Here is a 249,960-nt window from a genome sequence, read left to right as displayed (position 1 = left end):
CTCTTAAAACACTTCTTTTGTGTAGAGACCATTCCCAGTGTCCAACCCAATGGTCCAAAATGGACTGAAGGATGTCCCTCAAGTCCTTTGGATCATCTGATGTACCATTACATTCAGCTCATTGGATTTCATCAGACTTCGCAATTGTACCAAGTTTCTATGGCAGCTGGAAAGTGGAGACACTGTTAGTGACGTCTAAAACTATCATGAAGATAAAGACATTGCAAAAGGTGACATTTGTCTAAGCAACCAATTATACATATATATTTTAAATGGGGAAAATGCAGTTTTGACCAATGTCAAATGACCTTTTCCTATCAAATTGATATACCCTGTGACGCTGAGGGAAACACACTGAAATAACAAAGTGCCATTTTCTGCATTAACAGGCATTAACCAGTACATATATATTAATAGTTCTATCTTAAGAGGTTATTACATCAGAAATGCAATAAACTGAAAAAAAAAAGCAGATCAACTTTACTAAGACACTATAAAGGCTGAGGTTCTTAGGAACAGAGTTGTAATCTACAGGTTTTTAAAAATCTTTTTTCACTATTTCTGTATTGTAAATGTCTAAGCGTTTATTTTACATCAAACACTTTTGAAACATGTTTCACAAACTACGCCTCAGACTTATGTTCATAGAAGTGTTAGAGTGAATTAAAACATGGGCCAAATTATTCAACATTCTTTACATGAGCATTCTATAGCATTTTTTTTTTTAAAGCAAAAAGGGTCATTTTCCCCTAATGTTATTTGTGGGGCAACCATATTTATGTGGCTGATTTTTTCATAAGAGCATTTGAGTTGGGAGGATAAGTAGCTGCACCCAGATTGAAAAAAATCCCACGGAGAAAGGAAATGTTGATTTTGGGGCATTCCTCATCTTCCGATTAGTTTCTGACTGGATTGAAGTCAACTCCGAGCGAAGGGAAAAGGCTCTGAAACTGCAGGGTGGCAGGGAGGGGACTGTGTCAAGCGACATAACCAGAAAAAAAATCACCACCCTCCAGGACTCCTCCCTTTGTTTTCACGCCTTGTCAAGATGACAAATTTTCAAATCATTTTTCTGATCTCTGAGAAGGCAAGCAGCAATTGTTTAACTAACATGGGGATAAAGGCTGGAGTCAAATGGTGGCTGAATAATTCTCCGGAGTCATTTTTATTCCAAATCATTCTCTCCACAACTAGTCACATCTTCCCCAGAAGGAGCAGAAAAATCTTTAGATTCTTATTTGTCATTTTAGGCAAAAGAAAAGGTGAATGAGAAGGTACTTATTTAGAAGCAAGAAGGCAGAGAATGCTCATTTTTGTCATTGTAACTTCTCAGAGAATTGAACAGTTTAAAAGTTGAGTCATTTGATCCCCGTTCTGATGTTATACTTGTCACTGGGGATCTGAAATCGTCTTTTTTCCTGGACATTACCTCCAATCAATGAGAAAAGCCAAAAAGTAAAAATAAAAAGCAGCCACAGTCATATTTATTGAAAGCAGATCATGGTTACTGAGTATTGTATCAATACCCACATCTTTATCAAAAGATCTGATTTCCTAGGGAGCTCGGGGAGTCGTCAAATGTAATAATCATCAAATGTAGGGGGAAACCCAGCTTCCCTTGAGTCTCCTAGCACAATGGCCCAAATCACCAGAACTGTTGCCAGGTTCCTAGCCCACAAAGACAGGGAAGATAATTTCTTCTTGTGAGGAAAAAACCTAAGAGAACTGGATTAGGTTGCCAAGGAAACCACCTTCCCTAGAGATGTTAAGAATAGATAGGTCTCTAACCTCCTGGGCATGCCTGAGTGACAGTTCTCCCTGGAGGTCGATGGATGAGCCAGATGACCTCTGGAGATCTCTTCCAGTCTTAGGACTATAAAATTTGAAGAATATAGAAAAATCTCCAATTTTCCATTATTCACACATAGTTGGCCTTTGTGCGTATCTTTGAAAAGATTGAACTATTCCAAGATACCCTTTTGGCATGACTAGGCCCTAATGAACCAGGATTGAGACAATCATCTTTGGCAGTGGACCCACACCTAACTGTAGGGGTGACAAAGGAGAAGACTTTGTCATTGACAAAGTTTGGATATCATTTGGGTTCCATTAAATCACCCAAGGAGCAAGGCTAAATTAAAGAAACAAACAAACAAAAAAACCGAAATAGGCATTTGATCTCCTTGGTGTAAAGATTTAGGTTTTTCCTCTTTAGGAGAATTCAGATTTGGATTTTATTTTATTCATTTCTTCTTTTTCATATTTAAACATATTTTAAAGATGGGTGGATTTCTTAGTGGCTACTGGGAAATTTTAGTGACAGACATAAAAAAAGGAGCAAAATAAAATTTGATAAAATGTACTACAAAATTAGAAATGTCATACTCCTTTTTTATATGTCCCTTGTGTAGAGACAGAGGCAAAACAATATTAGGAGGCCTTGCCTTCGAGAAAGAGGCTGTAGTCTTACCCAATGATGCTGTCAGATTTGTTAAAGATTTCTGGGGATAGCGGGCCCTAGATAATTTTTAAAGAGACATTTTCTAAATCAATTTCCTTCCAAATGGTCATTAATAACTGACTTTCAAGACAATCATAAACCAGATAAAAAATATTGGGAGAAAATAAAAAAGGAAAGGAAAGGGATACCTAACAAAGAAGTTATTCCAAAAACTCAACTAAAGCCACTCAGTAAGTTCACATAAATTAACTTAGACAAAGGTGAGGCTAATTTCTACCATAAGTTGTCTTCCTTAGCTCCTTCTAATCACCATTTATTATCTTAAAATATTTAAATGCCCTCACAAATATCACTCGCATTTGAGTTACTGAACTGACTGTACTCTAATTATATTAAGGAGTAAGGCAAGAAAGGAATTATATCAATAGCATGTTGAATACAAACACTGTCCAAAATAAATTCCATTATATTCCTTTGAAACTTGACTGCTGTTGGAACTTTCATTGTAGATGAAATAAAATGAGTTGACTTCTACTGAATTATAAGCAAGCATTCAACTTCAAAGAAAAAAAATTATTATATAATGATAAATGCATCACAAGTAGAAAAAAAAGTCACCAAAGTGACTTAAGTCTTTAAAATTATTTAATTTCCCAAGGAACTTACTAAAAGCCCAGGCTTTATATTTATATGATTATAAAAACCTGCATATAAGAAAGAAAATGAAAAGACATATTGGTTTAAGCTCTGAATCTGCTTGCGTGCACCGTCCTGCTTTCCAGCATTCTGTCTGAATCACCACTCTCAGAAAATGAAACCAGTGACGTGTCATTTATTATCTAGGCTGCACCAAGTTAGTCAGACCCAAGTCACATCAAGCGTTTGAGTTTGAATTCCTGATAAGAAACAACAAAACAAAAACAATGCGCCTGAAATGACTAGAAAGGGCGTCTCATGGGCTAATGAGCATTCTGCAAAACTAACTTGAAAAGCCATGAGAATAGTCAAAGGAAAACTCAGAAGCAACTGCTGTGAAGAGTCCTTGGCAGGTAATATATTAAAGAAGAGCTCCTTTATTTCCATATGTGTTACTTTGAACAGTAATGTTAGTCACCTATCAGTCATTTTAATATAAAATGTGTTTTAAGGTTCTTTAAGATAGTTTTCTTAGCAAGTTGTAGAGCTGTGTTTTTATTTTTTAGAGCATCAAATGATTTCTAGACAGTAAAAATGTAATTGATGTGGAGACTGGGCAGCAGCTGTGGGCACCGACTGTGCCGTGAGGGTGTCCACACGGTAACTGCCCTTTCTAGGTTTTGTTTGTGGTGCTAGTTGTTCTAGTATATTGAGACCCAGGCCAGCTCTCCTGAATCCTTTTATGGTTCCTAGGAGACACTACTCATTAAGCCTATATTCCATTGTTACCCTTACACTACACTTCCATTATTTCACTGAATTTTCAAATTGCTGGTATTTAGTTAAACTAAACCAATTAAATGCCTTAATGCTACAGCAAACATCTGACGAGCTGGGCTGTTCGGACAAATCTGTGGCATTTTATCTTAACATTTAAGTTGCTCCAACACGAGCAGCAGATCTCAGAAAAAGCGATGCACTCAGAAGTTGCAAATTTGTATCATAGTTGATAGTGATCCATGCTTTAAACTTTTGGTATTGGTTGTAGTAAGAATTCAACAACCCCGGTTTCAATATACAGCCCAATATTACATTCAAAGTTAGGATTTTATAGACTGCCTAAAATGATACTGAAAACTAGGACTGTACTTTCTGTGAGAGAGAATAAGGAGCAGGCTCCATTTAAAAGATAAGCATTAAGTTATATTTAGAGAAATGGAGAGCTTTTGGAATTTGAAACAAGCGCATCACTATTTTGATAGGCTGTTTGTTCATGAACAGAAATAAGAGCGTTTGTGTTCCACACTGTTGTTTCAAAAGTTTTCTGAAATATATCCTGGGTTGTGCATGAGTCAAACCTTTCTTAAAAACTGTCTGGCAGGAGTTTGCTGGAATAAATTCAGCATCACTTATATAGATCTCCTATTGAAGAAGCAATTAGATGAAAATCTCTTTTTCATTTGACTCAGTCTTTCCAGCTGAGTCCAGATTTAACATAAATTTCAGGTAGGAAAATAGGAAGGAGAATCCAGTGAGTTCCATTAATTTGGAAAAAAGCATCTTTTTAGTTGCAGTTTGCATTTAATTAGACAAAAATTGATGCCAATTTCTCTATCATTTTGATAAAATCACATACTAAAATGATTTTAATGAGACGATTTATTACTTCATCATCATCCCTTAGAATTCGTAGGGCATTTTGTTCCTTTCTTTTTATCACCTAGGGCAGTTCTAACATAGCAGATGTTCAATAAATATTTGTTGAAGGAAGGAATTGATACTTAATAGTCTGAATACCAAAGGTTATAAGCTTATACAGTAGTATCAGAAATCGAAATAAAAAGAAACAATGACATATAATTATATAGGAAATAAATCATACTATATTTTCCTGTTTAATGATAATCAAACAAGAATTCTGCCTAGAAGTCGTCTGTTACTGAGTGTAAAAATTTAAAGAATAGGGTGTGCAGTGGTTAGAATGCCTGCCTGCCATGCGGGAAACCCGGGTTCAATTCCAGGACCATGCACCACCCCCCCAAAAAAATTTAAGAACATAATCATTTAACATAATCTCTTTACCTCTTGATTAATTTATGGCCAGTGCTTCCATAATACTCATAGTTTTTTTTTTTTGGAGGGGGAGGGAGTGATATATGATTATAAAGACTCTGTCACTCTTAGAAATACTGATCTTCGATTTCATGCATGGTTGGAACACTTGGAAAAATATAGTTGGATCACAAAGAAAAGTCTGGCTTTCAAAAAGTAACCATATCATTGAAATAACTAAAGGACGTGAGTCAAATGGATTTTACTTATGTCTTAATAACCAGTGATCAAGAGATGAGAGTGGAGGAAAACTTAAGTAAATCTCTTTCATTGACTTCTTTCTCCCAAAGGAAACCAAGGATGACAAAGGAGCTGCAAGCTGCTCCAGCCACTTGACTTGCAAATCAGTTTGGCCTGGATTATAACAGAATTAAGCTCCATTAAAAGGTATAGGGCTGGTACTGAAACAACAGGGATTGAAGCACAGAGCTTTGCAGTTGGCAATGAATGACTGAAAAGCTGTATGTCTATAAAGACTATAATTTGGTTAGATATATAGTAAGGGGGCAATACAACAGCTGCAGGTCAGGTTATTGTGTCTTGACATAAAGATTTTAAATGTCCTGCCTGGCTGCATCTAGCTTGATCCCCATTTTAAAAAGCTTAGAATAACTGTAGCGCTTTCCTGGCATGTGGGCAGTTTTTGTTGAATAGAAGGGCTATTAATGGAATAAAAAAAAAGTCAGATGGAACACCGTGCTCTCTCAGTTTTTCTGGGAAAGGAAATAAAAATGAAATAATTCCACTGTTAATGTTATTCGCAACTTAGAACTAATATTTAAAAACTATAGCTTTAAAAATTACCATCTATTTTAGACTGCATTTTTAGGTCATAAAACCCAACTGGATTCTAGGGTAGGAAAAATTCAATACCTATTACTGCCATTGCCTAAATCTGTCATTCTCTAGTTTGTGGTATGCATTATTGTGTGTGTGTGTGTGTAAAGTATTTGGGGTATTTTAATAAGTAGCCTGTGTATGTAATTTGCGCGAGATGTTTCGGGATAAGGTTATATATATGAAAATTTGGAATGGTAACTTTTGTGGTTGGAAGCTTAGCTCTTCTAAATACGGTAACTTTCTACACCAATTGGACAGATAGGGAAAGAAGTTCTGCTTTATTGTTTGCCTATTTCTAGGTTAAGGATCCTTTTTGGAAACAAAGCTACAAAACAGAGGCACAGCCAAATAGAAATAAATTGGTTTCCAGTTTTCTTGTGAAAATAAAGTTGAACTAAATCAAATATCCATCCTTTCAAAAACCAGACTCTCATTCTACCATTCAACTCTGCCTCTTCCAGAGTGTTTTCCAAGAATAACTTCAGAGTGCTTCACATGTTAACACTTCAAGGACTTGTAATGGTCCAGCAAATATGGTATATATGATTGTTTCATGTGTTTGAATGAAGGAGCAATAGCCTCATGTTATTTTCTCTTTGGGCCTGTGCTCTTTAGATTGTGTCCCTAGGGGGAAGAAATTGGAAATCAAGCACTGAAAACTGTAACTTTGTAGATAAAACAGCATAAACTACAGAGATTTGAGCAAAACTCCAATTTGGTTAGCCCAAAAGGCTAATCATTCAAAAGGAACAGTCTCTGCCCTCATGGCTGCTCCCCACAAAAGGACAAACCCAAAGCTCCTTTAATGTAATGTTAACGGTTATAAATCTGGCCCAGTGGTGGGCTAGAGAAGGGCAGGGACCAACTTCACAGTGGAAGAGCTGCCCAGTAAACATGTTTTCCCCAAATCAAGTCATAGTAGAACTTTTTCCATTGGAGGACTTTCTTCAGATCAAGCATTTTTAAGTTCAGTGAAATAAAAGGGAGATCTTTTCACAAAGCAATTGAGAGCCACAGTATGTTTACAGCCATATTTCTAAACACTCAAGTCTAAAAGACATGAAAAATTAGCGATGTAGTCACCAAATAGCGAGGCATGTCCACATTACAAATAGTCATAAAACATGTGATATGATATAACAATGGAAGGTCAAAATGTGAAACAGATTAAGCGTGGTCATATCGCATTAACAACAACAAAAAAGAGTAGAGCACACTATTTAGTTACTTAAATTAATTTATAGAAAAACGGGATCCGAGAAGTCCTCCGACGAACCAAGTGCAGGTAATCTAAAGGTGGGGACTGCATGTTTTATTTCTATCTGTCCCCTTTAATAAGAGAACGTGAGGTAATTAGAAAGTATTCAATGCATTTTGGACTGTTCTGCTAATTGTCCCAGGCAAGAGAAATCAAAATGCTTCAGAAAAGTAAGGCCTAGTTGAGTATTTGGGTAGAGGCCCCCCTTCAATCAGCTAGTCACTAAATGGAAATCTCATTATATACTCATTTCATAGAGATGGATTGATCACGCTGTAGAAAAGGCTGGTTGCTGAGGTTGGGTTTCTTCCATATTTCCTCAGCCTCCTTTGCTTTTACCAAGTTAGGTCCTCAGGGTGACAAAGGAAAATATGTCATTTTTCTCCAAAACAGTATCAGTGGATGATTCCTCTACATTGATTATATGACCCTTACAGTAGTTATAGATTTGTTTTTTTTCTTTCAATTTTTGATTTTCATCTCAAAGAGTTCTCAGTCCCCACCCCTCACCAGGTACTGTGAAGGGGCACTAAAGTGCATTTTGATGTAGGGGTAGAGTTTAAAGGTGCTGTCCAAGCAAAGAACCAAGATGATGCTGCGTAACAAAGAAAGGCAATTCCTTCTACCTCCATCTCTGGAGTCAACTGAGGGAGGGCTGTGAACCCTCACGGGAGGATTGTCCTAACACTTAACTCTAGAGAAAACTGTGTAAGGACCTGCACATATAGACTCATTTATTTGTCCAAAATAGCAAAAATAGGCCTATTTCACCCTTAAGAAAGTATTTGCAAATTGGATCAGTCATGATCATAAAAATGTGAATGGATTCCAGATGCAATCCACATGGGCATGCTCTGTGATACTAACTATGCAACTTCAGCTTCAATGAACATGCTGCTGTTCATTTTCATCAAAACATGGCTTCTAAACTACCATAAATAAAATACACATGGAACAATTAAATCTTTTTCTTACAATAATTACTTTTACATTAAAAAGTCACCATGATCTTCAGATATATCGAAAATTAGGACTCTACATCTTATTTCCCAGTCTTGGTTAACAATCTTGCACAGGCCCGATAATCCAAAACTTAGAGCTCTGATCTACATAGCTTGGCAGGTTTCACACAGTTTGACAGGTAGGCAACTGTGAGATATGCATTTTTAAAATTAGCATTTTCTATCAAAACAGTCTGAAATCTTTTAAAATCCTCATATCGACTGTATTTGTGCAATGCCACAGGCATGTAGCTAGAAAGGAGAAAACAAAATACAGTCTGGAACAGTAATCACAGTCCAAATTTTCTCGGTCCACGGTTTAAACAAAGATGAGCCCAGGAAATACGATTAAATACAGTGCCTTAAATAGGGGGGAGTTGGTCCTGGAATAACTTAAGCTACTAAACAGGAACGGTTTCAACCACGGGTGATTTGATGCACTCTTCGTGCAATCTGTTCTTTTCGGCAAGGCTCAAAGCATTTTCAGCAGGGTGCTCTGACATGTGGCTGTCTCCGTTCAGCGTGGAGACAAACCCTTCCTGGGAGGGGCCTTTCAAGTATGAGTGAAATTCCATTGGAGGATGACTGGACCTGTGCTCGGGATAGAGGCTATTGCAGGGCACACCACTGTCGCTCTCTGAAGAGGAGCAGCAAACGATGACGGAGGGGTTGGCAGCTGGGTAGTGGGAAGTGCCGTAGGCCTCTTCTGCTTGTCGGGCATAGTCAACAAATTGCTCCGGGGTCATGGTGTAAGGCACCAGCGACAGGGTACCGTTTTTGACAGGATCTCTTTCAGAATAGGTCTCAGAGATCTGGTTGGGAGTTCCCGGAATGTGGCTATCTATTTGGTAATACAGAGTTGAAGAGTTGGCGTAAAAAGCGGCATTTTTCGCGTGGCTCTCGTGGATGGCAGTGCCATCAGAATAACACAGGACGGAAGGGAGCGGGACAACTTCGGCGTGGCTGCCCAAACCTTCCACAAAGCTGTCTCCTTTCTCGTCATCATCGTCGTCGTCCTCCTCCTCCTCCTCTTCCTCGTCCTCCTCCTCGTCCGATTCACTCGGTGCCAAGCTTTGCGTGCTGGAGTCGGTGACGCCGCTGCAGAAGCTGCTCCCATCCTCTTCCTCCTCCTCTTCCTCTCCTTGGCAACCCAGTTCCTCAGCTGACTGCAGGTGTAGCACTGCAGCCTGGGGCTCAGTTTCAATCTCAAAATTGTCCGCGATCGAATATTCTACGGAGTGAGAGACCGGGCCCATGGAGCTACCATGGGCGCTCAGGTCGCCGTGGCAGCCGTTCAGCGCCGGGATTTGCTGCTCCCGGTTCTTCTCCAGTTCGAGTTTCATTATTGTGTGCAAAAAGTGAGTCCGGACTCGGATAGGATTAAATTCAATTCTACCTGCTGTGTTACTACATCCTTCTTTAGTGCAGCCACATGGGAAAGACATCCGATCCACCTTGGAAGGAAGAACACAGGTTAGCCCCCATGGAACTACTACAATCCAAATACAAATCCACAACCTTTCAGCCACTCCTTTGAATCTGGGATTGTTGGATTCCACTTAAGTCAGAGCAACTAAAACTGCGAATGGAAAAGAAAAGGGGAAGTGAAGGCTTAAAACATGAGTTAACCTAATTTTTAAACCTATATATAATATTTTAAAAAGTGTTCTAGTGTACTGGCGTGTTTTTTTTTTTTTTTCTTTTCGTTCATTGACTCCTCTAGCTCTTCTTTACTTCTCTCTCCATTCCCCTTTGTTCCCTTCTCTCCATCCTACTCATTTTGCTCCCATTTTTTTCAATGCTTCTATCTTTTCCCTAATTTGGTTTTCCTTTTGCTGCATTCCAGTTCATAAAGTGCCCAATTTTAAACAAGCAAACCTACTCTACTCATCCCCACCGGTTAGCTTTAATCTAAATTATATGACATTGCCCATGCCAGCTACACCCTTTTCATTTTCTTTGCTGTGCTATTGTAAAATTAACTTCTTTGTTCAAGGTTTCCAGGCCGACAGCACTTATATCAGGCACCCTGACAATTCTCTCTCGTTGGTTTTCCTCCTCATTCGTTTGGATCCTTGGTACCTGAGTGTCTGTGTGTGGGCCACACAATGGCACTGGGGACACACAGTCATGACTCTGGCTGGTGGACTCATGTGTTTAGGTCCTGACTCTCCCTTTCCCTTCCTCCCCTCTTCATTGGACTACAAGCTTCTTGAGGGAAAGGAATGTTAATCTGATCAATATCTCAGAAAAATTCAAGTGACTGGGCTATGTAGATAGAGTGATTGGGTGCTGCAAGTGCTGGTGGAATGATCTCTCCCCTGCGGTAATAAGCAGAATCGTGGGCAATTTTAGGTAATCCAATTGTCTCAGACTCCACGCACTAACCTGAATGCAGACCTAAGTAAGAAATTGCCCTGCTTGCAACCTTAGCCAAGCTTGGGGAATTTTCTATGCCACAAAGGAAAAGGAGACTCTAGTACAGTCATCTCAATCACCCTAAAATGCAGCAGCAGATGGCAGAAACAGAACTCCCAGTTCTTTTGTTACTCATGAATCATTTTCCATGAATCGACTGAAGCAACTCTTCAGCAGATGAGAACTGACCTCTCTCCTTTGCTTGCCTGAAATGGATCTCCTTGTTGAAAAAGTCAAGTATTGCCATAAAATGATAACATTTAATCATGAGGACTGCTGATATTATAGATTGATGGGGACCTTAGGATCGGTTAGTTCAGGGGTTTGCAAAGTTTTTCTGTAAAGGGCTAGATTCAAGATATTTCAGGTTTTGTGGGCTGTACAATCTCTGTGGCAACTACTCAACTTTGCTGTTGAAGTATGAAAGCAGCCATAATGGAACTTAAAAAGTGAGGTGGCTGTTCTCCAATAAAACTTTATTTACAAAAACAGGTGGTGGGCCAGATTCGGCCTGTGGGTTATAGTGTGTCAACCCCTAATCTAGTCTGACCCGTCATTTTAGAGATGAGGAAACTGACCTGAGTGCTTACCTAACAACTCAGTTTCACATACCTGGCAAATAATAGAGCCTGGAGGAAAACTCAGTTTACTTAAATCCTAGTCAGTTATGTTTCCAAGAGCCCATGCCACCTCTAATCAATCATTATCTTATATCTCATGGATAGAAGAGAAAATGCAAACTCAAGTATTAGGGATGCCGTGATCTCCCAGCATATTTGTAAAATGCCAAAATAAGCTTGCAATAATTTAAATGAACTCAGATGCAACTTGGATTGTCTTCACATGATCTCTCATATGTATAAACATGGCATGTATAGCTCTCTTCCTGACTTAAGTGCCTTACCCCAAAGTTTTCTTCCACATTTGGAAGCTTCATTCTATATAACACGACTGCCTCTTTAGGGGGTGGTGTATAAAGTCTTAGCTTTGCATTCCCTGCAGTCCGCACCCTTACCTGACACTTAATGCCTGCAAGGCTGCAGGTACATGTTTCTGGATCACAGAACACTCGGCAGTCACAGCCACAGTCCTCCCGCGACAGGCGGATGGCTCGCAGCTCATGCTTTTCTTCCACATCAATCTTTTTCACTCCAGAGGCTCGCAGCAGTGCTCTTCGTTTTTTCGTTGGCAGGGGTTGTAGGAAGAAGTACTCGTCTACCTCTGTGTTATCTAAATCAATATCATCATCTGAAATGTCATCCACTGTAAGAGTGCTAGCTTCTTCAGACTCCACCGTGCCATTCTTGGTCATCTAGAGACACAAGGCAGGAAACGAGGCTTAGTAGCGACTGCATCTCAACTCCCTACTTTAATACTTGCAAAGGATGAAATTGTTACATGACATCAAGTCCCTGTAACCAATAAGTATTTGTGAGTCAAATCATCTCCCTTCATTTTTCTCTATTTAGAGAAGTCACAGGAGGAAAAATGAGGGCCTCAAAAATGACAAGCTTCTGACGGGTAACAGTGAGTAGAATGTTAATTAGACCCCTTAACCTCCATATGTTAGGAGCTGCAGCTGTTAAAGCCAGTGTAATGTGAATAAGAGCGAAGGTTACAGATGCCCATCAGTTAAAATCATCTTTAGACTTAGTTCATGACAGGCAGCTCTGATGTTGGGATAAATGTGTCCTTGTTCAGAGGTGATAGCATTCTACTGGAAGCCACTGCCTCCCAACTCAGCAAACATCTTGTCCTTGAAATAATGACCCTGATTTTTGGGCTGCAGCAAAACCACGTAGCAGGAAATAAAGTGACACGGCATTGTGCTATTGAGATTACAAACATGATTGTGCTGCAGAACATTCCATGAATGAGGGCTTGATATGAAGTAATCAGTCAGGTCACCGTGCTCTCACTAAGAGAAAGTAAGCAGAGTACAGAGCGGCAAGCTCTCACCAATAAAACAATAAACTTGGTCTCAAAGGAGTTCGTACAGACCTTTGTTCAAAGCGGTACCTCCCACAGAATAGCTCAGGTGGACAAATGGGTCTCATACACCCATAACTATTCTGCTTCTATTTATATTTCTTTTCTAAATTAATCTCATGCATCTGTGAATTCTGAATCAATATTCTACTTCTTACTATTATACTGTCACATATTATGTTTTTTCTATTAAGACACATTTAGACAAAGTTTTTTCTGAATATGAACTGAGAAATATATTCTGAGCAGTATAGTGCAGGCACAAATGTAGAGACTCATAGCAGATTAATCAAGGAAGGTCTAAATGCACGAGCTATTTTGACTCCATCATTTTTAAATTATTACTTCATAAACTTCATTAATTGTAACTATTACCATGCTTTTTTATCTTAACAGTTCAGTTGTAATACAGTTAAAATACTCCGGTGGCATCAGACATCATTCTCTCATTTTCATAAGAAAAAGTCTAGTGCAAGAAAATTTATTATTACTGAAAAAAAGCCCAACCAGACAACTCTGAATGTATTAAAAAACAAACAGAAGACTGGTCTGGGTCTTCAAGTAGAGAAACTTTCATGGGGAAAACAACACAGTAAGTGAGCGTATATTAAAACATATTACAAAGGGTCCTTGAAAGGCATTTTTGAATGGTATTTAATTAAATATTTTTGAATATTGCAGTTTCATTGCACTTAAATCCGTGTTCTTGCAGAGTCCTTGCATTTCCCTTTATTGGGTTTGTTGCTTGGTATAATCTGAAGTTTGTTTCCTTCTTTGGCATTTGTTTGTATATATATTTGTTGAATTGTTCTCATTTACCTGTGATAGCCATTAATAGGATCTTAATTTGATAGGCTGCTATTATCATTTTTGGTCATTCTTATTTGCTAGCAGTAGCGAATTTCTATCCATAAAGATCTGATTTTCTAAGGAATTCAAGTATGTGATTGCTTAATGTATACTCAATCTTCCGTGGTAGGTAAAGCGGTATTAACAACAGAAAGTTGTCAGCTTTCCCATCTTTGTTACCTTTGTAGCGTTTAGATTTGTTTTCATTCATTGCTGGCTTGCCTATATGAGGCCCCTGACATGGAGTGTGTGTGGAGAACACACCCAGCACAGGCACTTCAACACTTGCTACTTCATCTCCATGTTCTGTAATAGTTACGCTTCCTTATGCAATTCAAACATCACAACAAAAAAATCTCCATTTTACATCAGCAGGGTTTGATTTTTTGAAGAACAATGGCTACTGTCATACAACACGTGAAAGCTAACAGTGGACACAAAGTAAGATTTTAGCACATATTTAAAAGCATTGAAAATTTTATAGGAACGTGAGTAACTAATTGACACCTAAGGATTAAAAAAACAGCAACCAGTATCTCCAATGCACTTCAGATTCAGCTTTCTTCACATATAAGTGCTCTTAGATATAAAATTTAGGGTGGGCCATGGTAGCTCAGCAGGCAAGGACACTTGCCTGCCATACCTAGGGGACCCGGGTTCAATTCCTGGTGCCTGCCCATGTTTAAAAAAATAAAAATTAAAAAAAAAAATTCATATTTCTTATTTTCTCCTGCTTAAATACAATAAACATTTTCATTTCAAAATAAAACGTCATTTAAGAATCTAAAAGCCTTTTAAAAAAGAGCTAGATAATGTTTTCACTGTTGTTCAAGAAACTACAGAAGCTCTGATCTCAATTTTTAATAATCTCATATTAATACTGAAGAGGCCTGGCAATATTTTCTCCTCATCTCTCTATTATCATTTTTGTCATTTCTAAGGAAGACTGGAAAGATTCTAATCCAGCCTGGTCAATTGGCTTATCTTTTCTGTCATATAGTTTCTAGTTTGGTATGTAGCTATTGAGACATTATTCTCTCTACAATCCTCTTGTAAAGTCTTTGTCCAGTCCCCATTTCCAATCTATTCCCATTTTCTCCATTAAAACCCAGGCCCAAAACTATTGAATTTAATGTTCTTTAAATTTGGAGTATTACATAGATTATTTTAAAATGCATTTTCCTATACTACAGCAATAAGGGGAAAACTCAGTGAGTTCCCTATATATGCCCATCAACTCATGTCAGCATCAATCTCAAGATCTAGAGTAATGAAATCCAAGGAGTCTGCCAGGATTGCCTCATTTATTTTTGCAGATTCCTTTCCTCCATGACCCATTTTTATGAGAATATTCATTTTACACTGTGTTTTGTCCTCTTCATGTGAATATTATCTTTAAATGTTTTTTCCCCATTTCAAAATATAATTTTGAATTTTCAAACTTTAATTCAACAGATACACCCTTCTTATTTTATTCCCGGTGGCCTGGATTACTTGTCACTTCTCTAGGAGCACAACCGCAGAACCCAATTCCCAATTACCTGACTCGACAGCAGATGTAGTAACACCCCAGGACTTTTTAGCACAATGACCTCAATTCTTCTTATTTACTCCCTATGCTTTGTAATAGTCATGCTTCCTTTGCAATTTGTAGTATCACAACAGAAAAGATCTCCATTTATGGGAGACTTTACATCTCCTATTCCAGTATGTTCTTCCCTGTATCTTACAGATAGAGTCCATACTTCCTACTGTACCTAATGGAATGGCAAGACTTTAACATATACTTAAACATAATGTGTCTAATAAGCGATTCAGTTGATCAAATGAATACATACACAGTAGCCAGTACACTTGCCAGTACACAGTGGCCATTAGCTCTCTTTTGAGGTAGATACCTTAGGAGGCAATCTTAAGGATGAATCTCTTCTAGCACAGAGCTCTTTTCCCTAAATAATGTTATGTCCCTGAGTGATCACAGAAAGCTTGTCAAAAATGTAGTTGAAGGAGGCCACCAAATAATCTTGGCCCTCAAATCTGCTTTTATTTCTGTGTATATGTATGTGAGTGTGAAAGAGAGAGATCAGATGAGAGAGATGGGAAAAAATGGATAGCAACATGATAATAACAATAAAGTCAAAAATAGTTCTTGAATCTATGCGCAAGGCAGTGATTGAAACTCTTAAGCTGTATTAACTCATTTAGCATCACAGAAATCCCATAAAGTAAGTGCTATTATTATACCCATTTAACTAATAGGAAAACTGAGTCACAGGAATGCTAAACAACTTACCCAAGATTGCACATGTTAGGAGTGTGAGCCAAGTCACAATTCCTAGATATTTTGACCCTAGATTGTGCTCTTAACACCATGATAATTATATGTGTGTGTGTATGTAGATAGATAGATAGGTAGATAGATAGGAAGAGAAAGAGAGATTGTTTTTATATATTTAATAGTAACTGACTGAATAATCTTTTATGCTTATTTTTTATTAGGCACATTAGACACTACAAGCAACAGTGCACAAGACACTGGTCTTGTTTTCAGTGGATTGGCGGGGAGAGACAAATAAATAAATAATTTTATCCAGCTTGTAAGGATTGCCTGATTTAGGTTAAACAGGGAAGACTTTGGATCTAAGTTGAAAATTAAGTGAGGGACACAGTTAGTTAATAGTAGAGGCAGAAGGCATTCCATGTTGAGCAGCAATCATTTCAAAGGCCTGATATGGGATAGAGCCTGATGCATCCATGGAGCTACAAACTATCCAGGTGACTGGACTTTTATGGGCTTATTCTTTGTATTTGTCCATAAGCAAAGAACAAACAGTAAATAAATAGCAGGATTTCAGAGATTTGCGCTTCCATTCCCCTGCCTTTAGCCACCTCAGAGGAGATTAACTCATGACTTGATTTAATGATCTTTTTTGGATTTAATGTTTATCCTTTATGTATGTGCATTTATGTATATTGTATTGAGAGCATCTCAGAATCAAGGACCCGCGTATATGTGTGTGTGTTCAATTCCACATATACTGAATATTGCCTATTATAATGAAGATAGTGATGTTGAGAAATACACAAACTACCACACATTGAGTACCATGCACTGAACTCCGTACTTTATATAATTTATCTCATTGAATTTGCACAATAATCTTATGAAGTTAGTATTATTTTATAGTCGACAAAACTGGTGCTAGGAGAAGGTAATTAGCCAAAGTCTAGAGACAAAGCTAAATAGTCATGGTACAGAGATTCAAAACTCAAATCTATTTAATTACAAAGCTTAAGCTAGATTAGCAAAACCAGTTTGGAGTAAAAAACTCTGAGAATAATGGTAGCAAGACTGCATAGAAGAAAATAGAAAGGATAAGCTTGTGATCAGCTCTAAGAGCTGATGTCAGTGCTCTGGGGCAGGAAACAAAATGATGATTCAATCTTCCTTAGAATTAGCTCATTATGAAAGGAAGATGATGATTCAGACACAGAGAATAAGAGCACAGAACAGAAGAAAACAGGAAGCCAGCTGAACTCAAGACATTCTCACCAGTGAGCATTTCCTTTTGATTCCTATTTGCTGGGTATATGGAGGCAGCCCTACTAGGGGAGATGTCAGCAATTGAAGCTGATCAAAGGAATAGTTAAAACTGTCCAAGTGGGTGGGCCATGGTGGCTCACCAGGCAAGAATACTTGCCTGGAATACCAGAGGACTGGGGTTCGATTCCCAGTGCCTACCCATGTATAAATAAAAAACAAAAAAAACTGTCAAAGTAATGAATTGTTCATTTAATTTTCTCAATCAATTTTTAACTCATTTACCATGCCTTGCATATAATCAGTATAGCCTCCCAACTAGCTGTGGAACAATGCTTCCGTGCTAGTGACTGGTTTCATGTATAAGTTCCCCATCATCCCGTGAGCAGAGTGACAGAAGCGAACAGGTCTGTCCTGATCATCACTGTATCCCCAGCACCTGATTCAATACCAGTCCCACAGTAATTGATTAGTAAATATTTGTTGAAAGAGTAAAACGAAAGAATAAATGAATATTCTTAACCAATAGGCTACAATGTCAGGCCCTGTGCAAGATTTTGGTGTTATGCAGATGCATCAGAGTTCTGTCTTCTAGGGAGATGTCAATTTGCTGGGGAGATGACAGTGTAACAAATGTGATGGAGGTTGTTAGGTGCAACAAAATATATGAGTTATAGAACCAGCAGGGAGGAGGAAATGATGGACCAAAAGGAAGGCTAGATACAAAGATACAATGCAGAATTATTTTCTTCTTACCTTGGGTCCATAGTTTCTATTCAAAAGAAAAACTTCCAAACCAGAAATGGGAGAACAGACATGTTAAGAGAATTTAAAGTTAAAAAGAGTTGGGAAGATAATAAAAGAGTACTCAGCTATTTCATGTTAGAATTCCCAGATTTAGGCAATTTATGTTTCAGAGCAATGGAAAACCTTAAAGTTATGATTACTCTGCCAAATAATTGTGAAGGTAATCAAAAGAAGATTAAAAAAAAAGTGGGAGCACGTTGTTAAGGAAAAAAAATCTAGATAACAAAATTCTACAAAGGGATTTTTGAACAGATGATCTCTGAACATGTGAAAAAAGAAAACAGTAATTACTAAACTATTGCATTGTGCATTTTTCAAACATAACACCATGCAGAACTTTTAATACAAAAAACAGATAAATAAGGAAGTACCTCACCTTATTCCTGTAATTCCAAGCCAGGCCTCTTGGAACATAATTGGAAACCCAGTGTTAGAGCCTTGAGAATTAACTGATATTTCTTGCGCTATTTCCATGGAAAAAAGGAATGTGAACTGATTCATAAGAGTATGGTTGGATAATTGGATTTTTAGTTAGGTGAATAGGCAAAATGTCTGTAAGAGCAGTGACAGTGTTTATTTTGCACCTCCAACATCCGTGAGGGACTTATTGCCCATCCTGGCAGTGGCGCACTCTACTTCCAGTCTCAGTGGAGGTCATGGTAGGCTGAGGGAGGAGAAGCTTCCCCTTTCCCACTTGAGGAAAACTACTCTGAGAGGATGTTCTGAACTTGGGCCTGGCCTGTTAGATATACTATTTATTGCTTAACTTGGACGAGGACCTAAAAGTCAGGCTTATCATAACTCAGACGACAACATGACGTTTATTCAAATTGAATACAACAAACTTTATTGAGCATCCTTTCTGGGCCATGCCCAGCACTAAAGATCATTAAAATTTTGATTTGTGTGATGATGCAGATCTAGTTTAAAAGTCTGAGATTTTATTTGATTTTTGGTTGGTTGGTTGATTTTGTCTGTTTGCTTGCTTAGTTGTTTTTCTTTTCTTTCTTTCTTTTTTTTTTTTTTTAACTTACTATTAATTTGTACAAATTGATTAAGGTCCAAAAAATCTATTGTAACCTTTGTGTATACCAATGCAAAGAGCATTCAGAAATTGGGGAGCAATAATATAATACCTATCTGTACACTGGACAGATCCTTTCTGGAGGCAGACATTAATAAGCAGCATTGTGTCCAGAGGAGAATATCCAGGATGGCAAATGTCTGAAGAGAATGACCAAAAAGGAATAGTGGAAAGAACTAGAGATGTTTAATCTTTTAGAACAGAGGCTCACAGAGCCCATATAAGCTATCTTCAAATGTTTGCACACCCCTTAACACTGCTTTTAAACACTTGGAGTTTGGAGAATAAAGACAAGATTTATTCTGTGCCTTGAGGCCAGAATTAGGGTCTAAAAATATAATCAGATGGCAGCAGTTGCTCAATGTAAGGAAGCACTTTCTAACAATTAAAACCACATAAATGGAATGGGTCACCTCAAAAAAGCAGTGTGCTCAGGGTCAGTGAAGCTGTGCAAAAGCTGGAAATCTATAGGAAATGTATTCTATAGAAGGAGTTCTGATTTTGTGGTATGAGTTGGATAGATGATCTGGTCTCCAAGGTCTCTGGCACACCAAAGAAAAACATTCACCTCATTTTGATATTCTATCAAATCTTACAGAATGTTCTTCAGCTCATTAGTCGTTAATTGTATATGGCAAAATGGAATCAATCTATTTCGTGGAAGAACCAGGAATGTGTGCTTGTTTCATCAGCCTGCAAGAATTGTGACAACCTGAACTCACTGAAAGCCCTTGAAGTGCATAGCATCACACAAGTTTCCAGAAAGGATGACACCCCCACTCAATCTCCGTCAATTAGGATTGGTATATTTTATCTGTATTTGTTGAAATAGGTTATCTGCTTGACAGGCCAGTATTTGGTACAATGCAAATGTCCATTTGGTGTTGAATATGTCCCACCCTTCCATTAGGGACATATTCTGGAGGCACTGGTACTAAGTATGCTCTTGAGTAATCTCTACAGACTCTACCCGAGATGGTTTTGTAGGGAAAATAAGAGTTCAAAAAACATAATGATCTGCAGGATCTGACCCAACTGAAAAAGAGCTATAGTATGAGAAATAATTAAGAAACTATCAAAAAATTCTAAAACTAAAGGTTTGAGATAATGGCCACTCTCAACCATCTTTGACAAACCATGGCTCCCTTACAACTCCTGGGGGAAAAACTGTAAGGCTGTTGAAGGAAGACAAGCATCAGGGCCAAAGGTGAAGGTGGAGAATTATAATGTCGCTTGGGTAAGTTGTTAAATGAAAAAGTACAAACAACCATCTGAGATTTGAGGTGAAGAAGATTTAGATAAAGATTTTTTAAAAGTTGATCATTAAATGAAGAGTTATCATCTGGTACCTTTTTAATTTTTTTTAATGAAGAAGAGAGCAAAGCCCCAAGCTTTACTCAAAGAACACATGAGTAAGAAATCGAGAAAAGCACATAACCCTGGAAAACAACTGGAGATGGTACCAACAGTGGGGAGAGACTCGATCTCAGAAAAGAGAAGAAAAACAAGGGTGAAAAAACATAGAGAAAGAGAGGACAGTTGAAGCTGTGAAAGCCAAGTTAAATTCTAGAACAATGCAGTAGAATGCAGTAAGATAGAACCCAATAAGGAATTAGAACGCCAAGGCTCTTTTAAATGTACAAATGGCTGCGTAAAGTACTTTACAGATACAAGTGAAACAGGAATAAAGGCTAATGTAATTGTTCAACAATGTGGTGCAGATGATGAAATCTAAGCACTTAATTTAAGAAACAGTATAGTATTAAGATGACTGCATTGATTACTGTGAAGTATATGACATGTTTGAATGGGCTTGACAGAGAAATAGGACTGTGCTCTATAATTTAGAAATCTAAAGCTAGTTATTTCTTCTAGGAACATGCATCTTATTCAATCAGCTTTCTCTAAATTGTTTATAGACAATGTTTGTAACCCACCACCAACAAAAAGACACATTCGAACCCTCAAAATGGAATTGGAATTGTTCTAGAAATCTACATATTATTTCTCAATAAATCGAATTGATTGAGAGGAATTACAAATTAGGGAGCAATTTTATAATGGAAAACTAACTTCTATTCTTATTTCACTACCAAAATACTTATTATAAGCAAACACCTAGAGGTGAATGTATGTGTAATTGCATGTATGTGATGAAGGAGAAGCATAAAGATGTTAAATAACTGGCTCATTCAATAGAATGCTGGTCTAATAATTTACCTATCCCATTGTGAGGTCTCTGTGAACATGAGATTAAATAATGCTTATAAAATGCCTGGAAAATAAAAATCATTTCATAAATGGCATTCATTACATTACTGTTGTATCAATATTTGACTTAAGAGAATAATTTAACTCTGAGTACAAGGTAGAGCTATTTTGTTGTAGCTTAAAAAGGCTGGATGGGGGTAGATATCAGAAATGAATCGGAGAAATATTACTGAATTAAGCTACATGTAAAGGAATCCTGAAAACAAAACAAAACAACATTAGTGGATTGCTACCTTAAAATCTTATGGAAATTTCCTTGAGACCTGTCAAAAATACTGCTAAAGGAAATATGGGATGCACTCCATAGTTAGTTTGTATCCAGCCTCATTTCAGTAAATTTCTTATGGTGCAACTGGGAACATGTTATATATATAAATTACAAAATATATAAAACCTAGAAAATATCAAACATATGTCACATCTCTGCCAAGTGACTTCATATATGAAACTACAGGTAAAATAATACAGGTGTGCTTGTGCGGCTTCAGCTTTTTAATGTATGACCTTGTATATTAAATACTTCAGATTATATACACAAGATTCCCTTTGCATTAAATAATGATGGGAAAATACTTCCTATGTATTGAGAGAGTGTTGGACCAATACAAGTGTCAAGAGCATCTCCAGTTGAGGAAAGAAGTCATCTCTCTGTTTCCTCCCCCCCCCCATTTAATCTCTAATGAGGCATGACAATAGGTATCTCCATCTGGACACCTCCCTGACATCTCTTTGATAAGTCAAAAAACCCTCAAACTCAGCATGTCCAAAAATTATTATCTCAATGTTCCCCTACCTCCACCAAACTTGCCCGTCTTTCTGGGTTCCTTGTCATGGCAAATGGTACTATCACCCACAGCCTGTTCAATTTCACAAGCCAGAATATTGGGAGACGTTCTTGATACTCCCTCTCTCTTCCATCAAGGACTTTTGATTGACTTCCCAAACTTCTCCCTCTGCCTACCTCTCTTCAACTCCCCTATCATCAGTATAACCTAGGCCACCATCCTATTTCTCCTGGACTACTGTAACAGTCTAACTGGTCTACCTCTGTGTGTTTGTGCTCCTCCCCAGCATGGCTACCCCTACCTCAAAGCTATTTTTCCACAATCATGAACCCATCATATTACTTGACACCTGAACCCCATGCTTAAAGCTCTTGGATGACTTCTAATGGGCTTAGGCTGAAGAGGCAAAAAAACAAGAACGAAAAAAAAACACTTAACATGGCCTACATGTTACCTGCCTCCCTCATGCTATTCCAGGCTTCTCTTTTCCTCTGCTCCAGCCACACTAACCTTTTTTGGGTGCTCACCAAGCCTCCTGCTATAGGCAGCTCAGTCTCTTCCCACTCCCCGAAACATGCTTACCAATCCTCTTTGCCTAGTTACCCCTTCAGATTTCAGTTCAGCTATCACTTCTTTGAGGAAGCATTTCTTGATCTCCAAGACCATTTCAATTCCCTGTTAATCACTTTTACAACACCTTGCAACTCTTCTTCATAGCACTTAATAAACTCTTTTATTTGTCCAACTACTTGGTAATATCCTCCTTTCCAATTAATCTATATTTTCCAGGAGAGAAGGGATCACAACTATTTTTGCTCACCAGTTAGCCTCAGCCCAAACATGGGGTCTACTGTCTGGTAATGCTCAACAAATATTTGTGGAGTGAATGAATAAATGATGTTAGGTAAGTTTCCCACATTGTTTTCAGTAAAGAGACCATAATTGTTTCTTGCTTAAAAAAAAAAAAACAGTCTCAGCAGGCAGCCTTGTTGTATAAACTGACCATTTGCTTTGTGATATGAATATGAAAATGGTTAACTGTGACCAAACTGAAGTAAGGTTTTGGGGTTTTTTCGAAAAGTGAGTTTCTAATGCTTTTTACCTTTAGTTTTAAAGAGTTCAGTTTTTCCTCCCTGAGGTGTTCTCTCAACATCTCCCGGTGGAGCCTCTCCTGCTCCCTCGCAAATTCACCAAGGGTGTACTGGCGCACGCTGTTATGGCGGCTGGACATGCCCAGGGTGCTGCCCCCTTGACTGGGCACGCTCGTGAAGCCTTGCCTCCTGGTGAAGTAGTACACGGTGACACAACTAAAATGCACATTTTTAGTCCTCAGCCGTTTCTCCCTTTTGAGGATGGAGGAAGCTGAAAGAGAAAGAAATAATTCAGTGAACACCCAGGGGAGCAGTTTTCAGAGGAGGCAAAGAATTAAAAAAATGCAACTTTATGATCTTGAATCCGTGGGCAACCCTTTTTGGGCCACAGACAATAGAAATGTTATATCCCAGCATTGGTACATATCAGAAAAGCCTCTTTATTATCTTAAACTTTCTTCTAAAGTAACAGAGTAGACTTTTCAGTACTTCTATAATGGAAGTGCAAGCAGAGTTTCAGGAAAGTTGCCTATTGTCTGTAAATCAGTGTCAGAATTTAATTTCTCACTTTCCCCTATGCCCTTGAGTTTTGGTTTTATGATTTTCACGAGTTGTAGAATCAGAAAACATATATAATCAGAAAAGCTATGTAATATAAATCTTTGTACTTTGGGTATTATTTTGATATAAAAGTCTATGAATTTTGGAAAATCTAAAAAAGCAATAAAAACGCACAAAAGAGGATCACTGGCACTGCTTAGATTATTTTAGCAATCTAAATCTGACAAAGCTTTCATTTGATAGAAAACAGAATCCCCATTATACAGCACTACAGATAGAATTTTCTTCCAAGTAAACACTGAGACAAATGAAAGTGTCACGAGACATAGGAGAATCTTTATTGTTAGCTATGGGATCAGCAAGACGCAGAGCATTAAGGCAGGTTGAGATATATAGAGAGATGAGCCACATGTCATAACCCATGATTTTGGAGGACATGGTAGACATAAGCTAGTTGAGTGGCTTCATTTTATTATGAAATAACCCAAAACTTACAGAATTTGAGCGACTTCTTTGGATATAGCTAGTTAATGGCAGAGCCTAAAACTTAAACGTAAAAACTCCCAATATGGTGCGATATTATACGATACTTCCCCCACCAGGACAGAAAAGGCATATGGAATTGAGAAGAAGGGTATAGAAGCATGAAAAGTAGAGGGACAGGCAGAAAGAGATGATGAAATGAAAAGCAATGCTTGGAAGGCAAAAATAATACAAGTTAACGTGTGGAACTATGTGAAGAACTTTTTATGAATTCTCGTTTTAGCCTCACAACAACTTCTTGCCATTGAATTCAAGGGTGACTTGGATTTTGAAAGGCTGCATATGCAAAGACAGAAAAGTGACTACAAATATCACTTCGGATTTATACAGGAACTTCCTCCAAGGCAGTTCAAGCCCCTTTGTCTCGCTGCCGCACAAACACAGAGCCAAACACAGAGAAGTTGCTATGACTAATCTCATTTTATGGATTTATTTATTCAATAAATAGAAATTAAGGGTCTCCTAGATGCCAGGCACTTTCTAGATGGTTGGCAAAAACAGATGGTGAACCCTGCCCTCATGGAACTTCTATTCCGGTGATGTGAAACTCAGAACACACTCAGATGACAGAGTAAAAGAGAACTATGACATTTGAATTCAGCTTTCCCAACTTTCCCTTCTCTCTACTGTTTTAATTCTCCAGAAAAGATTGCCAGAAAGCAAATGTTTTCAATGTGTATATAATTTTACATTTTCCTGGCAGAAGATACAATTTGCAACTCTGATTTAAAAGCTCTGATCTGCTTCATAATCATATGTTGAAATTATCTCAAAACAGAGAAGACCACATCCAAATGTAAAAGATTACCGTAGAAAGAAAAATTCAACATTCTGCCCAATAGTCTGGTATTGGATCTGAGAACCTGAACCATCACCACCTTACAGCAGGCTAAAGCTGTATTCTGGTTTTGGGGTGATAACTTGCAATCTTTTTCACTCTCGATCTCATAAGAATGGTGTCCTTAAGACATTATCTTTCAAAGCCATAAATTTATAGATAAGGAGAAAGTTTTTCATATACTCATTTAAAACAATTATTATTGTATTTTATTATTTATTTTCTAGACAATTAATGTCATTTTAGAGAAATTTCTTTTTTAAACACTTATTTAGGTCTTATAACCTGTATTTTTAGATGATCAGGATTCATAAATCTTATGGATGAATCTCTTGTACCACCATTTCCCCAAAAGCCAAATTACCCTTCCCAGAAAGCCAGAGCTTAGAGTAAATTTTCCAAGGCTTAGAGGATGACGACAGGCATGAGGTTGAAAGCAGAGGCATTTCACCTGAGCCTTTGGCAGCTCTAAAATTGTCAAAGCATGTTAGAATTTGTGCTTCTTCCTGTCTACTAGTTTTACAATTCAAGTAACTGAATTTTCAACATTTGCGTATTACAAGTAGCATGGTAAAAAACAACAATCCAAAGGTCTCCAGAATATATTTTACAGGAAGACTTTGAAATACTATAAAATCACCCTTATGGGGATATTTTAAAAGTGTGGCTTTCCTGAATTAAGGAGGCACCCACATCTCTCTTCTGATGACTGAATCAGAGCATGAGAATGGACTTTTATGGGTTATCTCTTGCCTCCAGGCCCCAATTTGACTAACATCAGAAAATGAAGTCATAAAAAAGAGTCTATTCTTCAAGCCTAGGAGAAAAACAGACTAAACTCACTCAGCACTTCTGCCTTAGGGAATCTGAACCCTCCCTGATATACCTACCTAATAATCTGTGCCCTTTGCAGATTTATTGAACTCTTTTTTGCGTCTCTGTAGAATTCAGTGTTCGCTTTACTCTGCGAGGTCAAGAGTAAGAAAAAGAGGGAGGACAATGTGGCTTTCATTATTGCTTAGAAAAATAATTAGTTACATTTTCAAAAATGATGCCAATTTTTTAGCTTTTTTTCCCCTACTTGTCTTTTACCCCATTTATAGTCACCATCCTGAAGCAGAAGTGTCTAAATCTAACAGTCCTACTATACTGCCAACACCATTATGGTTAACACATCAGGGCATACTGGTATTACCGTAAAACGAGCCCAAATTATGGAGGTAATATTAATCTCTGTATCCAGCACAGCTATCTGCAGAAGCTATCATCCTCAAAGACGCTTTAAAATGAACATGTCTGAAAAGGTTATTCACTGGACAATTTTAGTGACTAGGCATGTGGTTGATTTGATGGGAGTAGGCATACACTTAGTGGAATGGTATGTTGTATGTACGGAAGGGAAGTCATTGGAGGCGGGATTGAAATATATTGTTAGGTGGGATTTGAATAGCACGCACCCTCTGGCTTGCCCAAATAACTGCAATTTAAATACACTTACTTATATATTTTGTTTCCATTACCTAGAGCACTTAAGAAGGCCATGGCTGACAGATTTATAAAATAGTGGTTTTATCTCTGTCCCAAATCATCAGGTTCCACAGAGTTTAAGAAAAGCTGGCCAATGTATAGGAATAGAAGCTATCATTGAGGTGATTTGGGCTATACTGAGTTCCATATGCAAATGAATGTGAGATCCTCATGTAAACCAAACTTAGTGCTAATTGCACAGTACCCTTTTAACACCACTTCTAACCCCCAAATATGTGGCCCTATTGGGTCACATGGTGACTTTAAAATTCCTTAAAAGAAAGTTAGATATACTTTAAATTCAAGGTAGTAGCCCAAGTGAATTGGGGGGAAAGAAGGTCAAGGAGGAAGGGCTGTTAAAGAGAAATATATGCCCTAGAGCTGCTCCAATACCCTTGGTTTCTGATTTTTTTAAAAAAATTAAATGTGGACCTAAAGAATACATTGACTGAGAAATGTTTGTAAGCATATAGCTTAGCCTTCTTACATTTTGGTATAAAGCTGTGAACTTCATAACTTTGTAAAGCAAGAAATAAACCAAATAAAAGAGGAAAATAAAGTACTTTTACTAATTGACTGTTAAAAAAAAATGAAGGTGATACAGGGGTGCTCCAGTGGTAGAATTCTCGCCTGCCATGTGGACGACCCGGGTTCAATTCCTGGCCAGTGCATTTCCCCAAACAAGCAAACAAGCCAACCAACAAACAAAACAAACAAAAATTCAACAAATGGTGCTGCAATAACAGGATACTCATATGGAAAAAAGGACTGGAATATGACCCTGCCATAGAGCATACAAAATAAATAATAATAAAAAAAAAAAAGAATGGGGAAGAGAATTTAGAAATTAACATACAATGTCAGGAAATAAGTGTAGGTAATATAATGAAACAATCTGTACCATAAAATAGATAAAGACAGAATGAACAGAGCAGATTAAAACTGGAAAGCAAAGACTACAAATTACGCCGTATGTTTCCAGCACCATCCAGAAAGCAAGTGTTTTGATGAGAAGTGTTCTGAGATTCTGATCCCATAGAGGAGATAAATATATCAAGGTATCAAAATTGAACCACACTGGGCTCTAAAATAATTCAGCTGGCTTTGCTCCATTTCCATACTCACAAACCAACCTGCTCACGATTTGGCACCCCATTCATATATGCGGGGGAATGCAAAGTGGAGAGAAGGGAATGATCAAATTCGTATTTAGATTTATGCTTCAGTCATTTGTGGATGGGTTTGTGGGTGTCATTTCACCAGGACATGAACAGAGACAGCCTCTTATCTGGGCAGTGAAAAGTTGAAGAGCAGACTCTGGGACATTAATTCCACCATAGTACAATCTTTCTGGAGCGTCCTCTTTTTTTCACATGGGCAGGCATCGGGAATTGAACGGGTCTCTGGCATGGCAGGCGAGAACTCTGCCACTGAGCACCGTCCATGATCCTGGAGCTTCCTTTTGAGTGATAAAGTGGTCACCCTCTCCAGCAACACTCACTCTTTTCAGTGTCAACAACCATTGGCAAAGCCTTACTATTGCTGTAGAGGCAGAAAGAGTAAAAAAGCTGTGTATTTCAACACCAAATTTGTCAAAGAGCTTGAATGTTCATGGTCCAGTTTGAAGTTAAGTAAGTGGGAAACTGTGGAAAATATTGATTCTGCCATTTGTATCTGAAATCAATAGTAAACTTCTCTCATGCTGTTGTATGCAAAAGGAAAAAAAATCAGCAGATTTGTAAGTCTGCATTTTGAGTTTATTTTTCTTTTATTTGGGGGAAATTTAGTAGAAGGGAAGTGATATTGCTGAAATTAATGAGTTTTTCTTGATAAATCCTGGCCAATAAAAATTGTATTTTTAAGTCATATATTTTAAATTAATTGGGAATTCAGATTGTGCACACTTTTTCCTGCCTTTTGAAGACTGGGTCATGACTGAATCAGTTAGCAAGGCAGTAAGTTTAGCTGACAAACAAAAAGTCCAGTCTCATCAGAAACTATTTTGTACCGAAATCAGGGTAACAAATTGGATATTAAGTCAACTTTCAGTGGTGAAAATTATTAAGATTATTTAAAAAAGCATTCTTAACCTTTACAAATGACTTCAGCAAAAATTTCGTGATTGTATTCGTTTATTGTCTCCAACTTGATGTGATTGTCAAGCTTGGCTTCTCTTGATCAAGGTGACAATTTTATGGTCTCCAGTCTTAACACAACAGAGCCAAAACTGATCTAGCACCCAAGTGATATAGAGGTTCCTTTGAAAATGAAGTCCAGTTTAGTATCAAAAGCAATCTTGCCTTGCCCACTATTCCTTTAAGTGACATTCTCACACTTCCCAAAATACTTGCCTCAGTTGTGCCTTACAAGTTATTTTCCTCCAGAAAAGTATTTAGGGCTTTGGTACATCATTCCAGGTGGGAGAAACTCCCAATTTTGATTCCAAGGAAGTATCTTGGGACATGTTTAAATGGGTGTTACAAGGTAGGTAAAGGCTAACTGGCAATATTTTCTTCCCAGTCATGAACAAAATCCAAATTACTTTCAATATGTGATGTAGATCAATCTATTATCAATCACCGAATCAAATAAAATTCCAAAGGATCCTTAATTATGAAGAGTGTAAAACACAAACATTCATGAATGAAAGAAAAAGACTAATCCCCCAACTGGGCATGCTATAGGCAAGTGTTTGCTATGCCACCACTACACTAGAATTGAAGCGCTTTGCCTTTCCCCAAAGTTTATCAGGACAGAGACAGAGACAGTAAATGAAAGAAAAAAGTCAGAATCCAACAAGTGAGATGCCTTTTTTGTTGTTGTTTGGACTACTGCCCTTATTACTATGAAAGTAACATTCAAAAACAAAACATCTCCCACTTACACCGATGCTCATGATGATAAGACAGGTCTATCTCTTACTGATATTTTTGGTTCTTTATTGTAAATGAGAGCTTTAAATGCTTGTAAAATTGTAGCACATCTTTCTCCCCAGACCCTATGTGCCATTCTTCCCCATTCCAAATCAACCAACCAAACCACCAAGTACTATAACAAACACCAAAGTAGCAAATAGACTGAGTCGTATAAAATATAATAAACATATATGAGAACTAGTCATCACTCGAATTTTAATCCTTCTGCAGTGGAGGAATAGGTTTCTGATTTATGGACAGGATGAGGTAGTTAGCCACAAATCTTTCCCATTCTCATACTAAGCTGAAAATATTCACAATAGATTGTCTTCGAGACTATTCATGTCTTTTGTGCCTTGCAGCTTCTGAGTGAAATAATTCAAGATGTAAACCTTTTGATTAAATCACTAGTTTATAAAATTTAAAAAAACCTCATATAAGGCTATATAAAATAGTTTAAAAAAATAAAACACATATGATACTGCATATGCATTTAGACAAAAAAAAGAAAGGAAACGACTGAAGAATGTTGAAAGATGACCCTTGAGGCTGGATGACTACAGAGCTTTGTTTTGGATCATGAACATGCATATCACGTCGTCGTCCACCCAAGCAAGTCAGCGACCTGCCTGGAAAGAACAGCTCCCTGCCCGCTCTCCTGACAGGCCGAGCCTGGCTGCTGTGCTTACTGTGATACTGAATTTGACTGTTTAAGGGTGATCCACTAGAGTAATCATCTATTTGAAATTCTCATTTTGGAAAAAAAAAAAAAAAAGGCATGAGGGGAGTTTGATATAAATTCAGAAAGTCACATATAAAAAATAAATGTGAAATTTGACTTAATGCCATAAATACTTAAAAAATTAGCTTATAAAAGGCGATCGCTTTTCAGAACTTCAGCTACTTTTCATCTATGTATTTCTATTTATTAAAAATATCACTTCCCTTTCCCCTGGATTTTTGTAAATTACCTAAAAATAACGGACCATTTTGTTCTCATGCTTGTTAGGGCAAAAAACAAATCAATACTATACTTTGATGCTATACACCTTAAATAGAGCAAATATAAAAAAAGAAATCACGTTCTCCTTTATATATAATCGCTATATGCAATTGCCTTGCAATTGACTTAGCAGTGACCCTCCTCCTTCCTACATAAAATTGACGTTCTACTGAAAATGTGATGGGACTGTAGAATGCCCGAGCTGTCAACATACAATGCATTGAATATTGGGGATGGTGAATTGTTAAACTGAAACAAGGTTAGATTAAACTATAAATTAAAATTGTACCACCAAAATGAGTGATCTACTGATTTTTGCATTTTTTCATAATTTAGATATATGATTTTCTTTTTGCATCACTTCATCCATCAAATTTATAGTACCAGGCATCATGAATTTTGGCATTCCAAGTCTATGTTTGCCAGGCATTCTTCCTTCAGTTTCTGTTTTATGTTTATATGGCATGCCCCCAATAAGTCTTACACACTAAAATCCATGAGCAAAATATTTGAAACAAAATGTAATACTAAACTGTTTTGCTAAGTCTATATCCTGCATTCTGCCCAGCTCTGCCCAAAGCAGATGAGGCTGGAAATTTTTTTTTTGCTGTTCCATATACGCAGCTGGCCCCTGACTTTATTTCTGGTGAGAATAATTTTACAGAATTTTGATCAATGTTTCAGTTATTTTCTCTTTCCAAACTACCTATATACCTTTAGATAACATTAAAATTTTCCAGGAATTCTTGAAGATTATCCACACAGCCAATGTTAAGATATGTATATGGAACATATATTATTGAAATATTTATTTTTCTTCTCATTATAAAAGATTTTTACTTATTGTAAATGTCATATTTCCAATGAGAGAAAATATTTTCCTGCCCCGATACCTAGAAAATAATAAACCATTAAATAATGTAACAATTAAAAATCTGAATGGTGATGTTTGCTAAGATCCATTATACAGATTACATTAATAAGCATCTGCATTTCTCAGTTTCTCCATTAATATTTACATAATTACGTTTATATACCTCACAGGAATATTATCAGAAATAATCAGCTTTGTAAAAAACCTTAGGAATCACAGACGGTAGGCTTTACATAGGCAGAGTGCTATTTTGGTGATGCCGTGAAACCAGATACAAAGCATGTTTCTTTATTTTCAGTGAGAAAAATAAGTACCACCTACTTTCCAGCTTGCTTCCTTAATCTCTCATATGTGCAATTTAAACCCTAAAACTTGACACTGAAGAAACAAATTTTACTGTCATTAAAGTAACAGCTATTTCTAAAATATAAGACCTGGTTTTATTAAAATCCCAACATGGTTAGCATCTTAAGACTGTCGTGTTTCTTATTGGGGAAAAAAACGGTAGTCATTACAAAACATAAATAATCACAGCTCTGGCTGCAGTCCAAGGTGTAAGCACTTTCCTCTGCTGGCTCAGCAGTTCTCCTGATGTCAAAGACACATTAAAATAAATGTGAGCCATATGGCTTCTCAGCAGAACATCCTCACTCTCACAGCCGAGAGGGCAATGCAATTCATTACCACCGCCGGAGAAATATTTGGGGGACACAGACTATCTGAATGCAAAATAAAGCTGCATGAGGCAGGCCATTCGATCAAAATTCTCACACAATGACAGAAGGGGACACTTGCTATTCTTCAGCTCTACTAACCTATTTTGCTGCTTTACACATTTTCTCAACACCGTCATGAGCCTCTCCTTTTAGATGGATTAAACAGCATTTTCCACCTGCTCAATGACTTTCCCACACAGTGTTTCATCAGGTTCAACAATATAACCCTATCAAGTTTAATATATCATGATAATCCAGGTCAGAACGTCACTTAACAGCAATGACAAAACAAAACGAAACGCAACAATAAAAATCCTCCCCAACAACCAGAACAATGAAACTCTTTTTAAGATCGCTTGGACATTCTTCTGGATAACAATACTGGGTAAAAGATCACGCACCTGAACCTTGAACTTGGCGGAAGTATGAGATCTGGAGACATGATTGATTTTCTTCCCCTTAAGCCTAAAAGCCTTCACTATATTTATCCCAAATAAAAATCCAAATCATTAAAAAATACCTAAAAGAACAAAATGGATCACTGTTATATTATCGGCTCCATATGTCAGAAATTCTAAATTTGAAAAGGAGATTTAGGACTGCAGAGTTGGAAGGAAAGCAGAGGTTGGGCAAGCAGCTGGGGGGGAGGAAGGGATGGTTCGGGTAACGGGGCTGACTTTGGTTTCTGGCTGTCAATGAGTGATGTGGGAGGGTTCCAAACATCAAAGAAAAAAAAAGAGGAAAACTCTTTACTCTGCTTTTCTAAAAACATTGCATTTTTAGGTTGATCATATGCTCCAAGTTTTCATCTTCCCCTCACGGGTGGTTTTAACACCTTTAAAAACTATGAATGAAGGAACTGCTTAAGCCTAATGTCAGGCACAAGATTACCACTCAATATCTACTAGAAAAATAAAATTTAGACTCAGCTCAAATGCCACCTTCCCCCAGGAAGCCTTCCTCAGAACCCCTAGGATGAGCTAAGTGCTCTTTCTACACTTTAAAGTCCCCCTATCTTGGTATTAATGATAAAATTTTGAGCAGGTGTGTGTTTCTTTCTTCCACTAATCAGTTAGGGACTAGATAAGAACCATGTACTTTATCACTGGAGAGCTTCATCATTCAGCACATTGCCAGGCACCTAGGACTCACTTGATAAAGGTTTAACTAAACTCCATGAATGAATAACTGGACTACGGACTGAATCAATAATCATTTACATTTCTTAAATCCTTTTCCTTGATTTTAAATGGTACCAAAATAAGATCTGACTTGTTTACTGCTGAAGCCATATGGTGACATGTCATTCCTCCTCATTAATTTACTGTCACTTTATTTTTCCTGATGTACTCTTCAAACAAAAGAAATTATGTATTGCAGAGAAGACACACTGCCCTCATGGCCTGAGGGTATGTATAACTTCTGCATTAGAAACCATTTGAAATATCTTATTTTTTGCACATCAGAAGCTCTAACCCAACAAACTAACTCTGGCACCATAAAAACCTCTAAGCAGTCCATCAATTCATCAATAACAAGCTTGTCAAAAGGAAGTAGCTGGTAGGGGAAGAGTTACCTGAATGTTATAAAATGATTTGGAAAGAGAAATCCTGCTGACAATGTATCACTAATTGGTACTGGCCTCCAGCAAAAAAAATGACTGAAGTTCCTGTCTTTAGCAGTCCATTAGTGATGGATCTACAAAATGATTTTGCCTCTTAGTATTTAAATTGTCATCTTTGCCTTAGAGCAGTTACTGTCCTGTAAAAAAAAAATTATATTTCTTTAGATTTATTAATTTCCCATGGAATTTTCTAACATATAGGCATACTCCAAGGTAATTTTAAAAATCTGTGGTGTAGTGGTGATGAGACATAAATGAAAGCCTAATTAATTAGATCCTGAGATAAGGGGCAGAAATAAGGAAGGATGAGTTTAAATTTGTATTGAGATACATGAAAGCAAGCTAGAACAGAAAAAATATGAGCTAGAATATAAGTTGAATGAGAGCAGGAGTTTGTCGTGTCTGGGACTGATCTTACACTAAAACTAAGAAGTTACCCAGTTAATGTCTCATGGATGTTCGGCAAAGATATTAAGGCCCCTGTATCATAAACAAAGGACTGTGCTACTCACAGCACAAAAAGGATCATGGGCCTCATGTTTCTTTTGGTTCCCCTTGCCCCCAGGTCACACATGGGCAATTCTGAAGGGCCAAATAGATGCCACAACTATAGTGGGTGTGTGGTAAACCTAAGGCATAATGAGCTTGGGGAACTCAGTGTATTATAGCAAGCGGTAAGCAAGCCTGCCCCCATTCCAGAGGAGACATTACTTCATCCCTCAAGACTGCTTGTTGCAAACACAACCCTGAGAAATGACCCCAATAGAGAGGGGTCAGGGTAACACATTCTTGTCTTTTTCTGGAAGCATGTAGGAGTACAAGACATGTATGGAGGAGTATCTCTCAAGACAATTTTTATTTGTTCATTCATGTATTTCAAATACCTAGGCACATAGCAGATATTCAATATATGTTTTTGAATGAATGAATGAACTTTATAGGCAGATTAAAATTCATATTGCATCACCTAGCAGTTTTATGCTTTTAAAGCATAATCTGAAGTCCCTACAGAAGGAGGGAATCACTCTCTATAACCCTCTCTAATTCTATTTTTCTGCACATAACTACAACTAACAGCATTTAGCAGGGTTTCTAGATAATTCAATATAGCACAAAGCACCTTTGTAGAATAAAGTCCCTTAATATAATATCAATATTGTAAAGAATATGCATACCCATTTTTATAAAACTAAGAAGGAATGTAATTTTCCTGAAGTGTGTTTTCGTTTCCAAATCAAGGTCTGATTGAATTTCCAAAGTCAGTATCTCCTTTAAAAATAAATATATGAACCTCCTAAAATTCTAGCTGCAATTTTTATCAATGCCATTTCTACTCTTCTTAAACTTTGTAATTAATGCAAAATGATAATTTCACAAGCCCATGTAGTTATTTATCACTTAACCTGTGGAAGTAATTTCCAAAACACAAGAAGAAATAATATTTCTCTGTAGAACCCACAAACTAAAGCATTTCCTGAAGAACGTGTAATGAAGTGTTTCTATTCCTGTGAAGTACAGCACATTTCATACAGGTCTTCTCTTAGCTCACAGGTATGTTTCTTTGTAAACAACTTGCCACAAGAAAGAATCAGTCTAAACATCTCCAGAATGATTTTGGTAGCTCCACAGGGGATAAGTATCACTTCCATCACATCTTTGAGGTACGTGGAGGAATATAAATATTTCAGGTACCTCTTCGATACATAGAAACAGACCTAAAGGATCTATGATTGTCTTTTTCTTTGCTATGCTCATGACATATGGTTTATTTGTTACAAGAAATATTTTTAACAAAGCCAGATATAATCTCAGATTTGGACTGTATGAGGGAGAACCTGTATAACAAGATCCTTCTGCATTTGAGAAGTTTATGTTCTTTGGAGTAGGAGAGAAAACAAATGAGCAAGACAAGCAGGATTCGACCTCATTGATCTTTAAAGACCATCACTTCTTAATGATTTCCACGTTTTAAACTCTGAACCAACACTTGGTTTGCAGCATTTTCCATTAAGTGCTTGCCCTGACTGTCCTCTCATGTACACACAATCTTTGATGGCTCTGGACACAATTTTAGGTGATTGATACAAGCAAAATATTAATCTCTGACCTTTGCCAGAGATCAATTCATTCACCAAAGTTGCTTTTTGAGCAACTGCAGGTTTAGAGTTGGAAAAAGGAAAAAAGTGAGAAATGGGAATAATTTAAGGTAGCCCCTACCTTGACCCCCAGACTCTGACCTGTGATTAAGGATCGAGTAGAGACGACACAGGATGCTGTGACTATAATTACATTCCTTTAATAGAAGAAGACACTACACACTGAAGGAAAGGGCCCCTTTTTATTTAGTGATATGTTGGATTGGGAAAGACTGGGAGGAGGCAGATTGTCTTGAACAAAGAATATTTGGGGGAGGGGAGTTCTGGATGGGAAGGTCCAGAGGTGCCCCAGGGCAGCACAGAGGGGGATTGGGGAAAAGCAAATCAAGAGTTTGTGACTTCTTGTGTTCTAGTTTTAAATTATACACAGTCTATTACTGCAGCAATACATTCCCATAACTTATATATGAAATGCAGATATTCATATGAACTTGCAAACATTTTAACGAGATGTGTGATCACAAAAGCTTGGAGAACTACTCATACACAAAAGAAGTAGAACAGTGTGAAAGATAAACTTGGATAATTTTAAAATGCTGCTTGCATTAGCAGTGTTCTATCTGTATGTTAACCATGGGCTGAGAATCTTTCTTAGTGCTTTACGAGGATTGATTCATGGAATCTTCCCATCAACACAATCATGAGTTAAATAGGTAGAAAGAAAAATAGGTACCAATCTTATAGATGAAACTGAGGTCCAGAGGGGGGAAGTAATTTACCCATATTTCACATCTGGTAGCAGAGCAGCCTGATTTGAATGCAGACAGGGTCAATCCTTAGCCTGAGCTGTTAATCTGGGCTCTAGGTATTGTTTCCTAGTCCTGGAATGGGTTAATACTCTCCTTCCTTCTTCTATCCCATGAAACTCTGCTCTTAGGACACACAACAAAGGATAATCTACTTTTATTTATTTATTTTAACCACAAACAGAATTCACTTTAATCAAGGATAACCTACTTTTATTATCAAGAAAACAGGTGGAGAGAGCAAGCTGCCTGTGCCCTCTTAGAAGCAGTTAGAAGCTGCAGGAGTAGAGTAAGCCATTGCAAGTCCTTGCCGTTTTATTACCAGACTGACAGTGGCTTGGAGCTATAAATCCTAACAACACAAGTTAGGAATCAGGCACGCCCGCCCGTAAGTTCATTGCCACCTTGGATCAGTTACTTAGCTCCTGTGTGCCTCAGATTCCTTATCCAGAGTCTCGTAGGGCTGTTTTGTATAAGAAGCAGTGATTATACACAAATATTCTGGAGCCAAAGTGCTTGGTTCAAATCCTGCATCTGCCATTCACTTGCTGGGTGACCTTGACAACGTACTTAATCTCTATACCTCAGTCTCTCTTCATCTATAAATAGCTTTAACAAATATACCTACCTCAAACTGTTGTTTTGAGACTTAAAAGAAAATACTGTAAAGCATTAAACAATACTTGACACATAATAAGCCTCCATAAGTGTCTGTTAATAAAATTAAAGAAATCAACAAATCGTCCACATAATTTAAATCATATACATAAAGCAGTGGAGAGCCTGGCATAAAATGAGCAATATGTGTTAACTATTTATTGGCAGTGATTGATCTCATGCGCCAAGGGTTTTACAATAAAAATGGTTTATTCTGTACTCCAAATGTATGGCATTCTGGATTTTAAATGCTTTTTGCTCTTGCATCTGTTTTTGGTACCCAAGACAACTATCGGTTTTCTGTCAGATATCTGACATTGAGTATCTGACAGATAATGGATAAATATCAGGAACTATGCTAACAGTTATAACTGTAAGGGATAAAATGTACCTATAAGAGACATTTAGTCTAAGAAGTACATTTTCATCTTGATTTTGTAAAATGGAGGCTCAAAATAGTTCTCTCTCATCCAAGGTCACAGGGTTACTCGCACTCTGCCCTGCCTGGCTTCATGTCTGCGCCCCTTCCAGATCCCTGCTGGCTGTTCCTCCGCAGGGGCCAGAGTACTGGCTTCACCATTATCAGTGACGCCCTCTCCTTGCTGTTGGGTATGGCATATCCTGTCTACTATTGTTGGCTTTAAAATGAACCGATTTATATTCATCTCCATATTCGTTCATTTCTCCACTTGCCCATGCTTATCACCATTCGCCTAATTTCCAGATCACTAAGATTCACGTGAGGGTATTTTTCTTCCTCTGTTCATGGGAAATTTTTAGAAAATAATTGATGAGCAAAGTTCATGAACAGAAAGTTCACAAAAAAAAGATATACAAATGCTTAAAATGTTGAGTGTTCAACCTTAGTATTAATCAAATAAGCAAAAATTAAAATAATAATATAGTCCAATATCTCCTATCAAATTAGCAAAGGACACAAAATTATAATACTCTTCAGTTGCAGGCAAGAATATGAAGACATGAGCACTTTTCTAAACTACTGATTGGAATACATTATTACAACCATTTTAGAAGGAATTTTCAGTGTATATCAGGAGCCTTAGAAAATCTTATTTTTTGAACAAATAGTTCCAGAACTTAAAGCTATAATCAGAAATTTAGAAAAACATTTATATCCAAACATGCTCATCGGGGAGTTATGTATTATAATGACAAAATGGAAATCACTTAAACGCTCAACTCTAGAAACGGTTTAGTAAAGCAAGGCTCTATCCATTCAAAGAGATGTTTTTGTAGCCTATAAACTGGATAATGATTTTGCAGATTTTTAAGCAAAATGTGGAAAAAGAGCAGACTGGAACATGTTTTTAACAATATGTAGCAACTGTACAAAGATGCATAGAAAAAATATTGTGGTCAATATACCACAGCGCTAATATTGGTTGTCTTGGGGTGATGGCATTACTGTTTTAAAAAATCTGTTTATGGTATTTTGAACTTTTAAACTTTTATTCAATGAACCTCAGAAAAAAGCAGAAAATGTGCAAAAAAAACCCATAAGTTCTCCCTTTTTGGATGTTAAGAAACACTTCTATCATTTTTCTGAAAATAAGACAATGAAATTGCTTAATGCATTCACGAAATGGCATTACTATAAATGAGTCATCTTATAGCCTAGCACTTACGACCATATGTTTCACATTTTCAAAATTCCATTAAGCATAAGCACAACTACTAATTCAAAGAATTTCATAAAGTATGCTCAAGAGCAGAAACCACTCAATAATGGTTATGAATGTGTCAGTCCCTGCCTGTCCCAACTCTGACCAGCTGTAACTACTAATCCTACCTGATTCTGAGCCAAGGAGAATGAGCACGGAAATCCATCAGACCTATCTCCATTAGCATGCCAGGTTTACAATTAGCCTGTTCTCCCGGCTCAGGGCCCCCTCACACCCGCTGGGAAGTAAGTAGCCTTTCTGCCAAATTTCTATATAGGACCCCATCAGTTTGAAGCAGCACCAATCCTGTTTCCACATTCATATTGCATTTCCTTGTTAGAATTCAAGCTTTCCTAGTGAGAGTCCTGGTTTTGTTTAGTTCTTTCCTACATTAATTTCAAGTTATTTTATGTGTTCCTGCTGTAGCCTGGATGAATCAACCTAGAATCTTAGCTCTGTTTCATGCCTGTTGCATTGACTCAGCAATACCTTCGACCCCTGCTTCTTTCCACCAGATCGGACACTTGAACTAAAATAAAAAACTGGCCTAGATCAGACCTGAATATGCTATGATAACCTCCAGTTTATTGAACAGGCCTGCTGGTTGCTTTCCATAGAGGTCAGCCCTGCTTTCCAATGATTGTCCTTAATTCCAGCCCCACCAGTCACTAACCAGGATACTACGTGCTTTGCCCTAGGTTTTGTGCTCCAGCATCGGTAAAAACTAAAAGAATTTGTAGCTAATCAACCAACTAATGATTAAGGCTATTAAAGAGCATCATGTGTTTACACAAGCTCAGGAAAATGGGTTGAAACAATGAGCAGATTTCTTTACCCTTGGGTCTGGTATCCTTTGGCATGTTTGGGTGTGTGAATTTGGGAGCAGAAGCTGGAGGGAGCAGAAGGGCTCTACATAATGAAGCGAGGCAATGCTACAGTTCTCAGGAGAGCAATTAAGAAGGGAGAGAGTGGGTATGGAGAGACAGGGGAATAGGGAGATAGAGGAAGTTTCTATGTTTTATCATGCAATGACCACCCATGACTTTGAAATAAATGATCAATGTAATTCTAATAATCAGTGTAATTCTGGCCTGCACCTCTGGTGAGCTGGACTGGAGTATGACTAAAGCACTAAGATGTCTACTGTCCTCTTAGCACACAGAAGGAGGACTCCTCTCCCCTGCCCGCCTTTTCCAAGGGTGGAGGGTCAGTTCTTGTTCACAGGTGTCTCATGATTGGGAGGTGCAGCCAATCTAGTGCTACCCTCCCCACTGAGTGAAAAGCTGTCCTAAGAAACCAGAGACATACACAGGCCCAAGAAAGTGAAATACGAGGGCCTGCTTTCCTCAGCCTAGTTCAATTCACTGTCAGTTCGCTCATTCTTTTTTAAGGATTCCATTTTGTTCTTGACATATATAAGGACACTTCAACATTTATAATGGCTCTTCCTTCTTGCCTCCAGTGTTGGTGGGGGTAATTTTAAGCTTAGGTAGGTTAAGTGTGTCGTTAACAAATGACACAGCCCCTCACGCGCCTAACCCCATTTTTGCATGCAGGGTGATATTTAGCAATGATCAGAATAACATTTCAGGTCCTATGTGGACTGTACTATATTAAATATAAAGGAATAATTTGTGAAATTCTATAGGAAAACTTCTGTTCAGTTTATTTGTCAGGACCTTCAGCTGCAATATATGATTAAGAGAGAAATGGATGGGAAGTTGAAGAATTTGGTTCTGGCTTTGTTGGCTGCCAGATAAGACAATATTGCCTCATCTGTAGATAACATAACCAATAAAATTAGAGATTCAAAATAGGTATTATCCTGTGCAAAGTAACATTCTGTGATGCCATGTTCCTACTTAAGCACAAATTATCCTGTTTCTTTCTTGCTTATTCTCTTCCATTCTGCCTCGCCAAATGTCTCCTTATTATAGCAGTGGATTCTCGGAGGGAATATAGTATCAAGACATGGCTCTGAGAAGGAAGGCAGTTCTGAAAACTCTGGAATTTAAAGTTTCCATTTAGAATTGCTTCTTTTCCTAGGAAGGAAAAGGAAGCAGGCTTTCACCAAGATAAATCAAACTGTCTAATGTGTTGTTAAGGTAATTTTCGATAGAAATGGAGAGAGAAGAGCAAGTTTCTCCAGGCTCTGCTCAGTCATCTCTACTATGACCACAGGAGGCTTTTCAAAGGGAAATAAGGCGCTCACCTCATAGCGCCCCCAGGCACCCTTCCAGGATGCAAAGTCTTGGCAGCTCTCCCACTCATCAGATATGTGACGGTGGGGCTTCTCGGTGTGTACAGCAGTGCACAGGGGGAGAACAATCAGTTGCCTCTGCCGAGCACACCAACACTGGAGCTCCAGGTTAGCTCCTCCCCAAGCTCCAGCTCAGCGTGGGGAGGGCTCTCCTTAGGACGGCACTGGCTGAATCCAATAGCCTGCTAGACCTAGAATGCATCAGGGGCCTTTTAACAAGCTGGGGGATATCAAGGTGAACAATGCATGGTTCCTTCCTCAATGACATTACAAGATAATAAGGAAGGCGGAAACATAAAATAGCAACCAGACTACGTGCTAGAATGACTCTCCTCCACAAGTTGTATTAGAGAACTGCCCAGACACTAGAGTGTGATTATTATCACCTGTGAAGGTAGATTTATTCACTAGGTTGTGAGCAAGGAGTTGCCTCACTGTTCTTTGTATTATTCTCAGCACTTTGCACAGGGCTTGGCATAGTTCTTTGCCTAATCCGTGTCCTTCCTTATAGAGAGGCCTTCTCTGATCTCTCTGTCTAGAATAACCATCCATCCATCATTCTCTATTTCCTTTACTCCTTTTATTGTTCTTCAGAGCCCACACCCTATATGATGTTATGCATCTGCTTTATCTGTTTATTATCCACCTTGATCACTATAATATAAGCTTTGTGAGGGTAGCACCTTTGTCTTGTTCATTGCTGTGTCCTCAGTGCCTAGAATAGTGCCTGGCAGGCAGCATGGGTGTGCAATACATGCTTTACAAATAATATGACAACAGTCTGCTAATAAATATTTATAGAATGAATGAATTGGTTAGGTACTGTCCAGATGCAGGGAGCGATAGGCAAACCCAAGACGGAAATTAGTCGTGGCTGCTGATGAATTAGGAAAGGCTTCCTAGAGCAGGAGCTTGGAAATGTGGGTAGGATTTCAGTGGTTTGGGGAAGTACCCAGGTTGTAAGGGGCAGGACACATCCAGGGAGCACAAATAGTGGGTGACTGCAGGGGAGGCTCTGTTTATATTTCGGTTACTAGTTGGATTTAACAGATATTTACCCAGCACCTATGAGCTCAGCATTGCTGTGAGCACTGAGGAAATGGACAAAGGAATAAGACCCAAGCCCTAACACTCAACATAAAGCAGATGAACAGGCTAGCTCAATTTTTAGCTTAAATCTTGTGATCAGGAGACTGGCTGATTTTATTCTATAGTCAGTGACTTGGAAAGATCACGAGCTGGGGGTTGAGATTATGTGGAAACCAAAGAAAGGCCTTAGATCTTTAGGTCTAAAGCTGCAATTCTCAGAAAAGATTGATTTCTTTTTTGTAATTAAAAAGTACCTAAATATTTTACACACAGGTTCATAAGAAATCCTAGAAAAATCACTAAGTGAAAATATTGCTGCCAGAATTTAAGGCTGCAATATAGGCTACTGCATTCTTTCTTAAAGACAGAGACAAAACTTCTCGGATTCCAGGACATTAATTATCCATAGCCCAACACAGTTACAGGTGATTTAATTGTAGAAAGAAACACTAAAAGGCAGCCCTAGCTGCCTTCCTTTTAATAATATTATTACATTTTCAAGTCCTTGTGAGTCAAGACCCTAGGTTTAAATCACTTGAATAGGTGTCATCAGGTAACAACTGGGACGAAAGCCTTAAGAGATATTAAACAAGCTTAACTGCATAGCAGTGTCTGGTTCATGCTAGTAGTTATTTTGCCAAATTAGGTAACAGGAACATTACATTAAGTGTGACATGAGGAAATGTTCAAGTGCCACAGAAAATATCTAACAAAGGGAAGGAAACTAATCTGTTTACATATCTACCACAGCGCTAAGTGTTTTCAGGTTTTATCTCATTTCATTTTTGGCCCAGGCCTATAAATGAGATAAATGGTTCCTATTTTGCAGATAGGAAACAGATATGGACAGCTGATAAGTCACTTAGCCAATGCTGTTTCAATTAAACTTGATAGTGCAAAGTTCTGATAAATACTGTAGCAAAAGAAAGATATGAGTGAATCAGACACCTTGTCATATAACTGTTGGAAATACCCAATGAAGAAATATTCATTTAATCAAAATTTTTTAGTGAATCAAAATGAAGTATTCTGATGGAGAATCTACCAAAATACAAATGATCTAGATTTGTGATTTCCAGGTTAGGCTTTTTAAATGTAAATGAAAGACTCTGAAGTCCATTGCAGGACTAGACTGTTAATAGAGAAAGACAACATTTAGTTTCTCTTATTTCACTTTTTTTTTTTCTTGGCATAATAGGATGAAAGACAAGCCTTGTGACATTGATAAGAAAATATTTCTCATTAAATTCAAAATTGATACCTAGGCTGTTTTCTATGCATTCATAAAATGCTTTAATGATTTTTCTATTATCTTTAGTGTGACACTGGACATATTTGATTTTCATTCTGGGCCTGGCCATGCAGCCAAAAATGTGAAAATACTACACAAAAGTCTTGATTCTAGGCTTTAAATACCAATAGTACACATTTTATAGTTGGGGTCAGCAAATCTTTTCTGGAAAGGGCCAGATAGTAAACATTGTTTGGCTGCAAGGTCCCTATCACAACCACTCAACTCTGCCGTTATAGCTCAAAAGCAGCCACAGGCAATGTGTAAAGTAATGAGAGCAGCTGTTTTTCATTAAAAAACTTTATTTACAAAAACAGGTGGTGGGGTGGATTTGGCCTGTAGTAGCCATGATTTACTGAACTTGCTTTATAAAATAGATTACTACTATACATTTATACATCATTTTAAACAGAATGACATATTCTGATTGTCAAATTAATTAGCAAAGTTGAGTAACATTCGTTGCACTTCTGCTGCTTCTGCTAGACTGACTGAAGTTTTTCTGGCCATGTGATAAATCTTGTTTTTCCTTAACAGCCTTGATATATTTGGAACAGGACAGCTGGGTGGTCACCAGGGCCTTCTATAAAAGCATCCATTGGAGTTACAGAATATCATTAGGATAAATAAAACACATGAGCAGTTTTTTTTTAGTTTGCTAAAGCTGCCAAAATGCAATATACCAGAAATGGGCTGACTTTTAATAATGGGAATTTATTAGTTTACAAGCTTACAGTTCTGAGGCCATGATAATGTCCAAATCAAGACATCATCAAAATGCCTTCTTCTTGAAGATAGGCTGCCGGCGATTGCAGACTCACTAGTCAGATGGCAAGGCATATGACAGTGTCGCTGCCCTCTCCCTTGTCTTCTGGTTTTTGCTGTTTCCAGCTTCTGGCTTCTGTGGTTTCCTCTCTGTTTCTGCGGTGCTTTCTCTCAGCTTCTGTGTCCCTCTCGCTGGGTTGCATTCTTTATAAAGGACTCCAGTAAGAGGATTAAGACCTAGCCTGAATGAGGTGGGTCACATCTTCAGACCCTACTCACCAAAAGATACCACTTACAATACGCCCACACCCACAGGAATGGATTAAATTTAAGACCATGGTTTTCTGGAGGTACGCATAGCTTCAAACCATCATAGCCAATAAACTTGAATTTCACTACAGACTTGCAATGCATATATTGGTTTTATTTCCACCAAAATAAACAGCATCCTTGAGTGGGAATATAAAGTCTTCACTGGCATTACTCTTCTGTTGAGGATACTCATGGCAAGCATGGCAAGCTGCCCTTTGCAATACCGGGCAGAGGCGCCTTCCTGAATACACAGGGCTGGCTAATCCCAAACCAGGTGGCCTGAAGTTGCAGTTACGGGGAGCTGAAATCCCGCAAGTGCAAAATGCATGGCCTGGCTGCTGTTTACCAGATGCAAGTGATTTATTTTACCATGCAAATAAAGAACCCTTTAATACGCCTCCTCAGAAGTTATCTGGTTCAGAAAATTGCTATAGCAAGGTAATTATGATTAAGTTATAATGTTACATATGTTTAATGCATATAATAAATCTTTTATTATAGTATAATGAGAAAAGTTGAAATTGAAACCCCTGCCCCCAATAAAAAAAATGTTGAACAAATTATTAGCTTCCCTGGGGTATTCACACATCTCTATATGTCCCTGGGTAGGCTTTTAATAAATGTTTGTTGAATGAAAGAAGGCAGTAGTAAGCCTTTGCTCCACCTGCCCTGAAGAATCGAAGAGTTGACTTTGAACATGTTGAACATTATCAATTGTATGATATGAGAAATACAATGCTCTCTGGAGGTCAGCTGTTCAAGGTCAGTGTTTCCTAAAATGGTGTCACAGTTCACTGTGAGTGAGAGATGCATACTTGTGTAGAGAAAATGCAGAAATGTTTATTTCATCTTTCATTTGAAATCTGGGAGAGAAAGAGATATAAAACGTGTGAGAACAGCTCTGGCTAGGATCCTGGAGACCCAAGCTGGAGAAGCTGTTGCCATCCAACTAGAAAGACAAAGACTCATTCCAGGCTCTCTCAATGGAACCCACGAGTGCTCTCCTCACTGTGGTTAACTGCATGGAAAGGCCAGCGGTTAACAAAACAGGAAAAAAAATATGGTGGGTTTCAAAGTGATCGAAGAAAAGCCAAACAAATGGGTAAAATCCCACAGGAAAGAGGGACAGGAATAAAGCATGGGAGAAAAAATAAAAACTTGGAGGAAAGGGAGTCAGATGTAGGTGTGTAAAGGGAACAAAAATTGCTATTCTAAATTCTGTGTTAGTAGACAAATGAAAGACCAATTCAAGATACAGATATGTGCTTTACGATTAATGCATTGCTCACTAAGAACACTAGGATTTAAGTTTTCAGGCAGAAAAAGAGACAAAAAAGGATTTTTTCTTATTTCTCCAAAAATCAAAGAATAGACACCCTTGGATGATGTATCCTAAATCTTATTTTCATCTACATACTGACACGGTGATTAAGCTTTTGTATAGTCTGTTGAGATTCTTTGAAAGAAAGCTTGTTTTAAGCAATCAAACCCACCTAACTACAAAGGAAAACGCTGGCAACCTTTCTTTTAAGTGGTTGAGAACTGAGCCACAGGAAATCAGCCTGGGGTCTCCTAGATCTGAGGGAAGGAACCATTTGCCAATGCAGCAGGCAGGTAGGCGGAAATAAAGGAGGAAATCGATGAAAGGTAGAGGGCAAAATAAAGATAAATAAAGATGAAAAGTTGTAAAGAGAAGAAAGAGAGGCTGATCGAATAGGATTCGGGCTAGGCTTCTGCTTCCTGTCTGCACAATCACAGTAGTTGGTAGTTGTGGAGCTTATTATTTACTAATTTGATTTCTGAATCAAAAGGGTCTAGAGATATCATTTCTGCCTTGGTAGAGGATTTTATGAATGATCCTGGAGGAAGATGATTTTACTCTGCATCTGATTTTGACCTAGCAAATCACCAAATGACCTTGGAGAAGTCGTGTTCCTGCTATTCAGCCATTTCTCCTAGACGGGGGAATCCTAAATGCACACCTGAATTCATAGCATTTTGGAGGAAAGGCGTGGGAGCTTGCTCTTCGTGAATGAAAGGCATGGATGAGGGAATGAGGATGCATAGGGAGTACAGTGAAACAGAGGTGGGAGACTTCACAGGCTGCAGAAACTGCTGTTGTTGCAAATTATGAACCATGGCAGGAGGAGGCAAACAATGAATGTACACGGTAATCTTCTATCTGGCCATAGAACATGAAATTTGAAGGAGGGAGGAAATGTCAGGAGGCACAAGCTGGTGAGAGCCTGAAGAGCACAGGCTATATTCCCTGAACAGAACGGGCTGTCAGTTTTCATCTAAGAAAATGTTCTCAAACTTTGGTGCCCATCAGCATCACCCGGAGGCAGTGGTGGTTCTTAAGATAGAAAGTCCTAATTCGTACTGTTTGTGGATTTCTGTGGCGTAAAAATTCCCTCCGTTGTCAATTTCAAGCTACCAGCATAACATCACTGAAAGTGGAGCTGGGGAAGGAATGCTAAGGATCTGCTGCCTGTATCAGCCGGCACCAGCACAACGCTGCCTGGAGGGCTCGTTAAAACAGACATTGCTCAGTGAGGGACTCTAGTTCCCAGGTAATGCCGATGCTGTTGGCTCAGGGACCACACTCTGAGAACCACTCGTCTATGAAGAGGAATTTCGGAGATAGTAAGTGCAGAAAGAAAGAGAGGCGTTATGGTACATTAGTAAGTAAAAAAGGATGGAAAAAGTAGAAGGGTGGGGATGAGGGGGCATGAAATGGTGTAACAAGGATAGAGGAGATCTGAAAGAAGAGTTGTGTGTGTGGTTAGGGGTGGAGAAATCTCTGGAACAGTTCTCCTAGGATTGATTGCTAATGCAAATCTGCTAAACAAGAGGAAGAGTTTAACCTCCAAGAAATTAAGTAGACAACTTATTTATAAATTAACACCAGAGAGGCTTGCTAGAAGCATTTTTAGGCAATTCTACCAAGCAGGCTGGGGCTAACATTTGTCCATTCTTGTCAGGTATTCAACAATGGCTCCAAGAGGATTTTTAAAGAACATTTTGAGGCATTAACTCTCCCTGTACAATTTGCTGGGACAGTCACATACATATCAGAAGCAGAGTAGGGCCATGGTGAGAGAATGGGTCTGTAGAAGGATGAGTCCAAGTGTCAACTCTCCATTTATTGGCTGTGTTGTGTGTGGCAAAGATGCACAACCTCTCTGAGCATACTTCTCCATCCAGGAAATAGAAAAAGGCAAGCTCTGACCAGTTCTCTGAGTGGTGAAGATCAAATGAGATCATCTGATAAACTGTACTTATTAATGGATGAGGGAGTCAGTTGTGAAAAAAGGTCCAATAGTTTATGTAGCAGGAAGAATGTTACTCACTGGATGGAGGGCTTTCTTTTAGGTGAGAAGGGGTTACCCCTAACAGAAGAGGGCACCAAGAGCATGGTTTGCATGGAGCTCAAGCAATCAATGCAATGTGAAGGAAGAGGAGGGGTTTCAAAGGAGAGGGAGTTTCAGTATATTCTTTATGAAGTAGCAGAAAAGGCTATTTCTAGCAGACTGCCTCAAATTGTTTCTCAGTAAAGGGAGGCTATGCCTACTCTAAAGTTGTAGAATCAAAGAGAAAAGGACTCGGGAAAGGTACTGTGGCTGTAATGAAAAGAGTAGCCCATGCAAAAGGGTTTCCAGGGGAAATGGAAAAGGATTTCATGTCATGGAAGGAAAAATGAGTAAAAGAAAAGCAAACCTGCCCAGCATGGACAATAAAGAAATCAAGGCAACAGGAAAAGTATTGCACCTAACTGAGGAGAGGCGCCATGGAGGGCTTGCTTCAGTGATAAAGACCTTCTCAGGCTGGGAGAAGGTCTTCCTCTCTAGGAGATGACAGGTCCAGGTTTATGGCTCTCCACAAAGTGTTTGTAGTAAAATATTGGGTGGGAAGAAGAGATCTCACTGAGATTACTGGCAGGGATTAAAAGAGAATCGATAAATCTGGGGTGAGGGAGTTCAAAGGCAACCATGAAGAGTTAACCTTCTCTAAAGTATATAAAAGCATAAAGAGAGGATAAGCTACATGTACCACATAAGAAAAGAGGAGACCAGCAGCACAGACTACAGAGTTCCTTTACAGAGAAAGGAAAAAAGAAACTGTTCGTTGGAAATGAAATAGTATGGAGTGTATGGAAAACTTCAGGCAGGGAAAGAATATTAGTAATGTATCCTTATATTAATAAGCATGAAACAATCAAGAGCTCTCACCAATGGGAGAAGCTGATCCACATTGGGGTGAAAACTCAGCCGGAGGGTGAGCCAGAGGGCAGGGGCGGCAGTGCAAGACTGCAGCCTGTCAAGGGGTGGAAACAGGTGGCCCGGGTGGATCCATTTCCAGGATGGTGGCTAGAACTCCTCGTAAAAGCAGTGGGCATAAGAGTGTGTTTTCAGACGGGTTCAGCTCTCCAATAAAATAAAAAGAGTTTATCCCATGCGTTGGACGCGAAAATATTAATTGTTATATGTGAAAACTTTGAACGGAAGGAAGATATTTACATGCTTACAATATACCAATCTGTATATAGTGTAAAGATGCACTTAATCATGATAACCGTCTGGGTTAAAAACTATCCAATCCAGCCCGTGAGCCTTTGCACTTACTTTTCCTGTTGTACAGAATATTCTTACCTCAGATATCGGCTCCTTCTCTTAATTCATTCAGGTTTTTGTTTGTTTTATCTTCTTAGAAAAACCTTTTCTTGCCTTCCTTCCTTTCACTTTCTCCTCTTAATTATTTTTATTTTGCTTTAGAGTCTTTACAACTACATGATTTGTGCATTTCTAATCTGTCTTCCCCACTAAAATAGGAGTTTCTTGTGAGCAGGACAGTACCTGTCTTATTTACTACTGAATCCAAATCCTCAGTGCCTAGAATAGTGCTGGCACAGAGAGGTGCTCAGAAAATATTTACTGAATGAAAGAATGGGCCACAAGCCCATTTTATAGACAAGGAAATAGAAGTTTAGTGATGCCATACATTCAATAAAAAAGAATTTATCTAGGATTTGAAGTAGGATCTTTTTGGAATGTTACAATGTCTCAATCACTGTCTAAGTTCTTTAAAACATAATGTGACAAATGTGTCTGTGCTGGTTTGAAACTATTATGTACCCCCAGAAAAGCCATGTTTTAATCTTGACCCAATCTTGTGGGGCCAGGCCTTTTGTTTAGGATGAGAACCTTTGAATGGACTGTTTCCATGGAGATGTGACACACCCAGTTGTGGGTGTGGCCTTTTAATTAGATAGAGATGTGTCTCCACCCATTTAAAGTTTACTAGTCTTTTAAGAGGGGAAACATTTTTGAGAAACCTCAGATGCAGACACTTAGAGAACAGTTGCGTCAGAGCTAACAGAGACATGGATGTTTGGTGATGCTGAGTGCTGACAAAGAGAGCACATGCCTAGAAATGGGCAGAGCCCAGCAGATGTTGCCATATGCCTTTCCATAAGATGCTAAGCAAGCCAGAACCTAGAGAGAGACAAGGGAAGCCAAGAGATGAAAGCCAGCCCTGGAGAAGCCAAATGAGGAACCCACACAGGAACAGAAGCTGAAAGCAATGGAGCCTAGGAGCAAGGGACCAGCAGATGCCAGCCAGGTGCCCTCTTAGCTGACAGAAGTGTTCTGAATGGCATCAGCCTTTCTTGAGAGAATGTAACCTCTTGTTGGGGCCTTAAATGGGACATTTTCTCCATGTTAGAACTGTAACTTGCAACTTAATCAATTCCCTTTTTAACAGCCATTCTCTTTCTGGTATATTGCATTCCAGCAGCTTTAGCAAAGAAACAGAGTCTGAAAGGCAGTGTGGCAGAATGTTGGCTTCGGAAGTTTAGACTGAGATTTCAATCCCAGTTCAGACTCTGTTTAGCCCGCCTTCTTCAGGCCTTGTAACCTTTCTATGCTTGTTCTTCTCTTCATAAAATGAGAACACCTACCTCAATTGTGGGATTAACACATAAAACATCTGGTCGTTAAGAGAATCTCAGCACGTGGTTGCTAAGAACACTAGAATGGACAGAATAAATAAAGGAATGAGGTGATAGGACGGAGAGAGAACTAGAAAGAAGCAAGGGAAAGAAAGCTGAAATCCTCAGTATACATGCTTTCCTCTAGGACTGGATGAAAGAAGGCTTATTAGGTAAGAGAAGAAAACCCACGCAGCTTTCATGTGAGGGAGTACCTACAAAGGGAAATTTATGTGGTGACAATTTCATAAAGGATGAGAGCAGCTAGCCAGAAAAGGACTCTCAAAGTACCATGCTACCTCAAAACGGATGAACTCACTGACCATTTTGTAGTAATCTAAATCCCCGAAAGTGAGAAACTGAGAGCTTACATCAAAGAAAGAGAAAAAAAAAAGACTGACTTTATTGAGATTTTTTCTGGAAGTAAACAGGACTGGCCCCTGGAAGCCCTCTCCAGTGATTCTGCTGAGCAGGCACTGCAGGCTTTGTGCATCCCCTTCAGGGGCTCACATGGGAGCCAGAGTGGGGCACTTACATTCAGAATCCAAAATCTGCACCTGTGGTGGTTTTTTTGCACGGGTAGGCACCAGGAAGTGAACCTGGGTCTCCAGCATGGCAGGCGAGAACTCGGCCACTGAGCCACCGTGACCTGCCCTGCATCTGTGTTTTTGACAAAGATTATTTTACCCTTTAACTTCTGAATGTACATGAGAAAATTTAAAATAACAGCAAAAAGTTAGGCCCAGGATGAAAACAGAAACAAGGTAATTGAGCTAGAGTAACTGTTCAAGGTTGTTAGACTCTTTTGTTATCATTTGCAGGAGTTGAGGGATGGTAAGAGAAACCTCCAGAGAAGGATGGAAACAATAAAGTTGATAGATTTCATATGCTTCTGTGACAAGACAGGCCAAGGAAAAGCCAGACAAGGAGAAAATAGATATTGTGGAGAGAATGAGACAGGCAAGGGTCATCTTACTTGAGGTGGGTCTAAAAGAGAAGGGAAGAAATTTAGAAAAAGTAATGTCAGGATTCAAAATGTCTAGAGGACAGCCACCTATAAGTGAAATTCAAGTCTTAGTGTAGAAATTCAGGAGGGGAGGAAAGACAATTAGTCATTGTATACCACCAACATTTCTTATATCTGAAGATCCTGCTGCCTAGGGATATGAAAAAGTCAATGCATAAATGTAGTGCAAAATCCTGATTATATCAAAAGTCCTAGGCATGGAGACCTTCATAAAGTACAGTACCAATGGATTTATAAAGGTATGAGATGTGATATGGAGAAGATGAAACTAGGATGTAAGGGTATAGATTGTGAGAGAATGTTATCTCTTTCTCTGAGGCCTGTTCTTCCCTTCTTTTCTGGTAATAGATTCATAAGCCAGCCACCCAGCTAACATCTGTACTTACCAGCCTCCCTTGCAGCTAAGGGGGTCTTGTACCTAGGTTCTGACTAATGGGTGGAGTAAAATCAATATGGGTCACTTCCAGTTATTGCTCTTAAAAGGAAAGACTTGTCTCCCCACCCACTCATTTCTTTCTTACTCCCTGGAAGGATGTGAATGTAGTGGCTGAAATCCAAGTAGTCAACTTTGAACACAAGTTGGAAGCTGTATGGCAAGTCTGGTAGAATAACAGCACAGAGGTACCCAAGTTCCCTAAACTCACAAACTGCTTATGGATAGACTCTTATTTTGAGAAAGAAACTTTTATTTGTTTAAGTCTAGTTATTTTGTTATAGCAGCTCCATTATTTTGTTTCCGCAGCCAAACTAATATGAGAGTACCAAAGAAAAAGCCATTTCAATGTATGATTCTCTTTAACATATTATTACTATTGCTGCTGGTATTTTTAACCTGGGCAGGCTCCAGGAGTCAAACCTGGGTCTCTGGCATGGTAGGTGAGAATTCTGCCACTGAGACACCATTGCACTGCCCAACATATTATTTTTTTAATGTACATATTTTGACTCTTACAAAAATATATAGAGGGCGGACAACGGTAGCTCAGTGGCAGAGTTCTCACCTGCCATGCTATAGACACGGGTTTGATTCCCTGTGGCTGCCCGTGCAGAAAAAAAAAAAACAAAAAACAACAACCCAAAAACTCACCCACCAAAAGATCCATAAAGCCGTATGAGAATTATGGAGACTTAGCTGTGCAATAACATGACAGGTACATATATGAAAAAAAGGAAATAGGCATGTGGAGTTGAAACTATTTAAGTGCAAAGAAAAAGAACTTTCTGAATTCAAATGGAAAGATACTATCTGCCAACTGCCATGGTAACTTTATTTTTTAATGTGGAAAATACGGTGGAAAAATAATAAGATGCCTATTAGAAAAGAGATATTTTAAAATAGAATAAAGGAGAGACCAGCACAAAGAGGGAAGCTCTGCCTGCCTTTTGAGATTTGTGAGATTTGTGAGGAAGTGTACATATTAAATGATCTAAAGAAAATTATCTAAGTGGAAAAGCTGAAGCTCTAAAGAGCAAAATAAGTGTTCGCATCTGTGTAAGCACTTAACAGCATACATAGGTAGACATACAAAGTGGGAGATTAAAATAACAAAGGGAAAGGAGTAAATGGCACCAAGACAACAGGGGAAGGGACGATAAACCATACACGTGAATGATACATCTATCCATTTATGCACACGTGTGTACATGTGTGTGAAAACTAAAATGTGGTGAGACTGGTTGAAATAGATTAATTTTTTCATTGGTACAAACTTTATCAAGAATAAATAAAGGGGGCCAATGATGAGAATTTGCAGTAAATTCTTTTTAATAAAGTTTTATTTGCAATTAAACAAAGAAAAAAAGACATCTTAAACATTCTGTCCTCTGAAATACTTTCCCAGTCCATTTCCTTTTCAGATTGTTATATGCTTCTTCTGTGCTGTTTCACACATTTTTAAAAATTGCATTATCCATTGAATATTGTTTGTATTTTTGTTTCCCATCAGTAAAACTAGGAGTTTCTTGAGGGTCAGGACATGTTTTATTTCATGTTTTGGTTACTTCCATTCCCAACAAATCAGATAAAAGAACATGAGTAAAATTGTGTCTGCTGGGAGGAAAGTAAGACGAAAAGTCAGAAAGGAAGGCCAGAGTTGGCATCAATCATTTTCAAAAAAGGATTGAAGAAGGTAAGCAGAACACAAATGATATTTTGGTAGGATGCCTGCTGTAAGAAATGCCAAGAACAGCTGCAGTAGGAAGAGACTTAGCTCAACATGTGGGACAATGACTCAGGATTGCTTACCAAGAACTGGAATTTGTGTAGTTTACATTCTGATTTCCAGCTTAACATATATAATGTGACCACACCCCTGGGTTCTTTTCCAATGGGGAAAGAATTTAGCATAAGGTAAGAGAAGCAAGGTTACCATTAAACGATGGTAATTTCTCTCCTAAAGAGCAAATTTGAAGAAAAGCAGATTAGAAGGAGGTAAGCTAAAGAATTGGTCATATATATATAATGTATATATGAAAGAGAGGCTAAAATTGGGGAATGGAAAATGAGCTTGAGGTCATTTAATCTATAGGCGACATTGATATTTTAGTGGTAGAAAAGGAATTGGAAGTGCAATGTCCTTCAGATAAATTCCTTATATGAAAATATGTGAGGGTCCACCAAATAAGAAGGCATATCTAAGGCTCTCAACAAACGTAAGATATCAGCCATTGAATGTACAGGCTACCACACACTATGGGCTTACACTATAGAAAATAAGGGAAAGCCAATCACAATCTAACAGAAGTGTTTGTAACATTTCATGAATTCTATGACAATATTTAAATGAAATATTTTCTGCTTCATTAACCTTCTAAACAATACTCAAATGAAATAAACACGTAGTGTTGATTTAAATAAAGTAATCTGTTTGGCTGTGACAGACATCTACAGGTTGCTAATAGTGCTGAATAATCTACTTCACCAATTGTGGCAGACTGAGCTATGCAAAACTCAGAAAAAAAAGTCCTTATTCATTATCCATTCCTGTGAGTGGGAACCCATTGTTTTTAGCTAAGGCATGGCCAACTGAAACAGGATGGGTCTTAATCCTATTGCTAGAAGCCTCATGAAGAGAAAGCCAGAGGGAGAAGTAGAAGCTGGAAGTCAATGGAACCTGGAAGAGAAAGAGGGCATGGCATGTGACAGGAAAGCCAAGGAATACGAGGATGGCAGCCAGCCAGAATGCTGCAGAACTGGGAGGACGCCAACCTTCCAGCCTCTAAAACTGTGAGCCAATAAATTCCTGCTGTTAAGCCAATCCATTGTATGATGCTTGCCATAGCAGCCGGGAAACTGAGACAGCAACCTTGCTGAATTTATCCTTATTTCTAAATAAATATTTTAGTATCTGGGGCAATCGTTTTTCAGTGTTGTCAAGACAGGCTCATCTTTAATATAAAAAATTATTATTCTTGTATTATCTTTGAATTGAGAAAATATGTGATAATACAAGCCACTTTGAACTCAGTAATCATTTTAAGTAAATATGAGTTACTTAATGATAACAATACCTACACAGATTTAAAAAAAAACCCAGCAAATTAAAAATAATATTCATTTACTTTCCAGGCAATTTTTGGTGCTTTCCTCTCTGTTTTTGGAGAATAGATCATCAGATAACTTAGATCATTTTTGGAAGGTTTATACAAGGCACAGCTTTGGCTAGGTAAAATTGATCAAAAAATAAAAAAAACCTGTAAAAATGTGTAGTTTTTTTTATGTTTTACCTTATAACATTATAGAAAATCATGTTATAAGTCATTATTAACTGCAAAGTTGCCTACTTTTTCCTTTTAAAAATGTTTGCAGTTAAGAAATTGCTTGCATGATGCATAAAATTTCTCAAAAGAAGAAGAAGAAAAAAAAAGACTGGGCACCTCAGATATACTCTTCATCTGAGGATTTATCTTCAATTTCCAAACTTTACTTTTATTAAGAGTCTGTTCCTCCACCTAGAGTAGTAGGTTTGGCCTTCCTTAATAATTAAATGAATGGCTTCCCTAGTAAGTGTGAAAGAACTCTTTACACTTTTTGTCTTCGGAATTTCTAATTTTAAAAGCTTTAAAAAGTCCTTCAGATTTAGGTGATTGTATAAACAATTCAGTGCTTTTATCCAATTGAGCTGGTAAGAAATGCCCTCATGTCCAAAATTACCTATACTAGGACGTAGCCTTGTGAGACAACTCTAGGATTTAAAGCAAGGATTTCTGAGCTGCCAACTCTTCTTTTTTAATGTTTTTCAATTGTGTGTATGTGTTTCTTTATTTGTGTCCAAAACATTATAATTGACGAAATAGACATTTTGTCAATTATAAATCCTATAGAGGTCTGCCACTTTCTTGATTTTGCCATCTTCTATCTATGGGGTACGCCATGGTAGACAGAACAGACACACATGGATCCCAGCAACTGAACTCACAGAAGCACTGTTTGCTCCCTGGCCTAATTACTATTGAAATATTTTATGGTAGCAAAAGAAGTCAATGTGATTCCATGGTTGTCATTGATAGATTGTGTGAATTTGACTCAAAAAGGAGGTTAAATAGGGAGAAAAATATATCTTGTAATTTTTAATATCACAATGCAATAAATGGAAAATTAGGATATTGAAGAGGGACTCAGGCCTCCCTATGGTAAATCTCTCATTTACTCTGCCTTCTAGGAACAATTTTAGGTAAAATTATAAATTAGGAGAGATATGGCTCTACTTCTCTTTTTTGTTGTTCCTTTATTTATTTATTTATTTTTTTACTTTACTATAGTTCTCCCATAATTCAGACACCTAGAACACTCATGGGCCCTGTATCATCTATTAGAGATAAAGTCTTTCACTCTACCTTGAGTGTGACTGATGGCCTTATGAGGCTCTTTAACACCATGATACTTAACCATCCCTAAAGGAAAAAAAATGAATGGGAAGTGTGAGTCTAAGTGAAAAGGAATGTGTTCCTAATATGGTGCAGCATCTTTGAATAAGAAGGCCTCACAAACTCACCTGACATAAATAACAATATCATTAGGATAATCCAGCATGAGCCTAGCATATGCTTTTTCTCCAGCCTTTCATATATTATCAAACCACTCTTCAAGCCAGACTCAATATTTGGTTTCCAAAGGAACCCTTGATAATTAACCCCACAGCATTCCACATCCCATGAAAGCCATTATTTCTAATATTTCAAAATCATTCAATCTATATGGTTTGCTCTGTGTGGGTTCTGGGGGAAGATTTCCCAATGTCTGATTCAAGATTATATGAAATTATTGTCACTCTGCTGAATGTGGCAGAGTGTAGCAGAGTGTAGCTCCTCAATAGCAAATATGCCTAACTTTGTGAATTTCATAGAGCTCAATTAAATGACAGTAGCATTTGGGTGGTTAGTAAATATCAGCTAATCTGGATGACAATAACAGGCAAGGTAATGAGAAAATGCACTCAATTTCCAAAAGGGGGAAAAAGACATATAGTTTTTCAACCAACTACTTAAAGACAGCACAGCAAAAAGACCTGCTATCACCATGTTGACAAGGCACACGTGGAAGATTTATTTTTTGATACTACAGTATTTCTGAACATTGTCTGCATATTAAGGTCAGCCAGCTCCATACATTTTGAATTATACTTTTCAGTTAGTGTGACATATTTTCACTCATTTATCTATCCTCCTGTCATATTCTGTAGTGTCCAAGAACAGACATTGCAGCTATCTGACCAGAATTAGAGATACCCAGTATCAGTGTAACAGAATGAAGCTGATTTACTGGTCAGTCTGTGACCGAACCTGACTTTGGTGCTTATGACTTTAAATTCTAACTGACCAAGCTAATTGACTGCACAGATCAGGCAGAAACTTACTGCAGAAGACTAGAGATATTGAGAAATATTAAAGAAAAGATGAATTATTAAAAAAAACAACAAAAAAATCTATAAATTAACAAACTTCTAGCAGTTTTAAGAATTTGTAATGAGTTAATATTTTTGAAAATTAACATGTACCATTTTATCAGTTAAGAGACAATGAAATGGAGTAAGGCATAAGATTTTGTAGGTTTGTCCAGAGTGATGTCCCAATAAATCCCAGAGTGATTTGAACAGTGAATAAAAAAGTATTTGCAAAGTCCCCTTGGGGAATGGTGAGAAAGGGGGAAAATTCACTTCCCCAAGTGGAGAATTCTTGATATTCTCACAAGCAGTGGGGACAACCAAAGCAATAGACTAAGTTCCCAATCTTGGGGTTTGATCCTATGAAACTTAATTCCACAAAGGATAGGTCAAGCCTACTTAAAATTAGGCCTAAGAGTCACCCCCTAGAGAATCGCTTTTGTTGCTCAGCTGTGGCCTCTCTCTCTCTCTCCAGTCAACACAACAAGCAAACTCACCGCCCTCTCCCTGTCTATGTGGGATATGACTCCCAGGGGTGTGGACCTTCCTGGCAATGTGGGACAGAAATCCTAGAATGAGCTGGGACTCAGCATCAAGGGATTGAGAAAACCTTCTAGAACAAAAGGGGGAAGAGTGGAATGAGACAATAAGTGTCAATGGCTGAGAGATTCTAAACAGAGTCGAAAGGTTATCCTGGAGGTTATTCTTATGCATTAAATAGGTATCACCTTTGTTAATGAAGATGTAATGGAGAAGCTGGAGGGAACTCTGAAAATGTAGAGCTGTGTTCCAGTAGCCATGTTTCTTGAAGATGATTGTATAATGACATAGCTTTCACAGTGTGACTGTGTGATTGTGAAAACCTTGTGTCTGATGCTCCTTTTATCTACCTTGTCAACAGACGAGTAAAACATATGACATAAAAATAAATAATAGGGGGAACAAGTGTTAAAATAAATTTAGTAGATTGAAATGCTAGTGATCACTTAAAGAGAGATGTAAAGGGTATGGTATGTATGAATTTTTTTCTGTTGTCTTTTTATTTCTTTTTCTGAATTGATGCAAATGTTCTAGGAAATGATCATGATGATGAATATGCAACTATGTGATGATATTGTGAATTACTGATTATATATGTAGAACGGAATGATCATATGTTAAGGATGTTTGTGTTTATTGTTATATTTTTAAAAAATTAAAAAATTAATAAAAAAGGAGACAATGAAATGTTTGTGTCTAGAACATTCAAAAGAATAAAAGTGCAGAAAATCTTTAAAAGAATACCCCAAATTGGTGAGTTTTAAATAATTGCAGGGCTAACCCAGCAAGGTTCTAGTAAATGATTAACAATTGACTGTCAAAGAAATGCATACAGTTATGATAAATTTCATTGGCATAAAGAATGCATAGCACAAAATTTATAAATAATAATATACTCTTTATTATAATTTGTTGGAATCAATTGATTTGCACAGAACCAATTGCTAATTGATTTTTGTCTAATTTTTATATCTGTAGCCAGCCTATCACCAGCCTATGGCTCAGTTATGAATATTGGTTGACATTTTCATTTAAGTAAATGAGTAAGAGGAAAGTGAAACAACAAAGACATGTTGCTACTTCACTTGCTCATCAATTATATAATATACTTCTTTGCAGAAGTGGATAATTATTTTGAATACTGGAAGAATATTCCATTTTTTTCATGTGTGTGCTATTTACAATGTAAAGCTAAAGAAATGGCAAACTTTTAAGTTTAATTTGCATTATTCACATTTTCGCCACCATTTTCTTAAATTTACACAATCAACAAAACAATAAATCAAGTCTTGATTTGCAGTGTTTGACAATTTCCACGGTGGAAATACTCCTATCCACTAAAGGTGGATAACTATGTTTCTAATTTATTTGGTTGTAAGTCTATTAATTTAATTTTTAATAATGGACATGTTCCACAACTAGCTCACAAAATTTCCTGAATGTTTTCATTTCCTAGGCCGCTCAAAGTAAATACCACGAAATGGGTTGGCTTAAACAATGAGAATTTATTAGCTTATAGTTTCGATGGTACAAAAATTTCATATTAAGGCATCATCAAGGCGATGCTTTCTTTCTCCCTGAAGACCCTTGGTTTTTCTGCCGCGTGGCAAGGCACATGGTGGGGTCCGCTGGTTCCTCCCTTCTCTTCCAGGTTTCATTCCTCTCAACTTTTTGCTACTGCAGCTTTCTCTCTTTGTCTGAATTCATTCTGTTTATAAAGGACTCCAGTAATAGGATTAAGACCCATCTCAATTGAAGCGTTTTACACCCTAACTGAAGAAACTTTATGAGGTCCTACTTATAATGGGTTTACACACACAGGAATGAATTAGATTTAAGAACATGCTTTTCTGGGGTACATGCAGCTTCAAACCACCACACCAAACAGTTAATAAATGGCTCTTGCTAGTCAGTACATGCCCACTCTATGACACTCCTAGCCCAACAGACATATTATATTGGTATAGTCTTTATGGGAACTAACTCAAAGTACAAAATAAACATACAGGCAAAAGAAAAAGAGGCAATTTGGAAATTAATATTTTTCGAATTTTACTTTTTTGATGTCAGAAACTGATATTTTCTCCTATATGCCCTTAAATCTTTGGTAAAATGAATACAGGTCATATGGAATTCTCCTACACACTTCTTCACACATGCATAACTTCTATTATTCAGGAATTCTAAGGTATATGATTTCTCTATCGTAAATGTAATCCAATTTTGGAAAATGGATAACTAATTGATTACTGAGAATAACCACAAAAATAATTTTAAAAAATATTTGTAGAGGGCAAATGGCATTTAATACCTTGGCAAGCATATTGTTGTGGTTTTTAAAAATACTACCTAGATAATACAAACTCTCTTTGTAGAAAAGAGAGTTAAAGGAAACAGCAAATGTGTCAAAATGTATTTACTTTCTTGCAACATAAATAAAAAAAAAAAGCTATAGGTACAATGAAGACTGTCCTACTTTTAATTAAATAATTTTAAAATTATTATTTTTTTTTACTGCAGAACATTAGGTAAAATAGACAGATAAGATTCTCAGGTAGAATTCTGCAAGTGTTAGAATAAAGCCTGGATTAAAAATCACATATCAGGGAAGAAAAAGAAGGCTTTATTGAGCAGGTACTTTGAAACTTCTATAGAAAGGCATATGGCTAAGATTTCAGATGCTGTGTGACACTGGCCTGGATTTGAACCTGGCTTCACCACTTAGTAACTGTTTCAGTTTCCTTGGCTTTTCAAGCAAACGCCATACAAAGGGTTGGCTTAAATAATGGGAGTTTAATGGCTCATGGTTTTGAGACTAAGAGAAAGTCCATATCAGGGCATCATAAAGGCAATGCTTTCTCATCCAAGACTGTGGCATTCTGGGGCTGCCTGTGATCCTGGATCCTTCACCTCTCTGTCACATAGCAATGCATATGGCGGCTTCTCCCGAACTTCTCAGTTCCCTTGAATTTCAGCCTTATATTTCCTGTGGCTTCCTCTCTGAATTCTACTGCATTTATGAAGGGCTCCAGTAATGAGATTAAACCCACCCTGACTGAGGTGGGCCATACCTTAACTGAAGAACCTTCATCAAAAGGTCCTACTTGCAATGAGTTCATAGACACCGGAATGGATTAAGTTTAAGAACATGTTTTTCAGTTTCAAACCACCACAGTAAGAGTAGGAGCCTGAGCAAAATACTAAACTTTATGAAACTCCAGTTTTCTCATTTATTAACTAGGATTAAAAATACCACCCATTTCATAGAATTGCTATGAGAATTAAATGTGTTAATGCATGTGAAGTGTAACAGTACATGTTTTTAAGACTACACATTTCTTTTGCCATTTGAAAAGAAACCCATTCTTGTTGTGAGGTTGGAATAGATTGTCACTTAACTGAGAAGAACATTACGAGACTCTAATTGGAACAGTAGCCATTGGTTTCATAATGCATATTATTATTTATCACTCACTCGCTAACTGTGTGTGCTGTGTGCTGGAGCCAATGATCCATTGCTTGCTACCCTTTTCTCTTTTCCTAGTCCCCCATTCTGAGTATGTAATTAGGCATTTTCAGTCCAATCAACTGCATTATCTTGTCTTTCCCTCCTCTCTTTCTCTTTAACTTTTAAGCCTCAAGTTACTATCCATTTTTCTCACTAAGTTTTCATTGATAAATGTTATAGAACATTTTACAGAAATGCCAACATTTATTCCCCTGTCCTGGTATTTACAGAAAAGTCACGCTTTATTGATACTCTGATAGTGCTTGGAGTTTAGGGGAATGCATCCAAAAGACATCAAGCAAACGCTTGTTGTGATTATTTCCCATAAGTCATATCTTGGAGAGTATTCATAAAAGCTCTCACAGGTTTCCATTAAGACAGTCTACAAGAGAGCTCTGCAAATGGCTGATGGTAATGACCCATAGATATTTTTAAAGCCTGATGTGGTCAGTCAAGGGGGAGGCAGTTGCCAGAATACCCCTTTCTCTGCAGCTCTGAAGCACTGTCTGCAGGGAAGTAGGCCCGGCTGGTTAGATGCCACAATGCACCTCCTCAGCTGTTACACTGTCAACATGTCTTCCTTCCCTGCTCTTTTCTCGCATGGGCAGGCGCCGGGAATTGAACCCGGGCCTCTGGCATGGCAGGCGAGAATTCTGCCATTAAGCCACCATCCCACTGCCCCCTTCCCTGCTGTTTTTACTCAGAGGAAATGAAAAAAAAAATTCCTACAGAAAAAGACGGGGGTGGCTCAGCTTTAGAAAAATCTGACACCAAAATTCTGGTTACTAGACATGGCATTTGAGTATAAAGATTTATGATACCACTGCAAAAAGCTGTATGCATGAAACAATTAGTAAGCAAATACAGAGTATTTAATTTGAACCCAACCCATATACTATTTCATGAGAGTCTCTTATTTAAAATGGAAACCTATATGCTTTTTTTTTATTAATTAACAGCAGACTTTATTATATTTTCTGAATTGGATGCAAAGTGTTATGAGATATTTTCAGAAGAAGTTTGAAAAAATGACGCTAGAATGAGAAAGATTGGTAATACTGTTTCTAACAACAAAAGAGGCTCTCTTGGGGTGACTCTCAGGCCTAAATTTTAAGTAGACTTGACCTATCCTTTGTGGGGTTAAGTTTCATATGAACAAACCCCAAGACTGGGGCCTCAGCCTATAGCTTTGGTTGTCCACACTGCTTGTGAGAATATCAAGAATTCAACTTGGGGAAGTTGCATTTCTCCCCGCTCTCACCATTCCCTGAAGGGGGCTTGCAAATACTTTTCCAGTCACTGATCAAATCATTCTGGGATTCATCGGGGCATCACTCTGGACAAGCCAACAAAATCTCATGTCCTACCTGAGATGTGAACTGGACTTTGAGTGCATTAACTGCTTAATCAAGACAACCCAAAACGTAGTCAATGTAAATAACTGACATGATTTTCATCTTGCATGGTATCTATGAGCAAAACACACCAATGAAATGCTCTTTTGGACTCATACCGGGTACACCAATAGCACACAGCACAAACAATGGAAACACCAAGATGTCCCCAGATATGATACTACAAATAACAAGAAAAAAAGACTATCAAGTCTTTGTAGAGGGCAAATGGCATTTAATACCTTGGCAAGCATATTGTCGTGGTTTTTTAAAAATACTACCTAGATAATACAAACTCTCTTTGTAGAAAAGAGAGTTACAGGAAAGAGCAAATGTGTCAAAATATATTTACTTTCTTGCAACATAAATAAAAAAAAAGCTATAGGTACAATGAAGACTGTCCTACTTTTAATTAAAAAGTCAGATTACCTGAGTCTTATGCAAATTATAATATCTTGAAAACCATTCCTATTCTTATATTTTACAAATGAAGCAATTGAGAGAGGTCAAATATCTTAAGCATGGTCAGAGTTATTTATAACAGAACTAAAACTAGGATAATGATCTTTTGGCTCCTAGGTTGTTGCTTTTTTCAATCAGAACAAGCTGAATGGACTGCAGGGGAATCCAAGCTAACAAACTCAGCTGAAGTACTGGGGAAAAAAATCATAACAAACCCAGGTATTTTTCTTCCAAAGTGGTTCCTAAACATAAGCCAACTGCTTCACTGATGTTCGACTAAAGAAATAAGATTCTGTTTTAACACCAGAAGAAGAATAAAAAGACCATGAGGAACTTACTGTTCATGCAGTGTAACAGTGCACACTAAATTTCATAAGCACAAGAAGCAATGTCCAAGGGTGCACTTTTTTCTATGTCATTCTGGGACCTGCAGCATGACAAGTAGTAGACACGAGTCTCTATATTTTAGGTCTTAAGCAATGAAGTGAATGCGTATGAAAGGGTTTCAACAAAACATTTTACAATGTCACTTTACCACTGCGGACAAGATGAAAGTTCAGAATGAATATATTAAATTTAGTTCCAATTAAACACCAAGTTTGGCCAGTGCTATGGGACTTTCTTTTCTTTCATATTAGGAATACAAGAGTAAACAAGGAAGATCCATACAAGAAAACAAAATGTTATAAAATAGTTGCAAACGAAATGGAAATAGTTATGCTGATAGAGAAAATAATGGGAATGGGGGTGATATGTGAACTTTTATCCCAAGTGAAAGGTATATAAAACTTATTAAAAGTTAAAAAATATTTCGAACTTGCAGAAGATAACATATACCTATGACCCATATTTAATGGATGTTAATATTTTGCATATTTACTTCAGATCAGATCACTCCTTTTAAAATATAAATGAAAGCTAGATAGTCCAGCCGAAGCACACACCCACCCCATTCTTGTTTTCTCTTTTTTGGCATATGCAGGCTCCGGGAATCGAACCTGGGTCTCTGGCATGACAGGCGAAAATTCTAACACTGAGCTATCCTTCACCACCCCGTTTGCTTATCTTTATTCTTAGAAGTAATGTTTCTTACACTGTTCTATATCATCCCTTTTTGTGGATATTTTTACTTCCATAAAATAAAGTGTTGCTTGTCGGTGGGTGTTAATTACATAAAGTACAATCACAGTATATAGTTTTGCAATTTGCTATTTCACTCAATAGTGTATGCATGTAAATCTGGCTATTCCACTCACTCTCTTATCCAGTTTGGCATCATAAGAACCATAGCTTACCAATCTTATACTGATGGATAATTAATCTTTCTTTTAATTTTCCTGCGTGGTTGAAACATCATGCCAGCATAGTATGAGAGTTAATGCTCCAGCACATGCTTGTCAATACTTGGTATTGTCAAACTTTAAAATTTTGCCAATCTGATACAATGATAGATGTGAAATGGTGTCTTTTTAAAATTTAGATTTCCTGATTCCTAAGAGGTGAATATCTGTTCATAATTTTATTACTTCCTTTTTTCATATATTACCTGCTCATATTTTATGCCTATTTTTTTTTTAATTGCCTCATCTCTCCCTTATTTTTGTAGGGGTTCTTCATCTGTTCAAAGCCAAATTGTTTGTCAGTTTAATGAATTTTACAATATTTTCTTTCAGTCTGCAGCCTGACTTTTCACTTTTTTGATGATGTATTTGGTTATATACACAGTTTTAATTTAATGTACACACACATCACTTTTTCTTTATGCTTACCCTGGCTTAAAAGATATGCTCCCATATTTTTCTGCAAGTTTTACAGTCATGCTTTTTTTACATTTAGATGTTCAGTTCATCAGGAATTTATTCTTGTGTATGGTATAGGGTGGGGATCTGATTTTATCCTTTTTTCTATGGCTGGACAGTTGTTAAAGAGCCACAGTCCTTCTTTTCAGTACTCATTTTCAGTGCTTCCTCTGACACACACCAGCCTGATGTTAAATCTGGGTCTGTGTCTAAGCTCCTTATTTGGTGCACTGCATCTATCTCATCCTAATTCCGTAGTAGTTTTAACTCTTACAGCATTATAAGTATTGGAATTTTTCAGTGTAAGCAAACTTTCCCTTTTCTTATTCCATTTAAGAATTGTACTTGGCCATTCTTTTGTTTATTTGTTTGTTTTAGCTCTTGACCCTTCAATGGGAATTTTAGGAACAGTTGGATCTACATACCTTTTTTTTTAATTTATGGAAAAATGCAATTATACAAAGATATAGAGAGTGGTATAGTAAATTTCTAGATTTATGTTTTTCAATCTCATTTTCCCTGGTTCTCTTTTCTTGTTGAATTATTTAAAGCAACTTTTAAGTATCTATCATTTTTCATTTTAAAACTTCCACACATATCTCTAACAGATAAGGATTTAAACCTGCTTACTTTAGATGGGCTAATCAAGGGAAGCTATAGGAAAGTGCTGATATTTAAGCTAAAACCTGAAACAGAAGACAGTACCAGGTAGCATCTTTTTTTTTTAATTGTGAAATATATTATGTAACCAAAAAATCAATAAAGTACATTTTAACAACAAGTAGTTATAGAACAGATTTTAAAGTTTGGTATGGGTTATGTAGTTTCATGATTTTTCGTTTTTTTTCTAGCCAGGTAGCATTTTAAGTGAGAATTTGTTACATTTTAAGAATTGAATAAAGATCACTATAGCCAGGGTTTAGAGATGGTGGGAAGGCAGGAGAGAGGTTGAGGAAGAGAATGAAGGCTCAGTCTTATGGGCTATACATGGTTAGGGAGGCTATGGTAATGAGTGAATTGAAATCTATTGAAGAGATTAAGTAGGAAAGTGATCTGATCTAATATACTACTGCACAGAAAAGAGGTGAAGGCTCAGAAAAGAAAGGGACAGAGAGAGTAGCTTGAAGCCCCCTGCAGCAGTCCAGGAGACAGGTGACAAATAAAGGACTCAGGTGGTACAACAGAAATAGACACAAGTGGGTTTGAGGTATATTTATATAAGACATGATTGTGGGAGAAAAAAAAACAAATAAATATGAAGACAAAATAGATGAAGAAAAAATCTCAGCAAACTGGAAAGAGCTAAATCTAGTAGGTTACCATTTATTAAGATGTGAGGTCCTCATTCTGGATTTAAAATGAAACAGAACAAAATAAACCTTACTTATATAATGTTGGTGAATCTGACTTGGAAATGCCTCTTTTCCCTAGCTGATTCAAAGGATGGTGAAGGTGAAAGCAACTTGGATTCTCTCAAGTGTGTCATAAAGCTTACTGCATAAATAGCTGTGCAGCATTCAATTAGATAGTGATGTTTCTGCCTAGGAAAGCTATATATAAGCAAATGAAACCAGAAAGGTACATGTTTGGAGTACATAATTACAATGAGACCTTATTTAAAACGTTGTTCACCATTACATGATTCAGATGTAATAATCAATAAGTCAGATCCTCATGTATCATGACAACACTCATCAAAATCATAACTTACAGTTACCTCATAAATTGGTAATTATTTCCACAATACCTGTGCCATTATGGAGTTCTACAATAAATGCATATTTTTAAACTTCGTAAGGTTCAGTTGTACTAAGGAAAGACAATTCTTTCAAAGCTAAATGTTATCAGGTATTTAACAGGAATTTTTGAACCAGGCACCAATCTAAGCACTGAGAAGAATACACACTCAAGCTCTAAAAATCTCCAGAAAAGTTACGGTGTGTACACAAATAACTACAATGTAAAGTGGCAACACAGAAGTGTTGGAGAAGTACTTAAATGCTTTTAGACCGTGAGTTACTTCAGAAACTGGGTCATGTCTCATTTACTTTGATATTCTAGCTCATAGTATTAGTGCAGCACCTGGCCAATAATAAAAACCTGATTAGTGACCATTCATTCACTCATTTATACAAATATTAATTAAGTGCTTACTGAGTGCTAGGGATAGTTCCTGCCTTTAATGAATGTACACTTATTCCTTCAAATCTCAATTTGTGTGCCCTGTTTATTGAGGTAAAGACATGAAGATACATATAAATTTGAAGGCAGGGTGCAACATGAGGAGAAGGCAAGGAAATCTGCTATATACGAGGTAGGAGGTGGTGGAGAAAGTTATTGTGGAGCCCTATGAACATGGTGCTTGTGGTGGGAGAGAAAATCAACTGCAGGCCCCTAGCAGGATGGCTGTGTGGCAATATTGAAGAGATGAGTTTGAAAACACACAGTTTTGTAATTTCTCTAAAGCTTCCCCCAAATTTTCAAATGTTTTGAATGAAAAAGTGTTATGGTTTGAAGGATGTAGGGGGAAATGGCGAAATGATTAAATGTCCTGGCCTGAAAAAAAAAAAAAAAGACTTAAATAATGGAGCAAAAAGGTGAAAAGTAGAAAGATTTGTAAAGACCAGCTGGTCTGCCATATTGGAGAAGACAAACGTTATGAGATGAATGAGGTAAAAGTACACATTTTGGGGGAAAGAAGAAGTTGAAAGGAAAGGGGACTGTAGTCTGAGTTTAGAATACTGGAGTTTGATATTTGGGAGGTAGAGCTGTTCTACTTGCAGATATAAATCATTCTGGGTGAGGACATTGACATGAGCAGCTAAACAGATAGCGGTAACGGACGTGATTGGAAGGAAGTAAAGGCTCCAGGATAGAAGTATTTAAGAAATAGGAAACTTTGGGTCCAATGGGTCATCACATGGATAATTACATCACTAGGTTCAGTGGAAAATATTGGTATGGAAGGAAGAGGCCAAAATTTTTAATGTTGGAGAAATAGGAAATTCTGAGGAGATGGCAAAGAGGAGAACTAGAATAAAAGGCTTAGGGAAGTTTTCATGGTGGAAAAAATATTTGATATTGTAGTAGGTATAAAAGTTCAACTGTCAGACTCTGGGCAGGGGGCAGGGGTGGGGATGGCGGGGGGGCGCAGGCAGAGGGGAGGGCATTTCAGCTTGGAAGATGGTTTAAGTAAAGGTGAGAAGAGGCAGCAATGGTTAACAATTTTTGATTCATTGTTATTGCAGTCTTTGACCTCTTAGTTAAAATGGTCTGAAAATAATTCTATTTTATCAGTCCATACCTTATAGTATGTTCAAGTGAACATTTTAAAAAATGATGACTGGCTTAAATCCATTTCCTTCATTCAACAATTATCCCAAATACTTAGCTCCCTCCCTTACCTCCAACAAATTGAACTTAACTCCTTACAATTCAACGGGTCTGTTTGTATTCAGGTGAGGACAATGACCCAGTCTACGCAGCTCTTCAGGACTGTTCCCGTCCACCCAGGCTAACAGGTTATGTTCCGGCACAAGGCGGTTCAGAGAATCTGGGTATGTGTTGATTTAACAGTAGCTTTCCCCAGATGTCTTGAACTATGCTGTCTATCTTTTCCCAGTGGGTCCTGGCTCTAACTTACAATGCTGTTTTGGACCCTTGTACTTAGAATCATATCACAGAGTAGGAAGCAGCTTTTGGAAGTCATGTGGTCTGACCTCCTCAATGAAATTCTTCCCCTAAAATCCCTGTGTTTAGCCTCTGCTTGAATACTCCCCAATTGTTTGGGAGATCACTGATTTTGGGGAGAGGCCAGAATTGTCTTTGTTACAATAAGCTCTCACACTACCACCACAACGCTGGCTAGACATGATCTGTCACTATCTCTCCAAATTGTATTTACTACTTGGAGTCTATGACTTTGACATATCTGAAAGCACTTAGCACAGAGTCATAGAATACACTATATTTGTCAAAACTGAATCTAAATCTTCAATGCATTGTAACTGTTAGCTAAATAGAACAACAGGTTTCAGTCACACCACCAGTAAAGGTTCATGTCAAAATCTGTTTTCCATGGATTCTTTACCTCCAATCCCATTGTGAAATGTGGAGTCAATTAGAGGGAAATGACATTGGAGAAGCTTGGGTGCACATGGTAGCACATTTATGCCCTGTGTATTCACAGAGAAAAGGCAGTATTAAAGGAAGGCAGGAAGGGAGAAAGGAAGGAGGAAGGTAGGAGGGAGGGAAGAAGAAAAGAAAAGAGATAGACATAGATTCTTATCTCAGCCCTCAAATAATTAAGACTATATTTATGAACATATAAATAGTTATATTTATAAAATTAGTATAATAATGGCTCCTTCTCACATTTAGGAGGGGGATATCAACTGGACTCCAGAATGTGCAAGCGTTTTGTAAATTAGAAAATCTTATCCCTATGATAGACATCCACTACGTGCTTGCATGTGCAATTGAGAATGGCTATCCTTTTGGTTTTTTCATATTTTTCACTTCCTAAATTGAAATACTGTGCATTTAGTTGTAGAAACTCTGTTTCAGGAGAAGTAATGTGTTCCTTTGGGGAGGATATTTCATCACACAGCATCTCATTACTCTTGTGAAGCACCAAGAACCTTGAGAGGGCAGAAAAATATTCATTCCTCTCTAGCTCCTCGGCAGCTCCCCTTTGACAGTACTCAAGAGCAGGCTGATTGGGTAAAGAGCCACAGGGATTTGATGAAACAATGCGATCCACAGCAATACAGAATCCAGCTGCTTCCATCTCAAGGGAAGTACAAGATATGACCTTGTTTGACAGCTGGTAGGAATGCTAGTTGCCTAGCAAAACTCGAAAGTCAAAGTAAAAAGGTATTATGCCTTTATTGATTTATATTCTGAAGCTTTTCTCATCATAATGAGATGTTCTGCAAATTGAATTTTTTAACGGAAAGCTTAAGATAGCCTGGCATTTTCTACCATAGCTGTTGACATGTATCAATTTTATCAATTTCTATATTTGTAATGATAGCAAAATGTTATGTTACACATTATATTAGTGCTTATCTAGCACTAAGAATATGGAATGGTTTAAATTGGAAAGATAAATCAATGATGAGTAAGAATTAAACAAGGGCAACCATATTTTAAAGAATCTCAAGGTGAAAATAAATTTGGTTTCCTAATGCTGCCCAAATTCAGTAGTTTAAAAAAATGGTTCTTTATTTTAAGACAGATAATCACTTTATTCTTGAAAGTAGAAGAATGGATTAGAGAAATAGAATTTATCAATCATAACATTTATAAAAGTTTATGACCATTGATTCACATGAAATAACATAAACCCACTATAGATAAATAAGTACCTTTAGCTACATGAAGTAACAAATAAACATTTTTTAAAAATTTGCATATCAAAATTTGGACTAGGAAATAATTTGAAATACAGTTCTAGAATCAAGAAACCCTCTTAGCTATTCACCTCACACTGGCTAATATCTTTTATACAGAAAATATTCTAGGTAAAATTTTTGTCTTTTGATTCTTTTTTATTTCCCCCACTTTATCTCCTGCTCTACTATGTAAATACAGAGAACAAAGAAAACTATTAAGTAAAAAGGGTACTTTTTAAAATTAAATCACTTATTTAATTATCTTTTTAGAAAAATCATAAAAACTTCTGCTAGATTTCATTTAATACAAAGTTCAATCTTTTTAGTAAATTAACCATTGCCAGTTGCCAATGATATTAAGCGATGAACTGAAACACTTCAATAACTTCTTGGATAGCATAAAATATGTCTATTTTATTTATAATGGGAAAATAATCTGTGTTACATGTAACTCATAAAAAAGTCATTGCTAAATTGGTTGAAATATTGTATAATTTAGTTGATCATGCTATTTCAATCTGCTATCTTACATACATATCACAATCTGACTTACAGTTATCACTTTTTAGGTGTTCAAAGTTAAAACTTATTGGTTGTAGCAACACATATGATATTAACACAAATAAAAATCAAATATAAAAATTCAGCCATCATTCTCATAACTCATCAAGCCAAACTGATTTTAGATTTTCAGGTCACTCTGTTATTCATTGCCCTTATGCATGAAAAGAGTTTTCCTGAAAGCTTAGATAAAATTCTGCATTTGGTTTGTCAGTCTTAACACTATCTCATAAGTATCTTGCATATTTCCATTGTCTTCATAACAGCCATGGAAATAAATTAATCGTTTGAGTTACCATAACTTAATGGATATTTCCCACCTTTGGACATAAGTCTCCGCTCCCATACCCATATTTTTGTAACTACCACGTATCACCAATATTTCCTTTAGGTAGTTTTCCCTTTTTTTTTTTTTTTTTTTTTTTTTATTTTTCTCACCTTAAGGTAAATTCTCTCGACTACAGACATTTAGATATGAATATTTTTATGGTTCTTAGACATAATGCCAAAAATACTTTCTAAATTTCACTATTATTAATAGCAACATATGTACCTACAATTTGTATGATGACCTTCACCAATACTTATGCACTAGTAATTTTTATGGAGAGAAGAAGACCAATTTCACAGGGGTGAAATGGGATCTTATTAATATTGTTTTAACTTGCAAATGTATTGCTATTGATGTTAAGTACTTAAAAATATTGGCTAGTCACATCTATTATGCAAATTATCATGGGGGAAAGGTCTCAGTGTTTATTTAAAAAATTTATATGTGTTTTTTAACATTCTTTCTAGAAAAAAACTCTATCCCATATTAACAGCAAATACTTTTTCCCAATATATATCATTTTCCTTTTACTTCAGGCTTTGTTTTTAGAGCAGATAAGTTTAAATTTTTTACATCAGTAAATCTAAGTTGTATGTGATGTTTTTTGTTTTGCTTCAAAGTTCAGATAGTGATTCCTAATGCTATGACAAATATGTGGCACACATGAAACTTTTCCCATGACTTGACTTAAAAAATATTTATCTAGTCAATCATATGGAATGCATTTTGGCATATGGCATGATGTGTGGATCTAAATTCTTTCTTTCTCAGATTAGTAATAACATATACTAAAACCATTTATTAAATAATCCTTCCCTTCCCCATTACTCAACAATGACAGTTTTCTCACATGTATTAAATTCTTGTACACAGCTTTTTTTTTTTTTTCATGGACAGGCACCAGGAATCGAACCCGGGTCTCTGGCACGGCAGGTGAGAACTCTGCTTGCTGAGATACCATGGTCTGCCCATACATAGCATTTTAATTCATAATATTTCTATAAATTCCTAAACCTAGAACAGTAACAAAAAGTTCAAATTATATTGTTTTGCACTTTGATTTGTTATTTGGGATGTTTCAACATTTATGGCTCCTTTTAAAAAAATTCCTTGATTTTTGTTTATTTTTCCATTTTGTCATTCTATCACCTATCTAAGAAGATCCAGTTGAGGATTTTATTGCTATTATACTCTCCTATTTAAAAATGTGGATAGAATTGGTAGCATCCTTTATCCTTACATGCAGGAACAATCTCTCTCTTCACTAATTCAAATTTTATTTTAATGCTTGCAGTAAATAACATTTTAAAGATACACCCAATATTATACAATTAAGAGCAAAAATGAGATAATGGAAAAGGTGGAGCCTATGAAGTGGGATCTGCACACATATCTTATTTCAAACTCTGTGTGATCTTCGAAAAGATTTTTAGTCTCCATGGAATTCAGTTATTTCCTCTGTAAATCGAGGCAGTATTACTTTCAGGACTGCTATAAAGAGTAGGGGAAAATACATGTAAAACTCTTGGAGCATAGCATTTATCCAATAAATGTAAGCTATGATAATCATTTTTAATATAACAGGTGCTTAGCGCTTGACATTTTGCAAAGCTCTTTCTCACTTGCTCTGTTAGATCTTCACAAAAGCTAGTTAGATGATATTTATCACTATTAGTTTTAAGATCGAATCAGTAAACATTTATCTTCATTTGAATAGAAAGAACACATACATTTCATATTACCATGTTATAAGTAAGGGCATAAATAAATTGTACATGTGTTAATCACATATTAATTTTGTTACTGAATATTTTGCTAATTTTTCTGATATAATAATTGTGATTCCCTTTCCCTATATGTCTACTAAGTTTTGCTTGTTTAAACAAATGCTGTTGATTTTGAATATTGATTCCATGTTCAACAATTTTATTGAGTACCTAATTGAGTTTAAAGATGTGGTCAATTCCTCTTGCTATCTATGCTGCCTCTAAATAAATTCTACTTCATGTGATCATATACTAATAAAATCAACTACTTATTTGGAAAATAGAAAAACAAGACTAGCTATCTACACTGATATATTAAAATCTTTCTGCTTAGGAAATATAAATTCAAGAACATTTTTAGCTGTTGCTAGTTAGTTTCCTTTAGCTTGTAGATTATACTACCTTAAATTTTCTCATTGTTTCTTTTAAACCTCATAAGACTTTATCTGACAGGAAGGGCTAATATTATAGTGTGGCATAAGAAGAGATTAAAGAGAAAACACACATCTTTCAAACTTCTTTGTTGGTTTTAAATCTTATTCTTGCCAACGTGACAAATAAAGGCATGAAGAAGAAAGAAGTTGTACTTGCACATTTGGGGGAGTTTTGCTGCTTTCTTGTCTCTCCATAATGCATGGCTAATAAGCTCTTGTTTATCATAACCTTGATTTTCCACTTCTAAACACATCCCATTTTTTTCCCCACAAATGACATTTCAGTTATTGAGGATGAATTTTTTTTTAGCCTAAATTTATTCCCCACCCATATTTCTCCATCTACCCTCATATTTCATTGAATCTTTAAACAATCAAATAATCTACCCCCAAAAGTCATCCTAATAAATGAATCCACTGATTTGCCTCAAAAATATTTCAGTTTTAGGAAATAGTTTTTGTTTTTAGATCAATTGGGGAAAAAATTAAATAAAAAGCCCCACATAAGTAGCAATAAAGGCAAAAACAAAAATTCCCAGGGTGGCAATTATTTTCACAGTAGACTCAGGCAATCAGCTTCAGGTATGATTCAGTACTCACGTGTAAAGTGATTAGAAGTGGATGGATTGACACTGTCCCCACTGTCAGCACTGTCACTGCTGGAAACTTCATCGTCTGATTCCCGCACAGAGGAGCAGGGTGAGGAGCCGTCAACTTCTTCAAACTTCCTCTTTAAAATCCCACTCATAGCTGCGGCGCTGCCACATGCACCTGTTAACAGAAACAGGAGCGACGAAGCATTGAGCGGAATGTGTAGTCAAGGTCTCCAGATTTGTTTTTATGAAACCTTTTATACACGTGCTGAGCTATAGTTTTCCTTTGAAAGGATCGCTAAGACATTTTTTGATTTTTGATTAAAAAAATCAAATTAGGTTCAATATGATTATTTAACCACTCGGTTGCCAAACATAATACAACTTTTAGAGATAGCTCATTTAAATTTCTTCTTTTTCTTTTCTTTTCTTCTTCTTCTTCTTCTTTTTTTGTATGGGCAGGCACCGGGAAACAAACCCTGGTCTCCCAGAATGGCAGGTGAGAACTCTGCCTGCTGAGCCACCGTGGCCCGCCCTTATTTAAATTTATTGTCTCTATTCCTTTTGTTGGCAAATTGAGAAAACCCACTAGGGTCCCTAAAATCCTGCAAAGAAAAATAAATGTCAATATCTTCCAAAGTCCTAAATGATTGTTTCCTAATAAAAACTTTATCTGGAATAAACACACATGGCTATGCGACAACTTCAAGTTTTAAAATGCAAGAAACCTAGTTAGTTGAGTATAATGAAGCATAATTCTAAATTTTAAGTTGTTTCTTTCCCAATATTAGGTAGTTTCCATTTCAACATTGCAATAGGTGAAATGTGTGGCCATGCTTCCTGGTTGCAGAATTGTTGCCACTTTTCCGAAAACTTTCTAAAGCCGTTTACCTGGGATGTAGCACTAATTGAGTGGGAAGGCGGTGTGCTTTCTCCTAAATCATTTCTCTGGGTTGGACAGGCTTTCCCCTTTCCTTGGGTTGCCCTTTCTCCACCTTCTCCATTTTAAATTGACACATGCACAGTCAGCCAAAGGGCTTAAGCTTTCCGTGTAGTGTTAAGGACATTTTGGAGAATAAGCTATATAAAAATTAGCTTAGATATATGTACATGTTCTTACACTACTACATTAGATTAATTTAGCTTAAAATATTACTGTCAATATGCATTCCATCTTTTGCTTCATTTTTGTCAGCTGGTTTTAACTCTCACTTGAGTTCTTAAAGCCACTCTGTCCCTTTCTGCCAGGTCTTTGCCATTAGTTAGTTAGTCTGGTGCCCACTCTACAGCAGCATCTAAGTGCTGTTCTCAGCTGTCTCGGAAATCACACCTTCTCTGTGCAGGTCACATAACCACCCGCTGAGACGGGCTAGCTCTTCACGGTCTCATTTAGTGGTTTTCAAAGTGATTGATACCTCCTGGATCAGCAGCATCAGCATAACCTGGGAGGAAAATTTTTTTAGAAATGCAAATTCTCAGATTCCACTCTAGAGCTACTGAATCAGAAATTCTGGGCACAGGGCCCAGCACGGTGCTTTATGAAATGCCTGAGGGGATTTTGATGCATTTCAAATGTGCGAACTACTTCTCGAATTTCTAGTCTTCTAGCTGTGGTTCCTTCCGCGATTTCCGGAGTGTGTCCACACTCTGGCATTAGTCACATAACCCGGCAGAATCTCTTGCCTGGTTATGCCTGCTGTGATTGTTTAGTAAAATAAGTACAGTATTAGATGTTTCTAGGGGTTTATTATTAATTACAGTTTACTCCATTCTTCTAAGCCCCTGTTGAGTAACACTATGTACCTGCTGTATCTGCTGACTCCTTGTGTGAACTAGGGGATTCACAAGCAAAGTGAGGAGTTTACCTGCCTTTGGGGGGCGAACATCCGCTATGCTATTCCCCATCAAACTGGAAATCGACACACACTCAAGTCCTATTGTTTTGTTGTATTAATCCATGCCTTTTGCATGACTGCTAAATTAGCAATGAAGGTAACTGAGAGTAATAGGAAGATAATGCATTGTCTGCTCTTTTGAGAATGAAATCTCTATTCTCCCCCTGATTTTATACCACTTTTCAGATTAGCATATTATTTTCTCCATCTTAAAGAGTGTGAAATGCATAAAATGTTCATGCATATATGAGCAGAGTGGAGAGGGGGAAAAAGATATTTTAAGTAAAGTTCTTGAAATAAAAGTAGGGCAGCATATAAATTTTAAAATGGTTCACTTCAAACAAAATGCAAAATAATTCATGACGGAAATACTCTAAGACATAAAGTACTACAAGACGGAAACGCATGTTTAAAAAGTGCATTTTTAGAATAAGATATTGCAATAGGAACTTTTGAAAAACATGTCCTTAATGCCCCACTTCCCAACCACTATCCTCAACAGCTTTCTTAGGAAAGGCAGGTTTCTCAAGAATCAAGGACACTCACTTGGGTACAGGGAACCATGCTTCAACATAGCAAAGGTGGTTCATGATATTCCTCTCTTCCTTTTCTACTTCCTTAAGAATGAGAGGGAAAAGTTTTGGAGGAATAGGGAAATTGAAAAAGCCTCTCTCTATATGTTACAGAGTAGAAAAGGGAGCTTGTGGTTTTCTCCTATGAAATCTGTACCAATGTACTGGAAAAAAAAAAAAAGAATACAAGGATTAGGGACAAGTTGGGTATTCTTGGTTTGATTGTACCCTGTGCTGATTCTCTCGGAATTTGAAGATGATGGTACGTGGTTGCCAGGTACAATTCTTGCTGAGAAGGAATGCCTGCCATAGTTCCTAAAAGACCCATATATTGCATTATTGTTCCTAAAGATGATGTATAACTGAACTTGGTGGATATGAAGACAATGCAAAGGTGATTAACATTTCAAAATGTTTTTGTGTAGCATCAAAGCACAAAGAACAGAAGCAAAAGCAGGGCAGGTATTCATTTATTCTAGAAAGGAGAAACTGAGAGCTAAATCTCGGGCAGAGTTATCTTCCCCACAGCTAACATTTTCTAGTTCAAGAAACACTTGTCAGTCAAGGCCACCACCACTTTTGTCACCTGGACTAAGAGTCTCTTAATTATTCTCTCCCAATCACTGTTCTCATTCAAAAATGCAAATCTGATCATGTCAAGTCTCTGGTTTAAAATTCTTAAGTGGCTTCTAATTGCCTTAGGATGAAGTTGAAAATCCTCAAAATGGCTTATAAAATCCTTAACCATCTAGCTTGACTGACCTCTTCACCCTCATTTTGAGCCACTGGCTTTGCCTACATTTCAGCTCTAATAATCTTTCAGTTTCCCCAACTTGCCATTTTTCGCTGTCCTCTAATTCTTTTGATATACTATTCTTTTATTATTTCATGGCATTTACCACTGTCTAAATCCTTATTATTTATTTATGTATTTCTGTGTTTATTATTTATTGTTTGTATACCTTGATAGAAAATACAAGTGTAGGGATCTTTGTTTGTTTACTGATGTTCCAAGGGTCTAGTACAGTTCTGGTGCATGGGTGCTCAATAAATATTTGTTCAATGAATGAATGAAACCCTTTCACTTCCATATTTTACTTCATGAATGTCTGTTTTTTCCTCCTAGACTGAAAGGTCCATGAAGGCAGAAATCATGTTCATTTCATTCACCTCTCTACCCCACTGACTAACAAAATTTCTGGCATAAGGTAGACGACTGAATGAGAATCAAAATGAGAGATGAAACTGACCTCAAAATATCTTACAATATTTATACTTGCAAGCAGCACAAAAACCAATTCTAGCTAAATTAAGCAAAAGGCATCTGTTGGAAAAATACTGGACTAGTTCATGTAATCTATGGTAAAGCTAAAACTCAAATTTAGGAAACTCAGGAACCAGGGCAGCCGCTGGGATTACAGCTGCAGAAGTGCATGGATCTTTTCACAAGAGCTCTGTTATTACCAGGTGTAAACTCCAGCAACCTCTCTCTCTGTCACTCAGTTCAAGTTTAATGTTAAGCCCCACGGTGATGACAAATAAAATATTGGGAATATATGCAACTCATGGAGACAGAAATTAGAACATTGGTTGGTTGCCAGGGGGAGGGGGAGGGGCAGGGGTGATGGGGGGTTAATGCATAATGGATGTAAGGATTCTGTTTGGTGACATGGGAAAGTTTTAGTAATGGAAGTTCATGAGGGTACAGCAATACTGTGAATATATTAACCCCATTGGTGGGTGTTGTTGAAAAGGGAAAGTTATGTTGTATATATGGTCCCACTATACAAAAAAGAAGAGCAACTAAAGAGACAATGACAATTAAATGCAATGCATGATCTGGGATGGGATCTAGCAAGGGAGGAGGAAAACTCAAAAAGACATTATTGGGACATATGAAAAAATTGGAACATGGACTTTAAGCTTTATATCAATGTTATATTTCTTGAACTTGATTATGGCCCTTAAGATGGTCACTTAAGTGAGATGCTTTTCTTAGGAAATGCACGTGGCAGTGTTCACAGAGCATGATGTATACAACCTATACTAAGTGTTCAGAAAATGAATTCAGATAGAATGATATGGCAAATGTGGCAAAATATAAAATTGGTAGATCTTGGTGTCTGGGGCATAAAGAAATGTTGGAGTTCTCTGTGTGGGTGCTGTATTATTTTTGGGACTTTCCTATTAGTTTGAAAGTATTTGAAAAGAAAAAGTTAAAAAATAAAACAAAACTAAGAAACTCAGATAAAATTCTATTCCAATGACCTTGATAAGAGAAAGCTATTCCCTTCAATTAACCCTGGCCCCAGGGCCCAGGGAACAAGAGTCTGAATTGAATTGTCTAGAGAAAAAAAAGTTTTTCCTCTTTGCTTTCACTCAGAATGGAAGGTGATTTTGATGTTTCTTCAGGTTGCTTACCCAAATTCAAAGGATGGGATGAGACATACAGCAAACAGTCTGATGAATACACTGGCTCACAGCTGGTCTGTGATAGCAAATGGGAAAAGCTTAGCTGGCAAAAGCAAGATTGTCCACCGCGCCATACTTCATCAACCAGACCATCTACTGGGTCAGATAGAGATGGAGGGGACAGCTGTTCAGTGGATGTGTGCGGGTTTTATGCCAATATTTTAAAAAAGTAGAGGTCAGTTAAGAAACCGTTAATTCTGTGTTACATTTATTCTTTTGGGTGACATTTGTAGATATTTAGATAAATTCCTAAATATGTGGATACAATTTTAACTAAGCTTATATTAAATCATTTTCATCCCCTATTTATTTTAAGCATGATTTTGAGTCTTCTGGGATGCTCTCCCCTTACACTGGATGTTAACTAAATGCTACTTATAGTCTAAAGTCTCTATAACAGAAATAATTATTTAAAGCAATTGCCCTTCTAAAAAAAAAAATTACTTCTTTGGCAGGCTTCATAATAGCTGACCAGTTCTTAAATTTTTCCAAAGTCTTTAACTCAGTTCTTTAAGCCTTTGTATGTTCGATCTTTAAACAGATTCTTCTTCTCCTCCTTTACTCCTCACTAGCCTTCTTCTCCTCCTCCTTCTTTATTGAACTCGGATGTTCTTTGTATACCAGCAGGCAGAATTGGGATCAAAGTGCAGATCACCTCCTCAATGCTGAGTATCACGTGGCATCATATTTTTCTTACATTAATTGTGGCCACAATGAAATTCAAGTATCATTTCAAAGCTCCTCTTCTTGCTGTTATATGTCTCTTCATCACCCCTGGTGACCCTGGCCTCCACTGCTTTCTCTAAGGGTGCTTCTTAACAGTGGACTAAGCAGTCATTCAAACGCAGCTGACAAACTGTATGCATACATTTTTATTCTATTTGTTCCATTACTTGTTGCTAATGTTTAATTGAAATTAAATTATTTAATGATAAAATAGAATAGCATTACTATTAGGCTATTTCTTTTTGTGTGTTTCCCACATTGGTATAAAACCTGTAGGTCAGGAGAAGTACAAGGCAAGAGTCTATTATGTAGAGGGATAGGGAGAGATAAAGAGGACTTTGATTTCTTGAGATTTAATAGGTGCTGGGTACTGTACAGTCTTGTACAGTATGAATGAATATTTATAACAACCTTAGCATTGTTATCCTCGACTTACATTTAAGGAAATAAAATTTCAAAAAAGTAAACCATGTTGCCCAAAGTTATCCAGCAAGGCAGGACTGAAATTTGGTATTGCTATTATGCTCCCTCCCACTGGGGTCACTGGGGCCTTTTCCAGCAAATCACATGTAGTAACTGCAAGATGACAGTGCATATTATTTCTATTAAAAAGAAAACATGAAGGTGTATGTGGGGAGAATGCTGTTTCCGACAGCAATATTTAATGCACTTGTTAGAAGGTAGGCAATCACATAAGCAATTAAGTAACAAAAGGATGCCCTCAACATTTGTCATTCCACATGTTCAAAGAATACTTATATACTTCACACACACATACACAAATCTTCTACAGTACTGAGACCACTTCCGCCTTAATTCAGCTGGCAAGAAATGATCTTATCTGCAGCTAAGGGGATAGGGATTTGGCAATGATTTACAAGGTAAAAGCTTCAAGGTGTTTCCATGGGGCACCAGCAATGTGAAAAATGCTGTTGGTGGCTTGCCAATGTGAGAAGCACAAGTCAGCCAAATGCACCTCTCTTGTCCAGGTGCCTGTTTCAGCCAAGAACCCTGGGAGCACTCCTGCCTAATAAATATTTTTGTTTGAGAAATAATTATTGTGGGACCTTCCAATTATGTGTGAATTTCTTACACCAGAGTTTCCTGTGACCTTGAGTTAAAGCTCTGAGTTATTTTATGTGCAGTGGATTGCAACATTTTTATAGTTTAATTTGCAATCTGAGAATTTGATGAAAGAAATGAATCCTTTCCCCAGAATAAAGTGCATGTAAACACAAATACATGCCATCTTTCCATGGACTTCCAGGTTAAGAACCTCTGCTTATATATATACCATTTCCCCAGCTTTGGTGGATCTCCAGGACTTGGAGAAATGATTCATTGTGAGCACATTAGTTCAAATTATCAAAGAAGTCCTTGTTTCCTTTCCCACCAGGATCACTCATTTCCTAGGGCAGGATTCTTGGTAGACTCTCAGTTTCTTCTGGCATGTGGGTCACAGGGTGTACTGCATCTCCTGGAGACATTCCCTACCCATCCTGAAGGTGCCCTCTTTACTACTCCCTTGGCTGCTACTCTAGGAAAGCTACCAAAACCCAAATCATCTGTAACTTTGTAGCTTGATGACTTCTTGACTGAGATACATTTTCTTAAATAATATTTTTCCTAACGCACTTTTAGATAGACTCATTCCATATATAACACTACCAGTCAGCTTTTAGTTTAGCACTTACTAAGGCCCAGACATTTTGCTCCCTTACCCTGTAGTCTTCCCAAGAAGACAGCTGCTAGTGGCTTGTCGATGTGAGAAACACAAGTCAGCCAAATGCACCTCTCTTGTAGTTTTAACAGAGGAAACTGGCATTTCAGGAGACTAGATATTTGCCCAGGGTTTTAGGCCTGACTCTGTCCTCTCCTGAAAAAGATTCCCTGACCAAACTCACATTGGCTTAAATGACCTCTGGTGGGACCATGCATTAATCAGCACTTATCTCATTGTACTGTAAGTGTTGGTTTACCTGAGTTTTTCTCACATTTGACTGTAAAGGTTTTCATGGATTGAATATGCATTCCAGTGCCTGCTCAGTAAACTAATGTCATTAGTTTGGAGTCTAATTCTGGATCTGCTACTAACAAGTGGTATAATTTTGAGTAAGAGAATTATCTCTTTGGGGCTCAGTTTCCACATCTATCAAAAGAAGGGGCAGGGCTCTGATGCAAAGCAATCCCTACAGCCTGGGAATAAAGAATAAAAGCTGTGTGACCAGTTGGTCCTAAAGCCCGTGGCCTCTATGCAAAGGCTGTTGACTCTATCTACACCCTCTTCCCTCATCCTATGCAAATTGTGATGGCTAAATTTATAACCGGCTGATACAGGATGGATGGCTACTCCATTCACTAGTGCTAAAGTGGATTTCTAAGATTCTGTCTGGCTGGAGGTTCTCCGAGAAGCTTGTTGTGTCATTAATGTAAGAAAGCCAGACCTTTGGTTTTTTTTTTTTTTTCCAGACCTTTGGTTTTTTTGCCTCCTGGTCCTACACACTGATCAGTATTTGGTATTTTGCAACATGGTAAACCTGAATGCATATTGAACTGCAAGTTGAAAGTCCTATTTTAAAGCTAGCTTTTAGGGTGCTCTTTTAGTTAGCAGAGAAAGCCAATCAAGGCTTTTAAAACTTTTAAAAATTGATCAAGTGTCTGTTGTTGGTCTATTTTTCCCATGCTAAAAACCGAAGCACCAAGTGAAGTCAATGCAAAATTTATTTTGTGTGCTTGCTATTAAGACTAAAGAACAGTACTTAGCCTAATTCCTTGAATAACTTGGCAAGACTTACCACATTAAGGAAAAAGAGACCACACAGACATGCAAGAATTTAGAATTATTATTATTGCAGTCCTGGAAGACAATATTTTTTCTCCTCCTTAGTACTTAAGAGGTTTCTCTCAGTCTTTCAGAAAGTGTCTGGCTAAATAATAAAATAAACTGGCCAGTGTAGATCAAAGGGCATTAAGTGATATGGCGTAGTTTCCTTTGGAGGATCATCAAAATAGTCTGAAGGAAAGAGAACTTTAAAAACTTGAAACACATTTTCCACATAAAGTACTCTAAATGGACATGAGAATATAATATAGATAAGCTTTAGGACCATTCCTACCCAAGCACTGGGATCCTGCTAAAGATACTGCACAGAAAATAAAGGATATTTAAAAAAATTAGAACAAGTAGAAAAAACTACTTGGGATGTTCCTTATAATGAATCATCACCTTTAGCAAGATAAAGATTTTTACTATCTAAGGCAGAGAACAATAGTTATTCAGCCTGCAGCTGACATTGCATTAAACAGCAATTAGTAAAAATAATATATGATGTATGATTAAATACCTGGATGTTCAAGTCTCAGTGAATGTCCTACTAGTGCAAATTAAAACCTGCTTATAATAGAAGCCACACAATCATTTAAATTCACACAATCATTTAAATGTTGGAAATCCACTGTTTAGAGAAACTTCACCATTCAAACAATTTTCACAAAAGTGTAGAGTTATGATGCACTCCCCACCAGTTTATTCAAGGCTTATTACTAATGCACATTTATCAAAAATCACTTCTAGGAATTCTACTGTTAAAACACTTCTTAAATTGTGATTAAATCAATTGCAATATTTCTAAACATCATTATAACATATGTATAGTTTAAAATAACAATAAATCTGAGAGATTCTTTCATAATTCAGACAAATTAGCACTTTTAAGTCATTTGATAGATTTAGGCTCTTTATGCTCCAGAACATCATTTGCTCAGCAAACATTTCTTGGAGACCTACTATGTGGCCGGTTCTCCCTGGAATCGAACATTTCATAGTCTACGAATGGGACAGAAACTGTGGATGGAGCAGAGAGGAATAACCGCTGCCTCCATTTTACACAGTCAAAATGAAAAAGTAGCATAGAGCAAAAGCACAAAGATGGGGAATTTTTAAACAATAGAGTCTATAAAAATAAGTGAGCTCAGAATAGTCCACTTTGCCATATCGTATCTGAGGATTGTGTGGAGTTTATACTTTAAGTGAAAAGACTCCAGGTTTCTAGAAAGCAACCAAGTTGGAACCTTGGTTACCGTGGTGGTTGTCCTTTCTACTTACTCCATTCAGAGTCCCAGGAATCAGCTGCTTTGCCCAATATAGATATGTCTGCCCACAAACTCCTAGTAGGTTTCTATTTTTGGAAAATATTTCTCTTGTCCCTTCAAGATTCTCTACAACTATAGGCTTAAGGAGAACTTGCCTCATCAGCACTGAGGAATCAACTTCTATGGGTTGAAAAATGTTAATATTAGCTCTCATTTATAATGCTCTTATTGTGCTCCATGCATGCATCATGGCATTTCGTTTTCATAAAAACCCTTGGATGTAGGCACTATTATCCCAACTGCACACATAAAGGAGATGAGGTGCAGAGAGTTCAAGTACCATGTCCTAGGCCATGTGGCTTGTGAGTGGCAGAGCACAGCTGAGAAATGACATTAGGGTTGGGACATAACGTGCTTAACCTGAAATATCCTATTGAGGCCATTAAGTTCATGTAATCCATGCTGGAAAAACACTCATTCAGAAGTTCTTCAGGCGTATGAGAACAACTAACTGAGATAGTATTAAGTTACCTTATATATCTTAACACTTACATTCTATTAGTAAGCTTTTAAAGAAATGGAAATTGATAGCTCAGTTGTCCCACTTCCCTTGCATGGGATGGATGAGCATGAAAGTTCATGTACAAACACAAGTACACACACACCACCCCACTCCCCACTAAATGAATAAATGAATATGTGGATTCATAACCTTTCATGGAGGTGAAGGATTACCCAAGCAACAGCTCTTCCTAGATTACACAGTAGGGGTAAGTGGTGACTCTAATCCCAGGCCATGAGAATGAAGTGAACCACAACTCCTGAAATTGGTGAGAGGAGGCCTATGGCTACATAAAATTTGGCCTGTGTATTTTCTTTGGTATAGATGTTAGAGGCGTCTCATTTCCCAATTAGACATAAGTAATTTAAATTTTTGGTAACTGCTTAATATGACAGATCCTCATTGTATCAGCAAAGATATTTGCTCATTTATTTGGAGTTCAAAAGAATTGCAATGTGCTGAACCCTTCAGAACATAAATACTAAAAATAAATTTTGCTTATTTCCTACATTCCTATGCTCTACTATATATATATAATATATACATACATACATATATATATATATATATATATACACACTATATATATGGTGTGTGTGTGAGAAATTCAGTACATAGCAGAAGTATGGAACATGTTTATCTCTCTCCCTTTGCCCACTAAAGTCTAAATAATTTAGAGTTTAATGAAAAACAAAGTGCATAAACTTGATTTCTGAATTGCCCTCAGACTAAGAGCAATTATTAAATGTATTCAAAAATAAATATTAATGTGAAAGGAGACAGCAAAATTATAAAAACTACACAGAAGAATTATAATAGCAGGAGGCCATTTGGTATTGGGAAACAGCTTTGTCTTTCACAACAAGTGAAAATAATGATGGGGATAATGATTCTTATACCATGAAGAAAAGCCTAAACTGTATTCTACTTTGCTCAACAAGGCAGACTGATGTATACTATGCTTTGCTTCCATGAAAGCCATTAACATTTTTTAAAAACTGGCCTTTTATGTTATAAACTTTAGCTACTTGGAAAACTATGTTACATAGTTCAGAGAATGTTCCAGTTGTACTAATACAAGTGTTAATATAGCATTACTATGGCTTGAATAATATGGAATAAAAATAAGATCCTTAAAATCATCTTACAATTTTATTGTACTGACACTTAGCAATAGAATATTGAATATATATATTTTATATTATATTAATAGATACAATTTTATTTAAATGCTAGAATAAGTGATGAAACAATGCCATCTTTTTTTTTTTTTATTATTAATTTATTTTTTACATGGGCAGGCACTGGGAACTGAACCCGGGTCTCCGGCATGGCAGATGAGAACTCTGTCACTGAGCCACTGTGGCCCGCCCTGTCATTTTGTTTTGAGATGCCTTTAACAATGAAACCTTCCAGTTCTCTACTCATCATCATTTATTTGTAAGTATACATACTGCCCATATGGTAATGAATGTAAGCAGTTTTCAATATCTGATCTTAGATTACATAAAGATTAGATTTGTTATATTTTTCTTTAAAAACTTATGCTTTTATTTAGCACAATGACTTTAGTGAAAATGATGCAATTGGGAAATACTGAAAAGCAAGGGAATACAAATTTAGAGAGAGAGTATGGGAAGAATCATCTCCAAAATGAAGTAGACATATGGATTTAGAATATTCATCATTTGCCTAACACTAGTACTTTCTTAAGAGATGCCAGGATAAAATAAAGAAACATGATTGTTTTGAATAAATTATTTTGAGCATTTTCTTTCAGTATGTTAGAAGTAATTTTGTTCTTTCTATTTCATAGGCACCACCAATTCAGGAGAAGAACACGTACAGCTTAAATCCTACATGTGATAGTTTTAAGATGACAACAGTTATCGGTAGATTTTAGATTATGTTCCATGCTGCTAGACTGAATCTAACATGTTTGCCCTAAAATCTTTCTCAAGGCCATGATATGGTCTCGAGTTTCAAGTGATGACAAAGACAGACTGGCAGTCAGAAAACAGGAAATTCATTTTTGAAAAATCTTTAAGGATTCCTTAAAAGTCCAAAATAACATTATTTATCCAAGTATATTAGCTGCGTATCATTCAAGGACTTGTTTTTTCATGACTCTATTTACTCCTTTACTTCTCAAAATTGATTCAAATTGTATTTACACAAATACCTTCTTCTGCATTCTGACCATGAGTTTACTGTGTACATGCAGCTGAGATTTACATAAAAGTAGTATGACTTGAGCCAATGCAAAAAAAAAATAATAATAATAAATAAATAAATAAGGATTCAAAGTTTTGAAGTCTTGAATGAATTTGCATTGAGACATAAATTATCTAGGATGTTCAAAGCCATAAATTTTCTGCAGGATGTATATAGCTCTCTCGTGGCTTACGAAATCATAACACTTGTCTTTATTTCACATTTGTCTATTATCATATTTTCCCCAAGAATCCTTCATGAGCTCTTTTTCTTTGCCTGCAGTATGTATTTCTAGATTTTGATTGTGCTTACTGGTAGCAGTTATATTTACAAAGTTAATAGTTTTGGGCCACCTAAATGAATTTTAAATGTGATTGATTATTTCCTCTGCTCTGTGCTCTGCCTAAAATACACACATATCAGTTAGTAGATAAAAAGTATGGGCACTACTTGAGTTAAAGGTAAAATAAATTTTTTTTTGTTTTGTTTTTCAAAGTAGTTGGATTAAATATGGTTGCCCAGAAGAAAGATTTTATTTGGCTGCTTGAAATATACAAATAAAAGTCTACAAATATTTTGTTTGGACCAGAGAACTGCATATTCTATTCAACATAAGGAAGAAGCAATTTATTTAAAACACATCAGTTTCAGATATAGTCATTCTTGAAAGTTTCTAAATAGAAAGGATTTAAAAGAAATGGCAGTTTTTGCATGAATTCCTTTTCCTAAATTAATCTGAGGATCCTGCACAAATGTCATAAAGCCCCAATAGAGTGATAAAGGATGAGAATTTGACCCTGAATGACCACTATAAAGTGAATTTCATAAATATTTGAAATAATTGTCCTTCATTGTTTTAAATAGCCATCCTTCTGTTTTCATTCCCAACCCCCTCCTCCCCCCATTTCAAAATAAAAAAGACACTGTTGCTAAGCTATCGTCTTAATTATTATAATAAAATTAACTCCCTCTTTTTCAGTGTAAAGAAAGTAATTAAATTTATCTGAATATGTACTAGCTTTTTGTATGAAGCCTCATAAAGTTCATTTTAAGATATGCAGTTATAAAAGTATAAGAAATAATTCACAACTTAATGCTTATTTTGTGCCTCTTCATTTTTCCAACATATTTTCATATACACACAATCTGTAAGGTAGACAGATGCACACTTGATGCAAATGAAAATAACATTTTTTCCTATCAACACTGTTACTGTTGAATTGGTAAACTTACAATTTTAATGAAATAGATAAACATAGTTTGACCAACTACTTCAATTAAGTTTATTAAAATATATTTTGGAAATTGAAAAAAAGATACAATACAGGCTTATGAACAATAAAACTGAGTACACATTTGTTTGGTGTAGGTCTGACTTGACTATGATGTAATCACACACTTTACAAAAGTGATATTTTAGTGCATGGAAATAAAGAAGACTTCGGTCCTGTGACATTTATCAGGCTCACTTTACAATCCAGACTTAGCTGAAAGGAAAAGTCATAGGAAGTTGAACACGTTGAGTTCAAAATAGCATTGTCTAAAACGTCCTAAAGAAAATTAATAACAGGTAGGGAACTCAAAGATGCATTTAAAGCCCCCAAATAAGAAACAATGTCTCTGTTAAGATATTTAGCAAAAAATTGTTAAACTCTCAAAAGAGAAGCCCTCTTTTAAAATGGAGTCAAAATATAACTTTATTAAAACTGTCCTTATGATTTTTTGCAGGACATGAACAAAAGGACTCAATTATTAAATTTCAGATACTTCACAAGAATCCTAGACCAGGAACCCAGTTCTTATTTCAATGCATTTCTTACAAATGTGAAAATCCTCTAAAAGTTGTAAGCCTTGAAATTTATCGAGATGTTTCAATGCAGAGCTCTCTGCATTCAAACTTTCAAAGAAATGGGCTTATTTAGAGGCCCACGCCCGATTTTTTTCTCACACACAAAATTATTCCATTGGAACAAAACACCCATGTTTCGAATCAGAAAAGCCTTAAGATTTAGAGAATAAGCCAGCTAAGGGAAACCTGAAAAACAGCAACACCCTACTGATTTCCACAAATAATTAAAATAGCCAATCCTCATCGGTGTCGTTTTAGAAATAAAATCAGGCCCATCATGAAATCTGTCACCATACCTGCGTGCACTTAAAATGACTACCGCACATACGCTGTAAAATCTTCACTCTGAGAAATAAAGCACACTTCATTTAACTGCTGCAAAACACTGCTGCAGAGGAACCCTGCACATTTTTTTTTTCAGGCAACAGATCCAGCTTTCCACCAGCCCTGTGACCTTTGAACTCCCTTCTGCCCCCCCTCTTCTCCCTCCTGCAGTCAAAGCCTGGGAGCGGGGCTCATTTGCATAAGGCTCAGCTCCCACAGCCGAAATGGAACGCTGGGTAAGGAGCCGGGGCGCCGCAGTTCTGCCAGAAATACCTGAATCACCCGAGAGCAGGAGTACGCGCTGGGGAGTGGGCGCCGCTTCCCCTGGGCTGTCAGCATCGCATCCCCCCACGTTCACGAAAGGATCAGCGTTTTTAACTCTTTGTTTTAGAGTCCTATGCTCGCCACTCCTCCTCCTCCCCACCAAAAGGAGCTGTCTGCAGCGACTATGGTAACCAGGGAAACCCAAATAGTCAAATACTTCATTTAGATACATGTGGAAGGCCGGTTTAACATTGTCATGAACTTCTCTGCTTTTGAAACATATGTGCTTTTCTTTTCTCATTGAAATACATATTGTACATATAAGCAGAGACATAAGATATTTCTTTTTGTTGTTGCGGTTTAAACGACGTCTGACAGGCATAAATTTCTGTTAGTCACTATACAAATTCACGAGATCACCATAGTCGTTCTGTAAAATGTTAAATGTGCCCTAGTGCCTTAGAGACTTTCATCTAAATGGGGTCCGAGAAATTAATTGTAAAGTATTTAGGTCCCAGGATGCCTTTATAACAATACAGCAGTAAAAATGAAGAGCAAAGTTAAACTAGGTATTTAAATCTAAAGACTCATAGAGCATTAGAATTCGTCTTTGGCATCAATGCTCACTTTTGTGTTATTATTTGCTAGAGTTTTTTCTTCCCTTACCTTTGGATATACAGCACTCTCTCTATTAGAAATATAAACTTCTTTATTGTTCATAAACCTAAGAAGTGGTTGTTTCCCAGATGAAAAAGGTCATATGCGCATATATTTTTATAAATGCACCTGAAAGCACATATTCTTCTTTTCTAAATGGTGAATCAGAGGAAATATGCATCATCACATAATTACCCCATTCTTTTAAAAATTAAGCTAATTTGTTGCTCAATATGTGCTGGAATAATACCTATGAAATAAAAGATTTTATGAAAAATATGTTCATATCAAAAGAAACAGTGAAATATAAAAAGCACACTAAATATTGCTATATAGTGTTTTACTACAGTTAAATATAAATGCATTGTTCTAATAGATGCATTGCTAAACATTTCAAAATTTTGTTTTACATATTTTTTAAAAATAATTATTCCAAGCCTTCCTCTTGAAGTATACTGAAAGACCAATAAATTCTGTATAATATATCATCCCATTTCTAAGACACTAAACTGTTGGAATAGAGAAATTTTTGATATTGGAAAATTTAATTTTGAAGCTTTTTATTTCAGCTACACATTAGTAGCATTCTGCTTTATATTATTTGTGCTTATATATGGGAGATTTAAAATAATTGGATGGATTTTTTTTCTTATCCATAAATTTTTAAATAGAATAACTTTTCAGTTTAACGTAATGATATAAACATTTCTCTATCACATCTGACTACATCAACAATTCAATCACATTGGGTCAATTGAAGTGAATCCTTCATATCACACAGTGCAAATATCTTGCAAAGTTTTTGTTTAAGACAAAACACACATCAACCCATCCTTATTCAAAACCAATCAAACATAAGAAGTGTTGGAGTAATTTGTAAAATCACCAACCTGGTTCAAATAGCTGTAGTCTCAGTCCTTGCTCTCTTTATTCATTAGATTCCAAAATAAATTGATTATCATTTTATAATAAGTGTCAGCATCACCGAAGGCAGTGTGTCTTCCTGATTCAGCGGAATCTTCTTAAATTTCCCAGCCCTGTGTTTTATTGCTGGTACCATATGCTTTATTGTTCAGCGACAAGAGCTTCACTCTGCACAAAGACTCATTACCTACTGCTTGCTGCACGGCATCAGCCTCACTGAGGCTGCCTCTATGTGATCACATGGGAGTTTTGTCTGAGAGAGCCAGGCATGCCACTGACTTCACTGTGTCTATGGATATTTTTATCAGCTGAGGTCTACTAGGAGGAAAGAATAACAGATTATGAAGCTGCTCTAAGTCATTACTGCAGCACAACTTATGGAAATCCCTTCACAGGATTTTTTTCTTTATTATTATAGAAAATGCTTGAGCAGGTCTTCAGGAGAAGTTAACTGGATTTTATTTTAATAAGAGGCTGAATGATAATTTAAGGAAGGGGAACTAGCCAAAAACCTATTTCCTACCTTCTGCTTTCTAAAAAGTGCTTCTGCACAAATGCTATTAAAAAGCCTTGCTTTAAGAATGATTTGACAATAGGTTTTAACCTTTACATTACTGGTGTTTCTTTTTCCTTGATGTTATTTTCGAAAGGATAAATGGTTGTTTCCACCAGATCTCAATTAAAATTCCAATCAATTTTATATGAATAAAATTAAAGATCATCTATTTTGATAAAGTGACTGAGAGGGTAAGTCTCTTTAATTGATGTATATAAATGAAATCAATGATTAATTTATCCCCTGGAAAAATAACACATTCCTAGAAGTACAGCTGACTTAAAAGAACAATAAATATTTCAAATTAAAGATCTAAAGGGCATGTGGTTCACATAAATTCTTTAAATTGTACTTATTTTAGGCAGCTTACCTCAATAAAACATATGGTTACCTTATCTGATTTCAGTGTTAACAACAAGTAGTTTCAGAGATGATTACTCATCATTTACAGGAATTTTTCTGCTCTGTGTATATGTGTATAAATATACACATAAACACACATACACATACAGATATATAAAGATATTTAGATTATCTTTCTAAAAATATTAAAAAATCAACCACCTAAAATAATCCTAAAATTTTGAAAATGGATTGCCCAAATAAAAAAGCTATCTTAGTCATGAAGTCATTAGAATTTGATGGAAAAAAATGCAAATTCTCGTTTCTTTAAAAATCTGTCTAAATTGAATTGGTAATTGGAGGTTCGTTGGTTGTGAACCTCAGTGAAAAATCTTATGACAAGTATATTCAAAGTGCAAACAAGAGCACTGAATATTTACTTCCTAATAATGTTAAGAAAAACTGAGAAGCACAATAATTGAAGATCAGAAAATAATTTTTCTGCTATAGCCAGATATACAGCACTACACATTTTAACAGTATTTGTAAATACTTAAATAATTTAAAAAATTTTTGTTTGTAAATAATTATTCTGAAAAACTATGTATATACCTGCTTTTGCCTTACGCTACTAATAAATTATTTTCTGGAAAAAATGTAACAAATATATTTTAAATATTTATTGAAATTTTAAAAAATAATTTTAAATCAGAATAAGCAAGTGTGGTTAAATAGTTCAGTCTTTAAATACAATCATTTTACGTCTTTCTTTGTAATGCCATTAGTAGGGTTAGCATTGATTTATAATGCTTCATGATTTAAATAAATACCTTTTGGTGGGTTTTTCTTAACATGAAAAGAAATATTCAGAAATGTTTTAAATGCCACTGTTTTAGTGCATTTGTGCCAAAATGCTCATGTTCCCTTTTCCCTCTGCACACAAGAGCTATGCTACAGGTACAGAATCTTGGAGCATAAAAAGAAAAAGGAAAACAAAGTGTTCCTGGCTAATAATGTACCTTTGGGTTCTTAAAGATATGTACAGTCTAGCTAATATCTTTGATGATGTCATCATGCAAATGTACAAGGAAATAAACAAAAGGCAGCCATTTTTCTCTGACTGCATCACTTCAAAAACAGTGAAATAAAATGGTTGCCAAATGGAAGGAAAGAATCAGCAGCAAACTAACTTACTTCAAAGTTCTTGTTGGGGAGGGGGGTGTGAAATTGGAAACAATAATACACATATATATGAATTTTGTGGTTACATATCCAAAGAAAGAATTTAGCATTAAGAACAAATTATAAATACATGCAAGGAATATAAAAATAGCTAGCGATGAAAACATCACTAGTAAAATAGTGAGTCTCCGATGGGAAGACTAAAGTCTATAAACTTAATGAATTAAGTCACATTCATTAAAGTTAAAAAGGCATTTAAAGGTGAATAACAGAGTTAGAAAGATCTAGAAAGAGACAGAATGGATCATGAAATAATAATCATCTTTCCAGGTCTACTAATATCGTACATGATTTTAGTTCTTTAGGCATCTTATGCCTTAGTTTTCAAATCTGCAAAACAGGAACAAAAGTCTTTTTGAAAAACATGCCATGGAATATACAACAATATATTTATACTTCAGTTCCCTAAATTGCTTTTCATCAAGAATTGTCAACATCAATAAAATGAAAAAGCGTAAAAGTCTAATGATTAAAAACTTTTAAAATGAATTACCCTATTCACTTATAGATAGGTAGATAGGGATTTTTTTCCCCTGATAATGCATTTAAAAAATAAAAATAAATTTAGGAGGTAATTCAAACAAATCTCATAAATTTGCCTCCAGGTTAAAACAAATGACAATCAAAATTCTGGAACTGTCTGTCAGCAACATGGCAAGAGAATCGAAGCGGTGTTTCTGAGTTCCGTATTATACAATGAACAGTGATGCCTCTGCCTGTATAATAATTTCATCAGTCAGAGTTCTTCAAATTTGAAATTAACAAAGAAACACAAGATCAGGGCTTAAAGAAGCAAATTCTGCCCATGATTAAAAGGACATTTGATTTCCTTTGCTATATTAAGAGCTGTGAATTGAAAATATACTTCAACTCTTACTTGTGCTTCTTATCTTGTTTTTACCCTAATGACAAAAGGGCACCATTGAATCATCTTGTTTTCTCCCCTTTTCTATAAAATAACCAAAGCTTGTCAGAAGTAACCCAGAAAGTTTGCTCTCAGCTCATCAAGTAATTTAGGCATAGATTTAGGCTAAGTGGATGATCCCTTGAACGTTTTACAGGGTGAAGTAGAATGGAAAAGATTTGCTGACACCATCAGCTGTGTTTCCTGGAACCATATTAATTGGCATATATATACCAATATCTCCTGCTGGATTTACTCTTGATCAGGGCAGATTTTCTTGCAACATTTCATCCTCCTGCACTCACACATTCAGGGAAGTCAGTAAGTTGGCCATGTCATCTTCAAAATTCAGGACTAATTCAATTCAATTCAACAAATGTATATTGAGAGGTTATCATGTACCAAGCTCTGAGGTGGGTGCTAGGGATATAAAAATGAAATATGCACTGTCTCCAAAAAGATCATTGTTTCTTTAGTTTAAAAAAAAAGTGCTAAGCATGTACAGTAGAGATGTGTTTTTCAGTTTGAATATTATATTGACTGACCATACATTTTATGTATAATTATAGCAATCTTTATTTTCAATATCATTTCCTAAAATCAGAAAATCATTGTTTTAATTAAAAATCATTTATCAAATGTCAAATTATAAATAGCATTATATTAAAGTCCTTTTGGATCTTGTATCTAGGAGAAACAACACTTCTCTCATGATAAAGTTACTGATTTATCTGTGTGCCTGTTTGAAGCTATGAAGCACCCCAGAAAAGCCTTGTTTTAATCCTGAGCCAATCTTGTGGGGGCAGCCATTTGTTTTAATCCTGATTCAACATTGTAGGGTGGAAGATTTTGATTAAATTATCACCATGGAGATGTGACATACCCACTTGTGGGTGTGACCTTTTGATTAGATGGAGGGGGAGGAGTCTTGATTAGTTTATTGGAGTCCTTTAAAAGAGGAAACATTTTGGAGAAAACTCAGAGCAGATGCAGACTCTTGGAGATCAGTTACTTCAGAGACATGGATGTTTGAAGACGCTTGGAGTGCCCACAGAGAATGAAGATGTCTGGACACAGACAGATCCCAGCAGACATTGCCATGTGCCTCTCCATGATGTGCTAAGCAAGCCTGAACCCAGAGTTATGTCCCAGAGTTGTGAGTGAAGGCTCACAGATGCTTAGCGAGGAAACTACTGGCATCAGAAGCTGGAAGCAACAAACCAAGAACAAGGACCAGCAGGTGCCAGCCACGTGCCTTCCCAGCTGACAGAGGTGTTCTACACGGCATCGGCTTTTGTTGAGTGAAGCTAACCTCTTGTGGGTGCCTTAATTTGGACACTTTCACTTCCTTAGAACTATAAACTCTAACAAATTCCCTTTGAAAAATATGGGCCTCCTGGAACACTTTCTTTGGGACCCTTGAGCTGCCATTTTAAGAGGTTTGGCTAACAGGAGACTGCCATGCCAGAGAAGCCACAAACAGGCACTCGGGTGACAATGTCAACAGAGCCCAGAATTCTAGCCATTCCAGATGCCATACATGTAAGTGAAACCATCTTGGATCCTCCAAACCTATCCACCTACCAGGTAGATACCACTGAGTGACTAGCGGTCACCACATGGAGAAGAATTGCCTAGTGAGCAGGGCTCAAATTCTTGTTCCAAAGATTTCACAAGATGTAAAAAAATTGGCTGCCTTTAAAAGCCAGTCAATGTTGGGATAATTACTCACCAACTGGTAAGCGGAACATATTCACATGTTTATGACAAAGACACCATAATAAACCTAAAAAGACATGAAAGGACAGTCTGATACACTTATTTAATGAAATGGTGGGTGTATTAAAAGAAAATACAAATTTGGGAGGGTAGAAAAAGATAAAAAGTTCAGGAATCTCCAAAGTGAATGAGAATTGAGTTAACTGAGAAGATTTTCCTGGAGGGATGGGATCTTCTGGAATAAAAGGACAGAGATTGCATAACTAGGTGGGAGAAAAAAGAAATCCTAGTTGTAAAATGACAGTTTGGGAAAAGCTCAGAAAAAAAGCTTTACTAACTATAGTGAGATGTGACTTTTAAGGAGATTGGTGATGGGAGATTTGAGCAATATATCATGGAGGCTTCTAAAGCCTGAGGTGAGGACATTTTTGTGGCCTGTAAGATGTTGGAATGTCATCAAGGGATAGGAGAAGAGGTATGGTCACAGTCACATGTAAAACCCTGACAGTTAAGGAGGGGATGGATGGGTGTAGTATTGGAGCAACAGCAGGAGAATGATGAAGGGAAGAGAAGAAAGGATGGAGACCTACGATGAAGGTAGTGACTGAGGAGAGAAAAGAAAGAAATCCAACACAAAGAAAGAAGGACTATTTAAAAATTGTTTGGCTAAATTGGTCTCTAATCTCATTTATAGACTTACCAGTCAATGGAACTATGACTCATTTACCAATTAGATATGAGAAGTTGAGATCATGAAATTGACTACATTAGACACAATAATTTCATGAGGTTTTTTTTTTTTTTTTTTTTTTTTTGCATGGGCAGGCACTGGGAATTGAACCGGGGTCTCTGGCACCACAGGCAAGAATTCTGCCACTGAGCCAACATCACACCACCCTTTCATGAGTATTTTTGATTTGTATAGGTCTTGGTTTCTCAATTTACAGATATTTTGAAAGATTTTTAATATGTTTCAGAATTATTAATGTGGCATCTGGGAGGCTGAGAATAATGGTAAAACAACAGAACCTTCTTTAAATAAAGTACATAGAGGAGAACATTTATATTCTTTCTTGTGCCCAATTCCTAAGGTGTATAGGAAAAAAATGTAGGGAAAAGACAATCATGTCCCAGTTCTTTAAAGCTATAAACAGATAATTTTGGAAACTGCAAACTAAGATTTAAACATACACACATATCACTGACCTATCAAATTATATATTTGATATAATTTAATCAAATATATATAATATATTACATATAAAAGTATATAAATATATATATATATTTGATTGGTTATTTAAGCCTGCTGAAGAATTCTCCTTTTGATTCTTCATTCTGTCAGGATATGAGACAACCACAGCAGCAGATGTAACCATAATAGACAACTGGATGGCTGCTTGGAATCATGCAGGTTAAATGGCAGGAATAGCTTGCTGCAACATCATAAACAATACGCACATAAATCATTTGAACATGGCTGTAAAGAAGGTTTTACGCAAAGTGACCTGGGTAAGAAAGTATCCAGATTTTTCCCCAACCTTTCAGTCACTCTTTCACTACAAAAGCATTAGAAAACTGCATATATCAAGATAAAAGAGAAAATGAAGCACCCACTGGGGTGGCTTCAATTGAAAAGGGGGAAAATAACAAGCGTTGGAGAGGATGTGGAGAAGAAGGAACACACATACATTGTTGGTGGGAATGTAAAATGGTGTTGCTGCTGTGGAAAACACTTTGACGATTCCTCAGAAAGTTAAGTACAGAATTACCATATGACCTGGCAACCCCCCTTTTAGGTATATACCCCAAAGAATTGAAAGCAGGGACTTGAACAGATATTTACACATTGATTTCACAGCAGCATTATTCACAATTGCCAAAAGGTGGAAGCAATCCAAGTGTTCATCAAGAGATGAACAGATTAACAAAATGTGGTATATGCAAACAATGGAATATTATTCAGCCATAAAAAGGAATGATGCTCTAATGCATATGACAATATGACAACATGGATGAACCTTGAAGACATCATGTTGAGTGAATAAGCAGACATCAAAGCACAAATACTGGATTACCTCATTTATATGAAATAAGCAGAATATGCAAATTCATTAAGTCAGAAACTAGAATACAGGCAACCAGGGCTCAGATGTGGGAGCGGGATGGGGAGCGGAATTCTAAAGGAGGTTATTGAGATAAATTCATATAGTATGCATCCAACTAGATTGTGAAGTCAATGACTTTTAGTGTAATCACAGAGCTGTGCATTCATTGCCACAATCAATTGTAGAGCATTTCTATTACTCCAAAAAGAAAACCGCCATAACCCTCTAACAAAATATGATATATACACACAATGGACTATTATTCAGTTGTAAGAAGGAATGAAATTTATGTGAAAACATGGATGAGATCTGAGTCTGAATTCCTCTAACCTTCCCTAGCCTTACATACCTACTAATCAAGTTTTGCCTTTACAGATTTAATTATATTTACAATTTATACAAATGGAATCATACAATATGCAGTACTTTGTGACTAATTTCTTTCACTTAGCATATGTTTTTCTTAATATTGTTATTTTTTTAATTAATGAAGTTGTAGGTTTACATAAAAGTCATGTAAAAAATTCACCATTCCCTTACACTTCCCTCTTTTGACACCTTGCATTGCTGGGGTACATTTTTTACAAATGATGAAAGAATATTAAAATATTGTTAACTATAATACATACTTTACATTAGGTGTATTTTTTGCATATATCACCCTATTATTAACACTTTGTAATATCGATGTGCATGAAAAAACATTCTTATATTTTTACCATTAATCATAGTCCTGCTCCACAACAGGGTTTACTGAGTTATACCATCCCATGTTTTATCCTCTTAACTTTCCTTCTATTAACATATACCACGACTCAAAACTTCCCCTTTCAACCACATTCACAAACAGAGTTCAGACTTGTTGATTACACTCACAATAACATGCTACCCTTCGCCACTGTCCATTCCCAAATATTTGCAATTGACCCAAATAGAAATTCAGCACAAATTCAGCACCAACTCCCATTCTCTACACCCATTGTATCCCCTGGTAACATATATTCTAGATTTTTAATGCTATGAGTTCACTTACTGCAATTAGTTCATGTCAGTGAGACCATGCAATATTTGTCTCTTTGCTTCCAGCTTCTTTTACTCAATACAATGTTCTCAAATCTCATCCATGTTTTCACATAAATTTCATTCCTTCTTACAACGGAATAATAGTCCATTGTGTGTATATACAATATTTTGTTTATCTCTTCATCAGGTGATAGCCACTTGGGTTGCTTCTGTCGTTTGGAAACTGTGATTACTGCTGCTATGAACATTGGTAGGCTAATGTGTGTTTCAATCCCTGCTTTCAATTATTTGGGGGTATATACCTAGAAGTGGGGATTGCTGGATCATATAACATTTCTATACTTGATTTCCTAAGGAAAAGCCAAAATTCCACAGTGGCTGTCCCATTTTACATCTCCACCAGTAGTGAATGAGTGTTTCTATTTCTCCATACCTTCTCCAACACTTGCAGTTTCGTGTTTTTAAAATATGGTCACTGTAGTAGGTGTGAAATGATATCTCGTTGTTTTGATTTGCATTTCCCTAATAGCTAATTACATTGAGCATCTTCTCATGTGCTTTTTTATCCATTTGTATTTCCTCTTGGAAGGATGTCTATTCAAGTATTTCATACATTTTTAAATTCAGTTGTTTGTCTTTTTCTTGTTGAGTTGTAGGATGTCTTTGTATATCTGGATATTAAATCCTAATTGGATATGTGGCTTCCAAATACTTTCTCCCATTGAGTAGGTTCCCTTTCACTTTCTTGACAAAATCCTTTGAAGTGAAAAAGGTTTTAATTTTAAGGTGGTCCCATTTATCTATTTTGTCTTTCATAGCTTGTGCTTTGGGTGGTAAAAGTCTAAGAAACTATTGCCATACCACAAGAATTTGAAAATACTTCATCATATTTTCTTCTAGGATTTTTATGGTCCAGTCTTTCATGTTTAGGTCTTTGATACATTTTGAGTTAATTTTTGTATAAAGTGTGAGATAGTGGTCTTCTTTCATTTTTTTTTTTGCATATGGATATCCAGTTCTCCTAGAAACATTTGTTGAAGAGACTATTCTTTCCCAACTGAGTGGACTTGGCAGACTTGTCAAATATTAGTTGGCCATAGGTGAGAAGGTCAATTTCTGAACTCTTAACTTGACTCCATTGATCAGTATATATATCTTTATGCCAGTACCATGCTTTTTTTGACCACTGCATCTTTATAATATTCTTTAAAGTCTGGAAGTGGGGGTCTTCAAACTTTGTACTTCTTTTCAATAAGTTTTTGGCTATTCAGGGTCTTTTAACCTTCCAAATACATGTGATAATTGGATTTTCCATTTCTGCAAAACAAGCTGTTGAAATTTTGATGGGGGCTGTGTTGAATCTGAAAATCAATTTGGGTAGAAGTGACATCTTAACAATATTTAGCATTCCAATCCATTAACATGGATGTCTTTCCATTTACCAAAGTCTTCTTTGATTTCTTTTAGCAATGTTTTGTAATTTTCTGTGTACAAGTCCTTTAGTTCCTTGGTCAAGTTTATTCCCAGATATTTGTTTCTTTTAGCTTGTTATTGTACATGAATTTTTTTTCTTGATTTACTCCTCAGATTGCTCATTACAAGTATATAGAATCTTACCGTTTATTGCCTGTTCTTATATCCTGACACTTTGCTGAACTTGTTTATTTGCTCTAGCAGCTTTGGTGTAGATTTTTCAGCACTTTCTAGATATAGGAACATGACTTCTGCAAATACTGAAAGTTTTATTTCTTACTTTTTAATTTGCATGCCTTTTATTTCACTTTCTTTCCCAACTGTTCTAGCTAGAACTTCTAGCACAATGTTGAATAACAGTGGTGACTGTGGGTATTCTTGTCTTGTTCCAGATCTTAGAGGGAAAGCTTTCAGTCTTTCATGATTAAGTATGATGTTAGCTGTGGGTTTTCCATGTATGCCCTTTATCATGTTAAGGAAGTGTCCTTCTAGTCTCATGTTTCAAATTGTCTTTATCAAGAAAAGATGTTAGATTTTGTCAATTGCCTTTTCTGTGTCAATTAAGATGATCATTTGTGTTTTCCTCTTTGATTTGTTAATGTGATGTATTACATTAATTGATTTTCTTATGGTGAACCACCCTTGCAAAACTGGAATAAAATCCACTTGACCCATGGTGTGTAATTCTTTTAATGTGCTGCTGGATTCTATTTGCAAGTATTTTGTTGAGCAGTTTTGCATTCATATTCATTAGAGAAATTGGTCTGTAATTTTCTTTTCCTGTAGTTTTTTATCTGTGTTTGGTACTGGGTTATGGTGTCTTCATAGGATGTTAGGTAGTGTTCCCTCCTTTTCAGGTTTTTGGAAGACTTTGAGCAGGATTGGTATTCATTCTTCCTGGAATTATTGGTAGAATGCACCTGTTAAGCCATTTGGTCCTGGGCTTTTCCTTTTTTGGGAGTATTTTTGATGACTGATTAAAATCTCTTTATTTGTAGTTGGTCTATTGAGGTCTTCTATTCTTTGCAAGTCAATGTAAGTTGTTCATGTGTTTCTAGGAGTTTGTCCAGTTCATCGAAGTTGTCTATTTTGTTAGCATACAGTTGTTAATAGTATCCTTTTGTGATCCATTTTATTTCTATGGGTTTGTTAGTAATGCCTCTCCCATTTATTTATTTGCATCTTCCTTTTTTTCCCATCAGTCTAGCTAAGGGTTTGTCAATTTTATTGGTCTCAAAGAACCAACATTTGGCTTTGTTAATTTTCTTTATTGTTTTTTACTCTCAATTTATTTCTACTCTAATCTTTGTTATTTCTTTACTTGTGCTCACTTTTAGTTTTCTGGTTTTTTTTTCCTAGAACCTCCAAGTATGCAGTTAGGTTTTTGATTTGAGCTTTTTCTTATTTGTTAATATAAGCATATAGGGCTATAAATATACCCCTCAGCACTGTCTTTCCTGCTTCCCATAAATTTTCATATGTTGTGTTCTTATTTTCATTTGTCTGGAGATATTTACTGATTTCTATTGCAATTTCTTCTTTGACCCACTGATTGTTTTGGAGTGTTTAATTTCCATTATAGTGAATTCTCCAATTCTCCACCTGTTAATGATTTCCAGTTTCATTCTATTGTGGTCAGAGAAAATGCATTGTCTACTTTCAATCTTTTAGAATTTATTGAGACTTGTTTTGTGAGGCAACATGTGGTTCATTATGACCAGGATCCACGAGCACTTGAGAAGAATTTATAACCTGCTGTTTCAGGGTACAATACTCTGTATATGTTTATTAAGTCTAATTCATTTATAATATTATTCAAGTTGTCTGTTTCCTTATTAATCCTCTGTCTAGATGTTCTACATATTGTGAGAATGGTATGTCAAAAGTCTCCAACTATTGTTGTAGAGATGTCTATTTCTCCTTTCAGTTTTGCCAGTGTGTACCACAGGTATTTTGGGGCACAATGGTTAGGTGCACAAATATTTATATTTGGTCTTCTTTTTGGTGTAGAGCCCCTTTATTATTATATAGTATTCTTCTTTGTCACTTTTTTGCATTTAAAGTCTGTTTTGACTGATATTAACATAGCTAACACAGCTCTTCTTTTTTTATTAGTTTCATGACATATCTTTTTACAACCTTTCACTTTCAACTGATTTCTCTCTTTGGGTTCAAAGTGAGTCTCCTTTAGACTGAATGAAGATGCATCATCTGTCATAATCTTTTCTGCCAATCTGTGTCTTTTGATTGGGGATTTTTATCCATTCCATTCAATTTTATTAATGTAAAGGCAGTACTTGCTTCAAGCATTTTATCCTTTGGTTTTTATACGTCACATCTATTTTTAACCCGTTCAGTTATCCTTATTGATAATCTTCATTTCCACACTCTACCTCAAGTCTCTCTCTCCTGTCTTCTCCTTCAGTCTGCAGAATTCTCTTTAGTATTTCTTGTTGGGCAGTTCTCTTTGCCATACTCTGTTTCTGATGTCTGTTGACTATTTTAAACTCTCCCTCATTTTTGAAGAACAGTTTTTCAGGATAAAGTGTTCTTGTTTGGAAGTTTTTCTCTTTCAGTACCTTAACTATATCATACCACTGCCTTCATGCCTCCCTGGTTTCTGATGAGAAATTGGTATTTAGTCTTATTGAATATCCCTTGTATATGATGAATCACTTTTCTCTTGCTGCTTTCAAGATTCTCTGTTTATCTTTGGCATTTGACATTATGATTAGTACGTGTCTCAGACTAGGTCTATTAGGATTTATTTTGCTTGGAGTACACTTCTTATCCACATATATTTATGACTTTTATAAGAATTGGGAAATTTCTGGCCATTATTTCCTCAAATAGTCTTTCTATCCCTTTCCCCTTCTCTTTTCCTTCTGGGATACCCATGACAAATATATTTGTGCACTTTATACTGCCATTCAAATCCGTAAGGCCCTGGCTCAATTGTTTTCCATTCTTTTCTCTATCTTTTGGTCTGTAACATTTCAATTGTCCTATCTTCAAGTTCACTTATTCTTTCTTCTACTGGTTCAAGTCTACTGTTGTATGCCCCTGGTGGGTTTTTAATCTCTTCTATTTTGTCTTTCATTCCTATAATTTGCTATGTTTCTTTTCATACTTTCAAATTCTTCTTTATGCTCACATAGTGCCTTCTTAATATCCTTGCCTCTTTAGCCATGTTTTCATTCTTCTCCTTGGATTGACTTAGGAGATTTGTTTGTATATCTTTGATTAACTGTTCAAAATTCTGTGTCTCCTCCAAAGTCTTATTTGTTCATTTGTCTGAGCTATAGCTTCCTGTTTCTTAGTAGGGCTTGTAATTTTGTTTTGCTGATGTCTAGGCCTCTGACTATCTTGATGAGTTCACTCTATGGGTCAGTTTTTTCTCTCTTGCCTAGGTTTTGTTATTGATTAGTTTTGTGTTAAGGCTTCTCTTTGTCATTAGGTTCAACTTATTCTAGACCTTTAGAATTACTGAGTCAGTGTTTAACTGATCAGATTTTTTCAGCTCTTCATCTAATTCCTGCCCTGGATGTATGGTACAATTTTTAAAATTGCACAATTTAAGCAATTGTTTCACCTCCTGGACAAAGCTTCCTTTCCTCTGTTCCCTCTCTGGGAATCTTGATCTCTTCTGTTTGTATTTGTTTTGCATTATCTTTTTTTTTTTTTTTTTAAATGCTTCTTTCATTGTCTCTACTACTTTTGCCTGGAGGGCAAATTTGAGAAAGAGGCTCACTCCAGGAAGAATTTTCTTAAGTCAGTATTTCCCAGTCAAAACAGGAGGCAAAGACCAGCTCCAAAGAGTTTCGGAGAGAGGGTCAGGAAGGATGCCAAAAGTCTTTTTTATGGCCTCCTGACCCTGTACTTTTTTGGCCTTCTCAGTTGTTTCCACAGCCTTAAGGAGGTGCTGTATCTTTAAACCTCCACCATTTCTGGCCTCGTCGTGGTGGGGCTGAAACAATGGCTGTGGAGGTCCCTGTCCAGGGTCAGCTAAAACAGTGTCTCAGAGCCAGGACCCAGTCACTCAACTTGCCAACTAAAAGCTGTGATTAGTGTTTGGCCATGATCCTCTTCCCACCCCCCATTCCGGAGGAAGAGAGCTTCCACATCCCTCTCTGCCCACAGCAGTCAGCCAGGGATCAGACTCCAAGGCAGCCCACCTCAAGAGTGGAGGATGGGCTCCGGCAGCTGCTGCAGAAGGAGTTACCCACACTTCTTTACCTCAATTTCTCAATCTCTTCATCCTGTTTTATAAAAACCTAGATGTTGTACAATGCTTCACTAGCCTCCCAAGACCTAGAATAGCTGTTTTAGACACTTTCTGCTTGTCCACTAACTGAGTATGGAGGAGTGAGTCCTGGAGCTCCCTACTCTGCCATCTTTCCTGGAACTTCCCCCTGGAATTAATGCTTAATTAGTATGGAGTTTCTGTTTGAGGAGATGGAAAAGTTTGGGAAATAAATGACGGTGATGGAGACACAATTTGGGGAATGTAATTAATATTACTGAACTGCAAATTTAAAAAGGGAAATTTTAGGTTGCACATAAATTACCACAAAAAAACCCCAGAGAACTGTACAATACAAAGAGTGAACCCTAATGTAAATAGTGGGCTAAAGTTCATAGCATAATTATAATATTGTTTCATCAATTGTAACAAAAGTACCACACTAATGCAAAATGTTAATAATAGGGAAAGCTGTTTGTGTGAGAGGAGGGTATAAGGGAACTCTGTATTTTCTACATGATTTGTTCTGTAAGCCTACAGCTGCTGCAATAAAAAAATAAAATGTTAAGTATAGGATTAGCATATGACCTTGAAATCCCACTTCTACATTTATAATCAAAGAATTGAAAGCAGGGACTTGAACAGATATTTGCACACCAATGTTCATAGCAGCATTGTTCACAATAGCCAAAAGGTGGAAGCAACCTCAATGTCCAGCAATAGATGAATGGATAAACAAAATTTGGTATATACATCTATTGAAATATAATTTGGTCATAAAGGAATGAAGTTCTAATGCATGGATGAATTATGAAGGCATCATTTTGAGAGAAATAAACTAGACACAAAAGGGCAAATGTTGTATGATACCCCTTATATGAAATAATTAGAATATGCAAATATATAGAGATAGAAAGTAAGTTATAGGTTACCAAGGACAGGGTGCAAAGGGGATTTGAGGGTCAGTGCTTAATAGGTACAGAGCTGCTGTTTGGGTGATAGAAAAGTTTTGGTAATGGATGGTAGCGATGGTAGCACAACATCATGAATATAATTAATGCCACTGTATTGTATTCTTTTTTTTTGTATGCTGTATGGTGGGGTCACATTTCATTCTTTTTCCATATGAGTATCCTGTTATTGCAGCACCCTTTGTTGAATTTTGTTGAATTTTTTGTTTGTTTGCTTGTTTTTGTTAGTTTCTTTTGTTTGTTTAGGAAGTGCATGAGCTGGGAATTGAATCCATTTCTCCCACATGGCAAGTGAGAATTGTTCCACTGAACTACCCTTGTACTCCCTGAATTGCATTCTTTAAGGTAATTAAAGTGGAAATTTTATATGCTACCATGATAATAAAAATATATATATAAATGAATAAAAATGAAAAAAGAGAGAGAAAATCCTCCTTTTGATGTAAACAGATATAATAAGGGACAGAACACACCAAAAGTATAGTAAAAAGACAAACAAAAAATTAAAATAATTATCTCCCTGAATTGGACTCGAAAATATGAGAGCTGGTTGCTGAAGCTACCGGCCTGCTGGACCATGGGATAAGAAAGAGCGGCTGCTGGGAATCCAGCTTCTTTGGAGAACTCACAAGATAGTCTGTGGCATGACAGGTAGCTGTGCGACAGAGTAAGTACAAGCAGGGCTCTGTCCATTAAAATCTGCTTGCTTGGGGTGATGGCAGAAAGCAGCAAGAATGAAGCTCGCAACATAACCGCTGGCTAAGAGCCTAATGTGTCACATGCAAATCCTGGTTCTGGCATGAAGGACCACACACCTCCCATCCCCCAAAAAAAGAAGTGTCAATGAAGCAAACCCTCCTCTCTGAGAACACAAAGGATTCACATATTTCTTAGTGACCACCAGAGATCATTATAATGATTTTTTTCTTATTTTGAATTTCATGTCTAACCTGAGACAAGATAAAATAATAAAAAAAAGGCATATGTTAAAATAAAATATAAACTGAGTAGGAAAATAAAATAATACTTTAATAGGACCTGTGTCTTTTCTGTTTCAATGGGAAGGCTGCACCATAACTAAAACAGCTATGATACTGCTTGTGGGTTAAGGCAGCCCACAAAGAGTTTTCTATATTTTATTTCACTAACACAAGTCTACAAATACCTGGATAATAGAATAAATCAGGTTAAAAAATAGTTATAATATAGTAGGACCTTTTCTATAACTGAAGAATATATAAGAAGCTACAGGAACATAAAGATATAAGTGAACATTACTATCTGATAATGAGGAACAGTTATCAGGCACTTAATCTGAAGTATTTACATGCATTAACTCATATAACCACCACAACAAGCCATTGAGGTGGCCATTTTTACCATTTCTATTTAACAGGTGAGGCTACTGAGGCAAAGAGTGGTTAAATGATTTGCCAAGATGACAAACTCAGGATTCAGACGTAGGTAACAGAGCCTCAGCCCCCACGTGGCTCTACTGGAAGTCACGGTGACACAGGAAACAAATTTTGAGGGATGAGTAGGAGTTCTTTTGTGGAAAAGAAGGGGATGAGAATTCTAGGCAGAAAGGCTAGAATATACAAAATCTCTGAGCATGACTAATGTATGTTTGAAGGAAACTTGAACAAATTCACCTTAACAATTGAAAGGTAGTTTGAACTTAACGGGATCTGTAATGCTGGGATGCTTGGAATCCATCTTAGAGTCCATTCGAAGTTTTATGGGGTATTTTAAGTGGCTTGATTACATCCATGCTTTTTTTTTTTTTTAAGTAAATCTAGAGGTTCAATGAAAAATGATTTGGACGGAGGATCTCCAATGAGAAGGGAGATAAAATGAGAGAGTGTTGAAAGAACCCAGAAAGAAAAAAACACCAAACATCTAAAGCTTTGAATGAAGATAATGGAAGCCCAGGGGTTGTAGAAGATATTAAGGAAGTAACTCAGCAGATATTTTGGCTGGGGGTGAGGCAGAATCCTGAATATAGAATGATGCCATTATTTATAATTTGAGAGATAGGATAGATGATGATTCAACCAACCAAGATGAAAACTGTACGAGGAAGCTTAGATAATGGATCCATTCAAAGGCAAGCACTAAATGCATACCCAGCCACCAGGCAAGAGTCCACGCTTTTAAAGTATACAGTGATGCCACTTTGGCCTGTGAGTCCCCTCTCAGGACACTGAATCTGCTATAGGCGCTCCTAAGCCAAATCTATAACCCAGGCACACAATTCTATTCATCACAGGCTAACTGCTAAGAGTATAGAATTTCTCTCAGTGGACTAATTAAAGGTTAAGAAGGAACAAAGAGTGGCTGCCTTTTTTACTAAAAATCTTCAAATCTGAAATACCATCAACTGAATTAATTATGGCATTCATTTAAAAAAATGACATAAAAGTATCCTATGCAGATTAAAAATCATGCTCCTGATCACGAAATCCACCTCCATGCATTGCATTAATCATTCGACTTGAATAAATGCAAGAAATAAATTACATTTCTCTTTTAGGGGAGTGTTTTAATGATTTTAATTCAATGGTTTGCTGCTGATGCTCATATCTGGCTTCTTTGATAGGAGGCAGACATTTTCTTTCCTGTTCCTATACTCAGCTTGCTATCTGCATGCATTACTTATGACTATTTTTACCACAGTACTATTTCATGAAACCATGATCCAAACATGCTTGGTCCTATTTTTTATTTATGGAGAGAAGGACACTATGTATCCTTATTGTATGAGTGTATAATTGGTAGGTACACATAGTGCGTATGTGCTACTTCACATTAGAAGATGGTGGTATTTATTTTGGGTGGTCTGGCTAAAGGACTGATATTCTTTTCACACCCATTTTAGTTTAAAACAATATGTTTAGAACATTAATATACCATTGAAAAAAAACAAGCAGCCTTGTGAACAAACTAGTAAAAAATGTTATTTTGATCATAGTTTCAATAAACTCTCTCTAGATATTCCAAGGATTTCATATCTGAATAGCAGACCATGCAGTATTAAGAATAGAGAGAAGCATAAACATATTTTACTTGAATACTACAAACCCTGTTAACTTTAGCTGACAACTGTGGAGACTACAGCAGTTGCCACTCATAAGCTAAAGCATGATTTGGATCTTTGCCTGTTTAATTACTGATGATTATCTACAGAACGTGCAATTATGATGCTTGAGAAAATATTGACCATTATAGTGCTACTCTTTCCTAGCTATTTATGGTGAGATGCTTTTAAAGTTGTCAACGTATATTTCTTACATTGTATTTATACAGTATTTGTCTGACCTACCTAGCCTAGCTAAGTTTCTCCAATTTGCCATATTTTATGGCCCTTGTTGAGCCAGGTAGCAGCAATAAATTTACTATATTAATAGACTACAAGAATGCAGCTTTTAAGTACAAAAATACTTCAAAAATACATTTATAATAATTAAAACTAGAAAGCACCTAAATATACTTAATTGATATGTATCAATAAAATAGGAATATCATGCAGCCATTTAAAATCAGAACCATCATAACTACATTAAAAACAGGAAAATGTTTACTAAATGCTACTTAATGAAAATATTTACCAGATATATAAACAAATATGATCGCAGCTAACAAGCATAGAAGACTGGGGAAGAATATGAAGGAATTAAGGGATTATGTGTGTTTTTCAACAATATTAAATATCAATTTTTTAGCATGTTTCCAGGATGTCCTTTTTTACTTTATTTTTTTAATGAAATTTGAGATACATTCACATACCATATAATCATCTGAATATAAAATCAATAGGTCATTGTATCATCATATAGTTACGCATTCATCACAGCTATACATTTTAGAACATTTTCATTACTCCCCAAAAAAGAATAAAATAAAATTAAAATAGAACACCCCAAATGTCCCATGCCCTTATCCTCTCCTATTATTTATTTATTTATTTTTGTCTTTATTTTCTGACTCATCTGCCCATACACTGGATAAAAGGAGTGTCAGACACAGGTTTTCACAATCACACAGCCACACCATAAAAGGTACATTGTTATACAATCATCTTCTAGAATCAAGAATACAGTTCAACAGATTCAGATATTCCTTTTAGCTATTCTCATACACTAGAAATTAAAAAGTAATATCTGTATAATGCATAAGAATGACCTCCACAATAATCTCTCAACTTTATTTGAAACATCTTAGCCACTGAAACTTTATTTTGTTTCATTTCTTTATTAATTAAAAAAAATTAACAAACAAAACAATAAGATATCATTCCATTCTACATATATAATCAGTAATTCTTAATATATCACATAGTTGCATATTCATCATTTCTTAGAACATTTGCATAAATTTAGAAAAAGAAATAAAAAGACAACAGAAAAAGAAATAAAATGATAACAGAGAAAAAAAGTTATACATACCATACCCCTTACCCCTCGCTTTCATTTACCACTAGCATTTCAAACTAAATTTATTTTAACGTTTGTTCCCCCTATTATTTATTTTTATTCCATATGTTCTACTCTTTTGTTGATATGATAGATAAAAGGAGTATCAGACACAAGGTTTTCACATTCACAGAGTCACATTGTGAAAGCTATATCATTGTTCAATCATCATCAAGAAACATGGCTACTGGAACACAGCTCTACATTTTCAGGCAGTTCCCTCCAGCCTCTCCACTACGTCTTAAACAACAAGGTGATATCTACTTAATGCATAAGAATAACCTCCAGGATAACCTCTCGACTCTGTTTGGAATCTCTCAGCCATTGACACTTTGTCTCATTTCCCTCTTCCCCCTTTTGGTCGAGAAGGTTTTCTCAATCCCTTGATGCTAAATCTCAGCTCATTCTAGGGTTTTTCTCAATCCCTTGATGCTGAGTCTCAGCTCATTCCAGGATCTCTGTCCCAAGTTGCCAGGAAGGTCCACACCCCTGGGAGTCATGTCCCATGCAGAGAGGGGGAGGGCGGTGAGACTGATCATCATGTTGGCTGGAGGGAGAGTCCACATCTGAGCAACAAAAGACGCTCTTGTGGGGTGACTCTTAGGCCTAAATTTTAAGTAGACTTGACCTATCCTTTGTGGGGTTAAGTTTCATATGAACAAACCCCAAGACTGGGGGCTCAGCCTATAGCTTTGGTTGTTCACACTGCTTGTGAGAATATCAAGAATTCGACTTGGGGAGGTTGAATTTCTCCCCACTCTCACCATTCCCCAAAGGGGGCTTGCAAATACTTTTCCACTCACTGATCAAATCACTCTGGGATTCATCAGGGCATCACTCAGGACAAACCAACAAAATCTCATGCCCTACCTGAGATTCCAAGTACTTATGACGTTCAATCAAACTATCTACATAAGTTATATTAGGAAATGCTCTAGTCAAAATGTAAATTTTGTAACAAATAAACATTTTTTGCTTTGGTCTCACACATAAGGTGACATCTTAAAATATTAATTACCATCTATTTTCAGCACCCTGCAATAATGACATTCCTTTATTCTTCCTCATGCAAAAACATTTTTAAAATTTGTACACTGTACATTTCACTATTGTTATACACTCTAGCATTCCTAGATTATACCATCAGGCAATCTTTAACATCTATCTTTCTTTCTGATTTCATTTATGTCCCCAGCCCTCCTCCCTCTATCATTCTCACATGCAGCTTCATTCAGTGTTTTAACATAATTATATTACAGTTAGGTAGTATTGTGCTGTCCATTTCTGAGTTCTTGTATCCAGTCCTGTTGCATAGTCTGTATCCCTTCAGCTCCAATTACCCAATATCTTACCCTATTTCTATCTCCTGATGATCTCTGTTACCAACCACATATTCCAAGTTTATTCACTAATGTCAGTTCATATCAGTGAGACCATACAGTATTTGTCCTTTAGTTTTTGGTTAGTCTCACTCAGCATAATGCTCTCAAGGTCCATCCATGTTGTTATATACTTCATAAGTTTATTCTGTCTTAGAGCTGCATAATATTCCATTGTATGTATATACCACAGTTTGTTTAGCCACTAGTCTATTTATGGACATTTTGGCTGTTTCCATCTCTTTGCAATTGTAAATAATGCTGCTATAAACATTGGTGTGCAAGTGTCCATTTGTGTCTTTGCCCTTAAGTTCTCTGAGTAGATACCTAGCAGTGGTATTGCTGGGTCATATGGCAATTCTATATTCAGCTTTTTGAGGAACCGCCAAACTGCCTTCCACAGCGGTTGCACCATTTGACATTCCCACCAACAGTGGATAAGTCTGCCTCTTTCTCCACATCCTCTCCAGCACTTGTCATTTTCTGTTTTGTTGATAATGGCCATTCTGGTGGGTGTGAGATGATATCTCATTGTGGTTTTGATTTGCATTTCTCTGATGGCCAGGGACATTGAGCATCTCTTCATGTGCCTTTTGGTCATTTGTATTTCCTCTTCTGAGAGTTGTCTGTTCAAGTCTTTTTCCCATTTTGTAATTGGATTGACTGTCTTTTTGTTGTTGAGTTGAACAATCTCTTTATAAATTCTGGATACTAGACCTTTATCTGATATGTCATTTCCAAATATTGTCTCCCATTGTGTAGTCTGTCTTTTTACTTTCTTGATGAAGTTTTTTGATGTTGTTTCATTTCTTGTCTCCCTTTTGGTCAAGAAAGCATTCTCAATCCCATGATGCGTGGGCCAGTCTCATCCCTGGGAGTCCTATCCCACATTGCCAGGGAGATTTACACCCCTGGGAATCATGTGCCATGTAAGGGGAAGAGTAGTAAGTTTATTTGCAAAAGTTGGTTTTGAGAGAGAGGTCACACCTGAGCAACAAAAGAGGTTCTCTGGGAGTGTGACTCTTAGCATAATTATAAGTAGGCTTAGCTTCTCCTTTGCAAGGAGTAAGTTTCATAAGGGCAAGCCCCAAGATCGAGGGCTTGGTTTATTAAATTGGTAGTCCCTAATGTTTGTAAGAATATAAGAAATTCCCCAGGTAGGGAAGTTTAATATTTCCACATTTTTTCCCCAGCCCCTCAAGAAGATTTTGCAAATACTTTTTTATTTTCTGCCCAAATTTACTCTGGATGTTTTGGTATTACATTAACTTGTACAAAATAATAAGATCTCATTCCTTATTCAAGTTTCCAAGTAATTATATTGTTTGAATAAACTGACCATAGAGGTTAAATTAGATAATGTACTACAGAATATACATAAATTTTGTACCCAATAAACATCTCTTCCTTTGGTCTCACACAAAAGTTGAAGCTTTAAAATACAGTCAATCTCATCCTTTACTCTATATTCTGATTTACCTCAGTCCTAATCAGATCAACCTCATTCATACCTCTTATTAGAGTCTGACCTCTTTTTCAGCTTCTTTAAGAGTTGGTATATAGGGGTAATGCTGACTTTCAGAGCTGCAGAACTCTAGCTCTGAGTCTCAGGTGTCATATAGATACCCAATGTCCCAGGGAACTACCAGGCTATACACAAAGAGCTCAGCATCTCAGAATTTAAAAATAACAGTTAAAACTCATGAATAGATGTGAATGTTTTAAGAGATTACAATCTAGCAACCTTTCCAATAAGCCTTATTTAACATTTTATACTCCTTGATCATTGATTGTCCAATCTATACTCAAGTTCTATTCCGTGATAAAGTATGCTCTCAAATTCAATTCTCAGAGTTTGCACATTGTATTTAGTCCATATTAGTGAGGGCTTACAATATTTGTCTTTTCATTTCTGGCTTATTTTACTCAATATAAAGTCTTCACGTTTCATTCATCTATTTGCATGCCACACAAGGTCATTCCTTTTTGGAGCCACTCGATATTCTATCATATTTATACACCACAGTTCACCTTTCCATTCATCAATCTATGTACCTTTAGGCCATCTCCATCCATTGGAAATCATGAAAACTGTCACCACAAACACTAGTGTGCAAATGTCCATTGGTGTTCCTGCTTTCAGTCTTTCCAAGTATATACCTAATTGCAGTGTGGCAGGATCATATGGCAGCCTTATATTTAGCCTCCAGTGGTATCACCTGCAGAGGGGCTGCAGCACCAACAAAGAATAGGTATATTTCTCTCCATAGCACTTATAGCTTTCTGCTTCTATTTTATTTTTTTTTTTGCATGGGCAGGCACCAGGAATCAAACCTGGGTCTCCGGCATGACAGGAAGAAACTCTGCCACTGAGCCATCATCACACCACCTTCTGTTTTTTTTTTTAAACAAATTTTTTTTCATACACCATATAATTCATCCTGAGTAAATTATCAATGGATCCCGGTATAAACAAATAGTTATACATTCACCACCAAAATCTATATGAGGACATTCCCATTTCTTCCACAAAGAAAGAAGAGGAAAAAAAAATAAAAATGAGAAACAATAACACCAAGAATCCCATACCTCTCCCTTATATCCCCCTGCTATTGACATTTATCTTTGATATATCGCCTTTGTTACAATTAATGGAAGCATATTACAATGCTATTGTTAACTATAGACTCTAGTTTGCATTGATTGCATTTTTTCCATATACCATCCCATTTTCAACACCTTGCAATATTGACATTCATTTGTCCTTTCTCATTTAAAAACTTTCATATATTTGTACATTTACTCACTGTCATTGTCCACTCTAGGTTTCATTAAGTTAATAGTCCCAGTTTTTATCATCTGATCTCAATATTTTAAATAAACATGAGCCTAAAATAATTGAAAGAGTATAACAGAAATCATAAACATAGTTATCTTTTGACCATTAGGCAATAGGTGATTTTAATTTTTCACTTTGATTCTTTCTAGGTTTTTCCAAGTTGGCTATTTTCTGTTACTAATACGATTAGTATAAAATTCAACAACCTTAGAATTGTTAATATATTGGCATTACTTATATTGAAATTAGCTTAACAAGAAGAAAAGCATTTTAAAATAAGGTTTGAACCACTGCAGGTTCAAGCTTTTACATATCAAGGACATTGAACTCTGCCTTAGGATGGATTCGAAGCTTGATGCTATGCTGTCAGCTAGGCTCCCTAAAGATATGATTGCTTTTGATTGATGAAGAGATTCTTCCTTAATATTTTCTTTGTGCAACTACACACCATGCTGCTTTTCTAAATTTGTTTTCGTGTTTCTGCAGGGAGGTTCACGTGTCCCCTCCCATTCTTTCCCTAGGTGGGAATGGACCAAAAAGGGCGGGTGAGATGCTACAATAAGATGCCCCAGCTACTGAGCCTTACATTACAGTAAATGATTTCACTTGCCTGGGTGAGAGATCATATTTTCAAAAAAAAAAAAAATGACAAGGCACTAGAGAGATGTGGTACATGTAGAAATGAAAGATCTTTAGAATTCAGACAAAAATCTGTAGCTGGGCAGTGGTATGTAGTTCTAGCTGAACAGCAGAGAAAGCCTGAGGTGAAAACATCTAATTGGGAAAAATTAGTGTCTTCATGCTAAGTCTCCCCTGTGCTCAAAGGATGACTAGGATAGAAAAGTTCAGCAGTTGAACTCTTCCGTGCTTGCTATTCCAGAGACAGGATGCTGAAGATTTTTGAACCTGAACACACTGTCAGTGAGTTTTGTTATGGTACTTAATTGCATACTGAAAAGGAACCAATCATCACACAGTTGGAGAGTGTTTCCCAGGCAACAATCTGAGAGTAACTTTTACTCTTTATTGCCCAATAAATCTTTTGCTATAAAAAGGACAGTCAGATGTAGAAGTCTGTTTTCAGTCTAGAGCACAGTACTAACTGCAAAATGGTCCTCTGATCGCTCACATTCTCTTCTCTCCTTTATCAGGTGAACTCTTCCGCACTTTGCAAGACTCAGCTCAAAAATGCCTCTCTGTACAGATCTATCCCCATCTCCTTTGTACCTGAGAAGAAAATGGTTATTCTTTTTGCTTTCTTCCGTGTCTCTCTGCTTATTATTCTCCTATCCATTTTATAATATTATGCCATACCGATGGGTTTGCATTTCTGGAAAGATCCTAATAAACTGGGAGCTCAAAAATAAAGGCCCTGCCTTTGCTCCTATTGAGATCTTTAGGCTTTACCGTGAGCCTTTTGCTTTCGAGATGCTCAGTGCTGTTGAACAAGTTCTTGTCAAAATGTTTTTAGAATATAGACATAAAGTAAACACAAACATTTAGCTAGCTGTTCCTAGGATGCTTGGTAATGCTGGTTAAATGCAGGTTGCTCAACATTATTGTGTAATGAAGGCTTCTGGTTAGTGTTTCTTGTTTTTATTTGTCTAAATAAAATAGATGAAAAGCTAGAGAAATATTGCATGCTTTTTTCTCCTATAACAGGGTTATGAGAATTGGATCAGACAAGCTGTCTTGTAATTTTTCCTCTCTTGCAATCATTCCACAGCTGGTAACACATTTTCAGCCTTATTAAAAATTTCTCCTACAGATAAAACTTCTTGGGCCTCTTTTTTTAAGTCCTAATCATCATTACTACCCCCACTGCCAACGATTTTTCTCTCTTGCCTCCTTTTCTTCCATATGCAGATAAGATGTACTTCAACCTGATCTAATTTTCAAGAGCGGTTCCTCTGATTTTGCACACATGCAGTTGTCTAATGTAGTCTCTCTGGGGTCACAGGTAGATTTCTTTTAGGGTACAGACACTTACATGTCAAGGAGTGCTCAGACTTTGCTAAGGGACCTTTGCAAACATTTTTACATTTTGAATCAACACATCTGCCATTACCTAAGCCATTTTAAGAAATACCGTATTTGTCACCAGAAGCTTTCTGTCAATTCATGGCACGTGTTAAATAAAAGTAAGATTGATTAAAGTGCCCATGTGTTAATATCACATAAAGAAAAGTTTTAAATTTATATTCCTTCAGTATTAATTTCACTTGTCTTTAGCCTGTAACACCAGAAATACGTTGTGAGAACTTGATTTATAATGATCCTCCCCCTCTAAAAAACCTACCACAGAAATAAGAACAAAAAGTTTTTGCAAAATAGAAATTATTTACTAATCTTGTTTCTATGACAATGGTTTATTTTTTACTCTTGGGGCAGGAAATAATATTTTTACTGTAGCGGATAGTGATATTTAAGTTTAATTACAGATAATTCCCTAGGATGAAGTACATTATAATGTCGCCCGAATTTCAACAATTTATAAACATTGGCATTACGTTCATAGAAAAGAGGGCAACTGCCATTTTGTAATATTAGAAAAAAATGCCAGTGAACAGTCCAGTTTTGGATTCAAAGGAAAAATTGCCAAAATTGAAAATTGTAAAATAGCAAGAATACAGAACAAACAGAAAAATCATTACCAAATTGGAAAGTAATAAGTTACTCTGGGAGAAGAGAAAAAAGACTTCAACCACCATCCTCTCTTTATGATTACAATTTCATATGGCCAGTTATGGGGTTGTGGTAGCCTTACTTGAATTTATTCAACCTTTTGGTGGACTCAAATTGACTCCAGGGAAGTTTGGCTTTCATCCTTAATATCCACATAAGCAGAAGAACATTTGTAAACTCATCCCATTGTACTGATAGGAAACGTAAGGCTTGAAGAATTTAAGTGTCCACTCTCTTAGCTCAGAGTAAGGCTCTTTTCATTCAAGAACTCAGGCTTTATAGTATTTAATTGCAGAAATGGATCTGACTATCCATTAATCCATTACTAATGGAATCCTTAGTAACTAATAGAAGGAATTGAAGTATTCCTTTCCATGTGAGACAAATGACAGTATTTAAAGTGATGTTTTCTGGTCCTAAATGCACTATGTGGAAGTGGTATAACTGAATATGAAAATAATAGTACTTTTTGTTTCTAAAAGAATGTTTAAGCTTCAATGAGCCAAATCATATCATAAACACTAGTGAAACAGTTTAAACAGACTAAAAACACATCACTCCTCTGAGTAGAGCACAATCTAAGAGCACAAATGGGAAAATTCTGGTTCACCATAAGGACCTACTTTTCATATCTGATCGAGCAGCGAATAGACTAAACATAGAGATTTTGAGCTTTGCTTTTTGGTAGCACTTTATCACCTGATTGCTAAGTATTGTTTTCCTTCCCTTCAAAACCAGAACGATCTGGATTGCTCAAGCTCAAGTTGATAGCAAGTGCTGCAAAACTGCAGTCAGGCTTCCTGTGGTTTGGGAGGACAGTGTCAGAGATGGGGAGTCTGTGCGGGGATAAATGGAATCACTGAATGGGAACTAGATGACCCAATTGGTAGAGAAAAAATATAATATAAAGCTAGAGTTGCCTATAGGGTAATATGATAGAAGAGGCTGCAGAAAAAGCAATAGGTAGATGAACATTACTCTTAAGTCAGAATGTTAGGAAGAGTCATGATTGAGGTGAGTGTTAATAATGAACTGTAACGACTTCATTCTCTCTCTCTCTCTTTTTTTTAATTACATGGGCAGGCACCAGGAATCGAACCCGGGTCCTCGGGCATGGCAGGCAAGCACTCTTACCTGCTGAGCCACCGTGGCCCACCCATGACTTAATTCTCTTAATACACAAACCGATGGCATGGGTCATTTCCCAAAAGGGCTTATAGAAGTCAATGAGTGATTCCTTCTGCCTCTAGGAATGATTATATCTATATCATTGATATTTCTACTTAAAACCATTTTTTGGGGCAAGAAGACCATTCATTCCACCATTTCACAAAGTGAAAATTTCCAGTTAAAATAATAAAAGAGTTTGTGAGCTCCCTAAGAAAATATATGGATATATTTTCCTAAAGGAAAATAATAAGGACATACTTGCAACCTTATGCCCTTGGATTATGGATGAATAAAAAATGGTCTGAAAAAAAGGTCTTTTAGTTAAAAAAAGTTATTACACACAAATTCCATAATATGGGACAAATAGAAGAATAGGAACATGACTTAAAATGCACTTATGTCTCTTAACTTAGTTATACTCCTGAAAATTCTAATGTATCAAAGCTAAATTATGACAATAGAATCCACTTTTCTCCTAAATACAAGTATTAGTTCTATCACATACCCTGTTTCTTTGCTCAGAGATGATTCTGGGATTCCTTCCAAAGAATAGTCTGCAAATTACGTTTTGTTCATTTTTTTTGAAATGTTAGTTTCCGAACATTTATCTAGGTCTAATGCATTTACATGCTATTAAATCAGAAATTAAAAAAATAAGATACTAGTAAAAAAGTATGTCTAATGGGCTACCATATCCTATTATTCCTAGCTTTTATCTATGAGGAGGTTAATACCATTTGAACAAGTGATCTTAAAGATACATTTCTGTCAATAGAGATCAACAGTTGACAGATTGTATTTGTATTGCTGTTTCTCACCTTTACTGAACAAGCTCTGTTTTTCCAATACCACAGTGATGTACTGAAGAAAGTATGAAAGAATAAAAATTTTGGATATATTGAAGAAATAATGAAGACAACTAAATCTCCTATATCAGAATTCCTGATTAATAGACAACAATATTTTGCATTTTTCCCTTTTTGCACATTCCCTTCTTTTCCCTTTCTTCCCCCTCCCCCTACCTTCTATCTCTCTCTTTCAACAGCTTCCTATATATATCACTTTGCTGTGTGTCTGTCTGTACAACAGATGAGTTAGACGAGTTTGTAAATCAGAGGCTAAGGCATGGGAGAGTAAAAATGTGCCTAGTTACTATTATGTCATGAGTTGCATGTATAAGATAAATTTTCTGTCATTGGGAACTATTCCACTCTCATCAGTCACTTTAGCGTATTCCTAGCAGCAACCTGTGCCTTACTGGAAGATTAATGATGAAGATGATCATGCCAAGATTAATATCATTATAGGTCGTCACGTATAGCTCCCTTTGAAGATGCAAAGATTTATTGGGGGTACTAAAGAACATTAGATAACTGAGTGCTTGAGAAATTGTTTCGTGTAATAGGTAAAATCATTGACACATTCACATATGTCCTGTTTACTTTTTAAATAGACAAGAGACAGCTGGTGATTTGGGTGATTGGGGTGAATATATACACATATACATACATATATATATACATTTATATATATATAAATATACATTTAAACTATGAGAAAAGTGAACCTCAAGTCAATCATCTGGACTCTTCTTGTGCTTTCAGATAGCTTTTCAACAGGGATTACATATTTAAATGTGCTTCTGATTCAGGCTGGCAATATATTTGTAGAATGAGCAGGTGCAAGATACTCAGAATCTGAGATGGTGGGCACTGAACAGGGAATGTGCAACTCAGTGCATTAAAATTCAAACTCTTAAGAACCACCATGCCGGCTAAATAAAACAACGGAGGATCGCCATATCCTCTATTGTGGTTTTTCCAAATCAATTTTTTACTCTTTGAGGTTCTTTTGTGGTTTTTACAATATTAGTAGCTTTAAAAAAATCCATGTATTAATATTATATTTGTATAGTATTTCTTCTCAAATCCCTTTACTGATTTATATAACTCTTCAATGCTGAACAAAGGGAAAAACAGGCCAATTTTAATAAGAACATTAATGCACTCTGACCAAATTGACTCTATTTAGTGAACTGAAAATGAATTAAATAAGAAGTCAGCTTGCGTTTTCTTCACACCTCTAAACATAACATCAAACTTTAATAAATGTGGGCCCAGATAGTAAGCGAATTAAATGCAAGGCCCTAAGGGCAGAGGTTTCTAGGAATGCGCTTATTATAAATTTCACCTGGGATTCAATTAAATATTTAGTGAGAATGGCTGAAAGAAAGGCATTGTGCTGAAAGCTGTGGGGAGACAGAGATGAATATGACACAGTTTTTATCCTCTAGAATGTCAAGATCAATGGCAGCCAACATATTCAACTTGGAGCATGGGGTGTGTGTCTGTGGTGGTGGTAGCTCCAAATCCCTCCTTGTTCTCTTCCAAGACTTGATTCCATTTGCACAATCTAGTCACTCTTTCCCCTAGTTTCAGAGAATGAAGCATCCTTTTTCCTGTTCAAGACAAATCCCTCTAAATGTGTCCTTGATCCCATTTTGTCCCTTCTCTCTTCTCAGAAATGTTACGGTAAATCAGGGGTTGACACACTCTTTCTGTAAATGGCAAATTGTAAATATTTTAGGCTTTTGCAAGGCCATATGGTTTCTATCACAACTATTCAACTCTGCTGTTGTAATGCGAAAACAGTTGTAGACAATACGTAAACAAATGCATGTGCCTATGTTGCAATGAAATTTTATATAAGGATCAATGGAATTTATATATGGATGCTGAACTTTGAATTATATGTAATTTTCATATGCCATGAAATACTCTTCTTTTATTGCTTTTTTTTTCAGTCAGTTAAAAATGTAAAACCATTCCTAGTTTGAAAGCCATGCAAAAACAGATAGTGGGTCAAATTTGGTCAGTTTGCTGACCCTTGCTATAAATGAAAGCCATTCTTCCATATCTTCAACTCTTCCTTTCTGTTCTCTTTCCCTTAGTTTATATTCGCTTATAGAATCACATTGAGACAAATATTTAAAAACATTTCACAATGCCTCTGGTGTCTGACAATCAGAATAGGTAAACCAGTCAGTCAGAACTGGTGCCAGCTATAAACAATTAGTGGATAAACTCTGTGTGTATGGGCTAAACAGCCGAGAGGACAGTCTTTCAGCTCACTCAAAAAAACAGAACTAAACTCCTCTTGCATTGCCATCTTGACATTATTCCATTTCTCTCCTCTTCATATCCAATATTTTTGACAATCATTCTGTCTTATGTCTCACCTCTCAATCATTTTTCTATAAGTCTTCTGTCACTGCCATTCCTTTAAAACTGACGTCTCCAGGAGAGATTTGGACATTCCTATTACTTTTTTTTTTTTTTTTTTTAGCTCATTTGGAATGTTCTATTTCTATCACCCTCGTTAAATTCTCTGCGTAATCTCCCACCTCTCTGAATTTTGCTTCTTGGTTGCCTTGACAGGTTCCTCTTCATCCCACCCTTTCTCTGCAGTGATTCCACTTGGGGTTCCCCAAGGTTCCTGACTCACTGCTTTCTGTTCCCTACTCTTCTTATTTTGGCAGTCTGATCCACTCTCGGGGTTCGTCTTCCATTTTCATCCAGATTACCTCCATGTCTGTATTTCCATCTTGATATCTCTTTAGAGCTTGGGACTTGGTTCACTACTTAGATTTCCCTCAGACATCTCAATGTCATTGAGCCAAAAAATGAACCTGTAGACATCCCCAACAGCTACTCTCTCCTCTCAAATCCCATTTCTCAGTTTGTGGCAATACTAACCTTGTTGCAGAAGCAAAGAAACTTTGCTTTCTTTCATTGCTTTCCTCCCCAAATAACTTTAGTCCTCTTTAAGTAGTAAATAAGAATCACAGATTTTTCTCCAAAATATTTCCAGATCTGCCTCTTCAGCAGCATCCCTGACTGCTGCTACCTTCGCCCGGGCCTTTCTTACTTACTTGGACTCTTGCATAAGTTTAGTCGTTGGTCTCCCTCTTCTCACTGCAAGCAAGTAGATAATCTAAAACACAAGTCTAACCAAGGAACTTCCCTGCTAAACTCTTAAGTGACTCACCATCAGAAAATGTAGTATGTTACTAAGACCCTCCACTGTACCCCACTTTCTTCCTCAATCTTATCTTCTGTCTATCTCATCTTCTATGCTGTTTTTTATTCCTCAATAAGGAAACTTACATAAAATGCAATATTATATCTCCACAATTTTGCACATGCTATTCTTTTTTTAGCAAGCGAATTTAATAAGTTACAAGTTTAAGACCTAAGGGAGTGAAAGTGTCCAAATTAAGGCACCAACAAGAGGTCACTTTCACTCAATAAAGGCTGATGGGTCTAGAACACCTCTATAAGCTGGGAAGTCACATGGTTGGCTCTTCTGGTCCTTTGCTCCTGGACTCTATTGCTTTCAGCCTATGTTCCCATGGGGGGTCCTCACTTTGTTTCTCTGGGGTTGGCTTTCATCTCTTGGCTTCCCTTGACTCTCTCCAGGCTCTGGCTTGCTTAACGTCTCATGGGAATGGCTGCTGGGCTCCAAGCATTTGCAGACATCCATGTCTCTGTTCTCCAAGTGTTAGCATCTGTGTCAGCTCTGCTCTGAAGTTTCTGTCAGCTCTGTCTGTGTAGGCTCTGACTGTCTCCAAAATGTTTTTTTCTTTTAAAGGATCCCAGTAAACTAATCAAGATCCACCTGGAATGGGTGGAGCCACATCTCCATCTAATCAGAAGTTCATCCCCACATATGGGCATGCCACATCTCTATGGAAATAATCTAATTAAAAGTTTCCACTTATAATATTAAATCAGGATTAAAAGAAATGGCTGCCCCAACAAGATTGAATCAGGATTGAAACATGGCTTTTCTGGGACACATAAAACTTTCAAACCAGCACACTCCTCAAACACTGTTCCTCAAAGACACACAATAACTCTTGCCCACCACCATCAAATGCCTGAATAAATGATTCCCCATGATCCTACATTGAATACATTTTCCATCATGAATTCTAGCCTCCTACAAGGGGTTTCATTCTTCTAGTTAAGAGTTCTCCCTCTTATTTCATGCTTTGTGACTTTTATATCTTATTTCATGTTTCACGGTCATTCCTAAATATTCTTTAGTACACCAAGGCTTTGTATTTCCCTAGATGATAGTGCACAGTAATTACAGACTTAGTGATTCATTTCCTATGGAATCCACTAATTTTATTTAAAGGATAAATTACACACAAAGGCACTCCAATATTGAGTACAGACATAGAATTCCTCACATGTAAGTTCTCTGGTTTGCTAATGAGTTAGAGTGGTAGATGAGGACTTTCCACTTCCCACAGATTCATATTGTGAGTTCCCTCTTATGGTATATCATCACACCAACTCCTAAGGGCTTTGCTACATAGATGACATTCATATGGATTCTTTTCGATATGTTTCCTTAACTGCAGTGGTACTGATGACTAAGCATGAGCATAGTAAGTACAAACATGGTGTTTCTTCCATATGCACATTCTATTCTCATCATCTATAGTGTCTGCTCTCTTCTTTATCTAGTTTATTTCTATTCGTCTATTAAAACTTGGGCTTCTGTGAATTCATAAAGCTGCACACTTGCCTTTTCTCTTTGTTTCCATTTTATTTACCAACTTGAATGGAAATTGCCCCTTCTTTCTTCCATGACCATTCCAGTTTCACCATTAGTGGGTAAGCAAGGAACAGTTGGTCATTGCCTCTCCAGCTCTGAATTCAGTGACCAGACGCTGAATTTGTCTAGGTTAAGATATTAGGCAAGCCATGTGGAGGGCTGTGGGAGAGAAGGGCCTGAGAGAAGATGCTATAGGAGGTGGACAATCTGGGTTCTATTCTCATCAGCATAGTTTACCTGCTATATGGCATTAGGATTATATTTTTCTAAGCCTCGGTTTCCTCATCTGTGAAATGGAGGCTCAATTCATCCATGGGAAAATATTTATTGAGCACGTGCTACGTGTTCATTCTTCTAGGCACAGAAGAAAGTTCCACCTTCAAGGAGCTTTCATTCTAGTAGGAATGGGGCAGAGAAGACAAAGAAAATAAATAAGTAAAATGAGAATAACTCATTAAATAAATATATCATAGAGTGGTAAGTGAATGGGGAGTACAGATTTTGGGGGTATAGGAGGTGGTTGGAAAATTTTAAATAGAGCGATAGGGAAGGCCTCACTGATATTTGAGCAAAGACCTGAAGGAGGTGGAGAAGTGAGCCATGAAACTATCTGGGCTGAAGGGAATTCTGAAAGAAGAAACAGCAAATGCAAACGGTCTGGCATGTTCAAGGCATATCAAGGAAGCCAGAATGTTGGAGAAGAGTGAGCCAGAAAGGGAGTGAGGAGATGAGGTCAGGAGTGTGGGCAAGGTGGTGGGAGGTCACAAGAAGAGCAGCAATTAGCACCATCACCTGTCCCCCGTGGAAAGGACATCAACGTTGACTGAGGAAAACGAAGGAGAACAAATGGAGGGTTTTGAGCAGAGGAGTAAATGATCAGAATAAGGTTAAAGACAATTGTTTTCCCAAGAATTCGCATCTGTGTAATCACTAGGTTGGAGTTAAGTACTTACTCTGTACTGGGGAAGCCTGAGAGAGGAACAAGGTTTTTTGAGGGAGGGTAAGTAGAGAATTCAGGTTAGGTCAATTTAAGTTTGAGATATCTGTTATATATTCAACCAGAGGTGCCAAGTAGTTATACACATGAGTTAGGATTTGGGGAAATGAGGACGGACTGACACAGGAGACCCAGAAGTGGGGGCCGATATGCAAGAAGAAAACCAGAAGCGTGTGGTTTCCTGGCAGCAAATTAAAAAAAGTGTATCACAGAAGAGGAGGGAGTGATTAACTCCCTCAAATGCTACTGATAGGTCAAGTAAGTGGAGACTGAGAATTTCCAATTAGATTTAGAAACAGTTTTGATCAAATGGCAGGGGCAAATGCCTAGCTACTGAGTATAAATATCTTTTCAAGGAGCTTTACCACAAAGGTAGGTAGAAATGGGCAGTAGTTAGACAGTGATATGGGGGAAATGATAGTTTTCAGTTTTAAAAGAAAAAAATAACAGTGTATTTATATATAGATGGAAGTGATCTTGTAGAGGATGATGACGACATAGGAGAGAGGGGTATCTGTTGGAGCAGTATCTTTGGGCAGGCAACAAATAAGCTCCAGTGCACAAGTTGGGCAGCTGGCCTTGCATAGGAACAGAAACAGTTTATACATAATGACAAATGGAAGGTAGAGATTTGTGATGAGAGCCTATGAAGGTCTCTTATGCTTCCATTTTCTCAGTGAAATAGGAGGCAACATCATGGATGATCATGAGAATGGCGGTGGTATGTGTGTGTGTGTGGGGGGGGGGAATGACTTGGTGTTTTGTGGTAAAAGGAGGAAGAGTCTCCTGGAGGTGGATTGACTAAGTGGACCAGGAAAATAAGATAGGATTCGTGGCTGCCACCTGGGCTCAGTGAAAGTTAGTGATTATGAACTTAAACAAAAGTGAATCAGTATGATTGTGCATATTTCTCCAACCATGGTTCAGTTGCATTGATACAGATGTGGAGTAGGTAGACTGTTTGATTTAATATGGGCTGGGGTTATGCTAGGCAAGTAGTATAAAGCAAGAAAGATGGGCAAGGGGAGTTAAGGGCGAATTTAAGGAAGTGATTATAATGATGAACCATGGGACTCTATCTAGGTTAATTTCATGGAGGAAGGAAGGACATGAGTGGAAAGGTGGTGAGATCAATGCATGGTAGGTACCAATGGCATTGAAAATTTATTGGAATCTGATTATACTAGGGGGAAGAAGCTGAAAAGATAGGAAGCTGTACTTAAAGAATGATCTACTTGAGATTATGATCATGGGAAAATTTGCAATGATTGATTATGACAAGTTGTAAGGAATATTCTTGGGCGGAAAATGAAAGACAACACCATGGGAGAAGATAGCTACAAAACTACTACTACAGTGTCTGCGTGGACACTGATATTCCCAAGAAGAATGAAGGCATGGTGTTGTAGAGAGGAACAGCAAACCAAGGGTTAAAATCTTCATGACAGCAGGGAGTGACAGGTATCTGTAAATGACTGTGCAAGGAAATAATGATAGTTTGTACCTTTCAGGATGATGGGGATTAAAGGAGATATGAATAAAAATTGATGAGCGGAGTGTCTGGTCCATGATGGACTCAATAAATATTAACTATCATAAGTCCTACTGTGTCTAAAGCTAAGTGATAACCATCCAGATTCTGTTGCCAGCACCAAAGCATATCTTACCTCAATATTGACTGACTAAAGGTGAGTTTTTTAGACTGCTGAACAGGATTTGTGGGAGGACTGCAGGGGTGTGAAGGGGAGTGCTGGGTTTAAGAGCACCAAAGGGAGAATTTTTATGTAAGGCTATTTTAATATACAATACATTTATATCGATCAACAATTCCCTAAACTTATGATTTATCTATTTGCAGAAAAACTAATAGCTTTTTTCTCTTTTAATTAAATTTCTTCTTGAGTCATCCTAACAGTATGCTTACAATGAAGGATGTGGAGAGAGGGAACTGACCAGAGATTTTGTTTAGAATACTGGCTTGCTCAGCAAAGTAAGCTCTCTGTATATTGGAGGATAGTAATGCTCCATAAAGTCTTCATAAACTAAGAATTTAGACCCTTGTTCATCTGTCATTATCATGTCATGAGAATTAATAGGATAGATTCTTCACCGAAAATAAATATGAATATTTTCCACATTTTTTATATTTATGTGATTTCTGTATTTCTTCAGCAACTTACAATGCTCGCTGAAGATTTCGTTCTATGTATGTGGCTCATTTGAGAACAGGTTGACATTACAGCTTAAACTCTTGTGGCATCTGAGCTGTGCTTTCTGGAATACATGTAAGCCCTTTTGCTACCACATCTAGAGTGGTAACCCAGTATTTCACAGTACAGCCATACTGTGATTTACAAAATTAGCACTTCAAAGCATATGATTTTTACTTTGTTATGAATACTACAGTTTACATTCCTCTGAGAATACAAGACAAAATCTGTTTGGGTTCCAGCTTTTGATATTAGCAATGAACAGCTAGAATTAGAAAGGAATAGTTATTATCATGATCCGCAGATGCTTTTGAAACTGACTTTTGCCATTGTTGGATACAAAAGGACACGTGAGAGTAATGCGCAATTTTTCCATCTTCGCTTGTGATTCAGCACTTAGAGACAATAGAGAAAAGAGAAAGATATGTGGTGGACAGATAGCAGGATTTCATACGCCTATTGGGGGAGACTAAAAGATTTTTGGGGAAACAGAACTGCGTTATAGAAATAAGGAGTGCAGGATATTTAATTTCCTTTTAGTGGGAACTTTCAAACTGTCTGTCTCAACGTTTGTTTATCTAGTCCTTATTGGGGCTGGGAATACATAACAACGTGCCTATCCTAGGTTCCTGAGTGGACCTGAAATGACTGGGGTGGGCATTCACTTGATCTGCAGGTGTGAAACAGGCTCTTCAGCACTCCACGTGTGAGTGATGTGGGGATTACTTCTAAAATTCAGGCAGAGGTGAAATCAAAGAATGTTAGCCTAAGAGGGAATCACAGAAGTTATCTAATTCTGGAAAGAAATGATAGAAAAACCTAAGAGAAGGTGGATCCAATGGTCAGAGAAGTGACAGAAAATGTCTTCTCCAGGAAGTGAGGTGGAGATTATGTGGGAAAGCTAAAAATGCAGGTTCCTGGGTGTGAGGAAAACCCAGCCACCCTCGTCATCAACAAATGGCTGTCACTGTCAGAGTCCTGGAGCCAGGGCAGAACAGCTTGGAGGAAAACATTATCCACCTAAGCAGGGATGGTGGCATTTTAAAGAAGAGCCAGTGATCTCTAATATAAATATATTTGGTCTAAATATAGAAACTTAAAAGAATTTGTGCCTTAATAGTGTTCTAGAAAACAAGAGTGAATGAATCTTCATTTTTACTAGCAGATGGAGACTTTTTTTTTTATTTGTTCTGTTATCAACAGGAATAATGTAAGCATTTTAGTTCACATTTATGTGAAACATAAAGCAATTTATTTGTCCCAGGAAGACAATGACTCTTAGCTAATTCTAAACTGCTGGCACACAATCGAGCTGGTAATACTATCCTACCCCAGTCAAAGTGAATTGTCCACTCTGCTCCCTTAATTTTCTTTTTCTGATAGGACCACATCACAACTCATTCATCCATAGGCTTACTACGATATTAAACTGTTCTTGAAAATAAGGTCTTATTTACCATAAATTTCTACAATAAAAGTAACATTTTGCCTCCTTTTATTTGGCTCCCGTTGACTTCTTTCTTTCATTGTTTTTCCTCTTTGTTCCTACATTAACACTGTCAATAGAAATTTTAATGGATTTTTATTAATGTCTCTGCTTTTTACCTTAAATCATTAACAATGTCAGTATGGCTCTGGAAAGAATGTTTATCATTTTACTACATCTTAAATTCCTCGAGAGGGCTAAATTATTTAGCCAGATCATAGATATCCAAAGTCCTATGTATAATGGCAACTTAATTGTTGAAGATTTTTTAAATAATGCTTCCTGCCCTAAAATGGTTCTTCAGTGACTAGCAGTAGACTTTAGGAAAACCATGGGCTGGGCTGACCATGATTTTTCCTCTCCACATTTCCAAGATAATGTTGATGAATATCTCTAGATGGCAATACAAATGCGGAAGGTCACATGATCTGTAGAACATGGGTACAGCAAGAGGGAAAGCCCCTTCAGGCTGCCATAGCAATGAATATTCAGCATGCAGTAGAGCCTGGGTGGTCTGTAGGGGGGTTTTAACTGGGAGAAATAAGGTCTCTATCTCCCTGGCATACTAGATTGTGTTATGTTTCTCACCTCTTCAATTCTTCTCAATTTGACTGTAGTGAAGAGATGTGTATTTTAGCAGTTTTGTGAAGACTTAAATGAGATAGCATAGAAGAAAAATGTAATGTCATTGTGAACAATGTTGTATAATTGAGAGCTGCCACATTTAGGTTATGTTAGGGTTAGAGAGGTAACAAAAAATTGACTGAAGCCTCAGTACTTATTATTTGACAATAAGGAGTCAAATTTTATAGCAGCCTAGTTTTCTACGAAGATAGTTGCTATTCCCTTGGATCAATTGACTGCAAAGATAGTTGCTATTCCCTTGGATCAACTGACTGCAGGTGCACACTTTCAAATTGGTCTCCTAAATTTAAATTTATATTTATAACCCTGACTTTCAATTTTTGAAATGAAATGATTAGATTTTAGTAGTGAACCTTGGAAAAGCTGTCATATATTTGCACTGAGAAGAGTGAGGATGATTTCTGGTACCTACCAGATTTAACAAGATTCTGGGGTTGTAGGTTGCCTAACAATGAAGTCTCTATTAGGACAGATTATATAAAATCATTTACATAATTATCCTTTCAGGGCTGTTCAGGGCCATCTCAATATAGCTGAGAGTAGATTAAATAGCCAGGTTCTAGAGAACTAAAAAAAAAATCATAGACATTACCTCAGAAAAGCAAATTTAAAAAAGAAATTAAAGGGAAAGGAAAGCAAGCAGTAGGAAAATATTTTTAAATGCTAATTCCCTCCTTATCCAGACTCAAATAGATATCCCTAAAGGGGTAGTTCTAGAAAATCCCATGAGTATAAAATTGTATTACTTTTTTTCACATAATTCTGGCTAAACCTTCCATTTAAAGACTTTCCCGTGCACAATAGATACTTCATAGCAATACTGTGATACCCACAAATATGTCATTGTAATGTCACTAAAGAACAGAAAGGCTACTGGTAGATTTCAGGTGCTTGTTTATAGTTATGCTGCCCTTATTTTTATTACATAATGGTTTCTGACAATTTAAACTGGCTTTGCTTGAAAATAATAAATGCTGTGATCTATTGAATTCTTACGTTTTATGCCTGTGTTGGTTTGAAGGCATTATGTACCCAAGAAAAGCCATGTTTTAATTCTAATCTAATCTTCTGGGAACAGTCATTTCTTTTAATTATGATTCAATAATATTGGTTGGAAACTTTTGATTAGATTATCTCCATGGAGATGTGGCACGTCCAATTGTAGGTGTGAACTTTTGATTATATGAGATGAGACTCCACTCATTCTAGGTGGGTCTTGACTAGTTTACTGGAATCCTTTTTAAGAAGAAATATTTTAGAGAGAGCCAGAAACGACAGAAGCCTCAGAGCTGACAGAGAGCGAGCTGACAGAAACTCCAGAGCAGAGCTGAACACAGATGGGACATTTGGAGAGCAGAGACACAGATGTTTGGAGATGCTTGGAGCCCAGCAGACGTTGCCATGAGATGTTAAGCAAGCCAGGACTTGAAGAGAGCCAAGGGAAGCCAGGAGACGAAAGCCAGCCCCAGAAAAGCAAAGTGAGGAAGCCCTGCAGGAACAGAGGCTGAAAGCACAGAGCCCAGGAACAAAGGACCAGCAAGGGGCCAGCGTGCCTTCCCAGCTGACAGAGCTGCTTCACGTGCATCAGCCTTTCTTGAATTAAGGTATCTGGATGCCTTAGTTTGGACATTTCCTTTGGCTTAGGATTGTAAACTTGTAGCTTATTAAACTCCCTTTGCAAAAGCCGTTCCAGTTCTGTTATATTGCATTCCAGCAGCTTGCAAACTAACACAATGTTATAACACTTAAAACAATCTTCTTTGCCATTTTTTAATAAGAAAAGAATTTGGATATAATAATTAAGGTGAAAATTACATCATTTCCTGTGTAAAATCTTGCTGTCAAAATATAGTTATATGGAGTAGTTTGGACAATTCAAATTCAAATCAAATTCAGTAAGGGCCACTTTACCCTATGTCAGGCAGTTTGCCATTTAATCCTCATTAACAACCTATTTTACAATGGAGGAAACTATGCTCAGAAGAGTGAAATATTTGTTAAGGTTACTGTCTTAGTTTTGCCTGAACTGCTATCACAAATAACACATGGTGGAGTGACTTACACAGATCATTTATTGGCTCATGGGTTCGGAGGCCCAAAGTACAAATGAAGGCCTTAGTCAGAAGGCTTGCTTGCTCCTGTGGTTGGTAGTGTTATGACTGGCCAGCAATCCTTGGATTCCTTGTATTTTCTGTCACATGGCAATGCCATCTCCTTTCTCTTCTGGGTTTGGTTGACTTCCAGCCTCTGATTCCTTTCCATGGCTTTTTCTCACTGTCTGAATTTCTGCTTATAGAGGACTCCAGTGAAACAAGTGAGACTCTATCTCGTTCAGTTGGGTCACGCAACTAAAAATAACATTTTTGGAAGGTCATATTTATAACAGAGTCACACAAGAGTTCTGATTACAAATATGTTTTTTGGGGTACATAATTCAACATACCACAGTTGCATTATTAGTATGTAGCAAAAATGGCAATCCAACCAAGTCTTCAAATACTAAGGCCATGTTTTGGCCATGATATTTCAGAAAAAAGGAAAATCCAGTGATTATTTTGAGAGAATCTTTACTTCACTATTCCTTAAGTAAGCTTTCTAAATGGTTCTGATTCCCGAAATAACTGTTTTTATGGAAGTGCTGAAAAATTAGCTTGTGAAGGGGATAAGATGGAGCAGAAACTCCTGCATTTCACATCACATTTTTCTCTGTATGATTTACCATGAGCATAAGTTCTTTTCACCATAAAATTTAAATAAATTAAAATTCAATATAATGCTTCTGATTTTAAAGCAGCATATATAATCTTTTGTCACATTTGTAAAATTATAAATTTCAAAACTGTGTAAGGCATGGGTGCATATATACCAGTAGATACATCTGAATCACTACTGCAAGCAGTTTTAACATTTAAAAATATTAATAGTGTTCTCAATTAATTATTAAATATTTTATTATTAATTAATTAATAATATTAATAATATATTAATAATATTATATGTCACATGGCAATGTCATCTCCCTTCTCTTCTGGGTTTGGCTGACTTATATATATTATATTATTATTCTTAATTTTCTGCACTACTGAATTTTTTTTCTTACAACTAGTGTACTTTAATTTTAGAGTCAAGAAAAATTATCACATGCAAAAAAAAAACCTTTTGATTTTGAAAATAACAAACTCCAAATAGACTTTGCTATTCTCTGGATGGAATTTGAGTACCCTTTGGAAGATTTCAGTAAAACCTAAAGGGAGAAATAACAATTAAGAAACTCGGCATATTTTGAATTCTATGCAGGGATTTAATAGAAAAAAAGATAGATATAATAACTGCCAATATACAGATGAAAAGATGCTCAACCAATTTAATCAATCAGGGAAATGCAAATTAAAACACAGAGATATCATTAAAACTCACATACACCAGACTGGCATATTTTAAGATGGATAATATTCAGTGTGGCCAAGGGGCTGTAATAGTATGTTCTTGCTTACATTGTTGGTGGAATTATAAACCGGCACAGCTTTTTTTGGTCAATAATTTTGCATTATTTGTCAAAATCTTTGAATGCACACTCCTTATGACCAATAATTCCACATTTAGGAACACGTGCTCTGAAAATACCTAGGTGCTTATTGTAGCACTATTTATAACAGCGAAATTTGAAAAGAATTGTAAGTGCCTGTGCTAGTTTGAGACTTACATACCCCAGAAAAGCCATGGTCTTTTCCTAATCCAATCTTATGGGAGCAGACTTAGTGTTTAAGGTGAAAACTTTTAATTAGATTGTTTCCATGGAGCCTGATCCACTCAAGGGGTGTGTGTGAACTTTGATTAGATTACTTCCATGGAAAAGTGGCATGCCCAATTGTGGTCGTGGCCTTTTGATTAGAAAGATTTGTGACTCCACCCATTCAGTGTGGGTCTTGATTAGTTTACAGGAGTCTGTTAAAAGGGAAACATTTTGGAGTTGCTTCAGAGCTGACAGAGACACAGACCTTTGGAAATGCAGAAGCCCCAGGAGATGCCAGGAGCTGAGAGAGCTGACAGAAGCTAGACAGGAACCAGAGAAGACACAGATGCAGACATTTGGAGATAATTTGGAGTGCCAACAAAGAGAGAGTAGATACTTAAACATGGACATTTGAAGATGCAGAGCCCAGCAGATGTCACCATGTGCCTTTCCATGAGATGCTAAGCAAGCCAGAAACCAGAGTTTTGCCCTGGAGAAGTTACATGAAGGCCCACGGATGCTTAGAGAGAAAGCCACTGAAATCAGGAGCCGGAAGCAATGGAACCAGGAACAAGAACCAGCAGATGCCAGCCATGTGCCTTTCCATGTGACAGGCATCGGTCTTTCTCCAGAGTCAAGGTAGCTTTCTCTGGAGTTTGGACATCTCTATGGACTTAGAACTATAAACTTGTAACTTAATAAATTCCTTTATAAAAGTCAAACCATTTCTGATATATTCCATTCTGGTAGCATTAGCAAACTAAAACAGTGTCCTTCCACAAAGTTAAATGAGCAACAACATATCTGTAATATAGGATGCTCTGCATATGTAAAGATGAATGAAGTTCATCAGTATGTCCCAAAGGAGACATCAAGATAACATCCCTTTCTGTGCACAGGAAAAGGCCTTGAAAGAAATGCAGCAAACATTAACAATGTTTACTAATTAGGAGGGCAGAAATGGAAGGGGAATATAGAGGAAATTTTCACTTTTTAAAAATGTACTTTAATATTATTTTAAAATATTTTATAATGATCACTAATTTACTAAGATATATCAGATTAAAAATTCCAGTCTTAGCTAAAATTGAACAGAACTCTGCACTTCTCTTTAAAATTTCGTTGGAATTCAATCTTTGAGAAAGGTATAAGTAATTCACTTTCTGCTCTGTAATTTTTTCCTGAGTCCCAAAGTATGGATGGGTTTTAATATTATAAAACTTCCCATAAACCTCTCTCCCTCCCCACCCCACCTCAGGTAATAAAGATAGGCACTTATTATAAAAAACAATCTGGGTAAACATCATGTCATTTGAGCAAAATTCTCCGAAAGTCTTTCAATTTGCTTCTACATTTTTAAAGGCTACTGATTGAAAACACTCTTTAAGCCAAGATAGAATCACTACGAAAGTGTTCTGAGTTTACATGAAGAAATGGTTTAAAATGAATCTGATTCAAAGAAAACACTGCATTAGGTTTTTAGGTAGCATCTGTATGTAGGAATACCAACATTGCAAAAAGACAGATTTGTGAAGTAGGGCATAGAGTGAAAAGAGCTGGAATCAGACGGACCCCAGTTGAGTCCAGGTCTGGCACTTTACAGTGTGATTTTGGGCAGGATACTTAACTTCCCTGAACCTAAGTTTCTTTATCTAGAAAACAGGATTAATAATATATACCTTACCATATAAATGCAAAAGTTACTGGCACCTGACATATATCATTATTATTTTATTTTGGTTCAGAATTATACAGGATTTTGCAAATCACCCAAGGTAAATTATTTTTTCAACTATTTGATCTTATTTGAGATCATCAATTATAGATTTCTGGATCCATTTATCTCTTTAAAATGAACAATGTTCATTCTTTAACTTAACAGGTAATATATGCCTATTATGCTCAATTTAAGAAATACGTATAAAAGGAATAAGTAAAAATCCCTTTCACCTAAACACTTAGAAACTATTTATTAATATTTAGTTAATGTGCCAGGACTTATTCCAGGCACCAGGCACCCAGAGTCATATGGTTACCATCTTCATATCCTTCAGGGTTAAGAATTCATAACCCAGAAAGAAATGACATAACCCCAAATCCAATCCACGTGTCCTCTACTTCCATCTTGAGCTATTAAAAATGACATTGTCATTATATGGTGTCAAAGTATAAAAACATTTCCCAATATGCTCTTTTCACTTATGCACTAGATCTCATCCTGTCTTGCCTGCTCTAGAACACTGGGCCAGCAATTCTTCTTTCCCTCTTCCATGTTATTTATTTTTCACTCAACTGGATCATTTCCACACAAGTATACTTGTTTTAGTTTTCTGGCTGCTAAAACAAATACCATGCAATGGGTTGCTTAAAGTATGAATTTATTGGGTCATAGTTTTGAAGCTGGGTGAAGTCCAAAATGGAAGCATCAGCAAGGTGATGCCTCTGCCTGAAGACTACGGCATTCTGGACCTGGCTGCCAGCAATCCTGGGGTTCCTTAGCATTTTTTTTTGGCATGGGCAGGCTCCGGGAAGTGAACCTACTCCTTTGCTTATTCACCATGTAGTGATGTCCTCTCCTTTTTTTTTTCTGGGTTCCATTGACTTCAGATTTCTGACTGCTCCCTGTGGCTTCTTTTCCAGTGTTCAATTTCTCTTGCTTATAAGGACTACAGCCATATTGTATTAAGGCCCCCTTACTCTCACCTTAACTAATAACATCTTCAAAATTCTTATCTACAAATGGGTTCATACTCACAGGACCAGGTGTTGGGATCGGAACATGCCTTTTGTGGAGGACATGATTCAATCTCCAACAATGCAATTATTTCTCCCATCTAAAAAACAAACAATCTTCCCTAGACACCAATTCCCCAATTACTGTACCATATCATTGCTTCCTGTGGAGACTTGGAGCTATGTACCCCAGAAAAACATGTTTTTAATCTCAACCCATTCTTGTGGGTGTGAACCCATTGTAAATAGGGCCCAAATGGGTCAGTCTTACTACTAACACTGGAGAAGGCCATAGAGAAGAAACCACAGGGAGCAGCTAGAAGCTGGAATTCAATAGAAACTAGAGTCACTGTGTGCACTGCCATGTGACAGAAAAGCCAAGGAATCCCAAAGACTGTCAGCCAGTTAGAAGATCCTGGCCAGCCCAAGGACTGACCAAGGAGGAAGTAAGCCTTCTAGCCTTTGACATAATGAACTAATAAATTCCAGTTTTAAGTTAACCAATTTTATGGCATTTGTTTTAGCAGCCAGGGAACTAAAACACTTCCCCTTGCAGCAAACCTTCTTGAAATAATTATCTATTACATACTCTAAATCCTCTTCATCCATTTTTTCTGAAACTCATTTAAATTAGGACTTAGCCTCCATCAGTAAACAGAAATCGCTCTCATCAAGGTCACCAGTGGTCTCTATGGTGTCAAATGCAATGGTCGATTCTTAGTCCTAGCTTTACTTGATGCATCACAGGCCATTTACACAACCAATGACTTTCTTCTCATATATACACATTCTTTACTTGTGGTCCATGGCACCTCAATCATTCGGGCGTCCCCCTGCTTTACTGGTTGGTCTTTTGTTGTCTTCTTTGCTGAGTCTCCTCTTCTCTTTGACCTTTTAAGTTTGGAGCATCAGGTCTCAATTACTGACCCTTCATCTGCATTTACTCCAGTAGTGATTTCATGCTGTCTCATGGTTTTATATATTATCTACATGCTGACATTCAGATGGTTCCCCTAAAATCCATACTCCAATACCTAATCGTTTACTTGATATCTTCATTTGAATGCATAAACTTGGTATATCCTCACCTGGATTTCTGATCTTCTATTCAATACATCTATTCATAACCTTTCCATTTCCATTTATGGCAAATTGATCCAAGCTGTTCAGTTACCTGGGTCTCTTCTTTTTTCCTTGCCCCTCACAACCTAACTGACAGTAACTCCTGTTGGAATGGCCTTCAAAACATATTTGCAAATAGTTGACTTTCCTCACCTTCACTGCTATCACTGTGGTAAAAATCTCAAGAGGTTCCCCTTCTTCTTATTTTTCCTCTCTTACAGTCAATTTTTATCTTAGTAGTCAGATAGATCTTTTTAAAATCTAGGTTGGATCATGTCACTTTCTTCTTAAAACCCTCCAATGGCTCTCCCCTTAACTCAGAGTAATAATGAAAGTCTACCATCGGACAACATAACCTACATAACCAGGACACCTTTACCTTTCTGACTTATTGCCTACAACTCTCCTTTTAATCATCCATTTCAGCCACTGTGGTATTATTTTTTAACACTGTGGCTCTCTCCCACCTGAGGGCATTACTCTGGTTGTCCCCTCTGCCTGGAACACATTTCTCCAGCTAGCCCACTGGCAATCTCTTCCACTTCTTTCAGTTATTCCCCCCTCTCAGTGAGCCTAATCTTTCCACATTGTTTAGTACCGCAATCTACCGCCTACTCTGCACTTCAGATCCCACTCACCCTGTTCTATTTTTTCTTTATTCCATATCACTTTCTAACCTACTATATAATACACTAGGTACTTTTGTATACACTATATATATTGTACATAATATAAATATATGATATATGTAATATATAACATAACATTAATTACTAATTGTTTATATTCCATCATTAGAAAGTAAGCTCCAAAAGGTCAAATATACTTATATTTTTTCTTTATTGATGTGTTCAAGGCCTTAGAAGAAGGCATAGTACATAGTAGAAGCTCAATCAGTATTTACTGACTGAATGATTTAAAGCCACTGATATTACTGCAACTTCAAAAATGAATGCTGCTATTATAACCAATCAACTTTCATCAGGAGACCATCAACACTATGTTGAATAGGATGAAAATAATTGAATTCAATGATAGCTCCTGTTTATTTAAGTAGGATATATTTATATATAAATATACGTACACACCTACATAAAGATACTTATATATAAAACTCTAATGCTGTCAGGATAAGGACCAAATGGTAATAGTGAGTTTCAAGAGATTTCCAAGTCCTAAGAAACTAATCAGAACTTTGTATGGGCATTTTTCTGCTGAAAGCTTCATCAAATTCTCAAAGGTCTGGTTATCAACCCTATTCCTTTCTCCATGTCATTTTCATGCACAGAACAATCTTGTTTTAGTTTCCTGGCTATTGAAACAAATGCCTTTCAATGTGGTGGCTTAACAACAGGAATTTGTTGGCTCATGTTTTCAGAGGCTAGAAGACTTGTTTCCTACCAGGGTCAATATTTTCTGGCTGGCCGGCAAACTCTGAATTTCCTTGACTTTTCTGTCACATGGCAACACACATAGTGATGTCTTCTCCTTTTCCTCCTTATTCTGCTGACTTCCAACTTCCAGCTGCTCCTTGTGGCTTCTCTCTCTGTCTGACCTTCATTCTGCTTATAAATGCAGATTAAAGCCCAACCTGATATTCAGTGGGGCCATACCTTAATTGAAGTAACACCTTGAAGAGATCTTATTTAAAATGGGCACACACACATGAGAATGTGGACCAAGATAAAAAAGATGTGCAATTTGGGGGACACAATTCAATTAATCACAGCAAGTATGAATGCTCACTCTGAATCTGGGGTGATCATGGAACTTGTGCCTTCATTGAATGCATTATGGAAAGGATGGAGCTGACTGCTGAGATGGAGATACCATGAACTCAGAGGGGACTGAGCTTCAGAGGGGTGTGAGGTCTGTAGTCAGATCTTGAGAGTTTGGCAGACATTACATTTAGATTTGTGGTCTCTAGGGGCCAAGATCCAATTCTTTGTATCCCAGAATGTGTGTCACTTAGGATTGAAGTCCTATAATGTGTGAGGAGAAGAATATCAGTTATAAGTGGGAAGAAAAGCTTGAGGGCAGATACCACCCATTCTGTGGTAGACATACCTCCAGTTTCAGGTCATCCTTAAGTAGCTGAAGACAAGGGAGAAAGGCCTTAGGAATAATCAGTGTCTTCTTGGACTCCTCTACAGTGCTCAGGAGACACCAAGAGCCAGAATTCTAGAAGCTATGTGAAAAGCCATAAGTAGAGAATAAGACAAATGGATCTTTCCTTTGTAAACTTCTATAAGCTCCAATATGAGTTACACAATAAGTAAAAGAATATCTTCCTCTGAAGCTCTTTCTCACTGTCCAAAAGCCTCCATTTGGTACGGAGGATGTGATTACTTATCAGGTAACCAGGTTGGGACAGAAGCCCAGAAACTCCAGATGGAAATTGAGTTAGATTAGAACTTTGAACAGTAACTGACCTTTCAGTGGGAATTCATACAAAATAGATTGATTTTCTGATGGAATATAAAATACTGACTCCACATTCAAGCAGTTAGAGCAATACAAGATATTATAATGTAACATTTTCTTTGGAAAGGCATATTTTTGAGAGAAGTCCCTGCCATGGAAAATGTTTGATTTTTAAAAAATATATGCAAAGTGCTCCTGCGACGGTATTTCTGGATGAATAAATTACATAAATCACCCCAAAATGAAATTAAAGACAAATACAGAAGAGCTAAGATACTACCAACCACAGAAAATGAATTGTCCCTTCCAGGCAGTACCAAGCAGCTAAATTTTCCCTCCAGTTCACTAGAATCCAGAGTTCAGGCTTTAAAGATTTAAAATAAGTAGATCATTCAGGATGCAGCCAGAATGCTGTGGAGAAAAGCCAGCAGGGATTCCTAGGGAAAACAAAGAACTGGTGCAATAAAACTGGAAAGATCAATGAAGTGTGTTGTGGACTATAGCAGAAAATTCTGCATGAATCTCTAAGTCTTAGCATGCAGAGAATGGTGAGAAGGAGCTGACTTCACAGTAAACCATTCAAATAAAAAAAGTAAGAATGCTTTGCCAGTTGTGCAGCAAAGGGCACTATCACAGGTATTAATTACATTTCATGTAGAATTAAGATAATTTCAAATGTAAAAGTAAAAAGTTTGATGTTCATAATAGTGAACAAGATACTTTATAGCCTTCTATCTCAGAGAGAATATCAACTTATCCAATATTGTTCACCCTAATGCAAATGTTAAACACTGGGCTACAAATTAAAACTCTACCAGTACACTGAAATTAACAAAAAGACAGAGTTATTTGCCAAGACAAGCCACTGAAGCAAATAATATAAACAAGTTCAACTGCCAATTTGACGTATTTTAGAGCAAAAAGAGAGAGAAAACTGGTTGCCTGCCAACACCTTGTCTTAGTGAGACAATGCATTCTGCTATCCAGGAATAGTAATAGATTAGAGATTTGGGCTGGAGAGTATTGTAATTTTATGTTGTTTCATTAGTGATGGGCTACAGGTAAATTATTTCTGGGATTTCATCCTTTGGGTTTATTAGTACATTAACCAGAAACCCTGGAGATCTAAGTTCATGGATGAGACTTCACCTCTCAATTTATTTTGATTTCAAGCACTTTAAGTTTTAAGTCAAAAAAATTTCTTAAAATTTGCTCTAGCATAGTCACTAATAGACATACTCAACCAAGAATCAGTTTCACATAAAAACAAAAAGAGCCCAGGTACAGAATTAAATTAATTAAAAAAATCTATACATTTTTAACAAACCATTGCATTCCTCTGTCTTACAGTTAGCCATACCTCTAGCAGGCAACTCTTGAGTACATATATAAATTCACATTAATTCAAACACAAAGGCTATATAAAGAAAGCAATGGAAAAGAAATCAGAAAGCATCATCAAAATGCCTTTATTAAACATCTTGTTATATTAGCTGTGCAAGTCATACCCAAAATTAAAGAATAAACCAAAACCTTTGTCCTCTTGGAGTTCTTAATCGAAGATATCTAGAAAGAGCTACATAAAAATGTTTAAAGATACACAGACATTAGGGAGAAATAATCAAATATTGGACAAAAGAGGTGAGGCTTTTATATAAAGTCAGGTGAAGTGTGATTTCATTTGGGAGTGAGGGAAAAGTGAGTGTGTGCATGATTAGAAGGAAAATCAAGGAATTAGTCATGAAAATTCAGTGACCTGGTTGGGCAGGGTGAAGGAAAAAGTAAATTTTCGTCTTTTCCTATTTCTCTATCAGGAAGGCAAGATGGACTTACATGAAACCACAGAGTAAAGACAGTGCATATTGATCTGTTGGTTTTAATTGTAGAAAATTCTTTAAGTAATCAAACATCATATATTATTAGTAGAAACAAAAATATACAATGGAGTTGACTGTAAAAAATTGTATGATTTAAGTAAAAGGAAAAATTTTAGCCTCTCTTGGTTGCTTAAATAATGTCCCACCCCAGAACCATTATCCCATTATAGTTCATGTTTCCTAGAGGAAATTAGAAATATTTCTTCATCAAATTCAGAATATCTCTTCACCAAGTATGAAAAACCCTAAAATTTATTTGGGATGATTTTGTAGGAGGAAATGACAGAAATGCTATACAGAGTAGTTTTTGCTCTTTGAAATTCGGCTAAGACAGGTACCTAGCAATGGCAATAGATAAAAGATTCTTCACAAACCAGGCATATGTCACTAAGACAATATCACAGATGGAATGACACATTCCAGGAAACATGTAAAGGCTCGATGCAAAGAAAAACCATTTCATTATGCTTTAGTTAAGAGGAAGGCTACTCTTTGACTGAAATCAAGGAAATAGAATATTTCTGCTTCTGGAGGTGACAATGAAAAAAAAAAGGGAGAAATGTCAAGGCAAGTTTCTAAGGAGGACTCCATTGAAAATGTCAATGAGCTATTTCAAGAGCAATTCCACAAAAATTTATATGCGATTATATATGCCCCCGGTTCCCCAACAGTTATGAGGAAGAGGGAGCAGTGAGTAAAATATATAGAACATATAGATAACTACTTCCTGAAGAATATGGGATGTAGAGGCTGGTCATATAATCTTTAAAGAAAGTGATGAAGGTTTCACTGGAAATTGGAATCCTGGAGCCTCAAAATGGCCTGTCCTTCTTTTCTCCTACTGGTTGAGGAAGTAGTACAACTGGAAGTAAGACAATATGTAATGTTAATAACAATAAAAGAAATTAATCAAAGGACATGGGAGTCCCAAATAGGAAGAGCTTTATTAACTGGATTTCTCTCAAGGGTATTTGCATTTATAGACATTCCTGTAGTATAGAATGGGATTTTGTCCTGTTAAGGAATTGTAGCTACCAGTGAACTGCTGGAGGTTAATGCTAGAGTAGCAGGCCCCTTTTTTTTTTTTTTTTTATTAATTAAAAAAAAATTAACTAACAAAACATTTAGAAATCATTCCATTCTACATATACAATCAGTAATTCTTAATATCATCACATAGTTCTCATATTCATCATTTCTTAGTACATTTGCATCGATTTAGAAAAAGAAATAAAAAGACAACAGAAAAAGAAATAAAACGATAATAGAGAGAAAAAAAAACTATACATACCATACCCCTTACCCCTCGCCTTCACCTACCACTATTTCAAACTGAATTTATTTTAACATCTGTTCCCCCTGTTATTTATTTTTATTCCATATGTTCTACTCTTCTGTTGATATAGTAGCTAAAAGGAGCATCAGACATAGGTTTTCACATTCACAGAGTCTCATTGTGAAAGCTATATCATTGTTCAATCATCATCAAGAAACATGGCTACTGGAACACAGCACTACATTTTCAGGCAATTCCCTCCAGCCTCTCCACTACATCTTGAACAACAAGGTGATATCTACTTAATGCGTAAGAATAACCTCCAGGATAACCTCTTGACTCTGTTTGGAATCTCTCAGCCATTGACACTTTGTCTCATTTTACTCTTCCCCCTTTTGGTCGAGAAGGTTCTCTCAATCCCTTGATGTTAATCTCAGCTCATTCTAGGGCTTTTCTCAGTCCTTTGATGCTGAGTCTCAGCTCATTCCAGGATCTTTGTCCCACGGTGCCAGGAAGGTCCACACTCCTGGGAGTCATGTCCCATGCAGAGAGGGGGAGGGTGGTGAGACTGCTCATCATACTGGCTGGAGAGAGAGGTCACATCTGAGCTACAAAAGAGGCTCTCTTGGGGGTGACTCTTAGGCCTAGTAGGCCCTTCTTAATGATGTTAAAGATAAAGGTTGATTAAGTCCTCCTCCTTTATCCACAGACATTCTAGTTTTACTTTTTGCACTCCTCCTCAGGAGCCAAAGGGGGAAAAAGCATAGTAGTTTTCTCTAACAAGAAACTATCTATACTTAGGATGTTCAGTGCACGCATACATGGAAGTTAAATGTTTTCAGAATTGAACAAATGAGAAAGAAAAATGGATGGCAAGCAGCAGTTCTAGGTCATAAATTCACTCTAAGATCAATGAGAAGAGAAGAAAATAGAAATGTGAAGGTAGAGAAATGAAAAGCCAGTGGGAGGAGGTGAAGAAGCATTAAGAGGACCCAGAAAAGAAAGTTCTGAGTGAGCAAAATAAGGATTTCTTTTCCTTTTGAGGCACCATAAATGCATCAAAAAACTGTTAACTCCCTAAGAGGAGAGAGGTGTTGTATTTTGAATAATTGAGAATAATTCATGAGAAATGAATATAAGGTAGCAAAATAAATTGTTTCCCATTTACATTTATAAAAAACTGATAAGGTATTTATGATAATAAAACTCTTTCTTAAGCTACTTTTTAATACAACATTGATGTGATAGAACAGATAAATACAATCCACAATATATCTAGGAAGTAGGAATACTCTCATTTGCAAACTTCGAGATGAGGTTCCTGGTATAAGGGCCTTTGGGCCCCCTGTGGTTCACTCTCTGAATATCTTTACGATGTGGCCAACAGATCCCTAAAACTGACTCAGCATGTTCAGATTTGTACACCCACTTGTACTCAGTAAGTAGCTCTTTTCCCGTTAAACTTTGTCTCTTTGACACAAATAGGACAAATCAACATGGAGTTAAGTGGGTCAGTAACAGCTGACTTTGTTACACATCTCTCTCTCGACATTAGAAGAAGTTGATTTACCTCTGTCCTGGGCAACGGAGGCAATAAGCAAAAAATAGAGGATTACTGGTGTGGATAGTTCTTTGAGATAGAAAAAAGGGAAAATAGAGGTTTCCTGTTTGATTGTGCTATATACCCCTGTATTCAACTTCCCTTTAGGGAACACTACCCATATGATACAACATGGAAACAATGGGTGTACCCAGTGCAATATATAGGTCTTACAGCAGATCTTAATTAATATATATTAATTAATATTAATGCATATGATTTATTCATCTATTTAATTGAAAATGCAAATAAAAACTTGTTCCCCTCAGATATTACATTTAATGTGCCCTGTAACTGACACACATGAAGAACTACATATAACTAAAAAGTTCATAATCAAATACTGTTTTGGGAAGGATGAACAGATTCTGCCAGAAGTGTGTCTCTGGGCAGATCCAGAGCTCCAACAATCTTACGCACATTTCTGCCCACTGGACTGAGATGAAGGACTTTTCCCATGTTCAATAGTATACGCTCTAGAAACCCTAACAGTAATTTCATAAAGACGAGGTCAGTCAACACCCAGAAATAATATTAACATCTTAAATACAGTTGTTATCTACTAGTCTTCTGGTAGAACCAGCATTTTAAATGATAAGGAATGGTTTTCATGGTGTCGTTAGATTCTGGCATGTCCATTGGCTGGCAGAATCATGTGAAAATATTTTCGGCTGAAATCTGTGGAAACATTGTGAAAATTTTAGTCAACCAACTCTTAGAGAAAGAGTAGGCAACACACCCATATGTACCTTGAAGAATTCTGTCTAAGCATGATTAATAATAAGTAGATAAGTAAGAGTAATCTGAGATCAAATAAATCTGCATTTTCAATCTCTGAGGCTGCCTGTGCAGAAAATTACAACAACAGTAAGTACTACCACTGTTTGGCAACCAACTAGAATATATAAGACAATATTGTATTTAAAATGACAAAGGTGGTGGGGCCACGGTGGCACAACAGGCACAACAGGCAGAGTTCTTGCCTGTCATGCTGGAGATCCAGGTTTGATTCCCGGTGCCTGCCCAAGCCAAAAAAAAAAAAAGAAAAACAACAGAGGCTCAGAAAAGCTGTGTTAACATATTTGAGTGAAATTAATGGGATGGATTTTGGAAACATTTTGTTGGAACAACCTGGGATTCAAAACAAGATTGTCTTTTATATCTCTAGTGTTAACCTGAGAAATACTTCTAAGTATTCTCTTTTAAGTAGAACCAGGGTCCAGGGAAAAGTGAAATTCTGATTTTATATGCAAACATTTGTATGCATTTTTCTGGCGAGGACTCATAGTTTAATGGAAAACAGAAACTTTCAAACCCTATCAATTCTGATGATGTCCAGAATAACTAAATATACCATTAATCAACTAGGTAAATATATATCATTCTGTCAGCTTCTTACGTGGTTTACCTAGCATCAGACTCACAACACTTAATCCAGTGTCTTTTACCTAGTAGGTTCTCCATATATATATATTTGCTATTGATAATGTTGACAATGATCCAACCTATGATCTCATTTTCCAGACTGTGAACTGTTCTTCATTTTCAAGTTCTTCTCTGCAACAGCAAGGATTTTATTCTCTGTCATCATAGCAATAAACCTGTCCCTGAGATCAGGTAAGTCATAAAATTCCCCAAGGTTAGCACACAAACTCCTTCCCCTGCATTCAACCTTGCCTCGTTCTTAACCCTATACTTGAAGGCAGGAAGGTTGTCTTGTATATCATCTGTCCGTTTGTAGACCAAATGGTCTACAAGAACAGGGCATCTAAATTTTGCTAAGCTCCCTTAGCAACTCTCTGCCTAGTGGTGATTAAGGCAGAGGTGACAAGGTTTTCTTCTCAACAGTGGGAGGGATATGTTTTTTCTTTCTTTCCAAGGATTTCCTTCCATTCTATTAAGATTTTTAAAAATGTGGGCCATAAGAAGAGATCAAGAACACATTTAGAAAAGACCAAATCCCCAGCATTCAATGTTTCATGAAATTCCAAACATCTTTCTCTTCTTGATCTATAAAAATAGATCGAGTTTTTTTATTGAAAGATTTTTTCCTTATGAATCACAATTTTACCCCTAAAAATACATGTCATTCACTTAAGGAAAAAGAAGCAATAAGGATCTGGTAAACATAATCCAATGAGTATTTAAAATGTGGCCCATTATTCTCTGTATCACTAGCTAAGCTAACTCTCTGAGGTGTAAATACAGGAAAATGATCCTTTATCTGACATAATTTTTATAAATAGTTTCAGTATTTTTGATGTCTAAATTTTAACCCTTTGCTATGTGCTATATATAGTTGCTTTACTAATTTAAATATTATAGGATGCAAGAGATCCCCCATAATCCTACCTCATCAAGGACAGCTACAATTACCAGTGCGATATACATTACATATGTGCTATTATATTATTTTAATAATATGAAATCATTATTCACAGAAAAATAGGAATGTTTTACCACTTTCTTTTTTCACTTAAAATTATTTGCTTGACTACTTTTCATGTCAGTGTATATTAGGACTAATTCATTCTTTTATTAACATGTATAATATTCCATTATATGGATTTACCATAATTTATTAAATCAACAATTTGTTGATGAGTATTGGGGGAGGTTCTAATTCTTCACTCTTATAATCAGTGTATCTGTCAATACTCTTTATTCACTCATATGAATGTTTTTGTAGAGTAACTTCACAGGAACAGAAGATTCAAAGGATTTAATGTTTTAACAAATTTTGCCAAATTACCCTCCAATTACCATACCCACTTTTCGATGTTTTTAAAATCATGGAATAACAACTTGCTAGAGCAAGGGTCACAACTCAGGTGACTTTAGGGCAAGATAGATAACAAAATATATAAAGTAACACAGAGTAAGAAACTGAAAATTAGTGGAAATTCAGCAAATTTAATTAAAAAATAAAAACACTATCATACTAATTAAAACACATCTTCAGTCCTTAGGATGGCAGTTTTCAGCACTTGCTTTAATGTAGCATACCTACTTCTGATTTTTAAATTCTAGAACACTTAACTCCTTTTACTAGAGAAAGCAACATATCCTCTGATGAGATAATTACGTCTCACACATCTTATTTTCACCCTTTACATTCTTTTTGAAGTATACAGTTATGAGAAAAATCATTTACTAGATGTAGGATTGGCCTATATGTTACATGTTGTATTGATTTTATCGATACAAATCTAGAACAGATATGTTGAAAGCCATAAAAAATATTGCCTTATCTTTTGCCTATGTATACACACATTTTTCCAATTCTTCTCAGCATGGTATAAAGCCTTCAAATTTAAATATAAGATTATTCTCGTATTTTTATTATACACATGCCAGTAATAGAGGAAAAGCAACGGAAATACACTACTTATTCTTAATACAAGTAACATTTTTCTAAGATTTTTTTTTAACCTAGTAGAACATCCTCGAGTAGAAAAAAAACCCACATTATCTCAGCTTGACAAAATGCAAAGAGGAGGAAAATTCATTTGCTTTTGATAACAGATTATTTTGTGTTTTGCGAGAAAGGGTGAGAGTCATGGAGAAAACTGGTTCTGCTCTAATATTTCTACACAGTTCTCCTCCATCAATACACCTCTGGACATTTGGACATGAGGCACACAGTGTGAGCATGAGGCAACTTGGCCACTCAGTACTTTGCTTTTGTCTGAATATCTGATTGTTTCTTAGAGGTAAGAAAACATGAGCATAAGAAAGTTTCTTGCCATATTTTGCTACAAATCTATACATCCATCAGTAGTATATAGCAGTCAGTGCAACAGATATATAATAAAAATCTTTGCTAATTTGATAGATGATGAAATAATATAATTTTATTTCTATTTCTTTGATTACAGTTAATGTTGAATGGTTTTTAATAGGTGTATTATTTTTATTTCCTTTTAGTGAATTGTCCTTTCACATTTTTAATCCATTCTGCTCTGCTCTTGGTGATGTTCTTATTAATCTGAATGTATTTAAATAATAAGGATAGTCACTGTTCACCATCATCTTTGAAATAAACAGGTTTTCTTGAAAAGTTTGGTGTTTATCTTTTAACAGTTTGATTTTTCTATCCTTTCATCTTCTATATTTTAAATGAACATTTTTAAAAATTACAATAAGATGTGCTTTCATAAAATTTGGAGTTTACAGAAAAACTTCAAAGAGACAATAAATTTAATCCATATCCAATCACACCAATATAATGGCTTTTCTTATATATAAATACATATTTATATATATTTACATATATATGTTTATATTTATATATATAAAATCATCCTTTCTTCCAAGCATCTACATCATTTAAAAGCATAAATATCATCATATTGTGAAAGTTGTTATTTAAACTGCTTTCTCACTCATTGGTTTATTTCAGTTAGGTCCCCAATCATAAAATATGCTGCAGAAACATCTTTTGAAATCACTGCAGAATATAACTTTTGCAGTAGATAGTAAATAGTTTATTTAATTTCTTCCTCTTTTTGGACATGCTGATGTTTCTTATTTTTATCATATTAAATACTGTTTCAATAAACATTTTTCTATATCTAACTTTGTTTAGATATAGAAAACTAATTTTTGATTAATTCTTTAAGATACAGTTTTTATAATCCAGAATCTCTATGTCAAAGAGCATATGCACTTTTAGGGTTATTTTTTTCAGAACAAGATATTGCCTCATAGAAAATTCGAACAAATTTATTTGCCCAATGCTCTAGTACATTACATAATAATAGTACATACAGTCCATTTCTCCACACTGTTGCCAACACTGAATATAATAATAATAAACTCCATTTGGGTGTTTACAATGTACCAGACTCCATATCTACTTTACAGATGAAATGCCCTAAGCTTAAGGTGAGTAAACAATTTGCCTGAATCCTCACAGATAAGTGGAGCATGGGACGTTTTCAGTTTTGACTGCCTTTAAACAATTCTCTTCATCAATATGCTATATTGCTTTCCAAAGTGTCTGTTTGTACTGACCATCACAAATCAAACGTCTTTGATTAGTAATGTTGAACCTTTTTTTTTTTTAAGTTTGGTGGTCACAAGGACTTTGTTTTTAAAAAGCTTTCAAATGGCTTTGCCCATCATTCTAATGGGATGCTGTGCCAGTTTGAAAGGATTTATGTACCCTAGAAAAGCCATGGTTTAATCCTGATCCAATCTTGTGGCAGCAGCCATTTCTTTTAACCCTCATTCAATAACATAGGTTGGAAATTTGACTGGATTATATTCATGGAGATGATCTAATCATCCAATTGTGGGTATTGACCTTTAAAAAGAGGGAGATGTGATGCCACCTATTCCAGGTGGGTCTTAATTGGTTTACTGGAATCCTTTAAAAAAAGAAAGCATTTTGTAGAGAGCAACAGAGCCACGAGAGAAGAGAATGACAAGAGCCACGAGGAGAGCCCACGCAGCCAGAGACCTTTGGAATGAAGTAGGAAAACATGCCTGGGGAGCTTCATGAAACAAGAGGGCCTGGAGAGAAAGCTAGCAGACGTCACCATGTTCACCATGTGCCTTTCCAGTTGAGAGAGAAACCCTGAACTTTATTGGCCTTTCCTGAGTGAAGGTAACCTTTGGTTGATGCCTTAACTTGGACATTATAGATTTGCTTTAACTGGGACATTTTCATGACCTTAGAATTGTAAACTAGCAACTTAATAAATTCCCCCTTTTAAAAGCCATTCCATACCTGGTATATCACATTCTGTCAGCTAGCAAACCAGAACAGATCCACATATTTTTCTTAATGCTTTCTAATGACACCCAATATTTTAATCATATTGGCCATTTGTATACTATATGTGCAATGAACATATTTTTAAGATTTTTATTTAATTACCTGTATTCATAGCATTTAAAAATAAAGATAAATGAGTCTTCCAATCAAAATCCCAGTAGGAGTTTTTGTAAATATAGAGAAGCTGATTCTAAAATTTATATAGGAAGGCAAAAGAATTAGAATACCAAAGCAATTTTTGAAAGAAAAATAAAATAGAACAAAGTTGGAAGCTTCTTGCTACTGATTTCAAGACTTGCTGTAAAGCTACAGTAATCAAGACAATATGGTAATGTGGAAAGTATAGATATATACATCAAAGAGACAGAATAGAGGCCAGAAATAGACCTCTATAAATATGGATAATTGATTTTTTGGGGGGAGGAGGGGGTGCATGGTCCAGGAATTGACCTGGGTCCGTGCATGGAAGGCGAGTATTCTACCTCTGGGATAGTTGAATTTTTAACAAAGTTGCAAAGGCAATTTAATGGAATATGGATAGTTGTTTTTCCAAAAAATGATGCTAAAACAATAGAATATCTGTATGCAAAATACTGAACCTTAATCTCTCATTATATATAAAAATGAATTCAAGATGGATCATACATCTAAATGTAAAATGCAAAACTATAAACTGCTTAGGAGAAAAACTTAGTGGCCTTGGGTTAGGCAAAATATTCTTTGACACAAAAACATTATCTATAAAAGAAAAAAATGATAAGTTTATCTTCATCAAAGTTAAAAACTTTTCCTCTCTGAAAAACAATGTCAAAGAAATGAAGATAAGCCACAGACAGGGAGAAAACATTTGCAAAGTGCCTATCTCCCAAGGCATTTTTATCTAGAATATATATAAAGAGCTTTCAAAATTCAACAAAAGGAAACAACCCAATTTAAAGAAGGGCAAAATATTTCAGCAAACACTTCATGAAATAAAATATAACATGGCGAATATGTGCATGAAAAGATATTCAAGGTTAATATTCAGTAAGTATGTGCAAATTAAAACCACAGCTTCAATTTGAATGGTTATGGTAATAAATAAAATAAAAATTGTTAATGCCAAAATGTTTGTGATAGTGTAGAACAATGCTTGTACATTATTGATGGAAATGCAAAATGGTATAACCATTTTGAAAAAGTTTGTCAGAGTCTTAAAAAGTTAAACATTTACTTATTATATGACCTAAAACCCCAAAATAAGAGAATTTTGACCCATGAGACAAATAAAAATGTAGGTTATACCGAAAATATCTATGTAGAAGTTATACCAGATTTATTCAAAACGCCAAAACTATAAACAATCTAAATTGTTTCTGTGAGTGAATGAATAAATAACCTGTAATACACTTATGCAATGAATACTATTCAGCAGTAATAAGGAACAAAATATTGATACACACAACAGCATGAATGAATCTAAAATGTTAAGTGAAAGAAACCAAATGATAAAAAGTACTTTCTGTACATTTCCATTTGTCTGACATTCTGGAAAAGGCAAAAACTCTAGGGATTAGAGAAGATCAGTTGCCAGAGATTGGAGTGGAGAGCGGTTCACCACAAAGGGGCAGCTTGAAGTAATTTTGGTCGGTGATGGAACTGTTCCATATCCTGAGTGCAGTAAAGGTCACATGACTCTATGCCATTGTCAAAATTCAAGGGATTAGATACCTAAAAGAGTAAATTTTACTGTGTACAAATTTAAAAAATGAATAAATGATTTTCCTTCCTCTTGACTATCCTACATTGCTTAAATGCTAAGCTTATAAATACTTATAAGCTATATTTAAAACAATTTAAAAGAACATTTATAATTTCTATCTATCTAAAATTTATTTTCCTTGGTAATGAGGTACACATTAGACCCTATTTTTCCAAATTAGTTAAAGAATTTTTCTTGTACCATCTTCTCAATAAACCATAGTCCCCTTCCTCATTTGAAATGCCTTCCCTAGCAGATATTAATTAATTCTGCGTATTTGGGTTTGTTAATAAACTTTCCTTAGGGGCTTCCCCGATGATTTATGACATATGTAAATATAATGTCTGTTTCAGAACTTTATATTTGATTCCATTGGTTTGAGGATTTGGGTGTGTGTGTGTCCTTGATTAGGCCTTTCCGGAATTGTATCCCATAAACATGTGAGTCTGTAGCTTAAGCAGAGAAGAGGGTGGAGTCATTAACATATATGTCCTACATAAAGACATAGGAGCGGTTTTACTTTATTAGAAGAGCGTGGAAATAGAAAAGCAGCAGGCTGAGGCCGGCCCTCCAGGGTGCACCGTCATTTGAGAAGGGGGAGAATATGAGGGACCTTTATGGGCTTGTTCATCTCCACAGTTTACTGCTTTAAATTAGCCCAACTTCACTCAATTATATCACCGTCAGCTCCCTGATGAAGCTTGCACTTGTGATTTTCTGGAAGGACAATGAAAGAAGAGCCTTTGAAAGACACCTTTATAAAACAGTCCACAAGGTTTGACGCAAACCTAGAGGAAGGGGTGTCACAGCAGCCCAGGAAGTGAAAAACAAAAAGAACGTAGTCAGCAGTGTGAAATACCCCTGAGAGAACCAGGGAAGATAAGGGCTGCAGGTCACCTGGGCCTTTAGAGAGAGTGTGCTCTATTAAATGGGGTTAGAAATCAGATTGCACTGTGCTGGGAACTGACTGAAATCTTAGAACTCAGAGATAATGACTATAGACTGCTGCTATGGAGAGTGTGAGCGAGGAGGGAAAGAGAGAAATCGGATAGCAGCCTGTAGGTGAAACCCAGCGAAGGGAGAGGCCTATTTGCCTTTGCTGTTGGTTTACCTTTTAGGATAGGGTGTAGAGGACATGTACAGGCTAAAGGAAAAGGGCTGGCAAAAAAGGGAAAGTTGAAGATAAAGGACAAGAAGTAGATAATTGATGGCAAAAGCCTTCAGCATCAATGATAGGGTATAAAATTAAACACAGGCTTTGCCCTGAATTACAGAAAAGACTCCTGATCCTATGAGATTGGAGGAAGAAACATATATATGCTTTATAGATATAGCTCAGTTTGGTGCTGGAAGAAATTGCAAAGATGCACATGCATTACCCCAAATAACCTCAAACTTCTTGTTAAAATAGCAGGTACACTGAGGCAAGAGTGATAAACTATTGAAACAGGGGCTGACCAAGAGTCAGCATGAAAGGATTGGTGAACGCTATTGATGGACTAACTCAGATTAGAAAACTGTAAATCTGCAGAGTGGTATAATTTGCTCCAGTAGCACTCCTGGGCTCAGGTATAAGAAAAAACAAGATCCACTATAGCTCGGATGCAAGGCTGCATTTACTGCGTAAAGTAAGGACAGCTGTAGGGATGCGGGGGTTAAGCTGCTGGTATCCAAGCTGAATTTCAGGCCGGACTTAGAAAATGTGGAATGATCAAAGGTACTAGAATTCTAATTCAAAGTTCTCATTGAATTCTAAGAAAAAAAGTGAAAGTAGAAAGGTTTATTATATTTGTAACTTAATATCATCCAGACTTAATCTTATGCATTTATCTTATTTTTATTTTTCGCAATTTTCTCACTTAGATCAGTCTTTATTTTGGAAGACAAATTTTAGATAGAAAGCAGGACATAAGCAAATAATAGGAAACTAAAAACATGCAGAGGATCAAAGGGAAATGATTCTCATTTTAACAAGGGAGGCGGGAATTTAAAGTGTCCTAGTTGAGCCATTTTAGATGAGGATGAGATGCTAAAGGTGCTCAGGAGGTTTAATGGTTGATGTGGAGTGGAAATTTGTTACCGTTGGGGAGGTTAGGGCCTGATCAGTGGTTCGCAACCTGGGGTGAGTTTGCCAGAAAGTGCATTTAGCAATGTCGAAAGATATTTTTGGTTGTCATAACTTGGGGCATGGGTCACTACTAGCATCTAGTGCCAGGGATGCTGCTATAATATCTTATAATGCACAGCACAGTCCCACAAGACTTACTGGATCAAAATGTATAATGTTGAGGTTGAGAGACCCTGGATTAGATGAATCATTTTTAACAATTATGAAAGATGAGAATGGTGGGAAATCACCTGTAAACTGTAGAAAACAGAGGTGGAGAAGGAGGAATCACTCAGACTGTGGACATGGCAGATGAGGTGAAATTCAAAGCAGTCTCTGTGTGTGTGTGGATAGTGGTTTGTGACAGGAGGGAGGATTCATTATTTGCACATGTTCATGGGGAACTGGCTTTGTGGTACAAATTTGCAAATGATTCCTGGGTTAAGCAAATTTGTAAAGCAAATGTAGGGAGTCTGAAAAGCAAGAGAACTTAAGGGAAAGCATATGGCATTTTCAACTTGCTTTTTAAAATTATGTTTCAATCAACCTTAAATACAAGAGTTTCAACTTCTTTCCAGTGAAGTGTCCAGCTGAGTGCAGCAAAGGTCATTACTGGCTTGCAAGGAATCTATCTCTGATGTGGTGATATTGCTTGAGAGGTCCTTGCTTTCCTTGTAACCTTCCAATAGCCCTGTGCATATTTTTGTATTTTTCCTTTTTTTTTCCCCGAAACACACAACACAGGTTGCCTCTTTTCAGTCAATCTCATAGAGGTGGCTGTCTCTTCTTTCCACATTACAATACAAAATAAATACTCTCTGCATTGGTTTAATTAGGGCAAAGTCTCTAAGCAATCATGACCTTTATATTGAGCTTCTATTAAATATCCGAATGCTGGATAGTAACTTCCTTTAGATGATTTACTGCTTACAATATCTGCCTTTTGGAAGGATGAAGGAGTTGCACCTCAAAACCTATGTTTCATTTTGTATATTTGGATAGCTAAATATCCCCTTCATCTATCAATGAAGAGCTTTTTCTGTGTAAAAAATTGACTAAATCTCTCAACTCTTTCCAATAAAGTCATGATTAAATGACTTTGTTTAAAATCACTGTTAAGTTAATATCAATTTAGGTGGAAGAGTCATCCATCTATAGTTCAGATGGTTTGCAGAAAATTGGCATGAATGTGGGTTGTAAACATCGCTAGACTTGTGCTGGGCACCTAACATTACACAGGAAAATTCCAGCCAGATAACTATCAAAAGGAACCGCAGGGGGTGCGAGAAAGTTCAGTGGTAGAATTCTCACCTGCCATACGGGAGAAAAACAAACAAAAAAAAAACCCAAACAAAACAAATTCAACAAACGGTGCTGCAATAAGGGGATATTCACATGGAAAAAATGAAATGTGGCCCCGCCATACAACATACAAAGGAAAAAAAAGGAACCTCAGATGTAATCTGTTGATTATCACAAATAGATTGATTTATTTTCACTTCCAACTCTCCATATGTCTTCTAATACAGGAAAGGCACATACATCCTTCTTTAAAATTTTACTATGTGAATACAGTGGTATTTAAATAATTTCCTTCTATTTTCAACACTAATATTCAGTGCTTTCCTAAAATGATAATAAATTGATGATAAAATGACAAAAAGAAAACTATATAAATCCTTTTAGCATCTTATACCATTTACATGTATTGGTATAGAGATCTTTAACTACTTTAGGTCTGATAATATTTTACCCAATTTAAAAAAAGGTTGAGGGGCAGGCCACGGTGGCTCAGCAGGAAAGAATGCCTGCCTGCCAGGCCAGAGGACACCCAGGTTCGATTCCTGGTGCCTGCCTATGTTAAAAAAAAAAAAAAAAGGTTGAGGCAGTGCGAGAGCAAACAAACAAAAAACAAACCAAAAAATTCAACAAATGGTGCTGCAATAACAGGATACTCACACGGAAAAGGAATGAAATGTGATTCCGCCATACAGCATACAAAAAAAAAAGTTGATTGTCCACCAAACAGAGATGAACAGTTACAGTTGGTACTCTTCTAGTGGGTGAATGCTCTAATTAGGTTCAATTGTTTATGTCTTTATTGCAAATATTATGTCAACATTTTTTCATGTAAGGCAGCAAACAGAATAACATTTTTCAATAATACTATCATTTTTAAAATAATTTTTTTCTTTCTGGTGAACTTGAGGTACAAAATTTTAGTTGTTTTACATACATTAAGAACATTTAGCTTATCCAATGATGATTAGGGACCTTAGCAGCAGTTGCTATATTTCAATACACATGTTTTTCAGTTGATTCTACCCATACAAAAATGACTGGACATCCATCTCTTTTGTGGAAATTATGCAGCACGAAGTCATGCAGCACTTAGGACCTATTTAAAAATTTCACCCCTCCTGACATTTTATATCTCCCTTTTGTTTTCTTTTTCTCCAAAGCATCCATATGCATGTTATGTAACAGAATATATGATTTACTTTACTTATTTTTAGATTTTCTATCTATTTCCACCCACTAGAATGTAAGTTTCACTAAGGCAAAGAACATACTATATTTTATTTCTTGCCATTTCCCCTATGGACATACTATGTACTTAAATACATGAATGGGTATGATTACATAAAAATAATGTAATCACTTGCTTAATTGCCACAATTAGGCAAGGGAGGTCTTCACTGACTTTAATAAAAAAAGTTTAACATTTTTAATCACTTGATTTGCTTTCATTTAAGATATTACCTCTAATTCTTTTTTTTTCTTTCCAGGGGAAGCAGAATGCCAGGCGATTCCATTTCAATCATAGTTTAGACTCCCACCCCACTGCAAATCTCTTTACTCATCCAGCTACTATTTGCATAGGGATCCCGTAGGGGGTTATACCTTTCAATCCTTTTCAAACCTACGTGCCTTTCTAGGTCTTTGGGGAAATGATTTAATTCTCCAGTGAGCTTAATAAAGTAGTTCAATTTACTGTAATAAAAAAACCTAGTAGGTAGTGTTCATCTTTGGTACTTTTCATAGGTGTTTGCATGATAAATTTCTATGAAATTAAATTTGCATTTGTGACCAAGGAGAGACATTTTTTCTTAGACTGTCATATTTGTCCTTACTTATGTTGTACTTGAAGCGCTACTTTAATCAAAGTTCAGTTGGTAGTGAGTTTATTGGAACAACTTTACTATTGGCGTGAACCCTCAGTATTCTATGCTACTATTAAAACAATATTTTTTTTAACCATCTCTAATTGAACTAAATATTACATTTCTGGTATGAATGAATTTTTAAACTCATGAGGAGAGTTTGTAAAAGTAAGTATTTTAGAGAAGAACATTTTCTTCCTTATCAAAGTACACATTAGCAATGACAGCTTGGAAGAATTACATAGGTAGATGCCAGATCTGTAAAAGTATGAAAATAATGATTTATGAACTGCTGACCTTAAAATCACAGGAACACTAGTATCTTCCTGAAGACTTTATGCCTCAGAAAACATGTTTTCAGTCTGTTGATATCGCCTTAGTTTTTCCTAAAAAAGAAATACGTTTCAATATGTTGCATAAGGTTACATTTTCAAAAAGTAAAGCTGACTACATATTCCAAATATAATGATTACAGGGGGAAAATCATTGGGAATCTTGGAATATAAAAAGGTACTACATATATAATTTAATAATTATATAGCATATATAGAGAGAGAAGTATATATTGAGAAGAATATATTTAAATTTCTAATAATTCATGTACATTTTCATTCATTTATTACTCATCATTCAATTAACAAATATTACTATGGACAAGATGTCAAATACATTCATTTTATTCGCATTACACTGATATAACAGCTTTCTAATCTTTACATGGTTCATATTTTCAAGACATACATATATCCAAAAAAATTAACCAAAATGAGAGAGTTGATGAAAAGCATGATAAGTAATTGTTACTTTCTTGAATTACTTAATGGAAACTTAGTCTAAAATGAATTCAAATATTTATATATTCAGGTTTTAAGATAGACTGGCTTAGACTTTAAGAGAATGATTTCTATAAAGCATTCTTTAAAACAAACATTTTAAACATGCTTTAATAAACATCTTGTTTTTTTTAAATTACAAGTGCCACAATTCAAATAATTTGTGAATAATTTAAAGAGATGATGAAATCCTGCTGTAAGCACACATTTTCCTTACCTGGACTAAAGTGGATGTAATCTTTTTTTTTCTAAAGTATAAGCAATCTTTTCATTCTAATATGTTAAGGTAAATGATTAATTATGTCCATAAAACAATGTAAAACTTCTCCTGACTAATGAGATAGAGAAACTTGTGAAATGTGGCTCATTTACTGTGTTTCCACAGCAACCAGAAATTACCTATTACTGATCATAGCCAATGACAGAAGTTAGTGTCGAAATATTACAAATAGGTTGTATGAATGAAGAAATAGCCTAAACAAGTAATTTATGCCGATGTCATTTGAGCAACTTAAAACAGCTTTAAAATCTTTAAGAAAAAAATTATCTTTAACCACTTTAAGACTGGGAATTATTTTCTCCTTTTAAACTTCGTATATATTTACATGTACACAATGAGATATAGATTTAAAACAAAAGAATATTTGTGGTGCTAAAAATGATGGCACAGTAACATCAACACAGTAGAGCTAATAGAGTTGAAAGAGCCCAGTTTTGTGGAGAGGATCCCTGATTTGACAGTAGAACTTCATGGAGCTTGGAAAGATTGATTCAAAATTCAAATTTAAGTCTAATTTTTAATATTTTAAAACTCCATTGAGGACACTGCATACTCAAATGCTGACATACTGGAGGCCACTGAAGCAATAATTTCATCACCCATTGCACTCATTTTGAGAAGAACATTTAAGAATATAACTTTTCCTGTCTTCTATTTTAATCTATCCTGAGATTGCAAGCCAGCAATTAAAAACAAGCAAGCATGCTACCAGGTCTCCTATTGTTTGTAATTTATCCATATAATATAGCCTTTGAAAAGTAATTTGGGACTAAAACAAAAGACTTAAATAAATTAGATGCTGAATTGAACATCTATAAATGTAATTCATATTCTCCATTCAAATTTTCAAGTTGATGTAAAGGAATTCTATATTATTTAAACGTCACCTCACTTACTGAGATTTTATCTTAAAATTTATCACTTAAGACTTTATCTTAAAAATAAAATAAAAAGTTTTTGCTGCTATAAAAAAGTGGGGAAACTGAAATCTAGTTCAGTTTCCCTATTTTACAAATAAGAAAACTGACTAGCTTTGACTTAGTTTTTTTTTTGCATGGGCAGGCACTGGAAATCGAACCTGGGTTCTCACTCTGCCACTGAGCCATCGTTGCACCACCCAAAACTGATTAGCTTTTATTTGTGCCTTGTATCTAAACCTAAAGGACGAGATCAAGTATTATTAACTACCAACTATTAAAATTGAAAAAAATATATACTTTCATTTTATAACCAAATAAATAAAATACTTTCTTTAGGTATTCAAGGAATTCTGGCAAAAGTGTTGAGAATCTAGTGATCAAAATTTATACATCTATAATTAACAGAGAGGCTGAGAAACCGTTGGAGATGGGAAAAGAGACTCAACTATGACTTGTTTCAAGGTCACGAAATAAAAGTGTATCTGAGGGACAAGATCAACATTGACTGGGGTCCGTGGAGCCTTTGGGAAGGCATCTGCCATGAGGGAGAGGGAATCGAGAGCAACAAGTCAGATTCAGTGGCAAGGTCAACTATTGGGCATCAGTGCCATTAATTCTGATGCTAGAAACCATTCTCTCAATTCAGCCTCTTGGTTCTGTGGGTATGACTTAGGGGCACTGGCATTGTGAGACTAAGAAAGTGTGTGTGCACGCATGTGTAAAGAGTTGTGCTGCTAAGATCTATAATATTCACTTTGAGACCCAGGCAAACCTGTAAAGGAATGATCCCCGAACAATGTACCTCATGAAGATCTAGGGGCTGTCATTCTCCCTTTATAAGCTCTCTGAGCACATCAGTCATGGTCTGCATGAGATCAGTGGGAACTGCCATTTTTCCTGGAATCCTATCTCTATGACATCATCAAGCCTGGGCTGCACAGGCCCAGCACTACCTGTCATACTGCTACATGAATGGACTTCTGTTCCTATGGGTGCCCCAAGCAGTGATAAGTGACATGTGGGACTGATGTGTGGATAAATATAACCACTCCAGGTACAATGAAATATTTTTGAGAAGGGGGAAAATTGTATAGGACTGGACCTCCTTTCTTTAGCAAGGGGGGCTTGGGAACATTTACGCTAATGTAAATGCAAACTCATTTGTTCTCACAAGCCCTGGAAGCTACAGAGATAAGAGAGTTGTAGTATTTGAAATGGTTAGAAGGTGTTCTAGTTTGCTAGCTGCTGGAATGCAACACGGCAGAGACGGATTGGCTTTTAATACAAGGGGATTTATTTCATTAGTTCTTCAGAGGAAAGGCAACTAACTTTCATCTGAGGTTCTTTCTTACATGGGAAGGCACAGGGCGATCTCTGCTGGCCTTCTCTCCAGGCCTCTGGGTTCCAACAACTTTCCCCAGGGTGATTTCTTTCTGCAGCTCCAAAGGCCTGGGCTGAGTTGTGAGTGCTGAGATGTGGTACGCTGAGCTGCTTGGGCTGTGCTGCGTTGTGCTCTCTCATTTAAGCACCAGCCAATTAAATCAAACATCATTCATTGCAGCAGGCATGCCTCCTAGCTGACTGTAGATGTAATCAGCAACAGATGAGGTTCACGTACCATTGGCTCATGTCCACAGCAATAGACTTAGATGCCTTCACCTGGTCAAGCTGACAACTGAATCTAACTACCGCAGAAAGCTAAGAATTTTTTAAATCTTCCTGAAAGCAGAGATTCATAAGGCTACTGCTGAAAGTCCAACAGTATTATACTTAACACAGCACTGGTTTCTGTCTTTATTGTGCTCATCAAAGAATCCCAGTTTCAGATGTCAGATTACAAGAGCCCACTGAAAAATAAAATTCACATACATCTATATTATTATATATAAATGTTTCACATGCACCCAACACCTATGGTTAAAATGGTCTTTTCTAATACCTGGGGTTTAATTGGGAAAGTTCCTGAAAAGCAGTTTTTCACTTGAGGAAATCCCTGCAATATTGCAGAGCTGGGCAGAAAGGAGAAGACTGCCTCCCCTGTTCCAGCCTTCTTGGCTTCGTGTTTGCTTGTGGGCTTTGCTGTGCGTCATCCTACATCCCAGCAGCTCTCCAGGCAAAGAGCAAGGCACTCTCCCACACCTGTTAACAGTTTCTCTCTAGGCATCTTAAGTAGGCCAGTGGCACACATAGCTCTTGATGGCATGCTTCAGTCAATAGCCAAGCTGGCCTTCACTGAGGCCATTGAAATTCATGTCCACGATTTTCGTGGATGCTTCAAGGATTAGTTATAAGGACATATAACTTTTTTGAAGGACATTCATTTTGTTCCTGCCTTTTAAAAAAACTGCTGGGCTTTGTGAAACAACGTGTTCCCTCCAGAATAATGACAACTTAGGCTACTCTGCAGACTCTTCTGCATGTATAGAAACCTGCCTCATATCACAGTTAAAATACATAAAAAGGAAATATCTATGAATACCAGTGAAGAAATGTGAATTTGTGTTGGGTGTGTCTAAGGTGATAATATAAGACTTAAAAGTTTAGTGCAGTAGTTTAATTGCTTTTGGAATTGCATCTCGAAATACAGTATTTCATATTTAATGTGCCTGCAAGTAGCAAAATCATCATTCACTCCAAAGGACAGATTCTTGACAGCGGCAAAAGGCACGGGATAAAGTAACCTAGTAGGAGAGCTCAATCTTCCATGTAGAGTTCGGCTCTGTTTTTTTATGTAATTTTATTGAGATACATTGACACACAATACAATCCATCCAAAGCATACAATCAATGGTTCACAGTATGATCACATAGTTGTGCATTCATCACCATGATCATTTTTAAAACATTTGCCTTACTCCAGAAAAACAAATAAAAAGAAAAAAGAAAACCCCAAAGATCCCATATCCCTTACCCTTTCCCTTATTGACCTCTAGTATTGCAGTCTACTTAATTTTAAGATTTACAATAGAGGTAGGTTAACTAAGACAGTGTAGTATTGACAGAGATAAATATATATATATCAGTGGAACAAAACAAAACATCCATAAGAACATGGGCAATTGACTTTTTTTTTTTTTTTGCAATGTGGTTATACAATCATTATCAAAGATCAGGGCTACTGGATTACAGTTCAACAATTTCAGGTATTTACTTGTGGATATTCTAAAGCACTAGACACACAAAAAGAAATATCTATATAATGAGTCAGTAGTTAGTCACAGTCATTTGTTAAATCCTAATTTCTCAGTTACAGCTCCTTCCTCTCATTTGATCTTTCAATGTTTAGGGATATCTTAACAAGACCATTTTAACTTCTTCATGCTGGAAAGGGGTGTTGACTTTAAGGGGTAAAGGAATGAAACTGGTTGATGTCTCTTGGAGAGACTGATAATTCTGGATTTCAGGACTTCTCTGGCCTACAATCAATCTGGAGACTTAAAGTTTCTGAAAAACTAAACTTACTATGAAAAACTTTTATAGAAACCTAGATAGTGCCCAGGGCACTCCATAAGGTTTTCAGGAATACTATTGATTGGAATATGGCATACTCCGGTAGTTTGAAATATCTGGCTAAAGCTTGCATAAGATTAACCTCCAGAATGACCTCTTGACTCTGGAATCTCTTAGTCACTGAAACTGTATAGCATTCCATTTCTTTCCCTCCTTTTGGTCAAGAAGGCATTCTCAATCCCATGATGCCAGGACTAGGCTCATCCCTGGGAGTCATGTCCCACGCTGCCTGGGAGTCATGTCCCACATGGTGTGGGGGAGGGATGAGTTTAACACGTTTAAAAGTTGGCTTAAAGGGAGAGGCCACATCTCAGCAACAAAAGAGGCTCTCTTGGGGTGACTTTTAGGTGTAATCGTATGTAGGCCTAGCTTTGCCACTGGCAGAAATAAGTTTCAGAAGGGTAAGTCTCAAGATTGAGGGCTTGGCTTATTAAATTGAGAATTCCTACTGCCTGAGAGAATATCAGGAATTCCCCAGGAAGTTTAAAATTTCTACCTTTTTGCCCAGTCCCTAAAGGTGACTTTGCAAAAACATTTTTATTTTCTGCCCAAATTACTTGGAATATATCTGGGCATTATACTAGCCTGTACACTATAATAAGATCTCATTCTCTAGTCTAAGTTCCATGTAATTATGTTGTCTGAATAAACTGACCAGACAGGTTAAATTAGGTAGCGTACTACAGAAAATTTAAATTTGGACCAAGTAAACATCTCTTCCTTCAGGCTCACACAGACATTTTAAAATACAGATAATATCATCCTTTACCTTGTACTTGATTTATCTTTGTCCTAGCCAGGTCCATTTAATTCATAACTCTAACTGGAGTCTGATCTCCTTTTCAGCTTCTTTTAACAGTTGGTGTATGGGGTAATACTGACTTTCAGAACTGCAGAACTCTACTTCTGATCTCAGGTGTCACACAGATACCCAATGTTCCAGGAAACTACCAGGCTATACACAAAAAGCACAGCATCTCAGAATTTAGAAATAACAGATTTAATAAAGATTAAAACTCAAGAATAGATGTGACTACTATAAGAGTTTACATTCCAGGAGCCTTTACAATGAGCCTTATCTGAACCTTCTGTACTCCTTAATCATCGGTTACCCAATATCTGCCCACTTTCTATCCCCTGATAACCTATGCTGTCAAACTCAATTTTCCAAGTTCACTCATTATAGTTAGTTTGTATTAGTGAGACCATACATTATTTGTCTTTTTGTTTCTGGCTTATTTCACTCAACATAATGTCCTCAAGGTTCATTCACCTAGCTGCATGCCATATGACTTTATTCCTTCCTGCAGCCACTCAATAATCTGTCATATGTGTAAACCATGTCTCACCCTTTCATTCATCAGTCATTGTACCCTTAAGCCACCTCCATCTATTGCAAATCATATATAATGCTGCTATGAACACTAGTGTGCAAATGCCTATTTGTGTCCTTTCTTTCAGTTCTTCCAAGACTTTGCTAAATACCGGATTGCAGGATCATATGGCAACTTTATATGTAGCCTCCTGCGGAACCAACACCCTGCCCCCCATAGGGGCTGCACCATTCTACTTCCTTACCAACAGTTGCTAGGCATATCACCATTCTAGTTCCCTACCAACAGTCAATAGGTATAGCTCTCTCTTCACATCTTCTCCAGCATTTGTATTCTCTTTTATCTGTTACGTTGAATCTCTGGGGAGAGAATTTCAGTAGCTGTTTACATCACTGTGTTGATGACATCCTGGCTGTCTTTTTAATTGAAGAAAATTCCATTAAAGGCCAAACTGATTCTATATGAAACTATTTTTAAAATAAAAATACCACCCCCATTCTGTAACTTCGCACACATGCTGAAGTGCAATTATAAAAAATATATGCAGTTCTTAATTTACTCTTTACCAAATAGCAAAATTTCCATTTTTTCCAAATATACATTGAAATATAAGGAAAGAAATATAGAGACGCATGGCTAAAAGAGTTTCTAAAGTGATGATAGCACCTTTTTCAGTAATATTGATAAATGTTATCATAACAAATTATATCAGCCCTTGATAGGCTATTTACAGATCAGTTGGTCACTGGATTCTTTTATTCAATCACCTGTGTTCAAAAGTGTACAATACTTCTGTAAAATCCTTCAGATAATGCTCTCTTTAAAGGCATTAGAAAAAAAACATAACAATATTTATTGGGAATTTGCAGGGATTATAAGAGAATTTAGGTACAAATCTGAAAATCCAAAGAAGTAGATGATTCTTCCCCCAACAACAAAAAAAGATTAGCAAAACTGACCCAAGAAGAAGTAGAAAATTTGACTAGACAAAATACCACAGAAAGGATTATTGAAAAGGTATTTCAAGTTCTGCTATTACAGTGGGCTATAGGATCAGAGGGTGAAGGAACCCTCAAAGGACCTTTAAAATAAAGGTCTTTAATAAGGTTGGAGTATACATTCAATCAATCAAAAAGCTTTGGATCTCTACACATTTTGACTCACCCAATTCATGTTCTCATTTTCCCACTTACCCAATTTAGAGTCCCGTATTCATTATGGTAGACTCTCCCTTGTTTATACATCCACCTCAAGGCCTTTCTCTCTTCTTCAAACTAGTGTGACCCAAACAAACAAACAAATAAACAAACACACCCACAAACAAAAATAAAATCTGGTTAAATCCAGCTTTCTTCCTACCATGAACCTGCCCTTTGTAGCTAAACAGCTGATTGTAATTAGAAAGAACAATGCAGTATATTGCAGTATTTACATAACTTTTAATTTGCAGCCACAAACTTCAAATGTGTCCCCAGTAGTGCCTGACAACTTTGTCACATATTCCTTGTTAATTCAAGCATCAACTCCATGATACCACTATTTAGCAACTTTGTCTCTTTACAGCCTTCTAACATTCCTTCCCACCTCCAGTACCTGCTTGTGATCTTGTTTCTAACAAAATAGACAGAATCACAGTTGCCTCCTTTTTCTACCAACACCATATTCTCTACACCCTGGATATTTGTAGTCATATATATATCCTGCCTTCAATCCTGTTATAATAAAGAAATTGTTCTTTCTCTTCCTCATGGTCAACTCTTCTCTTCAACACTGGATTCCATTTCTTCTCTCTAACTTGAGGTCTTTGCTCTTTCAATTATCACTTCTCTCTCCTACATCATCATTCTCCCCTGATTTTACTGGATTATTCTCATCTATATGCAAATATGTTGTAATGTTTTCCACTTTTAAAAAAAATAGCTCCCTTTACAGTTCTCCATCAACTCTAACCCTATTTCTCAGCTCTTTTTTTATACAAACTTTTTCAAAGGAGGAATTTTCCATTCTATGGCTGCTATTCCTTATTGAATCCCTAAACTTCAAGTTTCATTTCCACAATTCCACTGAAATAGCATTTATCAAGTTTACCAGTGAACTCAGATATTGCCAGGTCCAATGGTAAGTTCTCTTTTTTCATCTTCCTCAATCTTTCAAAGGCTTGGCTCAGACAATCATACTCCCATTTTGGAAATATTTCTTTATTTGAATTCCAGGACACTCTAGATTCTTACATCACTGGCTGTTCCTTCTCAGACCCTTTACCTGAGTGGGTTCAATTTTGAGACTTCTTTTCTACCTGACCCTCTCTAGGAATTCACATACAGTCCCATGTCTCTAAATTTCACCATTTAATGATGAATCCAAAATTTAAATCTCTGGTCCTAAGTACTTCTCTGAGGTCCAGACTTTTTCCATCTGTCTACTCTACAGATCTACTTGGATGGCTAATGGCTTCTCAAATTTGACCTGTCCCTCTAAGCAAAGAAAACAAATAAAACCTTCTAGGCTTCCTTATTCTCCAGTCTTTCCCACTTCAGTAAACAGCACCACCATTTAGCCAACTACTCATATCAAAACCTAGCTCCTCCTTGACTTCAACACATTACTCTCATCAATAGATAGACCATGCGTACAGACATCAATAGGTGTTATGGTTTGCAAGCTGCTGGAATGTGATATGCTAGAAAAGAATGGCTTTTAAAGAGAGGAATTTATTAAGTTGCAAGTTTACAGTTCTAATGCCATGAAAATGTCCAATCTTAGTCATCCAGGGAAAGATACCTTGGTTCAAGAAGGCTGATGACATTCTTTCTCTCTCAACTGAAAAGGCACATGTCAACATGATGACACTTGCTAGCTTTCTCTCCAGGCTTTTTGTTTCATGAAGTTCCCTGGGGGCATATTCCTTTTTCATCTCCAAAGCCCTCTGGCTGCATGGGCTCTCGTGGCTCCTCATGACTCTAAAGCTTTTTACAAAATGTTTCCTCTTTTAAAGAATTCCAGTAAACTAATCAAGACCCCTCTGGAATAGGTGGAGTCACATCTCCCTCTAATCAAAAGTTAATACCACAAATGGCTCATCTCATCTTTATGAAGCTAATTCAATCAAATTTCCAACCTAAGTACTGAATAGAGATGAAAAGAAACAGCTACCTCCACAAGACAGATCAGGATTAAAGGACATGACTTTTCTGGGGTACATCACAGATTCAAGCTGGCATAATAGGGAAACAGAGAACTTGAATAATACGATAAATGAACTAAAACTAACAAAATATACAGAACATCGCATCCCAAAATAGCAAGATACACAATTGTTCTAGTTTACACACTGCCAGAATGCGCTGTAACAGAAACAGAACGCCTTCCTAAAAAGGGAATTTATTAAGTTTCAAGTTTACAGTTCTAAGGCTGTGAAAAATGTCCAAATTAAAGCAAGGTTACAGAAATGTCCAATCTAAGGCCTCCAGGGAAAGACACCTTGGCTCAAGAAGGCTGATGACGTTCAGGTTCCCTCTCAACTGTAAAGGCACCTGGTGAACATGGTGGCATCTGCTTTCTCTCCAGGCTTCTTGCTTCATGAAGCTCCCCTGGGGGTGTTTTCCTTCTTCATCTCCAAAAGTCTCTGGCTGCATGGGCTCTGTGGCTCTCAAGCTTTTCCAAAATGGGTCCCTCTCAATCCCCACCTTGAGTCGGCAGAGATATATCTACATGGAAACCATTTAATCAAAAGTTAGCACCCACCATTGGGTGGGTCACATCTCCATGGGAACAATTGAAAGCTTCCACCTTGCAAATCGAATGAGGACATGGATTTTCTGGGAGTACACCACAGATTCAAACCTGCACAACAGTTTTCGCAAGTACACATGGGTCATCTCCAGGATAGACCACATGCTCACAAAACAAGTCTCAATAAATTTAAAAAGATTGAAATTATACAAAGCATTTTCTCTGATAACAATGAATGAAGCTGGAAATTAATAACAGGCAGAGAACTGGAAAATCCATAAATATATGGAAGTTAAACAACACACTCTTAAACAATAAATGGGTCAAAGAATAAATCACAAAGGAGATCAGCAAATATCTTAAGATGAATGAAAACGAGAACACAACATATTTGAGGATGCAGTGAAGACAGTGTTGAAAGTGAAGTTTATAACCCTAAATGTTTGCCTTTTAAAAAAAGAAAGAGTCCAAATCAAAGATCTAACTACACACCTGGAAGAACTAAAAATAGAACAGCAAACTAAACACAAAATTTTAGATAAAAGAAAGAAATAACCAAAGATCCAAAGATTTGAGCAGAAATAAATGAAACAGAGAATGCAAAAACAATAGATAATATTAACAAAACCAAAGGTCAGTTCTTTGAGAAGATCAATGAATTGACAAATCTTTAGCTAGACTGACAAGGAAAAAAAAGGGATGATGCAAATAAAATCAGAAATGAGAGGTGGACAATACTACCAACCATATAGAAAAAGGATTATAAAGGGATACTATGAACAATTGTATGTCAGATTAGACAATCTAGATGAAATGATCAAATTCCTAAAAACACATGGACAACTACACAGACTCAAGAGGAAACAGATCTCAACATATCAACTGCAAATAAAGAGACTGAATCAGTCATCAAAAATCTTTCATCAGAAAAAAAAAAAAAAAAGCTCAGGGGGGGCAGTGTGATGGGCTCAGTGGCAGAATTCTTACCTGCCACGCTGGAGACCCAGGTTCAATTTCCCATGCCTGCCCATGTAAAAAAAAAAAAAAAGTCCAGGACAGGTTGACTTCAGAGGGGAATTCCACTAAACATTCTAAGAGCAATTAATTCCAACCAGGTTCATATCCTTTCAAAAAATTGAATAGGAGGGAACACTGCCTAACTCATTCTATCAAGCCTACATCACCCTAATATCAAAGCCAGATAGCAACAGATAACTACAGGAAAAGAAAATTACAGACCAATTTCTCATATGACTAAAGATGCACAAATTTGCAACAAAAACTAGCAAATCAAATCCAACAGCACACGATCTCATGGGATTTATTGCAGGTATGCAAGGGTGGTTTGATAAAAGAAAAAAATCCCAATAAAAATTCTAATAGCCTATTTTGGAGAAATGGAAAAGTCAATCATAATTTGGAAGGGTGAGGTCCCTGAATAGCCAAACTGATCTTGAAAAAGAAGAATGAAGTCAGAGGACTCCCATTTCCTGACTTTAAAACTTATTACAATGCTACAGTGTTCAAAGCAGCATGGTGCTGGCACAAGGATAGATATGTAGGTAACAGAATCATATCGAGAGTTCAGAAATAGTCCCTTGCATCTGTGGTTAATTGATTTTTGACAAGGCTGCCCAGACCACTCAACGGGGGAAGAACAGTCTCTTCAACAGATGATGCAGAAGAATGAAAGACGACCCTTGTCTCACACCAAATACAAAGATGAACTCAAAATGGATCAAAGACTTAAATATAAAAACTAGGAATACAAAACTACTAGAATAAAATATAGGGAAGCATCTTCAGGATCTTCTATCAGGCAATGGTTTCTTAGATTTTATACCCAAAGCACAAGCAACAAAAGAAAAAGACAGATAAATGGAACTTCATCAAAATTAGGAAGCTTTGTGCATCAAAGGACTTGATGAAGAAAGTGGAAACATATCCTACCCAATAGGAGAAAATATTTGAAAACCACATACCCGATAAGGGTTTAATATCCAGAATATATAAAGAAATCCTACAGCTCAACAATGAAAAAATAAACCCAATTAAAAAATGGGTAAAAGACTTGAATAGACATTTCTCTAAGGAGGATATAGGAAAAAGCACATGAAAAGATGCTAAAAATTCTATTAGGGAAATGCGAATCAAAACCAAAATGAGATACCATTTCACACCCACTAGAATGGCTACTATTAAAAAAACAAAACAGAAAATTACAAGTATTGGCAATGATGTTGAGAAATGGGAACACTCATTCATCACTGGTGGGAATGTAAAATGGTGCAACCATTGTGGAAGACAGTTTGGCAATTCCTCATAAAGCTAAATATATAATATGACTCAGCAATCCCACTACTAGGTATATACACAAAAGAATTGAAAGCAGGAACTTGGACAGATACTTTCACAGCAATGTTCACAGCGGCATTATTCACAGTTGCAAAAAGATGGAAGCAACCCAAGTGTCCATGAACCGATAAATGGGTAAACAAAATTTGGTATATACATACAATGGAATATTATTCAGTATTAAAAGGAATGAAGTTCTGATTCATGTGATATCATGGATGAACCTTGAAGACATCATGTTGAGTGTAATAAGGCAGACACAAAAGAACAAATGTATGATCTCACTGATTTGAAATAATTTGATAAAGAAACTCATAGAGTCAGAGTCGAGAATATAGGCCAACAGGTACTAGGAGGTTGGCGGTAGGGAAGGGGCGTCAATGCTTAAATTGTACATAATTTCTGTTTGGGTCTATGGTAAAGTTTTGGTAATGGATGGTGGTAATGGTAGCACCACATTGTGAATGTAATTGACAGCATTGCATTATATATGCGAATATGGTTAATAGGGGAAATCTGAGGTCACATATATGTTACTAGGATAAAAATTTAAACCCCATAGGACTGCACAATTCAGTAAACTATTGTAAATGATGGACTATAGTTAACAGTACAATTATCAAAATGTTCTTTCATGAATTACAACAAATACATCACACTAATACAAGGTGTTGATAATGGGGCGATATATGGTAACTCTGAATTTTATGCATGATATTTCTGTAAACTTATAACTCTTATAACAAAAAAATTAATATAAAAATAAAAATTAAAAAAAAAAACCCTAGTTTCTTGGAGAAAGGGCTGATTCTAGGACTTGGGCAGGGAAAACACAAGATGAACCTGCAGCCTCTTATAGTGGCAGACATTAAGGAGGGAGAGGGCAAAGGCACAAGTCTATCAAAAGGACATAGGATCCAAGGTACAGGTATCTCCAATAGTCAACAGTGGAATAATTTAAGCAAGGAAAATTAACAGTAGTATTAGATCATAAACTAAAGAATAAAATAAATATCTACAAGTCCCCACAGATGTAAATAAATGATTGCATAAATAAATAAATGGGGGAGAAGGAGCAAATCCCTACAAAAGAACTCCAAATAATGTAGGTTGATATTTCCCCTTCAAGAAGTGGAGTGTCTCTCCACCCTTTCATCTTAAGTGTGGGCTAGATTTATTGAGTTGCTTCCAAAGAATAGAGCACGGAAAAAGAAAAATAATAACACTACAATGGCAAGACCTAGCAGATACCATCTTAACCAAGTGATCAAGGTTAATATCAATGAGAAGTCATGTTTATATTATGTACTCTGATATGCTTTGATGATAAGAACTTTTCACTGGTATTCTTCAAAACTCATAACCCCAGTCTAATTATGAGAAAACATCAGAGAGACAAAAATTGAGAACATTCTGCAAAATACCTGACCAACAGCCTTTAAAATTGTCATGATCATGAAAAACAAAGACTGAAAGACTGTCACAAACCAGAGAAGACTAACGAGACATGATGACTAAATTCAGTGTGGTATCCTTGATTGGATCCAGGACATCAGTGAGAAACCTATGAAATCCAGTGAGTCTGTAGTGTGGTTAACAGTAACATACTGATCTTAATTTCTTAGGGGGAATCTGAGCAAAGAGTATACAGGAGATGTTTGTACTATTTTGCAACTTTTCTATAAAACTCAATTTATTCCAAAATAGAAAGTTTATAACAAAAAAAAAAAAAAGAGAGAGAGCACAAAACAAAAATATAGGAGCCATTCATGAGACACCTCTCTCACAGGTCACATCCAAATAATCACCATCTTCTTCAGCTCCTTGAAGATATATCCTGAATCTGACCACATCTCACCATCTCCACTGTTGCCACATTAGTTGGGGTTCTCATCTCTCACCTTGACTACCTGACATTAATCTGCTACTCAGACTCCCCTTTGAGTCTCCACAAGAGTATCAGACTCTTTTTCTTTTTTTGCTTTTGCTGCTCTTTCTCTCCAGAAGTCTGCGGGTGGGAAGAGCTTGCATTGAGCCTCTACTTAAATATCATCTCCTTAGATAGGCCTCCCAGGACTCTCATGTAAAGTTGCCCTTATATTTCAGTTCCCTAACCCTGGTTTATTTTTCTTCACAGCATGTTTGTGACATGATATATTACTTACTTTTTTATTATCCATCTTGCCTACTAATGTAAACACCATGAAAACAGGGACTTTATCTTGTGGAATGAGTAAGTCAACACCTATTTCTTTGGATGTACGGGGAAAAGTATAATCTCATTCAAAGCTAGTGGAAGTATATGTTTTGTTGCCTTTTGGAAAAAAAGCAATTATGCCAATATCTATTAAGCCAGTGCTCCCCTGTGTAGGGATCTGTCCCGTAGAAAGTAATGCTCCAGTGTAGAAGGATATTTTTAAAAGAACACACATTATGGCCTTGTTTCTACTAGAATAAAAAATAATCTGAGATAAAAGTGAATGCACATAGGGAAAGACTGACTAAACGGTCATCTATCCATACCTTGGAATAGTATGCAGCCATTGAAAAGAATGAAACAAAGTTACAACTTGAGGCATTTCCACCAGGTACTGCTCAATGAGGAAAACAGATGAATACAAATATGAATAATATCATCCACTTTTGAGCAAAAAAATCTTCATGAGAATGTGTATTTACATTTATCTATGATTATGTGATACTGAGACAAATTTGAAAGGATATAAATTAGGTTGTCAACAAGAGTTACCTAGAGGGGCTAGGGATGTGGTTGGATGCTGGATGGGAAGAGGAGGGAAAAGCCAAGGCAGAGAGAAAAAAGAGAAACAGCATGATGGAGAGGGAGAGAGAGAAAGACTGCATTAAGCAACACTGTGATATATTGAAATTTATGCCTTTATATAAAAATGTTTATGCTTCTGTACGAAACAGAATTATTCGGGGCAATAAATTTTAAGCATAGGATGGTTTTTGGACCCTGGATTTGTGATTTTTTCAAACTTAAACAAAGTTTTAAATATAAAATGCAGAGGTCCTATATCTCACAGAGAAAACAGAATTGCTGCTGGCATTGATCAGATTCCCAGGGAAAGCACAAATTCTTACAGTTGGTTCTAGGAACACAGCTGAACTGCAGACTATGTCAGCATACTCTCATGCTGAACAGCAGAAAATAAAAATCAGACACTAAAGAAAAGAAAAAACTATATCCATTGATGGGAATAAAAGAAGGAGATCTCTGCAGCACTTGTTCACCTAATTTTTGCATAATTAACCAGTATAGGTTACTTTAATTATTATGATAAGCATTGTCTCTAAAAGAAACACACAGTTCTTGCCCTGCAGGGAAAGAACACCCTAATAAAGCCTTGACTGGTTGCCAGGGATGTCCTGAGAACTTGCATTCTATTAAAAAACTAGAAATCAAATCACCGACTTTCTGCTAAGAATATGTTCATATCTTCTCGGCTATGAAAGGTCTCACAAATGTTCCTCTGTAGAGAGTGACCAGTACCTTATAAGTATTTAATAAATGTTTTTATTTACTTTCTTCACACATCAGAAACACTGTATGTTGTGGCAGGTAGAAACAGGGTATATATAATTATATAATTAGTTTGACCCCGAATTGGTCTAACAGGATGGAACACCATTGTGCCAAGGTCAAATATAAAGTATAGGTTAATGAAAGAAGGATGCATTCGGGATACTATAAGAGGAAATGTCATTACAGAAGTCCATCTGTAGATCAAGAATTCATAATAGATGACATTATAATAAAGTGATTTTACCATGAGATGAATACTGAAGATTTAAAAATATATAATTAGAGGAATGCAGACTATGGTTCAACAGAGAATATTAGTGGTATTATAATGTATTAGAAAGTACATAGACTCTAGAGTACCAAAGAAAAACAGAGTTTGACATCTTTCTTATGTTACCCCTATTATTTTGGATAAATTACTTAACATACATGTATCAAATAGGTATATTAACTACAATTTTATAATTCATAGGGAAGACAGGTAAAGCATTTAAAACAACATGTGGCTTGTAGCAGATCTTTAATATATTAGTTCTCTTATTACCCAGAAAAAGAAAAATACTGGACAGAATGTGACAGGTATCTACAAATTTAGAAAGCAACTGACATAAGACATTTCCACTAGTCACTTTAGAGGAATTGTTTTGTGCATGCTACAGTTATAGGGATAAAATGACTAATATAGTAGACACTATCTTATGGTATCACAGAATACAGGGGAAGTGAAAAGCATATTCCTGTCCCAAGGAACTTGCAGTCTAGTTGAGAAGTTCAGATGACTTCTGAACTTCTAAGTTCGTGTGACTGCTTCTTGCCTCTAAGAACAGAATGCTAGAAGGACATGTGTTTCTGTATGTCTATCTGTAGGAAGACTCTTCCGCACATGATGGAGGAATTCCATGACCCCACAGGCAATAAGAGAAAATGAAGCCCTTCCATGGTGAGAAGAGAGCCAAGTAAAGGGGGATGGGGCAGAGTGTTGAGGTTGTCATGTGATCCATTGTTGCCTGATGTGGACCCACCCCAGTCTTTCTCAGCTACATGAATTAAAATCTTTATTTTTTGTTTAAGCCAGTTTGTATAGGGATTTTGTCACTTTAAACAAACATGGACTGATGGAACTGTGACCATTAACTGTAACCATTCTAAAATGGTGCTGTGATATATACCAAGTACTACCAGTAAGAGAAATGAAATTAAAGAATGGATGCAGTTATGTCTTACCAGTAAGAGAAATTGAATGAATCTGGTTATGTTGACAGGTTTTTGGTGGCCATGATACTGGAAAAATTATCTTTTGCTTGTTTTTATCTTAAATAGGGGGTTTAAATTCAAAACTGGAACAAAGAAATGTAATTGATCCCAATCTTTTAAGATAGAGGGACCAGTTGTATTTTCATTGATTCATGTCTGGTAATCAGACTACAAAATGGGCAGATCATCACCAGATGGAGGGTATCAAAACAAAAATTGACCACAAAGAAACAGAAATGGATCTAAAATTAATCTGCAATGATGGGATGTGGAATGCTACAAAGAGTAGAGTATTACCTTTTATTCAACTTCAACAGTTGAGGAGAGACTTTTTAAAATAAAGTAAGTAGGATGGTCTCATCCTTCAACTCATTTGTGCAAAAGTTTAAAGATGCCCAACCAACTTCTGTTTCTATTTGTACCAAACACAAAGGTTTCTAGTACCTCCTTCCACTTCAAGCAGTGTCTGTATTTTATCATTTACTACTCTTTAATTAAGGGGAAAATATAAATTGATGAGTTTTGCTTTATAGGATTGATGCCCTTGGAATTCTAAAGTTGATTAGCAGGGAGGCTTTGTTTTGCTTATCTAGAGTCAGCTCTCACTTGACAAACATTTTGTTTGAGTGAGCAGAAAACCACAAAAACTGTCTCCATTTGATGTTGTAGCCTCTTCAGATCAAAGTTTCCTGTTTATCAGAGTTAATTTTCCTTCATTCTACCCAATGCATCAGCATTCCTCAGCATGGCTTTGTGTCAGTTAGTCGAACTCGACTAGACTGCAAGTTCCTTGGGATTAGCGTATGCTTTTCACTCTGCCTGTATTGTGCAACACATATTCAGTGTGGTCTTAAAACTCATGTGCCCCATTACTTCTCACGCCGTAGACTCTTAATAGAATCTTGTCATATGTGAGGAATTTTTATCCCTTTTCTCCTGGGGATACTAAGGGCAGGGACATGATAGTTTCAGCATTTAGTAAAAGTAATTTTAGTGGCAATTAGCATGCTGGGTTAAACTTGAACAGACTCTCAATCTATCATTTCCAGTGGCATTCTCATTTTAATCTAGCTAGTACTCTTATAGATGAGAAGTAAAGAATCACTTATATCTACACCAGAGCATTTTTTTCAATGTACGGTTTTTGAAAGCATTTATGTTATGTAACATAGAAATAGAATGTTCATTGCTATTTTCTGTTGGAGTTTATGGCATATTCCATAGTTAGTAGTAGGACATATAAGCTGTGTAAACTTGGACGAAGTATTTATTCTTTCTGAATCCTTTTCCTCATCTATAACATGAGCATAATTTCTACTGCAGTCATCTGACTCCACTCACTTCATAGCTTGTCTCATGAAGATTATATGAGATATTGTTTCAAAATCATTAAAATGAAGAATCAAATGATCAAAGATTACTATGCATTACTATTTTGTTTGTTTGTTTTTGGCACCATTTGCTTCATTTTTGGGGGGGGGGAGTCACATTTCACTATTTTTTGATTTGAGTATCCTGTTATTGCAGCACCATTTGTTGAATTTTTCTTTGTCCGTTTGTTTTACTTGTTTGTCCCGGAAGAGAATGCACCGGGAATCAAACCCGGGTCTCCTGCATGGCAGGTGAGAATTCTACCACTGAAATACCCTCGCACCTCCACGATGTACTTTACATTTTAAAATTACTTTGAACATTTTTTAAAGTACCTCACCACACACACACACATACACACACATGCTGTTAGTTAAATTAGATCCTGATGTGAAATTAAAGAGATGACTTTATGATCAAATAGAGTCAAATGCAATTATAGCTTTATATTAGGAAAAATATAATTTAATTTAATCATACTAATAGGTCAAAGTAACAATAAGTTTGTCTTGACATGTACTCATGAGCAATTTGATGTATCCTTATTTCATTATTGTTTAAATACTCTTAAGGGAAGGATACTCTTTAACACAGGATAAATGACACCCTATGGCCAAATTAAAGGTGAAAACTGGAAGCATTTCCTTAAAACAACTACACCTTCCTTAGTACCAAAAATAACTTATTAGAGAGCCGGAACAGATGTATATGGGTAAGAAATGTTGTTTATATTCAGATATGTTGAGTTAAAATTTTCTGTAAGACCGCCTCATGGAGAAATCCAGCAATAAGGAGGACATTCAAGTTTGGAATTCATATAGAAACCTAGAAATTGTCTGCATATAGAAGTGGTAATCTGAGTAATGGGAATGGATTAAAAGTGTGGAGTGATACATGCCTAGGACAGAGCCCAAAGAACGACAGCTTTTAGGAAACAGGTGGAGAAACATGGGACAGCCAAGAGAGAAAGGAGGAAAATCAACAAATGTAGGCTCAAGGAGGCCGAATGTCAGTAAATATAAATATAAAAGTGATACTGACAGCAATCAATAGCCACTTTCCTTCTGTCATCCTTACACAGAGCACACCACCCCCATATGCAAAATAACTTGCTAGAACATATAATTAAAAATACCATTCATATTAGGCACAAAAATATTTTTAAAAACTCCGTAAGGAATATGCACCGTAAGATAGGAGGACAAAACTCCACTGAAGGCAAAATAACAATTGAATATAGAAAAATACTGATCATTCCTGGAATGGAAAGGCAATATTGCAAAGATGTCAGTTCTGCTGTGTTTTCCGAATTAATTTATGAACTTAATATAATTCCAACGGCCTGGCAATACTTTGTTTAGTAGCTTGGCAACATTTTTCTAAAATTCAAATAATACTGATGTGAGAACAGCTTATACAGCCTTTAAAGAGTGCGCCAGTATATTGTGTTTCTGCTCACAGTGGTGGTTTATGGAAAACTGGGGGTCCCATGTCCCAGGTGAGGTAATAAGACTTACTAAGAGCCATATTATAAAACTTGCATTTGTTTAGGAATAACCATCTAGATCGTGAAATAGGAAGAAAACCACAGACACCGATTCCACTGTATGTAAGGGTAAGACAAGAACAGAATTTGAAATCAATAGGAAATGAAGTATCATTCAGAATGCATATGATTTTAGGAAAACTGGGAAATTATCTTCTAATTTCACAGATTATGCCAACATAATTTTCAAGAGGACTAAATGTAATAGAAATTTATAAAAGTGCTATAGAAAGTATTTGTGAACAATTATTCTTGGGAGCAGAGGTCTGGCCATTTCCTAAAGGCCAAATCCATAATGTATTGGACTGTATAGCTTTTCAATTTCTATGGCAAACACAAGCAGAAATAAAAGACAAACAATAAAATAGGAAAGACATTGCATTTGTGTTTATCAAGTAATGAACCTTGAATGTTATAGAACAATAAGAAATTAAATTACCATAATAATAAAAAAGAACCTGGATAGGCAATTCACAAAAAAAGGCAAGTAAATAAATATACAAATAATTACCCTCCCAGTATTCAGAGAAATCTGAGTTAAAATAACAATGATCTTTCCCATCTATCTGTATCTATCTATCCATATTTACCTATCTATTTATCTATCTATCAATCAATCAAGAATACCAATTTTAGCAAGGTGTTAGGAAATAGACACCCTTCCAGAAGGCAGCATATAAATAGGTAAAGTTTTCTATAGGGTAATTGAATCCATACCTTTTGAGTTATGATTTCCACCTTCAAGAATGTATCCTGAGATTTATCTATAAGCATGTCATAACAGCAGCATTTATTTTAGTGAAAAATTCTAGAAAGCTATTAAAATGAATAAGCACAATCAGTGTTGGTAGAGTAAAATATACGAAAATAAATTTAGAAAAAGTATATATAATAAAAATCACCCATAGCTCCATCATCCAGAGAAAATCTCTCTTAAGATTTTCTCTCTTTTTTCCTTCTGGGTCTTATTATATGCATACCTAGTATATGAAATTTTACAAAAAAAAGTTTTGCAAGTTTGAATATTAATATATTTTTATGTCAATAGGTACATGTATGCTACTGTTTTTATTGGCCACATGATAGCCATTTTATGGGTTTTTGTTCCAGTTTGCTAGCTGCCGGGATGCAACACATCAGTGACAGATTGGCTTTAAATAAAAGGGGATTTATTTCATTAGTTCTTCAGAGGAAAGGCAGCTAATTTTTCAACTGAGGTTCTTTCTTATGTGGGAAGGCTTGGGGTGATCTCTGCTGGCCTTCTCTCCAGGCCTCTGGATTCCAACAACTTTCCCTGGGATGATTTCTTTCTGCATCTCCAAAGGTCTGGGCTGAGCTGCAAGTGCTGAGATGAGGAATGCTGAGCTGCTTGGGCTGTGCTACGTTGCACTCTCTCATTTATGCACCAGCCAATTAAATCAAACATCATTCACTGCAGCAGGCATGCCTCCTAGCCGACTGTGGAGGTAATGAGCAACAGATGAGGTTCACATGCCATTGGCTCATGTCCACAGCAACAGAACTAGGTGCCTTCACCTGGCCAAATTGACAACTGAATCTAACTACCACAGTTTTCCATAGATTACTTAAGTAATTCCATTATACCTAGGTTTTGTCCAATTTTTCACTATAAAAAAAATACTGTAAAGATCATCCTTGAATCAAAAAAATGTTTCACACATTTTAGTTTTTTAAACTAAGAATTTTTTTTAATTTTAAGAACATTGATATTTCAATGCTCTAATTTTAAAATATTGAATTCTGATTTACTTATCAATATAAAGGGGGAAAATTATACAGAGAGTTTGGACAGTTATTTCTCTCATAATAGCAAAATTGTATGCACAAATTGAAAACTCACAAAATGAAATCCAAAATCTGATATGAAAACATTATTTTCTACGGATTTGTACTTGTTTAAGGAGATCTTAGTTGTACCCAACAATCTTAATTTCTAAACAGAATCATATTTCAATTGATTCATGTCATATTTAAGATGACATGATTTTATCAATTACGGAATGTGTTTTGTAGTAAAAAGTCATGAACATGCCAATCAAAAAGAAACTTATTTAGAACCTAAGGTTGCCAAGTATCAAAGAAGATAATTCATACAAAGCATCTAGCACAATGCCTGGCAAAGATAAAATGCTCAATAAAGCTTGTTTGCTATTATGATTATTACCATTAAGCAATGTGAGGGGAAATAAAGGATTCAGCCCCTGCCATTAAGGAACTTAAAATAATTGTAATTATAAATTTAAGCTATTTACATAGTCTAGCTGCAGCTAGTGAATGCTAAAAAAGTAAGAGCTATTTTGCTGAAAATAACAATATTTATTTAGGCTGTATTTATCCTTTCGGATTCCATTCATTCTTTAATTCTTTATTGAAAAATTTTGTTTGTCTCATATTGAGGGGGATTTTTAAATATACAAGCTTCTTTATTAGTGTCAATTTATTACTTTATTAGTAATAAATTACTTAGTGAAGTTTATTCCCTGGGTTTTCTTTTGTAGCCTCTCTAAGCTTTATGCATACTTTAAAAAAATCTAGGCCAAATCTATGATATATATGTTTTATGTAGCCATTGCATTTAATAATAGTACTGATTAGTGACAACCATAAATAATAAGCCTAATTATCAATTCTTTTGATAAACAAATATTTCTTAAAATGTGTCTGTGTGTTTCTATGTATCTATCAATAGTCAGGTATATATATATAGATAGATAGATAGATACACATATACCTTCAAAATATCTACCACTCTCTCCAAACCAAAAATGATGGTTGTCATAGAAACAGCAAACGGCAGAAAGTCAGGCCTGACATAGCAAGAATATAATGGGCATTATCTTTGGGGAAATCATGAAATAGGACAGGCTATGCTAGAAAAATTAACTATATTTAAGACTAACAGTCATTTTTTTTTTCCAAACTAAGTTCATCATTTGAATACCCCAAACTCTGGCACTGTTCACATTTGATGTACATAAATTTTCAAAAATTAGAGGTTGTAGGCATTAGAGTAAATTTCAAGATAAATTATCATTTTATTATGCTTTAATTTTGAATACTTAAAAGTAATTTATTAATATAATTTAAAACTACAATATGTGCAACATATGGTATTTTTGCTGATGTTATTATCCAGTCATGGCATAAAAATACATGGCATTGACCGCAATTCAGGTCTCCACAATGTCCCAATTAATGGGACCCGCTATTGTATTTCAGTCAGAAATATCCACTGCATTTTAGCACTATCTCTACCATTCTTCACTGGTATGATTTGGAAATCATTTGGAAATTATTTTAATATATTTTGTTATTAGATTTTTTTGTTTTGTTCATGCTAATTAAGACCATTGCAGATATCCATTATAGCACTTAAAGTGGCTTCACAGTTCAGTACATAAATCAAGTTTCAATAAATTTGCATTCAAATTCAAATTCCTAGACAGTAAATTACAAAAGTCAATCTTTATTACTGCTCCATTATATATTTGTGAGATATGATAAAAGAAAATGCAGGAGAGTCCATTTCGATTTTAACTCACTGCAAATACTTTTCTACCTGAAAATTAAACATCATTAAAAGAAAATGTCTTTCCAATTTTTATGTGTTGGTCTTTGGTTGAAAAGCAAATATTTGTCTTTTCTTAACATTTATGATTGATCTCTTTCTCTATTACATTTAGAAATTGTACTTGTAACCATAGTCAAACATCCAATGGATATTAGTAAATTTGAGTCTTGTTTAACTATTCTCATTTAACTACTCCTGCCAGATCACTGGAGCTGAACATAAAAATGTGGTAAAGCAGTTCTTTGGCTCTCAAATGTTCCCAGTTTACTCCCAAATTCCTAAGACTAAAATGGAGTAACATTTTGGGAGCACAAACGTACTTTCAAGAATGAAAGGGTTAAATACTGCAGCCTACTTAGAAATAATACCAAATGGCTCATTTTTAGTAAGACCAGGTTTAATTTGTTTCCGCATTCACATGCACACAAGCATTCTTCCCCCAAGCTGTCAGAAAGCATCAGACTGCTGGATCTGCACGATGAATTTTAAATTTTTTTGAGAAACTCAAGGACATTTGCTTCAGGCAGTATGATTTCATCACCACCATCATAAACAATACATATAAAGCCAGTCATCCTCTGGTGTTCAAACCAGAGCCTGAAGATTATGGTACTTTGAAGATAGTCGAGTTTTAATCATCTAAATTCATTTGGATCAATTTTTCAAGCCATGGTATTTTGCAGCTGGGCAATCATTTATTATTGTCTGTGACCACACCTAGGCTGACTGAAAATAAGGATATGATTCCCTATCAAGAAGTTTTATAAAGTGCAAACATTCTAGGACTTATTTCTAAATAAATTACATTGTCAGATGAAAATATTCTAATCACTAATGTGAAGATGGTATCTTTAATATTTAATAGCAATGTTAATTCTTGTGCTCTGTATGAAATATAGCTACAATATCAATTCCACCTACAGACATCCTGAGTAAATAATAGATGTGGGAAATTGGAAGATTTTCTGTGATGTATTTCAGATGTTATGCTAATAGAGCCTAATCGCTCAAATGACGTGACAGATGCTGCTGCTAACATGCCCAGGACACCCTCTATATTTACAGTTTTTCATGATGGCTACCTTTGGGTTAAAACCACAAGCAACATGTTGTGTTCCTAGACTAATATGTAACAGATAATGAATTTTAATTTGAAAATCAGTCAAACAGTTCTTTGAAATTTAAAACAAAGTTTAAGTTCAGGTTTTCAACAGGCAAATAAAAAAGTCAACTTTCTACCTAACCAGTAAAATGGTATGTAATTATTTTGTTCACTCAGAAGCTGTGACTAAGTGAGTCCATAGAAATGCAAGGTATGTAGGTTTCTGAAGTCCTGAATTATTAAACAAGTAATGTCAGATCCTAGAGTTCAAGGGATGGAAAGATATAATTATCTTTATTTTCAGGGAATCCAGGTTGCCCATTCACCCTTCTGGCAAAAGTGGATGTATGAAGATTTTATTTCCAAGGTAAATGCAAAAAACCTATTTGCTAGCTGCCATTGAAGACTTTCCCTGCATACTTCATCTTACCTACTTTTCAATGCGGCATTTTCACATTATCACAGATAGCGTTATGTCACCAAGACAAACGAATTTCCTTCATGTAAATACAAAACAACATGTTTGCTGGAAGATATTTCCGTCAATGTCAGTGACATACAAGGAAAGCTCCAATAGCGTGCCCTATCACTTATTTACAGAAAGGGGAAGTAGAATTGTTTTTCATACCTGAATTGAATTCTCTGCCCGCTATTTCATTTAGTTCATTGTATTTGTTCATAAGCTCATCACTGACACTATCTACAGCCAGGAGATGCTGGCTTGTTCACCAGAAACTAGCCGGAGGAATAAAAGGCAACAAGAGTTGAGAAGGCAATGATGGATTCACTTTATATTTCCAAGCAGGGCTGGCATAAAAGCTACAGCCATGTCTTTCACTTAAAGATTGGCCACTCTACTTAGTCGTCAGGGATGTACTGGAACGAGTAGAGAGCTGCAAGTTAGAGTAGAAAAGTGAACTCCAGGAATCTACATTCAAGTCCTGTGCCACCAGCTCACATTTCGAGTCTTGTCAAGTTATTCTCCTGAGCCTCGGTCTCCTATATCTGTAAAATAAGGGAGTCAGTCTGGATGCCATCAAGGGTCTTTCTAGTTCTAACATTCTTTGAATTCAAAATGAGGTTTGATACTTTACTATTCTTTTGGTCTGACTGTTACAGACAGAGCATTAGATCCTCTTGACAAAACTAAAATGGATTTTCTTTCCCAATTTTCCCAACTTTATGAAATACTTAGCAAGGTTTTGTGTTTGAGATTTGGCTAAGAGTTATCCCACAAGAACAAAAATGCCCCTGTAGTTCACCTTTTCCATTTAACTCCTCTTTACTCCTCCTCCTCACTATTTATTCCAAATCACGGCTCTGACCCCCCACTCTGTTACAAGTCGTTCAATGACACATATCATCATCCCCTTACAGAAGAGTCTCCACAAACCTCAAAAATTCACACACATAAAAAGCACATTAATAGCACTGCTGGAAGAAACTAATCAAACTTTGAAGCTGCTTTCTTTAATAGGCCAAGATTTTCCCTCTGGCCACAGTGGACATGCTTTATCCTTCTCCACAGAATCTAGCCATGGTGGCAAAAAGGAACAGTTGTAACCAGACACCAAAATAGTTATTAAAAAGTAAAATCATTCTCCACTCAAGCCTTTACCTTTCCAAGGAATTCCTTAGGCGCTCAGAACAGCAGCGGGATCTATGATTTTTCAAACTACCCTAAACCACCAGAACATTGCTTTCAACCGGAAAGCTGCTTGAGCCACAGTTTTAAGACCTGATGGTGTTTATATGAGCATTATAGGTACTTTGTGAACTCACAAGCTAAAGAAATCAATAAGTGCCTTGCATAGAGAAGTTCTACAATTGATTTTTCAAGGAGAAAGTCAATGTGTAACTTCAGGGAGTCATAGACACCAGGGAGGCTGCAAGCTTGTTGGAGATGAAAAATAAATCATAGAGGTGTGGAAAATACTGCGCTGTCCTGCACTAGATGAGGTGGTATCTCATAGAAATAGGGCCGGAGATTGTCTATGTTTTTCAGGAATGGCTAAAGGGAAAAAAAGTATTGAGAAATACAAACTAATTTCTGCAGAACTCAGGGTCTAAGAAAAAATAGAGCTCCCTAAGATACACAGAAAGGGTATTTAATTGATTGTTCCTGAGGTCCTGGATTTAAGCGTGCACACTGTGGTTTTTCTAAGCATAAGAACATCAGAGGACTCATTTTCTCTATTTTAAAACAATTCTCTGAAATTCATTCCTTCATTCAATAAAGAATTTGAGGCATCATCAAATATTCATTATTCTTCCAGGCACTATGGGTGATAGGCAAAATCTGTACCCTCCACAACGTTTAAACACTTAGAGGAAGTTATCAAAAGACTAGAGACAAATCTCAAACAAAAATTATCCCCAATCCCCAAAACTCCACAGTCTGACAGTAACCTTTTTGTGCAACTGTAGAATCTTACTCTCAAAACAACTACTGTTCCCCTTCCCTGAAATGTCTCCTCTACTTTTTAATATTTTTATGCTTTCTCCAAGTTCATTAAAAATAATCAGGTTTTTCTACTGTAATAAAGATAATAATCCAATAATACAAAGGTTAAAAATTCTTAAAAAGTTTTACCTATTTTTATTTTAATTGATTCTAATAATTATGAGGGATAATTCAAGAATATCAAACCAAAGTTTGAATTTTAAGTGGGACGACCGAGTTAACAATGGAACTTAAGGGGCCATAAAGCCAAATTGTATGACTTTTAGTGGGTATTTTAAAAGGCTGTTGTTTTCGTTTGTTAAATGCTGCCAGAATGCAAAATACCAGAAATGGAACAACTATTTTTTTTTTTTTTAACATAGGCAGGCACCAGGAATTGAACCCAGGTCCTCGGGCATGGCAGGCAAGCATTCTTACCTGCTGAGCCACCGTGGCCCACCCTGGAACAACTTTGAAAAAGGAAATTTATTATAAGTTTCCAGTTCTATGACCATAAAAATATCCAATCTAAGGCATCCAGAGAAAGATACCTTGATTCAAGGAAAGCTGATGTCTGTCACATGGGAAGGCACGTGGCTGGCACCTGCTGGTCCTTGTTCCTAGTACCGCTGGTTCCAGCTTCTGATGCCAGTGCTTTCCTCTCTAAGCATCTGTGGGCCTTCTCCTAATTTCTCTTGGGCAAAACTCTGGGTTCTGGCTTGCTTAGCATCTCATGGGACGGCACATGGTGACATCTGCTGGGCTCTGCATCTCCAAACGTCTGGGTCTAGGCATCGGCTCTCTCTGTCAGCACTCCAAGCATCCTCAAATGTCTGCGTCTCTATCGGCTCTAAAGCAACTGTGCTTTCTCCAAAAAGTCTCCCTTTTAAAGGATTCCAGTAAAGTAATCAAGACTCACATTGAATGGGTGGGGTCATTTTTCCATCTAATCAAAAAGCCACACCCACAATTGGGTCAGTCGATCTCCATGGAAACAATCTAATCAAAGGTTTCCTACCTACAATATTGAATCAGGATTAAAGCACGTGGCTTTTCTGGGGTACACAACTGTTTCAAACCAGCACTGCTGCTTTTGTGGGTTTAAAATCTCTAAATACAAATGCCCCAGAAAAATAATGCTAAAAAAATCCTACTGTGGAAAAAAAGAAAAGAAAATAGCCTCTTTTGAATGATATCTGTTTATGTTAGATTTTTACCTTCATTTGTGGAGTGAGACTTAAAAGGAATTGTACACCTACCCACCTTCTTCTTGGTGAAGGGTGGGTGGAATTCTGGGTCTTTTAATGTCCTTGTTTTGTTTTGCTTTGCTTTTCATGAGTTACTATTCTAAAAAATTTGGAGATTGCTCTTTTCTTTTATGATTGGGGTTGAATGGACATGGAAGTATTGGAAAAGGGACACCCATCCCAAAATCTTCATATGTGCAATCTTTTATGAGAAACACAATTTGAAAATGGGTAGAATTTTAAGTTGCAACATATAGCATTAAGCTAAATGACGCTGTTCACATTTACTACTTAGAAGTATGTGTGTTAAGAAAGCTGCCCTTATTTTAGTGCATAACCCTGACTTTTAGTCTGAAGTTCAACTGCATCCAAACAACAATGGAATTTCAGAGCTTTCATGGTCTTGATTTCACAGCAGCATTCCTTTTAAAACAAATATCATTTTCTCTCCCAGAAGTTCACCTAGGATTGTATAATATTCAACACTGCAAAATATTCCACAACTTACTGACCAATAATAGAAGTTCAAAATAGCTCAGTTGATTAGATTTCCAAATGCTTATGTCTGTTTCACAAGGTTAAAGATGCATATTAAATTATTTTCAGATGCTACCGGTTTACTTTCTATTGGACTCATTTCTGCCTCTTCACACCCTCACTCCATCAAGATGCACAGGATGTGCTACTGAGTGTGCTACTGAGGCTTAATTATCCAAAATAGCATCACGTTTGGCAAATAAGTCCGGTATGATGAAAAACTTGGGAGCAGATATAAGCCCGTGAATAAAGCTTCAACCCCCAAGAATCGTCCAGGTGACATAATTTAAAGCACAACCTGAAATAGCACTTCAGATACTCACGGGTAAAATGATTAGAAGTGGATGGATTGACACTATCAACACTGTCAGCACTGTCACAGCTAAAAACTTCATCATCTGATTCCCACACAGGGGAACAGGGTGAAGAGCCGTCAATTTCTTCCAACTTCCCCTTTAAAATTCCACTCATAGCTGCGGCGCTGTCACATGTACCTGTAATAGGAATGGGAGCAACGAAGCATTGAGACACTTGACCCCTGACTGCACAGCCAAGGTCTCGAAGTCATTTGGGGGGACTACAATCTTTTGAACCACACATAGCAGATTATCATATCTAGGCAGAAGTCATTCTTTCCAGAATGCTTAAACATTAAAACAATTCTACCATGATTCACAATCATTTGTATTCATATTCTGACAATAACTGTAGCTTATAAGAAAAAGTCAAAAACCAAGCATGTGGAATAAGCTTGCTATATAAGGAAATATGGTTCAATGTCTTGAAAAGTCAAAACAAAAGTCAAATACGTTTATTTGATTTGTTACTAGAAATCTTGTGCTGTCATTGACAGAGCCAGAGTTCAGAACGAAATAGATCACTCATTTGCATGCTGTCATACCCAGAGCATACTGATTAGGGCATGTCTATCTTGCTTGGGATTTCTTGCTTTCTTTTTTTTTTCATGTACAAAGGCATCTATTTTCCTGGGGCTCTTTGTCCATCAAAAGCCAAATGGTTGCTAGGAATGACTATACCTGCAGAATGTAGATGCCTTATCATATTTTCAGTCAATTCAGCACAGCTACAACGAATACTTGATCCTATGCCAAAGAGGATAGCGGAATAGATTTTATACATGGTAAGCCATGGTACCTCAATTTTTTGTTGGATAAAATACTAATTTAACTCTCTTTGCTCTCTGTTTCAATGTGGTCAGTGAAATCCAGGCATAGGTAACCTGATACATTTAAACATTTCTAAAATATTAATTTAGATGAGTCATTAAACCCCTTAGAGTAATAATTTCTCCATAGCTTTAGAGTAACTGTTAAAGGGTTGCAAACACAAATTCTTACTGGCAGGGAACCCCAACGAGTAAAGACGGTCAAATTTAACACAATCAAGAAGCCATCTTCTACTTTATTTTTCTACTATGGGCACACAGTATCAAGAAATACTTCTCTATCTCAAGGAAAATGACAGCACAAGCACAATTATAAATGGAAAATGACTCTTCGGCCTCACAGTCATAGTGACAGTTGGTAATAAGTGACAAACTAGAGAATGTGTGCCCAGGCCAAAGGTGGAAATGTTCCTGAGGTTCAGACCACTTTGGCTCCAGGCTTTCACCACTGACTTTACTTTAAAATCTGGCCAATGCCCCATTCATTTTTAGAAGCAGCCCTTCACGTTGTTAGATTTCATCTCCTCCATCTTCCTTTCCCTTATTCTATCTATAAAGTTGAAGGAGTGATTTAAATCCCAGGTTGGACTCGCTCCACCAGACAGAATGGTTTAGGTTTGTGACTTTGGAGTGTTAAGAGACTTAGGCAGCAGGTGGACAGTGGAACATGGAACATAGCTGAAAAATGTTGCAATAAACTGTTAACTGTAGAAGGATTGGGGTTCATTATATTATTCTCTTTCTTGTATGTGTTTGAGCTTTTCTCATAGCAGAAGTTAAAAACAAAGAAAAAAAAAAGAGACTAGATAATCAAAACTTTCTTCCCCATCAGCCCAACAGTTCTTGAAATGCCTTTCACTAGAGTTACATCCATTGGGGGGACAAACGTATTTTACAAAATATGTCTCCAAGAAATATGTTACAAGGGAAAGGTGACATCTTAATCATCAAACCTCAGTACAGCAATTCCATTCAGACCCTTCTGGCTGGAAGGAACACTCTAACTATAGTAACAACAAGGTAGCAACCTTGGGAGTGGCCATCCTCCTTGTGCTCTCACTGATCTCATGTCTCCCTCAATTTCAGGAGCTATACTTCTTTGGGACATTTTGCTCTAGGTCCTCTCAGCTGATTTGTTCTGGGTCTTTCTGTATTTTCTGCTTCCTCATATCCTCAGCTGGCATGTGGCTCTGGTTTTCGACAGACCTGTCTCTACCTCATGGATTCCTGCCAGACTCAATTCTAAACACCAATTAACTCATTCTTTCAGTACCTCTCACTTCAGATTATTGAGAAAAGGAATCCAATCGTCTTCACTTATTCACTTATGACATTCTATGGAAAAGAGTTCTATTTCTTTGCCCTTTGTTTGGGGGGCATTTATTATTTATTCAATAAACATCTATTGAGCTTCTATCATGTTCCAGGTTCTATCTTAGGTGTCAGGGAATGATAAAGCAGTGACAAAGGAAAAGTTCCTTATTGTAATGGTGTTCTCTTACTGGGTATTGTAGGGGGATGGGTTAGAAAAACAATAAGCAGAAAAATAAATAAAACAATGCATCAGATGGAGAAAAAATAAGCAGTTAAGTGATGTAGGGACTATGGAGTTGGCAGTAAAGTAAAGTAATTAATTAACTGGTAGAGTAACATCATGGCAAGAAGGAAACAAAAAGACAAGGAGGATGTGGCAAGCTGTGATCTGGACATCTAGAGGAAGAGCCTTCCAAGTAGAAGGAATGGTGTGCACCAAGGCCCCGTGAGGGGCCGAGTAGGAGCCGAGGTTGGTCAGGTGTCCAGGTGCAGATTGTGGAGAGCTTTGTAGGCCATGGTAAGGATTTGGGCTGTTAGTTCAAGTGAGAGGGAAGCCAGAGGGTTTGAACAGGGTAGTGCCGTGATCTGAATTTCATTTCCAATGGACTACTCATCAACTTAATAGTACATAAGAAAACAGAGAGACTCTAATAAAGGAAAGTGAGATTTGATGGGGGAAGAGAAAGGTTTAGAGTTCATAAGTCTACTAGAGAGGACTTAGTGGTTCTCATGAGCAAAGTCAGAAAACCAAACCAATCTGAGGCCTGGAGAGGTTGATATCTTCTCTGGGAGGGAAAGAACTGAAGGAACTTGGAAGGGGAGATGAGGGCAAGGGGCTTCCCAAAGCAGTGTGGTCACTTATGTAGGGTTATCACTGAGCTCTAGATTTACCAGTTATTTGATGATGCTGAAGACCACCTTACCTGCTAGATTTCATACAGGGCCAATTCAGATACATTGCACCACTATGTGGTGGTTTATTAAATAAAATTAATAATGAAAAACTGAGCTTTCCTTTGTTACTCTAAGGGGCTACTTCTTTTAATTTGGTACAGAAAAGGCGGTACTTGGATGGTGAGCATTATTGAGCATGTATGCATTGATGAGAAAATGGAGGCACAGAGTTAATGATGATTTTACCTGTCCTCTTCCCTAAAGTTATGTATTCATGACTTTTTAAAAGTCACATACCAACCACTTCCTGCTGTAGAGATTGTAGGGCTCTGGCTCTGGGTTGACTCTGTTTGAAGGCCAAGCAGTCTCCCACTAAAAAGTTATTTGGTGATCAAGTATAACCTTTATTTGATTAGATAGACTCTCTTATCTTCAAGTGACATGTGGGGCTTTAAGAAGTATTGCAGAAGAGTTCCTAGGGACTGAGTGCTGTTGATGGGAATTTTTAAACATTGTATCTCATGTTTATTAGTTACAGGAACCTATTTGGTAATTGTTGTACTACAAAGGTATTTAATCTATTTGCTTAATCTATGTGAAATCAATGTAAATAATTTGTGTGGATTTCTTAGATTTGCTCACATTATTCTTTTAGCCCCTGGAGGCCCTGAAGAATCTTACACAAAGTCATTAGAGAGAGATTGAACTGCATGATTAGATATCTGAGTAAACACAGAAACATGGTGTTTCTATTGAGAGGAGAAAAAAGAAAGACAGACAGAGACAGAGATTCAGCCTACTTTATGTGAGCCAGTCTGATTCCACTGGAGTACACTCTGGTTGTATTATCAAAATTGCAATATCGCAATTATTTCCATGGCAACAGACAGCAAGATCATGCAGGAGAAGCTAAATCGTGAGAGAGATTAAGATGCTATTCCCATTCAGATGTCTGCAGTAATAGGTAGGGGGGGACAACTAAGGCAGAAGACAGTTATTATAAATGTCCTTTATTGAGTTTGTCCCATCCACATAGTCAAGTGAAAGCAATCCTGAACACCATTAAGAAACAGCAAATAACACACAATTCTGTTTTTGAGAGAACCTGGCTAGCAGAAACTGTTAGCAAATGGAGAGCAGTACAAATGCCTTGATTTACATTTTCTAGCACCTAAGAAACTATGATACTTGTGTATTTGTTAGAGGTCAGCAGTTTTAGAGTCCTACTTAAAGGTCCTCTCACAAAGTTTTTTATTTCCTAGGTAAAAGACAAAAACAAAATAAAAACAAAAGCAAAATGATGCATTCTTAGATTTTCTCTGTCTAATAGAAATACTGTATTATTACTGATCCTATGTCAAATAATGCCTTTTGAGAAGTATATAAGATTATATAATTTTCTTAATACTATTCCCCATATGCAAATAGTTAAAATCTATATACCTAGTAAATGGAATAATCAGATTTTGAATTAAAATATTCAAAAGGACAGTATAATAATTGTATATAAACCTAGTCACTCAAAAGAAGATGGTGATTATTAATATTTAAGAGTATGAAGAGAGCATTAAGATATTACACTTACATTCCATTTATTGTCTTGTCATGAGAGATAACCAGATTAGGTATTGAATCAGGCAGATCACTTAAGAATCTAAAGGTGAAAATCTAGTTCCCCATTTTGAGTGCACTATTAGGAAGTTGGGCACATTAACCTTTGGACCAGTGGCACTTATTTTTCTAAAAATAATAGAACATAGGGCTTTACGTAGATCCCCTCAAGAACCCTAAATAATTGTTTTCAGGCAAGTTATACAGAGTGAACATCCAATCATTGCGATTTTATGATTATAGGATGATGACAACTAAATGCCCCACTAAACATATTTAACAGTAGCCCTTCACAACCATGTATCTATTTTTATATTCCTTCTTGTCCATCACAAGGACACTTGTTATATAGCTGGGATATAACCAGCGGCTTGGGTTGATTATCCGAGGTTGAGTGGCAAAAACTAGAACAAGGGTAGGGCAGCTAATCGGAGCTAGAGATGGATGCAGAATCAAGGAGAATAAAGGTGAATGCAAAGTGACAGTCCTGGGAACTGGGGGCGTGGAGGGGGAGTAAAACACAAGGAAGAGAGCCTGAGAAGGATCAGCTAAAAATCCCCAAAGGAGAAATGGACAATTTGGTGACTTGAGAGAACGAGGCATTGATTTTTAACAAGAATTTGAGTTGTGGTATAGCAAAAGGTAGAAGAAATTAGCCAGGGTCACAGGGTCTATAAGAGATGCTAGTTCCAAAGGTTATGGAGTCTGATAATTTCCCTTTGGGTTGAGAGGATAATGAGAATTGTTTCAACCTGAACTTGGGGTAAAATCTGGATCCTCCAGCAAAAGGCACATCTGCTAATTTTGAGAGGCTGGAAGTAGAAAAAGCTTAAGCAAAAAAGGGTGATCTGCACTGTCACCACATACATATAGCTAATTTGCTTTTATAGAGGAGAATCAGTTGATGTGTACAGCTAATGGTTACAGTTTCCTAAGGAAATCTTAAAAAGAAAAACAAGATCCAGGGTCTCGGGAGCCCAAATCACTGATCTAGTGAAAAGAGGGAAGCCAGTTGCTTCAAAACTGATTTCATCACTTCCTAAATATAAGTCTCTGGGTAAAGTATTTAATCTTTCTGGGCCTTAATTTTCTCATGTGTAAACTGGTGCTAAAAGTACCTATTTTAGTGTGGGCCACGGTGGCTCAGCAGGCAGAGTTCTCACCTGTCATGCCGGAGACCTGGGTTCAATTCCTGATGCCTGCCCAAGCAAAAAAAAAGTACCTGTTTTATAGTAAAATAATGATCATTGTAGATGCTCTTGCAATAATTGGTAACTTCTGCATTTCCCATTGGTACAAATTATGTACTCTAGGATGCCTCATATCATTGCTAAAAAAAGACAAAAACCACACTCTAGTATCTTGGCTGAGCGTGTCATTTAGCCAGTTTAGTACACAGGAGTACTGTAAATTAGGAGTGAGGCATTAGACTACTCCATTTGCACTTTTTTAAAGAGTTGGCTGAGGGAGCAACACAGAAAACTAGGGGAGACAATACAAAGTCTTCCTTTCGACGACACTCTTATTGTAGATGGGCACGAGCAGACAGTGTCAGGGATGGATTCCTCCCTTGTCATGTGAACCTGTCTTGTGACCTCATACTCCAGGAAGGATGCCAGACACCCACAAGGAGTTGTCAGAAACCTGCCTTGACCTACAGCAAGGTGAGGAAACCCAGCCTTCTCCTGACATACATAAGTTTAACTATAACACAGCTCAAGAGAGACAAAGGAAAGGTGTCCATTCAGTGTCTTTACAATAATTGAATGAGCACATATGCAATTTTGAAACCTTTCCTCCATTTATAACATGACCATGTTCCCTTTCCATTCAATATTTCTCAAAACTGCATGTTTTTTTTTTATAATTGTTTTTAAGGCTACATAGTATTCCAGTAAAAAACTAAGCCATAATATTTACCCAAAGCTCTAAAGAGAGATGCTTGTGTTATTTTAAAGGATTTATTACCATACATCATATTGCAATGAACATTTTCTTTCATCTATCTTTGTGTAGTATACCTCTGATTACATACTTTGGATGAATTCCTAGAAATGGATGTACCGGACTTTCGATGCGCATTGCCAAACTGACTGCCAGAAGGGTTCTACCAAAGAAAAAAAAAAAAAAAATATATATATATATATATATATATATATATATTTTGGGGTATGGAGGTACATGGTGCATGGTTCAGGAATCAAACCTGGGTCTCCCACATGAAAGGTGAGCATTCTACCACTGAACCACCCGTGCACCCAACATATTTTTTGATGGTGCATTGGAATGCCATTTCATCACATCCTCGCATTGCTATGTTATTGCAGTGTTTTTAAATTTCTGTGAATTTACCAGATAATAGTAGTAACTAACACACATATAGTGTTGACTATGTGCCAGGCACAATTCTAGCACTTTAACTTTGGAGTACGCAGAATTCTAAGGTGGCTCCCAAGACCTTAATCCTAAGTATACATGCCCTATACATTCCCCAAGATGTGAATAAGGTGAGATATCCCTCCTGTGATTTTGTTCATGCTACATGGTAAAAGGTATTTTGCAGATAAAGGAATGTCCCAAATCCTTAAAATAGGGAAATCATCTAGGTGGGCCTGACCTAATCCTCAAGAGCCCTATAAATCTGGGTCTAGAGGTCAGAGAAGTGAGAAAAAGGTCCTATATATCTGATTAGGAAGATGGAAGAGGCCACATGGCAAATAATGTGGACATTCTCTAAGAGCTAAGAGCAAGTCAGAAACAGGGATCTCAGTCCTATAGCCACAAAGAACTGAATTGTGCCAAGAAGTATAAGCTTGGAAGCATGTTTTTCCCCAGAACGTCCAACAAGAACTCAGTCTGGCTAACAACTTGATTTCAGCCTTGTGAGACCATGAGCAAAGCACCCAGCAATGCCATGATGGATTTCTGACCTACGACTTGTAAGCTAGGAGATGGTGCTGTTTTAAGTTGCCATATTTCTGCTAATTTGTTATGCAGCAATAGAAAACAAATACAACAAATATCAGGTCATTTAATCTTCATTATACTCCTATGAGGTAGGCATTAGTATTTGATCATTTTGCAAACAAGATTGAAGCACAGGGAAGTTAGGTAAATAAGTCAAGAGCACAGAGCTAATTAGTCTTAGAGCCAGCATTCAAATCCAGGCATTTGGACACTGAAAATCATACTTTTAGTCATCACATTTTTCATTGACTCTTGATGGTACCACACTGCTTAAATTTGGCTTTCTTTGAATACTTGTGAATCAGAACTTTTTTTTTCCACTTGCTTTTCAAAAAATTCTTAATGGGGTCCTATTTTATTGTTTTTGTTTGGTTTGGCTTGGTTTGGTTTCTGTCTAAGTTACATAACATTCTTTTTCCAAGTGAAGTATACATAAATTTTGGTTCAAAGACCTCTTATCACTGCAGTAAAGAACTCACAATTGACTTGTGCTTATTCAATGTCATTTCTGGCATTTTTATATTGCCTTTACAGAAGTAAATAGGTCATGCACGTTGTAAAACACAACTGCTTTCATAGAGCTTCAATGAAAATTCTTTTATTCTCTCATACTGTCCATCATGTTCTGTTTTTTTCTTAGTTAATAAAGTGCTTTGCTTTTAAATAAATAGATCATAACGTTGCTGGTCTTACTTGATGTTAGAAAATAAATTCTGTGAATATGTTATCTCCTTTGCACTTCTGATGACTCAGTTAAGTATTATTACTCCCTTTTGATCACTGAGTAACATGCAGCTTAGAATATAATTTACATACAGTGACACAGGTAATAAATTAATGAGCTGGAGTTGAAACTCAATTTCTCTCACTCCACAGACAGTGCTCCTCATGATTCTACTACACCCTCTCTTTAAAAATCCAGGCAGTTTCCTTAGCTCATTTCTAAATAGACTGTGAACAACTCAAAGATGGAATCTTTTCTAATTCAGACACTCCGGACATGTCTGATTGATAAATAACCAAAGACTTTTGAAGTGGAAACTTAATACATGGCAGCAAACAAGGTAGTTTCCAGAGCCTACTTTACAGAAAAGACGTTTAAACTTCATGGTTTGGGATGTAATGATTCTTTGGGACAGCAAATATTTTGAAACATAGGTATACATGCTGCTTTTTAGAAGTTTAAAAAGCGAAATATGGAAAAGAGAAAACAGGAATGAAGAAAATATTCATGCATTACATTTATGAAGAAGGAATATGCAATAATGGAATAACGCTGGAAATGTTGGAAACATTGGGACAGGTTTTACAAACACAAGTCATGTTTTGACCTTTGAGTTATAAATTCTTCAAGAAGTTAAAAGACGTACATTTGTCTTTAAAATGCCTAGCTCAGCATGTACCAAAAATGATTCACAAAATTTTAATAGGTGATGGTTTGTTTTGAGAAAGGGGTCTACAATCAAATAAGTCTAAAAAATTCTTAATGTTATAGACCTTTTTGGGAGACTCTGAGGGCTCATTAACATAATAATGGCTCTACAGGAGCAAGTCTTTTTAACTTTCATCTAGATTATCCTAAATTTATGTAACCAAAGAACATTTTTTCATGAAATATTTAATAGCATTTCTCAGAATTTATATCCCAGTTTGAAAACTGCTTCATCAGTTTAATATTGTGAAAGACCTATCATTGCTATTCTTTAATGATTCTAGAATTTGTTTTCACAATTCCATTATCCATACAACACTCACCTTACCAGCTGATGTCCAATGATTTAATGGTAGTCAACATGGAAAATTATAAAAATAAAAAAGTAATCATAGCCCATTCAGGGGAATTGTGCTTTTATCCTAAAGGAGGAATAATAACTTATGTGTCATCAAAAGCCCTGGGGATTATTTTCTCCTTCCAGTCTTAGCTTATAAATGAGAAGGATGACTAGCAATAGCAACTAAAATTGCACACACTAGCTTATTATGTGCTAAATCCTATGCTGAAAAATGCTCTAAATGCATTTACCAATCCTTACAATATCCCCCAAACAGGTAACTGGATTTTTACAGATACGGAAACTGAAGTTCATATACCTTAAGCAATTTGCCCAGGTTCCCCAGACAGTGAGATAGCAGGTCCTGGAGCTGAGCCACAGTGACTGACTGAAGTCCGTGATGCAGCCCATCAGCATGATGTTATACCACCCAGAGAACTAATCCGTGAGCCAAACTTCCAACGCCACACTTAGCTCCGAGCAGACATTTCTAGAGAGAGGCATGCTGACTGGCTGACCGAATCATCCATTTAAGGGTCATATACACAGACCACAATAGAGGCCCCACACAAATGAGCATATTTATGGTACACTGGCAATCACTCTTCCTTTCTCTTAAGGTTGCTAGGCATCATGATGTGCCATTCTTTAATATATCCATATCTATACCTGTATTATATATAATGTAATATATACATAATGTAATATATATATATATCTCAAAGGACTTCCACAAATCCCAAATTATCCGTTTATAATGAGGCATATTAGATACTCATAAAATTGGCTTATTTACTCTCACCATTATGTCCTTGGTTTCTCTGTAGTTGATTCAGCACTGTCACTTCGTAGGCATTAGGGCTCAGACTTATTCACAAGAACACAAAATAAATGGCAGAAAGAGGACCCACAGCAGAATAAAAATGTTGCCAAACAATTTTAACTTGAATCAAGCATTGCTGAACAACTTAACTCCAGAGAAAAGGGACTCATTTACTAAGAACATATGCGAACACCCCAAGATTGATAAAATATATATTGTTATATTTTCTTACACAAAATTTATTTAACATTTCTATTACGCAGTAATGCAACAATGAATTTCATTAATTTACAATTAACCAGTTGGTTGAATGAATGCTGATCTCTGTGTGCGTGTGTGGGTGTGTGCATGGGCACATGTGTGTCACAAACAGAATGAAATGCAGCAGCACGGTGAAGGGCAGCGTGAAAGGGGGAATGTGTGTATGAAATCCCCTGTTGAAGTGGGAAGATTCAAATGGTGCTCAAGTGGAATTTGCACAATAAAAAGGCTGTAATATAGAATTTTGCACAGCATAATGGCATTTACTTGAAATGGAAATTGTTGCATTGAAGAGCATTAACAGAGAAGCCCATGAAAGGGAAGGACTGTCTCTAAACGCAGTGAATGCTTTTTGTTGGGAGGGTAGCGGACAAGGCCAAATGACTGTCATTCAGCAGAAAAATTTTGTGATACAAACTATCAGGCATTGTTTTAGGCAGTGTTTGTACAGCGATGGAGGGAACCACTGTCACCAAGAATTGTAATTGAGATAATTGAGTAAAGGATTATAGAAAGATAAAAGAAGTGGCTGTAACGACCTTGCCAAGAAGCCATGGCAGGGAGCACAGCAGCGACGCAATGGGGGCTCTGGGGCTGCTCTCACCTGCCCTGCCCATGTGTGACGAGCCCTAAGACAGTGGCTATAATGGAGTCCCCAGGCTAGGAATTTCCATTTGACACTCAGTCCTCTGTTACTCCAGTGGGCAGCATGGGATGTATACATAGTAATCACAGTGCATGTTTTAGCCATTATTATTACTGAGAATCTAACAATGTCACCGTATTACTCCAATTCAATACTCCAATTCAACATCAAAGAAATATACATTGGTAGAAACTTTCTGTCAGTCAGTTTGGCAATGTACATCAAAAGTCCTGCACTTCATTTCTAGGAACACATCCTAAGTATATGACCAGATGTATGCATAAAGATATATGAAAGAAAATGTTAACTTTAATATGATGTATGACAATAAATCCTTGAACCATAGTATCTCCCTTTAGAGGTTTGGTTAAATACTATGGCATAGTCATTCACTGGAATACTATGCAGACTTAAAACAAAAGCAAACAAACCAAAGCATGTAGTGTTGAAAAATTCTGAACGAGAAGAGGGCCTGCTCATGTTATAAGTGGGGGAATAAAGGATATAAAATTGCATTTATACTAGGGTAGGTCACGGTGGCTCAGTGGCAGAATTCTCGCCTGCCATGACAGAGACCTGGGTTCGATTCCCGGTGCCTGCCCATGTAAAAAAAATAAATAAATAAAAAATAAAAAAACAGCATTTATACTCATATCAGCGAGGCCTTCTTTGACCTTCAGAGGGCAGTAAGCTTGTGATTTTGATATCACAGTGGATGAACAATCTGAAATTTTAAGTAAGAGTTTTATGAGAGAATTTTGAGAAAATAAGACAAGTATTTTTTTAATGACTTTTGAAAATCTTCCCAAGAATCTTTCTGCCATAATACACTGACAGCATCATAACCAGTATTGCCTAGGCAACAACTGATTACAGCCTACCTGGGGATAAAAAGGGAAATGAAAATCTAAACACTTTCAGAAGGCCTATTTAAGAAACTGTTTCGTTTATTAAATATATTGTGATAAATCTATACACAATATATATGACAGCAACTAACTGTATCAACAGTTACTAGAAAACAAAACTAAAATGCATTTGTTGACCTAACAGCAAACTCACAAAAAGGCAAGGAGACTCTGACAGTAAATCAAAGCTCTCAGACTTACTGGATACCAAGAACAGGGCTAAAAAAGGGACAAACAAAGTGGAAGCATGGAGAGGCCTGTGCATGTCTAAAATTCATATATTGCTATACATTGGAGACAGTCCGGCCATACTACGCTTTCATCTTCTTCTGAAGCCCTTGTAAACTCTGCTTTTCTTTCATCTAGCATTTAGTGCATTGTATCCAATATTTAATACAACACATAGTATTTGGCTGTTGCAATTTTGCAGTTTCCCACCAAAAAAATCATTGTTGCTCTCTGCTTCTTCATTCCTTCAGAGGAGAAATGAGGGATCCAGGACAAAAGGATCTCTAAAGGCCAGTCTGATGTGTCTAGGGTAAATGTAATACTAAAATATACTCAAAGGAAATAGATGAAAAAATTAAAATTTAAAAATTATAATCATTTTAAAATAAAAGATCTTATAGATAATATTGCTTAAAGATATAAAAATTTGCATAAAACTACTTTAAGCTGGTATTTAATGGTTTTGTTTAAAATTATGCTATTTTACAAATTTGCACATGTATCAGGAAGAATAGAGAAGTGTGTTATGTGCACCACTCTTTCTTATTATATTGGAGGATAATATGTTGAATTTTTGGTCTAAACAAAGTATAAGGGCTCTTCAGAAATAAACCACATAGCAGCTAACTACCTCTCTGACTAAGATGCTAAACAGAACAACAAGATTTATCTCTTGTAAAAAAAGATTTCCTTGCATAAGTATAATCTTTAGAATTAGCATGGCATATGTCAAGGTCATCATGACCTTTAATTAAAATACCTGAAAAATTTATTGAGTCGGTATTCTTAGAGCGCACACATTCAACAATTTACAGATGAAGCTAGTCCATTATAAAGGTCAAAATCTGCACATTTTATTGAGAAATTAAAAGATTTGCCCAATTGATTCATTGAGATGCATGAAATATCCAAACATGACCTGATATTCAAATCCATTCTTTGCTCCTTGATTTACAAGATGGTTATTAAGATGCAATAATGCTGCTTTGGACCAACCTCCTTCCTCTGCCTAGAAAGGACTTATACTAAACTATCAGAGGTAAAATATGTATTAAATGAAGAATAACATCTGATCATTAATTATGGTCTACCATAATAAAAATGTTATACAACTTTTCATTTGCCTGCATTGTGTTATGTACATAGCACAATTTGGACATTGTAAAACCCAACCCAAACTTTCTTACCCTGGTGTTAACTTCCATTTCTTGTATATCCCACACCTTTATTTCCAGAATTGTGGGGTTATTTGCCAAACTGGCATATTTACTTTACAGATATAAAGTTATTTACCTATGTTTTAGAGGAAGCTATTAAATATTTCATTTTCTTGAATATATTTTGTGAGACTTTGAAGCTGATATAAACACATCTACAAATCTGACAAGCTATTTTTAGCAGATGAAGAAATATGAAGCAGTAAGAATATACTATTAATAAACTGTATCTTAAATTATCTGGAATTTAAAGTAAACCTATGTAATGCATTATTTTCAGCAATTGGAAAATGTACTTGAAAATTCTGATTATGTCTGAAATAGAGGTCATTTGTACAGGTCACATAATCCATTCACTAATTCGTCTGATTTGTTGTTAGTATGCCCCTTAATGTCCTTTGTGATTAAGGGGGAAGTGCTGCTGCTGAATGTTGCTCCTATTGATGGATAAAAACTAAATACTTTCCACTCCCTTAATTCTTTTTGAAAAATAACATAGTGACATACCAAATTAACTTCAAGTTACATACTGGCTAGCCCCTAAATGTTTTAAAACACCGCTTAAGGGTGTGGTACTTTATTTGCTACAATGCTAATAAATCTAATACTATAAAAATAAAATACTATGTCAAAACATTTAAATGAATGATAAAAGAGAAAGCAGGAGTTGGGACTCCCACCTGAATTTTAATAAAACTAATGGGAAAGATTTAATATGATTTTTCTTCTCAACAAATAGCTGAAAGAAAAACAATGTATAGGATTACAGTGCTGTCTTGAAAGCACACAATTTTATAATTAAAATGCTTTAAGGAGTTGTCTAGAGTAAAACACAAGGATGGCTGTAATTGTACTTTTTTCCCTTCATAGTGAAAAACCAAATAAAAAAGGAATGTTTTATTTTCCAAGAAAGCAAAATGTTTCAAATAAACCATAAAGTATACAAATACATTTATAATAAGTTTTATTACATTTCAGATGAATTACCTACTGATAGTAAAGGTTTTTAGGTTGCTGCAATGTACAAATGTATATGTGTGTGTGTGTGTCTGGGTGTGTGTGTGTGTAAGATTTCAAAGGTTAAAGGAATAATGAAACATGGTCTAGACCTTTAGGCTAAACATGTCTTAACCTAAAATGTCAAAATATTTATTTATTCCTCCTCACTATCCTAGACTAACAATAAATCTTAAGCTTTTCTTTTTGTGATTAAAGTGACATATTTAAAAATATTTCTTAATTGATTGCCTTACTCAATATATTATTAACCACTACAAACATAAAAGAGGAAAAAAAGTTTTGGGCAAAAAGAGACAAAGTAGTATGAAGTAATCTCTATTAAAAACCTGCATTTAAATCTTAAAAATGTTTGCACCAAAGGAAAAACAAATGGTCTTGCTCCATCCCTCACAGAACAGCCTTACATGGTTTTCATTAGGCTTGTTTCATCCTTCACTTAGGCAGGAACCTCTTAACTGTTTTCTTTCATATGCTTCTTTCTCTCTCCTGTCTCTACTCCAGCACACAAACGCTCTTCCCTTGCTCCTCTTTTTCCTGTGGACTCTGCAGTAAAAGCTTCCATAGTTATCTCATTTTTATAAGACTCACAGACGTCTGCCAGTGGCTGATAGGAAATGCTGATTGAGAAAGGGTTTATCTACTTTTCATCCAAAATATGGGAACCATTAAGGAAATTATAAAAAGTGGCAACAATATACTCTCATTTTATTCAGAACCTTTCCCTTAGCGATTATTAAAAGGATGATATTTTTAGCTAAAGAAAGCAAAATGCATCTGCAGCAGCTGGTTTCCAAGGAAACAGAATAATTTAAAACCATGTGGAACTCTGCTGTCTAATTTTCATCAATTCCCCTTCATTCCTGGAGGTAGCTTTATTTGGAATTCATAATCTTCAAAAAATAAAACTACACTGGTTTATTTCCTCTGCTACACTTCAGAAGGTGAATTCTGGTCTTATATGTTACCTTAAATTTCAGTCTAGGGGTCATATTAATTTTAGCCATAAATTTATTTTAAAAACCAAGATCAGAAGAATCCATCAATAATTAGGAGCATGGAAAAATTTTAGCATAATATAATAAAATCTGACGTGCAGAAATACTTCATAATAGATCATATAAGAGTATTTGCTTAGGTCAATATGACACATATGTGTTAACATATTACTAACTATATTCAGTAGATTTAGGAAATTTAAAGTAGTTCTCCATTCATTTAGATAATCTTTACTCACCATCTTGTCATTTTTACCTCCCTCTTCCTTTTTTGTTAATTTTGCAAGAACTATTATACGTTTGTCTCCTGATTTGGAGAGAAAATTTATTCTTCAAACAGAAACAAAAAGCATAAACAAGACCCCCAAAATCCTTAGAAATTGTATATAGTCATTTCTGTTGGATTGTAATCCATTTGAAAGAAGTATCAAAAATATAAATGAACAAATTATTTATATCAGTGAGAGACTTATTCAAATCAACAGGTATTAACTGATTGCCAAGGTGCCCAAATTTGTAAAGTATTAATTAAAAGAAGCTTCATTCTAATGAGATTCCCCCACCAGTAGATGACCGATACTTATGAACTAAAATAACCACAGAATTAAAAGGCTTGCGTAAAATTATTTTTCATATGTTTTTACTGTAAATGTCATTTATTCTATATATTTGCAACTCTCCTATTTTCCCCAAGTGAAAATAACAAGACAACATTAGAAGATATAAGTAACTGCTCAAATAAAATCTTAACTTTAGAGTTGTTAAAAATCATTGCCCTAGGCATATTACCAAAATATAAATACTGTGATGGAATTCTTATCTAGACTTATTTGCTTGATAAATGAAACTACCAATGAAATTTGCTGATTTAAGATGCCAGTTCTTACAGCAATGCTCAATCCTTCGCAATTAGGTTTCTGAGCCTTTAAAGCAAAAATATCCCTATACATATTGAAAAATACAGATAGACAGTTGTTTAGTTATCATATAGGCTTCATATTTACTGAATAAAATGATACAACTACTCAGAGCATCAGATCTGTCAAGAGGAATAAGTTAAAAGGGTTTAAATATACAAAAGCACTAATTCTAAATTAGTGATAAAAGAAACTACAACCTGGAAAAATTCCTAAACCATTGATTGTATTGTAAATATTAAGATAACATATGAAATTGTATATTGTATATTCAGAAGAGGCTCCATTTTCTCAGAACCTGTGGAATTTACCGAGCTTTCCTTGTCCTTTCTTTGATTCCCAATAACATAAGCTCAATTAAAAACAAAAAAAAAGGTACACAATGACTCATTATCAATTAATTTTGCTTCAATAACACTGGTTTAGAAAGTTATCCAGGATAAAACATGCCTCATGTCTTTATCAGCTAAGGTTTTTGCAGGGAGAAAGGACAGCTCATTGCAAAGCTTCCTCGAGTAATGAAAGGGGCACACTTTCGGGAAATGTCTTCAGAATAATTTCATATTATAAAATGTGTTTCAATAGTAATTGAGAAGCATTCTCTTATTCCCTTAAAAAATTATTTTTTTCCTTTTTTCTTTTGCTCTTACCTGTAAGTATGGTTTCTGTACTTCAGCTCCGTCAGAGCAGACTGAGTTAGTTCACTCCTCCCTCCTCAATCCATCAGACTGCAGCCAACCAATAACAAAAGCCAGATCCTGGCTCATGCTCCCTGGCTTTGCTTCCATCCCTTTTTCTCTCCCACCCCCATGCTTTTAGAGGACAAAACCCTGCAGCTGGGAGAGAGAGAGAGAAAGGGAGGAGAGAGAAGGGAAACAGAGAGGAAAACAGAGATGCAAGACATTTCAAATAGCTCAGCTATGGAAAATATCTGTAGGTGAACTCAGCTGAAATAAAATTATTTGTTTTGGGATTTAGGAAAATAGGGTTAACTGGTGCCTCATCCACCTGAAATCAAAGCAAAACACTCATGTAAATTGAAATTTTTTCAGCTCCCACTGATTTTTCACAGTGTACATTTTGATATACACTGAACAGCAGGATAACAATTATGCATATTTAGTTTGCAAAAAGATAAAAATGAAAATGAATCAATCCTTTACATTGATTTTTATACTATTTGTACTACAACCTACATTTGGCAATGTTTCCATTAAAAAGCAGTTCCAGGGCATAATCAATATAAAAGAAGTATTTCATCTTGAGCATTAGAATATTCCAATATTTCAAAGTTATGTGACTTACAATACTTCAGATTCCTTAAATGCCAACATCAATTTGTCTATGTGAATAATGGAACTTGTTAGAGATTTAAAAGGGATCAGGAATTTGGTTGCCATGTCTCAAAATGATTAATAACTCCAGTTTTATTCTAATAATCCTGGGCAAAATCCATTCACTTCTAATCCTAGAGGCATAACATGTAAAAGGACAATTGAGGAAAACATCAATTTAGAATTCTTTAAAGTAACAAAGCTCATTTGTATGCTTCTATTAGTCTGCAGCTTAACGGAAGTTAGGTTGGGAATTTATAGACTATCCAAACCATATGAAGATTGTATTCTTAATTTTAAAAATAGAATACAAGCTGTGGCTCTTTATGATAAATAATACTGTTAATTGAGTTTCCACTGCTAGAGGTGGCCTGAAAAAGTTTCCTGGGGGAGCTATATAAATTAAACAATAGATATTATCTCTACCCTAGAGGTGTGTTCTGTCTAGTTGAGATAATTTTAGCCTTTTCTGTTCAATTACTTAAATCATTAATATATCATTATGGAATTAAGAACAAAGGGAGTCCCCGGTTTGATTTCTGGCCCATGCACCCACCTACTCTCATCCCAATCCCCAAATAAAAAAGGACAAAGGGAGAAAAAGGAGATCAAGGTAGCAAGCAAGTACAGTATTCTTTATCTCCAGGAGTAACTGGTGTGAGGGCAAATCAATGGCAGTCCAGGAATAGCCATGCAGGAGGGCTGAGAGGTGTCAATCTTGTTAGAATAGAGTGCCTGGTGACTTTACCTGAAAGTGACTTTAGAAAGAAGTGCACTGGTATAATTTAGTTTATATGGTTTTTGGAGTGTGTTTTAGTTCCCTGGGCTGCTTAAAGCAGATACTGTAAAATGGGGTGGTTTAAACAATGGAAATTGATTAGCTTACAATTTGAGGACAAGGAAATGTCCAAATCAAGCCATCATCAAATCTTCTTCCCAAAGATGGGCTGCCAGTGACTCTTGGCTCCTTTGCCACATGGGAAGGCATCCAGCAGCATCTGATGGTCTCCCTCCCTTCTCTTCTGTATTTCATTGACTTCAGCTTCTTACTTCTGTGGCTTTTATTTCTCTCTGAATTCATTCTATTTACAAAAGACGGATTAAGACCCATCCTGAATGAGGTGGTTCACATCTTAACTGAAGTAACCTTACAAAAGACTCTACTTACAATGGATTTACACCCATAGGAATGAATTAGATTTAAGAACATGTTTTTCTGGGGGTACATTCAGCTTCAAACCAAAGAGTAGCTTTGGGAAACTCTGTTAGAGATTAAGAGAGAGGTTAAATGACCCCATATTTCCATCCCCAAGTTATCCCTTGATGACTCCACTGAAGCAAATATCTCTCAAGCCTCCTCCATCCCACTGCCAGGAGAAACTGGAGAAGTCTCTAGAGCAGCATTTCTTAAAGAAGGCTGTGGGAACTATCTGCATCAGATTCACTGGGGAGAGGCTTGTTTAAAATGCCAATTTATAGTCTTCACTCAAGACAATAAATCAGAATTTGATGATTTGCGAGTGAGCGTTTTTGTTTTTTTTTTTTTACTAATTAGAGAAGATGTAGGTTTACAGAAAAAATATCCATAAAATGCAGACTTCCCATATACCACCCTATTATTATTATTTTTGGTTTCCAAAGTTTATTAAAAATCAAAGAATAGAAAAACTTTACATTAAAATATGTGAATTTCCATCCTGACCAAAAGGGGGAAAAGAAGTGTAACTAATAAAGTATCAGTGGCAGAGAGAGTCAGAGATAGGTAGACCTTGCTTCAGGTAGACCAAGCTTCAGGTAGACCTTGCTACCTATCATAACCTGCCAAACCCCAATCATGACCATTCCAGCCGATTCTAAAGAACACCTAGGGCAATATGTAAGATTCCACAAGAGTTCCATGCACTAGAGTAGCTTTCCTCCAGATGGGTCCCTGGTCCAGAAGAGTCCTGAAACCTAGAGGGCCCAACCTCTCATCAGATAGTTCCATCTCCCTACCCCATATTAGTGACAGATCCTTCCAATATGAGAAAGTAAGAATAGCCATAGCCCAAATACCCCTAAAGAGAGAGATGGAAAGATCAAAGGTGATGGTGGAGTTATACAGTGAAGATAGGACTTAAATGAATATGAATGCTGAATCATTAAATCAATATCTCCTTTAGTCTCTAGTAATTTAGAGCAGCCAGAAGTAAAAATCTAAAATTGTGGAATTGTAACCCATGTCAAACTCTGAAATATGTTTTACAACCAATTGTGGTGCTGTGCTTTGAAATTTATAGCTTTTTTGTATATATGTTATTTTTCACAAAAAAAAGAAGAAAAAAAGTCAATTGTGATGATAAAAAAGTATTTAAGCCCTCTAGCCTCCTATATTCTGGAGCAACTAGAAGGAAAAATATAAGAGGATCATATGGTAGCCCATGACAAACTCTGGGATCTGTCCTGTAACTACTTGTTGAAGAGTGCTTTGAAAACTGTTGCTTTTTTATTTCTCTGCTTTATATACATGTTATACAATAAAAAAGTTATAGACAGTATATGTAAATTTTAGTTTCCACATTGTTGCTCACACAAAAAAATGGAGCCATGCTTTCCTTTGCTGAGTCTGTAGCACGTGATCGCAGTGGTAGTAGGGCCAGTTCATTCGGGTCACGCATCAGTACCACAGCGCACTCCTGGCCAGCACTCGCGCTTCAACCCAAGCTGGCCCGGGGCACGCCTTGCAGAAGTTTCCTTAATGCAGGTTTATGGTCAACATTGCTAATGCGGAGAGATGAGTACAAAAACTACTATCAGTTTTTGTGAATGTTTCTTTATTAATAGGTTTACAATTTTAGTATTTTAAAATATTTTTGATAACTTTCAATCATCAAGAACTGCAAACAAAATTTGTGCTATTCTATTGTGGAATGCTTTCTGGAAACTTGCAGTTGTGGCTGACAGCTTTTGAGGGTTCCACGGGCCAGTCCTGCTCCAAGAAGTTAGATCACCTGTGATCTCTCCATCTCTCTCTCTCTCTAGGGGTGTTTGGGCTATGGCCATTCTAACTTTTTCATGTTGGAAGGGTCTGTCACTGATATGGGGTAGGGAGATGGAACTATCTGATGTACTGGAGAGGCTGGGCCCTCTAGGTTTCAGGACTTATCTGGACCAGGGACCCATCTGGAGATCGTAGGTTTCTGGAAAGTTACTCTAGGGCATGGAACACCTGTGGAATCTTATATATTGCCCTAGGTGTTCTTTAGGATTGACTGGAATGGTCCTGGGGTTTGGCAGGTATGATAGGTAGCAAGGTCTAACTGAAACTTGAGTAAGAGCAACCTCCAGAGCAGCCTGGCACGTTCTCCTTGATGGGTGATCATCATTTTTAGACACCAACTCTGAAAGTCCCCACTTCTGCACAACAATTAGATGTGGTGGGAATAAACTTTTCATCTCAACATTCTCCCCTAGTGGACTTCAAATACTCACCTAATTATAGTGCTCAGCAGGCCCCGAACCGCTCGCTTTAAAAACAGGAAGTCAGAAGACCGGGAAATGCAGCCAGCTCCCAGGACAGCTGCGGTGCTCTTAGCACCCAGGGCTAGGCAGGATGGGTGAATTCTTTTTTTTGTTCTTACATGGGCAGGCACCGGGGAGTGAACCCGGGTCCTCTGGCATGGCAGGTAAGCATTCTTGCCTGCTGAGCCACCGTGGCCTGCCCAATGGGTGTATTCTTGTTCAAGAAAAAGGTAACAGACAGTGGTTGTTATGGCACGCTACACTTGCATAGTACATCTGTACACATCTGAGGCCAGGCCCCAGCTGCTCCAGGCACCGCACAGCGCTGTGCTCTCCTGAGATGAACTCCAAGCCCTCCCTCCCCTCGCATAGAGCAGCCGAAGCACTTTTCCAAATTTGCTCTTAAGAGAAGGACCGCCTATAAAAATGGTTGCTATTAAACAAACAGGAAACTATAAATGTTGGAGAGGATGTGGAGGAATTGGAACACTTATTCATTGTTGGTGGGAATGTATAATGGTTCGGTTGCTGTGGAAGTCAGTTTGAAAATTCCTCAGAAAACTAAATATTGTGTTGCCCTATGACCTGGCAATACCAATATTGGTATATACCCAGAAGAGTTGAGGACAGGACAAGAACAGATATTAGCACATTGATGTTCATAGTGGCATTATACACAATTGTCAAGAGATGGAAATAATCCAGGTGCCCATCAGCAGACGAGTAGATCAACAAAATGTGATATATACATACAATGGAATATTAGGTAGCATTTAGACAAAATGATGCTCCAAAACATATGAAAATGTGGATGAACCTTGAGGACATAATGCTGAGTGAAATAAGTCAGACACAAAAGGACAGATATTGCCTGATTCCACTATTATGACTCTGGCAGAGCCCCAGTGTTTTGGAGCAGCAAGAAGGAAAAATATGATATGAGGGAATGACAAACCCTGTTCTGTAGCTGCCCATTGAAGTGTGCTTTGAAAATTATTGCTTTTTTCTTTCTCTTCTTTGTATGTATATTTTGTATTTTACATCAACAAAAAATGGTAAACAAACAAAAAACTGTAGGCAGCTATACTAATATTAAATAAAATAAATTCCTGAAATAAAAAATCTGAAAATGCTCAATAACATAGCTCACTACTATAGTAAAGTTGCTATTTGTAATAACTTTTTACCTGATATTTTAAGAATGCAGTTTTGATAGCTAATCAAATGGTATTTATGATAGTGTTTAATATTTAGAATCAAAGAAATTCTGATATTTGTAACTACAGATTTTTTCCTTCCTTGGTTTAAATTTAAGATAGTTTATGAAACATATTGTACAAACAGGCTTTACAATGATTACTTAAATATTTGATTTCAATATGCCTATGAGGCTGGGGCAACGGTAGCTCCATGGTAGAATTCTCGTCTGACAAGCAGGAGCCCTGAGTTCAATTCCTGGTGCCTGCTCATGCAAAAAAAAAAAAGTAAATATTCCTAAAACTGGGCACCATTTTCCAGAATGATAGTGACCAGATGCACCATTACAGGTTATGTAACTAAAAATGACTGCAGCACTGCAAAGTTCACTTTTTCTTTTTTAAGATTTTATAATATGCCAAACTTTCTTCCCCTTAGAAAATACTTCTGGCACTGTACATGTGGATTTGTTAAAAGAACCAAAACCAAAAAACATTAAAACTCTGTGGTCAGAGCAAGACAGGAGAGCTGGCCAGGCAGTTTGTCAACAGGCCGCGGAGCCAAGTCCCTTTGTAACATGGTAAGGCCGGCTCTGCTCCTTTGCCTTGAGCCCCACGTCTGACCAAAAGAAGAGATATGAAAACAAAACAAAACAAAACAAAAAACTCTCATTATGATGTTCGTAAGGATGCTCAGCAGACAACCAGCCAGTATGATGAACCCAACTTAGAAAATGCAACTTGGGAAAGGACCTAAGATAGTTTAAAAAAAATTCCCTTCTCCCTTAAAGATAACTTATGTGAAAATATGAAATTAAATACAAAATATCTGAGTTATTACACAAATCATACGTTTTCAATATTTACATAGAAAAGCCCACTCTGAAATTTGAAATAAAAATATGAGTGCAGTAAAACAATCATGGCTCCCAACCTATCCATTGAGGAAAGAAAACCACAAAGACCACCCTAATACTCACACGTTGCATTAGGGTGATACTTTTGTCACAATTCATAAAAGAGCATTTTTGTAAATGTATTGTTCAAACTACAGTATATTGTTTACAATAGGGTTCACTGTTTGTATCGTACCATCCTATATTGTTGTTTTTTAGTTTTTATACCATAGCATATGTACCACTTAAATTTCCCCTTTTAACCACATTCCAATATATAATTAATTGCTGTTAATAATATTTGTGATATTGCTCCCACCACCCAGTCTCTGGTAATGTATATTCTAGTCTCTAACTCTATGTGTTTATTCTAAGAATTTCATATCAGTGAGATCATACAATATCTGTCCTTTTGTATCATTCATATTTCATGTAACTTGACATCTTCAAGGTTCATCCATGTTGTCATGTGTATCAAAACTTTATTTCTTTTTGTGGCTGAATAATATTCCATTGTATGTATATACCACATTTGTTTCTCCATTCATAGGATGATGGATATTTGAGTTGTTTCCATCGTTTGGCAATTGTGTATTATAAAATAATAATACTTTATGAACATCGGTGTACAGTATGAACATCATCTGTTCGAGTCCCTGACTTCAAATGTTTTGGTGATATAACTAACATTCCAAGGAAGGCCCAAACTGTCTTCCACAACAGCTGCACCATTTTATATTCCCACCAACAATGAATGGGCGTTCTTATTTCTCTACACCCTCTCCAACACTAGTAACTTTCTGTTTTTTTTTAAGTAGTAGCGATTCTGGTGGATGTGAAATGGTATCTCATTTTGGTTTTGACTTGCATTTCCCTAATAGCCAGTGATGTCAAGCATCTTTTTCATGTGCTTTTTGCCATTTGTATATCCTCTTTGGAGAAGTGTCTATTCAAGACTTTTGCCCATTTTTTTAATTGTTTTTTTTTATTGTTGAGTTGTTGATTTCTTTATATATTCTGGATATTAAACCTTTATCAGATATATAGTTTCCAAATATTTTCCCTCACTTATTGGTTGTCTTATTACTTTCATGATAAAGTCCTTTGATGCTCAAAACTTTTAAATTTTGATGAGGTTCCACAGACCCCATTTTTTCTTTTGTTGCTTATATATGGGTGTAAACTCTGAGAAACCATTGTTTAACATAAGTTCCTAAAGATGTTTCTTTATATTTTGCTCCAGGAGTTCTGCTTTTTAGATCTTTGCTCCATTTTGAGATAATTTTTGTATATGCTGTGTGTGGTGGTTTGAAGCTGTTATGTAACCCAGAAAAAGCCATGTTCTTTTAATACATTCCTGTGGGTGCAGATCTATTGTAGGTGGGAACTTTTGATTAGATTATTTCAACTTGCTCCAAGATGGGTCTTTATTCTTTTACTGGAGTCCTTTAAAAGAGATGAACTTAAGAAACGCTCATAGAGAAAAGACCTAATAAGAAAGGATCCACAGAGGCTCAGAGAAGCCACCTCAACCAGAAAACAAAAGCAATGAAACCTGGGAGAGAGGGACCAGCAAACACTGGCCATGTGCCTTCCCATGTGACAGAGGTGTCCTGAATGTTGGCAACCTGTCTTCAGAGTCCAGGTATCTTTGTTTGTTGAAGAAAATCACTATGACACAGAGGTCCTCCTTCATTCTTTTGTATGTGGATACCCAGTTCTCCCAGCACCATTTGTTGAAAAGACTATTCTTTCCAAATTGAGTAGACTTGGAAGCATTGTCATAAATCAATTTGCCATAGAAGTGAGGGTTTCCTTCTGAACTCTCAATTGGATTTTATTGGTCTATTTATTTGTCCTTGTGCCAGTATCATGCTGTTTTGACCACTATAGCTTCTAATAAGTATTAATGTTGGGATATGTGAGTCCTTCAACTTCGTTCTTCTTTTTCAAAATGGTTTAGGCTATTTAGAGCCCCTTACCCTTCCAAATAAATTTGATGACTGATTTTTCCATTTCTGACAAGAAGGCCATTGGAATTTTGATTGGAATTGCATTGAATCTGTAAATTGCTTTGAATAGAATTATCATCTTGACAATATTTAGCTTCCAATCCACAGGCATGGAATTTCCTTACATGAATTCATATCTTCTTTGAGTTCTCTTAGTAAAGTTTTGTAGCTTTTTATGTATAAGTCCTTTACATCTTGGGTTCAATTTATTCATAGATATTTGATTATTTTAGTTTTATTGTAAATGGAACTTTGCTCTTGATTTCCTTCTCAAATTGTTCATTGTATAGAAAAACTACTGAGTTTTGCTTGTTGATCCTGTATGCTGACATGTTGCTGAACTTGTTTATTAGTTCTAGTAGCCTTGGTACAGATTTCTCAGGTCTTCTATATAAAGGACCATGTCATCCACAAATAGGGAAAGCTTTACTCTTCCTTTCCAATTTGGATACCTTTTATTTGTTTTTCTTGCCAATTGCTCTGGCTAGAACTTCCAGTAAAGTGTTAAAGAAGGTGGTAGCAGTGGACATGCTTGTCTTGTGTCAGATTTTAGAGGGATGGCTTTCAGTCTTTCACCACTGAGAATGATGTGGGTTTTTTTAAATGCTCTTTATCATGTTGAGGAAGTTTCCTTTTATTCTTATCTAAGTGTTTGTATCAAGAAGCGATGCCAGATTTTGTCAAATGCCTTTTTGGCATCAATTGAAAAGATCATGTGGATTTTTCTCTTTGGTTTTTTTAATGTAGTGTATTACATTAATTGATTTTCTTATGTTGAACCACCCTTTCATACCTGCAATAAATTCCACTTGATCATGGCGTATAATTCTTTTAATATGCTATTGGATTTTGTTATTTAGTATTTCATTGAGATTTTTTGCATTTATATTCATAAATATGTGGTTTATAAATGTCTTCTCTTGCAGTGTCTTTATTGGCTTTGGTGTGAGGGTGATATTGGCCTTGTAGAATGAGTTAAGGAGTGTTTTCTCCTCTTGAATTTTTTCGAAGAGTTTGAGTAGGATTGCAATGAATTCTTCTTAGAATATTTGGTAGAATTCACCTGTGAAGTTATCTTTATTGGGAGGTTTTTAGCTGACTAATTCAATCTCTTCACTTGTAATTAGACTTCTAGAATCAGTGTAATTGTGTGTTTGTGTCTTTTCCATTTAGGTTGTCTAATTTGTTGGCATACAGTTCTTCATAGTATGCTCTTATGATACTTTTAATTTCTGTGGGGTCAGTGGTAATGTACCCCCTCTCATTTTGATTTTATTTATTTGTGTCTTCTCTCTCTCTCTCTCTCTCTCTCTCTCTCTCTCTTTTAACATGGGCAGGCACCGGGAAACAAACCCAGGTCTCCATCATGGCAAGCAAGAACTCTGCCTGCTGAGCCACTGTGGCCTTTTTTTGTTTGTCAATCTAGCTAAAGTTTTATCAATTTTATTGATCTACTCAAAGAACAAGCCTTTGATTTTGTTGATGCTCTGTACTGGTTTTGTATTCTGATTCATTTATTACTGCTATAATCTTTGTTATTTCTTTCCTTATGCTTTCTTTAGATTTAGCTTGTTGTTTTTCTCTAGTTCCTCCAGGTGTGAAGCTAGGGCTTTGATTTGAGCTTTTTATCCTTTTTTAAAGTAAATATATAGGGCTATAAATTTCCCTCTAAGCACTGCCTTTGCTGAGTCCTTAAGTTTTGACACATTGTGTCCTCATTTATATATGTCTTAAGATATTTTCTGATTTCCCTTGCAATTTCTTCTTTGACCCATTTATTGCTTAAGAGTATGTTATTTAAATGCCATATATTTGTGAATTTTCCATTTATTTGCCTGTTATTAATTTCCAGCTTTATTCCATTGTGGTCAGAGAAGATGCTTCGCATGATTTCAGTCTTCTAAAATGTATTGAGACTTGTTTTGTGAACATGTGATCTATCCTGGGGAGTGATCCATGTGCACTTAAGAGGAATGCATGTCTTGCTGTTTGGGAGTGTAATATTCTGTATATGTCTGTTACATCTAGTTCACTTATCATATTATTCAAGGTCTCTATTTCCTTATTGATCTTCTGTCTAGATGTTCTATGTATTTATGAAAATGGGGCATTGAAGTCTTGAACTATTATTATAGAGGTGTCAATTTCTCCCTTCATTTTTGTCAGTGTCTGCCTTATGTATTTTGGAGTGCTATGGTTAAGTGCATAAATATTTATGATTGCTATTTCTTCTTGGTAGATTTACCCTTTTATTAATACTGTGTCCTTTGTCTTTTTAACAGCTTTTGATTTACAGTCTGTTGGTCTAATATGAATAGAGATCTGGCACAGTTATATTCATCTATTTCGGTTAGTATTTGCATGAATAGCACTCCTGTATGGATTTAACTGAACATGGAGGCAGTCTGTCATTTCAGGGGAAGTCAGGATTATAAATGGAATTATGTAGGGATGATCTATGGAAGGTTCTATTTTCTGATCATTTGGATCTCTCTGAACTACATGCAAAACCAACAAGTTTTTTGCGTAATCTGTGTGAATGGAATCACTGCCAGCCTAGACTAAAAGGAACAGAGAATGGACAACTTGAAGGAAAAAACACTTCAAGGCCAGAACCATGGAAGCTGAGTTCTGGACCAAAGACATATGTATGTAGAAAGGATAAGTCTGTCCCAGTGCTTGGAGAGGGCAGGCATTCCACTCCATTGTTTAGAAAGTGTGCTGCCACCCCAGCACTCAAGAGCGTGGAGCCTGGGCATCTCAGCACTCATGGAGAGCTTGGCCCTCATACTGTTGCTTTGCAGAGTGTGGAGCCTTCATCCCAGGTTTTGGGGAGAGCAGGGCTACTGAACCAACACTTGGAAGGGGTAGGGTTACCACTTCATCAGGCTAAGAGGACAAAACATCATTCCATAGATTTCTCTCTGACCTTCAAATCTGATAGCGTTTGTCCTGCTGGGTTTTGCAGTTGTTTAGGACCTGTGACCCTGCTTTCCTTCTAGGTTTTTTCCCTAAACAATGGGAATATTTATCCTAAGCCTGTCTCTTCATTGTATATTGGAAGCAGATAACTTTATTCTCTAGGATTCATAGGTCCACAGACAGGAGAGAAATGTGACCCTGGACAGACCTCACTCATAACCAATTTTGATGAGACTTTGTACTAAACATTGTTTCTGAAAGAACTTAAGGCTTTTGGAATATTGTGATGGAATGAATACATTTTGCATATAGACAACATTTCTTTTTCATGTCCAGATTTTGAAGCATGGTGGTATGAAGCCCTACATACTCCAGAAACTCATGCTTTTAAATATAATCCATTACCCTGGGTGTGAACTTTTCGATGAGGTTACTGGTATGGCTCACCTCAATAGGATGAGTCTTAATCCTAGTACTGGAGTCCTTATAAGGGCATTATAAGCAGAGTGAAATTCAGAGAAAGAGTGAGATAAAGCCACAGAAAGCAAGAGGTTGGCACTGAGACCCAGAAGAGAAGGGAAAGACCAGAGGATTCCAGCATATGTCTTGCCATGTGATAGAGGAGCCAATGATCACTGGCAGCCAGTCCCAGAATTCTGGTCTTTAGGAAGAAAGCATTGCCTTAGTGACACCTTGATTTGGACTTTCTTTTAGCCTCAAAACTGTAAGCTAGTAAATTTCCATTGTTTAACCCAACCCATTTAATAGTATATGCTTAGCAACCTAGGAAACTAAAACACTGGGCATCTGATTATTTTGATATGCTAATCTAAGGTCAGTTTATCTCTCTTACCTAGGATTTTCTTATAGATTGGTTATGCATTTGGGCTCTTTTTGACATCAGATACAACGTATACTGCACCTTTAGAGTACTCTGTGATTAACTGTTCATATTTTCTCAGGTCTTTTGCACCTGTTCCTTACCCTGGACATGCAGTACAACTTTTAAGATAGCCCTTTTATATGCAGTTGTTTCCCCTGCAGGAGAAAGCTTCCTTTCCTCTGTTTCTTCTCTGGGAATCTTGATGTTTTTGCATAAAATTTTCTCCACAGCACCTGCGATTTGTTTAACTTCTCTCCTTCACTTAGTACCATCTTTTTATTACACTTTTCAGTCCTGGGACCTGTCCTGCCTTACAGCAGTTCAGTTTTCCCCCTTTTTTTTTTCCATGAACTTTCTTAGTGTCCAGTTACTTTCTGTAAGTGCAACTTATCCCAGGGAGCCTGATGGAGTCAACATTCAAATTTTTTGTTTAGGTGATCCAGGAACCAGAAACAGAGTTGGCTGTGTGTTTCTCTAGCCAACAGTCTTGCCGCGGTCTCTTTCACTTCCTGGGGGCCCTTTTACTCACTCATCAGCCAGTTGTGTTCCACCCTAAGTCTCTGCATAAATGGCACCATCATTTAACAAGAAGTAATCTGGTTAGAGTTTGATACAAGGAACACTTGACTGCTGAGTCCCTGACCTGCGTCCCTGTCCCTGGATATGCATGGGGTTCTAATTAGCTGTTCTAATGAGTGGCTCTACGGTCTGCACCCATAGCAGGAGGGGCCTGGCCATGCTGCCTCTGGGCCACTCTAGAGTGACTGCGTGACGGGGAGGGGTCCAGACTGGCAGCCTGAGTCTTAGATCTCCCACCTTGTTTTTGGTGTGTTCTCCCCCTTTTTCTTCAGTTCAGCATTTGTGAAGTCATTTTTCAGTCTCCATCATTCTCCAGAGTCCCAAGTACGTGGGATCTGTCCTTTTATTATTGTTTCTGAGGGGATCCTTTTCCAGGGGATGTCTTACATTGCCATGTTGGTGACGTCACTCTTGAATTTTTTTTTTTTAGCAAGCTCCCCCAGATGATTTTTATGCCACCCATGGTGCAGGTCAGGGACTCAGCAGTCAAGTGTTCCTTGTATCAAACTCTAACCAGATTACTTCTTGTTAAATGATGGTGCCATTTATGCAGATACAGGAAGAGAAAGGTTTGGGTGACAACATAAATTTAATTAGGATGTTTGATTTGTTTTGAAATCCAGATTAAAATATTAATTATTCATTTGAAATCAGGGATACTATAGGTAGTAGTGTAATTTGAAAATCGCCAGCATCTAAGGTCTGATGAAGCCAATGAGTGCTTTTAATACCCTTAAGGAAGTACTTCTTAAAGTTGTGGTTCAAGAAGCCTATCAAAATTAAAAATGCAGAGTAAAGTGCTTTACCCCCAACCTACGGAATCAGAATCTCTGGGGTGGGGCTTAGGGAGTTTTGTGTTTGGGAAATGAACCAGCTAATTTTCCTGGTACACTGAACTTTGAGAACCTTTGCTCAAGGATGAACGGTAGACTGATAATGAAACTCTGGGGATTAGAGTTTGTTACTGACTTAACAAACAGAGGAAGCAGAGTCAAGAAAAGATGCTTAGGAGGAATACTTGGCATGGAAGAGAGCCAGGGAAGCATGGTTTAGCAAACCCAAAGGAGCAGAGAATAACAGGAAGACACCCTAGCAAAGGCTATGGTCACATCTAGTGCTTTGCTATTCAATGTGAAATTAGTGTACAATCTACATTTTAATAAAATTCCCAGGTGAGCTGTGTGCATATTTAAGTTTCAGAAGCACTGATGTGATAGAACATGTCATCCACTGACTGATACTTAGTTCTTAGTGAACTGAGCGGGAGCAATTTCAGAGGGAATGGGAGGAGAAGTCAGGCTGCATTCGTTTTGAAGGCTGAATGGGAGATACAGAAATGGCAGCAATTCCAGTGCTTTTTATACCTAGAACAAGGCTCTCTAGCATCAATAGTCACATTGTCGCCTCAGTTTGGAGAAGCAAAAGAAGAGCAGAGGTAGCAAGTGGGCATTGCTTGCTGCTGCAGTGTCTAATATACCTTAGACCACTCTTTTGACTGAGGTTATATGATGGGCATAACAGAGGCTGATCTCGATAAAGGGAAATTCTCTGCTAAGGAGCAGTGACAGTAGGACCTTTTAAGACCATGGGAGCTTGGCTCAATGTTGCCTTCCATACTAAAAAAGGCAAGTGTATGAGATTTCCTGAGAATGTATCTGAGTTTTAAAATCCTTCATGACAAGGGAGAAATTGCAAAACCAAAAGATTAAATATCATAAACTAATAAAGGCATTCTAATAAAGCTGGAAGATGAAGATAATCCACAAAAGTTAGAGACTTGGTAACCTTTAAGGAATCATGAAAATTACATCATATCATATTAGGAAGAGACTTCAATACTTTATGTATTAACTGGGTGAAGGTTCCCCTGGTTGAGCTGTAAAGATAAGGTTTTGGGTAACACAAATGACCACTAAGAAAGTTATGAAGCTTGGCCCAAGAACTATACCCCAGAACAATGACTGAATACAAATCTTTCACACCTAACTGGCCAAACAGATTATCTTAATAAACTTATATATTTGAAAATCAAAATTTTGCTAAGCAAAGGGAATCAGGAGGAGGAGGAGGAGTCTGAAAGTTATGTAGTTCGAAAATAAGAAGACACTTTCAAGGAGCTAAGCTTTCAAAGATAAAAGCCCTTTGAATATGTTAAATTCAGCTCTAGGATCAATGCCTCTCATCTCTTGAACACATCCAGGGATAACACTAAAGTAGCATGGAAAATCATTTTTACATTTCCAGTCTCCAGTGAAGATGTCATTGAAGAATTCCTAAGTTGTCTTTTGAAATTGAGATTCAGAAGTATCAAAACAAAACATGATACAGTATTAAGACTACTCTCAATCTATTTGAAACAAGGGAATAAGTAAATCAGCAAGACTTACATAGCACCCACCTGAATGTTTGTAGGAACTGAAAGATAAAATTTGGTGCACCTGGTCCAAATATTTTGTATGTTGCTATTCAATGCCCAGGTGCCAGGAGACTAGTAGAGAATCAACGTGACCTCTGCCTATGAGAGGAGAGGACCATTGTAATCAACAGAGTTGCTAAAAGATATCTAATAAAATCACTTAGGTACCAATGCAAATTATTAATCTATTGATCAGCTGTCTATAGAAAATTAACAATGTACTTCTAAAAGTAAGAATTCACAAATATTTATTGAGCATTTTTATGTGACAGACACTGTTCTTACTACTAATGTATTATAGTGAAACAAGTCCACATCTCTGACTTTATGGAGTGTCCATTCTAATTGAGGCAACTCATATAAAATGAGAACTAGTGTGCAGAGTATTGAATTAGGCAATATGTGGAGACCCAAGTTAAACAGCAGACATACTTCCTGCCCTCAAGACACAACCCAGATGTCCAATAGGTACATAAAAAGAGGGGGATCACTGGAACTTAAGAGAGTAAGGGTGATAAAATATTTTCAGAGGAAAAATTGTGCCTTATTGATCTCTCAGTTAAGGTGCTTTGAGAGTATAAAATGATAGTGTGGGTAAGTGATAACTTTAAAAATTCATTTGAACATTGGCTGAAACTCAGGGAAAGATTGATATCACATTAGACTGGTTCCTAACAACATTATTTCAAGTTCCAAAAAAATTCCTATAAACCTCCCAGTCTGCTGGTAGGATATTAAATGAAAACCAAAACAAAGGCATGGATTCATTTTATATAAAAGTACAGATTGTCCATACTTGAACTTCCCGGTAGTTACGGTTATCACATAGTAAGAAGGCAAAACTTACTAGAAAATATCTAGAGAAAGTGAAGAAATCATTGGAATTAGAGGGTTTCCAAGGAATTTGGCCATGAAAATTGGATAACTTGAAATTGACAAAATGTTCAATTGTCTTGGATTAAGACAAAAATGGTCATAATCCAAGTCTCTAAAATATTAATATTTGTGGAGAGCATAAAAATAATTTTTTTTCATCAAATTGCAGGTGGCTTGAATACTTAAGAGGAATGCCAATAAAAACGAGCAATTGTTTCTACTTCCTCATCTCCCAAACATCCTACACCATAATTACCCAACGTCGATGGGAAATATAGTGATTTAGACTGGGATGATTTCAAAATAATTTAAGGTTTATCTCTAAGATTTGGAAATCTTGGAGGAATTGTGTTTTATTTAATACTTAAACATCCAGAGCCTAGCACACTAACTGGCAAATAATAGATGTTCAATAAATGTGGAAAGATATAAATCCACATCAAGAGTGGAAATGGAGATGGGAGGAAATGTGGAGAAAAAGAAGAACCCAAAAAGGAAAGAGAGAACAAAACAAACTTACAGATAAATTGGCTGCCCTTTAGAATAATACAGAATAAAACTTCAAACTTAATGAACAATGCCAACTTCTGAAACAAGGAGGTGAGATATAAATCCTAGACATAAACAAGCTGCAAGAACCTCATGAACCAGACCCAAGACTGCTATTTTCCTGTGGTATTCATGTATCTAATAATGATTCTCTGTCCAGAATATTCTGAGATGAATAAAAATAGAGGAAAGTAAAATTATGCCAAACTCCTTAATAGGAAACAATTTGGCAGGTAACAGCGAGAGAGAGAGCCCAATAACAAGGAAACATGTGAAGCGCCTCTAAGATCCCTGCTGGTTTTTGGTCAGATATCAGAGCCAAGAAGTTGAAAGGATGCTTGCATTACGGCTGGTGAAGACTACAGAGACAGCCTTTACTAAAGTGTGAGTTGGCTTTCTCCCAAACATTACATTACCCTTGAATGGAAAATTGATCGGATGACATATGGTGATAACATCTGCCACCCATGGATAAAGCTGTAGTGCCATGTGGGTGGCAATGGAAGCTGTAATGGTGAGGGTGGAGAATTTAATGACAGTATGTAACATTAAGGAAAGTAAGAGCAATTGGGAAGAAAGGAACAATTTGTGTAAATCGTTAAGATGGGTGCTACAGGACTATACATCCTGTTCTTCTGTAGTCATCTCTGAGTGAATGACAGAAATGAAAGATGCTTTGTCATTTTATTACTTCCAAGTGGATTTCAGCCATGCCCCCAGGGAGGCATTTCTCCCAGATAGCACTGTGGGTAGGCATTCCTTCCTTATCAGTAAATAGATATTTATGACAAACTTGGAATGATCATAGCAAGAAGTTGTAGCAAATCAGGACTATTTATATTAGCTAAAAAAACGAGGGCAAATACATTCCTTCTAAGCGCTTCTAAAAATATCACTTAAATATATGAATGCACAGAAAGTGAAGGAAAACAAATAGCAAAACAATTATTTAAGAATGCTGTCCTATAAAGGAAATATTTAACCTCATTTCTTTTGTACTACTCACACAGGAAGAAATGAAATGGTGGCAACAGCTGCATATTGCAAACAGAAGTGTTTATTTGCAAAACAACAAAAAGAACAAGGACAGTCTTGCTGTGGTTATATAACCATGTGAGGTTTGGCCACCATTTCCTATGAAATTCAAATATTTGAAGTGGTGGTGGGCATCCTGGCAGATTTAGGCAAGCAAATATTTTTCAGGTGAATTTCCCCTTTCACAATCATCAAACTGGTCTTTGTGTCCCTGCCTTACCCCTTCTACAAACATATTTTTGAAGCCTTTTCTTCCTTATCTTCCCAGTTTCCTCCCTATCTCCATTTGGAGGAACAAAAATATCATCAAAAGATTTTAAGTTCTGATTGATCCTACCAAAGCAGATGCTGTGAGGTGATTACTATTATTATTTAATATTACTTATTTTCTGATAAATATCAGTTTGAGTTGTGAATTTATTTAAAACAAAGGATTAAGAATAAATTCTTAAGCTTACAAAGGATAACAATGAATGGGGAACTCTTTTGTGACACTTTTCTTCAGTGCTTGAAGCAAAATAGGGATTGATTGATCAGAGGCATGTAAAATAAGCTTTAAAATGCCTCAGCACCCTACCATTTCTTCGTGGATTTCAAAAATCCTCAGAAGAAAAATTCTTCTGGATTAAGGTATGTTCGTTCTTTTATAAGAGAAGAGGATTTATTGTCCTTTCATGTGTTTTGAAGGTCTATCATGATAAAGAAACTGAACTAGAGGAATTGGGGTCAGGTATATGAGGTGATTTATTCCATAGTTGTGGAGATAAAAACACATTTTAAAATCATGGGAAATCCAAATGCCAATTACTATTTTATAATTTAAGAGCTGGGGAGATGAAAAAGTGTAGATTTTTTACATCAGAAACATCTGGTATCCCAACTATAAAAACAATTCCTGCTTCTCACTCAGGCTCATGGAGCCAAAATCATTGAGTCTCCAACCCAGAAATCTGTATTCTAGCAAGACAAGAGTAAAATGCACTGTATTCTCTGTTAATTAAGGATAATTTCAAACATATACCAATTTAGAAAGAATAAATAAAATAACTCCCATGTATCTACCACGCAGCTTCAAGTATAATCAACTCATTGGTATTATTATTTCATTCCCACTCCAATCCACTTGTCCCCAGTTATATTAAAACATACTACAGACATTGCATTATTGCATCCATAACTATTTCTGCACATTCCCCTAAAAGATAAGGAAACTAAAAAGAAAAATGCCACTATAAAAATTTACCGCACAATGTTCACATTTGTCCGAATGCCGCATGTTTTTTCCTAGATTTTTGTTCACATCAGCACTCAAATAAGCACCATACAGAAAAGATCAGAAGTCTTTTCTGATCAATAAGTTCCCGGAGCTAGTCATTTCTTCAGACTCCTGGTCCCTCCTCCTCCTCCCCCTCTCCATTGCCTCTCCTCACACCTTCCTCTCTCTCTGTCTCTCCCCTGTTGTAATTCATTTGCTGATGGAGCCAAATTCTTCCTCTGAGTCCCCATGGTATTATTTAACATGTTCCTCTGGTTCTTACATCTAGAGGCTTGGACACTGTCAGGCCATGTTTGAGTTTCTGCAAGAATACTATCGACGTTTTTTACCAGGGGTTGTAGAGTGTGGGGCTGACTTTCTTGACGTGATATGAGGTGGGCGTGGTCAATCACTCCTTACGTCCAGTATCTCGTTAGAAGCTACAGGTTAGTGATAATTTAATTCTATCAGTCCTTATATGTTAAATAACTAGAACTAACAAAAACTTAGCTTCATCAATGTTTGTTTATCCTGAGTTAAGGGTTCATGTGAGAAAGGCAGGATAACTCATATTTTCCCTTTATTTATCACTTTAAAAAAAATGAGATGTAAGAGAGAGAGTTCTACCTTGAAGAGTTTATGCATATACAATTTTGCCAGGACTTAAATTCCTTTATATAGGAGTACTTAGGAGGGTGTGTTCGACAGTGTCTAGTTTGCCACAGCCTTGCTGACAGAGTATGTAATCAAATTTTTAGATTTTTGTCAATCAGATAGGTGAGAAAAGAATACAGAACTTTTGAATATAGAATTTACAATGCAGGATTAGATCTAGTAAATCATGGATACTTTCCTGAAAGAGGAGAGATAGGTTCAAAGATTTTAGGCAGAATAGGAGGGAAGATAAGATGTCCTTGGTTTCTGGGGTAGAGTTCCGAAGAAACAGTCAAAGGCAGAAATCAGAAGAAATTGATTGTTGTAAGAAGTGACAAGCAATTGACGAAAGCTAAAGACCCAAATCACTTTCCTTCTAAAAAAGCTGCAATTTTTCTCTGGAAAGGTGTCTTGTTCTCCTCAGAAAGAAGAAATGAAGGGATGGATCTTGGTTTTGCGATGGGAAGGCAGCTCGGCTATAGGGACAAAGGGGCAAATGTAAAGGGAGCCAAGGTAGTTTCAGAATAGTTGAAGGTGTGTTTGGAGGGCTCCTTGGACTCAGCACATGGCTGACATTGAGACTGTGCTTTGAAAAAATAGTTCTAGATGTGAACAAAAAATGCTGGGAGTGGCCACTATGAGTATTCCAGAGCTCTACAAATGAAGCCGGTGGCATGCAGGATTACATGCCACTTTTACTAGTTTTTATACCATTATATTATATGTAATTATTGATATATATGAGTTTAAATCTAGCATCTTATTATTTATTTTAAATCTCGTCCCTGTTGTTACAGTCTGTTTAGTCCTATTTTTTGCTTTCTTTTGGGTTATTCAAGAATTTTTATTATTCCATTTTCTCCTTCTATTGGTTTGCTATTTATGCCTTCTTTTACCATTGACATAGTAGTCACTCTACAGAGTACATTTATTAGAGCCCAAGATAATTAGTATGTTTTTCCCTTCCCAGCAAATGCTAGGACCACTTACCTCACTCTAATCTTTTGTGGTATTATCTTGCATTTGATTCTAGACAAAGTTTGTGATTTTGGTGCTTTTGAAATCTGTGACTTCTTTCATCAGCTTTAAAAAATTCTTGACCATTTGTCTTCAAATATTCTCTTTTTGCCTCATTCTCTCACTCTTCCCCTTCTTGGACTTTAGTTGCGTATATGGTAGACTTTTTCACAATGTCCCAAGCATCTATTGTCTGTATTTTCTATTATTTTTTCCTTTTATTTTGGTATGGATATTTTCTTTCAACCTATCTTCCTGCTTACTAATTCTCGGCTTAGCTGTATGCAGTCTGTTATTAAACTATTTTTAAGTTTACAAACTTAGTGTGTTTTTCAATTCTAGAATTTCCATTTGCTTTTTTTAATATGCTCTAATTTTCTTCTGAAATTTTCCATCTTTTCATCCATTTCAATGTATATATTAATCACAGTTATTTAGAAGTCTCTACCTGATAATTCAAATATGTGGGTTAAGGACCACTTTTGCCAGGCTTCTCAGGCACTTGCCCTACTCCAAGATTCAGCAAATGTCCCAGGGGGAAAAGTAGAATGGAGAAAATTGTACTCCACTCAACTGTAGTTCAACTCAATCTCCCCTTTTCTCCAGAATCTGGCTCCTCAAGTCTTGGCTGCCTTGACAGAGCTCCAGTTTCTTCAAAGAGACCTTAAAGGTTGCATTAGCTGCTTTTTTCCTAATAAGTCTTAGAAGAAACACTTACCTGCTACAAGTTACTTCATCATGTCTGGAAATGGAAATTTGGTTCAAACTTTTTGATTCTAATAATAAATATGGGATGCAAATTTGCACTCCAAACTGGTGTCAAAATATAATGAAAATGAATATTATTGGTAGTACCTCGCTTAAATATGATTTTCTCCTTTTCAAGAAGCTAAGATACAATCTCTTACAACTATGTTACACTAAATGTAGTAATGTAATCTTTTTCATTTCTCAATGTCTGTGTCCTAATGCTTAGTTCTATATGTTGAATTTAATATTAGCAATAACTCCTTGTTTTGAGTGCACGGTCTCTGCCAGGAAGTTAGCTATTTTCATAATTTATAGCATTTCATTTAAACCACAAAATAGCTTAACCAAGAAGTTACTACTACCTTCATTTTTTTTTTATATAGGAAAAAGCCAAGGTTTGTATCCAAATCTGGTTCTTTCTACTAACAAAGTGAAATACTGCTGAATGTACAAAAATAAATTCACAATGCAAAATACATTAATGAAATTGTGGAGTGGATCTGGACGGGTTTTCTGTCAAATGCCAGAATTTCTGAAGTCTTTTAAGGTTTCGTTGCAGCATCTCAACATGTGATTTAAATTTAGCTTTTCAAACTACTGATAAAAAAATATGCCATCTCACAGGTGGTTTACAAAGTTCGCCCCCAAATTTTCTATCATAACATACAATAGGTGCTTTTTAATTTACTTCAGATAACATCCTCTTTAGCATGTTGAAAAGAACAAGGCATATTTTTGCTTTTCATATGCAACATGACATTGTAAATGTTTCTGTCTTCTACCCCATTCTTTCTAATGTGAATATCATAATTTTCCTATAAGATATTTTCTCTTTGGCATCATGATTTTGATCCTAGGATGTTCAAGAGGTTTCCTTATGTCTCTAGCTCTCCTAGGCCTTCAGAGGGCTGAGGGCTTATCTATAGGCCAAAGTGCACAATTGTGTGAATGGGCATTTATACCTCTGCAAATAAAAATTTTGCCAAGGCAAACTTCTTTGTACTGTATGTGGGTATTCTGTGTAACTTAGTTTTATCTGACTTCATTTGCCAATGTATTTCTCCCAATAGCACAGTCTTCTTTACCTGCTTTGAAAAATCTTAAGTTCTTTCTTAAAACCAGATAGCAAGTTTATATGAGATATTTTCAAATTGATGAAGAATGGATTTTATGCAATATTTCCAAACAAATTAATTTAAGTCCAGAGCTATGGACTTAAAGTTGGTATTGTTTGGAGTAATAATACCAACTGCATGTTTTTTTTGATGTTTAGAGGACACATTTATTCTTTCTGCAACTATTCATGGGGTACCTATTGTGTCAGGTATTGTGGTATAACAGGGACTTAGAGACACTGCCCCAAGAAACTTACAGATGGTGAAATAATATGTGAAAATAGCTACACATAGAAATCATTCAGTGACGAGAAGGAAGGATAAAAGTCAAGAAAAAGGTAAGCAATTCTATTTATTCCCTAGTTGGAGGCCTATATCAAGTGGAGGTTCAGGAAATGAGTGAACACCCAGGACTTAGCTTACTCATACGCTCAGCTATAAGAAAATAAATAGAATTCTGAGACTTCCTCTTTAAAACCTGATTTAGGGGAAAAAAAAAAAAAACTTTTTCTTAAGCCTGCCAAAGCATACATTTCATGAGCTTTCTAGGTAATTGGGCTTGAGAAATAACTTTTTGGCATAGGGTAAACCGGTCTCAAGCCAATACTGGGCCTCTAGGAAAAACTGCTTAAAGAAAGGAAATTCCAAGATAGTTAAAATGTGGGAGTGGACAATAACCAAATAGGCACGTTTCCCTCTTAAATCTCAGTACTAGTTTAGAAAAATATGCGTTTTTTCCACAGATGAAAACACTGTTATGTCATGGTTTATTCCTAATTTAAAGTCTCAGGCTCAAATTAAGGAACAAGGTGGAAAATCCCACCCCATTTTCATGAGATGTTGCCCATTGTCTTCCACTCTCTACTTTAAATTCTGAGGTGTGAACCAAACATGCATAGCCAAATGAATAGCGCCCAAGTTAGCAGCCAGGTGCAGTTACTGAATATAGTATTGTTACAACTAATTTTGACACCAGTAAGTTTTGCTTAAAGAAATGTCTAATTTTCACTTCCTTCAGATGGTTTCACACCTATGTACCAAGGGGGGGTCTTTTATTATAACACTCATTTTGGGTCAGGTTATACCCATTTCTGGGAACCCAGCAACACAAATGCTAATGATATGCAGATCTGGCCTTTTCTAAAATGGTATTACACCAGCCAAATTTCATTTGCTGTGGGAATTTCTAAGACAAATTAAAAATCTTGCCAAATATCATTAATGTGCTTAGTTGATCCAGTTTATCATACAGTGTTCTAATTTGCTAGCTGCCAGAATGCAACACACCGGAGATGGATTGGCTTTCAAATAAAGGGGATTTATTTCATTAGTTCTTCAGAAGAAAGGCAGCTAACTTTCAGCTGAGGTTCTTTCTTATGTGGGAAGGCTCAGGGTGATCTCTGCTGGCCTTCTCTCCAGGCCTCTGGGTTCCAACAACTTTCCCCGGGGTGTTTTCTTCCTGTGTCTCCAAAGGCCTGGGCTGAGCTGCAAGTGCTGAGATGAGTTATGCTGAGCTGCTTGGGCTGTGCTACGTTGAGCTCTCTTATTTAAGCACCAGCCAATTAATTCAAACATCATTCACTGCAGCAGGCACGCCTCTTAGCCGACTGCAAATGAGCAACAGATGATGTTCACGTACCATTGGCTCATGTCCACAGCAACAGAACTAGGCACGTTCACCTGGCCAAGTTGACAACTGAATCTTAACTACCACACATGGGTATTTATCAGGAGCCAAATCCTTGTATATACATATATTGATTATCACTTTTTGGGTGCGTTTTCCTGACTACTAATTTTCATAAATAGAGAAAGTTTGAGTAGTCTTAACAATGTGTATTCCTTTTTGTTTTGCATGGGCAGGCACTGGGAATTAAACCCGGGTCTCTGGCATGGCATGCAAGAACTCTGCCACTGAGCCACTGTGGCCCACCCTGTATTCCCTTTTAATATCACAATATTTTAATGTAATTTTTCAAATGAAAGTCCAGTAACTCACCATTCCCAAGTTATTTCTTATGATTCTTATGATTATTATCTCATACTTTACGCCAGACTTTGGATCTTCTGGTGGGTGCTGTAGGTCATACCTCTGAAGAGAACTATGAAAAGTAGATTTATTCTTGAGTTGAAGAACTGGACACTTCCACTTGGCTATCTTGCTGACTGCATACCTACCTGCCTTATCACTTGCCATGACTCTTGTCTGAAGTTCTAAGTTCATCATAACTTTGTAATCAGGTGATACTCTCTTACTTCCATGCATTCATACATTTTATTTCCCCTGGTCTCTTCCACTAAGAACTTGACAGAATTCCACTTAGCCATTGTGCCGGTTTGAAATGATTTATGTACCCCGTTTTAATCCTAATCCCATTTTATAAAGGCAGCCATTTCTTGTAATTCCTATTCTGTACTATAGGTTGAAAACTTGATTAGGTTGTCTCCTCAGAGATGTGACTCACCCAATTGTGGGTATTAAACTTGATTAGATGGAGATATGTCTCCACCCATTCCAGGTGGGTCTTGATTATTTTATTGGAATCCTTCAAAAGAAGAAGCATTTTGGAAATGGGTTGACATCTGAGAGAGCCGCCAGAATGATGAGAAGGATGAGATAGACAGGAGAACTACAGCGTCTTCCAGCCAGCAACCTTTGGAGATGCGGAAGGAAAATGCCTCCCAGGGAGCGTCATGAAACAAGAAGCTTAGGGAGAAAGCTAGAAGACATCACCATGTTCGCCATGTGCCTTTCCAGTTGAGAGAGAAACCCTAAACTTCACTGGCCTTCCTTCAGTGAAGGTCACCTTTTGTTGGTGCCTTAATTTGTACGTTTTTATAGACTTGCTTTAATTGGGACATTTTCACGGCCTTAGAACTGTAAAACTGCAACTTAATAAATTCCCCCTTACAAAAGCCATTCCATTTCTGGTATATTGCATTCCAGCAGCTTGCAAACTAGAACAGCCATAGAGCGTCAAACCAGAAACTCTTTCCTGTTTCCTCCAGGAGGTCTCAACTCAGGGATTTCTTCCCCTCTGCTCCTGCTCTCCTTTGTACTACTCTTCATTATAAAGATGATTTTATTGTATGCTAATGGTTTTGTCCCTGTCTCATAATATAGGTCATTGTCACTCTAATATTCTTTGATGTTGGCCCACTGGAAAAGAAGGCTTTTAGTAAATCATGTATTCTACACATGCCTAGTTTTCAATAAAGTGCCTTTTTTATAAAATTATTGGGGGTGTGGGTGGAATTATATAATATTTTCTTTAGAAAAACAGGTAGGAATACTATTTATATTATATACTATATTTAATGTAGTTTTTCAAAAATTATAGACCGAAAATATTAGTGACATAAACACTGAACATTCCAACTGAGTGGGACTGGCCAGCAAAAATTTCTACACCAATTAAATAGGTAATGAAGTTAAGCTAAAAGCAATTAAAATGAAAAAGTGGTAACTTCAAATAAAAACCGTAGACAACTCAAGACACACATAGCAAAATGTTCTTCACAAAAACTGAAAGAATGTCAATCATGTTTTTGTATTTATATGCAGTATGTCTGCCAAATTGCCAAGGGTTCTGAGGTAGACAGAACTTTAAGAAGCAAATATGAGGGTTTCACTCTCATGCTTCAAAATTTCTGAGTGGATTTTCAAAGTTCTTAGGAAAAGAACAAACATTTAAAATACTGCCTCTAAGGTCCAACGTGTTCTGGACTTTATTACTTCACCGTTTTCATGCCAGTGTTCCTGTTGTTAAAGGTGTCTCAGCCATATTGGATTTCTTCGGTGCTACGATGTTCCTTCTTGCCAGCTCTGTCTGGGAATGCGTTACTTCAGTCTCAACTCCTTCTTCATTACACTCACTAATTTAGTATCTGCTATGTTTCAGAAAGCAGCTCATATCTACTTTTTCAGGGGAGTTTCTTTTACCCTAACAGATTATATCATGCTCCCCATTAGAGCTGTGTTCTAATAGCCACTTCAGAGTACGTTTTACAATCTGTGTTTATATTTGTGTCATGATTTAATTAATATCTATCTCCCTAATTAGGCTGTAAGATGAATGAGTTAGGGGAAGTGTTTGATTTGCTCATCATTCTATCATGAAGCATCTAGTATGGTGCTTAAAGAATAAGCTCCAAATTCAAATAGCTTGGATGTCAGTCCTGGCTCTATCACATGAACCCCTCTAAACCTGTTATTCTTTCTTAGAATGGGAATAGCAATGATCCCTTGTTCGCAGGGTTGTTTAAAGAGATCTTTTATCAAGTCGTTATAAATATGTCTATATATAACAATTACAAATGAATTGTATACTCATCAGTAAGGATTAGTAGTGTTCTAATATTGGGTCGTGGATTCTGTGCTTTACGAACCCTAAGTAACTCCGGTTTGAGTCTGTAAGCTGGCCCTGCGTGTCCCTAAAAGGGCAAGTCCATCAGACTGCGTCAGAAGTTTCCTCCGTCAGAAGGGAAGAGAGCACATGGTGTGATCAAGTCTCAGTCCTGTAGGATAGCTTGAAGAGCTGCCACACCTTGAGAAACACTAGTTACTTTCAGTTAGTCTCAGCAGTTTCACTGTTTTGTTTTGTTTTTAATATGTCTCAGGGCAATAGTAGACAAAAGGAGAATCAAGACACTAGATTGGAAGTTTCCTAAGGGTCAACCCTAGGACTTTTCACATTCGTATCCTCACAGCTTAGCATGTTGGTTGACTCTGGAGCATCTTGAGGGCAGGGAGCTCTTATTCACCACGGGGTCTTCATTGTGTAGTACTGTGCCAGATATATCAAAAGGTGCCCCCAAAACAAATGAATAAATAGCACCACTCCATGTCAATTCACATTCGGGTCTGGGGGCAAATACATAGCTCCATTCCTATCAGTTTATTCAATTTCTTGTTCAATGAAGGTAGATAAGGGAGAGGAGTTAATATATTGACTACATCAGTAAACTTAAAATAAATCCTTTCTAAACACTGAAATGATGTAAAAGAGTCAAATGCTTACATTCTTACTAGTAAACCTTGTGGGCCAGATGCAATGAGCAGAAAATTAATCTTAGAGTATATATCATATAATACCATGGTCTGAATGAAAGACGTTTTTTTGTGTTTGTTTTTTTTCTTTTCCTTTTTCCAGGAGTGAAAATAAATGCACCAAACAAGAAGAATTCAGTTACAGAAATGATTACTTAGTAACACAAGTGGCATCTGGTGCATTTAAAGCACTCCATAAATACCCATTGAATAAAGTAACAGAATGTGTTTATTCTGACCTCTCTTTTAAATGTTTAGGTCTTAATATTACAGCAGCAGTGAATAGTAAAACAGCTTGAGCAAGCACAGCCTTAAATAGTCCAACAGCTTGAGCACCATGATTTGCACAGTTACCAGTGGTAAAAGCAGACATGCTTAGCATAGAGAGCGTAGATGAAAGTCGCCACCTACTAACTTCTGGAAACATTCAGACAAGCCCACTTAGGGGAAAGAGAGGGAGGGAGGGAATGAGGGAAGCAGAGAGGAGGGAGGGAGGGAGAAGGGAGGAAGGAAATGCCCGTTGATAAAAGAGCATGGTTTGCAAATACAGATTAACCAATTCTCACCTAGCTACTTTTTTCTCTTTTTATATTATCAAAAAAAATTGATAAACAAATAAATGAATTTTATGGACATAAAAAATCATGTACATGTACACACACTCCAAGCAAACACATCTGTTTCTGTGCTAAGTCAGGATCAAAGGTGTTTTCTATTTAGTAGCATGTCTGAGAAAGAAACCATATCTGGTTAACATAATACAAAAGATCAATATAACATTACCTGAACAATGCCCACTTGGGAAAACTTAAAAAAAAAAAAAGAAAAACGTTTATGTGTGTGTTTGTGTGTGCAGTAATGAGACGGAAAAGAAGTATTTTTTTGCATTTTTCTTCAGTTTCTGGGTAGGTGCAACCAAAGCTCTGAGGCTTAACTAAGCCAGATATTAAAAAGCTTTGTCAAAGCACAAACAATGCATTTTTCTTTCAAAGCACAAACAATGCATTCCACAAGCACATGGTAAATATCAACAGAAACTGAAATGACCCAAAAACCCAATGAGATTTAATTCATGCTAACCTTAATGACTTCGTTAGATTTCCAGGTAGGAAAGAACCAAAAGAGAGGGAACAGAAAAAAACATGAGAGAAAGACAACAATTATAAAGATACATAGTACTTAGAAAATAGATCAAGAGCGATATTGCTGACATAGCCACAAGACGTGGTTTACCCCTAATATGCAGTTAAATAAAACGTGTTAAAGCATTCTCCAGAGTTAAACATGCTGAACTACTTCCTCTTACACTCAACTAATGGGCAAAATTGTGGATTGCATTTCTGAGAAAGGGAAAGATTTTTATGTAAAATAGAAAATAAAGTCTTGGTGCTCTTACGAAGCAGGAGCTTCAAAGCCCTATCTCATTTAATTGCAGTGACACCTCAAGATAGGTATCATGACCTCTACTTCACTGGCAGGGAAATGGGATCAGGGAAATTAAATAAATCACCAGAACTAACCAGCTTAGAAACATCTGGCTCCCAGGAATGTTTCAGTAACGCCTTTGAAAAATCATGAAAATAATAGAGTCTCTTGCCAGGAAAAGACATACACACAATATTTTGAACACACAAACCTGTCTCCACAGATATCCCCAGCCCCTCCCATAACTCAGATAAGACCCTGTGTCCTATCAGGCATCTTCAGGGTAAATACTCAAATCAAGCTGTCGTTTTTCTTCTTTATATCTGTAGTAAACACAGATGTGTATATTGAGTGCTTGGATAAAGGTGGTTTATTATCAGATATTTTTTAAGCCTGCATAATTACTTCAAAGGGAAAAGTTAAAAAGGTTAAAGTAAGATTTGGTGATATCATACACCTTAACAGAAAGTACATAAGAGACAGTAAGGCTCATATCTTTTCCAACATGGCTCTCAAGTATATCATATCAATGTCTGAAAACATGGAACTGATCAATAAATTATAGAATACTATTATGCCATTTAAATGGTATTGTATAATCATAGTAAAAATATACTTATTGATGTGAAAAGAATCCATAACATGTACTTTATGAGCTAACCTCTTTGCATGTGTGTGTATGTGTGGGTATTCAAAGAAGTCTAAAAGAATAGATCAAAACATTTATAATCTTATTTCTGGGTTAGGGTCATGCTGTGTTTTCTTTCTTTTCTTTGGCTTATTTGAATTTTCATATTTCTATTTAATAAATATGCACTACATAAAACTACTTAATAGGTTAGCAGAGTACACTGCCTAAATGTCAAAGCTTCATGAATGTTAAAAACCCTTCAGTTAAGGTCAAACGTTAGTTTTATGACATGGAATAATTTTCAATGCGCAGATATTCCAATAATTTAGGCTGGGAAGGAACTAATAGTTCTTTGGCAGGAAACAGAAGACCCTTTTCCTGCTAGTGTGTTCTGTCAAGAAACAAAACAAAACACATTAATCCTGACTCAAGCATGGAGTGACATCTAGTGAGCAGCTTCTGCGGATAACTCCTGGTAAATCTCTATGGCTCCCTCTTCTGCCACTTTTCTTTCAGTACACGGTTCTCGGTAAGTCTGTTCTTTAACAAAGCATGCATGTTTCTCCAATATTATAGGGAAGGCAGCATTTGAGCTAGGCGGATGCATACCAGTGATTTCTCATACTGTACACCTTGGCAAGAGTGAGAACTATTCGGTTTGCCATGAGAATAACGCTGTTTCCTATGAAAAACAATGGTAATGCTTCAGATTTTGGCTTATGATTCACCTAGTTTTCCATCTGCTAGTGATTGATAAGGTGACTCCATAGTTCCTAAGGCTTAGAACAAACAGGAAGTCATTGTCTATAGTCAGTCAACAGGTCACAAACCAACCCTTCCCCCAACCAACAAGCTTGACTTTGGGGAACAATTAACCCTGTGGGTAGCCAATGGAAGCAAAATTCAGGCAGTGTCTTTGTTCAGGCAGATAAGAACCCAAATGCAGGCGAGCAAGATAAATTAGTCATCAGAATTTAAGATTAAGATCAAGACTGAACTAGAAGTGTGGGGCAACTTGGCAATGGGGGAAGAAATATCAGAGGCAGAACTTGACATTAAGTGCAAATAGACTGTACCCTTAAATGATCTTATCTCATTTAGTCTAGTCCCTCTCCATATTAATTTAAAAATTATCAAGATACTATATAGAACTTTGCCCATGGGTATAATAAGTTATTGATATAAAATTGGGGACTTGGATTGTCTGGATTTTAAGAGAAAATTTGGCATCACAAACAGTGTTGGCCGACCATAAGCAGAGATTAAAGCACTGGACATTTTGTGGTATTATTCTTGTACTAAAAGTTTTGAGACCTACTACGCTCATCACCTTCAGAGGATAGTATGGGGAAGAATGGGAAGGAAAAGGAGGGGGAAATCACGTGACAAGGTTTGCTAGTCATCCAAAAGTAGCAGTTATTATATATTTTCAGTATTTGCCTTAAAATATGAGGATGGCAGGAGATCTCATAACCTGGAAATCCAGATTCTTTTCAGTAACTATCAAAAGGGAATAAATAGCTTACATAGAAAAATAAAGACAGTAAACTAGCATACTCGAAAATCTACAACATTCTAGAAATTAAATAAAATTGCCCTAAAGCAAATAAAAGGTACCGGTAGGTACCCATTAAGCTAGCAAAAACAATAAAAACACATCCATGGCAGGTTAAGGTAAAAAGATATGCTTATATATTTTAAATGGCATTCTAAATTGGTTCAAATTTTCTGCACAGCTATTTGTAGCAAAGCAATATAATGATTTCTTTCCTTTGGCCTAGTAATTTTACTTTGGGGAATAAACTCCAAGAAAATAATCTAAAAGAAAACAAGTAATTTGCTCAAAGCTGTTCATACAAAAATGCTTATGAAAGGGAAATTTTAAAAATAACTCAAATGTCCAACAATAAGAGATTGTCCAAATAAACTAGTGTTTAATATCACATAACACTAGCTGGCCTGTTAAATTGTGTGGACTATGTCAATACAAGCTCATATTTGTAGTAAATAATAAAGTGAAGTCAGAACAAGATCCACATGTGAAACTAGTTTAGAGTTATATAAATTCATATGCATATACATGAAGGGCCATAAGAAGATATTCCAAAGTGACAGAGGGAGAGAATTCTGATTTATTGATATTGATGATCTCTATGTCTCAAGGTCTTTACACAATTCATCTCATTTAATCTCAGAGCAGTTGTGCAAGACAAGAATTTTTTAAAATCCAATTGCCATGCAAAAATAAAATCAAAGTAGCTTACCCATGGTCACACAGCTGGATAAGTGCAAAGCTGGAATTTGAACTTTACCTGGGATTCAAAACTGTGGCTTCTCAGTTTACCAACAGAACACATTTTTTAAAGTTCTTTTTTAAAAACACTAGTCTCACCAAATGATCTTCCATAATGGGTTAATTTGTTAAACAAGTTTTCAAAATGTCTTAAAATATATCCTCTTAATATTAATTGGCATAAACATTTGAAGTCTTACAGTAAGAAATCTAGTTTATATTTGTTTAATACTGCATTTCCCAAACATATTTATGCAGTAAACCCTCTGCATGCATGTGTGTATGTGTGTATGCACATGCACACAAGTGTTAGCAAATCATGGAACCCCACAGATCTGCAGAACAGTTTGGGAAACACTGATTTAAAGCATTGTGCTATTAGATATATTCTTTTGAGGTTAAGTATTAATGTACATTTATAAAAGTTAGTTAGCTGTATTGTATAAACCACTACCTGAAGGTACCCTACTGGCAAATTGCTCAGGGACTAAATATAAACAAATGACTATATCCATATATTCTCTCTTCCTTAGACAAATAAGTGGGTCTCTTTAAATACTGGGACAGAAAATTGCCATGGAATCCCCAAATTTAGTCTCCCTTGTAAGAGCAAGTGTACGGCAAATTATCCTGGTTTATCCTGTAGATGAACATAACAAGAATTTTGGTAATAAAAAATTAGCTCTCAGAGTGGTCATCAGGAGGATATAGATGATGAGGTTTCTGAGTCCACGAGGTGGTGCTCACTGGACTGATACTGACCCAGCACTTTGGGTGGCATTCGTGTTGGTGAACTTGAGAAATGAACACTAGGAACTACAATGGTCTGGGTTCAGGCCCAGTTAGGGATGAAGGCCTCATCACGGAGTGTGATTTCAAAGATGGGTGTTTTCCCCATGACTTCAAGGTCTGTGACGTTGACCATATTAGAGGATTCAGCCTCCCTCTGTGGGCCTGACCCTTGGGTTCAAGCATTGCTTTGACAGTTGGCTAGTTCCTAAGCCACACCACAACACAAATAGATAGTTGGGGTGTGTGGATGCATCCGTAACCTCTGTCAGCCCTCTCCTGACTCCAGAACTCCTTGCATTACAAATAAACACACAATCCAGGTAAAACCAGTGGTTTGGTTATGCAAATGTAACTTTAAGACAGATTTCAAAGGACTTTCCCCATTCCTGCCTAGCAGAGTTCAGCTTCCCATGTAGAAATCCTGGTGCTATCTCTGGAATTCTGTTAGTTGGTCCCTAATGCCACCATGCTCCTGAGTTGCCTCATGTCAGCAAGTGGTGTTTGGGTCTGCTATGGTCCTAACCTCTTCTATTTTATGCAAACTCTGAGCCTCTAGAGAACTGGAGGACACAGGCCACTTTATCTGGGCGTCCTTCTACTGGACAGTGAAAATTGCCATCTAAGCAAAGTGATCTCAATGGCAGTCATCAACTCAACCAGTATGGGCACTTACAACTCACCAAAGCTTTAGGTTCCCTCTTCTACAGTCAGTACATCAATCCAGGGTTGAGATAGATGTGTTGCTCCTTTCTTTATACTCATGTTGGACATCCTGGCAGGTATTACAGGAACTGGTATGGGCATTTAAAGGAGGACTGATCTGATTTCTGGGTCCACTATTTGAAATTATCACCATATGCAGATGGACTGGTATAAGATATTTGTGCTTGAAGTATGTAGAATAGTCATTTTCAACACTAATTGCACATCATAATCCTCTCCAGAGCTTTAAAAAATAAGAGCTATATTAAAGGCCACCTGTCAAATCAATTAAATGAGAATCTCTGGCGACAGCATTGGATTTTTTTTTTTAATTTCCTAGATGACATGGGCAGAGAATCACTGAGCGTCAATGCTAGAAAGTCATCTTCATTGAACATTTGAAAGATGCCTTGTGGCATGCATTTTGCGATTTAGATCTTCCCTTATCTTTGTAGCCATACGCGCATCTGCAGATTTTAGCCATTTCTGGTCTGGTCAATACTGCTTCCAATCTTGTGTAGGTTTTAAAATAAGGAGCAATGAATGCTGAGTCATCTGAATATAAAAGCCCATCAGTGGTCCAAACTGTATCTCAGGAAACAGAATGCTTACTTTCAGTAAGAATGGTATGGTTAATACTACCAAAGATTTATTGGAAGTACCTTGAGCCTTTAGAGAAAGGACACTTAAATGCAGAAAACAAAATATAACATCCTAACATAAATACAGGAAAAAGGATTATACTTCCAATTTTAGTAGACCATTTTCTCTCTTCCTGATTACAAATAATCCCTAAAGTATTCATCAAAATGATAACCTAATAGAAGTAATGTAGAATATACCAAATTGTACAATCCTATTCTCTTGCATTAGCAAAACTAAAAGTCAGAGATTGTTTTTGCTGCATGAAAGACCTTGGAGATGTAAAAATACTGCAAATTGGGCATTATTACCCTTCTTGCTTCTCGGGTATTGGACAACTCAATCACCTGTTCAAACAAAGCCTTCTTACAACATGCTGACCCACAAACACAAATATTTCCTTCCTTCTATGGTCAAACATATAAAAAAGAGTTGCTAGATACTCCATCCCCATAGAGGACATGCTTCCAAATTTCCTTCCTGACTTCTTAAGGAAATATCTACACCAAGTTACCAGCATCTGTGGTTGAAGAGCACTAGAATAGAAGTCAGGAGACATGATATTTTGTCTAGGTTTCAGGGTGGTCTGAAGGAAGTTTTCACATCAGTCTAGACTGTAGTCTCCTCATCTGTGAAATGAAAGTTTGGTAACCACATTTTGAAAACTGGCCGTCCAAGGGCTCAGTTCAGCCTGAAGATATATTTTGTTTGACTGGCAGTCCTTTTTCATTTTATTTTTTTTAATTTGCACCACTCGCCAACATTTAAAAGTTTGGATGGTTATGTAATAATCCAAATTTCTGGATTCTCTTGAAAAAATATTGGTAGAGCTGGCCTACATTCTTCTTGGCGACAATTGGCTATAGCTTTCTTCACCACTCCTTTAAAATGAAAACTGTGTTCTCTAAGACATCACAGCCCCCTGGAAGCCCACTTTACTCACTGCAGTGTTGCCCATCCCCAGAGCATTAGAGATTCTAATCCCTGGTCTAATAACCTCTTAGGTCCCTTCCTGTTCTGAAATACTTTTGATTCTCTATTTCCTAAAGGGTCAATATGTAACATATTGCATGATTTCGTTGATATGAAATGTCCAGAACAGACAACTCCATATAGACAGGAAGTAGATTAGTGTGTGCAGGGCTAGGAAGAGTGGGGCACGAGCAGTGACTGCTTAGTAGATACTGAGCTTCTTTGTGTGATGATGAAAATGCTCTTGGATTAGTGGTAATGGTTGCACGGCATTGTAAAAATACTAAAAAACATTAAGTTATACATGTTAAAATGGTTAAAATGATTCCAATAACCTTGATTCTTGAAGATGATCGTATAATTTTATAGCTTTTACAGTGTGGCCATGTGATTGCGAAAGCCTTGTGATTGATGCTCCCTCTATCCAGGGTATGGACAGATGAATAAAAAAAATAAGGTAAAAAAATAAATAAATAATGGGGGTATATAAAGGGTGGATTGCAGTACTACTCGTCAATAACAGGGAGGGTAAGGGGTTTGGGATGTATGGGGTTTTTCTGTTTTTCTTTTTATTTCTTTTTCTGGAGTGATGCAAATGTTCAAAAAATGATCATGGTGATGAATACACAGCTATGTGATGATGTTGTGAGCTTTTGATTGTATACTTTGGATGGACTGTATGCGCATGAAGATAACTCAATAAAAATATTTTTAAAAAATGTTAAATTGGTGAATTTTATGTCATTTAAATTTTACCTCAATCAAAAAGGTAGAAAAAGGCCGACTCAGCAGCAGAGATGAGATGGGAGGCAAGTTGAAAGGGCTAAAACAAGATTAGGAGATGGAGACTCTTGACATCCTTTGTGGCTGAGTGTGGATTTATGATTTCCCATGGATAAGCTATTTTAATTCCTTAAAAAACATGGTCTTTAATTTTCAAAGGGGTGGAGGGGAAAAAAAAAAAACCATGCAGATAGCCCTGACAAATTTTACCAGGTGATGCAGAGCCAAGAGGAATGCCGAAGAAGAAAAACAGCTGCTGAATTTCATTTTTGTTGCCATTTTAAAATTTTAAATTAGCTCCCTTTCAGTTGATAAAAATCATCCATGTTAATTTTAGAATATTTGGAAAATACAGAAATGTAGAAAGCATTACTAGATTAACACCCCAATTCAAATCCTAAGGATATTAGCATTTATGTATACTTAAACTAGGTTTAAGCATTAGATTCATACATTTCAGTTTCAATTCACAGAGGGATAAATTATTTTATTTGATTATAACAAACATTTACTGAGCACCTACGTGTGTGTTAGACACTACATGGGATATACAAAGACAAATCAAACAAACGACATTGAACTATAGAAAGCATATAATCTACTATGGAGAAATAATACAAGTATACATACACACCACTCATACAAGACCAAAGGAGACAACTGGTAAAAGAGAAGTACCAAATACAGTAATTCCAAGGCCTATAATTCAGAAAAGCTTACCAGTGAAAGAATATAAGGGACTTTATATTTTTCAACACAGTAAAAAAAAAAAAAAAAGAAAATCATTTTCAAATTTTCATTGAGATATAACAAATTGTGCAATTTCAAAAAGAATAAACTATGATGGAACCATTGCCTATCAGTATGGTATACACACATGATTATACTTAACCAAAATTACTCAAAGACAAAAGATATTAAAAGGTTGTAAAACAAATAGAAAATGGAGCTCCTTCCTAATCATTATTGTGGGAAAAGAAACAGAGTTAAATTCCACAGGCTACTGGATAAACATTGCACTTTGACCCAAACTTCAGATACTAGTGCTGAAATTAATTACCACAATTTAAAATGCTCTGTTAGAAGATTTTCATTCTCATATAGGTCATGAACTACCCAGAACATGATTTTGGTATAGTATGGATAATACTTGAGAGAAAAATTATCATGTCTAAACATATACTGCTAGAGCAAAGAAAAAGACACAAACTTTCCTGATTTAATTTAAAAATGCTAATTGGTTCATTTTTCAAAGGATCTTAATTCTGAAAATGTTTTGCCATAGCATTTTTGTGTATGCAAAACCTAATGATACCCTAGAAAGCAAGTTCCCAGATGAAATTACAAGCAATTAGATGCTACATATACTACTTTCAATTCTACAATGTTATTAAATTATCACTGCCTCCCAAATACTTACTTTCATTTTTTTAGTAAGTGACCAAGGGGAAAATAGGCTCAGAATGAATATAAAACAATAAACATGAATCACTAAAATTGGTGGCTATTTTTCCTTAGAATCTTTTCCTTCTCTATGAAAAATATGGCTGCATAATGATAATAATAAAACATTTTCTCCAGCTTTTTATCGTTTTTAGTAGACTGGTATGCTTACCACAGGATCTTTATTTGTTCAGCAAATTTAGTGGAGCCAGGATATGGTCCACTGAATAAAGCATATATAATAAATGCGATCCTTCAAATTTACTGCTGATTTATCAAATGTACAGTTGTCAACCTAATCAATTCCTTCAATGAATCAACATTTCCATTATTAAGACAATATGTACACCTCTGAGCTGTATACTATTCTCTGTAGACCAAAAAATGTGGTTGTCATGGCAACTACAAGCCTTGGAGAGGCCGTCATGACCTAGTAGCAGAATAATGGAAAACATTTGCTGGGAAATCACAGACTGGCATAAGGTCTTTGCTAGGAAGTATTTGAAAGACTTTAACCTAAAAAGATTTATTCCATTCTGATCAGTCTCTCACACTGCAAATATTTAAATGCTGCTATTTTTGCCAACATCTGCAGCAACAGCATAAAGGGAAACTCAGAGAGATAGAGCATGCTTTTCCTCAGATGTAGGAAAATATGATTATTTCATTGCCAATAATGTAATTTTTAAGGAATATAGGTCTTAAATATGAAATTGCTTATTATAAAAGCCACCACCACCGCCCCTGAAAGAAAAAGCTTGAAACAGTAATTTTCACCATTTGACCTAAATCAGAGGTTCTTCAACTTAAACATTCATCAAAATTACCTGCAGTGTTTGTTAAAACACAGATTGCTGGCTCCAACCCCAATGTTTCTGATTCAGGAGGTCATGGTGGGGCTTGAAAATTTGTATTTCTTAAGTTTCTGGGTAATGCTAATGCTGCTGGCTCAGGGTTCATATTTTGAGAATGATGGGCCTAAACCAAAGACCTCATAGAAATTTCTACAATAGTTTTGAGAGGAACAAGGAAAACATCAGTTCTTATTATAAAGCCCATCTTGGTGATATAGACTGCAGTGGTTCCAAATCCTGGCCATGCATGATAAATCACTTTAAAAATACAAATTTCCAGGCCCTATCCCTGAAGATTCTATTTCAGGGGGAAAATACTAGAACACATTAAAAAAAAATCATCTGAAGATTAAGAAAGGTGCTGTAGTAGTCAGGATTCTCTAGAGAAACAGAACCAACAGGAGGTATCTGTAAATAAGAGATTTATAAAAGTATCTCATGCAAACATGGGGATGCAAGGGTCCAAAATCTGTAGGGCAGGCCACGTGACTGGCAACTCCAAAGAAGGTATTTGATGAACTGCACAGGAGAGGCTGGCTGGCTAAAGAAGTGAAAATTCTCTCTTCTTCCCTAAAGTCTTCAACTGATTGGATCAAATCCAACTGATTGGATTCTCCCTTAGTCGACTGTACTTGGAGTCAGCCACAGATGCCATCAACTGGCTGATGTGATTTAATAAATAAGTCTTCTGGCTTATCACATAGCTGTAAAACATCCTTGTAGTAATGTTAGGTCAGTGCTTGCCTGACCAGAAAACTGGGCACTGTCACCTGGCCAAGATGACACCTGAACCTGACCATCACAGGTGGTAAGCATTACTAATATGCTAACCCTCACAATGAGTCTATAGTTACAGGGCTCATGGGTCCCCTATTGTGGGAGGGCAGAGCAGGAGTTCAATGTGGAGGATAGGTTGACAGCAATGCTCTCATTCAAGTATTATTACAACACATAGAAGTTCATGGGGACCCATCTAGATGAATTTATGGATTATTTTATGCAGTTTTCTCTGACCCAACCATTCACAAAATGGACTAATGGTTTTAAAAATTGCAATTTATTGTAAATATATAAACAATGCAACGACAAGTGAGCAGCCTGAAAATGGCAGAGTTGACACAGTTTCTCCTCCAAGGCAAGCACCGCATTAACCTGCTTAGAAGGAATAATCTATTCAGAGTTTACAAGAAAGTTGATCAATACAAAAAGAAAATAAATCTTAAAAAAAACAACAACTCAGGGTGAAGAAAGAGCAGTTTGGAAATGGATGCTTCGATCATTATATAATCTGTTGCTAAAATTCTCCACAGAATTTTAATTAAAATTAAATTAAAATTAAAACTTTGGAAACCGGGCGGGCCACAGTGGCTTGGCAGGCAGAGTTCTCGCCTGCCATGACAGAGATCTGGGTTGGATTCCCGGTGCCTGCCCATGCAAAAAAAGGAAATTTGGAAACCAAATGTTTGAATTTTATTACAAATCTTCCAAAGGCTTTCAGTGGATTTTAAACTATTGTTAAATGATATAATTAATACCTTCTGATCAGTTTGTAAGAAACAACTTGTAGATGTCAGGGAAGATTAAAAATGACTTCTTAAATTTCATCAAAAATCTGTATTTGGGAGCATAGGGAAATGAGTATCACAATTTGGTAATCAAAGCCAATGATGTGCTTTTCCCACTTGTATCTGCGTATCTTTATTATTAGTATTTTCTTTTTGTAATTTGATATAGTAACTTTTTTTCTGTATGCTGTATGGTGGGGCCACATTTCATTCATTTTCCATGCGACTATCCTATTACTGCAGCACCGTTTGTTGAATTTTTTTTTTTTTTTTTTTAGGTGGAGGGAGGTGCACTGACCAAGAATTGAACCCGGGTCTCCTACAAGGCAGGCAAGAATTCTACCACTGAACTACCCTTGCACCCCTGACATAGTAACTTTTTTTTGTTGATTCTAGTAATACAAAATGAGGGGGGGTGGATTTGGCTTTTTTTTTTTTAATCTTTTTTCTAATTATTCCATTTTTTTTTAATTTGCTAAATTATCAGTCCACAATGGATAGGAAATTTAAAAAAAGTTCCTTCACAGATACGTGAAAGCTGATCTACAGGTGAGTGGATATTAGCCTAATGTAAACAACGATAATGAACATTTCACAATGTTTATTAGGTGCCAGATCCAGTTATAAATGCTTACAAAATAAACTCATTAACTTCTTACATGAACTATAAAGTAGGAACTATTATTTCCTGATTTTATAGATGAATAAACCGAGGCTCAGTGAAGTTAAATTACTTCCTCATTAGTGCAAAAAATGGTAAATGATAGGGCTGTGAGATGTGAATCTACACAGTTTGGCTCTTGATTCCATGCTACCAATTTATGTCACGAGACTACAAAAAATAAAAAAATGAAGCAACTCGATTCATATGTAAGCAATGAAATATAAAGAAAATCAAGGAATGATTAACACCAAAACTCCAGACAGGGGAGGCCTCTGGGCGGAAGGCAGGTAGGGCGTATAAATGAGAGGCACACATGCCAGGCTTCAAAGTCTGATCGAGTTCTATGTCTTAACTTGGCTAGAGACATACATGATGCTCATTCCGCTGATATTCTTAAATTGTACACAACACAATTTATAAGCTCCTTCGTGCATGCAATACATTTCTCAGTCTAAAAATAATTTTAAAGCAGTAACTGGAGTTGTGAAACAATGACATCTGTGGTCTCTGGACCACAGAGCAGACAAGCACAGCCACTGTCCTCCGCCAGGCACATGGCAGGTAGGAGGTCAGAAAAGGACCTCTAAGTTTCCGTCTATTGCTAAGAGTCTAGGATACTTCCTGAAGAAGATTCATAAGAGGGAAGAAGCCTACCTGAGAATTTAAACAGACACCTTAAAAATGGATGATCTGCATATCTTTTATTGTAAGCTAAAATGGGCTACTAAAATCAAATATCTAAGTACACTAAGCGTAGACTCAGAACTACAAAATTTCTACATTATAAAATGTTAGGCCAAAATTTACTACAAACACTGTATTAATTTTTTCATATAACATAATATGATTATTTTCAAGGAAAAAGCTTCTTGTTCCTTTATTAATGAAAATAATAAAATAAAATAAAATACTTATTAAAATAATGTTTGTTATCCTATTTCTTTTTTTTCAAAAATTCTATTTTGGTGTATGTTTATAATATAAAGACTATAGGATAGTGATATTTCTTTAACATAAATTAAAAGTATACATGTATTGGGAATATGTGCTTGAAAATATCTTACTGCTTTGGGAATGCAAATAAATTTTGCAGGTTGCAGTTTTGTGAAACTGGATTAGAGATCTAAGCAAGTTAAAAATCTTCTTTTTCTCATCTATAATGTGGGAACATATACCAGTTAATAAGAATGAGGTGAATGGCAACTATTTGAGTATTATGAGTGTTCTAGTTTGCTAACTGCCAGAATGCAATATGCCAGAAATGGATTGGCTTTTAACAAAAGGGGATTTTTTTTTTTCATTAAAAATGTATAGTTCTTCAGAGGAAAGACAGCTAACTTTCGACCCAGGTTCTTTCTTAGGTGGGAAGGCACAGGGCAATCTCTGCTGGCCTTCTCTCCAGGCCTCTGGGTTCCAACAACTTTCCCCGGGGTGATTCCTTTCTGCATCTCCAAAGGCCTGAGCTGAGCTGCAACTGCTGAGATGAGGTATGCTGAGCTACTTGGGCTGTGCTGCATTTGAATCTCTCATTTAAATATCAGCCAATTAAATCAAACATCATTCATCGCAGCAGGCATGCCTCCTACCCGACTGCAGATGTAATCAGCAACAGATGAGGTTCACATGCCGTTGGCTCATGTCCACAGCAACAGAACTAGGTGCCTTCACCTGGCCAAGTTGACACCTGTACCTAACTACCACAATGTGCATCATGTTAACATTACTTGTTATATGTTAAAAACTATCGTGATTCTTAAATCACGTCTTAAATCTATAGTCTTTGGACTATAAATAACTAACTGATTTTATTATTTCCTTTGTGAGCGTTATAGTCTAGTTGATATTAATCAGGGCCTTGAAATTGAAAGTTATAGGAATAAAATGAACATTTCAACGAAAAATAAATTAAGCATTTCAGGGGAAGTGGTATAGGCTTCATCATGAAAAAAATGTCACTTGATTTGCTGTTATTCATGAATAGCCCTTGAGCAATTTAGAGTATAGTACTTTTTAAAATGGTTACAAGTAATATAAAACACATGTTCCCTATAAATAGAATGAACAGTACAGTTGGGGAAATAGATAAAATTGTTGCCCATATATCTTTTTACCTGAAGAGAAAGAATATCACACAAATTAGATCTTAGATTCCTTTGCAGCTGATGCTACATACTGTATATAGTAAGTGCTACATTAGCGTTACAGTTTCTGTTTGCTTTGTTGCAGGTGTATGTTAGAAGGATGGGACTTTGACATCTCTTCCACATAGGCTTACTAGTTTTCTATTGCTTTATAACAAATTGCCACAATTAGCAGCTTTGAACACCACCCATTTATTATATCAGTTTCTGTAGGTCAGAAGCTCAGGCGCTGCATATCTGGTTTCTCTACTCCAGGTCTGGGAAAACTACAATGAGGTGTCAGCCAAGGATGGAGTGTTGCTTTTGGCTTGGGGATCTCCTCCAAGCTTATATGGCTGTTGGCAGAATACATTTCCTTGCAGCTGTAGAATTTATGTCAACTTGTTCTTGAAGGCCAGTAAACAGCGTCTCTCTGAGGCTTCACCTGCATTTAAAGGTCTCACCTGATTAGATCAGGCCCAAGAAAGGAATCTCCACTCTTATTAAGTCAGAGTCAAGTGATTTAACCTAATTAAAACAAAGTTAACTGACATGAGCAACAACTGATAGCCTATCATAGTCACTGGCCCTGCCCACACTCGAAGGGAGGAGATATCATAGGATATGAATACTAAGGGGTGGGAATATTGGGGACCATTTTAGAATTCTGCCTTCCACAGCATGCATGAATACAATCCTTATTCTGCAATTTTTTTCAGAAGAAATTCACTATTATTATTTCAGCTACACAGTGTATTCAAGGGATTATTTCCTATTTATAGCCAATAATCTAGTTCAGGATAACTTTGGCCAATAACAGTTTTAGTTAATTTTTGAATCCAACACCAAATTCTACAATTCTTGGTAGAGAAGCTTTAATGAAATTTAATCAGGAAACTGATGGTTTTCGAATGATCTGAGGACGACTTTTACTCCTGACTGCCTGGCATAATGGGCTTATTTATTTAATTTTTTTTTAATTTTTAATTTTTTTGTCTTTAAGCAGTTTTTTTATAATCACAATCAACTTTTTTTCTTTTTTTGGTGAAAAATAACATATATATAAAAAAACAATACATTCCAAAGCACATCACAACAATTAGTTGTAGAACATATTTCAGAGTTTGATATGGGTTGCAATTCCACAATTTTAAGTTTTTACTTCTAGTTGCTCTAAGATACTGGAGACTAAAAGAAATATCATTATAATGATTCAGCAATCATACTCATTTGTTAAATCTGCCCTTCTCTGTATAACACCATCATCACCTTTGATCTTTTTCCCACTCTTGAGGGGTATTTGAGCTATGCCCATTTTATTTTTTTCATGTTGGAACGGGCTGTTGATAATATGGTATTGGGGGATGGAACTAGTTGATGTTCTGGAGAGGCTGGCCCCACTGCATTTCAGGACTTACTGGTCCAGGGACCCATGTGGAGGTTGTACGTTTCTGGAAAATTACCTAGTGCATGGAAGCTTTATAGAATCTTATATTAACGATAGTGAACCCTGGTGATCAGGAACTATATTATCTACTCCTGTGGACTGGCATAGTTAGAAGCTTAAGACATTTGAGAGAGGTGAAATTTTTGGTACTGTTGTGGATTAAAGGATGTGAGTCAGGGATAGAAGAATCCTGAGTTTGGACATCTTCCCTAATAGATGAATACACAAAATTTGATAATGGCAAGGTTCTAATGATGAGGAAAATAGTCTCTTTCATGTCTCCCACATCAAAGATAATTTTTAAAATCAGCCTTATTGAGGTCTGATTTACATAAAAAAAAACTTAGCAATTCTAAATATATAGTGCAATGATTCAGCCAAATTTATAAAATTATGCAACCACCACCAAAAGCATGATGTAAAACATTTCTAGTATCCCATAAAGTTCCATGGTAACCCTTATGTGATCAAGCTTCTCCCCTCCACCTCCAGTCACTGGTGACTACTGCTCTTCTGTCACAACAATTTTGCCTTTTCTAGAATTTCATATAAATAGAATCATATAGTAGGAAGTCTTTTTTTTTTTGTCTCTGGCTTCCCTTATTTAGCATAATGATTATGAGATTTCATGCACGTTGTTGCATGTGCCAGTAGTTCATTCTTTTATTGTTGAGTAGTGTTCCATTCCATGGATGCACTGCAATTTGTTTATTCATTCACCAGTTGGTGGACATTTGGGCTTTTTTCTGCTGGGGCTATTAAGAATAAAACTTCAATGGATGCTAACATATAGGTCTTTGTGGGGATATATGTTTTCATTTCTCTTGGTAAAATACCTTGAAGTGGAATTGTTAAATTTTATGGAAAGTAGAAGTTTAGCCCTATAAAAAGCTGCCAAATTGTTTTCTAAAATATTGGACCATTTTACAAGCCATACCCAAATACATATAACACTGTGTGAGAGTGGCCTCAGCATTCTCACCAACATTTGGTTTTGTCAATCTTGTTAATTTTACTCATTTTAGGAGGTTTAAATCTTGCTACTTGTTTTTTTTTTGTTGTTTGTTTTTTGGCATGTGCTGGCTCCAGAAATTGAACCCTAGTCTCCAGCATGACAGGCAAGAATTTCTACAACTGAGCTACCCTTGCACTGCCGCTATAAAGAATCTGTCCTTTCCTTTGTTCTCATTTTCTTCTTCCTTTTAAATTTAGTATTGTTATAACTTCATTTAATCTCCATTATTGGATTATTAGCAACACTTCATTGTTTTATACTTAAGTGTGGCAAGGGATAAAATATGCCTCTTTAAAGTAACATATTCCATTTAAATAATACCATACAACCTTATATTTAGTGCAAAAACCTTAAAAATGTTTATTTCCATTTTCCTCTTTGTGCTATTTTTGTAAAATATTTTACTTCTATGTATGGTTAAACCCTTCAGTGTGTTATTTTTGCATTAAACAACCATCTTGTAAAGAATTAAAAAATGAGAAAGACATACATGTATGTATCTACGTTTAACATTTCCAGCACTCCTCATTTTTTGTGTGTAGCTTAAAATTTTATTTGAATATAAGCTCCATTCTGCTTGAATATTTCTTGTGGTGAAAAAGATTCAACATTTCTTTAACATTTTTTGCAGTGAAGTTAGGCTGGCATTCAATTCTCTTAGCTGTTGTTTATTTAAAAAAGTTTTTATTGAGACGGGGCCAAGATGGCGGCTTAGTAAGGTACGCACGTCTTAGTTCCTCCTCCAGAGCAACTACTAGGTGACCAGAAACAGTGCAGAACAGCTCCCAGGGCCACAGCAGGGACCGGACACACAGACTACCCCAGTTTGGACTGGCTGGACCGGCTGCGACACTCCACTGCGGTGAGCTCCCCGAGCGGCGCGTGCTTTCCCAGGCCACGGAGGCTGGCGGCCAGCGCCCCTCCCTCCCTCCTTCCCGGACTGGCTGAGAGTCTCGGAGAAGCGAGTTCCCCAAGCCACGGTGGACGGCGGATGGCACCCCTCCCCCACAGGCAGCTTCCCGGTCCGGCTGCGAGGCTCGGATCAGTGAGTTCCGCAAGCCGCGGCGGCCAGCGCCCCTCCCCCACAGGCAGCTGCCCGGAGGGAGAGGAAGGAGTCTCCGACAGTGGCAGGTACTGGGTCCAACCAAACACCAATAGTGGCATTAATAAAGGAGCCACAACATCTTTTACTGGTGGGACCCGCAGACAGAAAAGCGCCACATACTGGGCCGAATAAAACAAAACAGAGCCTAGAGACTTCACAGGAAAGTCTTTCAACCTGCTGGGTCTCACACTCAGGGAAAACTGATTAAATGTCCAGACGTCAGCAAAAAATAACAAATCACACCAGGAAAATTGAAGATATGGCCCAGTCAAAGGAACAAACCAATAGTTCAAATGAGATACAGGAGCTGAGACAACTAATTCTGAATATACGAACAGAAATGGAAAACCTCTTCAAAAACCAAATCAATAAATTGAGGGAGGACATGAAGAAGGCAAGGGATGAACAAAAAGAAGAAATGGAAAGTCTGAAAAAACAAATCACAGAACTTATGGGAATGAAAGATACAGTAGAAGAGATGAAAAAAACAATGGAAACGTACAATGGTAGATTTCAAGA

The 249,960-nt window shown here is 36.5% G+C and overlaps 1 protein-coding gene and 1 long non-coding RNA gene across 3 annotated transcripts; both read right to left on the bottom strand.

The window, feature by feature from the left end:
* Positions 1–7,037: 7,037 nt before the first annotated feature.
* CSRNP3 (cysteine and serine rich nuclear protein 3) lies at positions 7,038–159,543 on the bottom strand. 2 transcript variants are annotated; one of them, XM_077154040.1, is made up of 6 exons: positions 159,422–159,543; positions 156,884–156,972; positions 74,392–74,562; positions 23,155–23,414; positions 11,742–12,038; positions 7,038–9,762 (listed from the first exon to the last, which is right to left on the bottom strand). In XM_077154040.1, the coding sequence occupies exons 3-6, from the start codon at positions 74,537–74,539 to the stop codon at positions 8,710–8,712; spliced, it is 1,758 nt and encodes a 585-aa protein (XP_077010155.1). In that variant the 5' UTR covers positions 74,540–74,562; positions 156,884–156,972; positions 159,422–159,543; the 3' UTR covers positions 7,038–8,709. The 2 variants fall into 2 exon arrangements, with proteins under 2 accessions (XP_077010155.1, XP_077010156.1); XM_077154041.1 differs by having other exon boundaries at positions 159,392–159,536.
* A 23,003-nt stretch (positions 159,544–182,546) lies between these two features.
* On the bottom strand, positions 182,547–203,673 carry LOC143677709 (uncharacterized). Its single transcript, XR_013172829.1, has 3 exons — positions 203,599–203,673; positions 186,513–186,683; positions 182,547–182,967 (listed from the first exon to the last, which is right to left on the bottom strand). It is a non-coding gene; the product is annotated as an uncharacterized LOC143677709 (long non-coding RNA).
* Positions 203,674–249,960: the final 46,287 nt, after the last annotated feature.

This window comes from Tamandua tetradactyla, chromosome 3 (genome assembly GCF_023851605.1).
Source record: "Tamandua tetradactyla isolate mTamTet1 chromosome 3, mTamTet1.pri, whole genome shotgun sequence".
NCBI lineage: Eukaryota > Metazoa > Chordata > Mammalia > Pilosa > Myrmecophagidae > Tamandua > Tamandua tetradactyla.
Note: the sequence above shows the minus strand (reverse complement) of the source record. Positions and strands in the feature narration are given on the sequence as shown.

Excerpts from the sequence above, each read along its gene's own strand:
- CSRNP3 (XM_077154040.1), bottom strand. The coding sequence starts at position 74,539 with ATGAGTGGGATTTTAAAGAGGAAGTTTGAAGAAGTTGACGGCTCCTCA. Across the intron at positions 23,415-74,391 it reads CACTTCTAATCACTTTACAC|CTTCCTCCATCCTCAAAAGG; the intron begins GTGAGTACTGAA and ends TTTCTCTTTCAG. Across the intron at positions 12,039-23,154 it reads TGAACTCTTTAAAACTAAAG|ATGACCAAGAATGGCACGGT; the intron begins GTAAAAAGCATT and ends TTGTGTCTCTAG.